Raw genomic sequence first — 247,559 nt, forward strand, 5'->3', positions numbered from 1 at the left:
CAAAAATGAATTGTGATCATCCACCTTCCCCTTGATTATATTCCAGAGGTTTTCAATTTGGTAAAATCAAAGAAACTCATAATTTATAAGTGGTCTCTTATTTTTTCCAGAGCTGTGTGTGAGGGCAGTGAATGCAGTGGTGGATCTAGGATTTTTCTAAGTAAAGGGCCATCAAGGGGCCACAATATTCATAAAGGGGCCAATAATTATTTCACCAGTCACACCAAACACTTGAATGTAATTTTAAAAAGCTTCAAAAAGCTTAGTTTTATGCCAAAAGTTTTACACACAAACAAATAAATCTGCAATCAAAATTTTCAGGGTGGCATCCATGTCTATGGTACCTTCTGGCTCTCTCTCTTTAGTCAAGCTCTCATATTCAGATTTGCCTGAGTTATTAGCCACAAGCTAATAATGCTGCAAAACTAATTCCATCTTTCTGCCTTTCTCCAAGTTACTGACTGCCTACGTTTCCAGCCTGATACCAGTGGATCTTCAACCCTCAGGTTCTCCTGTCTCCTGTGCGGGCAGACTGATGGAAGATACTGGAAGTCAGGTTTTCCCATTACCCACCACAGATCAGCTGCCCACTGCCCAGTTTATGCCAACAGCCTTTTACCAGTTGTTCACCCTCCACTATGGTTTACATAAAAATTTACATAAACTCTAACTAAAAATATTCTGCTTCCACTGCGTGTGTGGCTATTCACCTGAATCTGTTAGACATATGTGGATGTATAATGTGGACGGCATTCATTTATAAGTTGTCTAGTCAGAGGAGGATTTGTCCCTCCTTATATACATATGAGCCTTGATAGTTCCATGTGATAGCAAAATTCTTTCTTGAGCGCTAAGATATTTTTTATTGCCTCAGTTGCTCACTTGGGGTTCTGTGTTGTATGTTTAATATTTTTGTCTGAGATTCTGTGCTGACCACATTTCTATAAAGCTGCTTTGTAACACCAGTTATTAAAAATGCTATGTAAATTAACTTGATTTGAAACTTGCATTACTGCACTTTTTAAAGCCCAAAACCTAAGCAAGAAATAGAAACTACTGAAAAATAGCAAATGAGGTAATTAGACTACAAACCAAATAGCAATAGTACTTTGTATTAAGTGCATTAAATGCAGATTTATACTGCAAACACATTCATATTTTGATAGTAATTGTTTATGTGAACGTTGATTAAATAATGATATAACAATGGTGGTTTTTTTTAGATTTTTTTGTAAGATTAGGTACCTTCACAGCAGGATGAACACTAAAATGTGCAGGGTAGAGGATCCTTTAGGTCCAGGGTTGGAACCCAATGAACTATCTTACACAAATTAAAAGCCTTCTGGCACAGAAAGTGCACGCATGCATCTCTGTGTGTGTGTGTGTGCGTGTGTGTGTGTGTGTGTGTGGTGTGCTGAGGAGCCTGCTGTTCATTTCAGATGTGCAGGAAGTGACACAGTATGGGGTGAGCACCCTGAGGACAGATATAATTTCTACATATATTTAATTTATGAACTCATTATATATTCAAGGACTGTCTGTTCATGTGGCTTGGTAGTACCTGCCTGCAAGTTTGTGCAGGGTAGGATGTCAGATGTATGTTCCTCTATTTTATCTACACAGTATTTTGAAAATATATAATGAATTATCAAATTTTTACATCTGCAGCTGAGTCATCTCAAGCCTTGTGGTAGAAGGACTCACACGCCAAGCTCCCTTACCCTGGCAGTCAGAAGCTCCTCGGCACTGACCCAGTCAGTAATCCGTTGCTGGGTGCAAGTAAAGGTAAAAGCGGTTAAATCTGAAATTAATTGGAGGTTAATTTCAATCAACATTAACCTGGCCTGAAATTGGCCCACATAACAAAATGAATGAGGGCCCAGAAATGGACCAGTTACTGGTGCCAGAAATGTGAACTAAATCTGGTAGTTGAGAGGTGGGTCAGTTCTGAAAGGGGAGTGTTTAAATATGGCTGAAATGCTGCAACCCACAGCTGAACCAGAGAGATTTATAATAGAAATAATAATTAGGCAAAATGGGCAGAATAGCACATTTTTATCTACTGATATTTATATTGCCATATAAATTAAAATACTAAATGATATTTCACATGAATTTCACTTGAATACTTTTTATTGTGTAATATAATTTTGCAGTATTTTAATTTGGCAATACAGACAGAATTGTAAGGCAGCTCTGTTTATTATGTTTTTACTTAATGCAGCAGTGCTTAATTTAAAACATCACAAAAAGGATTTAAAAATACTACCGTAATTAATCACTACCGTTAAGCACTGTAGCATTGGAAATGGGGGCCAATACTTTAAGATGACACAAGGTTCTCCCGGTTTAACAGCTTGCTTGAAGCTGTGTGGATTTTTCAATAGCACTAATGGATGTGTGCTTTGCAGTAAGCTTAGCTTTAATTTTCTCTTTTTTTTCCACAGTTACAACACACTGCTGGTGACACGTGCACACACACACACACACACACTCTCATATTGAGAAGACCAGACCAATCAATATGTGCTACTGCTGATCAATGTTTGAAATTAAAGTGCACAACTGTTAGAACAGATGCACTGATGGTCAGATTATATTTTTAAAAATAAATATTTAAATAAAAACACAATAATTCTATAGTAAAACAAGTACTCTACTGTTCCTTTACTATGGACAGAAATATCTAGTGCCAAATTAAAAATGCTCATTCTGAATCTGGTAGAATCTGAGACTAATCTAGACCTTAATCTTTTCTTGGACAGTTGTTCTCAGCCTTTGTACTGGAAGGACAAATCTTATTGTTGACTTTTAGCTTATAAGGTACTAGGGGTGTCACGATTCTCTAAATCCTCGATTCGATTTCATTTTCGATTTGAGGGTCACGATTCGATTCGATTCTCGATTTTCTTGTTTTTTTTTCTTGTTATTATTTTATGCCTCATAAAATTTAAATAATATATTTATTATTATTATTATTATAAATATTATAAATATTATTATTATTATTTATTAAGATATATATGGTAATGCCATCTAGTGACTTTTTTTGGTAGCAACAGTGTGCACTATTAAAACAAGCAGTTTATCAGAACTGTGTGTGGATGGCTGGTGAAACTGCTCATTACATGAAGCTGCAGTTCTTCATCCAACCACTAGCAGCAGCAGCACAAGCCCCGCTCTCTTCACTCAGTCACTACTTCAGTACAGCCCAGCCACGGGCTACAGAGCTCAGCCAGTCCGTTTTTACTGTTTCTGTAAACAAATAAAGGTTTTAACCCCACTAACCGGATAATACAGCTCAGCAGCAGCAGGTTAGAACAGCCGACACGGAGTCACTGCTGGGATTACATTATAAACAGGTCAGTTAGCGCGCTGCTAACCTCAGGATGTTTATAACTACGGAGTTTAGTGGACACACCACGGCCGCCAGGTAAGTCTTTTAAAGGCTACTGAAGACTATTAAAGGCTATTAGAGTGTAACCCCTGGCTCCCAGGGGTTACAAGAGGTTATTGAAAGCATTATTGGGGGGCAGAAATCAGTACAGGCTGGTTAGATAAGTGATGTGGGTATTGTCTTATAAATGTTTACACATAACTTATATCTCTCCTGAAAAGCTTTTATTTTAGTCAGAAACACGCTTGTGTTTACTTTATCTGAGAGAAAGATGTTTTTTTAATTCAATGGAAAGCAACAGGTGTAGTCAATTATAAGTTTAAGATTTTTAATCCACCTCACTGTGATCTATAGTCAGTGTTCTCAAGTCACACTGACACACGCATTTCAGCGAGTTCACACGCTCTCACCTGCGCGCACCCACCCCTCCGTTAGATACAGATACAAAACCTGCGCGCCCAACCCCCGCCCCCCCCTCCCCCGTCCCCCCTCCCCCGTCCCCCCTCCCCCGTCCCCCCTCCCCCCTCCCCCGTTGGACAGATAAAAACAGTGATCACACTCCCGCCGACTGCGCTCATGCAGTGGCTATCTCTATTTAAATGAATAGGATGCGCTGTGTTGGTGCCGCGCCATTTGCGTAGCGCGCTGCGCTATTTGCGTAGCGCGCGCGGGAGGGATCGTCGATCCTCTTTTTGACTTCGATACTCGAGATCGTGACCTCATTTCGATTCGATTTCGATAAAATATCGAGATCGTGACACCCCTATAAGGTACACAACATATCCAAATATTTGTGGACAACCCTTCAAACAATTGCATTTAGGTATTTTAAGCTGCATCTTTCTGAGTAAAAGTGGTGTGCCAGAGCAGAAAACTGGGGACACTTGGTCTTCCAGGACCAGGGTTTGGGAACCACACTGACCACACTGGTCCACACTTTGTGAAGTCTATAAAATGAAACCGCAGTCACTGCAAGTTTCACAATTTTAAACAAGTGTGTGCAATAAGTTGGTCTGATGCTGTTTTTTGTCCTGGTCCTGGTTTGAGGCCAGAGTACTTACACAGCATGTTGTCATAACTGTGCAGTATATGGTGCTAACGGCCAATATATTAGCATTTATTCCCAGTAATTTCATGTTTAGTGTTGTGCAATAAGATGAAAGTAACAAATTGTTGCAAAAAATATATATATATTTGCATTCTTGTAATTTTGAATTTGAAACTCAAGCTACACTTTACATAAGCTGTACATAATAAAACTGTATTACTTTTATATCCATTACATGTTATAACTGTATACTACTCATCTAACACCCAGAAGGAAGATTGCAAAACTATTAAAAGGAAAGATTTCCCAGGAACATTATGGAGTTGTTATGAAGTTGTAGAGGTTCCTAATGAGGTTTCCTGCAGATTTTTTGTTTTAACGGTGTAGTGTTTATACTGTGTCTCACACATTTTCAATCAGGAATAAGTCTGGCAATGTGGCAGATCCAAGTAGGGTAGCACATGGCAAAAAAAAATCTGAATACATTCATAAAAAAGAACAAAACAGAACAAGAGCTAAGTCAAAACTAACTGTTGGGAATAATGGACATATTGCAGGCTTCTGCTACAGGCAGAGTTCTAGACTGAAACAGTCTCAGTGTTTGGTCTCTGATCCCTGTGGGTTGTAGATGTCAAGCAATCTTGCACTGTGAAGAGCAACCAAGCATTAAACCTTGAAAAATATATTATATGGTGGTATTATAAAAACCCTGGTTCCTATATGATTAAGTGAATATAGACATGCCCTCAAATTAAAGCTGACATGCCCTGTAACCATATTGATTTATAATGTTTTGGTGAGTTTGGTGAATATGTTGCTGTTAAACTCACTTAATCACTCACAGTCAGTTGCAAGATTTAAAAGTTGTGTTTAAACAGTGAAAAACAAAATTGTGCCAGATCTCCTATACCCCAAGACCAAAAAGACAAAAAGTGTAAAAGTCATTCGGTATCAGAAACCATTGCTAAAAACTTGACATGCCACACAGAGTGTGTATCAGTGTCTGAATTAGAGGTCAGTGGCTTAGATAAGGACATTAATTACCAGTCTGACAGAGATTATGATGTCTGTGGACACGTCAACACTAATTAACCTATTTCTGATGGTGCAGCTCTCTCACTGCTGCTCAATGTTTCTCTCTATCTGGCTTTAGACCACAGATCATGTTCCCATTAAGACTCTAAGCTATTTTTTTTTTCAGACAGACTCGATTAATGCACAGTCAGCTTGCCTTTTGTGCCACTAAGAAGTCTGGAGCATCTAGAGTGCAGAAGTACATGAAGTTAAGGTAGATCAAACAAAGTCAGGGGTGGGAAAAGTACAGAGAAACTGGACTAAACTAAATTAAAGAGCAGGGGAAAAAGACACCTTTTCTACATGTAAATCTTTGCAACAAATTACAATGTAAAATTTGTTTTCATAACCAACTATTTGTAAATAATAAATCTAAGAGCAAAATTTGTTCAACACTCATTGTTTAAAAAGTATCTTAAGGATATTGACTTTGTTTTTGTTGGGATGAGTAGTTGCAATACTGGAGTGAACCTGCTTGATGTGTGTGCTACACCCTAGCTAGCCATCAAACAGGATCTTATAAAATTTAGCATTAGGTGCATAAAGGTAAAAGATACAGTTGTACATATTATATGATTCATAACAAGTTTTTAATCCACTGCTGGATTGAAAAAAAAAAACAGGTTGAGTTGCCTGTACAAATACAAAAACCCAGCCTGCCATGTACTGGAAGAAGGACTGAGAAAACAATGTTGCCACTGCATGCCACTTTTTCCATTATGAAAATTGTAAAAAAAATAAATAAATAAATAAATAAATAAATGAATATATATTTTTAAATATACCAAAATTAATACAATTAATGATCAAAACACTGAATTTTTGTGATATTAAAAAAATCTTTAACATTAACATTTTAACATTATCTATGTATTTCCTTCTGCATAAAAAAATGTAAACTACACATTGTAAGACAGGCATGCATAGAGCCTATTTATAAATGCTTTTGCAATATGGCTGTGAAAAGATGGACAAAAACAACAACAGCAAAATGAAGCTTTTTAACTGAATATTATATTATTTACTCTCTGTTAGTTTATCTGTTATTACTATAAAAACTTTGGAAAAATATACTTGACTGAAACTACAAAACAATCAACATTTTAACAAATTTATAAGGTAAATAAAAATGCAATAATGTGTGGGATGTGAAAAATTGGCAGCTTATGGGGAAACTAAAGTGGTGTAAGTCCTCCCACACTCACACATTAGCTCAGTTGTTGTTCCAGTTACATTGATATAAATGTACGTGGGTGTTTCCATAAACCAAAACAAATAATTAGCAGCTCAACTGATTCACAACAGAAAGAGGGAAAATCTCTTGTTATCTGATCATTTTAAATCAGTATATTTGTGATCTAAATTGAAATCTAAGCAAAATGGAGCAGGTTTTTCATTTCTGGGAAATGTAAGACTTTTTTAGTTTTAATACAACTTGAGTAAAAATACAAATATTTCAAAATAAACCAAACAGACAATAACATAAATATATTTGTTTTATTTCAGATTTTGGCTTGAGAAGTTAAAAATGCTCCTACAGGGCCATCTTGTGGTGAGATATATAGTAAGAAAAATGTTTGCAATATTACAGAATAATAAACCTTATAGGTAAGGTTTTCTAAAGCTATTGTGATTCATTATTACTACTTTTTATATTCTTTTTATTGTTGCTTATTAACCAAACATATGAATATTTGAAGAATATTAAAGCTTTATATTCCCTAAATATAAAGCTTTAATATTATTTTTTTGTGTGTTTAGCACTTGATTCTGTACAAGGTTCAGGTTCACCCTTCAGCTCTTCTCCCTAAATACTACACTATAATGTTTATAATATTACAACTATAATAACTATTTTGATGAGTTTCATAGGCCCTTCAGTGGGACCTTGTTGAACTCCACAAAACAGCTAAACCAGGCAGTTACTAATTCATTTACAGTAGTTTCTCCATTAGAATGAATAGTTTATTGTTTAAAATTAACTGGAGATGTCACAGAGACACCAGGAGCCACTAGTTTTGCTTGACTAATCTGTTGATTAATTTTGCAATTACTATATTAGACAACAATTATTTCTCTGCTTCCTGTGGGTCCAGCTCATTTTCTTAGCTTTCTCTATTACTTCACAATTATTAGAACATAAGACATTAGGGAGAGTAGGATAGAATTTCCTGAAAATAACATATGACTGTCTTTTTTAACAGCATCAAATCTGTTACTGACTGATTTGTATTACAGGGAGCTTCTAAGTCTGTTCCAGTTATTCTTTTCTTCATTTGAACAGTACAATTGATTATACTTTCCTAGCAAAAAGAATAAATATGATTCATTTTGACTAATTCATCACAGAGCATGTAATAATATTATTTTTTAAATGCTTGATATGAATAATAATAATAAATAATAAATGATGAGAAGCTACAGACACAAACATGCAAAGACAGTTGGTGTTTTCCATTCCTCCATCCTGTGGTTTATCAATACCCTTTGTTTTCACTCGTTTTCTATTCGGTGTAAAAACTACATGTAGACCAAAGCCTACGCTTATAACGCACACTCAGCAGATACACAGCTACACAAGCGCATTACAATGCTGACCTACAAATCTTCGTCTCTTAGTTGTGGTTAAACCTGTGGTGAGTTCTTGACGATTCTCATGTCTCTCGGGTTTTTCTTCGATGAAAAGGTTCAGCAGGCTGAGATGAGTTTACAGCTAATGCACACGCACAACATTTCCTCAGAAAAACACTCGACTGCTTCTTATTTACTTTTTCCTGACACACTGACTGACAGCTGGTGCATCTTGCTGGTGTAATATACTGCAGGTAAGCTTTACTCCTTTAAAGTAATATGTGGCATGTCAGTATGTTCACATTTTAAGCAGAAAATCTTCATAAATTTTGAATAAAATAAAAATACAGGAAACAAAATGTGGGGCATTTTGGTTCAGAAAATGCTCTATTTAAACTTGACATAAATATATGTGACTCTGTTGCTTTACATAGGCTTTCACATTTCTAATATTATATAAGAGCACAAATATGTATGGATATATGTATGTAAGTGTACAAGGGTGCTCTATATTTCTGTGTAAATTTGACCAAAAGCTTAATCAGATTTTCACTTTAATTTTAAAAGTAGATAAGCAGAATCAAATCAGAAAAAACACAAATGAGAAAGAAATATTAGACTCAGAATTAGCTCATTTATTTATTGAGAAAAATGGTCCAATAAGTGGGATTGTGATCAAATGTAAGTGGGCATCTTGTTAAGCTTAATATATGATGGAATCACATTTTCCATCACATTTATTTACTAGGTAAATAGTTGTACTTTCTTTTACTTTCTGATGGAAGGTGCACATACCTTGACATCACTTGTGGAAAGAGCTACTTGTAAGTCCCATGCTGACATTTTCTGATTGTTATAAACTTCTTCATACATCCTGTGATCTGCTCTTGGGCTAGACCTTCTATAATCAAGATCAAATCAAACCATGTTGGCAGTTTAAATAAGACAAATAAAACTCCTACAAAATTCCTCCTAACAATGTTTTAATTACTTGCAGGGGATATGCTGCACCGATCCTTTTTTATTAAGATATAAATAAGAGTGTGCCCCAACTTTGTGCTTATAATTTGAATTACATTTTATACATTAATAAAACTTTTTTTTGTATTTAGGTGTTTTAAATCTGTTCAAAAGGTTTTCCTAACTTTTTTCACATAACTATAATTACATTAAATTACTGGAAATAAAATCTAAGTATTTTACCAACTGTAAAGTTGACATTTTGGATATGTACGATTTTTGGGCGACAGCTAAAAAAATGTAAGCATATATTAAGTATATGTTACATATGGTTATATGTGGACATATGATGAAAATGTATGCACCATATCTTAAAAGACAAATTCTTTCAATATTCAATTTGTAATGCAGCTACACAATATGGACAGAAGTATTGGTACATCTGCCCATTCATTGTTTCTTCCAAAATCAAGGGTATAAAAAAATGAGTTTATTTGATTTTGTTAAAGTAACTGTCTCTACTGTGCGGCTTGAAACACGCTAAAGCCACATACTAATTCTCGTAATGTGAAATAAACCAGTGTTTCACTTGCGATTTATGGGAACAGCAAAGTTATTTTATTTCCTATTTTGTTTTTTGTTGATGTAAAAAGTCTGTGGGTCTGTGTGCTGCAGCAGATCCTTATGTGTAGGTAATGAGCAGGGGTGTACGTGTTGAGCAAGGAATATTACTGAAAATCTGACTGTTGTCTAGGTTGTATTCAGACAGTGGCTTACCTGTGTTTTCTTTTGCCAAGATAGCAATAATAAAAATAAAAGACTGGTGGGCTGTAAGATAGCAATAAGCATCACAATGCGCCTTGTGCAGGGTGTAACATAGAGCCCAAAGAAGCTTTTAAGTACTGAACATTTTACCATATTGCAGTACTAAAAAAAATATTGCATAGAACATCCATAATTTTATAATAACATCTACAGAGATGCCCAGTTGTGACTTATTTATTCCTTCTTAGGTCAAAGTGTGGAACCATGCTTGGGCTTCTGAGTGTGGTAATGACCCTCACAGCAGCAGCTGGAGCTTGTATTAAGTCATGCAAGTGTGTGGACAACGCGACCATCATCACTTGCTCAAACAAGAACCTTTTGGAGTTTCCTCAACTTCCACCAGGCACAAAGAACCTCTATGTGACCCACAACTTGATCCGAGCTCTACCCAGAGAAGGTCTGGAGGAACTTCTGGTCCTTGATCTCACCAACAACCGGCTCAGTGAATGGCTCACTGGTACCACCACCTTACCAAATATGAGTAGCCTTACAGAACTGTTTTTAAGAGGAAATGGAATTAGCAGTTTGAAAACTAGACAATTTCAGGAACTGACTAATCTCACCCTATTAGATCTCAGTGAAAACAACATTAAGATTCTTCCTCAGAAGTTCCTTCAAGGTTTGACCAACCTTAAGATCCTCGTTTTGAGCTTGAATGAGATACTCAGCCTTTCATATGGTGCATTTGAGGGAGGATCTGATCTTGAGGAGATCCACCTGAACAAGAATCATATAAAGATAATAGAAAAGGGTGTTTTTGAGAACTGCACATATCTAAACAAACTCGTCCTGTCCAACAACAACTTGAGCAGTGTAGAGGAAGGGACCTTCCTAGGCCTACATGGCCTGCGTCATCTGGATCTCAGTAAAAACAGGCTCAGCACTGTGCCCACTGGCACCCTCAAAGATACCCCCAATCTCACCAGCCTCTATCTACATCAAAATGGGATCACCCGTGTTCCGGAAAATGCTTTCTACAGCCTGTCTTCATTACAAATGTTGAATCTGAACAACAACCCTCTTAAAGTTATACATGCGGCCGCCTTACGAGGTCTTCGTAAGCTTCATGATTTAGATTTGAGCTCCAGTAAATTGCAGGTTTTACCACCATCAGTGTTTCAAGACGTAGGCAAACTAAAGCACCTCTGTCTATTCGACATTGCCTTGACATCCCTCCCTCAAGGCCTGTTCAACAATTTAACCTTGTTGCAAGAACTGCAGCTTGACAAAAACAAGATTCATATCATCCCACCAGATCTATTTCATCCACTTTCAAAGCTTAAGCATCTACATATGGACAGTAATCTAATCTCAGAGCTGAATTCATCAACATTTAGAACACTGAGAAGGCTAGTTCACATCGATCTTAGCAATAACCAACTGACAAACATTTCTAGTGGCCTTTTCAAGGGTACACGGAAACTAGCTCACCTTGATCTCAGTAAAAACATGCTCACAGCTGTACCCACGGAAGCCTTTAAGGAGATACCCCGCCTCAACCGCCTTTTCTTGCAGAAAAACGCTATCAGCTCTGTTCCTGAAAATGCATTCTCTGGGCTAGCTGGCCTGAAGAAACTGGACTTGAGCAACAATCCCCTTGAAATCCTAGATGAAGATTCTTTGAGGGGTCTCTTCATGCTTGCTGAACTAGACTTAAGTTTCAACCAGTTGCAAGATCTACCCTCATGTGTCTTTCAGGACCTAGGTAAACTTAAGAACCTTAATTTGTACAACAATGAACTGGACACAATTCCTGAACGCCTGTTCAACAATTTAACCCAATTAAAAGTGTTGCAGCTAGATAGCAATAATATTTCTGTTATCTTCCCAGAAACATTTAATCCGCTTACAGAACTTAGGGATTTACAATTGGACAACAACAACATCTTACAGCTCAATGCATCTTTATTTAAAAATCTTAAACATCTGCATAGCCTTTACTTAAATAACAATGCTCTTTCCAGAATTCCCAAGTACCTTTTCCAAACAACACGGCACCTCAAAGAGCTGCAACTGACGAATAATCATATCCACAATATACCAAAACTGTCCTTCAAAAGCCTTAAGATGCTTAGAGCTCTTAGACTCAATGATAATCACCTTTCCGATCTCCACAAAGAACTCCTGGCTGGTCTTGATGACCTACGGGAACTGTCACTGAACCGAAACCGAATAGAAAGCCTCCCAGTTGAATTTTTCACACTTCCGAACTTGAGAACACTTGACTTGTCAAACAATAATTTGAACACCTTGTCCTCTGAGGATTTTAAACACCTCACCACACTGAGAGAAATACACCTGAGTTTCAATAAACTCAAGGCATTACCACACAGCATATTCAGCTCTCAGGGAAACCTTCAGAAACTCTTCCTGCAGAACAACTATCTATCCCATCTGCCCCTGAATGTGTTCTCCAAACTGCCCTCATTGAAACAGCTTGATCTGGAGAATAACCACCTCCACCATCTAGCCAACAAACAATTCCACAGCCTGAAGAACCTGGAACAACTACACCTCAAATCCAACAGACTGCGATCACTTAGTAACGGGACTTTTGAGGCTTTGACATCCCTGAGAGCCATATATCTCAGTGAAAACCCGTGGGACTGTTTCAATGTGTCTGGCATGTATGTGAGAAGATGGATCAGTAAGAATATCCATTTGGTGAAGGATAACCCAAAATGCTCGGCCACCTCTGGATGCCTTGCTAATCGAGACCTCAAGAAGTCTTTCTTGTCACCTCTGCGCTGTGGCAGCGTTGCCTGTTTCTTTATATGTACGCCACAAATGCAAATTCTAACAATTATTATAATCTCTATCTTGAATGCTTATGTGTTGTGAGGTTGCTCTGCTGTAGCCGTGATGTGTGTTTGCTCAGTGCTGTAGCGCATTGCTTCTCTTCTTCAGAATAGGCCTTTACACATAATACAGCACCTATGTTTTTATTTCGTTTTAAATTGATGAGTGAGAGTGTTTGATGTGCCAGGCAGATGTCACATAGTGCATGAATTACAGAAAATGTTAGTGCATATATTCTTAGACGTGTGATTTTTCTTGTAGTATTTAGAAAACAGGAGTATGAATTGTATTGATGAACACAGTCTATTTTTGCTTCGAATAAAATGTTATTTTTGCAACACTGTCATTGTCCATCCTTTACTGCCAATGCAAAAACAAACTATTTTTGGTTCTATTCGGTTTTATTAATTAAGGTTTTTAATTTTAGTGTCCCAACAAACACAGACAGATTAAAGCAATCATTAAATTAAATTAGTTTTATTCCTTATATTTCTTAATGATGGATTTAACTGAAATCCAGTGATTTCAAACACCTTAATGACTGTTATTGAATCCATGCCCAGGTGTCTTTATGCTACAGTCACTCGAGACACATTCATAGCACCCAAATGCACCACTTTAACAATTCACCTATTATAAGACTTATAGCACCAACTAACTGAACCTCTGCTGATCTAAGCCAGGCTGTTTAGGGGTCAAATCTGTTTTCCCTTAACATTTATTACTAGTATACACACTGGACAGAAAATTCTATCATTACAGAGTGAAAGCATGTCAACTTACTTACAAACTCAACAAGATTTGAAGCAAGAGTGAACATTTTATTTTTTGTTAATGTTTGGTACAAGTTCCATTACTCAGCAGTATCACCCTCATGCTAAAATAAAGAAAAAATAATAATTTTATACGTTTGGAATATGGTATATGTAACTACTTAAATGATCAGATAACTGCAGTAACTCTCAGATTTTTGAGAATGTTTAAACACACTTTACAAAAAATGCATTCGATTATTTAACATATGCAATGGTGAAACATGTAGCAAAATTAACAAAAACGTATTTTTTAAGTTTTCATTTCAGATGAAAATGTTCATTTTGGTGAACCCCAAATTCTTACCAATATACAGGGTGTCCTGTATTTTTTTTTCACCCTGTACTGCTATACCACATGCTATACCACAGAGACTCACTCATTAAATGCACAGTTATGACTCTTTAGGCTTCTCTGATAACCAAAACTCCTCCCACATTTGTCACACGTATACTGTTTCTCTCCTGTGTGCACATACATGTGCGCTTTGAGAGTGTTATGCTGGTTAAAACTTAGCTCGCAGACTTTACAGCTGTAAGGTTTTTGCCCGGTGTGTATGCGCTGATGTCTGCGCAAGTTCCCTGCAGAGGAAAAACCTTTACTGCACACGTCACAGCTGAAAGGCCTTTCTCCAGTGTGGGTGAGCTGGTGGGACTTGAGGCTGTACTGCTGGGAGAATGTCCTGCCGCACACGTCACAGCTGTAGGGCTTCTCTCCGGTGTGAGTCCTTTCGTGAATTTTTAAATTTCCTGAACTTCGGAAGACCTTATCGCAGACTCCACATGTGTAAGATCCGCTAGCACCGTGTTGCTTCTGGTGAGCCTTTAAACTGCTGAGGGAAACAATGCTTTCTCCACAGATTCTACATAAGACGGGCAACTCTGCCATGTGAGTGTTGTGATGTGAGTTCAGTGCGGTCACACAAGCTGAGCACAAGCCGCACACCACACAGCTAAAGCCCTCTTTCCCCGCAAACCGGCCGTCATGCAGCCTCAGACCACCGGCCTCCCTGAAGCCTTTTCCGCAAGATTTGCAGACGTAAGGTTTCTCACCTGTGTGAATTCGCTCGTGAGACTTCAGCGAGTTCCGCTGGTTGAAACTTTTCCCGCAGGTGTGGCAGGTAAAAGGCTTCTCTCCCGTATGGATTCTCCGGTGGCGGTAGAGATTGGAACGACAGGCAAAAGTTTTTTTACAGGTCTCACAGCTGTACCACTTTTTCCCTGAGCGTTTTTGGAGAGAACCAGACGAACTGCCAAACTCTATGCAAGCTTTCCCTTTGGAGTGTCCTTTCGCTTTATTAGGCCTTTTACAATTTCTTACATGCTGTTGATGAATCAACGACCCCCCACCATTTAATGTCTGATGTGCATCTAATCCACGTTTCCTTACGAAGCTCTTATTACACTGTAGACTGCTCACAGCCGCATGGAGAGCCATGTGAGCTTTGAGGTGAAGCAGCTTGCTGAAGGTTCTTTTGCAGATCTTACAGCAGACTCTCTGTTTCTTTATGCACCCTACCTTTCTTACGTTGGGTAAATCTGTGACTCCATTCACTTCTGTCCCTACCGTTACAATACAAACATCAACCAGTCCTGGATTAATGAGTTCTATCATTTGTTCTTCATCCTTGGTCTGCAATGTTTCATCGTCCATAGCATTCTCCTGGATCTGTTCAGGAATTTCTTTTTCTTTAATGAGCATCACACTACCATTCATGTTTGACTGCAAAGAAAGAAAAGAGTAAATTTGATTACTGACTAAATATTATATACTGTAATATTACAGCACTAACAAGCTGAAGTAAGCAAAATCTTACTCCAATATGCCACAAGTCATGTGTCAAGAACTAGTATCATCATGTCCCATGACTTTTGCTCTCCGCTGTGAGTGTAATTTCTTGTGACAGTACCACTATCACTCTAAAGTCTTGCTCAAACTAAAAAGCTGTAAATTTATGTTGCCTTGTCATAAGCACAATGACAAGTGTTCAGTTTGGCTCACAAGTAACACCCTACAACTTATACATGTGTTCCCAAGCTGTCAACTGAGGGACAGTCCAATGATTTTTGGCATGTCAGTGTACAATGGCGAAAACTGAACTAAACCTTTAGGGTGAACCTGGAATGAGGATGTTTACATTTTGGAACTCTAATCATAGCAAAGGTTTACTCTGCAAATAGTCAGGTATTTAAAATTTGTAAGATTTAACAAACCTGCTCTTCTGTTGAGAGGGAAGCAACAAGAGACTCAGGTTGGTCAAGATCTCCACTATTTTCTTCTCTCCAACTCTGAGACGCAACAGCTATGATTTCCTCAGGAGCTGCAGGGAGTGAGCAGACAGTGGAGATGAATCAGTGAGGGTATGAGCCCAGTAGAAAACAATGAGGCAGGTAGTGCTGTGGTTCAGCACTTAGCAAAAACACATCTGAACAGGACGGTGGAAATGAAGGATGATATGAATCTAGTGTTTATCTATCTGATGGCTGTTGGGTATTTACTTACATCCTCTCATTCTACTAGTCACAGATTTATGCCTCTTCGCCAGCCGCTTTGGTTTCCTCTTGAGGTTATTCTGTGTAGTCTGATTCTCAGTTAAAGGCAGATGTAAAACTGCTGAATTGTCACTAAAGAGCCTGCAGACCTTCTCCACCGCTTCCTTTATGTGCATTTCAAGGACAGTGTTCAGCTGAGCCTGAAACGTAAGACAGTTCAAATTAAACTGCAATGAACAGGACTGGTGCAAATTTTAGTGCCTTGCTGACTTCTTGGCAATATAACAAGAGTTTGCTAATCTACTGTTTAGCATTAAGCAAACCAACAAAAAACAAACAACTGAAGGAAAATAGCAAATGCAAAAACAAGTGTAATTTAATACAGAATAAAAAGACAAACACCCTGCACCTAATAACTAGGGTTACATAATAACAATTTATTTGGATTGCTGATTATAAGTTTACCTTTTGATATAATATTATATTTATGTATCATTTAAAATGTGATAATTATAAATTGTGTAATCAGGATCCTGTAATGTGAATTAAAGGAGACACCCACTGGAACAATGGAACAATGTTAAAAAAAAAACCCAAACCAGACAGAGCTGCTCACTGAATTCATCTGATTCATTTTTGAAATTGGAATCAATACTCGAAAATTAGTCTGGGTTCTTATGGGTTAAACATGCTTATAGAAATGCTTCTTAAAATGTTTTTTTTTTAAGTTGACATAAATGACCCAACAACAATTTCATAACTCGTATTTTAACATTATAGTATAGCAATCATTTTCAGAGCCAGTTATATGGAATGTAAAACATTTAATTAAAGCATTTGAGATTTTCAAACGGCTGGAAGACACGAATGGTTCAAATGGTTGGACGAATACACCAGTTTGATCTGCAGCACTAACCCAGCACACCTAAATTCTGTAAATAAGATCAGATGGAAGACCCTGACACTCATACACTGTGCTGTGATGGTTTTAGGAGGTTCAGTATATGATTCAATGTTATAGTTTTATATGTATGGTGTGTATGATAATTTCCTTACAATAAATACATATATCTTGTTTGTTTTCTATTCGTATAGCCTGCATTGTGGTCTAGCAGTGTAGATAGAGACATTTAATAATTTTAAATAAACCAGTTTTACCTGCAGCACCAACATAGCACATCTGCATTCTGTATATAAGATCAGATGAAAGACCTGTGGTGCTTTTAAGAGGTTCAGTATATGTCAGTTAGGAACTTCATGAGTTAAAATGATGGTTAAAGTGCTGGAAGGAACTTTAGACAGTTTTTTTTGTTTTACAGTATGAATTAGGGTTAATACAGGTAAATACAGGCAGGTTACCCACCTTTATTCCTGCTGGCTCGTTCAGAGAGTGACTCTCTTTAAACTGATCCAGCAGTGATTCATCCTCAGCTCTGGCCATGCTGTGTACCGTGGCCTCAACAAGATCCTCCAAGATAGAAAACACTCGAGACTCCAGAAGAGACATCGTGTGTATTTTTCAGCCTGTATTTATGAAGAGAAGACTGTGTTCGTATCATATAAACAGTGGCAGGCTGTACAATGGCCTCTGTGTGGGACGGTGTTGTCGGGAGGGCGACGCTGCTCACTGCTGCAGCCCACTGGCGCGGAGCGGCACTGCGCCCAACACCAGTACAGCCAAGTACAGCACACTACAACTAGTGGTGGCAAAAGTGGGCCTTTCGGAGATTTAATCAAATGATTCAAACCGATTGATTCGTGAAAAGATTCCATCTTGTGGGACGTTCGAATCATCACCAAACTGTGTGCTATGTACTGGGCAATCAAACACTACGGCTGCGTCCCAAATCGCGTACTTCAATACTAAACAGTATGCGAGATTGGGTAGTGTGTCCGAAAGCACAATAGGCGAGTTTGAGTACGCGAAAAGTCCCTGGATTACGTACTGCACCGGGAGAGGTTTTTAAGGGTGCTTTCACATCTGAAAGTACGGACCGTGGTCCGAACCAAGGTTCATGTGTTTGCTACATTGTATATATTTGGTCCGCTTACTTCTGTTTTCACACTGCAGTTTAGGGAGCGAACCAAAGGAGAAGGGTAATGCTGCAGACCGGAGCCCCAGTGGGCGTGGCTTAAAGGCGGAGCATGTGTCAATCATTTTCGACTGCAGCCAATCAGATACTACACTTTCGTTGTCAATCACTTTTTATTAAGCCAATCCTCAGACAGACCAAGCTGTCCATTATTTTTTACTGCAGCCAATCACCTTAACAGATCTGTCAAAAGAAGGCGGAAACTGCGGTGCTACCGGTTAAACGTAGCGCGATTTAAGCTTCTGAACAGCGGTGAAGCTGAATGTGTATAAGTATTTTACAAAATACTATATTAACAGTTTAAAAACATTTATGTGCTACTGTAGTTAGTCCTGCCTATATGCCGCTCTTAAACAGAAGTAACTGAATGAAAACGTTAGAAAAGCCCTGATGTTTTTAAATCAAAGATTAAAATACTCGTTTTTCTGGAATGGCACTTTCGTGTTTTTTAATCGTGTATAAGTGTGTGTGTGTGTACACACACACACACACACACAAAAAAAAAAAAATATATATATATATATATATATATATATATATATATATATATATATATATATATATATATATATATATATATATATATATATGTGTGTGTGTGTGTAAAATAAAATAAAAAGAATAAAATAATAATAATTTAATCTACCCGGTCGGTCACATGATCCACATAGACGTGCCCTCATTGCACAATTTTGGACTATATTAGTATAAATACAGCAATAAAAATAATTAATTAGAAGAAAGTGAATTATGATTTTCTCAAACTCTCATCTAAGCAAATCAGAACTTGTTTATAACATTTATATACACAGAAATTAAATATAATTGATGTAACTTTTATAACCTTGCCATCTTGCACAAAGTGAATAGTCAAGCACAAATACATTTAAATATATACTGATTTCTATATTATTAAATTATTTTTGACTTTATTATCAGCACTAAGAATAATAAAGGACAGATTATGAATCGGCACCATCAACATTTGACCTCTATTAAAAAGTTAAAGGTGTGTCATTTTGGAAAGGCTGACTTTTCTTATTTCACTAGTTTACAAAAAGATTACGCTACAATGTATCACACTTAAACATATTGACTGGTACTACACAACCATACCCTCATGATTTCTCATTTCTTTTAAGCAGAAAAAATATATAATTTAAAATAGTCAATCCTTTTTAAAAAGCTGTGTTGCAGGTAAGTGAGGTCTTTTGAGTCTTCACTTTATTAAATCTTTCTAATGCGCAGTTGACAAAGATTTTTTACATGCCAATATAAAAGAGATAATGTTTATGGTTCATGTTGGAATGTTATTACATGTTAAATAGTTACAGAACTAGGCCTTTTCCTGTAACTTTGTAGTATTTTTCTACAATCTTATGGTGTAATAATTACAACTTGAATCTGTCTTTGGGTTAATGGATATTAATGTGTCTCAGGCAAATGTAACAATATATGGAGCACTGTATGTAGGGATTAAAAACACTTCAAAAACATTCATTCTTTTTTTTTATATGAGAAAATTTATTCATCCTGATTCTGTACACGGTTTTGAACAGTCTGCTGTGGCTAAATAACATTTGTCAAATAACTACAAGGTCTGTCATATTTCAAGTGTTTAAATCGTAACACTAGAAAGAAAGCCAATTAAAAAAAACCATTCAAAGCCCATTAAACAGCAAGACCATATTAAATGGCTTAGGCTAGGCACTGCATCACATACATTTGTGATCGTTGTAATTCCTAAGATAAGCATACTTCTTCCCACACTTCTGACAGCTGTACGGTTTGACTCCAGTGTGAATCTGCATGTGGGCCCTCACATTATTAGGCTGGCTGAAGCTTTTACCGCAGATTTCACAGCTGAACGGCTTCTCTCCGGTGTGAACGCGCTTGTGTCTGCGTAAGTTTCCAGCGGTGCGGAAGGACATTCCACATATGTCGCACTTGTGTGGTTTCTCCCCGGTGTGAATGAGCATGTGCATCTTCAGTCCGTTGGCCAGGTTGAAGGCCTTTGGACAAATGGAACATTTGTAGGGTTTCTCATTATTGTGCAGGAGCATATGCACTTTCAGATAGGCTTTGTTGACAAATGTCTTTTTGCATATTACACATTCGGACGCATTCAGCCCAGAGTGCTGCTGCTCGTGTGTGTAAAGGCCTGCTGTGCTGCTGAAGGTCTTGCCGCATACCTTACAGGTGAGAGGATCACTTTCAGAATGAATCCTCTGGTGCATTTTCAGAGTATAAGTGGTGCTGTAGCACTTGCCGCAGACATCGCAGCGCTGGGGGTTCTTCTCAGCTCCAGACTCTTCGACAGAACCCTCGTGTGTTCGCATGTGATTTCTGAGTGTGTAGTTGTACACAAAAGTCTTGCCACATTTCTCACACATGAAAGGCTTGGACGCTCCGTGCACTGGCATGTGCTCCTTCAACGAGCTCTTCTGACTGTAGCGCTTGCCGCACGTCTTGCACTTGTACGGCCTTATGCCCAGGTGATTACGCATGTGCCTTTTCAGATTCTCCCTGTGTCTAAACTTTTGCCCGCAGGTATCGCATGTATGGGGCTTCTCTCCAGAGTGAACTACCTGGTGCTTCCTCAAATTGGCCCGCCGTTTAAAGGTCTTGTCACAGAGCTCGCAACTCCATGGCTTTTCATCCGTATGTGTCCCCTTGTGGATTAAAAGCGTGCTCGACTGAGTGAAGCGCTTGCCACATAATTCGCACTGGTACGGCTTCTCGCCTGTATGGAGCCGCTGGTGTGCCTTCAGGACGTACTCTAGAGTGAAGCCTCTTCCACATACGCCGCAAAGGAATGGCTTCACTTGCAAATGGATGCGTTCATGACTCTCCAGGTCAACGAAGCTCTTGCCGCATGTTTGGCAGGGACGCAGCTCCTTTTTCTTTTCACAACCTGTCAACTGGTGACTTTCTAGAGCTTTCTGAAATGTGTACTTCTTTCCACATTTCTCACAGGAGTAAGGGGCTGGTTCTGCATGTCTTCGCTTGTGCTGCACAAGATTGTGCCACTTTACAAACGTCTTTCCACATTTCTCGCATTCATATGTCTGCTTGTCTGTAGACATTTCTTCTTGGGTGTTAGTTTGCTCAGCTGATTGAGTTTGATCATTTACAGCATTTGCAGCTGTGGATGCACCTGTAAAAATGAAAGAAAAAACAGAATTAAATCTCATGTCTGGAAACCATTTTCACATCACTGCTGTCACTTAATAGTCAAATCAAAACGGTTGGACACATGAACAGTCATACAAATACACCAGTGTAATGTTTTGATGAGTGTCCAGTCTGACAGAACATCTAGAATAAAAAAACTGTATGGGGAAAAATTACTATAAAAAAAATATATATATATATATATCATTATAGCCCTATAGTTCTTAAGTTACAGATCACAGCTATTATTTAGGTGGTGGGTCATTCTCATCACTGCAGTGATACTGGCATGGTGGTGGAGTGTTATTGTGTGCTGTGCTGGTAAGAGTGGGTCAGATACAGCAGTGGACACTTGGTTTTTAAGCACGGTCTTTAAACTCGCTGCTCATTCTATTAGACACTCCTACCTAACTGATCCTTAACTGATCCCTCGTTAATCCTTTCAGAGTTGCAGGGGTGTGTAGGGAAAGCACTAAAATGTGCAGGGCAAGGTGCCTCCAGGACCAGGACAGAGAAACAATGAGGTATTTAAATGAAGCAGAAAATAGGTAAAAGTTCTCATTTAAATAACTATAGAAATACCCAGAAAGAAACAGATCCATACCTTCAACTGTCTGATTTTCCACATCATCTTCCAAAAAACCAGCGCCGTCATCATCCTCTGCGGCAAAGCTCTAAATAAAACACAACCAAGAACAAACAACATGCAATAAGGATCAAATGCTCTTTGGAAAAGCCTCATCTAAACAATTGTAATAAATACTGGTTTGTCAATACCTGATCAACTTGTATGGCTGCCAGCTTTGAAGGAGCTTTCTCTGGTAATGCAGAAAGAACCTGCTTTTTCTGTACATTCCCTGATACCGTAGCAGATACTCCTAAAAAACAATAAAAAAAAAAGAATGATGGGGCCATGTCAGAAAATAACTGAAGGTATCAAGTACTGTATGTTAAAACTAAAACCTTACTATTAGTAGAAACACTCAAAATATCAAAATATAGTATAAATACAGCTTTATGAATGACAAGGTTGAACTGTTTGTTCATATAGCTATTCATAGTAATATATTTTATATACAGCAATGTATCTTACTATAACATATAATACATACATGTTATGTACACTCATCATGGACATATATTTTTAGATCTGCAATGAGCTTTTCAGAATTTCAGTTGTGCTGCACGGTGGTCAATTCAATGAGTGCTGTCAAACCCTTTTATGTGGGCACAGAGAAGCTAGCAGCTATAGTCAATCATGGTCACTAAAAAAAAAAGTTAAGAGGGATATATTGGAACTTTCAGGATCACTGAATTAATGATCTACATGTGTGTACTTGAACATTTGACCCTTTTATAATGCCCAAACTGTGCACCAATTTCTTGCTTTTGTAAATTTAGATGCAAGATGATTGTCTAAAGAGCTTCTATTTTAACTAATATATTATAACTACTACCTAATAACTTCATATTACTGAAATTACAAACTGAGCAGAACATTAGTGTTCTTCAAGATGTAGCTTTCTTTGTGATGAGAGCAGTCCAGGTATAGATTATTTAATAACACTTAAGACAATGTCTGATATGCATATTTTTGTGTAAAGAAGTGCAGATATTTTGGTGTTATCTGCCTTACAGAGAACAGTCTTACCAGACTCTCCTGTTTGAGCATTCTCAGAGGGACCAGCTGCCAGCCTTGGTTGCTGAAACATCAGACGCCCTGCGATTGGCAGTGCCTCAAAAGCACTGTCAGGATTTGCTGCTTTTGACACTTTCACCACACTGCAGAACTTAAACAGTCTGCATATTTTTCGTACTGCTTCCTTTGCTTGAAGCTCCAGTACAGCACGGAGTTGTACCTGAAAAGTAAGGAAATTAGGTACTGAATCACAGACATTCATTTGTTAGTCACAGTTTTTTTTTTATAACTCCTACCTCACCAAGATAGGACTCTACAAATATTAGTTAGCACCATTAGAGCACTGTTGGAATTCTGAAGGGATAACCACCAATAATGAATCATTACTCTTTTTATAAACATGTTTATTGGAATGTTATTACATTATAAAAAATATTTATGCTTACAGTCTGTACATAGATTCAGTGTTGGTCAGACAGTCATGTGTCTAGTTATCAGTGAGAGAAAGTTGTAAGTTGTCTGTCACATTTGAGCCAAAATGTGCTAATGATTTACACTTTCTTGGCAAAGTATTTGTTTCCATACACATCTTTGAATTCAGGTTTCAATTACTTCCAGGGCAACAGCTGTATAAAACCAATCACTTAGGCATGCAGACTGCTTCTACAAACATTACTGAAAAAATGAGTCACTCTCAGAAGCTCAGTGAACAAAATGCAACTTGCTCCATCAGCGAAAAATAAATGAGCGGTATGCATACTATTCAATGTCAGATTTTCAACACTACCTGATGACTATTAGGCAAATGTTAAATAAAGTTTTATTTATTTATTATTTTTACATTCTTAACATTTAACGATGTATCTAATAAACCAAACGAAAAATCGACATTTAGTTGTTTGAAATAAATGTCAGAAGTTTTAATAAAAGGCAGTCCAGCCTCTCTGGCCTAATTTTGAAGTGTATAAAAATCAGGATTTTTTTAGTCAGTGTAACATTTATCAGCTCGATTTTCTGACCGCTTAAGCAAAAATAGAAAATTGAATGTAAAAGCTCCTATTTTTACGTATAGTAACGTTATAGTGCAGAAGAAATTTGTATTTCTGACCGTGAGGGGCAGAACAGTCAGAAAATAAAACTGTCGTTGGATGAAAATTAATTTCTTCTTCACTAAACTGAATGGAAATGAAATATTTACATTTTACAGCCAGTTTTCTATTTTCAATTTAGCTCGAAACGGTAAAAAAAATAAACGGTACACTGGCCTGATTGGTGCTGCGGCTTTAAGGGGGCGTGGCCTGTCGCGTTTAAATAAACACCACAGAGTAGCGCGCAGCTCTCCAACAGACAGCTATAGCTAACTGGCTAGGCTAACTAAGCTAAGCGATCGAATCAAAGATACAGGGCCCGTAAGGCCCGCAGCGCGCGATGCTCGGGTCTTGTAATATAATGTAACGATATAACAAACCCTATAAATTAAACTCACAGTCCGGAGATCAGCCTCAGTCTCCCCCGCGCTCCGCGGATCTCCGCGCTCCCCGGGCCAATCCGCCTGACAGCCGAACAGCGCGCAGATCTCAGCGTGGGCCGCCTCGGTCAGCAGACTCATGATTAGCGCGGTCTCGCTCTGAAACACCTCGTACTTCGCCATTTCTGCCTAAATCGTAATCTATAGAGATAAAAAAACAACACAGCCGCTGCGATCTGCTAACCCTGTCCCACCGAAACCATCCCACTGACCGTAAACATCGCCTTTAGCGAGACTAGCCTAGCTGTGCTCTTTATCCGCCCGAGTTTAGAGTCTGGGAGCGCCCAAGATGTTCATCTGATGACGCCACTTCCGCCGCCTGTACGCATTTCAAAATAAGAGATAAAATAAAAGTTTCATTATCTTCACCTTCCTAAAATGTTCTAAGATAATCTAAAATTGACTTTTTGCCTAAATCCTCACAGTATCTTTGAAACAGAACAAATGAATGACAATGAGTGACAATAAAACGTGACTCTACTGGAAAATATGATTTCTTTTTATTATTAATGCCAAAAGGGACAATGTTCTGATAATACAAAAATAGCAAACTGTAAACAATTGTCTATAAGATATTACAAAACTAGCCTGTTTCATTATGAACTATACTGACCCTTATTTCCAGTACTTACAGAATAAACCGAACTCTTTTTTTAAAGAAATTCTGACACACTGTTGAGACAGACTATAAGACTGGATGCTTCTGATTTATAAAAGGTGTTAAATCTGTGCACTGACCTGGATTCTGCACAGGGTGGCGCTGCTGCTTCTATCATAACACAATAAGGCAGTATCTAATTGGAAGTACTTATAACTACCACAACCAAGACTATGCTAATAAGACTGTGTCAGGAAGTAGCAAGCTGTTCTGGTGTTTTGCTGCCCATACTGTCTCAGAAGGCAGGGTAGTGATGAAGGTAAGGGAAATTTTGAGAACTCAACTGATGTTTCCTTCACAGCCCTCAGTTACCCACAATTCTTTGCACATGAGAATGTAAACAAAAAAAAGTGAAACATCACAACAATAAATGGGCAAATATGGCAATAAACAAAGCCTCTTGAGCAGAGTTTGTTCTGCAAAAAAATAAATTTAGTTCTGTGGAAAAAAAAAACAGTTTTGTGGCATATTGTCTTCACATGACGTTTGTGAATGATATCACTACAAAGCCTTATTACACTGTTATATCTTGATATGTTATCAAAAGGCTACTATAGAGGGGTTTTAAGGACCCATTTTACCACGACTGCCGCCTGCAGACTTTGGACAGCAGGCTTTTAACAGCCAAAAACAAAAAAGCCAGTGTTCAAAAACTCACCAACGCTGCAGAGTTTTATAGTCGGATGTAGGGCCAGCATTCAGCCCCACAGAATGAACCCATGTACCCATCCTGCCCTGTATCAACAGTCCAGGCTGGTGGAGGAGGTGTTGTAAATAATAAAAGTTACACAGAAGACAGTGATTTTAGCATCTTTCTCATTTATTATTATATGATTTAACAAATGTATAGGGGGATTCTATTTCCAAAAGCAGAGATAATTCTGAAGAAAAGACTTCTCTTAAATCCTTTAAATATACAGAGTACCCTAAAGCCCATTGAGAAGATAAATCTTGAATGTCTTTTTAAGTGTCACTCCCACATTAACATAAGCAGAGCAGTCAGAAACTACAGATAAACTGACTGAAGTAGTGTAATATCAATATAGTTACACACAGCTCCTCTGGCAGCATAAAATAAAAGACATTTGGGATTTAGAAAATAAAACATTTGTGAGAGAAAAGTGCTATCCCAAAATTCTCCTGTCTAAACATTTTGGTCCATTAACTTGAGCAGGAATAGTATTAAATGCATGTGTTTATACTGTAAATGAAGTATGTGGATATTTTGCTGTTGTGCTACTGAGTATCACAGAAATGTGACAAATTGTGGTGCAATAAATAAAGTCTATCCTGTATCTGGTACATAAATAGTAGCCCTTGATTTTATTTTTCCACAGACAGACGTGAATAATATCATCAGTATTGCAAAACATGTTCTTGTTGTGATACTACAAGACGACTGCAGCATGAAATTGCTCATTTAAATATGAGAAAAATAATAACAGAGATCATAGATCATTGCATAGTACCTTAGATCAAGTATTAAATCATCATATACAATTAAAAATAAAACATAAATTCAGTCCCATCAGTACTAGCATTACGGCCAATGTGGGAAATGGTTCCTCCTATTCATTCAGATATATCTACTTATTTATTCATTTTTGCATTTAAACCGAGTGATGGTTTGTATCAGTAGTTCTGAATTGTAATACAGGCCTAAGTACATTGTTGATCCCAATACTAATATAAGCTAATAGAAATGAAACATTTAACATTTCACACACACGTTTTTCAAATGTTCACCATTCAGAATCAGTCTTACAGCGCAAGCTGGTGCCTTTTTCTCAGTTAAGACATTGAAATGTTAACATCAGCAAGAAGTCCTCACGTATGGCTTGACAAATGATGCAGCTGGTTTTCGCACTAAACACTGAGTCTGCTGACAGTCCTCATGGTTTATTACAGAGTCAGAAAATCTGCTGCAATGCATTACATTCTTTTACAGCATTTCGTCCTGGATCTCTCTGGCAGGAGTTCTCCTGCGGTTTCTTCTCAGGCCAGAGAAGCAGGATGAAGCGCTCAGGGCAATGCGACTCAGGCCCACGTTCAGGCAATGCACTTCTGACGTTACCGGTACGTCAGCGAATAGAGCACGATCTCGGGACAGCCGTGAGAGACTGTCGCTGTTCTCAATGTCCTTCACAATGTTCAGGATCTCCTGCCTCTCCATCTGCCGAGTCATGCCTCGGATGTTCAGGATGGCAGACACATGCTTCTTCCTACAGTAGAAAAAACAGCTATTACAGCTATGACCTTTAATGTGTGTGTGTGTGTGTGTGTGTGTGTGTATGTGTGAGTGTGTGAGGGAGAAAAAGAGAGGTATGTACATATCAATCAATGGTAGAAAATAAGTGTCAGGGCCAGACAAGGAGGAGACTTGAGCTTTCAGCACCAGACATGACAATAAGACACTATTTTATTATTATTGTTATTAACAATATGCTTTGCAAAGCATGTCATGGCAAATCTATTCTACTTAATAAACACTGGCCAAAATATATTTAGTTACATATTTCTGATGATTGATGCACCACAAAACATAAGGTGGCATCTGTATGTTTACTTTTTTAACCCTTTGCTAGGAATAAATCAAATCAATACACTTTGTCGACTGCAAAATGCCCTTAAAAAGATTAAGCATACATTATTTCAAATCTGTAGCTAGAAATCAAAATGAACAGTCCATGCGAAATGGCCCAAGAATATCACAGATTTTTTAAGGAAGAATGGACCAAAATCTTCTCAACAAGAATTGAACGACACTTGGCTGCTACTAAAAGTGTGATACAATCGTGTGTTACTACGTAGAGCTGGGCAACTAATAGAAAATTGACATCCAGATGGTTGAACTGAGCCAATCTATCATGAGAAGTAACCAATGCAAGCTAGTCTGTAATTTAGTTAAAACTTTCCTCATCGTGTATGTTCATGTACTGCCCCCTTAAAAACATACTATTCTGTGTGTAATCACACGACTTCACTCCAACCAGTCATGAGAAGCAACATGGAGAAGAACTCAAACACCAAACCAACTTCAACCAAAGAAAAACGCCTGTTGAAAACGTCAGTTTTTCCCTTAATAAAACATTCCTCTATGGTAATCAAGGTAACATATTTAATGATACTGATCTGAAGTCATATCACCCAGCCCCATTACTATACTATTACAATTACTAATACCGGAAAAATAAGTATTGACAATACAGCAAAGTGCCCTTTTAACTTTTTTGTTATCTTGAAACTGTAAAAATAGAAGCAAATACATAATTCTGTTTAAACTTCATGCCTTTCGGAAATAGTTTTGTCCTTGAAATTGACCAATTAAAAGTTTGTATGCCACTGTGTTTTTTTATATGATAGCAAATGTGAAATCAGACATCAGAGTAACAAGAAAATTAATTATAGGAGCTTTTGGTGGAGTAGCTACAATTATTTTATCATTAAATAATATACATGCTATTATTTCATCATTAAATTAATCAGAATGTCAGAATGACAGCATTTCTTGTGAATATCAAAGATTCCTACTGACTACTTTTGTCTTAAAGTAAACATTAGCTAAACGATTTTACCCACCGATCACTGGAGCTGTAGTCAATTCAAAAGTGTGAAATGGAAAGTGTGCACTACATATAGGTAACTCATTTGAAGTTTCCTGCTTTATTTAGCACACATTCCACAAAAGACTACTTCCTCAGCTTTCTGTAGTCCTCAGGGACTTTTAAGCAGGCAACTGCTCTCTCCAGGTTAAGCCACATTCACAGTGTTGGCCTGGGCAGGATGCCTGTATTTTTGCTTTGTCTTTGTCACGGCTCGGAGATGGACAAGTGCTGGGCTTTCATGTGAATCTGGGATAACCAAACAGAGTCCCATAAAAATCAGGAAGCCACTAAAGCCTTGTTTGCTTTCACAAGCCCCTCTTATGTCGTCTGGCTGAATGGCTGGAGGGAGCTATGTTTTCGTCAATTGACCCAAAATCCCTGCTTACTGACCTTCGTCCTATCAGGGAGCTGCACGGTGTCTCGGCTGTGTGCGACAGAGCAGCTGTCTGGAAATCACTCACCGTACATCAGGGAATTCCCGAACTAGGACTCCGACCTCGATTTGGATGGAAGGTGTGTCTTCTAGCAGGATAATCTCGGATATGTGGGAAATGGCGCTGTCTAACCAAGAGGCAGAAGACTCCTGAAGTACAGAAGAAACATAAGCAAATGTTTAATGGTTTAACAGCTTGTAAATACTTTTTTATGATCTATATAATAAAGCTATTGTCCAGCTAAATCTTGTATCTTGTTTTTAATTGTTTGACATCATATGCAGCGGGTTGCTTATTGCATTAGGGCTGCACAATATTGGAAAAAACTGACATTGCAATACATTTTTTATTTTGCGATATATAATGCAATACTAAAAAATAAAAACATTTTCACTATTTTTCTCCAGAGGTCAGTGATCCAAGAATTTATGATATTTATATAAAATAATAAAAAAATTTAGTCCATTTTATAAGGAGTGAGAGATCATATTAGGCTTTGTTTGGGCTATCACTCTGCGTTCTAATTCCCAGGTTCGGCTGCCTCTTTGGTCATAAAAATTACATCTAATTTCAGCATGCCCAGACTTAATGTCACCACTGTTTCTCCCTGAATGTTCTGTTGTGCTCTCACTCCAACCTTCAGTACAAGCTTTTCACATGACAATCCGATGTGAATCAGGAGATCTGGACAAAACACAGACGCAGCACCAGAACAAGCTATTGTCGTTTCATAGTCTTGAAAAACATAAGCATTAGGAGTCAGCAATGGGGCACATGCTATTGAAACTGAGGTTAAATATCTATGCCCACTATATGAAGAGTGTTTTTCCTGACTCTGGGCTTGACCTTAAAGGTCGGGCATGGCTTCAAAGTCCCTGGGCAGGACGCTCCTCCATAAACAAAGCCATCCTGTTGTCCACAGAGGTGACAAACGGATGTTTTAACTGGAGCAAGGAGCGGGAGCAGCACAGGAGTAGAGTGCAGAGCGAGGGGTCGGAGAGAAGACCTTTCAAATGGAGGGTGATTTCTGACAACACATCGGCAGTGGAGTCTGTTCTCCACAGGGTTTCAATGTCTCTTTCAGAGGTTTAGATTCAATTGATTAAAACTATCTCAGTTATAGAACTATGAACACATTAATTCTTATGTAAAACTGACACCTCAAAAAGTTCAATTTAATTTTAAAAGTTTCTAGAATGATGAGTACAGTTATAGATAAAAACCAACTGAAAAAGCTGCATGTCATGTAAGACATTATTTTAATTATCAGAAAACGAACACCCAGTAAGGAAACATGTTCAAATATTACTTGATCTGACAGGGCAAATAACTCGACAGGAAATTATAAATCTACATTTATAAAATGAATTAGTTACAGTACAGTTACAGTACTTTTTCAATTATTAATATTTATTTATTCAACTCTAAATACTAAATTAAGCATATAATAATAGTAGTTGTTGCCATGTTTATAATATTGAATGATTGGAAACTATTAAAATGTCAAATGATGGTTCTCTTCAGTGGAGCTTCAGATCATGATCAGTTGCAATAATGCCATGGCCATCCATAAATGGTTGAACAGCCATCCTTTACATCCCAATCACTCCGTGTTACACTACCTAGTTCTGGTGGCTGGCAGTTAGTGTTCTCCTCCAAGTGTGTTCAGCTTTCCTGTGATGTTGCATCAGCAGCAGTTCAAAAACATATGGTTGGCTGGCTTCATGTGACTCTATATAAACACATGATAAGCCATTGGAAGGACTGACTGCTGATTGCTAGCTAATGGGTGGGAATCAGAATTGGGGTAAAAATAAAAAAAGTTTTTCCAAATTGTATCCAAACAAAAATCATAAACAAGTCACAAATGATCAATAAATCATGTTGATCCCTTTATCACTATAAATGTTATTCACCATAAAACTTTTTTTGGAAGTCCCAGTTACTGTTTTACTGATTGTATGGAAATTCCTCCTGTTTTATGGACACTGTTTCCATATCCTGCAGGGGTCACAATTTCCATATGAAAAAAGAAAAAGCTGCCGCGTGACTCACTAAGTCTTTGAAGAGTGTTTTGAGGAGTTTGCCCTCCTCGCGGAGGCGGCCTGCCATCCTCTTCCTCATCTTGAGTGATGTACAGATGATTCTGCCTCTCATAATAGCCCGAACGTATTCGGTCATCACTCGCCGATGGACTTCTGCCACCAAGACCTGCAAGAAGTACGTCAACAACAATATAGAACAAAAAGGGCCTTAGAACGACAGTTTAATTTAGTTTATATTAATAATAATTTACACAAATCTGCTCTTAACATAATTTAGAGTAAGGCAATTAGTTTCAGATCTTCAGAGCTTCAGCAATACTTAAATGTTGTATCGGATACTTTTTTGGCATAATGCTACCTGTAAAATGGACAAAAATACAGACCAAAAAGCTTCTAGTCCAAGATGGAACCACAATCCTGATTTAGCTATTAAGTATGCTTATTTTTATAAGTAAATGGATACTGCCTAAAATCAGTTTAAGATTTTCTCTACAACTTGATGTATTTTGAACTAAATCTGCTCATGATTTTAACACTTAGTTGTATAATAATGCTAGTTGATGGCTATGAGCTTTCATAAATTTTTAGCTGAACTGACCTTGTGGTTCCGATAAAAAATAGACAAAAATTTGTCACTGGTAAATCAACACTGTGAGTGATGAAAAATGAACACTGTAAGATAATTTAACACTCGTTTAACACTGGCAAAGCCTCCAAGTAAAGTTGTGTGAACATAATTTTTATCCATTGCTTTGAAGTAAAATTATATTAACTCCTAATTTCTTCCTTGAGCTCCCTCTATATATATTATTCACTTTTATGCCACTGTTGTAAATATGGACAGCTGTATTTGCAGAATACACATGCATTTTTTATTTGGATTGAACATAAATTGAACATAAATACAGTATGACTTTGGTTAATCTGCATTATGCAGCACACAAGACAGTGTTCCATAAAAATGATTCTGAAGCTGGTATTTTAAGAAAAAAATAAGAAAATGTAAACATACTGAATGAAAGACTTTAGTATAATTTGGAATAAGAGAAAGTTCAAGTGATGGAGGTGTTTGTGGACCTGGTACGGTGGGCTGTCCATCCTCCGGAACTTCTTGAAGTGCTCCTTAATGTAGGACATGATGCTCTCAAAGGCTTCTGTGTTGCTCAGCCATTTCCTCTTCACCAGCTTGTCAAAGAAAGGCTGTGAGAGTTGAGAGAGAAAAGGTGTATCAGCAACTGAAAAATAACCTGTGAGCGAACCTTCCTGCTCCCGTTCAGGATGGGTGAGTTTTCATATCTAGAATTCCTAAGAGTGGAGTGGACTTCCTGCAGAAAAAACAACAACCTTTAGGAAAAACCCATTCTTAGGCTGAAAAGAGGATGTTCAAAAACACTGTAGCCCATGAGGCCTGGCAATGCCCAGCCCGGCTGCGGGCGCTGCACGTAATGTGTGGCGTGCGGCCAAAAACATCTTGTTCAAATGTGTTTGTCACAACAAGCTATTTTTGTTCCTCTGTCCTGGCCTGTGTGCGAGCCAACATCCCTGAGAACAACCGCGACGGAAACACTGATAAGAAATTCTTTATGTTCTTGGACAGAGGTATATGACCAACAGGGGATCACTACAAAATGAATGAGTGCGTGGGTGTGTGTGCTGTTGACAAATATTAAAAGTATTCCTTTAAAAGGAACCTAAAATAGAAATTTTAATTACATTGTCATAGTTGCATAATGAGAGCAAGGGATATGGAAGATTCTTCATTCAAAAAAAGAAGACATAACCAAAAAAGTTTAGAAAAGATTAGAAACAGGCAAATTCCAATCCCACTAACCTGTTATGCAACAGTTTTGACTCATATTGATCACGCCAAAATGTACACAAACCAGCCCACTAGCTAAAACTCAGAATGCAATGTTGTTAATACTACTGAGCAGCAGCAAATCACCTCCAGACTATACAATTTATAGAAATATGACTTTATTTCCTTTGCCAGTGGCCACATCAAGAAAAACATGAAAAGAGGAAAGGGCGCTGAAGCAAGCAGGGATCTGCGCTAGGCTAAAAGCTAATATTAGCCTGTGCTACCTTTTTATAATTCTAATCTCTGTTGTCACCTTCCTCAAAAACAAACTGGACTACCTCAGATGACTACCAAACAAGCTGAACACACTTCAGAAAGGAAACTATTGGTTTATTTTTAAACCAATAACAAAGCCAAACCCCCAAGGAGGTGCAAAGCTAAATGCTAACCTAGCTCAAGATTCTTCAACTTGCTAATGAAATATATTACATATGGTTAAAATACGAATAGGAGCCCTTGTTGTAACACTCAACGTTGCTGTTTATGAATGAAGTTTTGCTAATAAGGTATTTTTTGTCAGAGGATTCATTTCTGTTTATGAAACAGCATTTTGACCTTAGGTTTCAAGTATTTTGGACCATCCTCGTTCATAAAAATAGAAGTCTGGTCTTTCCTGACTGGAAATAACTGCCTGGCAGCATTGCAAAGATGCAAAGAGTGAACACAACTGCTTAAAAAGACTTCGGCCGACACAACAAGCAAATCAAGCAACAGCAACTCTATCCAGTAAGACTTCAGGAATGAAAGTGTTTTTGTGTCAGTGTTAAAACTGTTGTATTTTTATGTGGTATATTTTTTGAGACAATCACAAGTTCACCTATACCCATCTTCAAGACAAATTATGTCTCTTTTAAATACTCATTTTAATTATATGTTTTTTTTTTAATCAACTCTATACATTCTGTCAGGAAGCAATGAAAAAATAGAGAGAATAAATATAGAAACAATAAAAAGTAGATACAGTCATATGAAAAAGTTTGGGCACCCCTATTGATCTTAATAAGTTTTAGTTCTAAATATTTGGGTGTTTGCAACAGCCATTTCAGTTTGATATATTTAATAACTGATGGACACAGTAATATTTCAGGATTGAAATTAGGTTTATTGTACTATGATTATTCCCATGATTTCTCATAATTGGATACAAATGGCTATGAAGTTCAAAGATCAATGAGGTTACCAAATCAATTTTGGGCTTCAGTAAGTCAGTAAAAAGTTGTTAGGAGTATTCGAATCAATAAAATGATAAGGGTGCCCATACTTTTGCACCGGTAAAAGTTTCGTTTAATGCATATTGCACATTTTCTGTTAGTACAATAAGCCTCATTTCAATCCTGAAATATTACTGTGTCCATCAGTTATTAGATATATCAAACTGAAATGGCTGTTGCAAAAAAAAAAAAAAAAAATTAAGATTAATAGGGGTGCCCAAACTTTTTCATATGACTGTACCCAAAATAATTTATATTCATATATCATTCAAAAGTATTCCCAATTCCCAAAAGACCCTTCTCAATTTCAGTTGCCTAGAAATTCAACATGTCATTCTGAGGTAAAATAACAGTGCTACAAATCAATTCCAGCCAATCAAAGTCATCCAATCTCAAAAATCTACAAAAAATTGTGATTAATACATATAATAATATAACAATACATATTTCTGTTTATATGTTTCAAATTAATCAGTACACAAATTGCTTACACTAGATTCTGTGTGAGCGTCTCGGGAAAACATGTCCGCATGTGTGTGTTTGTTTGTCTGGGAGTGTCGCTCTCACCCTGATGTGCTCGAACAGCCTGTCGTTCAGCACTCTCACACTCAGGTTTACGATCCTGTCCAGGGCAGTGTTGGCTCTGCGGCTGGAATCTTCACTAACAGCAGGGTCACACTGTACACAGCGCTCCACAAATCCCCTGTTTACAGTACACACACCCGCACGTAAGCAAATAAACACACCTACACGTAAATAACCAAAGAACTACGTAACTGCACAGTCTTGTGGAAACACACCTGAAGGGGGGGCAGCAGTTGGCCAAAGCGATGGTTTTGGCAATGTAACCATCTTCATTTTCCCCAGACTGACTCACGAGGCCTTCGTGGAACATTTCCACCTTTCTCTGAAAGCTTTGATTCAAAGGTACAGAGTCAGGTGAGGTTATCTCAATGGGTCTGTTGAACATATAGGAGATAACTAGGAAAACTTAGTGTTAAATTTACCCATCTACTCAGTTTTAACCAGAGGTGGAAAAAGTACTGAAAAATTGTAATTAAGTAAAAGTACCTTTACTTTGCTAAAATTCTATTCAAGTAAAAGTAAAAATCTAAAAATCTACTTGAGTAAAAGTTAAAAAGTACTCAATTTAAAATGTACTTTGAGTAAAAGTTACATAGTTACTTTTAATTATTAAATGTACAAAAATAAACACAAATCATAAATTAAATAGTTTTTAAGGAACTATTATTCCACATAATAATTTGAACCTTTCAGGTAGTATTTGTTAAGACCAGCCAATAAAACAAGTGGTATAGATTTCTATGATCCATTTTTTCTTTACTATTAAAAAGTTATGGTCATATAGGTGACTATACTAAACTGTAATTTTATAGTTTTACAGTTCATTATTATTTTTTAACTTGCAATTGCTATGCTTTAACTGCTGTTTACATGTTTTTTTAACATTTAAGCAGATTGTTTAATGATAAAAACACTTACCACCACATGCTTTCACAGGTTTGCTGTGGAAGTTTTGAAAGCTGACAGCTTTGTGATGCGGGGCACATTTTGCATTGCATTGCACGTTATTGCCTCGTTATATCATGCGCCGGCGCATCCGTGCCAATTACTTTTTTTTAATTCAGACAATTGTTTTTTTTCCCCAGCATTTTATTTTTACTTAGTAACGGGGAGTTTTCCAATGTAGCAAAGTAAATTACTTGTGTCAAAATGTTTTTGAGTAAAATTACCTACTTTAAAAACTACTTTAAAAATTACAAATTACTCATAAAATCTACTCAGTTACAGTAACTTGAGAAAGTTCTCTGGTTGTAACTACTCAGTTTTGTTAGCCAAAGGGCACTTTATTAGAAACACTTCTTGCTGGTGTCCACTTAGAGATTGTTGTGTGCCCACAATTGCTGTTGTGTTGAATGTGCCTGCAGTGTGAAAAATGACTTAATTTTTCTGAGAAACTGTCTGCTAGGTATGGGCTCAACAAGTCATAAAGGTACAGACACTGTACGACTGATAAGACACACAGACCTCATTAAGTGGCCACTGACTGGAAGTACAAGGTACTTGTTTGATGACGTGTATGGTGAGTGTATTGTTTACTCACCTGTACAAGAAATCGGCAAGTCCATTAAGGCTGCACTGGGCAACTCGCGAACCCAGATTCCGGTTTACTGCTGCTGATCTTTCTAGATCGTCCTGCAGCCTCTGTAACAGAATTAGGTGTGACGATAATTTAACGTACCAAAATAGTACAAGTTAAGCTACAGATACACACATATCTTTGTTGTCCGTAGGTTTGGAATCATGTATTACATTCAGTAATAATATGGGAACACCAAAACATTTCTAACTAACATAGGGGCTCAAAGTAGTTGAGCGGGCTAAGCGCTGCCACTATGATCAGGAGATCACCTGTTCGAATCCTGTTCATGTAGCTTGCCACGGAGCCCTGAGAGAGCACAATTGGCTGTGTTCTCTCTAGGTGGGTAGATGGCGCACTCTTCCCTCAATTGTGACATTTTTTGTTTCTTTACATTGTGTCAAATTTTCATGATGAATTCACCAATCTAAAATATACTTTTTATGTCTTACTATATAAATAATAATTTCATAATTACAATGATTTTAACAATTTCAACACACTGAATGATTTTATGCATGTATTTTCAACACACTAGTTTTAGATACAAATTGATTTTAAACGCTAAAACAGTAGTTGGAGCTGAATGATTTGTGTTTTTTGAAAAGTGGAGTGAGAATTTACTGATTCCCTATAAAACCACTGGAGGCTAGCAAAGAGCCTCCAAAAATAATAGTGATGTAATGGAAACCGGAGGATAGTGGGAAGTTTTCATTTATTTTGGCTCCTGCAAGAAACCTATTCTTCACCATGTTACACTGCCCTGTGTGAATGTGGTTCAAAATATCTCAGCTATGTCCTCACAATAGACAAGGCACTATATAGAGACAATCCAAAAATAAGACAGTTTACATGGACAAACATGTGAGAAACAACTAATTATGCAAAACATATGAGTTTATTATCACATTTTAAATAATACAGTACTTTTATTAATAATTCTGAGGAAAAGGAAAGTATTGAGAAACACCTGCAGCTGATTTCAGTAAAGGAGAATGGAGCATGCTCTGGATTTACTGTGCTGACCTGAATAACCGTGCGGGCCAGTAAGATCTGATATTCCTCAACGTGCAGCGTCTCCATCCATCTCTTCTCTTCCTCGTCCAAAACCTGAGACAGCTCATTGGTTACTTTCCCCTAGATCAGAAAAAAAAACATATGCAAAAAATTATACCATCATGAATATAAAATACATATTAAAACAATGCAAATTCAAGAGAGCTCTTTTTAGAATAATACATTAATTGCTAATTAATTAATATTATTTTTTCATTTGTTAACAACAACATAAATACACAGCTCTGGGAAAAAAATAATAGACCACTTCAGTTTCTGAATCAGATTCTCTGATTTTGTTATTTATAGATTTTTTTTTTAAAATAAAATTAACATTTTTGTTTCATTCTATAAATTACAGACATTTTTCCCAAATTCCAAATTAAAATATTGTCATTTACAGCATTTATTTGCAGAAAATGAGAAATGGAAATAACCCTGTTTTTTAATCACAGTTATAATGCATCTTGGCATGTTCTCCTCCACCAGTCTTATACACTGCTTTTGTATAACTTTATGCCACTCCTGGTGCAAAAATTCAAGCAGTTCAGCATGGTTTTATGGCTTGTGATCATCCATCTTCCTCTTGACTATATTACAGAGGTTTTTATTTGGTTAAATTGAAAGAAACTTATCATTTTTAAGTTGTCTCTTATATTTTTTCCAGAGCTGTATATACGTGACAGACAGAGGCCTGTCACCATAACTATTTTACATTGGATGATAAATAGTCCAAGAAATATTTATTGTGATAAATGTTTAATAATGCAATTACACTTTTTAACAAAAAAAAAAAACAATGACATGTAATTACTAATAAAATTCAGACATTGGAATCTGAATATAAACATAAAAAAATTATACATAAATAAAACATAAATTAATAAACAAAGACATACTGGATAATACACTTTGAAAAGCTCTCTTTTATGAGAAAAATCCAATGTGGAATATAGAGGTCAGCAAAAATGACTGAATATGTATGATAACTCAATTATGTAACTTTAGTGATGGGCTATAGACCTGTAACAAATCTAGCCTGAAACATCTTTAATTTATTTAGTATTTGGGACCTTTAAGTATAATAGCTTTACTACCCTGGTAAGCTAAAAAACGGCCAATTAAGTTACTCATTAGTACAAAAAAAACTCTAAATATAAGCGTACTTGGATATTTAACTTATAGCTATGTATCCCCTCCCAGTCACACTGAATACTTCAGCCCAGATCGCTTTTTGAATCCAGAAGAGAGGGGGAAAATGTCACTCCCCTGTCATCTAAACCACCACGCCCCCTTCTGAGTGAAATCCAGTCAGAATGCTGGCACCATATTGGAAATACTAGCAGCACCATGTCTAAAAACCTGCCATGTTGCATTATACACTCCTAAGCCTAAAAACTAACAGAGTTTATATTTTCTATGACTTTCCCAGAGAGCCATGGACAGCAAACAGAGAGATCTGTGGCTTTAGGCCATCCACAGAGAGGACAAAAACACCAATACCAATCCATATTTCTTTAATCCTTTCAATATAACATACATTACTGACATGGAATAATTGTTTGCCTGAGGCATATAGGATTTAGGCTCTTAATAACTTTTTACTTTATAAGCAATTAAATTGTCAAAGACCCTGTAATTTGTGTTTAGAGTCAAACTAGAGAAGCTGCTTCCACCGTAAAGGGTGAAAAAAGGACAAGGGAACCCATATTACTCAGATATGTTGCTCTCATCTATGAGTCACAAAACAGAGCAGCCAGTCAGAATACAGCCTTGTTGTCAAAGCAGCAAGAATAGCCTGAATGTTCAGAATTAAAGATAAAAATCAAGAAAGATGAGTAAAATAAATGACACTATATAGCTAAATGTTTATGAACATGAATATGTAAATTTTTGTGAATATATTTGTATTATTTTTTACAATTATTTTAAATAATTTGTGTTATTGAACAGATGGGAAGAAAATTATAATAATGATGATAAAAATAAATACAAATGTTAAATTTGCTATAAATAGTATAATAGTAATAATAAATAGTATAGTAGGGTATGGTTTAAGGAGTATATATATACAATTTGCACTTCACATGGACATTGTTTTTACTTAATGCATTCAGACATTGCTGACAGAGATGTGCACATGCACTACACAAATTGTCTAGTCCCTGTAAAGTACAACTGCCAATAGAATAAGACTCTCTGCAGCACAAAATACCAGATGTGCCTATTGGCATCTTGCCTAATGTCAGATGTGCATTAGAGGGGTATAAAGCGACCCAGAATTAAGTGGATGAGTTGGGAAGTTGGGGCTGACCTCCCTAATGTTCTTGTCACTTAATACCATCAAATCCTCTCAGCATTTTTAAAATCTAAGCATTCTAAAAATCTAAAATCAAGAATTCCCTGGACAGTAAAAAAGCACAATCAACTTAATACACCTGATTTTAAAATAATCATGAAATATGTCATTAATAGACCTCAGAAAAATAATTTTAAACAGCCTGTAAGGTAAACTCACTCACTCCTCTTGTTTGCAGGACGTGCCTGCGGGTTATTGTGTCTACGCTACAGGCAGTGAACACAGGGTCTCATACCTGCATGAACTCAAGTTGCATAATTAGCAGAGGGGAAAAAAGCCTTGTTTTCAGGCCGACTCCTATTGTGTGGTGCTCATTGTGGACAGGAAAACCGTGAGTTGACCCTGAAATGCCGCACTCTAATTGGCTACGCAGGTCGCAACGACCAGTCATCCCTCGGGCTGCACAGGAAGTGCCGTAGGTGCACCCTTTTCCGCCCACAAGGATGAGGAACACAGCACCAGAGAGTCAAGCAGAGGGGAAAATAGGGGGCAAATTTGGGGACTGGGACACTTACCCTGACTGAATTGAGGCAGTCCAGCTCCAGCTTGTCCACCGTCTCCGTGGGCAGCAGCGGGTCTAGCTGAGAGCGGTTGATGGGCGATGTTATGCTCACTGTTCCAAGGACATCCCTGCAGCAACAACAGGAAGAGTCACTCAAACAGTGCGTCTGGATTTCAGTCATAAGGAAACATTGAAATATGACGGGATAGGCGTGGGAGCGTACTTTGAGACTCTTATCAACAAGAGGTTATCAATAACCATATTTACCAAAATTCCTACTCTAGGATGGGGTTGTAAATCAGACAGCAAATGGCCCAGGAACTATAAATCAAACGGGATGACAACCATAAAAGGAATTCTATAAATGTAACTTTTCTACAAAAAGTTACATTAATAGAATTTTCCCCAACCCTAAACTTTAAGGTGGAGTTTAAGGTGGAGTTATGGTGATGTTAGGGTTGGGAGCAACAGGGCCAACATTCATATCACAATTTATTTCCTTAATTTCAGTCAAAACAATATGTTTAGATAAGAACAATATAAAAGCCACAGAAAAACTTCCAAGCATGCCCACAACAAACAATCTGTACTGTTCAAAGCAGCTGAGATGACAGCTTTGCATATCTTGGCATATTCTTAGTTAGCTTTATGAAGTAGCTACCTAGAATGTCTTTCAGTTAACAGCTGTGCCTTCTCAAGTGTTTATTGCTTGAATTTCCCTCTGAATGTGTTTGAGAGCATCAGTTGTGCTGCCTTTTTGATATGGGTGAGCATCAAATTATGTTCAAACATATAGACATTTTTTGCTTTTTCTTTTTCTAAAAAAGTGAAAATATGGCAGATAAGGGAATGATGTTTCCAATGTTTTATGAAGATAACTAAGATTAGGTTTGCTAACTTTATGGGTATGGAAAACCTTTTTTTTCATACAATAGTTTATACTGTAGTTAATACAGCATAGTAATAGTGTACAGCATTAGTTGAGTGTAAAGGTTAGAATGTTTAGTGTGTTTCACACACTCAACCCCAAAAAGGGCACATTGTCCTTGTCCAAATCATCCTGACTTAATCCTACCTGCAATACCATACAAATCTATTTACTTCTGGGTTACATGAACTTTTAAAATGACAGTATTTACCCTAATAGTGTATATTGTGTACTCTCCATTACGTGCACCCATTTTCTGTGGGTCACACATGACCATCTTGTGGACTGAGGAGTGTTAAAAAAAACTCGCTCAAATATCGATCATTCGTCTTGCCTTGCCATGAACAAGTTGGCCATTGTCCAACCTCACTTACAAGATAACACCTCACATCTTACACAAGTGTTTGTGTTCCCAAGCTGTTCCCTAAGGTAATTCTTCATAGTTAATTCACATACTGTTGAATGTCAGGGTATTTCTTTAATTGTAAATTCTACGGAAAGTAACCACAAACATATTGCTTCACCTGTTGTAAATGTTGTAGATCCAGTCTAGAAGAGAGTAGGTGTCAGTAATCTGCAGTTCTGTGTTGGTAATGGTCTGCAGGCGGCGGGTGACGGCCTGGTGGTAGCTCTGAACGTACACCTGAAAGGCATCGTACTCCATAGGGTACACAGACACCACGTTCCTGCGTGCGGCCCCCAGGTCCTCCACCATGTGGCTCCTCAGCTTGTCCAGGTAGGCTGCCAGCTCTCCTGCCTGGATGTCTGCATGCTGGGGCAGATTGGCATCAGCAGCCTCAGTCACAGCCTCCTTCCAGCGCTTCTTCAGCTCCCTGGGCCGAGGCCCTCCCTGATCGGCCCCCTCGCTCAGTGCCCAGTCCCGGTCGACCTGCTCCTCCTGCTGCAGGACCTGCACCACCAGGCCCAGGTTGGGTCCAGCTGTTGTAGAGCGCAAGGACTCCCGGACCACATCCCACAGCTCCTTCTGCAGCGCCTCGTACAGCAGCTCCACGTCTTTGGCCTTGCGGCGGCTGCTGTCTTTGGTGGGGCTATTCAGATCCTCAGGGATGTTGCCTCCTGCTGGTGAAGAGGACATCTCCATACACTCCTGTTCCAGCTCCAGGATGTGGGTGTCTGCCAGGAACAAGTCTCTCTTGGTCACTAGCTGAAGAATCTCCAACACTAAAGATGTGAAGATAAGGAAGAAAGACAAAAAAGAAAGAAAATAAGCAAAAAAATTAAGATCTTGGCCAAATGCAAACAAGAGGAAAACTTTGGCTCACATTAATCAACCTTCTTAATTAGTTAAACAGAATCAAATGAACTGCTGACACTTGGTGTTAGATCAGTGTTTAGTAGTGGGCTGTCCATTTATGTTGGTAATGCCTTTATGGGGATCTGACACGCACTATCAGAGCTCACTCAACTGATAATTCACGTTGCTGTCATGAGCATGCTGGTCAGTGTTTGACAGCACTCACTATATGACACCTCACAACTTATATAATTATGGGCATTCCCAAGCCAGCTTTGTGGACAATTTTGGCATTCCACTTCTATCTCTCAACACTGTCTAATAAAGACCATTGAAGACGTATGTCTATGTAAAACAAAAATATCCAAGGTTTGTATGCAGTGTCCTATTTTTTTCCACATAACTATATGTATTGCAGGTGCAGTCACAGAGAGTCACAGGGGCATAACACCTTCTCCGGTTACAAACTAGCATTTTGTAGTTTTAGAAGAGAAGACCACAACATCTGCTAAGGTAAATCATTTTATTGTAAAAATGCTTTTATATGTTAAAATGCAGCAAAGGCGTATTTGTTTGTTTTTGTCACTTTGAGGCCAGTTCTGATTCCACAGTTCCAGCTCTCAAGCTGTATCACTTTCCTTCACCATGTTTTGTTCTCAAAGACTCTAGCGCATCTCTAGAGGATTGTTGCTTTATACCCTATCTAGTGCTGAATTTCAAGGGGCCCACCAGGGATCACATGGTGCCAAACATAAATCACTGCTTATTATTCTAGCTGGAATAAAAGCAGCGAAATTCCATTCCAAAGGAGAATATGTCCAACTGGTTCAAGCTACATACAGTTTGAAGAAATTCTATTGTCCAAGAAGATACATCATGTAAATGAATCATGAAGTGACTGATGTTTTAATAATTACCCACAGAGAATATCAATAAATCAGAGTTGGACACTATCTTGGCCATTTTCTAATACATACAGTATTGAATGTCCCATTCATTATCACGTTTGCGTGCTATTCCTTCACTGCCACGGTCCTGTTCCACTCTAGAGACTCCAGCCAATCAGAGACAGTTCCCACGTTTCCAAGTCACCTGACCCCAATACTCATATGTTTTATCTATTACTTTGCAAAGTACTGCCTACTAGTTAGCTAGTTAGCATACTAAGCATTCATTCCCATTTACTGTACTTCCATACACAGGTGTAATCCATATCCATAAGTTGCCTTATTTTCATCCCTTGTTATGCCCATTAACCCCCATTCATTTTCACACACGCCCAAACCATGAGTTCTCCATAAGGGCAGGAAACACAGGTTTTATCCATATCCATACTGACCCATGCTCAACAATTTGTAGTTTTTTATCCTTGGATTTTTCCATTTAATCTTATTAACTTTTACATACACACAAGCCATATAGTTTCTGTGTTCCAAAAGCCATCAAATGTCTTGTACATCACCTACTGACCTGCACTCATCAATATGTAATTTTTACATCCCTCATTCTTCCCACCTTACCCACGCAACTTTTTTAGTTATTTTTTTTTTTACTAATTTTAACAAATCCGATTTTTAGGATTTTATTAAGTATTTTTTATTCTTTAACAACCAGCAGTACACTACACAGATATTTTAGTTTGTCAAGCAGCATCTGTACACTTTTACAGTGCCACAAATTACAGTGATCTCACTCTAGTGCCTCTGATGTGGTCAAATTGGGTACTTTTTACATTCGCAATAAACTCATTGATGAAGTAGACCAGTTCCCATTGAGATCAGCGGTCACACCCATGACATCATGCCTGACCTTCTCATTTGGGACGCGCAAATTTTCTTAGACAAGCAATTTGTTCTGAGTGATGATGACAGGACTTGACTCGGGCTGACAATTCCCCACTGTGGTTCGCTTGGTTCACAATGAAAGACAAGAGGTAGCTGAGGCATTCCACTCATGTCTGTTTTGGCTAATAAAATGCCTCTCCCTCAACGAAGTCTCTTTGGACAAAAATTAAAATCTAATTCAAGCTGTAATGTGGATAAGCCAAAACATTAACATGATTAATGAGAATGACGTTCAGCCTCTCCTAGTCCTTTGCTTTAATGATGATATAATAAGTCACTTTTCAGCTGAGTCAACTGAGTGTGGGTAGAGGTGTACGACAGGGGTCATGAATTTCAGATCTGAAGGGTCAGAGTCCAGCTCAGCTCATTAGTTAAATTATTAATTATGAAGGGTTAAAAAAGGCTGACAACTAACTAGAATATCATAGCAACCACCTGGAAATGCATTATATCAACTGCATAGCAACATCAAGCAACTACATGGAACAACCACATGTTTCCTTTAGCTCAGTTTTTATTTGTTCTGAAAAACAAAAAAAATTGTGGATCCTATTCAGTGTACTGTGGGCCACATCCTGTGAGCACTGATACAGGACTAGAGGATGACCAACGCAAACTTTACAGGTACAGTAAAGTTTTATTCTTTGACTTTAAATTTAAATGGTTGAGCACCTGGGTAGAAACATCTAATAAAGTGGACAGTTTGTGGACACAGTGTTTAAAAACTCCAGCAGCACTGCTGTGTGTGCTCCACTTATAATAAAGTAAACAGAGAACCAGATACTGGACTAAAGTATGTAGTTAGAGAAATAGTGTAGAAACAGGTAGGTGGTGTTAATCTAAAGGCTGATTGGTGTATAACATGGTGAGCTTGTCTGAACTGAAAATGTTACAGTACAGGCTGATTCAAAGTTACAGGCTGACATGCAGTGGCTTAATATAATGCATCAGATTCCACACAGCATGCACTGGATGTGTTATGTAATGTCTTTGTTTAGAAACACACCGGGCTGCCTGATTATATAGCATTCCCACTGTACCTTGGGGAACCTGGAAATGATGTCATTTCCTTACCTTCTTCTAAGTCATTTGGAGACAAGAACCCAGAGATCTTTGAGAATCATTGGGTTTCGTGAGCAAGTCTGGGTGATTATGCTCTAGGGGTGAATCATAGACGGAACAAAGATTGAATACGCTATATTATTCGACATTAAATGGAAAATGGCATTTTTATTTTAGAATGACATCAGACAATAAATGTTGATTCATTATTTTTAGCTCACAACCACATGTAGCTACTAATGCTGGGCATTTCCGTCCTGTTCAATTCACTTAGAAGGAACGCAAAGTGAATAACACCTCTGGGTCACACAGGGTTTGAGTCTGTTCAGACTGGAATGTCACCGCTATATTAATAAGATATTACATTACAAGACATTACAAGGACCCTTTGATAAGACAACCTGCTAAATAATGTAAACGCAATGATATTAATTTGTTGTTTTTAGCCCATTATTTCCATATTGATGCATACCAGCGGGCTTAAAAAGTTTGTCTAATAAGTATTTAAAGTACACAGTCATAAACTGCAGTGAAATGATTTGGTGGTTACCCTATCACACCAAATTAATAAACAAACAAACAAACATAAAGCTGGAGCAAAAATATTAGACATATATTTACTTACTCGCAAAGACTAGAACTAGTGATTTTAATTTATAATGTCTGAAAAAAAAGGAAAAGAAAGTCGAAAGTCCTTAATGTGTAATGAGTGTGTGGTAATAGTGACTCATTTAATGCTCAGTTTAAAAAAAAGTCCAGAGTGTGCAGAGTATGTGTGTGTGTGTTAAGGAAGAGTTATCCTGGTGATCATGTCCTGGTTAAGAACCCAGATAACTTGTGTCAAGAATCTCTTGCTCATTCTCTTTGTGTTTGCCTTCAGGGAGCAAAAATGCTTTCCTGACTAAAACAGATAGAAGAGTCCATTGTTCGTATTTATGACTGTAAAATTAGTGCAATTCTGCATAATTTCTACTTTAACAGATAGGTTTCCTCCTGTGCCAGAACTCATCATTCATTTCCTGTGAAAAAAAATCCTTCTTTTCAGCAGAAAGGATGCGTGGGAGCTCTGCTGGCGCCCAGCTTATCCATCTCTGTCCAGCTCAAGGAAGGAGTGTGTGTCCCCATGCCTACCATATATACTGTCCCTCTCTCCCTGTCTCATCCAGCCTGAGCCGCTTTGCCAACCCATCGGAAGGAGGTCTAAATATATAATACAATACAGGCCTGCTGCTATCACAGAGGAGAAGGAGGAGGACCTGGAAAAATGAGTGTGGTCCCTGTTCTTGTGTCAAAACCTAAGAGCCACTTCCTTTGGTAGGTCCATCCGGCTCAAGTCCTCTCCACCCAAGGACAGAACGTCATTGAAGGGGTGGGACAGGTTTGGAATGGGCACTGGTTTGAAGACAGGCCTGCTTCTGATCACTGTGCTACGTAGAAACCTGCAAAGTATGCCCTTGAAACCACATTGAGTCTTAATTGCCAGATGTTGAGAGCTGTCCGGAGTTCGTACGGCTTATCCCAGAGTTATTCAAACGGGTGCGACTGCCAAGAACGGGGAGGGAAGAGTTGTACGTAAGAGACGAACACTAGGTCTTTGTTTCCAGAGGCACTTGCCCTTTGAACTTGCCTTGAAAAGTGGGCTTAGTTTATGTATAGATATACCACCCTTCCTTAGCTCAAACCTCAGTAATGTTAATGTTACTACATCCTCCTCATAAGACATACATATCCAGGGACTATACTGGCGTTGTGTACTTTTTGAAACGAATAAAATCTAAAATATAATCGTGTATATTACATCAATACAGTTTCGCCTTTTAGTTTTCCTACTTCTGGCTGTAATTGTGTTGCCAGGCTATATTTCATCCATGTGGAAATTATGTGCATATCTGATCCAAGGAACTCCACTGCATCGCTTGCTTTTTAAGCGCAGGATTTAGGATCTGTGGGAAAACTGCATTTGGCCTTAGCTTTTCAGGGGTGGGGTACGACAAACTACTCCACGGTAAAGTAATGACTGAGCAAGATATCCTCTAACAAATAACACAGCACCTGCACAATCAACATCACTGTCAGCTGCCATTCTGTCACCATACAGAAGATTATCCAAAGTTCCTGGGCAGAAGCTAGTACAGGATCCAGTTACACTCAAGAACGTGGGATTTCTCCCGATTAAACCCATGTGGCACTAATTATTCAGCTCTGCATTAACACTCTGCATGTCAGGTTAACTACCTGTTCAGACAGACTTTTAGAAAAACAGACCCTCGACACCCCCCTCCTTCTTTTAGACACCCCCGTTTCCCCTTTTCTATCAAATGTGTGCGGGGGTGGATAAATATTTTTCTTTAAAAGTGAGCAGAGGCATGCTGGGCTTTCTTTTCATCGCTTTAAGCTCCCACAGGCAGAGCTAGGTCAATTCTGCTAGGCTGTGGTGTCCAGTGACGCTGGACTAGACTGAGCCTGTCCCAAATCCACTGGTGCGGTTCCATTATTGTCTGTGGTAATTGACAGTAAAATATAGCTAGATGCATGGAGATCAGGTTCAGAAATCCTGTAAAATTCCTTTAACCCTTCGACTAGGTCTGTCACGATAAATACGTTATTGACTTATCGTACAATATTCAGATATGACTTCAATATTTTTTTGCTGAGCTTAAATTGTCAATTATGTTTTGTTAGTAAGGGAAGCATATATAATCTCATATATAATGTATATAATCTCACATTTTGTCACTCTTGTAACTCATGAAGAGTAACTGTTTATTTTACCTTAAGTGTATTGACAAATATCTTTCAATTATGATTACTTATCTTAGTATCTGTATTTACATAATCATTGTGTGAAACCTTGTATTTTATAGGCATTAACCAATACTCACATTATATTTGATCATTTTTACTCACAGTGTATTTTACACGCATTTATATAAAAGATTAACCAATAATCACAATATATCCTTTACACATATAGTAAAACATTGTTTGATATGGCATGTGACTAACACAGACTTTATTATATGGCAGATTAACCCACATTAACATATAACATATGAGATGTAGCTCAGGCTTGAAGTATTTTGTTTTACTGCATGACCCTAACTAACGGTCATCAATTCGACTGGTACGGGGCTAATTTGCTACAAAAAGGCTATTAGATCAAAGCAGCCTTTTGGTCAGTGAGTGCCTCCCTAAAAAACCTCTGCTTCAAAGCGGGGGGTGACGCACACACACAGATAGTGCCAGGATGGAAGAACACAGTCAAGGCCAAACATTAGTGGTCCGGTCAGACACGTGAAACTTGAGTACTAACACGTGAAATTATGCATATTAACATGAGATGATTTTAGCAACGCCTCATCAACAGGCTTACGTCATTTTGGGTATAAAACATGGAGTCAGATCAGAGGGGGTCAGAACTCTTACTGAGACGGCTGTAACACTGTCTAATATGTATTGGTTCTCCTGAATATTCAGTACTTTGTAATAAATACTTGGTTTGCTTTCAGCTTCACTCCACCTGTCTGACTCTCTCTATCAAACGAACACGCAGGGGAAGTTGTACCCCGGACGAGAGGTGGGAGTAGCCCACCTCCCATTTTCTTTTCTACAACAATTTGGTGACCCGACGACGAGTCTGACGAAGGACAGCATCCGGCACTGATCCACTCACGGCCGAACTTAACAAACCAGGTAAGCAGAGCCTGTTTAATCAAATTCTGCATATTGGTTATTTCTAAATTTGAGTGGATCGGCGGCCTGGCTGCTGTCCGGAGGGAAGCAGACAGCATAACAAGCTATTTAAATGAGAATAGAAGTTGTGCCTATTCCAGGGTATTAAAGAGTAGAGGCTGTTCCTACTCAAAGGTTTATAAAAAGATTAGATGTTGTTCCTAATCAAGGGTTAAGGATTGGATGCTGGCGTCTCCCCCCGGCTTCTGACGAGAAGTTCGGATAACGGCCAGGTGTAAGGCTCACCTCGATATTGATCCGCTCGCAAAAAGCCAGAGTAGACGCTGTTCCTACTCACCTCTATTTTAATTCGGTTAAAAAGAGCAGATGCTGTCCCTGCTCGGGTAGACGAAGTACACTACTTCTCTATTTTAATTCGGTTAAAAAGAGCAGATGCTGTCCCTGCTCGGGTAGACACTGTACACTACTTCTCTATTTTAATTCGGTTGAAAAGAGCAGATGCTGTGCCTGTTCGGGTAGACGCTGTACCTACTTCTCTATTTTAATTCGATTAAAAAGAGCAGATGCTGTCCCTGCTCGGGTAGACGCTGTACACTACTTCTCTATTTTAATTTGGTTAAAAAGAACAGATGTTGTCCCTGTTCGGGTAGACGTGTACCTACTTCTCTATTTTTATTCGGCTGGAAGAAATAACAAAAACAAATAAAAAACAAAATCATAAAAAGTAAATAAATGAATAAATAAAATATATAATACTAATAATAATAATATAAGCAGATGTTGTTCCTGCTCAAGACATTTCGTAAATAATTAGTAGACGCTGTGCCTACTACGAACTTTTACAAGTTATTAAATTAATAGTTATTGCATGATACTGTGGAGGTGCACCTGTGAGCGTGAAAGTGTGCGTGTCCAGTTTTCCGGAGAGAAACACAGCCTTGTGTGGCGGAGAGATAAAATGTGTGTGCGGCAGCGAATCAAAGAGTGTGTGCGAGAGAGTGAGCGCTGCTGAAATGTGTGTGCGTATGTGTTAGACTTGTGTGTGGAACTGTGAGACTGAAAAAAGTGTGTGCGTATGCGTTACAGTGTGTGCGAGACAGACTGAATGCAACATAAGTGTGTGCGTATGTGTTGGAGTGTGTGGGTGCTCATGTGTGATTGGTTGAGTGTACGAACTCTTGTGTGTAAACGAAATAGGAATGGATGAGTCCCACTGCAGGGGAGGAGTCCAAGGTGAAGTAGGTGGAGTTGGTTAAGCCTATTGGTTTTCGACTGTGAAGTTGGTTATTTGTGAATTAACACTTGTGAGATATCATAGAAAATAGAACATCAGTTCAGTAGGGAAATAGAGTAATACATTGTGAGATGGGGGACAGAGGTGAACAGGGGGAAAAGGTTTTTGTATGGATAGAAATAGATATATATATATAAGAAAATATAAGGATATACAAAACCTAACTATACAAGGTAAAGATCTATCTGTACACGGAGCAGTGCAGTAGATATTACTAATGGTCATAAATAATTAAATAATTAACAGAGTAAAGTGCAATGACATCTATTATGACAGTGACTAATGTGAAATAGAAATATAATATAATATACATATGCATACGTTATAAGACAGTTCCGAAAATAAATGTGAAAATGTGAATACCCAATCATGAGTAAAGTATACTTTAATGTAAGCAAGGTTGGGGAAGTGTTAATATAAATAATTAAGTTGTTGAATGATGTCAGAGAGGTGTGTGACTGGATAAATAATTAGAGAATTTAGAGAGTTTAATACAGGGATTATGGAGACAGAATTGAGGAAAATAATTAGCTTAATTTTGGGTATTGGACTATATCTTGGGGGCGCTAACCCAACAGGGACATATGTCTAACTCTATATTCTATTAGCAAAGCTAATAATGAAAAAATGACTGTGTGTGGCTGTTTCGGAATCGTCTCCTATTGCAGAAATACTAAGCAATTTGGATTGGCCATTTTTACAATGCTTTGTCGAAACTCAGCAGTATATTTTTCCCCATATAGTTCACTATTAATTACATTATATTATAATAATATTGTACAGAAGATGTATGCTAGAAATTCCAAAATATACTATGCCATGCAGTACTGCTGTGTAAGATGTCCTCAGAGCAGGACCAATAAATATGGTTTCTTGTTTGATTCTTAAATAACCAGTTCAATGAATAGAAAATGCTACATAGTTAATAGTGAATGAATTAATGAGCGAGCCATTCCAAACACAGCTTTTTCTATCAGGTGATTTAGTTAATTATCTTAATATTCGTTTCTTATTCAGACTGATCTCAGTTCAGTCCTAGCATCACCTATCAGACAGATGTAATATCTAATTTCTCTATGATCTCATGTATATCCGTCTATGCTAATATTTTGATTATCTTAAGAGCGATAGTAGATTTCAGAAACCAGTGAGGAAAGACCTTATTTTTATTATTATTATTATTATTTTTTAAGGAAACGCAGTGTTGCATCTATTTCAAGCTACAGGGAATTTGGTATTTTTCTGATAAGGAGACATAATCACATGTATTGAAAAAATGAGCTTTCTATTTTGCGTTCAATATGCTTTACTTTCTTTCTGTATAGTATTAAATTAGACTAAAACGAGATCTGGAAAACAGCATAAATTTAGTTTTCATGCTTATACAATGCCACCTATAAAACAAATGCATAATTTTCTGGCTGTAGCATGAACAATATCGGCTAAGCACTATAAAATTGTTTCATCTGCATAATGGTAAAGTTTGCAATCTGAGAAGCAGAGCCAGCACTATAATTTATGTATATATATATTAAATAAACCTGGACCAAAATTTAACCTTGTGGTACACCTTTAAGGTACAGATGCCAAATCTAAATAATTATTCATTGACATGCACTCTTTTGGGTCTATTTCAGAGCAGTGGCATAAAAGCGAATAATTTAAGCTAAATTAAGTGGGAGAGAAAAGGTGATAATGATGGTAATAAATAAAATATGTATACAATAATAACAAATGATAAACCATGGGTACTTGGGGCCTTGCACAGGCTTTTACGGTCGACATCAGAGTGTGAGTTTCTGACAATATGACATACCTGGGTTTGTGTTCCCTAGCTGTGCCCTGCAGGAACACTACGGCACTGAATGTTGATAAAACTGTGCTGCTACGCTGTGTGTGGTTCAGTGGGCTAGGCTGGTTAGCCAAAGACGGGTAAGATCCCAACGTAATACAACGGGACAACCTAAGGCAGGCACAGTCTCGATCTGACCACCACATGCATTTTAACAGAAAACGGAGACAACATCGTGGCAGGGAAGCGCAGCCCAGGGGGAGAGTGAGTGGATGAATGGAGTGATGGGGTGTGTGTCAGTGGAGGCTTGTGCAGGGTAGACCAGCCCAGTGGACAGGGGAAAGACAACAGAGGGTGGAGCAATTTTGTGTTAAGTTTTCTGAAACAGAAATTCTGTTTCAGAAAAAGGGGGAGATGTAAATAGATCACCATTATTACCACCATTATTCGCCCAGCCATTATTTTTTACCTTTTTTCTTGACTTTTTAAACCTATTACCTTTTTCATCCCTCACCACTATTACTAAAAATTTTTGACCAATCATTATTTTATAGACGTAGAGCATTTTTTTAAACTTTTAGCTTGTTTATCTTTTTAAAGTTTGGTTTTAAAACAACCACTATGCAGATGAGCGATTACTTTCAGCAATATTGTAAAAGTTTTAGCTTTTAAGACAAACTCAATCCTAACTTTAAAATATGAAATGTAGACACAAAATTAAACTTTCACTATTCAACATGTAAGCCATTTTTTGAACAAAAAAAAAACAATGTGTGAGGCTTGATAAATTGTTTAAGGAAATAGATGTATTGTTGATAATTGTGAAAAGCAATCTGCTTGGCATTGTATATGCATAAATACATATTTAACATATTGAAAAGTAAATGTAAAGCATTGTTCGGATTTATTTGCTAAAATAACGTGGACAAAGCAAAGCATAACATCTGTGTTTATTAATATTGATAATATTATTGTTTGTAATGGAACGATTGATACAGAGAAAAATAATCACGTTCCACTTCTCCCAATTCTTAAAGCACTAAATAAAATCAACTAAATATAGAAATCAAGTCTTTATAAAATCTTGGGAATTGAAAAAGTCAGAAACATAATTTCTTAGTAAAATAACACACTGCAGAAAATTAAAGTGGCAGGTAAAATAATATAGCCACAAGCGGTGATTCTAAAGTCCAAGCAAAAGTAACCCAAGAAAGCCCAGTACATCAATATGGAACCATTCCTGAGACAGAAGCCACATTATGTGTAGTTTGTGCTGAGTTTAAAACTTTGGGCCCTGAAATTCTATTATTAAAGTGGAGATGAAGGGGAGAATAGAGCAGCTGATCATTACGATCTATGTAAAAAACATGATTTAGATGTATTTCCAGGTGTTTGTTTCTTATCTATTATCTATATAGTATTACCAATACAATATGAGAAGATCTACAGGAAGCTTTCAGTGGGAGGTTTAACAGCAGGTGCATTTAAAGCAACAGCTTTGGGCTGTGAAGGAGTAAAATATGGTCTGTACAATGATACTGCAGAGTTGAGGTGTGTTTTGGTAGTGTTTGTGAGAGTGGAAGTGTTTGAGTTTGTGAGTGTGTGCATGCACGAGAAATAGTGTGTGTCTAGCGGTAAACTGGGTGGTGAACATTAGTAGTGTTTGTAAGAGCTAATTTGGATATAACAGAGCCACAGGGAAGCAGTTACACTAAAAGGGAAAGGGATGTGAACAAAAGGAAGGTAAAAGCAAGTAATTAATGGTGATGATAATTAAATGTTACAATTTAAAATAGAAAATGACTAAATGTTAGGGATTTAAAGCACTTTTGACAGTAAAGATCATGATTGAGTATAACTGAAAATCAGGACAACTGAAGAAGGTAAGAAAACAAAAATTGGGCTGAAATCTGTGCACAGACAAAATTTTAATATGAAATAATTAACTTCCAAGGGGAAATTAGAGCTCAAGTTAAGTGTGATAAATGTATTTTAACCATGTATTTTAACTTGCAGGAAGGAGACACGGAGGACCCCTTAAAAGACTTCCAAAATGAATAGTGAACCTTAAACGTGATTATAACGAATACAAAAGTTTCGTTTCAGATCTGTTTACACAGGGGGAGAAGGAGAACGTGGTGCAAAGGTGGACCAGTCCGGACACAGAGTGAGGGTTCCTCCGCCATTGCGCACGAAAGGGGAACGGGTCTGGCTGGATTGAGCCTTTCCAGGTGACTGAGAGAATACGCAGATCAACTGATAGGCGAGGGTTCTACAGCTGTGCAACAACAGAGATCGCTCACAGAGCCAGAAGGAGAGGTGAAAACAACAGCTGAATCGTCTGACTCAGATGGAGGCCCGCAGCAGGAAGGAGGGGTAGCACACTCACCCCGCAGCAGCAGCAGCAGGAAGGAGGGGCAGCAGAGCCCCCGCAGCACGGGCCTGGCCTGGCCACAGCAGAGAAAAGATTTCTCAGAGCACAGCAGCAGACAGCACACAGCCTGGCTGTGACCAAGTAGAGGAATTGAGGGAGTGACTCATTCAACAACGTTTCGATTGCGTCAAAGTACACTACATACAGAAACTCTTAAACACATCTCATTAAAAAACACACATAGTCTTATCACACACCAACTCATACTTTTCATTCACTGATATTGCAGACATCAAGGTAGTATACCTTCAGAACCCTGAAACAAGAAGAAAGAAGAAACGAACAACACGAATTGCAACTTTAACATTTACACATATAGGGTTATAAACTGTGATTTGCTAAAGTAGGGGGGGAACACATTATTTTTTCTTTACAGGTTGTACTGAACATTGCTTTCCTTTACAGGTGGCCGAAAGACTCTTGAAAAAACGAAATTGTAAAAAAAAATATATATACACTCTGTAACCTTAACACTTACACATATAGAGCTATAGATAATAAGTTTACTAAATACTGGGAAACTTAGAGGGAAAACACATTTATGGTTTAATAATGGCTTGGTACAGAAAAAGGGGGTGGGACAGGTCAAAGTACGGACACTATAACGAACCAGCATTTCCTCTGGTTATTCCAATATGGCTCCAGATAATAATAACAGTTGCCCTCATGGGTATAATGATAATAACACTGACCATTGTCTCAAAACAAGAACAACTAACAACGGTAGAGGGAACAATTGTAAACACATCAGCAACCGTACACCCGACAAACGCAACAGCTAAAGACCAGCCCACACAGCTTAATAGAACCAAACGATCAACCATCAATCAGCCTAACTCAAAATGCATCAGGCGCTGGGGAGGTATAGAATTAGACTAATATTGGGGTGAGATGACAATATGGACAGTGAACTTATGCGACGTGGTTACTTGTGGTAAGCCGGGGTCCAAGGGGGAAGCGGTGTACTTGTGTTGGTCCCGTGATGATAATCTTAAGTGTAACCATAAGGGGGATTCTGACGAAGACCTTCACATTAACATAAAAAGGTTTTTCACCTCATTGCAGCATTTTTCTCAAGTTGAGAAGCTAAAATAGAATGTGTATTTTACTATATTGTTTATTTTTTCATATATTTTTTAAAATAGAATTTTATTATCATTTGAATCTTATATGATCCAGAATAATTCTCGTTACCGTTACAGTAAATGACGAAGCTAGATCAACCGGTTCAAAACATTTTTTGATGATTAATTTTTGATTAATAGTTCCACAACAAAATCCCATCAACTTAACAGCACAGTCATTGACACTTACTTTGATCTTTTATTTATTTATTTATAGTTAAGCAACTCTCATTACCGATACAACATTTGTAAAATATCTTTTAATTTTTTAATTAATGAAAATTATTTTAGAATATGTTTGATCAAAAACTCATGGGGACAACAGGTGAGGGGTATACTATAGTAAACATTTAAAAAATTAACATTTTAGATCCATAACGGTAATGAGAACACAATTAAATGGTAATGAGATGCTCTTAGCTAATTTCACACATAACTTAAAATGCTAATATGCTAACAACCTATAACTTTGCCAGCTGTCAAAGCCTTATATTGTGATGATATTCATGAAATAATTTATTTTTAAAAGTAATGAGTATTAAACCATAACGGTAATGATAATACACAGTGTAATTGAGGACAGTTTTAGTAATATTAACACAGATTTCTCAAAGGGAGAGAATAGTGACCAACTGATCTTATCTCCATTTTGAAGCTTGTCTCTGACGTGATGCATCATGGGATAGCTGATCAATTTCAAGGCACAGTGTAATTTTTTTTTTTTTTTTAAGGGGGTAAAATCATGAAACGGTAATGAGAAAAATTGTTCGGACACAGTTATTTTGTTTAAAATCAAGTACATTTTTTGTTCAAACACCAAAAATATTTATATTATGTATAAATGTTGATACTTTAAATGACTTTCATCTATTTTATTGATTCGATATGCTTAGTACTTTTACTATGGTTTAACTTAAAATTAGAAAGAAGGGGTACGGACACATAACGGTAATGTGAATTTCCATATATTTTTTATTTAATTTATATAAAAATGATTTTCTATGATAATGAAAACAATTGATCCATACAGTACTACCTATTTGCTTTACACACAATATCAGAGTTTTTGTGAATTAAGTACTGATTTTAAAAATTGTCATGGACATGTTGCATGCAGCTTCATGAGAATCATCCATAACACCGATTAAGCAGCTTATAAAGCCAGACCTTGTCACAAGTGGGAACACGTAATTAGGTCGACACATGTCAATTGGGATACAAGCGAAAGCTGGGCGACTCGTGAGCGGGAGAAATGAAATAAGCTTAACATACAAAGGGATAATGGTGCGATAAATAATCTAATAACCATTGCATTAGAGTGGCAATCCGATCCTAATGGGGAAAAATCTTCGGCATTTTTCATAGGGGTCGGGGTGGATGTAAATGGTAACGACCCTGTCGGATGGATCAAAGTTAGAGTTACAGATACACCGACCATCGACACCGACGAGGCCACAAACAAACACAATTGACAATAATGGGGGGGATCGGCCTATACTGGAGTGTGAGGAAGAGCAAGGGGAAATGCTGGAAACCAACCAGTCTTGGGGATGACTTTATTGCAATGATGTCACTTCCTCCTTTGATAGAGTTCGAATTTTTGGTCGCCTGGTGGCAGAGGGACCGTGGGAGAATTTTTCCTGTCATAAATTGGTTGGAAGGCTGCCGGAACAGGTTTTCGCTCCCACCATTAGCTAACTGTTCACACATGTGTTGATCAAGTGTTGAACATATGTAAATATACATATTTGGAGGAATTATGATGTGTTGACGTATCTGGTTGATACGTCAAAAGGGAGAATTGAAGAGTAACTGTTTATTTTACCTTAAGTGTATTGACAAATATCTTTCAATTATGATTACTTATCTTAGTATCTGTATTTACATAATCATTGTGTGAAACCTTGTATTTTATAGGCATTAACCAATACTCACATTATATTTGATCATTTTTACTCACAGTGTATTTTACACGCATTTATATAAAAGATTAACCAATAATCACAATATATCCTTTACACATATAGTAAAACATTGTTTGATATGGCATGTGACTAACACAGACTTTATTATATGGCAGATTAACCCACATTAACATATAACATATGAGATGTAGCTCAGGCTTGAAGTATTTTGTTTTACTGCATGACCCTAACTAACGGTCATCAATTCGACTGGTACGGGGCTAATTTGCTACAAAAAGGCTATTAGATCAAAGCAGCCTTTTGGTCAGTGAGTGCCTCCCTAAAAAACCTCTGCTTCAAAGCGGGGGGTGACGCACACACACAGATAGTGCCAGGATGGAAGAACACAGTCAAGGCCAAACATTAGTGGTCCGGTCAGACACGTGAAACTTGAGTACTAACACGTGAAATTATGCATATTAACATGAGATGATTTTAGCAACGCCTCATCAACAGGCTTACGTCATTTTGGGTATAAAACATGGAGTCAGATCAGAGGGGGTCAGAACTCTTACTGAGACGGCTGTAACACTGTCTAATATGTATTGGTTCTCCTGAATATTCAGTACTTTGTAATAAATACTTGGTTTGCTTTCAGCTTCACTCCACCTGTCTGACTCTCTCTATCAAACGAACACGCAGGGGAAGTTGTACCCCGGACGAGAGGTGGGAGTAGCCCACCTCCCATTTTCTTTTCTACAACACTCACTTAATATTGACATATTAACTTCAGTTTCATACACCCCAAGATAGAACCCTGCAGGTTTTTGCACTCCAAAAGCATGATAAGCTAAACCAGACAGTTCAGACAGTTACCACATAATATGCAATAGTTTTTGCATTAGGTTCAATAACTGGATAATAAACCTATAATGGGTTAAACTCTTCAGGAAGTTCAAGCACTTGGACTTGGAGTGGCCATTACATTAACTGCTGCCCCTCCTTAGCCATTTCTGTCACTGGAGACTGCAGGGCTGGGTGCAAACTGATGACATGAACCCAAAGTTTAAGGACAAGCTGGTTTTTCCATGCAGCCTTAATTAGTATGAACATGTACAATGTTAGGAGACTCAAATCAGATCATTTGGAATGTCTGCCCCACCTTGTACAGTGGGGCTACTCAATACTTAAAAACGGTTCCAATTATTTGCCTTGTGAAAAAATAAGGTAGTCTTTCAAACATGTGTAAAAGCTTAGCTGAGGTAGGTGACACTGGCAGCTGGTGGAGTCTGTTAAGCTATATTGCACATATACTGTATGAATGCTGTATTTTGGTGGCCAAGGTCATAGTTTGACACTGTTCCCATGGTGGCCGAGGCTGTGTGGCTCTAAGCGCAGTTATAGTTTTATGGTTGAGGGATGTGGGTTGTAATTCAATGAGGTCTGGAAATCATTTACTACTTTGCGGTGCAACCACCTATATTATGGCCTTCTTATCAATGTAGGTTGCACCAAATCAAACCTAAGCCCATCCCAGTCATCAAAGACAGTTGGACAGATGTTTCTTACAGTTACCAAATAATAAAACCTAATATTGACTTTGCTGTTTAATTTATTTCCAAAGATAAAAAGTACATGTACGATGTTTTAATGAGAAAAAAGACAAGATGATGGTCCATATGTCTGCCAAATTTGGTAAGACTATTGTAAGACCCACTTACTTATATTCCATATATACACTGACATGTCACTGTCACGCCTGGCCCTGTTTCCTGTCTGTCCTCGTGCCTGTGTTGTCCCACGTGACCCATGCCCCTGTGTTCTGCCTGTGATTTTCCATTACCTCATGTCTCATTTGTAGCTCCACCCCTTCCCCAGGTGTTTCCACTCCCAGTGTGTTTCCTGTTATGTTAAAAAGCTTTCCTCTGTCACCTGTCCGTGTCGGTCTTTGCACTGTCTCCCGTTGTCTGTCCTTCTGCGTTTCTCTGATCTCAGTGTTTCCATAGCCTTTACCCGAGTCCCTTGTTCTGTGTTTATCTCTGTTTATTTTCTAGTTCCCTGTTTAGTTTTCTAGTTTATTCCCTTGCCCTGTTTAAGTTCATCCTGTCTAGTTTTATAGCCTCTGTTTCTTGTTTTTCTTTGTTTCATGTTTACTTGTTTATTTGTTTATATTTATTTAATAAATTCGCCCTACCTGTGTTTACGTCCGCCTCCTCGTCTCTCTGCCTGGGTCAACCCTGACAAAAAGACCGACCACAATGGATGTAAACCAGTGGCATGCTGCTCGGAAGGCGGACCTGGAGTTTCTCCGCCTCCTCGCCGAGCAAATCCGAGGAGATGAACCGCTCCCAGCGCCTTTCCTCGGGTTGGAGCCCGTCAGCCCAGCTTCAGCGGTGCCCACCGAGACTCATAAGGGGAAAAAGTCTCGGAGGAAACAGGCCCGAAAAGCCCGCAAGGCGCGGGAGGACTCCCTCCGGAGCGGGGAAAATTTTGGGGGGGCGCTGGGGGTGTGTGCTGTCGGCCTCGGTCCTCGCCCCGAGGAGGACGGGGGTGACTTGGATGCAGGCTGTGAGGAGTCCTTTCTCTGGGACTACTCCGATCTCCTCACACCTGTGTCCAGCGAGGAGGAAGAGGACTATCCTCCTGCACCAGCCCGCCTGCCGCTACTTCCTTCCACGGTGGCAGCAGAACCGCGCTCCGAGACCCCCTGCGCGGCGAGCCAGCCGCGGTCAAAGACTTTCCCCGCGCCAGCTTTCACCGGCGAACCAGCGCTCCCCGCGCTACTCACACCTGACGCTGCACGAGAGAGTAGGACTCCAGTCCGGGTTTTCACTTCGACCGCAGCTTCGGGCTCCAGTGCTGCAGCGTCAGATCTCTTCTTGCCACGCCCCGTGAAGCACGCGTCTGAAACGCTGCACCCCTTGATACAAGCGGCGGCCGCGCCGCTCTCCGAGACTTTAGCGGCGGCCACGCCTCTCTCCCAGACTGCAGCGGCGGCAGCGCCGCTCTCCGCGATTTCAGCGGCGGCCGCGCCGCGCTCACAGACTGCAGCGGCGGCAGCGCTGCTCTCCGGGATTTCAGCGGCGGCCGCGCCGCTCTCCGAGATTTCAGCGGCGGCCGCGCCGCTCCCCGAGACTTCAGCGGCGGTCGCGCCGTGCTCACAGACTGCAGCGGCGGCAGCGCCGCTCTCCGAGATTTCAGCGGCGGCCGCGCCGCGCTCACAGACTGCAGCGGCGGCAGCGCCGCTCTCCGAGTTTTCAGCGGCGGCCGCGCCGCTCTCCCAAGCACCAGCAGTCCCAGCTGCTCCAGCTCAAGCCCCAGCAGTCCCAGCTGCTCCAGCTCAAGCCCCAGCAGTCCCAGCTGCTCCAGCTCAAGCCCCAGCAGTCCCAGCTGCTCCAGCTCAAGCCCCAGCAGTCCCAGCTGCTCCAGCTCAAGCCCCAGCAGTCCCAGCTGCTCCAGCCCCAGCAGTCCCAGCTGCTCCAGCACCAGCAGTCCCAGCTGCTCCAGCACCAGCAGTCCCAGCTGCTCCAGCACCAGCAGTCCCAGCTGCTCCAGCACCAGCAGTCCCAGCTGCTCCAGCACCAGCAGTCCCAGCTGCCCCAGCACCAGCAGTCCCAGCTGCTCCAGCACCAGCAGTCCCAGCTGCTCCAGCACCTGCCCAAGCACCTGCAGCTCCCAGAACTATGTTTGGGCCCAGGCCCCGTATTTCCAGGCCTGCTCCAAGGCCTCCTGACTTTGCCCCCAGTTATGTGCCCAGGCTGTCCCCACAGACTTTTGCCAGTCCTGGGCACCCACCTATGTTTTTGGTCCCCCTGTCTCTCCCTGTCCTGGTCCCTGTATCTGTGAGTGTTCCAGTTCCTGTCCCCGGTGGTTTCTCTGTTCCTGTCCCTGTTACTGTGTTTGTTTCCGTCCCCGTCAATGTTCTTGTCCCTGTTCCCATGTCCGGTCCCGTCCAGTCTCTGTCTCATGTCCAGTCTCCGTCACCTGTCCAGTTCCCCGTCCAGTCTCCGTCACCTGTCCGGTTCCCCGTCCAGTCTCCGTCACCTGTCCGGTTCCCCGTCCAGTCTCCGTCACCTGTCCAGTTCCCCGTCCAGTCTCCGTCACCTGTCCAGTTCCCCGTCCAGTCTCCGTTCCCCGTCCAGTCTCAGTCACCTGTCCAGTTCCCCGTCCAGTCTCAGTCACCTGTCCAGTTCCCCGTCCAGTCTCAGTCTCCTGTCCAGTTCCCCGTCCAGTCTCCGTCTCATGTCCAGTCTCCATCTCCTGTCCAGTTCCCTGTCCAGTCTCCATCTCCTGTCCAGTTCCCTGTCCAGTCTCCCGTTCGGTCTCCTGTTTTCCCCGGCCTCTCCCTGCCGCCAGCCCCCGGGGTTTGTTTTTACGCGCCTCGGGAGCTGCGCGTTTAGGGGGAGGTTTCTGTCACGCCTGGCCCTGTTTCCTGTCTGTCCTCGTGCCTGTGTTGTCCCACGTGACCCATGCCCCTGTGTTCTGCCTGTGATTTTCCATTACCTCATGTCTCATTTGTAGCTCCACCCCTTCCCCAGGTGTTTCCACTCCCAGTGTGTTTCCTGTTATGTTAAAAAGCTTTCCTCTGTCACCTGTCCGTGTCGGTCTTTGCACTGTCTCCCGTTGTCTGTCCTTCTGCGTTTCTCTGATCTCAGTGTTTCCATAGCCTTTACCCGAGTCCCTTGTTCTGTGTTTATCTCTGTTTATTTTCTAGTTCCCTGTTTAGTTTTCTAGTTTATTCCCTTGCCCTGTTTAAGTTCATCCTGTCTAGTTTTATAGCCTCTGTTTCTTGTTTTTCTTTGTTTCATGTTTACTTGTTTATTTGTTTATATTTATTTAATAAATTCGCCCTACCTGTGTTTACGTCCGCCTCCTCGTCTCTCTGCCTGGGTCAACCCTGACAGTCACATATCATGGGAAAGGAAAATTTATTCCCCCATCTTAAAAAAACGCATTAAAGAGGTAATTTGAATAAATAAACGTGTGTGGAATTTGAATTACCCACCCAGTACCACCTCTGATATAATCATATACTGGTTGTATGATCCGAACATGAAAAACTCCTATTAGCCACAGACTTTCTAGCCCAGGGCTAACCCAACATTATTGTATAATGAAAGTCTGACGTCTATCCTTTAGCACCTTACTGTTTTTATTCTAGTGATTAATGTGCAAATGTGCTCATTTAATAAAACATTTTAAGTCCCCATTTCCTGCTATTTAAACAACAGCAATGCAATGAAAATCTCTCCCTCAACATCACCAAGGAATGTGCTGCCACTTGAGAACAGCTGCCTTGACAGAACAATGTTTTTTCTTTGGCACACAAGTAATGTTTGCTAAATAAGCAATATTTTCCCGTATTGGGCACTCTCGAAGGAACCTTTAGGAAAGTTCAGGCCAGGTTCTGAATCGTGGGGTAATTAGGTTCAGGGCCCCCTAAAAGAAATAGCTGTAAGACTGGAGAAGGGGTTTTAAAAACCAGCATGAAACTAAAATACACCAGTGGATTTAAAACAGCTGTAATACAGACTAATTCCAAAATGCCACAACTGTTAGTAGCAAAAGCCCTTTCACACCTAAAGCTACAACATAATAAAACACGATGGCCAATGCAGGAAAAAAGTGTTTGTTAATGTAGCTAAAATCTTAGCCTAGCTAGCCAGTTTTAATAGATTTAACTACTTCACACCATGTGAGAAGACAACGACAAACACAGTAACTAAAAAAATAATGATGCTTTTGTTACAGAGCTAAAAACAAAGGTGTGCAATGATTTAATAAATATCAAATATCTTACCATGCATCAGAAGAAGAACTCAAAAGCGGAATGCTAAGAACTCAAACCTGAGCACATGCTAAGCTAACCCTAGTTAGCCATTTAAATCTCTTTAACAACATGTAAGAGGACAATGGGAAGGCAGTAAGTCATATTTAAATGTTTTTGTCACTGTGCTAAAACAATGCTATGCTATGGTACTGTATATTATGCAATGAATTTATTGTTTTTTTCGTGTTTTTTCCATCATAATTATTGACTTAATTTACACTTGATCACGTAATCTGATAAGTGCCTGGATTATCATTTATCTGATAAGATAAAATCAGACTGGTGTGTGGGACAAAATAGACAAATTATGGAATAAAACCCAACAACAGTGGAAACGGTGTCCTCCATCCAGTACTTTTTGGCTGGAGAGATAATTATATAAGATCCTGACCTCACTAACACTCTTATCCCTGAAATGCGCAATATTACAACATCTAATAGAAAGGCTTCCATTTTCAGTAAACACAGTTACTCCAACAAAAGCAGGAAAAAAACTTGTTTCAGAATATACAAGCAGGTGTAAACTACATTTCTGTCATATAAAGTCGTTTTTTATGAAATTGTCTTTTTAAGAGCAAGCTTACTAAAACTAACTGGCTAGACTTACATCAGAGATATTTTACTGGTTGAGAAATGAATGAGATACTCAAAACTATTATCACATTGTCCCCCACACACAAGCCACACACCAACCCATACACAAGCACACACACACACAAGCAGAAGTCCTTGCATAATTCGTACTCTGCTTCAAAGCATTGATAATCATCTTCTATCAAGAATGTGGATGGAACTGAACTGAAGTGTCGTACTGTGTGTTCTGTACAGAGTGGAGAGTTACAGAGAACTCTTGAAGATAAGAGCTTGGAAACCAGCATGACCGTGATGGGGAGGTTACCAGAAAGTTTCCCGTCAACATAATGTGCTTAAGCATACAAATAAAAGCACTTTTGTGCTGTGTCAGCTGGGGCATGTAGAGCAGCAGCTTGTCACTTTCCCCACCCCCATCGAAAGAAAGCAGAGACATGGCCAAACATGACAGTGGGGTACATACGCAGTTCCCCTTTACACAAATTCCTCTTTCTCGATTTTCCATTGCTTTGCACATACTGTATGTGCAAAAAAACTGTGCTGCATTAAGGCCTTCAGCTATGACAGCCTGCATTGTGCTTACGAGATATGACAAGGTGATGGCAAGGTGATAAGGCCTATCCTACTGGTTCACTGGCAGAGTGTGAATGATTAGCTCTTAGAACTGGAGAATGCTTGGATGAAGAGTTGGAATCCATGTCACCATTATGTATGTACCAGTACATCACCTGCTGTTGAAATTCACGCTTAAACACAAAATATATATTGTATTGTCATTGTCAGGCAAAAACCTTGCATCTCAAAAATTGAAACTTAATTGGAAAAGCAAAAAGACTTCTTAAATTTCAGTGGAGGCCAGTGGAAAAATATTTTATTCTAAGTCATGCTGGAGCATTTCTACAAAGCATTTGTATCAATGCATTTGCTAGTGTTGAATCTACACTTTTAGTGTTCAATTAACACATTGTGTGTCACAAGTAAAAGTGGTATTGCTGATTTAACGCTAGTTTATATGATGAAATCATGAATATCTTAAACAATATATATATATATATTACTAATTTTTACCCAACCCACTCATTAGGACTCCCTCTATCACTAGTGATGCCCTAACAACAGGAAAATGAAGACTAGCACATGCTTCCTCCGATACATTAAAAGTCAGCCACTGCCTCTTTTCAACTGCATTTAGGAAAAAAGTGCCACCTACCCACCCAGAGAGAACAAGGCCAATTGTGTTTTTTCTGGCTCTGGTAGCTGATGGCAAGCTACATGAACAGGATTCGAACCAGCGATCTCCTGATCATAGTGGCAGAGCTTAGCCCGCTCTACCACTCGGAGCCTACTTTACACAATATAAATGAAAAGCTGCCAGACCAACATCATGTCAAAACACAAAAGTGAAAGATTTGTTTTTGCAATGTTAACTATATATTTGTTTACATTTACATTTTATTAGTAAATAATTATTGACATTTTTTTAATGGTTTTAATAAAAGCTGAGCATGCTAAACATATCTGTGGTTGCATATTTGGGCTAGGTCGACTACACAATACCTATTTATCAAAAAAGGCTTTCAGGAATCGGCCCATTACCATTCTGTGTCATGCCTAAACAGGCCTTCGAAAAGGCTGTAACCTGATCTGAGTGTACACCCTTGCACAATTACCTGCCTACAATGCATGATGGGCATGCAGGTCAAACTATTTTCCACAAACTAGTTTTCACTTAATTTCTCTGCAAACTGCATGAAATAAAATTAAATTGCTTAATGGATATACCTTATTTTTGCCAAAAATGCTTTATGTAATTGTTATATCTTGCAAACAAATCTTGTTGCACATTTTTTTTAAATGATCAAAAAAAAATGAATTTGATTGTTCTCATAATTCTCTAGGAGGCAACATGTGCTCTGACCTGATAGAGGCTCCCTGGGTTTGACCTCTGGTACCTCCTCCACCGGCTCCTCCTCAGGTCCGGGCGATGCTGAGCGGTCCACCATGGACTCCCTCTTCTGCTTGCCTCGGCCCACGATCTTCAAAAACGAGAGTCTGCGGCTGGTAGAGTCGGCGTCACTCTCTGAACACAGGTCTCCATTGGGCAAGCTTTCTTTACGGCTGTTCTCTCGACACTTGCCTGCCATTCTGCACAGAGAAGGACACAGATCAGAGAGCAGGAAAGCAAAAAAGGTCTTGAGAGTCTAGTGTAGTCCTGGAAGTAAAGGACGGTTAACATCTCCAAATTATCTAGAACGCTCTCAATCTCAACACTATCCAGCACGTTTGTATGTTTGTACGTTTGTATTTGTGCTGTTACTGGGATCCAAATGGGTTTTTTAAATGTGCCCTCGTCATTACAGCATAACTTAATCTTACACGAATGAGTCCTATCTAGGTCTCATGTGCAGAGCACCACCCAGATGGGTCCCAAGTTCAATCCCTCCTTGTCCCATCACTGACCCTGATGGGGCCCATCACAGTCATCCATCTCTATGTGGGGCCCACATGGACCAAACTTTCTGGTTCTCTTCTTAGGCTACTCATGCAGGCCCCACATCATTGTAACAATAAACAATATATTTTAAATATTTCACATATTTAAATGTGCTGGATGAATATTAAAATATTTATTTCACATTTGTATCCATTTTAATTACATTTTTTGCCACTGTGTCTTGAAACAAGTGTCTGCATTATGTCTTAAAACCAGCAAGTGATCTACCAACAGAATGACAGTCTCTCTGGAGTTCACAAACTCACCATCAATGCTGATTGTTACTAATGTTCCTATTAAAATCTATTCAATGATCACAGTTAAGAATCTTGTCTATGGCCTCTCGCCATGTCTAACTGGTGGAATTGCGTGTCTGTCATCTGCGTCTCATCTGTAATTACTGGATTTGCACATCCCTTTGTGTTTTGTGGGAATTCACTTAGGACTTACTTCACTGTATAATTGTCTTCCAATTAAACTTCATTCTTTAGCAACGCAAAGAATCAGGCGCAGGGCCATGATGAAAATCATTATCATCATAACTCTGAATAGAGTCACATAGGATTGTGCACAATGATTCACTCAAATAACACACATGTATAAAGTACAAAAGACCCAGAATTGAGTAAAAGAACAAGTCCTCTATCAAAAATGTGACTTGAGCAGAAGTTGAAGTGTACTTTAAGCTCCTTACCTAAGTGGAAGTACTTAAGTATTCAAAGTTTTTTTGTGTTAAAGTATGGCAAGTACTTTATTCTATAAGATACTGAAAGTTTAAGTACAGTATTGTGTTACTTAGTTATTACAGAAAGCAGTGGAAAGTTTTTTGAGTAAAACTATTAATCTATTTAAAAAAGTGCAGACTTGTATTCATATATTTAGGAATGTATTAATGTATTTCTGTGCTATATTATTCCAAAGATATTAATAGAAACATTGAAACAGACAGCGATTTCACGGAGCCCAGAGTGTTAACATACTTAAAGCAAGTATAACTATCAAGAAACCAATTTATAACAATGAATATAATAACTGTATCATAACTACCCAGTAAATTTGCCAGTGTTAAATCATCACTATAGTTACATTTTAACTCTCTTTACTAACTGTTGATTAAATAACTAAAGATAGAGTTGTATGATAGGGACAAAAAATTCTGATGTGCTACACTGCTTTTGGAAATTCCAATATCGATAAACCGATAAAGACGTTTCCCAGTCTAAGAAGTAGTGTGGTGTGTGTGTTCACTGTGGACCTCTACCTAACTCTACCTCGCTCTACATCCAGCCTCATTATTTCACATGAGCACAGTCTGCAATGTGAAATGCATCATCTGTTGCTGCATGTGAGTAAGCAATTTAGGTCAGCTGTTATTCATAATGTTACTGCAGCTCATTTGATGTGTTTATCATTAAAACTCATATCACAATAATAAAAATATTAATTCTTACAGCCCTATAAAACGTTTTGAATTAACACTGGCAACAATTTACTCTAGAGATTCAGATTCAAAGGTCTTATTCAATATGACACTGAAACTGTTAAACTTTGAAACCTAGGTGTGAGTGTTGTGGGTTCAAGCAGGTCATTGAACTTCCTTACTGTGTTCTTGAACATCCATGGTTTTAGATAAGTATTTGTGTGAGCAACTTCCAATAAAGCATTTACATTTACAATTTTGTGCAAATGTTTTTAGGTAAATATAATGTTTGTAAACCTTTAACCATGCAAAATGTCTAATGAACCAGTTTGTTTTAATACATTGCATTGTCTGATATGATTATGTGACAATATAATCCACATCTGTACCTCAGGAGGCTTCCGTCTGAACTCCTTCTGCCCTTTTTCTTTCTCTCCATGGGTGAGGGCATGCCGATGGAGCCCTGTGGAGAAGGGGTGGCACTGCCTTTACTCCTTCCTGACATGCGCAGACCCTTGCCCAGCTTGCCCAGGGTCTTGAGTGGAGACACTCCTCGGATGCGGTCCAGTGTCCCTTTGAGGGAACTGCCCTTTCCGGAGCCTCCACGCCTCTCCTCGTTGGCCTCGTTCTCGTCCTCCTCATCCTCGAACGGGTTGCGGTCCCGGGGAGCTCTTCCATCCAGCAGTGAGCCCCCGCTGTCCCTGGGCCAATCCTCGTCTGATCCGTTTTCTGTGCCAAATGGGTTGTGGTTGAGGCTCATCTTGCGGAGAATCAGCTCGCTGTGCGTGTTCTCCAAATCCACATTCACCTTGCCCCCCTTCAGGCGAGCTGGGAGGTTCTTAAGGATGGGCATGTTTCTGCCTGGAAGATAAACGCTGAGGAAACAAAGGTGAACAAGCGTTATTAAACAGAAGTTATGCTTCGAAATTCTAAAATAAACACACACCTATGACTTCCTTTACAAATAAGGAAGTTTTAGGCAAAAACAACCATATCTGTGATGAAATCACTGTAACACACAGCCTCATGGGGGTTATTGAGTTCTTCCAGAGTTCCAGAGCTTCCACACTGTAAATACATACATTGTTTGTACTCAAATGATTTAAGTCTGTTTTACATAAAATTTAATATTTCTTTTTGTTTTTTCTAATTTTTCCCTTTTTCTCCCCAATTTACACGGACAATTACCCAACCCACTCATTAGAACTCCCCCTATCACTAGTAATGCCCCAACACACCAGGAGGGTGAAGAGACACATGCTTCCTGCTCACGTCAGCCACTGCTTCTTTTCGAGCTGCTGCTGATGCAGCATTGCCAAGCAGCCAGAGCGCTCGGAGGACAGCGCAGGGGCTCGGTTCTGATACATCAGCTCACAGACGCCCTGTTCTGCAGACATCACCGCAGGAGTGATATGGGGAGAGAGCGCCATCTACCCACCCGGAGGGAGCATGGCCAATTGTGCTCCCTCTGAGCGCCGGCAGCTTGATGGCAAAGCTGCATGAGCGGGGGTTCAAACCTGCGACCTCCCGCTCATAGTGGCAGCGCTTTAGACCACTGGACCACTAAGCGCCCCAAAATTGAATATTTCTATTTCTATTCTATTTTGAGTTAATTGAACATTTGTGGGCACATAAACATTCAAACTGAGATCTTTGAGTTGAACCAACTTATAATAACTGAGTTTAGTCTGTTGTCCTTTTCATTGGCTTCTGTCACAATCTATTTGCATACTGAGTGTGTACGACAGTTTCTGATACTCATCATAAGTATGTGGTGATTCCCCCTGGACTACCTTAGAAATAAATCAAGTTCCCCTTTAGTTGTAATAACTTGATGTTTTAATTCATGGTAACTCAAGTTTTCATTCCCCATTACTTAATAAATTTTGAGCAACCCGGCTGCCTTAAAAAAGTTAAGTAGTTAACTCAACTTATTTGGTCTTACAGTATAACAAAAATAAAAAAGTTAAATCAACTTCCCCTTTAGCTGTAAAAACTTGATGTTCTAAGTTATGCTAACTTAAGCTTTTATTATCCATTACTTAACTTTTTTTAAGGCAACCGGTTTTCTCAAATATTTAAAGTAAATTCAACTTATCCGGGCTTACAGTGCAGTGTAAGTGTACCTAATGCCATCGCAGGCATCCGTCTCTCAAGTTTTTAGAGTTTTTATTAAAATCGGACTGAATTCTTTTAGGAAGAACTTGTAGCCAGCCCTAAATAGTGCACATGCCAAGTACTCTCTAATATGATGTAAACACCAAATGGAAATCTTGCGTTTATTATAAAAACATGTGACAAATGGACAAAATCTCTCCAGTAGTAGGTCACCACTGACGTACGATGACAACGTCATATGGTTGCACTGGACTCAAGCCTACAGCAGATAATTAAAGTGTTTCTCTTGGGTAACATCACCCTCCAGCTAGAAAAACTGAACGATACATGTGAATCAAATTAAGAGTTTACTTTGCTGTTCAAATCAAATTAAGAGTTAACTTTGCTGTTCAAATCAAATTAGGAGTTTACTTTGTGTAACCTCTTGGCATTTAATGTGGTATTTTATGTGACAAGAAACATGACAATGTTTTGAATGGCTGACAAACATCTTTATATAGTAAATACATTTATATTAACACAACATGTTTATATATATAGGATATGTACGTTATGTTGATGCTTACTTTCCTGTCTAAAAAGTTCCTTACTTTATTCCATTGTACAGTTGCAAGCCAAATGTCATGGGACAGGAACAAGTATCATGTTCCAAGGCCCAAAGAAAGCTAAAGAATGCCGTAGTGATCTGTGGGATTTGCATGTGGGTCATACTCATTGAATGTGAAGTGTCAGAGTCACAGACCATTCTAGACAGACACTGCCAGTCACAATCATTCCCATCCACTGTACTGTCTTTACACATGTGAAACTGTGAACAAGTGTGCAGAAACTTCAAAAATGCGAAATTCCTTCCATTTGTCAGGACTCGCTCCAACTCCAATTATTCACTTTTATCATAACCTTGACATGAACATGTTCGCAGTGTTCTACCTCACTCACAAGATAACACCTCACAACTTATATAGGTGTGAGCATTGAGGATTTGGGGATGAGATAAGGAGTTGGGGATGATCATAAAACATCCTGACTGTTCTAACGCTCTTATCATTGATTGTAATCAAATCCTCACAGCAATGCTCCAAAACCTTTTGCTCCAGAACGCTTTTCCTGGAGAGTAGAAACAAAGACTCCAACAAAAGTAGGATAAACTTTTGTCTATTTCGCTTGTCTTCTAGAGAAATAATGAATGAACATGTGACCATATACTTTCCTTCAGTTCTAAAGAAGCTGTTCTTGAGTTCTTTGTCACTTTGTGTATGATTTGTATCAGATAATCTTTAAGAGAATGTCAGGTCATCTGTTTGTCAGCTGACAGTTACATTTTGGAAACTGTACACTTTTAAATGAGATTGTCAAAATCCAAAGACCTAAAACTTGGAATATTGTGGCAGGACAATGACCTGAATCAAAGTTTTTCAGTGCTTTATATAAAAGGCAGAATAAAAGCCCTGTTTATGCTTTTATTTTATCTGTATCTCAGTTGAGACATTTTGAACCAACAATAAACTACAGCTCATAATCTTTCTGTTCTGAAGCCACGTTTAAACGTTTCATTGTAAACTGTGAGAGATAAGACCGCTCTGATGTGTCACTATTTTATGGTGTGATTCCAGGTATTTGAGTCACACCCATCTGTTTGATTTGACTGACATCTCCCTCCTTTACGACTCTGATACATTAACCAGTGTTCCGTCTACGCAAGGATTAGCTATTAGGGTTTGTAGCCTGCAGACTGAACAGTTCTTCCACATGGTTGGATATGAGTACTTGATGAGTGCAGATATCACACAGTAGCCCTGGATGACGATCCCCGCTCTGCAGACTTCCTGTGGAGAGCTTGTCTGGTGACAAATGTGAAAGGAACAGTGCTGAATCACTTCCTGATTGCTAATTTGCTTGTTTGTGTACGAACATGTGGGAGACGAGGCTTTGCCTCAAACTAATTATTAAGCTATTGACCAAACTCAGAGTTTTCCGTGTTAAAAGGAGAACAGGCAGCACCACAGTGACCTGAAGCGGCATGGGTTCTTCTCATGACATGCTTCTTTAAGTGTTTAAGTAAGTTGTGAACACTTTTGTGTTACTTATGGACGATTAAATAATAAATATTGGCTATTAATGTCTTGGCTCAACAGCAATGCAGAATTTCATTCTCTCAGAACTGCTAATGAGGCTGTGTTTACTGCAGCTCATAACAACAAACCATATTTGAAGTAATACTCAAAGTAAGCTTTGAATAGGGTCTATTGTTCACAGCTTCCTAAATGTTTGGAAGTACTAATGTGTTTGTATGAATTTTCCATATGGGTAAACATGAGACTTTCCAGGATAAAATCTTTCATTAAAAGTAAAAACAAAAAAGTTTTATTTTCTCTTGTAAATTCAGATTATTTTGGACAGTGAAAAAAACTTAAATGTGGTAGACAATGTTTTTCAATGACTTAAAGTACCAGAATAAATTTTATTTTCTATAATAACTCATAAAATAATTGTAGTGTGTCATCATATTTTAAGGAAAAATGTAAATCAATGTATTTGTTTTAGTCTCTGATTCTGCCTTTAGCTCATTCCCAAAATTCTCTATTTCCACTCTCCAGGTTGTCAGGTATGGAACACAATACCAGACAAACACAGTGTTCTGCAGCTGTGGCATTTTTCCAAAAAGCTCCATGATCAGATACAGAGTAAAACATGAGTACACGTTGGCAATGTGCTTAATAGATTGAGATAGCTTAGAGTCCAGAAGGACTACAAGACGGATGTCAAGCTGGCTAATACTTTCCCGAACAGCTAAACATTGGACTTCAACTAAGGTTAGCAAACCTAGCTAGGTAATTTATCACAACCCCTACAACTTTATAACACTCAAGTGCTCTCATTCATACTCAGAGGTATGCATGCAGCTGGGTAATTAAGGCAGTAAGTATATAAGATAGGTATCCAGTGTATTGTGCCTAAGGTTGTCATGCTACAACATGCTAACGTCACATGAGTCAGCAGCAATCAGAGTTATAGAAATATATGACAAAACCCCAAAAGTCTGACTATTTATTAACTCAATGTAGCTATGAATGTGATCATATTGCACATTGCCATTGCAAAGTTCTTGAACTCTTCTAGCACATGTTGTTTCTTAAAGTCCGGGTCAATACAAAGCATTCGGGTAGTAACTTGTAGTACCTGCAACTTTACTTAGTTTCATGCAATCTGTTAAGTGTGACAGACAAGAGGAATGCATATTCCTTTGCAATGAGATAAGTGGGAAGTCAGAGCAGCTGCTATTGCGAAAATAGGGAAATATATTCATTCTGCAACACCAAAAACCAAAGAGAATGAAGAGACTGTTTTAAAAACAGCTGAGTCAGAAAAAAAATCAGCAATGATGCTGAATAGTGTCACTGAGGCATTCTGCATGGCCTCTGTCCAGAATCTGATTAGAGCCTTGTGGAGCTGAAGTTGTGGGCGGCCTGTCCACACATTTAATCTCCTGAGACCCTGATATTTCCTTGGTGCACATTTTTAATTTCTCCAAGCTCTTTTGGATTAGTAGGACCCAAGAAGTATAAAAACTAAAACCCTGTATTAGTACAGGAAGTTGTTTTTGCAAAAAAAAAACAATGTCCTCATATGGGGAGAATAGTTTATTTTGATATTTAATAAAGATCCTTGCCATTTGAGGGGCACATACACACACAGGTCCAAAAACAAAAAAAAAATGCTTTCTACAGTAAGTAAATAAACTAGTTTTAGACAAAACATTCAATGAGAATTTTTACCTGGACCATATTTCTGTATAAACTGTCTGTAGAAAATCTTGACTGGGATTCCCACTATCTTATTTTTCATCAATTGAGTGTAATGTTGTAATGTCTCCATATAAGTCTCCATATGAGGCCAAATGGTCAACATTTGAAAAAACGAACTATCATGATGCAGAGAAGCAGATCTCAAGAGGGTATGGTTCTATTACTTTTCTCTAATGTTGGAACATTAGGTAAGATCTTTGGGTGGGACATATAAAAAGGCCATACTGCAGCTTTCTCTTGCTAACTGCAGTTCCTGTCTTAAATAGGTAGTGAACAAAAAAAAGTGTTCCCAGCATTCCATCCTACAATAGATGGGATTCTCCATTAAGTTTGTTGGATGAACACAAGCGTAATGTCGTGGCTACAAGGAGAGCTAATTATAAACCATGTATAATGAATAACACACACAAGCTACCAATTAGTATAGGGTGTTGAAGCTGAACTGACCTTTAAAATAAAGGCTAAACTAGTTACCTTAGAGATCAATAGCCCTCATGCTTTGGTTTAATATCTAACCACTGTTATGGATCACTGGAATGTCCTGAATTTCTGAGGTGTCCTGCTTGACCTTAATCCAGCTTTGACCATATACATTCCCCTTGAATTTAAAATATTATTATTAATTCATGTGTTTCTTGTGAGTAAGCCAGCATCATATAAGGCATTACCACGCACAGTGGACAGTACAGTGGGTAGTTGTAATGAACATGCCAGGTGACATCTAGCTAGAAATGTTCATGTGAATGAACAAGCGACTCCTGCACATATCCTGCAAGTCAGTGCAACATTCTTTAGCTTCCATACGACATGTCAAAAGTCATGGGATAATAGTTTCTATACCATGACAAGCAGCATGTCAGTGTATGTCATTCAATTTCTTATATATCTGATCTGGTGATTAAGTATGAATCAGAACATTAATATATGATAGCATTACACACTTGAAATGTGTATAAAACTAAAGCTATAGCTAATCACAGTAATTTCATTGCTGGAAAAGAATGTAAAAAACATTATTGTTTTCTAGTATTACCAGTCAGATCCTTTTAAATTTACTTTAAGAAGTCTTTCATTGTCAAAAGACAACCACCACAAATCAATACCAATAATTGAAATGCAATATTACTTCTGTTCTGTCATTCAACTCCTAATCAAAGGCACAGGGTTGTTCTCCATCCTAACAGCTAATCCTGTTCTAAAGGTGGAGTCACAGAGAGGCCAGGAAGAGAGGGAATATGCAAAGGTAAGCAGGCGAGTAGGCAGTGTTACACTGTAAAGAGAGAAGGTCTGGTCTCAAGATGTGCCAGTGAAAGAGGGTGTATTGGCCAGGGCTCTGGCACTGGACTACAGGCGCTGGCTGAAGGAAAAGCCCTGGAATGTTGGAGTGGTCCCAACAAAGCTCCTGCACGACTTTCCCTGAGGGGTGGTTTAAATGCACCCAAGCTATAGAGGCATATGACCAGGCGCATGTCCAGCACAATGCCTTTGATGTAAAACAAAGAAAATGCCTCTTTACTGCATCTCAATATCAAGCAGGTGCCAAGGTTAACGGGTTTAGATTTGTCTGCAAGCTACATGTGATGCCTTCATTCTGAAATATATGAGAAATATAACAAATGGGTGGAATTCAGATGGACCATGTCTTAACTTTTTTTCCCCCTGTAATAAATCCAGTTGGAACTCTGATAGTCACATTGGAACAAGTTATGTCCAGTCTTTTCTTTGCCTTTGGCGAGGCTCACCTGTATTGTTGCGAGTGTGTTAGACTAAGCAGAAAAAAAAACTCCTCTGAAATTCGATTAACTCATGGTAGCTTTGCCAGCAGTCTGAATGCTGGAATATGCCCTGCCATGAAGCAGTTTTTTTCCATGACACATTGCATTTTGCAAGGTTATTGTCGGGGTAAATCTTTAACTGTTCACTTGCAGATCAAGGTCTAGATGTCATTAGAAAGCACAAGAAGGGTAGAGGATAAAGGTTTCTTTTCTCTGACAAAGGAACAAAAAAACTATTGGTCAGCTCATTTAGATTTCAATTCCCAATTCCCTGCAGTCTAGGATAAAAAAAAAAAAAACATTTCACGACAGAACAGCTGATCTGGGGTCAGATTCCTTAATGTTTGCGTAGCTCAAGATCACCGTCACACAAATCTAATCTAGAATCAGCCTAAGGAACTTTGTGAATCAGGATATACCTCATAGACTAGATGTCCAGAGCAACTAAATGAACCCCCGAATTTAAAGTGACAGTCTGTACGTTTTTGTGAGAATATGTAATTGCACTGAGCATTATAAAAAGTACTTTTAAAACATAGATTGGGGTGCAGTCTTTTTTCAGAGTGAATGAAAATGGTCATTTTAGTAGAATTTTAGCAGAATCATGGTTGCTAAAGTAAACAGCAAATGCTTTTATAACCAGAAAATGTCCCGGGAGCTACTAGACACCCTGTTTTTTAACCCTCTATGGCCTAGTGTTGCCCTCAGGCAACAAACCAAAATGTTGGTTATTACACCATAACATACTGTACCTTAGGTTTTTTCTTATGTATTATTTAATTGAATTTGTTTTTAATACAATGTTACAAGGCATATCTACGCCCAATACAAGGAGACGTACAACTGGGTCATTTGATAGTTTTAGGTCTTACTAGATTCTTGCTGTAAAACATCTGAAAAGAATCAAATGAAATTAAGGTTATATATTTTCTATATCCTAGGGACTCACAAGCTGTCAAAAAATATATTTTTCCTCCAGAAAGAGATAATTTATGCCATAGAGGGTTAAACAAATAAATGTGGCTTTGCAGGAATGTAAGCAGAAGCACATTGGTGCCATTTATTATAAAATGTTGCTCTCTCTCAAATCAGGAACATAACTTTTACTCCAGGAGGTCTCTTTGAATTTCATTCATTTCCTCAATCTACGCTTATTTAATTACATATTCCTCTTTGTGTAAATAGTCTTAAAAATAGTTTTGGATCATTAAAACAAGCTGTCAACAGAATTTATCCACAGAAAAGGGTATTTTTAAGCCTTATGTTTAAAACTGGCACCATATCTTAGTTGCTAGCTAGTTACATAACACACACCTTACAGTTACAGAGCAAAACTCATCAGCTCATGACTGGTACTCACACTTATTTGCTGTATAAATGCTCTGTAGGAGCTTAATGAGTCTTATTTTACCCTCCTCATTTACTCTCACCGACTCTCTCTCTCTCACACACACACACACACACTGACACACAGAGCTCTGAGAGAATAAAGCTCAACTCAACACAAACAGCAGTAAAGAAGCAGAAACTTACGCGGCCCATTCTGACAGAGGTGCAGACACACAGCCGAGACCTGAGAAACTGCACTCCGCGGATATAAAGCGCCGGAGCTCCTGTGTGAAATTCTTCTGTTCAGATTTTCTGGCTGGAAATAAATCCCTGAGTGAAGCTGTTGCGCAAAACCGCACGGCGCTCCGCTCAACGCCTCACCGCACTTTTATTTTGGTGGGTTGGCCCAACATCCACAGCTCAGCTCAGCCTGAGAGCGAGCGCGCGCTGACCTGCAGCTCTTATCTGCTCGTTTCAGTCAGTTTAACTTCAGATCTTCTCTCCAGTCAGAGGCCTGTGGAGCTCCTAGTCATGTCAGATAAAGTCTAGTACACTATTTTATATTTGCAGAAGAGATGTACTGTTTGTATAGTTGATATGCTACATATTTATTTATTATATTTATGCATTTATTATTATGCATTTATTATTGAAGTAAGTAACTAAGCTGCTGGTTATCTAACTAGTTAGTGAACTTTAGGGCATCATACAGCTCTGGAAAAAAATAAGAGACCACTTAAAAATGATGAAATTGAAATAAGAAAACTTCTTGAACACAATTAAGAGGAAGATTGATGATCACAAGCCATCAAACCAAGCTGAACTGCTTGGAGTTTTGCACCAGGAGTGGCATAAATTCATCCAAAAGCAGTGTGTAAGACTGGTGGAGAAATAACATGCCAAGACCCATGAAAACTGTAATTAAAAACCAGGGTTATTCCACCAAATATTGATTTCTAAACTCTTAAAACTTTATGAATATGAACTTGTTTTCTTTGCATTGTTTGAGGTCTGAAAGCTCTGCATCTTTTTTGTTATTTCAGCCATTTCTCACCTTCTGCAAATAAATGCTCTAAATGACAATATTTTTATTTGGAATTTGGAAGAAACGTTGTCAGTAGTTTATATAATAATAATAATAAAACAACAATGTCCAGTTTACTCAAACTTATACCTATAAATAGATAAATCAGCTTTTAAAGTTAGCTTTTATTAGCTTTTATTTTATTTTTCCATTCCACTTTCAATACTGACATTATAATCCTGCAGCAGCACAAGACTGAACACTGTAGCTCCAAGCCAACATAGGAACTGTCACGTCTGGTGCTGTTAGCTCCTCTGTCCCTTCCACACCAAGCTCTAACGGAGGTTCTCAGGTTAACAACTACACTACCCAGAATGCACCACCCGCTGACATCACGCACTCACCTGATCACGTGACACCTCACCTGCTTCCACCAGGAAGCCCCGAATACTGATTACTGGCACTATAAAGGTGCACGCCAAACAGACTTCATCGCCGCGTATTGTAGGTTATCCTCATACAAAGCGTTACTTATCTCTTGTCTCAGTTTACTGTGTGTATGACCTTGCTTTTTGTTTCCCGACGCCGATTTTTGCCTCTGCCTTTTATATTGGATTATTTGTGTATGACCTGGACTGTACTTTCACCACCGCCTTTTGGATTATCTCTGATACTGGATTGCTTGTGTATGAACTCTGGACTGTCTCTCGTTTATGGTATGGTTTTGTCTTCATTGCTCTGTCTACTGGTGATCAACCTTATTTCTGTATCGACCCTGATTATATCTGTTTATTATCATAATAAACATACTTTATTTTTATCAGTATCTGCGCTTGTCTGCTATTCTGTTCAGACCATGACAGAATACGCGGCCGAACTAAATCAGATAGCAGATACTGAGGCTATTAGATCTGGTTTAGCCAACCAGGGGAGGCTACTCGGTCAGCACCAGCAAACGCTCGCTGGTGTGACCCAAGCTGTTTCTGAGCTAGCCCGCCAGCAAACCACGCAGCAGCAACAACTAGCTGAGCTGCTAGCTCACCTCAGAGGCGTAACTGAGCCTAGCCCTAGCCCGTTAGCTGCCCCCAGTATGCCCAACGCTAACTCTTCTGTGCCTGGATTTTCTGTCTCTAAACCGGAGTTGTTTGATGGGGATCCGGAAAAATGCAACGGTTTTCTTTTACAATGCTCCGTGTTTTTCAGTAATTCACCGCCTACAACCGATAAAGCTAAGATCGGTTTCATTATCTCACGGCTTTCTGGTAAGGCACTCGAGTGGGCTACAGCTATTTGGGAAGACCTTTCTGGGGCTAGTTACACTGACTTTTTGGCTACTTTCCGCTCAGTTTTTGATCATTCGCGTTATGGACAGTCTAATGGAGAACTTTTGCTGGCTCTTAAGCAAGGTCAGAAGCCGGTGGCTTCCTACGCTCTGGAGTTTCGCACTCTCGCGGCTGGTAGTGGGTGGAATAACGCTGCGTTGATCAACGTGTTTAGATGCGGACTTAATCCAGATATACAGAGGGAATTAGCCTGCAGAGATGATTCCCTGACCCTGGATCAGCTCATTTCACTGTCGATCCGGTTGGATCAACTTCTCTCGCGCCGACCCAAGATCAGTCCTCGCACTCAACACACTTCTGTGTCTCTGCCCCGCGCTCCCACTCCAGAGAAAGCTGCGCTGCCTGCCCCAGAGCCCATGGATATCCAGAAAACCCGGCTAACTCCTGAGGAGCGGCAGCGACGAATCCAGCTTCGCCTATGCCTTTATTGTGGAGAGGCCGGGCATTTCAAGGCTGAGTGTGGTCTCCTGACCCGACCTGTGAAAGCTCCAGCCCTGGGACAACGCGTGGAGTGCTCTCCACGCGCTAACGTGGTACGTAAGCACAACACAATCCTTCGCTCTAAATGTTTTTCTTTGCCTGTTAATATTGTGTTACCTACTGGTATGCTCTCTGTCCCAGCGCTTGTAGATTCCGGGTCGGAGGGGAACTTCATCAGCCAGGACCTAGTTAAGGAGCATGGAGTGCCCACCAGAGAACTTCTACGTCCATTAGCCATCCATGCTGTTGATGGAAAGACTGTCCGCTCCAAGCCGGTTACCCTGCAGACTCTGCCCATCACTCTACAAGCCAGCGCTCTTCACTTTGAGGAACTACCACTTTTCGTGCTTCCCTGCACCGAGCATCCGGTTATCCTGGGCATGCCATGGCTGAAGACCCACGATCCCACTGTCTCCTGGCGCGATGGGGATATCACGGTTTGGTCTGCTCACTGTCATGAACATTGTTTAGCTCTGGATAGTTTAGTTATTCAGTCTACTTCTGTAGAGAGTCCTGATGTTTCTGATCCCATTGTTGTACCCCCTGAATATTCAGAGTTTTTAGAAGTGTTTAGCAAGGAAAACGCTACTAAATTACCTCCGCATCGCTCCTATGATTGTGCCATCGACCTAGTGGAGGGTGCCACCCTACCCAAAGCTAGAGTCTATCCTCTTACGTTAGATGAGGAAAAGGCTATGAATGATTATGTCACCGAAGCGTTAGCCCAGGGTTTCATTCGGCCGTCGAAGTCCCCTGTCGGGTCTGGGTTTTTCTTTGTTAAGAAAAAGGACGGGGGACTGAGACCCTGCATTGATTATAGAGGCTTGAACGCCATAACGAAAAAATTCGCTTACCCGTTGCCCCTCATTCCATGTGCTCTCGAACAGTTACGTACGGCTTCTTACTTTACCAAGCTCGATCTGCGTAGTGCGTACAATTTGATCCGCATTAGGGAGGGGGACGAGTGGAAAACCGCGTTTACCACCACCAATGGCCACTACGAGTACCTTGTTATGAGCTATGGTCTCGCTAACGCCCCCGCAGTATTTCAGTCATTTATGAATGACGTATTTAGGGATATGATTGGGAAATACGTAACCCTTTTTATTGACGACATTTTGATCTATTCCCCCGATCTCGAATCACATGTTAAGCACGTTCGTCTAGTTCTTCAGAGGTTGTTGGAAAACAATCTTTATGCTAAAGCCGAGAAATGCGAGTTCCACCTTCAGAGAGTCGCATTTCTCGGCTATGTTATCAGCTCCCAGGGAGTTCTTATGGATGACTCGAAGGTAGACGCCGTTACTAGCTGGCCTGTTCCCCAATCTATCAAAGATCTCCAACGTTTCTTAGGATTCGCCAATTTCTACAGGCGTTTCATACGCAACTTCAGTACCATAGCTGCTCCCCTTACAGCGTTAACTAAGAATGCTACCAAAATTCTTAAGTGGTCCCCTGAAGCTGACCAAGCTTTCCAAGCGTTAAAAGCCGCCTTTGTCTCTGCCCCCATTCTCACGCATCCTAATCCTGATCTGCCCTTTGTAGTCGAAGTAGATGCTTCTAATACTGGTATCGGAGCAGTTCTCTCCCAACGCAGTGGTTCACCGCCTAAACTACATCCCGTAGCCTTTTTCTCAAAGAAAATGTCACCAGCGGAGCGTAATTATGGGATAGGGGATAGGGAGCTGCTGGCTGTTAAACTAGCTCTAGAGGAGTGGCGTCACTGGCTGGAAGGTGCTGCACATCCATTCACCGTTCTTACTGATCACAAGAACCTAGAGTATCTCCGTACTGCTAAACGTCTTAACCCCCGTCAAGCTCGCTGGTCATTGTTTTTCTCCCGTTTCAATTTTTCGATCTCGTTTCGTCCAGGTAACCGTAATACTAAAGCTGATGCCTTATCTCGTGTTTTCAGTTCCCCAGACGACACATGCCACGCTTCCGAACCCGAACACATTCTGCCACCCACTGTTAAACTCGATGACCTTATTCAGCAGAGTCAAGCTAACACACAACCTCCGGAGGGTTGCCCTCCTCACAAGATTTACGTGCCTGAGCAGTTTCGCGATCAGCTCATTGGCTGGGCACATGCTGCCCTTACGTCCGGTCATCCAGGCGTTACACGCACGCTACAACTAATCTCAGCTCGGTACTGGTGGGAAACCATGCGAGCTGACGTTCAAACTTTCGTGGTTTCATGTTCTATCTGCGCACAATGCAAAACACCCAAAACCCTTCCAGCCGGTAAGCTATGTCCTCTACCTGTTCCAGAACGACCATGGTCACATATTGCAGTAGATTTTGTTACCGATTTACCTGAATCTGAAGGTTACACTACTGTCCTTACTGTTGTAGACAGATTTTCTAGGGGTGTTAAGTTTATCCCTTTTCCTGCTCTTCCTACTGCTCTTCAGACCGCCCAAGCTATATACACACACATTTTCAGACATTATGGGGTCCCGGAGGACATTTTGTCAGATAGGGGTCCTCAATTTACTTCTAGGGTATGGAAATCGTTTTTTGAACATTTGGGTGTACACGTGAGTCTCACTTCTGGGTTTCATCCCACTAGTAATGGTCAATGTGAGAGGGTTAACCAAGAGTTGGGAAAGTTTTTAAGATTGTACTGTTTTAAGCATGCGTCAGAATGGTCTCAGTATTTAATTTGGGCTGAAATAGCTCAGAATTCCCTGATTAACTCCACGTCTGGTCTCACTCCATTCCAGTGCATTCTGGGTTACCAGCCTCCGTTAGCTCCGTGGACAGCATCATCCACTGAGATCCCCGCTGTCGACGACTGGATGAAGCGGAGTGAGCAGGTGTGGGAGGAGACGCATCAGCAAATCTCGGAGGTTTTACGGAAATATAAGGAGCAGTCCGACAGACACCGTGGTACCACCCCCCAATACCAACCCGGAGACAGGGTGTGGTTGTCGACCCGGGACTTGAGGTTTGAAGGGGCCTGTAGGAAACTGCTGCCTAAGTATATTGGCCCATTTAAAGTGTTGTCTCAGGTTAATGAGGTGACTTATAAGATCGAGTTGCCGGCTCAGTACAGGGTGCATAACTCGTTCCATGTTTCTCTGCTCAAGCCTCTTGTCCCAGGTCCGCTTGCTGAGGGTGTTCCCGATGACGTGCCGCCCGCGGCAGTGGAGGGGGAGGATTCGTCTACCTATGCGGTTCGAGAGGTGTTGGATTCACGCAGGCGTGGCGGTGTGCTCCAGTACCTCATAGACTGGGAGGGTTACAGCCCTGAGGAGCGTTGCTGGGTTGCCGCCGGTGACGTGCTGGATCCTGCTCTACTGGCCGAATTTCATGCCCGTCACCCTAGTAAGCCTGCTCCTCGACCCCGTGGGCGTCCCAAGCGCTCACTCTCTTCTTTGGCTCCGGTGCGTAGGGGTTCCCAGTCTCGCAACCCCCGCCTGCCCGTCACCTCTGAGGCTACGTCTGGTCCTCCCGCCGGTACTCCCTGCCCGTCGGGTGGACGTCGTCGTGGTCGTCCCCGTTCCGGCTCCGTTCCGACTCCCTTGGGGGGAGGTACTGTCACGTCTGGTGCTGTTAGCTCCTCTGTCCCTTCCACACCAAGCTCTAACGGAGGTTCTCAGGTTAACAACTACACTACCCAGAATGCACCACCCGCTGACATCACGCACTCACCTGATCACGTGACACCTCACCTGCTTCCACCAGGAAGCCCCGAATACTGATTACTGGCACTATAAAGGTGCACGCCAAACAGACTTCATCGCCGCGTATTGTAGGTTATCCTCATACAAAGCGTTACTTATCTCTTGTCTCAGTTTACTGTGTGTATGACCTTGCTTTTTGTTTCCCGACGCCGATTTTTGCCTCTGCCTTTTATATTGGATTATTTGTGTATGACCTGGACTGTACTTTCACCACCGCCTTTTGGATTATCTCTGATACTGGATTGCTTGTGTATGAACTCTGGACTGTCTCTCGTTTATGGTATGGTTTTGTCTTCATTGCTCTGTCTACTGGTGATCAACCTTATTTCTGTATCGACCCTGATTATATCTGTTTATTATCATAATAAACATACTTTATTTTTATCAGTATCTGCGCTTGTCTGCTATTCTGTTCAGACCATGACAGGAACACAGAATTAAGGTAACTTGCTTTTACAGCCTACAACACATGCTCTTACGGCCTGGCAATCAACACATATATTACACTAATAAATGACTAGGATAAGATAGCTTTGGGCAACAGACAATACAAAAATGGTAAGTTAGGGAGAGTCCACACCCAGTATGCAAACATATGTTGCCAGGAGCCTATGGGAAAGATGTATAAACCAACACTGTAGAAAGAGCATTGACGTGTACTGTATACTAAAAGTTAAAATTATTTTAAAAGCATTTTTAAGTTTCAGTTTGAAGATCTCTGAACACATTTTATTGAGCTGTATTGGCGGTGAGTTGATAATCAACTTGATAATATTAGTTCTTTTGACTAAAACACAAAATTATTTTTTAGAGTGTGATATTACTCTTACTAATTCATTCAAGACCACCAGAAAGTCTTTTGTTGTTCATGCATGTGAACCGTTACAGCTAAACTGCGGTTTATTCTTATACCTTTTACTGCTTTTTCAAATTCATGCCATTTTTTTTTCTTATAGTCCAGTCAGGCCGGACACGTGGTCAGAGGAAGTCAGCCAAACACCTATTGGTCTGTCCCTCAACACAATAGGAATGACAGTGGAGTGCGTCACAGCAGCTACATTTCAATCCCATCAGCCTGAAAAAAAGAACGACATTGTTTTGTGGCCGCACTGGAGGAGTGTGCGTCTCTCCAAACACTAGTTTTCCTTCGAGTCCTGGCAGCCAGCATGAGCACGGAGGAATGACTTTTCCTTTTGTGATAGGGTAAACACTTGAAGGCTTAGCTGCTGATTTAGGCTGTAAACAATGGATGGACGCAAATATCTGCCCTCTCTGCTCTGATAGCGGGCTGTCAGAGGTCATACTGGCTGGAGAAAGTAGCTTAGCTTTTCCTCAGATGGATCTTTGAGATTCTGCATATAATGTTAAAATAGAGATGTGTGAGTATGCTGAAATGTATATATATAAAGAAACTTTATACGGCAAGAAGAAATCTGATATGAGTTTAGACAATAAAAATTTTCCACATACACTATATCAACAGATATATTGACAAATACCTGTTAATGACTGAAATTAAGTGTTTCATTCAGACCCATTGCCACAAGTGTATGAAATCAGGTACCTAGCCATGCAGTTTAGTATCATATTATGATAAGATAGTTTCATAAGATTGCGCATGCTGCACAGATATTGCCATCTGTGTCTGATTAAGTTCCAAAAAAGAACGTGCATGGGTTGTTTGTGTGGAAATAGTTTGGTTTCCAAAGGAATGAATTCTGACAGAGCACAGTCATGTGCAAATTATGTCGTAGAAACATCGCAATTAAAGGAGCAGCATGACAACGCTATTTCACCATCTCTATCTCTAACATAATCCAGTGCAGTTTGCTGAGTCAGTGAGATACCAAAATGTTTATTATTAAAAATATGTATAGCTTACACATACAAGATAGATGTTTATTATTTCAATATAGAGCGTGAAGTGTTTTTGGTGTCTCAAAGAAATACGGATACTTTAACATAGAGCCGTATGAAATGGGCAAAAAATAATATCACAGTATATTTCTTAATCCAATATAATTCTGAATTTGATATGAACAATATAAATGCCACAGAGACACTATCAAAGATGCCCAGAATGGATGTTTGTACCTACAAATGTCTAAAAAAGAAACTTTCCATGTAATGCTTCATGTGATTAATGTCAATAACTGACAAATGGTGTAAAATAAGGTGAATTTAAATATCAGAAAAATCATATAATTATTATTGATACATTTATATTGAGATATACAGCTCTGGAAAAAAAATAAGCGACCACTTCAGTTTCTGAATCAGTTTTTCTGATTTTGCTATTTATAGGTAAATGAGTAAAATAAACATTGTTGTTTTATTCTATAAACTACAGACAACATTTCTCCCAAATTCCCCCAAAAATATTGTCATTTAGAGCATTTATTTGCAGAAAATGAGAAATGTCTGAAATAACAAAAAAATATGCAGAGCTTTTAGACCTCAAATAATGCAAAGAAAGCAAGTTCATATTCATAAAGTTTTAAGAGTTCAGAAATCAGTATTTGGTGGAATGATCCTGGTTTTAATTACAGTTTTCATGTATCTTGGCATGTCCTTCTCCACCAGTCTTACACACTGCTTTTGGATAACTTTATGCCACTCCTGGTGCAAAACTCCAAGCAGTTCAGCTTGGTTTGATGGCTTGTGATCATCTATCTTCCACTTGATTATATTCTAGAGGTTTAAAAAAAAAAACTCATAATTTTTAAGTGGTCTCTTCTTTTTTCCAGAGCTGTATATATTAATATTGATATATTGTCCAGCCCTAGTTTAAATCATAAATTCTTAATTGTCTCATCATTTTATATTATTATACGTTATACATTATACATCAACATTTTCTTCTCTTAAGAGATATTATTATTTTTTTGTCACCTCACCCAGCCCTAAGATCCATGTGTCTGTGGATTATTAGTCCTTACTCTAATTTTAAGATCAGCTGAACTTTAACTTATCTCTACAAATGAAAATGTTAATTACCTGCACATTTACTCATTAACTCAGATTTGGGAAATAAGTCAAACATGGAAAATAGTGAGTGAGTGCTCGCCCTTCCGTGTTGTGTTACGATTTATTGCCACTTGCGTTAAGTAATCTTTGCATCTTTTCATGTGAAGAGTAACAAGATGCACTGCATTCCTGTCTTCACATTTGACTTACGGCCTAATATATCTTCAGGCCCGGCTCTTTCCCATGTTTCCTCCTTGATAATCAATTATGGGCCTTTGACCACTTGTATCTGAGTGGAAACAGAGCGAGGACTTTGCACGCTTGTTCCTGTTGATTGTCATGGGGGAGAAAGGAGCGTCGGGGAACTGCAACTGGCGCCACTTCTAAAGACCTGCGCCGAATAAATAGTGGATAGATTGCGGGCCGGAGTATATTCCTGGCTTTGGGAGCAGGAAATAACACTGCATAACATTAAGGTTCTTCATTGTTGTATGCGCTGAGAGTCCCTCCTGCTGCCAGCAAAGGTCACCTTGGCAAGGCCTCAAAATGTTTCCTGACACTTCGCTGAATGAGAGGGCATGCTGCGCCCTGTTTGGTGTACATAACTAGTTTGTTTGTTTATGCTTATTGGTTTGTTGGTGAGCTTTGTCCACACTGTCTGAGTGTATAAATAGTCGTATATCAGATTTGAAAGCTGTGGAGCTTTTTAATTGGAGGAAATGCTTTCCAGGCTAAAACATTAGTGATAGGCTAAAGGCCAGGTCTGGAAACCTGTTATGCCAGTAAAGATAGCAGATGTAGAAGTAAGGGAATATCATTTTGTATGGATTATTATTATTATTATGCATCCATTATAATATAATATCCTGAGTAGACAGGTTGTGTATTGGAAAGAACTAGACAATGCAATACATATCACAATATAGGGGTTACGATGTAATATATATCACAATATTTTGCAATACCATAAGACTGTATACGTTAAAGGAAACCAGTAATGTTTACTGACAACTTGAGTTAATTAAACGTAAAACATGTTTTTTATATCAATTACTTTGTACAATATTGATTTGTATACTGATTTTTATTTTTGTTTTTAATTTCAGGCAGTTACCCATTATGTATGATCTACAAGTTTACCTGAGATATCCTGGGGAGAGTGACTGACTACACACTGACAGTGAGTGTCTGAATGACTGAGGGGCAAACCCAGAATGCAAATAGAAAACAAACTGCCAATGCCAATAGACTAAAATCAATTATTATAAGTTAATTTAACTCAAGATCTCATTTAAAAGTAAAAAGCGACCACGTATCTAAGTTTTATATAAGCCATAATAGTTAGGTAATGCTTAGGAATATTCATGTTGGGTGGGAGGGGGCGGTGTTAGGTAAGTAATTTGGTGTATACACTGTGATTATTTAACTTTTTGGGAAAACTGTCATAGTATAAAAAACTGCTACTGGCTACTGTACTGATTTATTAAATCTGAGTAAAAGAAAAGTCTCCTTTTTATGCAGTTAGAACAGTGTGATTTAACGACAGAGTACAACACTGCCATCTATTGCTTATGGTTTAAAGAAAACACAAATTGAACCACTGTCTTATACAAATATATTCATGTAAAATAATATTTTAAAATCCATATTAAGTTCCCTAGTAGATTTCAGTACCCAAGTGCAGTATATGATGCTCCTTACTTTTAACAATAAAGAAGAATTGGAGGCTGGACAATTTAAAAAAATTTCTTTTTTAAAATAAAGAGGCTTCAGATGAATGGTTCTTTAACAGCGCTTGTAACCATTAAATAAGGTTCTTAATACTCACACATTTGTGCTGCAAACATAGTTCTTTATGTATCAAGTAGCACAAAGTCTTCCAATGGGATCTTGAATCCAGTTCTGGACATTGTAATGTTTGGTAGAATTGACACTACATGTCTAATCAATTACATTAACTGTTCCTTAACGGCAGCAAGAACAAAATCATATAGTATTAAATGCTGTTGCTCAAACTAAAAAAAACTATTTTTAGAGTACAGACCATGAAGTAATAAATTTTAATAACAGTTTACTCATAAGTCACTACAAATTCTTCATGATATACACAAAAGTATGAACTTTTATTATGTTACATGACTTTTGCCATTGCCTGTAGAAGCTAAAAAATGCTGCACTGACCTGTGGAATATGTGTGTGAGGCTTCCTGCATTGAATGTGCGTATGATTTCTGCCAGATTTGCTTGTCTGTTAGCATAGACAGTTCTAGCTAGATGCTTCATGTCACCATCATTTTGATTGTCCCTTGTGGGTGGGAATGCCTTTTATGGCGTATTACCTAAAAAAATGTGTGACACTGTAGACCGAGCCATGTTACATTCTCACACAACTTCGGAAATGTAATTTCTCATTCATTTGGTACCCATTATCAGGCCTCGCTCCAACTGCAATAATTTACACTGCCTTGCCATGAGCACACTGGTCAGTGTTCAGCCTCATTAACAAGATAACACCTCACAGCTTCAACAGGTGTGGGAATTTCCAAGCCATCCTCTGAGGTAATACTTCATGATCCTGATACCCTGTTACTTTTGGCATACTTCAGTCAGTATATGTCAACCTCATGCCTATAATAGAGCGCCAACTGCTGGATTCAGTAAGATCCTTGGTTTCTCTCCTTGTTTTTTTCTGCAGTTGTTGTTTCTGTAAGTCCCTTAAATATACACAATGAATAACGCCATTTTTTTTCTTTTTGTCTCAGTTATGCAACTGCTGCTTTGCACCTGTGAACGAGCGGCAGCAGGGGGATGCTCCAATCATAGCCCGCCTGCATCCTGCTTTAGACGGCCCAGCACGGGGCCAGAGGAAATGCCCCCTAGTTCTACCATCACCCCTTGCTGAAAAAAGGGCTCTATTGAACGCCCCGGAGCACGAGCCCTGCCCGCACCGGGCAATCCGCCACTGCCCTACAGCCTCAGCCCAGAGCCGTGACCAGAAGAGGAGGGACACGGGGGTTATCCTTTATTCACGCTGACTGGAGCTGGTAGCATCCTGGTGCTGCTTGGCCCGTCGTTAGGGCGTCTGTCATCCCCGGTAGGATGAGCACCGCTTGGACGTCATAGAGTGGCCCTTTGCTCAGGCAGGGGTGCAGTTTAAAGTTATTTTAGGAGTTGTAGGGGAAGTTGTCGCTCAGTGTGACACTGAATTTGCGGTTTGAGGAAGGAGATATTATTAAGTGCCTGAATTTCCCACAGTTTTACGGTTTATTCATGACATGACAGAAAGAACTAGAAGAACCACCAAGTAATGTATAGTATCTCACTGAAACCACTGTTCAATGGGTTTATCTACACTGATAAGCCAAAATCTTAAGGACTTAACTTGATACCCCTCTGCATGTATGTTATGAATGTTTCATACAGTACATATACACAGTAGGAAACCCTATAATGCGTCATTTTTTGTTGAAGACATGCAATATTTTTATTTCTTTACTTTAAACATCAATTTTAGCCAGTACCATTAGCTGGCCAACGTGTTCAAGGTGACAAGAAATATTAAGTTAAAGTGGTGCCTAATAGAGGGTATTAAATGAATGTAATCACGCCGAGTGGGCCAGCGGTCTAAAGTGCTGCCACTATGAGCGGGAGGTCGAGGGTTTGAACCCCCGCTCATGCAGCTTTACCATCAAGCTGCCGGAGCTCAAAGGGAGCAAAATTGGCCCTGCTCCCTCCGGGTGGGTAGATGGCACTCTCTCCCCACATCACTCCTAGGGCGTCTGTGAGCTGATTTACTGGAACCGAGTCGCTGCGCTTTCCTCCAAGCAGTATCGGAGGAAGCATGTGTTAGTCTTCACTCTCCTGGTGTGTTGGGGCATCACTAGTGATAGGGGGAGTCCTAATGAGTGGGTTGGGTAATTGGCCGTGTAAATTGCGGAGAAAATGGGAAATATTAGAAATAAAATTAATCTAAATGAATATAATGTATGTGTGGGACAAAATATCGATATTGAGATATATTGTATCATATTCATTTGCCATACATTATCAATACAAAGTATCATATACAGATATTTTCCTGGAAACATGATTCTAAACCTTAATGGGACGTTCCATTCCCAAGCTGTGCAGACATTTAACATTCCTCAATCCACAGTGTCACGTGTGTTTCGTGAATTTGTCATGCAAGTCATTACCACCCCCAGTGGACAGCGCTGTGGGTGGTGATGGTGACCCGAGGCATTTTTGATAAGCGACTAAGTGCAGCATTCTTTAATTAACAAAAGACATGGCACATATTTGTACATTTGTACGCATCACTAGTTCCTGTCCCATGACCTTTGTCATGTTAGTGTTTTAATGTGTGAAGAGCATGAGCATAATGAAAAGGTTGTTTATCAAGTAAGTGTTTTTCCTAGAACCACAATAAACCCTTAAAAATAAAGTTGCTGCAAAGGGTTTTTTAAGCCATGCCATAGAAAAGACACGTTTGGGTCCATAAGAACCACTGTTATTAAACATACAGTACTGACATACACTGGCAAAACATTCATTTCTTTTCTTAATAGGACCAACATTGGTTCTTCTATGGCATCACTAAGAGAACACTTTATTTTCAGGACCGTACATTGAAGACATTGTAACTACTGACTCAGCCCATTCACATCAACATGATCCAGAGATTGATCAGCCCTCAGCAACACAGCAGGTCAAAGCCTTGGGTCATTTACTGACAAAACCAGTCGATACAGTTTATACACGCTATAAATGGCAGAACATGCAGGATGTTGCCGTTTATAACAACAACGCCATCCACTTGACTGCCGTAAGTGCGTCATGAGTACTCTCATTGAGATAAACAATGTGCCTAGCATCTGTGTGGAGATTCCCTAGCTACGGTCAGTCAGATATGGATCATTGAATCATCAGAGCATGCCATTGGACCCTTCAACATAATCTAGAAAATAATTCTCATCCGAACTAAAACAACTTAGGTTAAATTGGCTTTTAATGTCCTGACAAGGTCGACATTTGTATAGAATATAGAGTATAAAATATAGAGTATAAAATATAGAGTATAAAATATAGAGTCCTCAGTATGACAGAAAGCTTTCCTGACCTTATCTCTCCTGACGTTCATTCTCTGTGAAGATGAAACCCTCTTTCATTTTAACAGTACAGCCACTAATACTAAAATAGAAGAGCTGCCAAAAGTGCCAATAAATCCACCCAACAAAGTTCACCACAGTCAAAAGCATAAAAATACATAAGTAGAAATATACAGAGTCAGCAGTCACAACCCAGTCAAACCTGCCTCTCTTGGTCTTACCTTGTTTATCAGCTCTTCAGTGGTAAGTCCCTTGTATTCTCAGAGCTGGGACATTCCTCGTTTTTACCGTATGTGGAGGTAAAAACGAGAGCGACTGACTAATCGAGTGAGCCTGTCCCAGCCAAAGGCGCGTCTGGACCTTGGGGCCGGCAGTTGCAGTTGCTTCCTGAGCTGTTTTGCAGTAAAGCTGATGCTTTTTCCTCAGGAAGCCGGCCATCCCCTTTCCTTCTTACCAACCAACAATCCCACCCCCCCTTCTCAACTCCCTACAGTCCTCACAGGCCTTCAGATAATACTAATTAGCCTGGGAAGGAGCATGATGGTGGGTCGCCCTTTGAAGAGCACTTTCTTCTTCAATTGTTTATTTACTGTCTGCTGCCAACGGCCCTGATCGATAAGCGAGTCTCGTGCCAAAGCCTATTGGCTGGTCCAAGTGTGATTGATGCAGTGGTGTGAGGGAAGTGAGGTTGAATGGGGGTAAAGCTGGAGATTGTTTCAGGGCCTGCTGTCCTGCTTCGGGCTCCTTTTGTCCGGCCGAGTGTTTGTTGACGCTTGTCCCCCCCACAAACACAAGCCGCCCACGTCTGAAGGTGGTTTCCCACTATAACTGCAATACCGGGCTGCCATGGGCCCTCTGACCACAGCCGGACTGTGTGGTGGAGGGACGAGGACGGGGTCACTGGGTGCACCTGCACTGTCTTTACAGGAGGCCTTTGTTTGTTTTTCCACAGTGAGACAGTGGTGCATTAGATCTACAGATCTTGAGACCCAGGTCTTTGATCACCACTGTGGTAATGGGTGTCAGAGAGCTATTTATATTCCTCAGGTCTTATGAATGAGCAGAACTCTGCTGCTTCAAAGATTCGCCATGCATACCATGCATATATGCAGTGTATATAGAAGGAAAAAGCACAGGAGCCCAAGTATGTTGGCTTGTTTATAAGATTTTTTTGCCGGGTTCACTGTGTATTTTACAATTACATCAAAGTACCAGGTTTAGCACTGTATTAAGTTTGTATTGAAACTATAGCTTAGTTTTAAAGCCTAGGCCGCAGCTGAAGTAAATTTAATGCTCCATTAGCTCAGACTTCAGAGCTGGGAATGATGTCACTCCAGATTTGATGGCGTTCCAATTAAATATTTAGATAACATCTATCATTGCTATCGTTGTCCCAAATTAGCGTTGCTAGTAATACCATTTTATGACCCAGCTAACAATTTTTGCTTAGTAGAACGTTTTCTAAACGTTACAGTTAACATTTTTAGTTTTGGGAATGTTACTTTGAACAATTTTTACATAATGTAAATATTAATCAATATTAATATTAATGAAGCTTATATGAGAAACATTCTAATGTTCTAACAAAGTTGTTATACAAACCAGTACCACGTCACACGTTTTCAGAAAGTTCCTGGAACATTTTTTCTGTATCATTAGAGACCAACCTTCCTGGAATCTTTTTAAAGCCTTGCTAAACATTTTTATAACATTCTCTGTTAGCAGGCATGCATGCCAACGCAGCACAAAAGCGCACATTACTCCACACCGGAAAGAAAGTCCTTTTTTTGGTTTCACTTTAGGAGTGATATTAAGTGGTATGAAAGTTTAGTCAAAAAATAATAATAAAGATAATGCTGAATGCAATTTAATGCTTAAAACAATGCTCCAAAAATCTTATATAAAGTCTTCCTATGACAGTAGAAATTATTAATTCAAGAAAAGAAGAATACTCTTTTTACAAACCCATACTTTTGGAAAAAATAATGCATAAGCAGGTGTCACAATTTTTTTTCTATATATTAAAGTTAGTAACTCGTTTAGTTACATTTGTAACCAATTCTCCAGGGCTAAGGATGAATAAAGATGGGTGCAACTTATATCAATATTAAATTAATCAAACAAATCTATTTCTCCGAAATACATTAATATATACTGCTGCTATAGAAAAAGCCAGGGACAGTGGTAGAGCTGAGAAGTGACTCACAGGCACTCAAGGCCAGGTTTATTCCTAAAACCCTGCCAGGCCTAAAGGCAGGAGGCAACACACACAGGGCATGTTTTTGTTTGGGGCAACAAAAGCTTTTGAAGAACAGTGTTCCAGATCACATCAGCAACAGTGACTAATCTTAAATCAAGATGTCAGTAAAGGAATCAGTGTGGAGAGCTCAGGCAGTTCATGTCTTTACTGCCCTCTGTTGGTTCTGTAGGATATGATAATCTCATCAAATTTCTGTATTTAAACAGGCTGTTTTTCTCCGAAAGAATATTTTTTCACATGTTGATAAAGGTAAATGGAAATAAAATAATATTTTTTTTGGGCACTCCAAGAAATGTGCATTCTCAGATAACCCTTATCAATCTTCAGGGTTTAATTAGATTGGCCACATAATCATTAGAAGAGACCAAGAGCTGCAAATTTTAAAACTTTATAAATATTCTGACTCCTCAAACCTTGTCAGCAGACAGGTTTCGCTAAGCAGATACCCAGCAGTGAATGCTGAGTGAACTCTGACCCATTTGGCCTGCCATAATTAAGTTGTGTTTGGGGAAAAAGTGCAGGGTTTAATGAAAAAAACACCTCTCCAACTGTTAATTAATCATTCCTTGAGCTTGTAATGCATTTTTCCCTTTGCAAATCCGGTTATTTTTACCTGGCTATCTGAGATTTATCTTATATATGGGTATAACTGGGCTTAAAAGTAAACCAACAGTGCTTGATTTTGAATTTGAAATAAGGGCAGGCAATATGGATAATATCGCAATATTATATGGTATTATATGGTTTCTGTTTTTGTGATAAAAATACTTTTGGTGATATGACAAAACACTGAATAAAAAGATAAATATATATTTTTCTTTTGCTTAAAACAGCAAAATAATGGTATCCTGATGTGATAATTAGGGGTGGGTGATATGGAACGATATTTCAGGGTATAATATCGTTCACGATATTTAAAAATGTTGGCAGTATTATTACAACACGATATGGCAACCCCCTAATTGGCATAAATAAATAAAAGTAAATATCACTTTCTCATTTTTTTTTACAAAATGACCCGTCTATGTTCTTAAGCCCACTCATGCTGACTGTGGACTGGCAAGTAACATTAAAACCATGTTTTAAGGTCTTCCAAAGGGTTAACCCTTGTGTGGTGTTCATATTTTTGCTACTCGTTTACTTTGTTACTTGTATTTAATTCAGCAAAATTAGGCAATTTTACATTAAAATGCTTTACACATGCTTGCTTCACCTAAATTGAAACAGCTTACATGGTTAATATTTGCCCTTTACCTTTCTTATGTTACATTTCTTTCAAAAAGCGCTACTCTTTTTTTATTCGTTTTTAATAAAATGTAAAAGAAAATGAATTAAACTCAAGATATGAGTAGAAAATTTGTTTAGTTTCAAATTAACAAATGAAGCAATGTTTATTATCCCTTGGCCAAACATACTGTATGTAATATAAATGTGTAGGGGGGGGAGTACAGTGTGTGTTTATTGAAAATGTGTTTTGATATACGTTTTTCACAAAAAATGAGCCAATGCCAATGAGTTTGAGTTAGAAAAAATATTTTTTTAGTATAATTTGATGAAAAATGAAAACAGGTCCCACAGACCCGAACACCACACAAGGGTTAATCTTAGTGAAGCAAAACAGGAAACTATATATAAGTAAATGGAGCCAAAAGAGAAAAGAATTCTGGACATCTGTGTTGTGTAATATTTAATATGAATATATTTTACATGTTAAAAGAAGTGTTTATTCAGAACTGTTTATGTAAAATTTTAGGATTTCACTGATCTGTAATAAAGATTATAAAATATGCATTTTTATATTTCACGAAAGATCCACAAACCATTAATTGAAATCCAAACTCTTTATTTGAGGGAAAAACGTCCAAGTGTTTCAACAAGCAAATCCATACCTACCAAATATTTAAAAATAAAAAATATAAATCAATTTTAAAAAGGTCTTTTAGATCAAATGGGTAGAAAAAACCCTGAGGATGTTACATCAAACACTGACTGGAAAAATGGGCTTCTTAGGACACATGCTTAAGCATGACACCTTCTTTTTTAATTAGTAACTGTTTTTTATACAAGTGATAAGTGATTTCTTTCTTAAAGATTGCGCTCACACAAAAAAAACTGAACTGGTCTGATCTGTTCCTCAGATCAATTACCGCCAATCAACTCAATCATCTTCAGCTATCAGCTATTAAATATTCTGCAGAAATTTAAAACACAATCATGTTCATTTGAGTGTGATTTCAAGCGGATAATAACGTAGCAGCAACCAATAAATCAATAGCTCATGATTTAAACTGAAAAAAAAAGGACAGGATATACTGTACACGTTCAATAAGAGAAATGAACATAGACACAGGATTGAGGACAACACTCACAATCACTTTAAATACACAAATTACAATATATTCATTCTAACCAAAACATAACTTAAATTTTGAGTCAGATGTGAATAGGTTGCCTGCTGAATAACACTCTTAAGCAGGGTAAACATTTCACTTTGCACAATAATAATAATAATAATAATAATAATAATAACCAGGAAGAAAAATAGAAAAGCAAACAACAATACAAACAAAAATAAGGTTTGAAGCAATGGTGATGCTTACATGGTCTTTGGTCCCACACTGTAAAATGTATAAATGTATTTTGTTACAACGGCCTGAATACATCTTGATGTTTAATATGAAAAGTGTATCATGTCTGTACATTATTCTGTTCTTGAGTTATTAAACTCAGAATACCACAGTTATATTATTATTCATTATGAATTATTAGCTAATTATAAATTATTCAAGTGCTTTTTTTTTTTTACCATTTTTGGCTGAACAATTTATTTTGCTGAAAAATTTGGTGCACCCCTAGCAATTATGTACCAAATAACTATAAAGTTATTTTTAAGTTATTATTAAATAATTATAAAGAACAGATTGCATAATGTTAGGTTCTACAATGCATTCTTATTTTATAATTATAATTAACCATCTAAATATTATAGATGTATTTGTTCTATGATATATATTTTAGAATCTTGCTTTGAAGTGTTATTCCTTATATTTATATAATTACTGTTACTAGTAAATGAACAGGTCCATGCCAGACAAATTATTAAGTACACCATAATATACCTTACATATTATAAACTCAGATTTAAATTAAGTGAAAAATGGGAGAAATGTTCAAATACCTCTTAATTAAAAAGACCCAGATTGTTTATTGTGGCATATACGCTACAGGGACCAGTGTCTTACTGAGATCATCTAAAGGAAATGTGTACAAACTGTTGATACTGTACAAATAAATAGTTAAAAACACAAACAAATAGACTTAATAATAAAAAAAAAAATAATGTGACGACTGACAATATTTCTGAATTCCCTTTTCTGACCTGATATTTACAGTGAAGCTGTGATAGCCCTGCTGAAAGTCTGTTAAGGTGTGTCAATAAGTGTGTGTGTGTGTGTGTGTGTACAAACTGGGCTCTGGAACAGCTCCCTCTGGATGCTCTTCATGCGTTTCAGGGTAAAGTCTGTGTTAAAATACTGAAGACTGTTGGTGGCGTGTTTAAGCAGGTGCTTCTCTCAGTGGATCTCAGTGTCGGGGGATCCCTGGCGGTTTGGGAAGATGTGGAGCTGAGCGTGTTCAATTCCGTCATTGTGGAGGTCCTCCTGTTTCTGAAGCCCATGAAGTTTTAGGACTAGCTCTGTAATGAATGTCTGGACAGAACACAGAGAAGATCATAAACCGTCATTATACACAGCTAAAGATTTAACCCCTCTATTTCCTGACAGCTGCGTTCAACACAGACATCCTTAGACCTGTTTTAGATCAAGCAACCTAGCTGTTAGGTAGAGGAGGTTGCCAGTGTTTTGTGGTTAACAGTAAATGAGTGGGAGAATACAGTATAGGGGAAGGGAATGGGCCCTATGTGTAAATCCAGATGTTAGGCACAGGATTTCTCATTTTTCTGTCTTATGTTGCTTATGAATTTCTAGTGATTGTTTGCAAATAACTGTTCCTGTTAACTTTAAATGTCTTCAATATAAAATTTACAATGTAAAAAGTCATAAAAAGAAAGAAAACACACTGGATATGCAGAGATATTAGATTTTAGAGAGTATGGTCAAATGTTGGTCAAAACGATCAAGTCACTATTCTGGACTCTACCACATAAAATGTTCTAAATTGAGCATTTTTTTTATGACAGAGGGAAGGACTGCTTAATCATGTCTCATATATTGTTGGTCAGCAGAGGGCAGCAAAGAAAAACCTAAACACTTCAAGTGACTGTTGTATCCCCTTATGCTCTGTGACTTTTATTACACGATAAAAGTTTACTGATCAGTGATAACATGCAAAGCAGGTAAACATGAATGAGTTATAAAGTTAAATCCACATCCAAATTCAATGCAGGAGCCCATCATGCATGTCTTATAAATCAAAATAAGAAATATTAGATATTTAGAATATGTTTAAACAGTTGCTAATATATCAATTATCCACTTCAGGCTGAATTTAATCCGTTTATTGCCTACTGCAGTTACTTTCTTCAGGGATCAGTGAAGATCCACTCCTCTAGAGAGCGGCCAGTGCCTGCATGTGCCACAAGAACTGAGGACAACAGAGGAAACTGCACTGACACAAAGGCAACATTACATGCCTTTACAAGTGTTCCGTTCAGTGGAAGGACTTCTGAAGTCCTGCCTCTTTGCACGCATGATACTAAATTATAATACATAGCAAAACTCCAAAAGCGTATTCAATTATTTTAAATTGCTTTGACTTGATGAGAAATCAACTCTGCCGATGTCTCCACTGCTGCTCACTGAATCACTCTCTGTGCTGTGCTGTGCTGCGTCTTTGTGCAACAGAGGACACGGACAGACCAGCTTTGTTATCCATAAAGGGCCGCTGTAATGGGGGGTCTCTTAATACCAGGCCCAGAGAAAGAAAAAAAAACCTGCCACGTTGAAAACAGATACGTACCTCTGTATTGTTGTTACATGTTTGGAGAATGTCCTGTAAGATAAAGATTTAAGATTAAAACAATTGAATAGATGATATAGTTTTGCAGTGCACCAGCATAAAAATGCACAGTTATCATACTGTGGCTGTTTGCTTATTACCGGTATTGGTGAAAGAAAAATCTAGTATGAGTAAAAGTAAGTAAAAGTAACTCAAACACACATACACTTCTACTTGTACAGTAATAATAATAAAAGAATGATATTACATAATATGAATGAATATTTGTCTTTAGTGAGTGCTTATACTTTTGCCTTTTCAAGTAATTTTTTAAGGGGTGATGCTCACATAATTTTACTGAACAATTTGAGTACTTTTACTTATGAACTGTGAACACAGGGTTCTTGCAGGTTTTAGTAAGATGGTTTAATATTCTTAGGACCTTTTAAGACTATTCTTGGTAACATTTTAGATCTTTAGTTCTTCCTTTTTAGCTCCAATTGTGTCAGATTACGTGTTTTTGCTTGATCCCACAGAGGCTTATTGTGGAAAGCTGGTGTTTTTCTGTCTTGGCGTGAGACTTGAGCACCTTCAAATCAAAGGTCCTTAACTGGAGGTTCTTTTTTCATAGCTTGCAAAAGGCTCATACAGATCATTGGGGACCACTTGCATCCAAATGTGAAAATCGCTGTTATCAAGCCAAGTCTCAATGAAAACACACTTTTGCACGTTTTTTACTAAAAGCAGTTGGAAATTAGGCAGTAGTAGGGGTGTGATGAGATCTCGTGGCACGAGATTCTCGTCAAGCTTAAACCTGTCTCGCGGGAAAAAAACAGTTTAGTGTGGCCTTTTTAAGAGGGATCTGGCAACACAGTAGCAATAGCAGCGAGTGTGGTGGCTGAGCAGTGAGAGCAGCTCTCAGCAGAAGAGGAAAATTCGGGCGTTTGCATAGAAGATGCTTCTGCTACTATTAAGTTGTTTGTCTGGCTGCTTTATGGCTCCAGTGGAAACAATAAACGGTAACAGAGTGACCAACAAGACACAAACCATATATAAATACTGTAAGTAAATCCTACACGTGACTGTTTCATAGGCAGTTGTACTAATCCCTTAGCTCTGTACTGTATTAAAAAAAAAAGTTCTGTCTCTGTTTGAACTTCAAGCATAGTCTTAATATGACTGGTTATGGTTATGGATAGTTAAATTACAAGAGATTTAGGAGAAAAAAACACAAACCATAGGCTTAATATGACTGCTTGTGGTTTGCACTATATAATTATATATATATATACTATATATAATTATTTTTATTTTTTATTCTTATTTTTATTTCTAATTCTTATAAAATCAATGTGTAAAAGAAACCAGTCTGTTAAGTTTGCGTTATATGATTTTGTCAAATAAAACTCTAGTTTTCAAGCCATTTTTATTTTTGACGTTTTCTTTAAAATTTTATTTTAAAATCTCATCTCGTCTCGGTTTCGTGAACCCAGTATCGTGTCTTGTCTCGTCTCGTGATTTTAGTGTCTCGTCACACTCCTAGGCAGTAGGTATCAATAGACATACACAAGGATTTGTAGTTTAAACACCATGTAAGAACACTAGTATTAGACTACGCATCTCAGGAATTAACTAAAAAAGTAAAAATACTGAGACTTGATTAAATTAAATTTCAGACCTTGGATTCAAATCAGTCCATTTTTACATCTTTTAAATATTATACATTTAAGGTTTTGTATTTCAGATTTTTTTCAGACCCCGCAGGAATCCTTGGAACACTTCCCCTGGCTCTGGTGCCAACATGCAAAATAACATCCTTTAGTTATATAACATTTTATAGTTATATGTAATTTAAAATTACATTTATACTTCTTTACATTACTATCACTAGTCTGTTAGTGCTTTCGAGTAATTGTGAAATCCTGTGACACAGCAATAGCCTTGATACCGTGTTATCATACCGGTTATCATACCGGTGGCAAAATAATTTGAATAATTTGGGAAATTTGAATAACTAGAAGTCATCTGAACGGATCTGTACCTGCAGCCTTTTCGTCCTCTCCTCATCACTCTGCAGGTCCAGGAGCTCATCAATATTCACCTCCTCCGGCAGGTACTCTTCCTGCAGAGAGACACAGATTCACAGTGTCACAGCATCACCCAGTGGTCCTCTCTTCAGTCCCTGTGGCGAGTGTTTGAGTGTCGCCCCTCACCATTCTGCCCCCTGTGTGTCCTTACACTGAAAACTGTGAGCCCATTTGATTTGAAGCATACATGTAATAAAACCTTATTTCCACAAAAAGACTGTGTGTTACATCACTGAAACACAGGGAATGAGTATGATGTAATATATATCGTATTAGAGGTAAAATCGCTCTCAATTAAAAGTGAAAAGTGCACGTGGAGGGAGGTCAGATTTCACCTCAATACCGGTTCTTTTGCTTCTTCTGTGGTTTAATGTGGGATGATACTGTCTTTAACTTTGACTTAATCCAAAAGTCTGAACCATCAAAGGAATGATAAATTTGATCTGGACTGATGCCCCACCCATCATTATATAAATGCGTTATAAATCTAGAATAGTATACAAAAATACAGCTCTTTTTGAATCAGTTTCTCTGATTTTGATATTTATAGGTATATGTTTGAGTAAAATGAACATTGTTGTTTTATTCTAGAAACTACTGACGAAACGTTCCCAAATTCAAAATAAGAATATTGTAATTTAGAGAATTTATTTGCAGAAAATGAGAAATGGCTAAAATAACAAAAAGCAGGCAGAGATTTCAGACCTCAAATTATGCAAAGACAACAAGTTCATATTCAAAAAGTTTTAAGAATTCAGAAATCAATATTTGGTGGAATAACCCTGTTTTTTATTCACGCATCACGGTCTTCTCCACAAGTCTTACACACTGCTTTTGGATAACTTTATGCCACTCCTGGTGCAAATATTTAAGCAGTTCAGCTTGGTTTGATGGCTTGTGATCATTCATTTTCCTCTCGATTATATTTCAGAGGTTTTCAATTTGGTAAAATCAAGAAAAAACATCATCATTTAGTGGTCTCTTATTTTTTTCCAGAGCTGTATATTATTGTCTAAAAGGTGATAATCCAAATGTATGATGGAGAAAAGTGCTTTTTTTTGGATAGAAGTTATTCTTTTAAATTTAGCTTCATCCTGAACCAAAGTTTATACACTTACGCTGCTGGAGTTTTTAAACACGGTGATTACTCACTGTCCACTCTATTAGACACTTCTGCCTGGATATTCTCAGTACAGCAGTGACAATGAGGTGTTTAAAAACTCAAGCAGCACTGCTGTGTCTGATCCACTCAAACCAGGACAACACAAACTAACACCAGGGTGCCACCACCATGCCAGTGCAGTTACTGCAGTGCTGAGAATGACCCACCATATAAATAATACCTGCCCTGTGGTGCTTCTGTATTTTCAGTGAAGCTGATAAGAAGCTAATACATTTATGTAACCCTGATTTATGGGTCACTTGCAACAAAAACACGCATTAAAAATGTATCTTCACTCCACTGCCCATCACAGTATCACAGTATAGCTGTGCATGCTTTCCATAGCTGTCTGTATAGGTTAGCAATCACGGCACATGAGCAGGGTTACATAAGCGGGTGCTGTTCTGCACACACAGCGGCTAAGCCATGAAGTGCCTGCACCATTGTCCTCTCGCTTAACTCCACAGCTGTCCTTTCCTGTCTGACAGCCCTTACTCTCTACTGCTCACTTTAATTAATCTATTGTAGTGCTCATAAGAAGAACCTGGCTCCACCCTTTTTGTTTCAGCCTTTTTTGAAGGCCTATGTAAATGTAAAACAATAATATTTATATTCTGATGATTAAGTCTATTTTCACACCTTGCACCTGCATCATTTAAATAGCAACAGTGCTTGTGAACATAGTTACACCGATGAGCGTGGTGGGCTGGAAGTGAATTGTGTTCAGGTACATTTCTGGCGTAATGCTATCTTGGCAACAGAAAACACAGGTGCACCACTGACTGAATAAAACATAGCAGATGTAAACAGTCAGACGTTTATTGCTATCTTGTCAGTGGACTGTCAACAGGTGCATCTCCAACAGTCGTACACCCCCGCTTGTTATGCACACATGAGCACACAGCAGTGCACAAACCCATACCAAACTTTTACATCAACAATAAACAGAATGAATCAGCCTGAACAAGTAGATGCGCCCTTCAAATAGCAATCCACCAAAATCAGAGCAATCCTGGCTCTTAAAGGGAATGGCAAGTGAAACGCTGATTGGTTTATTTCCATTATACTCTAAACATATCTATGATTAATTAAGAGAATTAGTACAAACTGAACACCCCCATTCCCAAATACATATTTTTTAGGTTTTATCATGACTGTTGTATTTATTTGTGTAATTTTATGCAGCCATAATTGCTTTATAGTCCAAACAAGTCATTGCTTGTTTGGACTATATTGACTATATGCCCTTCCTCCTCTTGCAGCGTTACCAGCAAGCTGATTGGCTAGATGTTGAAAGGCATGACTTTATCTATAAACAGATTCTGCACTAAGCAGATCTTTGGGAAAATTTCGAGTCATGTTTCAACCAGCAAGCAGTCTCCTCATGAAACAGCTCATAACCTGTTTAACCACACACTGATTTGCTGCTATTTTTCTAACCATCCCCGGGATGGTGGGACCATGTTAGTCTGGAGGCCTGGGCCAGTATGGCAATATTTTATTGGGTGGTGATGAATTTGTTATTGTGAGAAATTTATTGTTTTCTCTGAGCATATTGTGAATATTATCAGTGCTTAAAAAACACACTGACCAACTGCAGATTCATTATAGAAGAGATAATAAACTGAATGAAGTGCAGAGAATTTTGAATAATCATCACTGTTTAAATGACTGTAGCATTTAATTAGCATTTGTAAAAATGCTATTAACTATTAATGCAGGCTAAGTCCACGTGTCAAAATATGTTGATAACTATTGTGTCCTATAAATATGTCTTTAAATATTATGACGCAATAATTTTACCATGTCGCCTAGCTCTAAAGTCTGTGGATGGAGGAATGTTAAATGCCAGCACAACTTCATAAACAGAACATCTCATCCATCATTGTTTTACCTGCATTTTATGTTCAAGAATAAACAGATAAGGAAAAAATGACTGACTGACTGAAAACACACCTCTGTTTGGTTTTACACTGCAGTCGTGCCCTTACAACACCACTACAGTGGATTAGTGCCCCAGGACTCCTCAGTCTGAAACTAGGCCAAGTGCAGTTTCTGTTAAAAGCCTTTTAGCCAATCATTCATGGAAGGCCTGAAAACATGCATCCCTATACTCTGCATCTCTCCACAGCAAGACAAGCTGGCCGACGTCCAATGAAAACCCAGTGTGGCATGATATTTACAAAACTTAACTCAGCATAAAATCCTCAGTTTCAAAGACAATACCTCAGTAAACCTCTAAATGATCTTTTGATGTCAAAACAAAGACGTTATGGTGGATTTGGAAATTGTGAGAACGCTAGAGCCGCAAGATAATCAGTAGTCAAGCAACTGTAACACACATCTGACAGTTCAGATCAGTTGGTGTAAAAATCTCTTGTGTACAAATGCTGTACAAAAACACACTGACTGAAGCAAATAAGGACTGATACCAGGATTCTGATTGTATACCAGTAGTTATCTCCAGAACTTAAAATACGCATTTTCAATACAGCAAATTCTGCCTACTGTGCTCCAATTAGCTAGGTTAAAGTAAACGTTTGTGGGAGTTATCTCAAAAGTTATTCCATCTCTCAATTTGAGTTCACAGAGTTTACAAAAAATGTTTAACAATTTACTCATGGAACAAACTGTAAATATCACATAGAAAAATTAATCCAGCATGCAGTCCCAACTTGCAGTGAAGAGAATAGTAACTTGCTCTTATGGCCTGCAACACTTTGGCATTATATAAAGGTTGTTTATGTGAATACCCTATGTAAAAGAAAATTGTATTAAGTATTTTTTTTAAGTATACTTAACATGGAAAAGTACATGCTTTTTAAATTTAAATATGTACTAAATGTTCTATTTATTATTTGTCCTACTTATGGCAAGTTGTAATTAAGCTATATTTAAACACAACATAAAAGCATTCAATTGTGCACTTCTCGTGAACTTCTGCAAACTTAAGTAGACTTAAGTATGTGTTTTATGAAGACCATTTTAATACACTTAAAGTATATAGAATAAATGTACTACTTTGCATATTGATGTACATACTGTGTACACATTAATGCTACTGGAAAAAAATAATACACTGAAGTGCACTTAGTATTTAATGCCACTATATATATTTTCTATAAACACAATGTACAATTCAAAGCATATTGCTTAAAAACACATTTTATGGAAATACAGAGAAAGTTTATTTAATGTATTTAAAGTATATTAAATTGAAAATACACTTTTAGTTTTTCTTAACCTAATCTGAACACACATTTTAAGTATACTTCCTTTTCACAAGGGTACCCAAGAAAAGGTAGAGCTACACACTGATGATGAGTGAGGGTTGAGGGAACACATCCATTGTGCCAGTTATTTTTGCTAGAATCCAATAGGAAAGGTATAAAAAAAATTATGTATACATTATTTTAATTTTGGTGTCTCAGCTGTCCAATTTAGGTAATATCTACTTAAAATATGAGCTAAACTCTACAAAGTGAACAAAGTGAATGCCAATTGTTGCTTCAAATCATTAAAGGTGAATACAACAGAGTTGAATTATGATCCCTTGCGAGTAATCTCTGAAATACTACACCACCAAAAAAAAGTACCTCTAGTCCAATTTAGAGAATAAACTTTCACACACTTTACACATTTTTCTCTACAGTGCAGTTTTAGCTTTACTGCTGTGGGCTCCCCTTTATCAGATTCATGCAATTTTAGTTTTTGTTCTCAAGAATATAAGAGTTACAAGGAAGTGATGATGGAGAAGTGGTTGCTGCTAGCCTGCCTCTGCTGTATGATAAGGTTACTGAGAGCCGTGGGGAACGGGGTGCAGAGGGGTATTTTAAACATTCTGATACTAATGTCACCATCGAAAGGTCAATCGGTGCAAGATCCAAGCAGTATCCCCTACTGGGGTGTCTGTGACCTTTCTTTCAACTCAAATGCTACTGAAATGCTCTCCAGCGAAAATGTGCCAGCATGTCCTTACACAGCTTCCACGAATGAAAAAGACATTTAATTCCTATATGAGGAGAAGACCTGAACAATTCCAAAAATAAAGTGAATTGTGTGCATTATTTCCTGATCCCTAATGAGGACTTCAGATGTGTCAAAAGGTTCAGCTCTCAGTTTGTAATCATTTGTTAAAATCAGAAACTTGGAGCTCTATCAAATATTTGATGAACTTGAAAAAAAAAAATTGATGGTCCACTGACTTGACTGTGTGTCTCTTTTATTGTCAATCTGCACATGTACCACTACTCTTTGTAACTTTAGTAAAGCGTAAACAAGAGCCCTCACCAAAACAGCTCACATTTTAATTACCAACTTTAAACAGCTTCAACTAGCTATGAGCAAGTTTAATCTACGATTACAGTAAATAAATAAATTCTAGTGCTGCGAATCGTGTTCATGTAGCTTGCCATCAGCTACCGGAGCCCTGAGAGAGCACAATTGGCCTGGCTCTCTCTGGGTGGGTAGATGGTGCTATCTCCCCACATCACTCCAAAGGGTGATGTCCGCAGCACGAGGCGTCTGTGAGCTGATGTATCGGAACCGATCTGTGATGCTAATTGCCAATGCTGCATCAACAGCAGTTCAAAAAGAGGCGGCTGACTGCACATGTATTGGAGGAGGCATGTTCTTTACTTCATCCTCCAGGTGTGTTGGGGCATCACTAGTGATGGGGGAGTCCTAATGAGTAAATTCTGGAGAAAATGGGAAAAATTTGAGAAAAAAAAAAAAAAAAATCCAGTCTATGCATTTGTACCCTTGCTGCTGCCTGACATGTCTGACCAAATATGGCAGGTGTGAAAGCCCCCCAATTCTGGCCAGGAGTGGTCACTACACACCTAGTGACTACCAAACTTTCTATATAAACACTCAAACATCGGTATAGGTAATAATTTCACTCTATTCAGATCAGTAAGGGATTACTATTGATTAGGTTGTCTTTAATGAGAAAGTATATAAATGATGGACAAGAATACATTTTAAAAGCAATATTTTACTCTTTTTTATTTTGTATGTTATAGGCAATTTAAAGGACACACTACCATATCATATCATATCACATCTAAAATCCTTACACATCCAAACCTCTCAAACTGGAACCGTGTGTCACGTTATGGGACACGTTCTGTTTGAGAAAGGGTCTGTAATTGTTGCACATTAGAATATACAGCATGCCTGGCTGCCCCTGTTGCTGGTCAAAAGGGAGTGGGGTCTCTAACTTTGCCTTTCAAGCATGATTGTTGAGTGAATCACTCCATTCAGTTTATCATCAGGGGATCCTGCGGGGCTGCGATTTAGTCCTCATTAATTCCAGGCCAGTGGCTTGTGGTTAATGTCGTTTTTTTTTTCTATGCTCTGATTTTGTGAGCACCAGCTTTTTCTACTTTCCTTCCATTGAAAGTAGGCAGCTGTGTTTTTGTACTGAATTACAGTGCTGTTCTTTGCGCAAAAACAAAAAAAACATTTTACATGAAATAGAAGTCTAAAAACACTTGTGTTAGCAGGTGTTAGTAGCATATTGTCTCTAGTTTGGGATTTGTTAACCTGGCATGCTTCTCTATTTTCAGACCTGTATTATTATTCTTATTCTAAATCTATTCTTTCATTTTTTATTCTCAAACCTAAATATACAACATATAGCAGCAAAAACAAAAGAACAGACTCTATCATTCCAATACTCTTGGAAGAGACTGTGAGAGTCAGTGAGGAAGTGCCTAGACTAGGCTTTATTCCAGTATCCAATATCCTGTATCCAGCTTGTCAACAAATGCACGTGTAAAGCTCTATAAGGAAAACTCAAAGCAGCATTTCTGTATACTGTATTTCTGACAGTGGTGCAACTGTAGAGGAAGCTGTCCCACCAATCTTGCATAATGTTGCTCAAACCCAAAGGACTTGGCTATATTCAACACAGTAAAAAGTATGATGAACATGGCAGCTTTGGTGTCAGACCACCCAAGACCACCCTAAATCGGCATCCAGCTGATAAATCAATAACATCACCAATCTACTGCATTCTTTTTTGTTATGCTTTTACAGGGTTTTAACGCAGCTTCTTTCAGTTGTTGGTTTGATGATGGTGAAATCCATGGTTGGTGTGGTTATGGTAGCTGATCCTGGCGTATATATCAAGAAAAAAAAAGCATAATTTACTCTTTCATATTTTGATCTTAAACCTAAATATTGTCAACATGTAGCAGCAAAAACAAAAGAACAGACTCATGCCAATACCAATGCCATGCCAATACTCTTAAAGGAGATTGTGAGAGTCAGCGAGGAAGTGTCCAGACTACAGCGGTATCTTATATGCTAGTATCCAGACAGACATCACACAGCCAGTGATCTGTATTGAACAAATGCTTAAGCCCTTCAAAGCCCTTCACAGAAGCTTCACCCAGTCTGGGAGAGCTGTCTGTGAACTATGATTCAACACTAAGCCTTTTGATATGAAAAGCCATTTCATATTTTGAATATTTTAATATTTTAACATTTGTCTCATGCTCAAGTTTTCTCCATAAAGGCTTTGTGAACCGCTCTACATCTTAATAGATCCTGAAGTGTTGAGTCGGATTAACAGAAGCATCTGAGTTTTTTTTTTTAAACCTAAATTATGGAACTAAAGAATGAAACTTGATTTTCTTTACTTTCTTACAGATTAAACAAGCTGTTTATCTGATAAGGGCAGTTTTGATGGTTTGATTTTTCTCTAAATGTTTTTTTTTTTTTTACGGATTTTTTTTAAGAGATTCACAGATAAAAAACAATTCTAGGAATGCACTATGATATTTATTAATTAAATCAGTATTAACGAATAATTGAAAAAAAAAAAGAATTGTCGGCTTTGGTCGATATGGCCAATATTTTAATACTTGCTGACGTACATTTATTGTTGTTCAGAAAAAGATAAGGGACACTTGATTGTGATTCTAATACTAATTTTAAAAGTATTTGTAGAACACGTTAACATTTTTACCATCCCAAGTAGACAAACCAATAAAGCACAAAGCATTGACCTCAGAAGTGCCACTTTAATCATGAATTTACTTTAGCAGTGTATTCCAGTCATTATTTACTTTAGCAATACTACTCGAGTCGATGTGAGTAAAATGTACACAAAAAAGGCAGCCTGTATCAAACAAATTCCATGGTTAAGTTATCTGAGCTACTGTGCCCAGATATGGATTGGCATAATCTGTCCTGGGTAAATGCTGTAGTGTCCGATGCAGTCCCGGTGGACAGTCGTTTCCGGTTGAAAGTATGCTGTGCGCTATTGGCTGCCGCTTCTCACCCGTGTGTGGATGAGTGTTGATGCGTAATGTGCTTGTGTGTAAAACATGTAAATTGTAAAGTGCCCTTGGGTTTCTAGAAAGGCGCTATATAAGTTGAACTTCATTCATTCTCAGCTCTGAGATATATATGGAGCCAGGTAAGCACATCTTTTAATACGCCTTTAATGCAACACCTTCAACAGCTGAACATGCTTGGAGGAGAACACTAACGGCCTGTTCTTATACTTCATATAACAGACTCCTGCACTTGCTAGCATCACACTGAGTGAAGTAGGAGTGGGATAGCCATCCTACTCACTAGGGATGGGCGATATGGCTCTAAAATAATATCATGATATTTCATGTTATTTTCACGATAACGATACTTTTGGCGATATGACACAACACTGAATAAAAAAAAAAGACAAAAATACACTACTGCAACAAAATGAAAATTACATTTTATTATTGCATGATATTGCACACCTCTAACTGAGATATTGAAAAAATACAAGAATTTTAACAGATTTGTAACAGAATGATCCAGAATGTCATGATACTAATAATAATGCACTCTAAATATATTAACATCCCCATATATCCAGGATTAAAGTAAAATAAATGATGCTGGACAGATATAATCTGTCTCTGGTAGATATATAATGGGAAATGAGAACAGTATGATTTTTTCTTTTGCTACAAAATTTAGTACCCTGATGTGATAATTAGGGGTGGGTTATATGGCACGATATTTCAGGGTATAAGATCACACCCCTACTACTCACCCAAGTATCTCCTGATAATACATCCAAAACCTAGATGGCTGCATGTGGATGATTTTTTTTGTACCTAATTCTCTTGGAAATACAAGTAACTTTGTAATGGCGTCTTGGTTTTGACTGGAAATGAATTAAATGAGGAACTACAAATGCCTTTTGCACAGTACTATAATCTACTAATACTGTTCATTGGTGTCTTTTTACTCTATGTCAGTTCTAACATCCCGCACCCTGCAGACACATATACACATGCCCTGTCCAATTTCTGCTACCTCACTTGCTTTTTCCACTTGCCTGTCTTTTCCTCCCTCTTCCTGACCATGCATACACAGCATTTTATTAGTGTGGCTCCACGGGAGGGGCAGTGTGCTTTTAAGCGGCCATTTTCACTTTATATCCCCGGGAGACTGGGAGAAAGCGGTCAGAGACATTTGGTCAGTCAGGCGGCCAGACAGACAGATGTTGTTATTTATATGTAGGACAATAGACACTGCATACGCTTTATGCCAATGTGTTTTATAAAACCGGTTCAGCATCCAAATGAATCCAGTGTTCAGCAGACCAGCTTAATGGCGAGTCAATTAGTCACACGATAAAATCTTTACACGTCCACTGATTGAGTCAGTATTACTGAAACCTATAGGACTGGCTTCAAGCAAAGCCCACTGCCACCCACATATGACGGCTCTATGCTTTTAAATCCTAACTCTGTGAGAGTAATCCTCACTCAACTACGTCTGAAGCAGCAGATTGCAGTTAGGAACAGTATCTTCACATGGTTTGTGCAGATCTACAGTAATTGCTGTTTTGAAAAGGCCCACTGGATTTTCATGGCCATGAGGATGCAGACAGCACTTATTTATCAAGATTACATAATGGATATACGACAATGATAACAGTTGAACGAATACCCCAGCTACCTCTAATCTTTGTGTGACGCATGTGCAGTATGCTGTCGAGGACCACGGACAATAATTTGCACTTTTAGAAACAACAGAAGCGCTACTTACATATAACAGAATCAATGGCACGGTGCTTCAGTGTCTGCTCATGGGCCTCTATTATAACTGGGCTTGGAGTCCAACAATTTCAGTTTCATTAAGAAATACAGGTAAAAATGACTTTAAACAGAGAAAAGGAAGGGAAAGGGGAAAACATGTGGTGTATTCTTTTAAGCCTTAGTAGTCATTGTAACTGCTTAGTCAACATTATGTTGTGACCGAGGCAAAACTCATATTTGGCTGTTCAACCTTGTTTCCCTCATTGAATAGTGTGTACAATTTACAGTAAATCCACTGAGATATTGTTAAAACTTTGTTTAAAGCTATGCAAAAAGTTGAGGTATGATCAAATGTCATGTTCTACACCCTTCTAGCAAATTTAGATTTTGTTAATCGCTATATTAACCTGAAATTCATGTGTAGCCAATCAGAGTAAACAAAATTGGTTTACTAATGTCAGCTCAGCATTATGGCTGCAAACTATAGCTTGACTAATTTCCTTGCTTAAATAGATTGTATGTGTTCTAGATTGGCTTATTTTTAAAGCCATTTTCCCTAGATCTAGACTGGTAGCTGGCTAAAAACACATTTAATTTTACTATAAAAATATAATACAATATACAGGGGTTAGACAATGAAACTGAAACATCTGGTTTTAGACCACAATAATTTATTGTCCTGACGGACAGTTCTGGTGGAAACAGGAGAGTTGAGGTGCACATTGAATTCTGCCGTGATTTGGGCAGCCATGGTTTTATGTTTTTTGGATACAATCCGGGTTAGCACCCGAAATTCCTTTCAGACAGCTTCTTCTTACAGCGTCCACAGTTAATCCTGTTGGATGTGGTTCCTCCTTCTTGGTGGTATGCTGATATTACCCTGGATACCGTGGCTCTTGATACATCACAAAGACTTGCTGTCTTGGTCACAGATGCGCCAGCAAGATGTGCACCAACAATTTGTCCTTTTTTGAACTCTGGTGTGTCACATTTTGAACAAAACTGTGCTCTTACCCTACTAATTGAACCTTCAAACTCTGCTCTTACTGGTGCAATGTGCAGTTAATGAAGATTGGCCACCAGGCTGGTCCAATTTAGCCATGAAACCTCCCACACTTTCAGTTTCATTGTCCAACCCCTGTACATATAAGAGGCTGTAATTGAAAAAAAGACATACTTGTCAATGTTATATTTAGCACAGTAAATCTGACTATATTCTAGTTCTACTGTCCAGTGGTTGATCTTTCATGAAACGTCTCAGTTCACTTCTAGAACTGGACAAGTCAATCGGCTGGCATAAGAAATCCGGGAAGTAATAAAAAATTATTATAAATGCATTTCTGAGCGTTACTAAAAAGAGTTCAGGCAGACACATCACTCTGAGTACATGCTGTGCTTGGTGGCAACGAAGGATTAAAGTTAACCCCGCGGTGCACTGAGAATAAACCTGCAGCAGAGCAATTCGCACTTTTAATCTGGCCTTCTGATGAGAGTCTGTAGAGCAGCAGAAGCCTAATGGTTCTACTTAATGGGGCATGTGATGCTGGTTGTTTAGGCAGAGGGGAAGTGATGTAGCAGAACTGGGGGGTGGGGTGGGGTGGTCCGGGGCTGGTGATGCACTGGGGCGTTTCTTTGTGTGATACACTGACATATGGGGTCTTTAAATCCCCAGCCCCCATTGCCTTTAGTCATGAAGAACACCCCAGGAGGTGGAGATTGCATCAATCAATCTGAGGATCGTTAGCACTGAGACCTGGATGTCCAGCTTCACTGTGGTCAAGCCCCTTCGCTCAGGCAGGAAATGAAGGGGGATGTGAGGGGGATCTGATTACATCGTCACTGGGGTCCACTCTTTCTTTAGCATCATAGACCAGCAGATAACACTGCAATAAAAGTTTAGTCTTTAAAATGAAGGTGCCATAAATGATGGTTCTCAGAATGACGCAATATAAGAATCAATTTGAAGTTCCCTAAAAAAAAAATCCTTAAAATAGATGACTCTTTAAAGAATTGTCGTCTGTAAAAGTGTGAAACATCTACACATGCCTGTTATAATCATTATGTTTGATTGGATAATATATTGTATTAGAAATAATAAATATAAAATAATTTGTATTATTGTCATTTTTGAAGAACATTTTAAGCAACTGATACTGCCTGGTATGTAAAAAATACACTGTTCTAAATTTTTCAATAACACATCTACACATTATTCCTGCTAAATATTATTAATTTTACTCCAATGATTGATATACTGAGTGCATTATTAATAAAATTAATATCAGATTTCTGGATATCTGGAAATGTATTTTTTTTATTATGGGTAATTATGCGTGGGCAGTATCTTAAAACAACATTACAATATTTTAGTGTATTTTTGCAATAACAATGATCTTGGCAATATGACAGCAGATACAAACAAATCTAAAAATATAAAGTGCATGCATTTAAACTGCAAACATGAAATTCTCCAAAACTGTAAATAAACTTCACAGTAAATATCAAACCTAATACAAAAGAGACTGATGCTTTCAAGACTAAAAGAATATATATCAAAAATGATGCCAATATTATTGTGTACAATACTATATGTCACACCTCTAATTGCAATATATATTGCAGAAAAACAAAATACTACAATGCATTTTCTTTTACCGATATCATAAAGCTTTAATTATAGTGCAGTCACAGAAAACAAAAACTATTTAGAGCTATTTGAGGTCTTCAGATGTCTAAAGAATAGTTGGCAAGTCTTTTTTGGATTTGGTAGCATTTTTATCAAGGCAATCAAGCACACTTCAAATTATTCAGCAGCATTTACACCATTCTACAGAAGTAGAAGTAAGAAGACTCTTAAAATGTGCTTCAAATGGTTCTTTAACCAATACCATAAAAAAACAATGCAATTGGTAAATAATCTTTTTTGTAGATCTTTAAAAGATTCTTTATAATCTTAAGCTCACACTGTTACAAAACATTTTGAAACATTTATTTGAACCAATAGTGGTTTTCTATGGCATCGCTTCACCTTCATATTTAACAGCATATTTATGACTTTGCTTTTATTGTGTATACACACACATTCATAGACATTCTTCCTCTAGAGCAGGTGTGGCTCACCAGCCACTATTGTTCTCCAGTGATTAGATTGTATCTTCTAGGTTGTGACCAGTCGTGGCAGCAGGCTGTCTTTCATTATACTGTAATAAACGCTGGGCTTGTAGGGAGTGCACATGTGCTCCTTTGGTGTTTTATTGGATTCCTAATTGGCAGATGCTAGAGGACAATAGCGACACCATTCAGATCTGACAAATGATAAACCGTCTCGTCTTTAACACAATATAGGATGCTAAAAATGATCTTGAAGGACACATTTACCCTTGAAGGATAGTACTGGTAAAGGGTAGTGTTCTGGCTACCGTGTCCAGCAACCTGCCATCCGCACTGCTGGCTGATATAGTGGTACTGTTGGGCAGATTTACAGCACAGTGGGTGAACAGACCATGTGTCAGGATAGCAGGCAGTGCAACACTTGCCTCGTCCTTCCCTTCTTCACTGCACAAGTCTGGTTTGTTCTAGCACTCTCTGGACATTGCTATGCACAGTCACTCACAGGATCAGTGCATCCCAGGCATGTTTTTTACTAAGGCTCATATTAATAAAGGCTAATATTAATAAAGCTGATCATGAACTGTTTATCTTACCCAGTAGGTACAGTCTTCATTAATAAGAGAGGAAGTATTAACATCCTGTTAACGTTCTTTATTAAAGCTGAATACAGAACGTGTTTCTTCAAGTTTTCATTCATTTTGACCCTTTTTTACTTTTGTATAAATGAAATAGCCTTAATATTTTGTCTTGCTTTTGTATAAACCGTTTGGCATAAATGATCCTGTCTTTTTTGTCATTTTCGGTCTAAAAATTTAGTTTGATGTACATTTGGTGAATCCCTTGTTACACGAGCCCCACCTCCTCCCCACACACACCATTAGAGGTCTAAATGAGAGTTGGCAAGTCTTTTTTTTGCTTTGGTAGCATTTTCTATTAGTGCAATCAAGCACACTACAAATCATTCATAAGGTTTCACATCATTCCCCAAAGATACACTCTTCAAAATAAATGTGCTTCAAATGATTCTTCATTACAGTCTTTATTACAAACATGCATTTTCTTTTTGAATGATTCTTATACGTCATTGTACTATACATCTGCATCTCGTTACTGTTTCTTTAGTGAGAGAGGAGTGGGCTGTCACTATGACCAGGAGATCGGCAGTTCAAATCCTGTATATGTTGCTTGCCATCGGCTACCGGAGCCCTGAGAGAGCACAACTGGCCTTGCTCTCTCCGGGTGGGTAGTTGGCGCTCTCTCCCCACATCACTCTAAAGGGTGATGTCTGCAGCACAAGGTGTCTGTGAGCTGATGTATCAGAATGAGTCGCTGCGCTTTCCTCCAAGTGAGCTGTGATGCTACTCAGTAATGCTGCATCAGCATTCACATGTGTCGGAGGAGGCATGTGCTAGTCTTTACCCTCCTGGTGTTGGGGCATCAGTCGTGATAGGGGGAGTAAATTGAGGGAAACAAATGTGAAAAAAAACGTAGAAACAAAACTATAAAAAAAGAGAGAGGAGTCTGATTCTATATCAGCGCTGCTGCTTTAAAAAAAGCATCTTTAATATGAGCCCCGGTGTTCATTAAAGGCCACCATAAAGCATTCTGTACACACCCTGCCTTACTGGAAATGCTGTATGTTTTCTACACCTCTGCTGGTATCAACACTGCTCAGACTGCTGTCCATATAAGGTAGTAAGTGATCCTGTCACAACTAAAACTGAGCTTCTTAACATTTTATATCTGGCTTCTGAATTTTCCCCACACTTCTCTTGGGAACTTAACGTTCTTTTTCCTAGAAAAATACCCAAAATACTCAGAAACAGGCCACTTCTGCCTAGCTGTAAACTCTGCCTTATGTCAGACAAGCTAGGCGTGATCAGTATGTGCTGGATTGTTATTGGAATGGATTTTATCACATAAATCCTACTACCAGTGGAGAAACATCAGACATAGACTGAGCAATGTGAAAATGAAAGCTATCTTTGCCAAGTGTATATAAGCCAGTATTGACTCTCAGTTACTTCTATTTTAAATATTGAATGTGCATTCATTTAATGTGATTTGTTTTAGATTTTCAGTGTGTCCTGTGTATTTGCTGCTCTTGTGTCTAACTAGCTGCAGTGTAATGAAACAGCTCAAAGGCCATGGGCGGGATAGTTAAGGGGATAGTTAAGGGGGAGTATTTGAGTCTAAATAAATTGCTGTAAGTAGTTCCTGGTACAAAAAATGTTAAATTAAACATGGTTATTTAAATGTTCAAAAAAGAACAATAATGGTGGTATTTTTTAATGGTGTAAGACAGAAATAAGAATACATTATATACATTACATAATAGAACACACATTTGACATACAAAATACTTTGTGTGGTTTAATAAACCAGTTTGCAGTTATTTGAGGTTGGATGGGACGACTTCCACTGTTTTGTTTAATATTTCTGCATATATGTCTGCATTTCAGATATGTATTTTCAGTCCAGTAGGTGATAAGAAATGTACCTCTGTTAGCCACTGTCATGGTGGGAAAGTGTACACTCAAGTGTATAGTTAATAAATGTATGTCTGAGGAGGGAGTTTTGCAGGTTTGTGGTCAAATTATCTACTACACTAAACATAGACAAAAACATTAAATATATATATATATAAATATATATACATTTCTCATTTTCTGCAAATTAATGCTCTAAATGAAAACATTTTTACTTGGAATTTGTGAGAAATGTTGTCCGTGGTTTATAGAATAAAACAACACTGTTAATTTTACTCAAGTATATACCTATAAAACTGATTCAGAAACTGAAGTGGTCTCTTATTTTTTTCCAGAGCTGTATAGGAAATTATTAAAATTACAGATACAGTATTATGAAATTCCAGATACAGAACTCATCAAAGTATTCTAATGGCCTAATATAGACATCCTGCATATCTGCTTCAATTCACCTTAACAAGAATGAATAAAGTGAGTCAGTTTCCAGCAGGTTGATTGTGTTCATATGGACACAGCAGCCACCACCACCACTATCAATAATGTAAAGACTCACGCCCTTCTGAGTAAACGGGGTTATATATAGGCGTTAGATGAATAAAGAACCAATCTGCACTTATTTGTTCATTAATCACACACAGCTAGAGAAAATCCTTTAACCAATATTGTGTGACACACCTGTTTTTTTTTATATCACACAGACACACATACACAGTGGCATGTTCATTATTTCATTCATTCCCACGTGGATCAGAAATCATTCTGGGTGTTCACCTTCCCCCCAACCCAGCCAAGCCAACCTCACACTCACACACACATACACAGACACACACACACACTCCACAAACAGTGCAGTCTGATCCATGTCTGTAATAAACTATGTTCATCCATGTATCATTATGCATCATTCTCCCTGATGCTCTTTAATATCCAGTTCTTCATAAATCATAAAAAGTGAAATATAAAATATTTACCGGCAAAAAAAAAAATTAAATAAAAATCTATGTATCTCTATATATATGCTCTGTAACTGAAAGGCTTTGTGCTGGTTTTAGCTGCATGGCAGGGGGTTAACCTGCTACTCACCCTTCCCGCATAGAGTTGATCCAGACCCGCGTCTATCCACTTCTCCACGTCCAGGCGCCTCTGCAGCTCTTTGCGGTTGTATTTGACGGTGACCCGGGCTTGTCTCTTTTGCACACTCAGCCCGGGCTCGCGGCCGCCGCTGCCTCTGTTGGGTGAGTGCACTTTGCTGCTGTATCTTCTCCCGACCCGGTTCGCAGCCATGTCCATCCAGCTGTGTGCGGGGAGTGACAGTGCGCAGATGGGACAGGCTGGCTGGAGTAGAGCGCTGTTGGAGCACGAGGAGCCGCGACAGGTTCAGCGGGAGCGAGGCGCGGGTCCTAAAGCCCGCCGGCTACTCAACGTTTCTCAATCAGCAGCTGACAGTCACGTGTGTTTACTATGCATAACCTCACTAAAGTATGAAACGCGCGTCAATCATAAAATGTCAATTTTGGATGCGCCGAATGGTCCAATGGGCTAAGAGCTACCACTATGATAAGGAGGTCGCTGTTTCGAATCCTGTTTATGTAGCTTGCCATCAGCTGCCGGAGCCCTGAGAGAGCACAATTGGCCTTGCTCTCTCTGGGTGGTTTAATGTCGCCCAGCACGAGGCATCTGTGAGCTGATGTATCAGAACCGAGTCGCTGTGCTTTCTTCTGAGCATGCTGGCTACTCAGAAGTTCGAAAAGAGGCAAAGTCTGACTTCACGTGTGTCGGAGGAGGCATGTGCATGTGTGGGTAATTGGCCTTGTAAATTGGGGAGAAAATATATATAAAATAAAATAATATAATGGACAGAGGACAGGGAGTGTGTGTGTGTGTGTGTGTGTGTGTGGTGGAGAAAGTGTGTGTAAGTGTGTGTGTTCAGAATGCTAGTTTTAGCCTGTTAGCTTGTTAGCTCGCTAGTCGGTTGTTTTGACATGGTTGCGGCTGACTATTCCAGCAATAAAGCAGCGACTGTAAGTCTTTCTTGTTCTTTCTCATCCTGCCGAACGCTACATTATATTTTTACTAAAGATTATGACAAAAACTTAAGGCACAGTGACTTGGATAAGTAAGTTTAAAATGATTACTAGATTGGAAATTGTGATGTGTTAAATAAGATAAGATTGAAATAAGATTAGAGTTAGATTAGAGTAACGCGTTACTAAGTAACATGTTACGTCTTATGACGTCTTAACAGGGATTTTTTTTGGTCTTAAGACATTTAAACATTTTATGATGTACAAAAGTTACGTGTTAAGACGGCACATTTTCCCGTCTTAAGATGTTCAAACTTGACATGTTAACACGGATGTTAATGTAGGCATAAGGCACTAGGACCCGCGCCTTGGTCCTGCTGAACTTGTTGTAAAACCAATGTAGGCATAAATACCCAAAGAGCGTTTCATACTAAAGCGGTATGTTTAAAGTATGGTTACTGTGAGCCATACTGCAGAAGTACTAGAAACAAAGTTCCTTTTATAATATTTGAAGTATTTATAGCAAGAAAACTGGATAAACAGAAGTAGAGTGAGGAAATAGCGCCTCCAGACGAGCGTATCTGTAAACAGCACTGATTCTGCTGCATCCAGCCTCATGATATTACCTGGATATTTTTACAGCATGAGCATGAGAACACTTTAGAACCCACACTTTTTAGTGGCTCTAAAACAGAGTCCAACTGTCTTTACTATTATTAAACATAACTGAATACAGTATGTGTCTATTCTTCCCATTCAATCACAATATAATTCACTGTATCCGGATGAAGAGGTTGATCTGGATAGGTTTTTTTTTTTAAACAATGATAAGCCGGAATGAAACAAGAGTAAGAGGTATTTGTACTTAATATTTGATACTGTGTCTAACACCACAAGCTTTTCATTAAAACTTAAATCTCCAATGGCCAAAAATATCTATTTCTCTTGCTTTCTTATGCAATCTGCAATATTTAAACAAAGAAACACATATACACCAGATAAGTAAATTAGAGGTAAATTTAAATAGTTAGTTAAAGACAAGCCAGGTAACACAGAATTCAGTTTTTAATTGAAAGTTTTTATTAAAAAGGGAGAAAAAATCCAAACCTACATGACCCTGTCTGAAAAAATGTTCTCCCAATCTCTCTCTCCCCCAAGATAAAACATTACCTTCATTACCTTGGTTTATCTCACCTGAGTTCAATTTCTATAGCCACACCCAGGCCTGATTACTCCACACCTGTTCTCAATTAAGAAAGCATTTAAATAGCAATGTAGGCCAAAGGCTAGCCATCATGTCATTATCCAAGAGGTCACGAAAGATCCCAGAACAACATCCAAAAAACCGCAGCTTTAATGAATCCACCATAAGAAAGGCACTGGGCTTATCAATCAAAAGAGGGCGCTGTAACACTAAGGTTGATACAATTGTCACAGCACTGCAATAGCAAAGCTTTTTTTTTTACACGTAACAATTGCAATGAAACTAAAGAATCCAGAAATAAATTTATATTTATGGACATTCAATGTTAACGAATACATTTATTGTCCTTCACAACTGTATTTTTTTTACTGTGAATTTACTGTTTAACTGCAAGATAGATTTAGTTCTAGATTACTGATTCTTAGGATGGAAAGTTTTAGGATTGTTTTAATAGTAATAGTAAATAGTGTAAACTGTAAAATTTGTCACATAGTTTAAACATTGTCAGCTAATTGCAATTTTGCAAGTTCAGACCTTCAAAGCCATCACAGCACATGATAATGTGGTTGGAGATGGTAAGAGGAAGGAAGCACATAGGAATTTGAGTTAAGGCACATTCTATTCCATAAGCTTCGGTTGTGTTTGTGTGTTCTCAGGTGGATTTGGAGTGTGTTTTGGATCAATATCCTGCTGTAAGAGCTATGCCTCTTTCTAATTTTAGCCTTTTCCAGTCAGTTTAGCACTTTTATCCTGCATAACAAAAGCCTAACAAAAATATTCACATTCATTACTCAGGTATAGATCTCAAGTAAAGTTTAAAATATTTCTGTAGAAGTAAAAGTATTAGCTTAAACGTTTTACTCAAGTAAAAGTATAAAAGTTCTGGTTTTAACACTACTTATAAGTATAAAAGTAAAAGTACTTTAAAGGGCGCACAGCAGGGGTCTATATTGGATTCTACCCCTCTCCCAAAAAAACATTTTTTAAAGTCATAATATTATAATAAAATGTTAATGTTGAAAAAGTTGCGATGCACTATAGGCTGCATGTTCCAGCCACATATACGCCCATAGAAAATGAATGCATTTCAGTACAATGCACATATATTAAAGAAGCTTATTTAGGACATTTTGCTTGAGTTCTCTCTACATATGTCTGCTATGTTCTTGCTGGAGTGATATGTGATGTGTGATGGATCATGTATAAACCAATAGGGTGCAATGAACTCAAAAAATCCAGAAAGAAGTAAATATTTTTTGAACATTACATTTAATGGAACAGATTTCCTGTCCTCCACGGCTGTGGTAGCTTTTACTGTTTAACTGCAAAATGTTTAACAGTTAAAATATTTTACATTACATTTACATTGCATTTAGCTGACACTTTTATTCAAAATGACTTAAAAGTTTATTCCTATTACAGAGGTGGACCAATGTAGTGTTAGTAGACTTGTCCAAGGACTCTTATTGGAGTAGCAAAATAAAGTCACCCAGTGAGCCCCAGTGTGGTAGCGCACCAGCAGGTAGTGGTGTTATTCACTGGGCCACACTCCCAACCAAACATTTTTGTTCTTAAATATTAATATTTAGGTTGCAAAGTTTTATGAGTGTTTTAAATAGTGTGAACTGCTTATTTGTCACAGTTAAAAAATGTGTCAGCTAATTGCATTTTTGCAAGTTCAGACCTTCACAGCCATCACAGCACATGATCATGTGGTTAAAGACTGTAAGAGGAAGGAAACACATATACAGTGGGTTGGAGCTAAGGTACATTATGCTGTAAACTATAAGGAGGATCCGTCTGAAATCTTCAGGTTGTGTTTGTATGTACTCAGGTTGCCAGTCGGTGGTGGATTTTGGGGTGGGGTTTGGATCAATATCCTGCTGTGGGAGGAGCCATCATACTGTTTCCAACTTCAAACTTTCCACGTCATTTTAGCACTTTTAGGCTACCTAACTAAAGTCTAACACTACCTGTTGAAAAAGTTAGACTGCGTCAGAACTGAGTGTGTTTTTGTTTTTTGTTTATTGAATCACATTGAGGGAAGTAAGTTGTGTGGGAGAGGGCGGGGTTTATTTCGGGTGTGTTTGAGTTGAAGCCAAACAAGCAGTGACGTGTTCTCCTCCTGTATGAGGAAGTAAGGAGGCCTGTGAGAAGCGGAAGAGAACACCTGTTACCAGCGCTGTTAACTCCGCGCATTCACTGTGTCTCAGAGCAGAATGGCGCTCCTGATCACCTCTATCTACCTGCTGTGTGTAGCCGCGGCGCTCGGCCAGCAGGACGGCTGTGTGTGGGACTCCGGCGCGGAGGTGAAGCAGGGACTGGACCCGGCGTCCAGGGAGGCGGGCGCGACCACCGCAGCTCACCTGCCGGAGGTTCGGGAGGACGAGCGCTGCCAGGCGGAGTGCTGCGGAAGGGACGACTGCCAGCTGGCCGTGATCGGAACCCCCGCGGACGGCCTGCCCGAGTGCTTTCTAGTGAACTGTCTGAAGGATGGAAAAGATGTGTGTAGTTTAGTGCCGAGCACCCAGTTCAGATCATACCGGAAGATCAGCAGCGAGCCCGAAACCCGCTCCTCCAACATCTCCTCAGGTAAACCAACAAACACCTGGAGACCAGCCACCAACCAATTATATTTATATTTAACAGAGAGAAAAAATTTTTCAACCGAAAAACACTGGTTTTATACGGAGCCCCTAAGGTATTATCATATAAAAAAAATAATGCGTACCCACGACTTAACAAAGCGTGGGAACGAGATTCATATGCGTAGCCACAACTTATTAAAGCGCAGAAATTAGATTCTAATGTTAGGGGGTCCATAGTTTTACTCTGTTTTTAACAGTCATGGTTATTAAACCATGGTAATAAGATCCTAATGAGTGGCCACAAATTATTAAAGCATGGGAATAAGATTCAAATGCATGGCCACGACTTATTAAAGCGTGGGAAAGAGATTCTAATGTGTGGTCACTACTTATTAAAGCGTAGGAACCAGATTCTAATGTGTGGTCACGACTTATTAAGGGATTGAGATAAAAAAGTTAAGTGAGTTCTGAACATATGTTGTTACCTACCTTAATTATCGTGTTCCCATGCCTTAAAAAGTCTTTGGGGGCTTTGTAGTTTTACTCTGTTTAACAGTCATGGTTATTAAAGCGTGGGAATGAAATTCTAATGCATGGCCACAACTTATTAAGGGAACGAGATCAAGTCGTGCTAACAAAATAATAAAAAGTCAGTGAGCACCCACAAATTATTAAGGTGTGGGTACGAATTATTAAGTCCAGGCCATATGTTGTCCCCAGGACTTAATTATCTAATTTCTTATGTTGTGGCTACGTATTATTATTATTATTATTATTATTATTATTATTATTATTATATTTTTAAATATAATTTCACTCTAGGGGCTCTGTAGTTTTACTCTGTTTAACAGTCCTGGTTGTAAAACTATTTCCTCAATATATCTCACACACCCTCTCCACGTCTGTGTTTAATGGTTAACAGCAGGGTTTGAGTGAAAACAACAATGTCTTACAGTGAGTGAGTGGTTTTACGATTACAAGCAGAGATTGCAATATTCTTGATTTGATAATACTATCATGGTTTTACAGTATGACAGTATATAACAAAAAAAAAAAAAGATTTTGCTTTAGTTAAAGCTTGAAGACATTTATTTATAAGTAAGGATGTTTAGAATGACTTCTTTCTGGAAATAAGAAATAATTTTTGGTTAGATTAATGGATTAATTTTTAAATAAACAGTTGATTCTTTGGTTTTTAAACCAATCTTTTTTTTTATTATTTAACCCATGTTAAACGGTTAACCATCGTATCTGCTACATGGCAACAAGATTTGTTTTTTATTTTAAGTCATGTGGATTTTTTTGTGTAGTACACAAGTTGAAGCCTACATTTTACACAAAGTAAAGAAGATAATATACTGATGAGATACTCTACAAAATGATTTATGTTACAGTTCGGAAGAGGGAAACCCAAAATTCAACTTCATTCAACTTGGTTTGAATACACATACAAAGTTAGGTAGATCTTATTGGTACTGTTTATTCCGGTTCACAGTCTGAGTTTAATTCTCTAATCTACCATATTGTAGCCTGTTCAGACAGCCTTCCCTCCAGGCTTTTCCACCCAGAGATGTTTTTAAGTTAATGTGTGAGCTGGTGTACAAAGTTAATTAGAAAAGACTGAGCCAAATACCAGTATAAGTGTGTATGAGCGTGTGAGTGTGGGTGTTCATGTGAATGCAGGGATGATTGCGCAAACACAAATGCAGCAGAGCAGCTCTTTTCTTTTATTTTCTCCTTTGTTATATTGTCTTTTGTCCTTTTGACTGTTTCATGAGAGTTGTGTAACTTTAATAGTCAGTGACAAATGTGAGGGTACAGGCCAAACACAACACAGTTCCAGTTTTTAATGCAGTTCCAGTGAAACAGGGCTGACAGGGCTTCTCTATTAATGTGAATATTTGATTTCGAGGGCACAATGAAATGACCAGACAATGTTGAGTAGCCTAGATCTGTATAATTATGTGCTTAAAATAGAGAAACTTTTTTTTTTCTTTTTACAGTGTCATTGAATGAAATTTAGGCATATGATTTCTGAATCACAAATACAGCCATTTATTTACTGTCCAAACCCATCACTGAACTGTTCTGAGTTTGTATGTACTGTTTAAAATGGTAAAATAATGGGAAATCTAATCAGATTTATTTTATTTGAATACTTTTTTTTTGCCATTACAGCACTTACGACTTCCCCACATTGCATTTTGAAAATACTTTATTTTAGGCTAAAACTTCACAAGGCTACAATAAAACTAAACGTCTCAAGTATCAGATAGTGGATTTATAACCATCTGATGTAATAGCTTTCTGTTGAGTTAGGGCATTGAACTCTTTTTATAATTCTGTTTTATTCACCACTATTACCATGTGATAAGGATAAATAACTGAATTAGACTTTACTTGATTACTTGATAAAGGAAAATGTAGGGGAATGTAGGGGTGGCACAATACCATTTGAAATCTGAAACGGATACCAATACTACAGCCTTAATAACCCGATTGATCAGTATCAATCAAGCACCATCTTTTTTAATCTTTTAATTTGTATGTATGTATCATGTATGTAACATATCAGATATATATTATATCAGAATATCTTAACAGAATTGATCTTACTTCATTTCAGATGACTGCCGTACCCAGAAGGTCGTAGGTAATTGCCGAGCTTCTTTTCCTCGATTCTACTATGACGTCACCAACCAAACCTGCAAACCCTTTACCTATGGTGGATGTGGAGGCAACAATAACAACTTCCTCACACTGCAGGAGTGTGAAACAGCGTGTACTGGGGTAACAGGTATGTTTTTTCTGTGCTTGGAACTTTTGTTATATGGTTTCATAATTGAGCTCTTCCAAGAAATAACCATACATTACCGTTTCCCTCTATTTGTTTTTTTTTTTTATGTAAAATGTAATGTAAAAAGTACAAGAAAAAATACAGATTTCTCTCAAAAGGGAGAAGTGGTTATTTATACAGTAATCTTTTATCAATGTGGATGTGGTAGTTAGTCACTCTTTGCTATACATCATTTTATTGCGTCTGACTGCTGTATGATGTGGTCTACAGTGTCTGACAGGGGGTAACTGAAACTGGTGTTGGCTGACGTTGTATGCTTTTCAGCAGGGTCATTTATCCACCATTATAAAAACACACTCATTTTACGGTAAGGGTTTATGGTTCCCTGTTTATGATTTACCTTTCATTGTCAAATGGCCGTGAATATCAAGTTCAGTTCAGTCAGCCCAGTGTTTCTGATACATGCATTCCAATCCAAAAATAACAATACAACTGCTTCTGAATTTGATGAAAGTTCAGTTGCGAGACTCTACTGTGGGCTTTAATTTAAAAATGACAGATACAAGTGGAAAACTGTGGGAGGAGAAGAGAGAGAAAGGTGGATTTAACTAGCTAGCAGATAGGTAGCTAATTTTTACAGTGTAAACAAACAACAAAAAAAAACATATCCAATGTAGCGTAAACTTTGTCACACGCTGGTGCTGATTGTTGACAAACAACCACACAGAGCTAACTTTACTATTCTAGCCCTGTACAGCTGGTATCTTTCTGTTTGGTAAATGAAATGAATGTGAACCTGTCATGATGGCATTGTACTTAGCATTTTTCTGCTACCTCATTTCCCAGACTGCTGTAGTGTTTTTAGCCAAAGCATGTTTTAAATATGTTGGCCTGCCACCGATGGTGAAAAAAAAAAACAGGGTTAACGGTGTAACAGGATTAGATAAAAAGTACATTTTGTTCAAAAACACAAGATAAAATCAGCTGGTAAGGCCAGTACAGGGACTATGGAAAGACAAAGGAGGAGGCATGCAAATTGTGTGTGTGTTTGAGGTTTGTGCATCTAGACATGCATAATATTTGCTGGTGGATCTTGTTCTTGTTAGTTTTTACATGTATTTATTATTTATGTTTTATGGTTTGTCACTGTATATGTGTGTGTGTATAGGTGTGTGGACTGAGTATATGTTGTACCTTAAGTGTGAGTGCTGTAGTCTACATCACAGAAAACCTTTAATCTGCCATTTGTGTGTGTCAAATGCCAAAAATATTGATATACCAAAGTAAACTGCATCAATTTGAAAAACTAAGAATCTTTACATGTAAATATTGTTGTCAGAATCTAGTGCTGCGTTAAAAGTTACCTTTGTTTTCCTTAGATTCTATACTATGAAAAGTTTTTTTAAATTTGATTGAAACATTCGCAATATTTCGCTTTTCTCCCAGTATTGCAACCTACAGTATAAGGAAAGGAAATCATTCCACTCTTTCCAGCTCAACAGGCCACTGATACTCAGCCCACGCCGTGGGCGGCTTTGTGTAAGGGTCACTCTGTTGGGTCGTTGAAACTGGTGTATTTGAGTTTTGTTGACTTAAACTGCTCTGCGGTTGAGTTATAGTTGGTTTCGGTAACATGTGGATAGGTTATGCGGATAGGTTCCTTCAAGTACTCTTAAATCCTCTGCCAAACCAGAGATTTTTTTTAAAAACTGAATTTAAATGTTGGAAAGTTATCACCACCCAAAGTTAAAAAGGACAATAGACATGCAGGCCATTTTCCTACTTTGTGCAATTCTTTACTTGTGATGTCTCAGTCAACCTAACACCAAGTCATTAGTCATCATGAGGGACACTCAGTCCAGGTGGTTTCTGCTTACAGCAGGTTGTTGAATAACCAGTTGGGTGACCTCTGTTGTAAGTAGATTACTTCCTCAAACTGGCCACCTTCACAAAGGCCCTTCTTTTCACTAGATGGATTCATGTTTTCCTTCAGCTTTTCCGGGGTGACGTTTTGGACAAGTGCTGATAAATATGTATTTCCTTGTTCACGTCTTCATTTTACAATATTTGTGTTAATGTGGTGAAGAATGAATAGTAATGTTTTGACACAGTAATGTTTTGATTTTTAAAAAGTCCTGAATTGTGGTAATAGCAATATTCTGTCTTGAAAGTAATTAAGGTTTTTTTTGGGGGGGGTTTTTTGCTAAGCTTTATTATTTTATTACATAATTTATTTAGCTTTGTTTAGTTCATGTTTACAAAGTAGACAAAAGTTGACAGTTGTTTTGTTTCTACTTAATGTTTGAAACTGTAATACTTACAATAAATCAATTTAAACATTGTTTTTGTTGCATTAATATATTCTCAAAATTTATCAAATATATTTTTTATATTGCCAAGAATATCACTATCATAAAAATACCCTGAAATAATTTTTGTAATAGTCATTTAGGGTCATATTGTCCACCCTTTAGACATGCTTGCTAAAAGCTGATGTGATATGTTTATATTATTTCTTTTAAAACTGTTGAGACTGATTTATTGTAAGTGTTGACAAAATTCATTTTTATTTATCTTTAATTGTCTCATTTTTTAGGTGATTTAATTGTTGTCCCTCAAACCATCCAAAAGCGCAGAATGGTAGAATCTGGGAAAACTGAAGGTAATACACCCTCAACATTTAGATCATGCTGCTTTTATACTTTATTTATTCTTTTTAAATAGAAAATATCTGTTAGGATCAGAAATGAAACAATAGTTGTGATGGAAGATTATGGATCATTATCTACCATTATCTTGTACCTTGTGCTTCTGCGTCTTCACATAGCTTCTTTGTGACTGTAATCTAATAACTTTAGACTATTTAGCTGCTCATTCTTTTTAAGGAAGGTCACACACTACATCATGTTCCACCCAGAGAGCTTATTATTGACATAATCCTTTTTATTATTTTTGTTAGAATTCTGTCCTTTGGACATGTGTAATCATGTGTGTGTTTATTAGTGTAAAAAGACGTGCTCATTTTGTATTTGATTACTACTTTTATGTAGTTTTGTTTACTTGTACCTTATTTGTACTTTACCAAAGTATTTAAATTCAAATGTAACTCATGTTCAAGTAAGTCAAAAATCTTACTTTGTACTGGGAGCAGTATGTGATTATTATGTATATTTATACTTTTAAATTTGGCATATATGTATTTTTCGTCCATTAACGGGAATGAGCCAGTTTTATTTTATTTGTGTTTTATTTATTAAAGATATTAAAAAATAAAACACAAATAAAATAAAACTGGCTCATTCCCGTTAATGGATAGCTGCCATTTGCCATTCTTTTTATAGGTCACTTGATTTCATCTAGTTTTTGCTGACTGACTTTCAAATAAGTTGACGGTCAATCTCCATACCTGAACCACATTGAAAGAAATGTTATCATAGAAGGTTTATAGAATAAAACCACAATGTTCATTTTACTCAAATATATACCTATGAATAATAAAAACAAAAAAAATGATAATTTTGAACTGGTCTTTTATTTATTTTTTTTCAGAGCTGTATATAGCGGCATGTAAAATAACCTTAAAATATATATATATTCTTTTTTGTCTGTACTATATTTATTTTGTGGTTTATTGTTGTCTTCGTGTCATTGTTGCGTCCCCAGATACCACTCCTACAGCTCCACTGCCTACAATGACATCAAAGGAGTTTGCAGGTGTGTATTTTGCTCTGTATTTTAGTTAAATATTTATTTGGTTTGTTATGATATTTTGATTTTCACTAAGGAACAACATATTGAACATATGTGACAAAACACTGATGAAAGGACTATTTTGACTATTGGCAACTGTTGTTGTTGTCGTTATATTTCTAAAGAAATTATTTTATATGTATATATATATATTATATATGTATATTATACATATATAATCCAATGTTTTACCAAATCTTTTAACTTGAAATCTTTTTGGTAACTAGTTACTGGTCACTTGTGGCTCTCAGACTGTGGTGGTGGGTTTGGAGGTAATGCATTTTCTCTGTTTTTTAGAGAAGTGTCAGGCGGAGAAAAAGGTGGGGCCCTGCAGGGCGTCAATGCCTCGCTTCTTCTACAATAGTGGGACCTGCCAGAGGTTTACATACGGTGGATGCAAGGGCAACAATAACAACTACCTCTCAGAGGAGGAGTGCATGAAAACCTGCACAGGTAGGCAACATTTTACACATTTAGCTATTTTTATTATTTACTTTATCTGACTTACTTCCAGGTTTTACTCACAGATAAAACAATTAATGTTACCTTGTTCTCTTTGCAGTGACTGTTGTGGACGACGTCACAGGTAAGATACTGTGAACAGCATCAAGCAGGGGTGAAGTATATGACAATATATTAGTGTATTTTGATACAGTTTGTTATGGTACTCATATAATACTTTTTTTTAAATCATTTTACCAACATTTTATTATTTAATAATAATATAATAGCATAATAATGCATTTATCCCCTTTTATATAACATTTAAATATTATAAATATTCATACATTGGAATCAGAATTGAATTATTTTTAAATATTGTAAAGAAACTACATGCACAGATTAATACAAAAAAGTGTAATTAGACCATTTATATAACTTGAACAACTTTATTAAGTATGGGACAATATTTATTTTTTTAAAGAATTTGCGGTGTGTCTGTATTTGTTTGTTGTGCCAATATAAAGAAAGTAAAACACAAATATAATACAACTAGCTCATTCACCTTAATAGACTCTCCTTGCAAAGAAAACATAATGGGCAATACTGAGGTCAGCAAAAAATGATTGAGGTCTTGCCCAGTCCATATATTGTACAATAAATTAATAAATCATTATCATGACAAGCCTGATCACTTTAGCGTTTTCCAACTCTCCCAATTTGTGTGATATTTTTGTACTGTATTGTATTGTTGTAATGTATTGTCTTTTCCTTTTCTTTTTTGTGCTGTATTATATCCATTTTGTGGTTTATTGTTGTCTTTGTGTCATTGTTACTCCACAGATGCCACACCCACGACTCCACCACCTAAAAAGGCATCCGATGAGTATGCAGGTGTGTGTTTTGTTCTGTATTTTAGTTAAATATTTATTTGGTTTATTATGAAATTCTTATTTCTCTTAAAGAACAATTTATTAAACGTATATGACCAACACTAATGAAAGAACCGTTTTGGCTATTTGTGCCCGTTTGTTATTTTTCTAAAGAAATTATTATATATGTGTATACATATTATATATGTAAAATATACATGTATAATACAATGTTTTACAATATTATGTAACTTGAAATGTTTTTCGTGTCTAGTTACTGGTCACTTGTGGCCCTCAGATTTTGGTTGTCAGTTTGGTGGTAATGCCTTCTCCCTGTTTGTGTTTGTATCAAAATGTGATCAATATTTTGTACCGTGTGCAACATTTTTTTTTTTAAATATTCGTTTATTAATCCATTAGGCTCAATAACACACATCAGCAGCAGATTGGCAGATTTTGCAATTACTAATTTAATTGATGTTAATAATCAATGTAACATATTACCTGTTCAGCTGTGGTTAATGGACTGTCATGTCAGTAAGCTGTGTGTTGTGTTCTGTGCAGAGAAGTGCCTTGCTCCTGCTTATACTGGAATGTGCCGGGGGTCTTTTACGATGTTATATTTTGATGCCAGCACTCAGTCCTGCAAGTTCTTCACCTACGGAGGCTGTGGTGGAAACAGGAACCGGTACACATCTGAGGAGGAGTGCATGTCCCAGTGTAAAGATGGTAAGAGGCGATCAAAAGGTGTTTTGTTTGCTAATGTAAAGAGATGCGTTTATTATTACATTAGGTAATGTGCAGTAGTAGTTTAGCACTGAATTACATTTCCACAGTATTTGCGTAAAGTCCATGCTCTATACCAGTGGTCAGCAATAGGTGGCCCGTGGGCCAGATGAGGCCCGTAAGCATGAAACATCTGACCTGTGAGGTTGTTTTAACTAAAATGACAGATAATTAAAAAAATTTAATTCTTCTCTGGTGAGCTTTTGTTAACATTGCTCCCCTGTCTCTCTGTCGTGCTCAACGTGACTTTAGTTTCTGCCCATTCTTGGGCTCCCTATCTCCTTATAGGGGCGTTTTTATTTTCTCCCAGCCATGTCCCAATTCACTAGCCGGGGCAGCGGTAGTGTATTGGACCGCAACCCTGATGACACGGCAGTTGGGTTCAACAACCCTCTGGGCTGGAGAGCAAGTATTTTCTGTAGCGCTCCATCTTATTACACTTCATTTTCCAAAACAATTTTTTTTGTGGCTCACCACGTAATTGCTTGAAAAAATATCTGGCCCATGGCCAAACTTAATTGCCGACCCCTGTTCTAGATCATCAAAATTCCTAGATAATGTTTGTTGTCTCTTTAGTTGTTTACTCTTGGTGGTTAACATCTGTTGTTCCTTTAGGGGAATTTGATGAGCATGGACACAGGAGACGTGACCGCTGGACTCCAGGTAAGGCAGAATGTGGCATTCTTCTTCTAATTAAATAGTGTGGCCACTTATATCACACTTATATCATCTCTGTTGTAAACATAGGAATTGGTTCACATGAAAACAAAAGTGGTTCTTCAATAGCATTGCTTTAAGACTTATTTAAGTATGTAAATATTTAAGCGTGTAAGAGTGAAACTAGCATTGGAAGGTATATCCCTAATAGTATATACTGCCGTATTAAAACATTTCAGCGGTATCCACCAAAAAGGACTGTGTAAATATGACTTTACCAATACAGGCCAAAATACTGTCTCTCCATCTCCACAGTCTGATTTCCACAGGATAGTGTTTCTCTGAGCTAATATTATTTGAATCACAGCCATAAATTGAATATAATGGTTGGTTATTTGGTACGATATCTGCAATGTTTTTGCTGATAATTGCTAAACTGCAGGTTCTCAATATTGGCCAGGTATTTTGCAAAAATCTTCCTGTATAGTTCTTTCATGTTCCCATCTTAAATCAAGAGTTTTCAAATTAAATAGCAAGTTGTATAGCTAAATGGTTATAAGTACTAATACTCTCTCTGTCTCGCATTCTCTTTATTTTCATTCTCTCCTTTCCAGCCTTCTTCCTGGTGGCAACACTGGCTGTAATATCAGTGATACTGCTTGTTGGCCTGCTGCTGATCTCCTCTCGCCGGAACAAAAAGCTTCTGACCATTACACTGGACGATAAGCAGGAGCTGCTGCCCGAGGAGTATCCTCCTGCAGTGGAAACACCTAAACAATAATACATATCTCTCCTCTGTCAGCGCTGCATTGCTACACTCCAAAACTAGTCTAACAGCCCTGATTCACAATATCAATGTCTGAGAAATATTTAGAAGAAACCATTTAGTTCTATATCATTTCCTGCAATGAAAACAATTAAAAGCATGTGTAATATGGTCTGTTAAGTTAATCACTGATGTTAATATTTTTTAGGCAATCCGGAGACATTTGCTTTTGTAAGAGTTGTTATTATTGATTATAGTAAAACTGGATTTGCTGTTCTGTTCTAAATTATTAGCACGGTTAAAGAATCTGGAACTTGAGAATGAGAGTTATAGGACTGAAACCTTGTTGTGTCCTAAACTTTAAGAAAATCTTTAATCATTATCATTATTATCGATGTTGATAAAACATGGTGGCATTGTACATCTTCTCCATTGTGATGTACATAATTTATACCAAACTGGGAGTAATTTATCAAAAGATGACTGGTTGAAAGCACAATAATTAGTTAATTCAATAAAACATCTTTGCTGTCATACTAAAACCTTTTAAATTTTTGCAGATTTTGACTTTTTGCCATCATATAGAAATATAAAATTAGTTCAGCCTTTCATGTTTTTTCCCCCCCAATTATATAGTTTTTCTTATTAATTCATTATACATGGGTTTAACACTACACTCCCACATTAGATAAGGGCAGCATATTTAAATGGTACACAGCAGAACATGCTGACTCAACAGAGTAGCTAAAGTGTATGCACATCCTTATTTTGCCACTACCTTTTATGGTCTTATTCATATACACTTTACTTATGGTTTGTTTAATGTACATACAAAAATAATTGAACTAACTGAGAACTGTTACTATACTTTTACTAATCACTAAATACTGTTAAATTTCATACAAAAAATAATCAAATGCAGCAACACATTCTTAACAAGTGAATATTAAACTATGCTGCTTCCATTAAACAGGAGTAGTAATAATTCTGTAATGAAAAGTACAGTTTGGTCAACGATGCTGACCTCAACAATATGCTCTGAGAAGTATATTGTGTAGCACAATGTGTTTGTTTGTTTGTGTCTTAAACTTGTTTAAATCGAAATGATCATTTTCTGTCATGGGAGACATTCACTGTGCTTCTTATGTTAATGACATATTGTATGTAATTGTAAGAATTATTTCAATAGAAAGTATCAAGAGTTTGCCATCATATATTGTACACACTTTGGTTCACGATGTAATGTATTTCTGGTTGTTTCTATTTTTCTTAAGTTTTCTATTATATTTGGCTCAGTTTCTGAAGTTCTTTTTTTTAATTTCATGATTTAAAATACAATAATAAAGAAATTATGATTTTATCTTTATGGTCATATTATTTGCAGTTTGTTTGTTTTAAGCAATAACCTTCATAATTCATCTTTACGGTTAAAGACTGACCTTTAGGAGCAGTTTCCAGACAGGGATTGTAGCTCATCTTGGACTACACTTCATTATGAGTAGAGATTTTCAATTGAAAGAAAAATGTAGTCTATGGCTTAAAACCTGTTTGGAAAGGTTTTTATTGCAGTGTTGCCTTCTTGCCTTGTTGGATAATGCATGTAAACATGTTACTGGGATAACCGGTTTCTCAGGAGCTTATGTTTGGGCTTGGTGGTCAAAATGCAAAACACAGCGAATTGTAATACAGAGAAAGCCATCAAACCAAGCTGAACTGCTTGAATTTTTGCACCAGGAGTGGCATAAAGTTATCCAAAAAGAAGTGTGTAAGACTGGTGGAGGAGAACATGCCAAGAATGCATGAAAACAGTTAGTAAAAATAAGGGTTATTCCACCAAATATTGATTTCTGAACTTTTAAAACTTTATTAATATCAACTTGTTTTATTTTGTATTATTTGAGGTCTGAAAGCTCTGCATCTTTTTTGTTATTTCAGCTATTTCTCATTTTCTGCAAAAAATGCTCTAAATGACAATATTTTTGTTTGGAATTTCGGAGAAATGTTGTCCGTAGTTTATAGAATAAAACAACAATGTTCATTTTACTCAAGGATATACTGATACATAGAAAAAACAGAGAAACTGATTCAGAAACAGATTTATTTAGAACTGTTTATTTAGTACTATAATTCAGATGCAATGGAGTACGACCAGAAAAAGTAGTAATAATAATCTCAAAAAACTAGTTAAAATGTAATTACAGAAGTGAGACGGGTAATATAACTATTCAGAATGACTTTGAAAAACTCTATTTAAAAATAAAAAGTTAACACATTATAGTTTTTAACAGATATTTCAATTTCTGCTAGTAAAAACTGCATTACAGGGATCTTAAAAAGATATACTGTTTGTATTGTATGCTAATCCAGCTAACTATAGAAGCAGGCTTTACTGTAGCTTGTGTGAAGCTAATCCTTGCTCTGGGGTTTTGGAAAGAACATGTCAACACCCTTTCTTTTCTTTCTGTGTTTTAAAAAGGCTGAAGGTTTGCAGGTATAGTTTGAATCCTCTGAATGTGGCTCGACCTGTTAGCTTTCTTAAGTCATGCTCCCACAAGAGGGTGCTGTAGGCTAATGGCTAATTCTGGACCTGCCTTCACTGATTGTGGCTTGCTTTTCTGTAGTCTGAATTATCCTCCAGTGTTTTATTAGATACCAGTCACCAACAGTTCCCTTAAGAAGTTAATGACCGTCAGTTCTTTGCTGAGTGCAGCTGGTCTCGTTCTTTAAGCAGTCACAGTCACTTTGTTTTATGCAACATATTGCTTAGCACTTACATTATAACATCATTTTCAAAGTTATTGTAATGCTTTACACACTAGTGATGCCCCAACACCAGGAGGGTGAAGACCAGCGCATGCATGTGAAGTCAGCCAACACCTCTTTTCGAAGTGCTGTTAATGTAGCATTGCCGAGTAGCCAGTGCTCTCCGAGGAAAGCGTAGCCACTATGATCAGGAGATCGCTGGACCAAATCCTCTAATGAGTGGGTTAGGTAGTTGGCTGTGTAAACTGGGGATAAAACCGAAATAGAAATAAAAAAATATCTATATAATAAATAATGGGTGCAGAAGTTCGGAAGTGGTCATAATGTTATGCTTCACCTCCCACAGGGGGGAGCTGTTGGCTAAAGGCTAATTCTGGATCTGCCTACACTGCACTGAAACCGCAGGCATAGTAAAGAGCCTTGGCAGGCAGTGTCACCTAGATGCCAGCAGTTTTTTTTAAGAAGTTCTTTCTTTTTCAGTCAGTTCTTTGCTGATTGCAGCTGCTTTCTTTCTTTAAGCAGTCTCCAGCCCAGACAAAGGCCAAGAGTGCAGTGCATTAAACAAGCACCTAACTCCTTGGACTCCTTGGATCAATCCCTTTAACACCTAATAAAACAGACATTTTTAGGGACCAGCTAAGTCATTCACAGGGTGTGTTCATAGTATTCCACAGGAGAGCTGCACATAATAGGACTGAAAACTTCATCCTGTAATGTTCTGTAAATTAAGTTTGTGTGTGTGTTTGAGTGAGCTTGACACGGTGAACTGGGCAGCGTGCTGGGTTTCTGTCTTTGTCTCTGCAAGCTGAGACTGCTGAAATTAGGTCATAAAGACCAAATGATTAGCTCATTTCCCAGCCATGTCCAAACCAGCCCCTGCGCTCACACAAAGCTGCGAAGCAAAGGAAACCCTGAAACAAAGAGCGAGTGAGCACATTCGCACGGGGCATTGTGCTTTAGTACTTCTTACTCTTAAACATAGTGAAGATCATTACATTTTTTACCATAAATGGATGTTTTTTATCCAAATAACCTTTCAGTGGATGTTTTCTTTTTCCTTTACTAAAAAATAGTATGTCCATTTTAATCTGGGTGACTAGCATTTTGTATGTTTTTCAATTAATGAAGTTTTTATATATAGCAAGGACACCCCACTCAGATAGGGACTTGAACTGAGAGACAAGTGTGCTAATCACCAAGTCACCATGGTCCGATCTTTGATGTGTTTAGCTGGTTTACAAGCATGATTAACCTGGATAAGCATGATCAAAATCTAACGCTACATTTGCTGGTCAAGAAAGAGTTCACCAGCATAGGTAATTTTTCATCTGGGTGACCAGTTTTTTTTTTTTACCACCTTGACCTTCTAAGACCAGCACAGACTTTTTAAAACAAGAAACCAGCAAAATCTGGTATTGAGCTGCTCTTAAATGAGAGGAATGTTAAAATGACACATATTGTAAAAAAAAAATTTAAAGTTCTACAGCTTTTCCTGGCATTCGGTTACATCCAAGCCAAGAAACATTCAGACACGTTTTGTCCTGGCAGTGGTTTTAGTCTTCAGCCACTTGCTGAAAGCTGCTCTTACTAAAGTTGTAGGTGATGGATTGTGGGATTAAAGCAACATGTAGCATTTTAACCATAAAAATAACACATTTAAATTTATTGTGATTCTCCACTGATGTATAGTTAGCTAAATAGATTCTATAGCTTCTTATAGTGACTACTTAAGGTTAAACATGCAGCTACCTGCACTATGTAATTTTGGGAGGGCAGGTATTTAAGGTTTACAAGTAATCTGATTCATGTTTGAGTAAAATTCCTAAATTTTACTCTGCCATACTCTATCTTACTATGTCCCTCAGCTTTTCCAGACGTGCACGTAAAAAGGCTTGTCTCTATTTGTGTAATGGCTGGGGCATCTGAGGGTGCGCCTGGCCAGCGACAAGTTTTTATTTTCCGCCCATTTTTGGGTCTTTGTTTTCCGCCCGTTTTCGGGTTTTTGTTTTCCACCTGTGTTGAGGGGTTCCTGTCGAGTTTTTACCTGCTTCGTATTCTGCTGCTCTGCACTTGGGTTCTACAACCTTCTGGGCTGGAGAGCTACTGTTCCCCACCCATTACAATTTGTGCATCCAGACAATGATGGACTGATTCTGTTCTTAATAATTATTCTACTAAGATGTTGTGTCTGTGTCACCTTTTAATCTGTAGATTGGGCAACCTGTAAACTTGCCAGCATAGGCCACACTCAATCACACACATCCGAAAAATAACTTTTTTTTTTTTATAATTTAATTTATCATTTTTCCCGTTTTCTTCCCAATTTACATGGCCAATTACCCAACCCACTTACTAGGACTCCCCCTATCACTAGTAATGCTCCAACACACCAGGAGGGTGAAGACCAACACATGCTTCCTCTGATACATGTGAATTCAGCCACTGCTTCTTTTTGAGCTGCTGCTGATGCAGCATTACCGAGCAGCCAGCGCGCTTGGAGGACAGCGCAGCGACTCAGTTCCGATACATCAGCTCACAGACGCCCTGTGCTGTGGACATTACCCTAGGAGTGATGTGGGGAGAGAGCACCATCTACCCACTCGAAAGGGAGGAGGGCCAATTTTGCTCCCTCTGAGCGCCGGCAGCTTGATGGCAAAGCTGCATAAGCGGGGGTTCGAACCTGCGACCTCCTGCTCATAGTGGCAGCGCTTTAGACCGCTGGACCACTCTGCGCCTCCTCCGAGAAATAACATTAGCATCACAACAAACATGATCTACGTCTGCTGAGACCAACTGTTGAGGCAAACACAATAAACATGCTAAGGTCCAACCATGTTCATTGAGGTCAACCTTAAGCTTAATCTTATTACAGAGCTCAGACATGCATGATTGGTAGATCTTCAGAAGACCACTACTACCTTAAAGAGTAAAACTGCTCCTGAAACTGGATCTGCTGGGTCAGACGAGACGGATGTGACAGAAGTTTATCCAAGAGCTGACTGCTAGTGTTTCAGCCATGAATGTGCAGTGTTAGGAACAGGCCCAGTGTTTACAGAGTGGTTATAATCCTCCCATGCAGTCTCCCACAGACCGCTGGGACACTTCTATATGTGTGTGTGCGTGTATATGTTACATTTACCCTGACCCTGCGAACCCTAGCGTGTTGTCAGTGCCCGTGGTCATCTGGTTTCTATCCTGCGTAAGTGTAAGTGTGATTGTTTAGCATGACACGGTGGCTCCTGTCCCGTCCCTCTCACAGCTGCCTGCTTAAGCTGCGCAGATACTCCACATTCCAAATACATGAGTATGCAGTCGACCCCCCTACACACAAACACACACACACAGACAGACATACACGTATTTGTGCAAAAGCATCTGCAGCTGACTTCTCTTGAATATATGGGTATTGTTTATGTACCAGACTAATGGTTAAATGCATATTATATTGAGTGTGTAATGTAAAAGACACAGCGCCATGAATTTTAAACAGCTCTTTGGATTAAATTATTACTCCAGTGTTTTCCAGTCTAATCCCTACCATTTATATCATGCAGCAGATTTCCACGGACAGTAATTTTAACGTCTCCCTGTAGTTAGTGAAAGCAGTGGTGGTTCCAGCTTGTATGGCACCCTGGATGACCTTCCAACCACCCTCCAGCCCCTGGTTTTGCCCTGTCTGTCACTTTTTCAAAAGTCAATCCAATTAATGATGTGTTACGTAGGTTGTATATGTTTTCCTGCTGGCTACTCATGCTATCATGATGGATATGTGTGAAATAGGGTTGTAAGGTACCACAAAAGTCAGGGTTCGGGTCACACTGTGGTTTAGACATAATGATTTGATTTAAATAAGGTTCAGCGCTCCATCTACTATTGTATAACACCAGCCCAAGGTGGTTAATACAGCTTGTAGTGTGTTATGTAAACAGTGAAGTAAAAACAGTATCTTCATAGTAAGTTCATTGTTTTCTCCATAGCAGGCATCCCACTTCTCCAGGAACTTTCATGATTCTCTCACAAATTGATAGTGGCTCTCTGGTGCCTACAAATCTTCTACAGTATCCAGGAAATCATGGGAACAATTGAGAGTTACAAGGCGAAGGACTTAATATAAAAGGCCATTTTTTGGTCTTTTTTTTGTAATCACCTTTATGATGTCAACTAAGATGAGATATAGCCTTAGGGCAGATGACCATGCCTTACAGTATCTAAAGCCTGTCCATAATCCCTGTTAAAGCAATTGTACTTTACCTTTGACGTCCACTGTCTGCTCCGCCTGTTGTTGTCTGCCTGTGCCTACAGGCACTCAGCATAGAGTAGTATATTACTTTGGGTTAATTACGGTAATTATAGGTAATTTAATGTATAATTGTGTATAATTATATTACGTATAAAAACTCTAGAGGTCAAAACATTTCCATAGAGCAGTGCTCATATGCTGGTAAGACAGGCAAAGCCCCTATACGACTGGCAAGAACCTGCTGGAATGTTTAGTTGAGTCAAGAGGTGATTGCTTATACAAACACACTTTTTCGACTTTTTGGCCACAACCAGCCACATTCAGCAAAGGACACTTTTCCAACTGGTGCAGCATTTTGGAATTCTGTTGCTGCCAGTGGCATTAACATTATTTCATTGGGGGCGAGAGAAATTGATTTCACAAAAGAAAAAAACTGCAAATCCTGGATGCAAATGTAAACCATCTGTTAAAATTCAGAAAACTGACAAGATAATGTTTCAAAACATGCCTCACATGCCTCAGAAAAGGCACAAACTGAAGCTTTTTGAAAAACCGAAACCTCAAAATCCTAAGCCTCCAAAGAACACAGCGTATGTGTGTGTGTGACAGTGTGTACGTCTGTTGGGTTGGGGGAAGGGGGGTCGTTTTTGGAATGTGATATAATGTGCTGGTCCACAGTAGATATTAGTCTTCCTTTCCTAGATAATATCTGTGTTGTGTTGAGTAGTACGTGTTTATGTTCTACTAAGCTGTCGTTTGCCCTAGAAGCCTCCTGTCAGCCCCCTCTGAGCCCTCTCACCCCGACAACCGTGCAGAACTCTCAGCCCCATCAGCACCTCTTTAGATCTGACAGTCTCGAAGATCCGGTGCAGAGACACGGAAATCAACCCTTTAAACTCGAGACTTATAATTAAATTTAGTTCAAAAGGCTAGAAGTTAATCCTTTGGCTTATTTTCCAGTAACTAACATATATTATTCAGTGACAATTACAACACTAATATGAAAGTTCGGTAGTTAGCAAGTGAAATCTAGATCGTCTGATAAATAGTGTGGGGTTTAAAGTGCTGATGCCATACTTAACAAATGTATCCCAAAAATAAAAAAAATTTACTATTACTCCCCCAGCTTTAATAATCAATGTGTAAACTCTATTTTAAATGTTCAATCAACCTTTATTTTCACTCGGTAAAAACATTGAGAGTGACCGTCATTTACAATATTGCCAAGCATTTACAGTGTAAGATGGATTAAAAACGTTAAGAAATAAGAAATAGTATGAAATAAAACAGAAAAAATAATAAATAAAAGAAATACAAATTTTAAATCAACATTTAATATATATGAATAATATATATATGTAAAATAGAAAACTCTAAAAGACCATGAAACAAAAGTAAAGAATTAATAAAAAATAAAATAGATAAAAAAGATAAAGTAAAAGTAAAGTAAAATGATAAGAATGATAAGAAATTATTAAATGAGTAACAATGAATTAAGAACATAATAATCAAAATATAAAACATTAGAATGAAAAAAAAATAATAATAACAAATAAATAAAAATAAATCAAATACATTTAAAATGTAATATATTTTTAAATTATAATATATAACATAATATAAATTATAAATGAATAAAAAACGTATTTAAAACAGTCACAGGCTATCTGATGGTGATTAGAAACTAAAAGATTTATGTGTAGCTGTTTAAAATATTTTTTGAAAATTAAACAATACATTTGAAATGTATCCCACATGGAATCCCACAAGGAAAACATGAACATAGGGGATTAATTTTTTGGAATGAATATATGTGGATTTTTGCAGAAATAGTAGCAGAAGCACATTGAGGCCACTTATTTTAATACTTTGTCCTCTCCTCAAACAGGAAAACTACTGCTTTCAGTTTAAAAGAAGATTTCTTAAGGACTGGTACTTTAAAATGTTATAGAGAAAAAAATAAGAAATTACATTTTTGCTTCATAACACACACACAGGGTAAGGGTAAAACTAGTAAAATGTAGAAGTCAGGCCTTTTAAGGTCTTTAAAGGAGTTGAGTAGAGAGGAGTGGAGAGACTCACAGAGTTGAAAGGCAGAGACTAGAAATTCCAGCGGATTGGTGATAAGAAATGAGGGCGATGAAAAAGAGAGGAAAGAGGAGAGAGAGAGAGAGAGAGAGAGAGGGAGTGTGCAGGGGGTGAGGGGCAGAAGGCTGAGGATGATGTCATGGCTCTGTCTGTGTGGAGTGTGGAGTGGGCGTGGTCTGCACAGGGCCGAGCTGAGGGGGTGATGGCGGAAGGGGGACTGAAATTTGAGTGACCCCCGTCTAAAATTGAAAGCAGTTGTGAATCCTCAGGAGGGCAAAGCTTTGCGATCCAGACTCCGCTCGCAGTTCCCACGACACCAACCGACCTCCTTCTTCCCTCTTTCCTGACTCACAGCCCCTTACTTCTTCTACTTCTCCTTCTTCTTTTTCGGTCCGGTCTTCCGTTGTCAGTCTCCTTGCCTATAAATGGGATGTCTGGTGGCATTTCTGAGCTGAAAAAGGCAAGAAAGGATGGGGACAGGGTCACAGTGTCCGAATTAAAAACAGTCCCCGGCTCTAAAAATGCAATGAAATGGAAAAATAACTCAGATAAAAGGAAAAAAGCTAAGGTGTCTAGACTTCTACTTTCTCCCCATGTCTTCTTCTCCTGTTTTAGCTCCATCGTCGTCACATAAACAGACTATTTTCCACTTATCACAAAGACAGAGGCCATTTGTTTTGGGCCTAGTTTGGATTGTGTATATAGAATCAGCAGTGCTTTAAGGCTTAGTGAGCGTGTTGATGGATGTATTTCATATCTACTTAGAAAAATACTTGGAAAGTCCCCAACAGGTTATTCTGCCCCTATCTGATCCAAGTCTCTTAATGCTGAGTGTCATCCGATACTGATCTGATCTGATCCTTTTTTTATGTTTGTATAAATAATGCAGAAACAGTTTGGTAAACTCAGACTGATTTATTTAGTTTAGTAACAATCAAAACAAAATACATTTACCAAGCACTTAATTAGAAGAATAGAATGATACAGGTAGAATTTATGGTTCTTTTATTCAACTACATCCTAAAGGTGTTCTGTTGGATTTAAATCTAGTGACTTGAAAGGCAACTGAAGAACACTAATCTCATAGTCATGATCATGAAACCATGGTCTATCATCATTCTGAAGTAGACATTAGAAGAAGGCTAAATTTGTGGTCTCCAGAAATACTCAAATAGGAAAATGATTATTGAAAAACTGTGCCAAAACTATCCACACCATTCCACCACTTCCAACAGTCTGAACTGTTGATTAAATGGACTATATGGTGTCATTCTGTTGGCAACAAATATTTACCCTGTTATCTGTGAGCCTCAACAGATCAGGCTATCCCTCTCCAACTGTTCAAGTTTGGTCAACCTGTGTCCACTGCAGCCTCAGCTTTCTGTTCTTAGCTGATAAAAGTTGAATTTGATGTTGTTTCTGGCTGTTGTAGGTCATCTGCATTATGGTTTAAGGTGTTGTGCATTCTGAAATGTTTTTTTTTTTCTCTTCACAATTGTACAGACTGGTTATCTGAGTTGATGTAGCCTTTCTGTCATTCTGTCATGATATTTAGCATTTCCCCTCTGCATTTCCCTCCCATCCACCTCCACCAGTTTGGTCATATTTGGTTTCCCAGGATGCTGGTTTCCCATGATGCTGGTTCCACCATCCGGTCGAGACTTTTGTCTTTTGCATGCTTGCCTCTGGAGTCTTTTGGTTGAAATACTACATCAGTCTCTCTCTGGGTAAAACAACCAATGCTTAAATCACAGGAATCATTTAGCTACTGGTAAGCTACTGGTCAGTATCGGCACGATTTTATGCATGGCACTGTTCCTATAAAGTAACTGATAATAAATAACTGTGTGAATGGATAGATGCAGCAGTATATAAAACAGAGCAAGGTATCCCTAATAAAGTGCCGTATAAGTATATAAATCAAGATTAAAACATTTCTAAACTATAAGGAATGTCTCACTCTAATTTTGAGCCAGATTCTGGTCTGGCATACCTGAACCAGCAGCTCAAATCATCAGGTTTGTGATTAATGTAGGAAGATGTCATGAAATCCAGCCTAAGGCCTGAGAGATAAATCATTCTGTTGATAATTACATGGTAGAAATCTTGTAGAGTACCTTAAAGCAATAAATTATCCAAAAAATCCTTTTCTCCAAATGTGCTCGATCAGCCAAGACATGTTTGGTGTGCAAAGTTTACGTTAGCTTTGCGCTGGAGCTGCAAGGTTCGCTTCTGTGGTTTCTGACACTGTGTAACAACTGTTATAAAAAGGAACAGACAACATTCTTCAGGGTGAAGAAAAAAGACATACAGGGTAAATACTGCTGCTGCTATTACTGCTTTTAGAGATGTGATGACTTTTTAAATAAACAATAGTGATGGGGAACTCTTGAGGTATTGATGGCACTTTTAGAGAAAGCCAAGGAAATTATGGGGACATTATGTAAGTATTGCAGTAGTGCTGTGATTTTATTGTTATGTTTGGAGTTGGGAAAATCTTCATAGACTAAATCAATCTGACACTGATATTCTGTGGTATCTATTGAGATTCAAGCAAGTAAGTAAGTCTCCTATTTGTTCAAAAGAAGATCATACATGTTGTACCAAAACTTATTACATGACAGATGGACTTTAAAGCCTCCAAGTTCTCATTTACTGTTTCAAACAGTGGGACTTCTCTGTCCACATACTTCTGTGCATTCTTTATATTGGCATGGAGCAATAAATACATCCACTAAAGGGCAGTTAAGAGAAAAATATAACGGCAGCGGTAGGACAATGTAACTTCTACAAAAAGACAAAAGAAAAATTAGTGTAAATGAATTCCAACAGTGTAAAATTGTTCCACACCGGAGTTCTTTCTTCTTTGTGTTCAAATGATGGTGGTAGGGTTCTACTTCAACAATTGGTTTCACTGCTAATTTCTGTACTTATCTAAACGCTTTTAGATAATGTGCACAAATACAGGTAAAATAAATGAAGAGTGAGGACAGAACATTCCATCTGTATCTGCATCTGTATTTGAGACATCCCCTGGCATCTTGGTTACAAAAGAAACATTGAAAAAAGAAATTAGTTGAAACTACAATACATTTTGGTTGACTGAAAAAAAGTGACCAGTGACCCCACATAAGACCTTACCTAATTTTTTTTTAACCATATAGTGCTGGTGGGTGGGTAAAAAATATATATAATTTTTAAATGAAACACATAGAATGTCTTTTACAAGCTTCAAGTGTGCACCGTCATGAACAATTAGTAAAGTAGTGTTCCCAAGGAGGTGGGTTTATTTCTTATTGTTTGACTGAGATTTATATTTATGAGCTGTAATCTGATCAGAGCAATTAGACAAATTTAGCTAATTACATAATGGGAAAACATGAGTAGGCCAAAACTTGAATTATGCTATTCAACCAGCCAGTACACTAAACAGTCCAGCTCTCTTTATCATATTTCTTACATGACTAATTGAATAAATCAGATAACTAAGGAAATCCTTTTCTATATAATCCTTAAAACTATGAAGTGTGTGTTAAGGCACTCATCATTAAGCACATGTTCTTAAGATTAATTAGCACAGTTTTTTAAATTGCACAGTGGTGTCTGATGAATTAGAAGCTCTCATTTCTTTTGAACTAGCTTCACTTCAACTTCAGTGAAAAACTAAAGGCGAGCTTGGAGACGTGTGCTTGTTACCATGTTTGGTTATCAACAACATTTGGAGTAAGCGGAAAATTATTTTGGACTTTAGCTGGAGATTTTTTTTTGGTAAGGGAACTGATGCACACACACATTTACACAAACAGAACTGGTGAAGTCCTCGTTGTCATGTTGGAGGACACACAGTCGGCATATAATTAATTGTCTGTTCAGGGCTTCCAGACCACATCTGTGATTCGACATCTGTGACTCTTTTTGGTGTGTCTATTGCAAAGCTTTGAGTGCAGGACATCAGCCAGGTGAAATGTGGGTGGCAACCTTTAGGACGGCCAAGCATGTGTGTGGCAGACTTTATGAGCAATTAATTGTATTTATGGCACGGTAAGCATTATGGGATGCTGCCCGTTCTCCAACGCCTCTTCACTGGAGGGGAGAGGCTGCACTGTGATGTCAGATAGAAGGGAAGTTCTTTAAGGTCATCACCCTTTCTCTCTCTCTCTCTCTGTCTCTCACCCTCCCTCCTCTTGCTTTTTTTTTCTTTGTCGCCCCTCTGAAACAAATAACGCCCCATTGTATTTTTGCAAGATAGAATCAGAAGGAAAGAATGTTTGGTGCTGATTCAAAAATGTAAATAGCATTTTGGAATTGGACAAAAAGGACCTCATACGTCAACCGAGCGAAAGAATGGAGCCATGTTTTCCCATTTCTCATGCTTAAGTGGACTGCGAATTGATTTGTTACATAACGCTGCTCTGAGATCAGATAAGGGCCATTAGCGCTAATCTGCGGTTGGGATATCGTGACGGGAGGTTGGTGCTGCTCTTTCATGCCGAGCCGAAGAGCACTCTTTAATTTAGCAGTGCTGATTATACGTTCTGCTGTGCATTTCTCTCTCCAGCGTACCTCCAGGTCACTTATAACTAGGGGGCGTTTTTGCTTTTCAGAGCTTTAAGGCTGTAGAAGTGTCTCTGAACTCACTCATGATGTCAAACTGTGCTTAGCTTGGTGTAATGGAAAAATGTGAATTTGGTTTTGATTGAAATAAAAATTGTAGCATCACCAGGTGTAGCGTAACAAGGCCAAGCCATAGTTATAGCCGTAGCCATTCAGCAACTTAAGTTTAATATGGAGGGAAACAGAAATAACAGCAACAAGTAGTGGTTCTCGCTTAAAAGGACTGCCAAATGGTAGAGACCATATTTACCCTCTAACCCAGCACCAAAAGGGGGAATAACGCTCCACCATTGGAATTAGCAGAACTACATACAATTTAACTCATTTACAAACTCAAACACCCATACCCTTACCCCCAGACCAATTAAAGCCCACCATAAAACCTCAACAATGAAGAAATGGAGCTATGTGAAAGCCACCACAATATTCTCAATTTTTAAAGCTAACCCTACAGATGTAAAACAGAGCAGTACAAATGGGCCAATTCCAAAACCCCAAAACTGTTATGTAAAAGTATTGACTCATTATATTTATTCCCTCAAAATATAATAGACCCAATCCAATAAAAGATATCCTTTTCAAAGGTTCAAAAAACACTGAAGTAGAATATGGAAATTAGGCTAATGAAGAGGCTAAAAGCTAATACTATGCTGGTGAAATATGGCTTGGGTTCGAGTAACATATGGAAACTGATAAGGCTTGTAAGGTAGAGTGAGTTGTGGATTGTGACAAAAGATTAATGAAGCTAGCAAGGTACTAAGCCAAAACAGACCCCAAGCAGACCCTACTTCAAGCTCTTCAGCTAGCTCCTAAACTGGACAGCAAGAGGACAGAATAAACAGTGCTGTATGGTTAATCATAATATGAAATTTCACAATAAAGACAACAAAAGAGCTGCAATAATGCCTTGAAAAACAGCAAGCTAAAACCACATTATCTGTGCACAACAGGGGAAGCTCTTCACACCACAGTCTGGGCTCATGTGAAAAACTAAGGCTGGAGGTAGAGCTTAAATTGTCAGGTCGGTTCGGGCCGAGATTTCCCACCACATTCCTCGGGCCAGGTCGGGTCGGGCTCCAGAAAATAGTCAGAGATGTAGGCATCTGTTTTTTAATGGTATTTTTAAATAAAGCTCTGGTGTGATAATCACAATGTTGCTAAGTAACCAATTATTATTGTTAACGAAAACAAGCCAAATAACGAAAACTGAAAGTGAAAAAACTAATTTATTTATAAGCGCTGTTTTCACTCCAGCAGTTCTACAGCGGGGGGTGTTGTGCCGATTCTGTTCGCGAAGCGGGAGTCGGATTAAGCAGGGAGTCGGATTCGGCACAACAGCGGCACAGCGGCTGCACCTTGCGGTTGTAATCGTAATTGTAATTGTTAGTTGTAATCGCTCGCGCTAGCCGCAAAATACGACAGAAAACACTGAGGGAGCTGCAGACTTATGTATGGGATTAGAATATGAGCACGAGGAGATAAAAGATAAACTGGAGATACAGTATTTGAGAACTTTTACCTGTGAGTAGCTCATACACCAGAACACGCAAATCTCTCTCTCTCTCTCTCTCTCTCTCTCTCTCTCTCTCTCTTGTACGTGAACTCCTCCGCGTTTGACTTGCAGCACTTTGTGCAGCTGTTCTTAAAAATCATTTTGATTAAATAATAGTTCTATGCTTTTATGTTACAGTGTTAATTAACATAATTCTGATCATATTTCGCTCATTCAAACAGCCCGAAAACAGCCAGTTTATGGGGCGGGTCGGGTCGGGCTCATAATGACAGTTTATGGTTCGGGTCGGGTCGGGCTCAGGCAGAACGTGCACGGGCTCGGGCTGGGTTGGGTCAGATTTTTTGGGCCCGATCTAACCTCTAGCTGGAGGCAGAGCGAGGCAAAGCAAGCTAAAGGTCCCCAGTGAACACGCACTCCAACGCAAAAAAGAGTGCAGCCAAACCTAAAATTTGTTGTCAATAATGTTCACACCAGTTGAGAATAATTGCAAAAGTTCTTGATATAGTCTTAAGTAATATGCTAGGCTAGACTAGGCAGTACTATGTAGCTGTTCTGTGCTGTTACAGTAATACAAGTCAGTGACTTAAAGCAGAACTCCTGATTTAATTTATCAAAAAAAAATTATAATTCTGAAGCAAAATATATATAACAGGGTAAAATCTAAGATTATAAAACCAATTTTGAGCATTTTGAGCAATTCTAACCCCACCCAAAGCAATAGATTTACTATTTATACATCAAAGAACAACTTGAAATACTCAAGAATTGCATTCTATGGCTCACTTAAGTTGTTTGTGTCGTATGAGCGTCGGGATGGCAGCTTATGATGAGGCGCTGTGGTGTGAATCTATGACATGCTCGCAGGCCCAACGCCCTGAACACACACTAATCATTAGGACAGTCATTTGTACTATTATTATGTTTGGAGGACTTGTACAAGCGATTGTGACACTGAGAACGCAACACATGTCCCAGCTGGAATGCTTTTGGTTGGTTGGAGTTTAAACGCTTCTGCTTTTATTACCATGTTTGGTGATTGTGGTCCTCTTGGGGCATATCAGTAAGATTTGCTATTGGTCAGCCTCCATCAAGTAAACACCACCAATTATTTAGCTGAATAGATCATGTGCCTCATTTTTTTTATGTCTATTATAATAATCCTATGACGCATTTGTGTTATTATGTTCACTGAAAATGATTGCCTTACATTTGCTGTTAATAAAAAAAACTACAAAATAAATAATAAAAAAGAACTTTAGCACCAAGCTAAATATTTACCCTCACAAATACACTTCCATGACATACTAGATATTATTTGTAGTGAAGAACTGCAGTAGAACTTTCTCACTTACTCATTATCCCTGCCAGGAAGTGGAGTGACGAAGACTTTGAGAATGCCAGAGATTTTTTCACAGCCATGGACCACACTGAGCCTGGCCTACTGTGTTTGATTAGTGGCTACAGAATTAGCCTTATAATTCTCTTATCCTCAGAGTGGGTGAAGTCACAGTGTGTGCGTGAGAGAGATAGAGAAACGCTTAGAAGCAATATGTTATTCATTACGATGTTTTGCCTGTTTTTTGCAGTAAAAACGATCCAGAGCCAAATGAAGAGAAAGAAGATCTGTGTGTTGGAGAAAAGTGATCTGAGAGTTTAATAAAACTGCACATTCTTACCGAATTCAAATGCCAGCTTGACCCAATAAGCAAAGAGTCCTCCAAACAAACAACTCGTTGGCTCTCTTAACTTTGTCTTCACTCTTCTTACCCTCGTTTCTCTTTTCTTCCTGTGGCCCTTTCCCCTTTTTCCACTGCCAGTCTGAGAATGTGACATCATACTCTGAGCATCTTTGCCGCAACATATTCCTGACATGGAGTCACTACATAGCTTTGGTCTAATACAGGATTTGTGTTTTCAATGATTATTGCAACCTTTCCATTGGCTGATGAAACGCTGTGGGGGCATTCAGGCTGCCTGAGGAATGAATGAGCTGTACTGCTCAGCCTAACAGTTATTTCTATACTGAATTAACCTGCTGACTGTTACTCTTCCATTGTCAATTAAATAACTAATAAAATTCTTACATCTAATCAAACCAGCATGTCTGCCCATTGCTACCACCTTTAAAGTTGCCTGTCCAACAAACCAGATTATCTTTAAAACCCTAAATCAGAAAAAGGTGGCACAATATGGCACATGCAGATGAAGAAAACATGCAGATGAAGAAAAGATGCAGATGAAAAAACATACATTTACCTTGACTTTTATGTGTTTGAATCCACAATATTTTATGTTTTGTCTGGTGGTTTTCTTCATATATTTTCCATTCCTGTATTTCAGACCTACAACACATTCCAAAAAAGGTGAGATAGGGAAATTTAAGACTAGCATTTAGGCAAAAAAATAAATAATTAAATAAAACAACGTAATAACAATAAGGATTTTGGTGTGATAACAATAAAAACTGGGATACACCATCACACAGTGGAGATGTCAGAGAAACCTGTAGAGAGGGATTCTATTTCTGGAAAAAAATGGAATGAAAAGGAAGATCCAGACTGTTATCAGTAACAAGTGGCAACTAAAAGTGGCAGCAATGATATCCTGTGTACAGTGTAAAAATGTGTACATGGTCAACTACATTACTAATTTTAACTCAAACATAGATCAATTTTTTTTTATAACTCCAACTGTGCAACAGAGGCTATGAAGGAATTTATTCACAGGGACAGCATGGACAAGACAACTGTTGCAGCCATAATTAGCTGATGGACAGCGTAAGATGTCCATTTGTGCGTTTTTTTTATTCTGAAAGTGATTAGTAAGAATAGTAAGGGGGATGTTTTGAAATAGATTTAATTTAATGATCAGTGGGAACACATCTCCACACTTTACAGAGTAATCCTGCGGAATGACATTGCTGCTGTTGGAAGTAATTAGTGAAAGTCCTTCCCCTGTTCAGCAACTTCTGTTTAAAGTGCAGCACTAAAACACTGCGTAGCTGCATCTGTGTTTAAAAGGCTGGCGTGCATTTGTCAACCCTTTTCTTCTCTATAACTGCTCAAATATTCCAAGCATCCTTTTACAAGGAAAAGGCCTGAGTGGACTCAAACAAAGTTACTGCCACCAGCTGTGGCAACACTAAGCTGCACTGCACCGCCCTGATTCTCTGCTACCACAGCAACAGGTGGAGGACCAGGCGCTGCATTTCTCCGAGCCTTTGGGCTCCACTGGGATTCCTGGCAAAACCTCAGACAGCAACGCTCTCACATTTGTCGCGTCCAGCCCACGGATGGAAAGAGACAGGAAGCAGGCCTTCTGTTTACTTTCTCAAAGGCTTCAGTCGTTTCCTGCTGGTCATTTGGTCACTGAACGCAAAAAGCCCAAGGTTCAATGTATTGCTGTACGACTACCCGGCACATATCGCTCGGCTTGAGCAGTGCTTGACGTGACTACAGAGAAAACCAGATCTTCATCTGATCACTTATAACAACATTAAAAACCCTTATACTGTAAATCCAAAATGATAATTAACATAAGATTTAAATTTACGTTATATGGAGGTCAATGTAAAACATTTTATTCATTTTCAAGTCATTTTGGAGCATTTTTATTGGTCCAATCATCATCACAATGTACAACAATATAAAATTTTACTGTTTTTTTATATTGGTAAATGTGTGAGCAATATGGAACAATAGTTTATCTCAATATTTATAATTTAACTATTTTTACTTTATTTATCTCAACATTTTGACACATGGAGATAAATTCATAAAAAAATGTTATTCGGATACTATTTTATATTTAATTCAGTGTTTGAATTCAAAATATGCTTCTACAATATGCTCAGAATATGCTCATTATTATTATACATGATATTATTGTCCAACTGCTCTGGCTCTAATTTTGTCTGCTAGCATGCTAGCATTTCCTGTCATATCACCTCTTATTTATATTCTGACTTATATAGTATAAAATAAACATACTTACATATTGGCATTACTTTAACTTAAAGGAATCTTTCATTATTATCAGCAGAATGACTTCATATTGTGTTTGGATTGTTTGCAAGAGCTTAGGTAAATTGGACAAGTCTGGACTAATATACCTGAAACCCAATATCCCTATTACATCTTCCTCAGAAGTACATAGCAAAAAATAACTGTAGAAAATATGGGCAGAGCAATATCTGAAATGTTTGGTCTGTTAATTTTTTATTGTATTTGTTTGTACACATCTATTCCTGCATTTCAGGCCTGAAATATATATAAAAAATAGGAACAGGGGCAAGGTATGGCTACCAATTATTTTTGTTTTTACTTAATAACACTGAGATAATAAAAAGGTAATGCCAACAAGTGACCTTAATCATGGTTTGATATTAAAGCAGCATTAAAGAAGAGCTGATTCTTTGTTGAGGAAAGATTGGGAGAGAATGTTCGTGAGCAGTAGGGTTAGGGTTAAAATATTTAATATAAAATATTTATAAATATTTATTCCTCGAAGAGAGATTAGAATGGATTTGCATATTTCTCTCTGTCTGGCTTACATATTATTATAAAACATTTCAAGGAATTGGGAGGAATTTCTGTGCACAAAGCGCAAGTGTACACGCCTAAGCTGAACCCGCTATGTTGACATACTCCCAAAATGTGGCGATTATAACAATAATAAGGAAACTCACCACTGCTCCAGCTACATACACTTGACACTGGTTGACCTTGAGAAAGTAATCAGGATGCAGACACAACATTAGCACCAATAATGACAGTTGTATGCGTGTTCGCATGCAACAGTGCTTTCTATTGTGTTGGGAATCGTTTTGGCCCTTGAGCCGTGTTGAGTAACGTGTGCTTGCACAGCTGCAATATTGCATCACCTCTCATCCACCAACAAACATAAGAGAGACAAATTATATAGGTATAAGGTCCGACACTGTGGTTCCCAAGCTTCAAAATATGCGCCTGACAACAAGGTCCCAACCTCCTGCAGAGGCTTGTAATTGGTCTCCACCAAGGGGCCCCAGTACAGCTCTGTGTGTATATTCCCTCCCTCTGGCTGCGTAGATGAATCATAGGCCGTTCCAGCGAGCCTTCAGCTTCATAGAGACACGGTTCCACTTTTCTCAGACTGACTCATACCGAAAGGTGATTTAAGTGTTTAACTCATGCAGTGTTGCTACCTCCACTGCGTCACTGTTGGCCATGTTCTTTATGGTTTGCATTCTGGACAGAAGCGGCGGATTGATTAGTCATATGCTCACCCATTTGTTCGGCTCCGGCAAAAAGCTAGAGAATGGGTGGGGCTGCTAACGGTGAACTCCTGGAGGCAAGTGTGATGTGGCGGGGGCCAGTCACTGCCGTCTGATGGAGTTTCAAGCTGTTTAACAGCTCCAGGTCAAAACCAGTGACCGGGATTCTGTAATTACGCTCTTAAATAAAAGGTGCCACAAAGGAGTCTTTGACAAGAAAAATGGGAGAAGAACAACTTTTGGTACTTTAAAGAACCATTTTTTTATAAAAAAACAGGTATGAGTGTGAACACTGTTTTAAAGGTTAGGTTCTTCTAATATATAATAATAGATCAATAAATAAATGTCCAAAAAATATCTAGTAAAACAATAACTTTAGAACATCATGGACAGCACAACATATTTCAGTAGCAGTAGAAAATATATAAAAATGGTCTAATGCCTGGTTGTAGTATGTATAATGTGTATCTCTTCTAAAGTTTTAAAAATGTCATTCTGCCTTATTGTAAGAACACCTTATTGTAAGAAAGCTGGGTTACACTTAGAAATGAAGCAACTGACCACCTTAAACTGTAAGGGAAAAAATGATCATGTGGTGTTGTGCAATTAGTCTTATTAACAGATACTCTGTACAAAGTTCTTTTCAGTTTTTTTTTCCAGTAAAAAGTTATTGAAAGTTTCTGTAAAATAGCTAATGTGATGTAATTAGTTAATTGGTTAGCAAATGTAGTGTGGTGATGTAGATGTGCAGGACTTGTTAGTATTTGTCACGAAGTGACCCAGGCAGGGAGACGAGGAGGCGGACACTTTAAACACAAAGCAGGGATATATATAAGGAGCTTAGGGAGACAGAAATAAACAGGAAACTAGAAACATAAAACTAGATATAAACACAGAGACTAAGGCGTGAGGAACAGAGGCAATGAAATACAGAGAAACGCTGAGAGACAAAACGACATGGGAAGGTGCAAAGACCGACGGAGACAAAGTGGCAGTGGAGGGCTATTTATAGTAACACAAACACACTAGAATTGGAAACACCTGGGGAAGGGGCGGAGCTACAAATGAGACACACATGGAAAAGTACTGAGACAGGAGACACAGGGGAGCACAGGTCACGTGGGGAAGACACACAGAGACACGAGACGAGGCCAAGATGTGACAGTATTTTGGCACTCTTATATAATCTATATTGTTGTCTGAACAGTGGAATCCAACACTTGATGTTTAGATGAAGTAAATCAATTGGTATATTTATTCTGTGAACCTTGGACATTTTCACACCTGCACTTTTTATTCTGGACTCTAGGTCAGGACTGGTCAGATCTCAGTCCTGTCCCATACACTGTAAACCCGGATTTGGTTTAAATAATTTTTTTAAGTAGTCATTACTTATTCTTTCATGTTTTGGAAAAAAATATTGCCATTACTAAATAAAACTAGCTGTTAGTAATATTTACTTGAAATATTCAGTGCAATAATCATGTTAAGCAAAGATAACTAAATGTGTTAAATTTTTGAGAGGGAGGGGAGGGGCCAGTTTGAAACAGCAACAGAACGCTGCAGGAGAAGAGTTGCTTGTTAGACGACTTATGGCTGCTGCACCCCAAACCTGTGGGTTCTGAAATCTGTTACTTCAAATGGTGAGTATAAGAAACTAGCTATATTTTGAATGAGACCTCTCTGATACAAATAAACTTTTCACTGTGAGAAGGCTGACTCAGTTCGGTAATACACGTCTCTCTCGCAAGCAGCTCCAGTGTGCATGATGGATGAAGTTGCTGAATATATTAGTATATATTAGTTAGCTAGCTCATCCATTACACACAGAGCTCTCACTTCAGTCACAGTGCTGCTCGCCTCAGCTCTGCTCCACTCGGCTGGACGCTGCATGGCGGATTAATTCAGTGTGCTAAAGGTAGCTAACGCTATTTAGCTAGCTAGCTAACAAACTAACCCTAGTTAACTATTTTTTATCGGTTCATAGTGTATATTGGTAGCACAACTGTTTGGGGTATTTGTGTCTCAGCTCTGCTCCACTCGGCTGGACGTGTTAATTCAGTGTGCTAAAGGTAGCTAACGTTAATTAGCTAGCTAGCTAACGCTAACTATCTAGGTAGCTAGCTAACTAACCCTAGTTAACTATTTTTTTTTATCGGTTCACAGTTTATATTGGTAGCACAACTGTGTTTGTGTTTGGGTGTTTGTGTCTCAGCTCTGCTCCACTCGGCTGGACGCGTGGCACATTAATTCAGTGTGCTAAAGGTAGCTAACGCTAATTAGCTAGCTAGCTAGCTAGTTAACGCTAACTATCTAGGTAGCTAGCTAACTAACCCTAGTTAACTATTTTATCGGTTCATAGTGTATATTGGTAGCACAACTGTTTGGGGTATTTGTGTCTCAGCTCTGCTCCACTCGGCTGGACGCTGCGTGGCGCATTAACGTTAATTCTGTGTGCTAAAGGTAGCTAACGCTAATTAGCTAGCTAGCTAACGCTAACTATCTAAGTAGCTAGCTAACTAACCCTAGTTAACTATTTTTTATCGGTTCACAGTTTATATTGGTAGCACAACTGTTTGGGGTGTTTGTGTCAGGGCACAATTTAGCAATACCATTAGTATTCTGCCGGTTAACCGTGTTAAAAGTTCATAAAGTTAGCTAGCTGGCCTGTTGGAAGAGGAAGATAGCTAACGCTATTTAACAGCTTTATATGGTAGCTAGATAGTTAGGTTAGCTGACCAACGCTAGCTTGAGTGCTTTATATATGGTAGATGGGTAACGCTATTTGTCAGCTTTATATGGTAGCTAGATATTTAGGTTAGCTGACCAACGCTAGCTTGAGTGCTTTATACGGTTTATATAAGGTTATCTAGCTCTAACTTGTCTGTTGGATGCTGTAGCTAGGTTAACTAGAAAGCTTAGCCAACGAGTAAGCTAGTTAGCATTTCAAAGGGTGATTTATATCCATGTTGTATGTGTGATGTGCTATATTTCAAAAAAAAAAATAAAGAGACGACTTTTGAAAGTACTAGCGGTTACATATTTAGATAGTCAAGCTCTGTCCCAGAAATACGTTTCGGCGGTTTAAAGCTTACAGTCAGTGTCTCGCGCCCATTCATCACCCCCCATTCCGCGTCTCGCGCCCACCCACCATCCCCCATTCCGCGTCTCGCGCCAACAGGTCACTCTCCATGCCGCATCTAGCGCCAACATGCCGCGTCTCGCGCTCACCGTGCCCCTTGTTTAGTTTGTTTGCCTCTCGTAGAGTCGTTGTTAAGCAATAATACATTTATCGACTTCTTAGCAAGTCATTAGTAGAGGCTGATAGTTTTGCAGTGGAGTTTACAGAACTGCAGCTGTTGAGCTAAATATTTTTATGCTCTTTTTTACAGGTTGTTTTGAAGATGCAGTGGAAGTGTAAGTATTGTGAGTTCATTTGTGATAAACGGGGTTACCTATTAAAACATTACAGGTTAAAACATGGGGGCTACAGTAGAACGGTGCCATTTCCTTGTTTACACCAAGAATGTTTGTGCACATTTAACTCCATTAATGCACTTAAGGTCCACCTATCTAAAATTCATCAGAAAACCCAGGATGCACAGCTGTGTGAATCTGACCGGATAATTCAGTGTCAGTTATGTGATTTTTCTGCACCCTGTACAGAAGCAGTTTTTTTTACACACCTGCGCAGTACACATTTGAAAGTTAATCACAGAGTACATTGTCCATATAAAGGATGTAACTTCCATACGAATGTGTACTCTACATTTAATGCACACATCAGTAAAGAGCACAGAATGGGCAATTGGACAATGTTCAAGCCAGGTTTAAGTCAGCAAAGGAGACATGCTTACTAGCACACATTTAGACCCAATTGTAAAATTGTGAGAAAAAGGCCTTTTGTGTACATAAGAAAAATCTTAGACCTTTGAGTTCAGCTCATGAAAAATGGGAGCAAAACTAATGAGGTTATATTTTTGTTCAGTGTATAATAGTTGCACAATCCATTCAAAATTGTGCTTTCTTATTATTGACTTTTCATTCTACTAACTGTGTTGTTATTTCACTCCCCAAAAGACCAAAGAGCCTACTGACATCCGGACACTGGTGCTCAAAGGGCTTCCTATTGTCCTTGGGGACAGTCCTGCAGACTTCTACAAAGAATACTCTGTAAGTAACTTCTTAATTTATCAAAGAGTATCAAATAACAGCTTATTCTTGACTTTTCACAAATATTTTATAGTTTCTGTTCTTGACACAGTGTGAGTATAGTTTTATACAATTAGAATTAAAGATCTCCCATGTCTCCCAGCTCTTTTTAATTGATCTGCCTGTTTAGTCTACTTCAGCAGTCATAACCATTTCACACCTCCCCTTATGACTCTCACATGTTTATACTGTATTGCTTTACCTTATGGATGGTTATTTAATAAAAAATGTGTTAATTGTGCTCTTATGTTGTTAGGACTCTGATGACTCATTCCTCCACCTTGACATTGCTTTGCTCTTCCCACCCCCCCACCTCAGTCCAGCCTATCTGAAGATTGTCATTGAGGGAGAAGTTCTGATGGACAACATTCAAGACCTGCCAAAAGCTATGTGCATTCTGTTTGGTCTTACATATGCCCTCCATCTAAACTATCCCAAATCAATGAGAAACACATTCCAGTTCATCCAACAGGTACTTCTCTCACTGGGCCACATTGAACTTAAACCCAAATTACAATCGCTGAAAAACCAGCTTACATTGTAAGAAACTGCTGTGCCAAGTTTAATGTGAAAAGGCATAGCTGCTTTGTTTTTCCAGTGCCTTTTCCCCACTACAGTCTTGTGTGACTGTATTCATTGTATTGTCATTGTCCTTGAACCAGTGCTAAAAAAGAAATGTTAAACTGGGTTGTTCCATTTTGTATTATGCTGATTTAAGTTTATTGTGGGATGGAAATGTCCAATTACTTCTGTCATGTCACTTCAGACATTTTTTAGGACTGCATGTCAGTCCTCAATTGACAGGATATACTTAAAGACGAGCTCTGGTGTGAAATTGACTTTGGGTGTAGTTAGTAAAACATGATAAAGTACCTACCTTTGTTGAATAGCCAAGCTCCATTCTCCCACAGCTTTCCGAGATCCAGCAATTTTGTGCTGTTCGTCCAAACAGGCTTTAGAATGAGTGAAACAGGGTATGTTTACCCCTGCAGATTAACCTCTTTTTACACTGTTATCCAGGCTCAAATTAGCTCCACACCTCATTAGTAGAAACCAGAGAGCACTGGCATTTGAAACTAGGTTTTAAGAAATTAAAAGTGCACAAGAAGTATATTAAAAAATTCTTGATCACGTCTTCATTTTAAGATGATGGTGCCCGGAGATTCAGCTATGTTACGGGTTGTAAACAGTGTTTTTTAATAAACTTCTTGTGCACTTTTAAATTTCTTAAAGCCTCGTTTCAAATGCCAGTGCTCTTTGGTTTCTACCAATGGAGTGGAGTGGAGCCTGGATAACAGTGTAAAAAGCGATTTATCTACAGGGTAAAATATGCCCTGTATCACCCATTCTAAAGCCTGTTTGGAAAACAGCACAAAATTGCTGGATCTCAGAAATCTGCGGGAGAACGGAGGTGGGCTATTCAACAAAGGTTAGTACTCATTATAATGTTTTACTACACCCAAAGTCAATTTCACACCGAAGTTCTCCTTTAACACAGTTGATTAGTCAAGTTATAACTTTATCAACTTGTATCAAGTTTTGATGTGTCTTCAAAAGTTAATTTGTTCACAAGTATATAGCAGGTATTGTTCAATGCTGTGCATATGTTTGGGATATTTGGGAAATGTTCATCAATATGTGTTCTACAATTCAGCGTGGAGACACATTTCCTCAGGACTGCATATTAGTGTTAAATAGTGTTGTACACTATTTAGTGTACACTATTTGAGGGAGAACTCTGGTTTGAAACTTTGAAAACTTTGAAACTCTGGTTTAAGACTTTGGGTGTAGTGAAGCATGATTACGTGTACTAACCTTTGTTGAATAGCCCACCTTTGTTCACTCCCAGCATTCTGAAAGTTTCTCCAAACAGGCTTTAGAATGGACGCTAGAGAGCATGTTGTTGCTCCTGCAGATACATCGCTTTTTACATCGTTTACAAACTCAAATTAGCTCCAAACCTCATTCTTTTTAATTGACCGTTTACATTGCGTAGCATAAGCTAATTCTGTTTGGACAAACTGCATATTTTTTTTTTTAATCTGCAGGGGCAACCACATGCCCTCTAGTGTCTATTCTAAAGCCAGTTTAGAAAAACTTTTGGAATACTGGGGAGAACAGAGGTGGGCTATTCAACAAAGGTTGGTATTTGTAATCATGTTTCACTACACCCCAAGTCCATTTTACACCTTTAACTCCTTTAAGACAGTTCACTTGTCAAGTTGATGTTTTAACAGCTTGTATCAAGTTTTAGTGTATGTGTGATACAGCAGATTTGTTAAATGTTGTGTGTTCTGAAAATGAACAAAACAAACTTTTAGCATTTAAGTTTTAATGCCCATTTTAATGCCCATTTTTTCCCTTGTACTTGGTTGGCAACATTGTTATTGATTCAGCAACACGTGAGCTGTAACCTTTTATTGTCAATAAAATACTTTGAAACATTGAAAAGTATTGTTTTGTTTCTTTAGAAATCTTTAGAAATATTGTTTTTACAATTTAAACTTTCGAAAAGAGATAATTAAGGTGAACTAATTATTCTGAGTAAAGACTACTAATGTAAACTTGATTTGTCTACTAGATCCACTTAATAGTCTATGTTAATACAACTTGACATATTTAGTTTCTCCTTATGTAAAAACTAAAGTAACTTAAGGCAACGGGTTTCCACACGATTTATTAGTAAACTCAACTAATCCGGGTTAACAGATTATACTTAAAATATTTATTTTTAACAATTTAAAGTTTCGAAAAGAGAAGTTATGTGAACTAATGATTTTGAGTAAAGACTACTAATGTAAACTTGATTTGTCTACTGGATCCACTTAAGCGTTTATGTTAATACAGCTTAACATATTTAGTTTCTTCTTATGTAAAAACTAAAGTAACTTAAGGCAACGGGTTTCCACGCGATTTATTAGTAAACTCAACTAATCCGGGTTAAGAGTGTACAAACTCTGAAGTAAAATGTTTTTGGTGAGATATGATTTCACCTCGATAAAAATATTAAGTGTACTCTGTAATTTCAAGCAAAAAGGCTCTACAGTTGCAGTTTAACTTGATTATTTTATTACACAGATTATTACTATGACTATAAACAAATCTCTCTCGTAGCTCCATTTTAAACTATTCAGAAATATGCATTAGTCCAGAACACAGAACCTTCTTCCTGTATTTACTTTCTCTCTCCCTTTCCTAGACAGCTCTGGCCAGTAAGCAAAGAAAAAAAAAATCCTCAATTGTTTTTTTGGTGCACTTATTTTTTTTTCTCTGCCTGAAAACAAACTAAACCAATTTAAAAAAGCTCCAATTTTAAAAACTCTGTTACTAACTAAGACTAGAGCAAACAATCTATAGGTGTGAATATGCCCTGATTTACAGCATGGTTGTTTAAAAAGCATAAACAAACACAAAATGTATCACTGATCTGTCAAAAGTAGAACAACCCATTTAAATCCTTTACATTATAGAGTTGAATTCTTTAGAAAGCACAAGCAGTGCATTCTCCTTGTACTTTCTACCCCAGGCCCTCCATGAGCCCATGGATCCAGGGCCAACCTCTTCTCTTTATATCTAGGTCACTAAGATGTGTGTGGCTTGGGCTGAGAGCACAACTTAATCTATGGGCTTTCTCCAGCAGAGTGCTTTCAGCTGTGGTGCATACTGAACGTTTTTCTCCCCTCCTTGCTGGGAGTAGTGGTTTTGCAAAGCTGCAGCTCGAGAAAAGAACGAGCTGCATGGAAAGCAACAGCTCACAGCCCCATTGTCCATTTGGGTCTTTTTGTAATCGGGTGATGACTGGTTCTGGGACAGCAAGACTTGAAACCCTGTCCAAGAATGCAGACGGGAGACATGGAAAAACCTTCAGGAAGCCTCCCAGTTCTCCATCTTTCCTTGCTGGAGTCCTCCGAAATCTATCCACCAGCCCTACCCCAAGCACAGAACCACTGCTTAGCCCATCATCAGAGTGGAACAAACCATCGTACAACTACTGTTTGGCCTTCATCCTCAGACTTGTGCTGAAAAGCAGAAATTCCTTCAAATCACGTCTGTTTTTAGTTGCTTCTTTGAAAGCTCTCTAGTGCGCATTCTAAATCTGTAAATCTCTGGAAGTCCAGGTTCTTGTTTTAGTTCTTTGGCACAAAACTGTGGAGAGGGGTTTCCTTCAGATTCAACTTCAGATGGAACAGAACACCGAATCTCTACAGGGACCTCTAACTACTTTTACAGGCCCCAATACTCAACTTGGTTGCAGAGAGTATGGTGAAGCTGTGAACTTAAAATAAGAAAAATGAGCATGATCCATGTTGGCCAGTCCTGTAAAATTAAACTATTCAAAACAATAACACTGGCTGATATGGAAGAACATATTTGCAGGGGCAAATGATTATTAGACTGCAAAAACACACTTTAGCATTCTTAATTTTCAAGGGAGCTGCAAAAGGGAGTTGTCTGATAAGTCTAGTAATAGTGGTCTCCTATTATAATAATAGGCAATTGGGAAAGACCTCTCCATTTGACAACCCCTGCCCCTGGAGAGGATGGCAAGCTGTCTGTTTGTGCAAAAACTGTTGACCTAAAGCTGGAAGTGAGCATTCTTTGCATTGTGCCCCCAACCCCCACCCCCTGTGGAAAAGCATGGCCCTCCTGACTCCTAAATCCAGCCTATTTGTTTGCTTAGAGGTTAAAATGTGTGCTTGGAATGTCCCTAGTCCGTTCCCATTCTTCAATAGATTTTGGTGTGCTGATTACCTTTTTGTCTATGAGTTTAGAAATGAAATGTTAGTGAATATAAAAAAGTGACTTTTTTATTTGGATGTAATAAATATAATTTCAGACTCAACATAATCAGAACTGTTTTAACACAATTCTAACTCAACCAGCAAGTTTAATGTATAATCTATAAAGATGTAAGGTGATGGTGACAGTGGTTCTCACCCCAAGAATTTCCTGTCACTCCTTTCTATCAAGCATCCACATCAAACTAAACTACAATAGAAACCAAGCCTTTACATCCCAAGAAAGTGAATTGCTGTATGAACTTAAAGGTGCCTCAAAATGGCAAACGTTGAAAAAGAAATAAGAGTTTGGTACAGGGTAACATATTGTGAACCTCAAAGACTGTTGCACTGTCCTCTTTTAAATAAAAAAGCATGGGTTCCAAATCCTTCAAAATGTTATATAAATGTCAATGTACATTAATTTAACCCACTAGTGAAAGCCTTCTGAGAAGAAATGCAACTAATATCTCTGGAGAATATGGATGCAAGACTAAGGCTATGGTCATACAGAAGGTAAAAGTGGCCCAATCAGAACTTTTTCATTTTATGTGACAAAGATATGAAAATTTTCCATTTCTCCCACTTTCACATGTGGCACTGAACTCTGATATATAGGGTAAGTCAAAAGTCACAGGACAAAAATCAACGTATACTTAGGCTATTTAGGCATCTAAAGGTGAAGGGAGCTGATGAATTCTTAAAAGAAAGAATGAAAAGGAATTAACTTGTGCAGGAAGTTCAAGGAGTCAAAGGGACACATAAATATTTCCCTCCCTCTAACTTTGATCGCAGCTTCCTTCCCGTTTGCATGTCAATTCGCAGAATTGCTAGATATGAATGTAACTGCGGGTTTGTGAATTACAGATGACTGCCAGAAGTGGTGCAAATCATCCTTATGCACCTGTATAGAGGCCGAGATCTCATTCCAACAAAGTCAAGCAGTGGCATGCCAAGCGACACTGACAGTAACATAAACAGCTTTCTCACACGGAAGTTGTCCTCTTGGAATCTTATTGCAGATTCCCAGTAAGTGATATGTCACCTGGAATGGATAAAACCGCAGATATTTTCATAACAAGGGTTATATTTCCTTCTTTCTGAACATTAGAATGAGGCACTGTAAATGAGGAATACCAGCAAAGTTATAAGGAATAGGACACTCTAAGAGAGACATTAGTTAGTAGAACTTGCAGGGTGAAGATGATAAAGTAGCTGCTTTCCAAAGCTTATAGGTTGTAATTAAGTTGGCACGTAAAGTTGGTAGGACTAGATAATATGAAGACTCCTTCTCAGAATCCCATTGGTCACATATATGGGAAGCTTTGTGGTGACATTTTTATTTCTTCACATGGATAATTATAATTGTAACATTGTAAAAAAAAAACTCTGCTCCCAATTTATCTCTTAATTCTTGTCTCTGAGGCTGTCAAATGAGTCTTCTGTTCAAAGAATGTCTGCATTCAAGCTCATATATAAGGCCTGAATTTAAACTGGGTATAATAATGGGTATTGATTACCTTGTTAGAAAAATAAAATTTCTTTAAAACTCCAGCCCCAGAGATCTGAGGTATTTTACAGAGGTTAATGTACAGTAGAGGGTAAAAACATTGCCCTCCCCGTGGCAGACTGGGGTTGGATTCCCTGGCTGGACAAGTACACCAAGCTACAACAAGACGTCTAACCCTATATTTGCATATTCTAACTGTATAACATGATAAATATAACTGTCTGCAGGTGTTGTGGGGGCTGTACCAGTCTGATCAAATGGTGGCTGAGAAGTCTGCCTCAGGTAGAACAGAACAGCATGTAAATTGTAATGGCATCAGCGTCACCCTGCATTCACACTGGCAGGCGAGAAGTTGCTTGCTTCACCCCAAGTTTGTCTCTTGTGGGTGTGTTTGTGACTGCTTGCGATGTCAAGTCACGTGAGGGCATTTAATGGTGTGGTCGGACAGCACAGATGCTAATCTTGCAAGATAACTGTCCAGATATCAGCTGATTTCATTCGTGTTTAATTTTTCTTTAAATTACCCCTGTATTTGAATTAAATATGCACCATATATAACAAGAAAGAAATAACCAACAGTGTACAATGTCGCCTCAATGCATTATAATTCATTTGCTTAAAGTTGGGAAACTCCATTGTTGTCCCTTGTTGCTTGTTGTCATGTTATGGCTTCCATAGGAAATAAATGGTCGTCTGTTGTTCTGTCACAATGCAATGAATCTTACTAGGATTAAATTGGTTTATTTGTTTCACTCAAGTGAATTGTCCACTGGAAAGTGCAGCTTGTATTCCAGTTTAATTAGAAATAGTATGAACTGGAGTCTGGAGTTCCTATACTATTTTAAACTTGCAGCATGAACCTTTTAAGGAGTGAATCGGTTAATTTGGTTCACTTAAAGGAGAACTTTGGTGTAAAATGGACTTACCTTTGATGAATAGCACACCTCCGTTCTCCCACAGTGTTCCGAGATCCAGAATTTTAATAGTTTGTCCAAACACCCTTTAGACTGGGTGACACGAGGCATAATTTGCCCCGATAAACCGCGTTCTTACGGAGCCCAGGAGGGGCCGTGGATAAAAAATTATTAAACCGAGTGAACGATATAGCAGTTCGTGCTCACGTTTTCCTTAATTTGTTCTCACGCGATCACGTGCTCCCCCGCACGCTGTGGGGACACCACGGTCGGCTCTTCACTGCGCGCTGTGGAGTTGTCACCGATACGACAAAATCTGCATACTGTATTTCTACCTGTAAAACTAGAGCTTTAATAATCAGCAGGTTTGTATATAACTGTATAATTACAGCAGCCCTGTAACAGCCCTAAAGAGGAAAATGCTCCTTTCCCTCCGAGCCTCTTGTCTTAGTGCACGTAAAAACGTTCGCTCGAATTACAGAAATCGTTCACACGAATTACAGAAATCGTTTGCTCAAATTACAGAAATTGTGAGCACGAATTAAAGAAATCGTGAGCACGAACTGCAAATCGTTCTCTTGAACTAAAGAAAATGTGAGCACGAACTGCGTTCACTCGATTTAATAATTTTTTTATTCACGGCCTGTAGTGTTCTTATAATAAAAAGTAACCTATCGCGGGATTAGAGTAGTGACGCACGTGAGATCACTAGCGAGACTGTAAGGATAGGGAGAGGGCCATTATGAACATGTATGTGTGCTAAGTTAGGTGTGTTTATTAAAAGCCTCAACAAACGGATACTACTCTCGTGTGTGTTATCACTAAAACACCACAACTGGCGACGAGGATGTACCAGACGGCATAGCAGGACGGAATTAAAAGCTCTCTCAGCTGTTGACGGACCCGGAGCGGAAAAAAAGAGAATCTAAGAACGTCGGAGCTACAATTCCGGATTTTCACTGGAAATTCGACAACACTCTCTCAGGGAAGTAAAATAAGTTTTCTGTGTGATGCCAAAACGTTTAATTATCGGAATTGAGCGTGCATATGCCAGAATTACTGCTCACGGAACCTGTTAGAAGCCTCGTTTGAAAACGAAAGTGAAAATGGCTCATGCGGTCCCGCTCGGTGGGCTCACGGCCCCGAAACCATTAGACACTGTTGGCGAGCCTGAAACTTTACATCAACGATGGGAAATGTGGAAGAGTGAACTTGAAATATACATTGTAGCGTCAGGAGTCGTAAATGCTGCACAAAAGCGAGCTGTGTTGTTGTTGACAGGGGGAGAGGGGCTGCGTGAGATATGGAAAAATTTCACTGACGAGCAGAAAGCCCATCAACCCGCTACTGATCTGCAACCTGCACGAGATGTATATCAAGTAGCCATCCGACTTTTTGACAACACATTTGCACTAAGGGAGAACATACCTAAAGCCCGTACAAAATTCTGGGAAACAGAGCCCAATGCTGGTGAGACAATAAATAATTTTATCACTCGCCTCAAGGTACTAGTGAAAACATGCAACTTCGATGCTGAAGCTGATAATCATGTAAGAGATAAAGTACTGCTGCACATTAAAAATTCTGAGTTAAAAGGCAAATTATACAGAGAAGATAATCTCACACTGGATCGCCTTATCCAAGTAATTGGCTCATACCACCACAAGGAGGCGCTAATACTCAGGTCTCCAGCAAATACAAACCATGTCTCTGGTAGAGCAAGGTCCAAACCAAAGCCAAAGGCACCATCACAGTCAGGGTGTTACAAGTGTGGTGCACAAGGACACATAGGTCGCGAATGCATCCGATCCAAGAACCACAAGTGCAGCCACTGTGGGAAAAGGGGTCACTTTGATGATCTCTGCTTCCACAAAGATAAATACAAGTCAAACCAAGTTGACACGCCAAGTTCACAGGGTTGTAGCAGAGCCTCAGGTCGCAGCAGGGATGATCCAAAGCAAAGCAAAGGTCGAAACAAAAAAAGCCAACGTAGGGTAGAAGAAGGAGAAAACAATGACTCGCGGAGTGATTCTGAAGATCTCTACCTATTCAGAATATCTAAAGCAGAGGACACCCTAGATCTGCGCCTGAACGGTTTCACCTTACCCATGGTGATAGACTCTGGTGCTCACCACAACACGCTGTCTGAGCATGATTTTAAAAGATTACAGAAGGCCAGGCCCGAAGTCAGTGTGCGACCTGCCTCCACAAAACTGTATTCTTATGCCAGTAAACAAGCCCTCAAGCTCCTAGGCAAATGCACACTTGAAGTTGAAGTCCCAAACACAACCCGGCGTGCTACTGCTTCATTCTTCGTGGTGCCACAAGCACAAGCGTCACTTCTGAGCAGCAGAACCAGTAAAGAGCTAGGACTGTTGAGAGTTGGCATCAATGCGAACATCCTGAGCTGCTCTGGAGCCGACGTATGGACAAGTCTGCGCACAAAGTACCCACAAGTCTTCACTGGGCTGGGGAAACTCAAGAGCTACCAGCTCAGACTTAAAATTGATCCAGACGTCACTCCAGTCATTCAGCCCGTGCGGAGGATTCCCTTTAACCGAAGGCAGCGCGTCATTGAAAAATTACAAGAGCTAGTGGACCTAGACGTCATTGAACGAGTGTCAGAACCAGCTCATTGGGTGAATCGGCTAGTCACTGTGGAGAAAAGGCCGGAAAATGACCACAAACATGGAGATGTGAGAATCTGCATTGACATGCGGAGAGCCAATGTGGCCATCATCCGTGAGCGTCATCCTGTGCCTACCATCGATGAGACAATCCAGGAAATGGCTGGAGGGAAGTACTTTTCCAAAATTGACCTCAACATGGCATATCACCAAGTAGAGCTCCACCCCGACTCCAGAGAAATCACAACATTTGCTGCACCAGGAGGACTCTACAGGTACAAAAGGCTCTTATTCGGAGTGAACATGGCATCAGAAAAATTCCAACAGATAATCAGCCAAGTTATCAAGGACTGCCCAGGTGCATATAACATGTCTGACGACATAGTCGTAGTTGGCAGCACAGAAGCTGAACATGACGAAAGGCTGGCTACCGTGGTGCAACGGCTAGCTGAAAGAGGACTGACAGTCAATGAAAATAAATGCCAGATCAAACTCACATCCATCAAGTACATGGGTCATGTCCTATCACAAGAAGGCCTTAAAGTATCAGACGGAAAGGTCAGAGCCATTGCACACGCTCCCCCACCAACTGACGCGTCACAAATGCGTAGCTTCCTCGGATTGGCCCAGTTCTGTGCAAAGTTCATCCTACAGTTCGCCACAATAACTGCGCCTCTCTGGGAACTCACTAAGCGAGATGCTGAGTGGAAATGGGAGAAGGAGGAACAGCGTTCGTTTGACCAGCTCAAAAATGCTTTGATCAACGCGCCCGTCATGGCATACTACTCAGTTGGAAGACCAACCAGAATCACCTGTGACGCTTCCCCCATCGGCGTAGGCGCCATCTTAGAGCAACAACAGACAGACGGAGTCTGGAAGCCAGTGTATTACGCCAGCAGGAAGCTCACACCCACTGAGACACGGTACTCTCAGTTTGAAAGAGAAGCTCTCGGAGTATTCTGGGCCTGTCAAAAATTCAGCCTGTATCTCATCGGATGTGAATTCAAAATCCTCACAGATCACAAGGCGCTTGTGAAAGTGCTGTCTCCTAACTCACTCCCTCCATCAGCCAGAGTGGAACGGTGGTTGCTGTACCTGCAACAGTTCACCTACCAAGTAGTCCACATCCCTGGCAAAACCAACAAGGCCGACCCCCTGAGTCGTCAACCCGTTGGTCATCGAGACAAAGCTGAGGAGAGAGAAACAGATGAGTACATCTACAGCATCATCAAAGATTCCACACCTCATGCTCTAACCCCCCGTGAAATCGAGCAGGCATCAAAGGATGATCCGACTATCTCCAAACTACGCCAGGCCATACAGAAAAATGACTGGACCTACTTTAAAGGCACAGCATTCCAGGCGGTCAAAGATGAACTTTGGACGGCTGGACAGATGGTCATGCGAGGAAACAGGATCGTGATTCCTGAAGCCCTGCAAGAGCACGTGGTACAGTTAGGACATGAAGGACATCAGGGGATTGTACGAACAAAGAATCGACTGCGAACTAAAGTCTGGTGGCCTGAAATTGACAAAATGGTGGGAGAGCAAATAAAGCAATGCTACCCATGTCAAGTGATAGGCCAGAACGCTCCACCAGAAGAGTTGGAGCGTACGCCATTGCCAGACCAGCCCTGGACTTACCTGGCAGTTGACCTGCTGAGCATCTGTGAAGGTAATTACATGCTGGCCGTAGTTGATTACTACTCCAGGTGGCCCGAAGTTGCCTACATGAAGGTCACCAATGCCACCAATGTGATTAATGCTCTCGAAATGATATTTCAAACTCATGGCTATCCCAAGTATCTGAGAAGCGACAATGGACAACCGTTTGCATCCAGAGAGTTCCATGATTACCTCACCGCGCATGGCATCATGCAGCTGAAAGGAGTACCATACTGGCCTCAGTCGAACGGAGAAGTGGAAAGATTTAACAGAACAATTCTGAAGTCAGTGAAGATAGCCAAAATTGAAAGGAAAGATTGGAAAATTGCACTGAGAAGTTTTCTGTTCCACTACCGGACCACTCCTCATGCAGTCACAGGAGTGTCCCCAGCAAAGATGTTGATGAACAGAGATCTCCGCGACAAACTGCCAAGCTTCACCAGTATGTCTGCTGACAGTGATGTTCCCCATGCAGCTGTGTCAGAGGAAATTCGTGACAAGGACGCTTTGCACAAGTTGAAACGAAACATCGCTGCTGATCAGCGAAGAGGAGCCAAGGATCAGGAAATAAATCCAGGAGACACTGTTCTTTGCAAGAACCTACACAAGTCCAACAAGCTAGACCCCAACTTTGAGTCACAGCCATATGGAGTCATCAGTAAACAAGGAAATGCAGTCATCATTCAACAACCCAACAGCCCACCCATAATGAGAAATGCTGCTCATGTGAAGAAGTTTTGCAGTGATGTCAGTCTCAGCGCCCCCTCCGTTCCAAATCCAGTTACCACACCAGCTGAGTCTGTTCCAGTCACCATTCCTACGCCCTCCTGTCCCCCGCCTTCTATAGATCCGAAGCCCATGACAGCGGTACCGTCACCTGATGTTCCTGTGAAGTCGACTCGTGTCCGGTCTCCACCTGTATGGCAGAAGGACTTTGTGATGTCTACCTGACGTCTGACTTTGGCAGAAGAAAAACAAAAACAGAGAAAGACTAATGGTTTTGTTGTTTAAGACGAGGGAAGGGAGAATTACTTTAGAATAGGTTTAGTTTGAAACGGATGTTTATTTTATTATTCTGATACAAAGGAAAGAACTTTTATGTTAACATGCTGAAATGTGATTAGTTTAGAATGCAGAGCTGATGTCGTATAAGTTAAGTTCAACGTAGTATAGCTACATTGACATAGATATGATTTATTTTCTTTAATTCTACCCCCAGGAATTTCATTATTGAAAAGAGGGAAGATGTAGTGTTCTTATAATAAAAAGTAACCTATCGCGGGATTAGAGTAGTGACGCACGTGAGATCACTAGCGAGACTGTAAGGATAGGGAGAGGGCCATTATGAACATGTATGTGTGCTAAGTTAGGTGTGTTTATTAAAAGCCTCAACAAACGGATACTACTCTCGTGTGTGTTATCACTAAAACACCACACGGCCCCTCCCGGGCTCCGTACGTTCTCCTTTAAGGCAAAAAACTTTTTTTCCTTCGATGTGAATTTTTGTCTTACTAAGCATTAAAATCACCAGTCAAGTTTTTTTATTCTTGTGTCCAAATAATCAGTGATTTTGCTTGATTTAAGTCTGCACAGTCTGCGTCAGTTTTTTTAGAGTGTTTTATACTATTTAAAATGTTTAAATTCTAAATTCGTAGGATAATTTTATAGGACTCAAATTAGCTCACCAGATATGAATGTGGTATAATGATATGAATCTTTTGAGGCTTGAATCGTTTCATTTGATTCACTCAAGTGAATCGTCCGCAGAAGACACACACACACACACACACACACACACACACACACACAGACGCTCTCTCTCTCCTATCACTCCTATGAGTGTGTCACACACAACTACCGCCTCAGGAGGACAGAAACAGAGAGCAGCTCCACGACTGCTGAAGTCTGTCCAGATGTGACGGTTCGTTTTTTGAGCGGTTTTGAATGCTTCGTTAACGTTACTGAATCTCTACTCAGAGAAAAACTAAGTTACTGCTATGAGGCTTGTTTTAGTTTTTAAACTGAATAAACTAGTCTCTTAGCTTTATTGAGGAATACTGGAGAAGGTTTCTCCACACGGGGGGTGAGGTTTGGCGAGTTTTCATCCAGAATTTCCTCCTCCTGATGGACTTTCCCCCTCAGTGATCCGCTGAGTGTCGTGTGACCGTTAGCTGAGCCGAGTCTGTGAGCTGACTCAGAGCGGAGATGTGGAGGAGAGCAGACCGCGCTGCCCGGCTTTCAGCACCGTGATTAGGGGCTGAACTCGGACCTGAGCGGAGGCTCCACACCCCCATAACTCCAGAACACGGTTACGGTGTTCAGTGAAGATATGAGAGATACTCACTAATGCGAAGCTGGACGGGTTTTCGGTTACCGGACGAAGCACGAAGAGTTTTTTAAACCGCAGCGCTGGAAACGGAGGGACTTCAGTATCAACGTTACCGTTGATGACTCCAGTTCACACACCTGTAAAGGTAAGTTAGTAAGTTGGACCGGACTTTGGAACTGGGGCAGACTTGTGGACATGTTGCTAGAGAGATAACCTTCTTAAATAAACAAACAGAGTATCTTGGGATGAAGAAAGTAAGCTATTTAGGGTGTTTATAGCCAGTTATATCTGTAGTAAATAGCTTTTAGTCCAAATAACCCAACCTCTGTATAACTAGCTATAGTCCTTACTAGGGGTGGGCGATATGGCTCTAAAATAATATCACGATATTTCAGGGCATTTTTGCGATAACGATATACTTGGCGATATAGGAAAACCAAAATAATTCATTCATTTCAGGAATATAGTATAATAGTATAACAGAATAATCATAATGTGGCAAAATGAATAATATAGCATAAAATAATATAAAGCAGCAAATAATATTGCAGAATATTTAGTGCATGCATATAAACTGCAAACTAAAACAATTATACAATAAATACACCTAAAGCTTCACAGTAAATAATAGACTACTTTTAAGACAGAACAGCCCTATTATCACGATATGGATTTTTAATATCATGATATTTCGTCACGATATATTGTATACTATATAATATTGCCCACCACTTCAATTTAGCTATCTAGTAATAACATCTATTTAACAGCTATCTAGCTACCGAGGTTAAATAAAGCTAAACATCTATTTTTATGTAATCTACTGTTAGTGAAAAAATAGGAGACCACTTAAAAATGAATGTTTTTTACCAAATTGAAAACCTCTGGAATATAATCAAGAAGAAGATGGATAATCACAAGCCATCAAACCAAGCTGAACTGCATGAATCTTTGCACCAGGAGTGGCAAAAGTTATTCAAAAGCAGTGTGTAAGACTGGTGGAGGAGAACATGTTGCCAACATGCATGAAAACTGTGATTAAAAACCAGGGTTATTCCACCAAACATTAATTTCTTAAAACTTTATTAATTTGAACTCGGAATTGTGAAAGATTGGTTAAGGGAGCATGAGATCATCATTTTCACACATGGATTGTTCTCCACAGAGGCCAGACCTTAACCTCATTGAAAATCTTTGGGATGTGCTAGAGAATAATGTCAAAGTGCCACACTTATTTTTAATATGATGCTACAAGGCATATCTTTGCCCATAATTCATACAAACGGATCACAATATATGTTAATTGTTGTTGTTTTTTTTTCATTTGTATGCAGATCTCTTATGTTAGGGTCATCATGATAAAGCAGTGGTGATTCAAATAATTAGTTTGTTATTAAAAAAGTAAAGGTCTTAAATAGTTGCCAAAGAAAATATCTCCCAGATGTTTGTGTAATTATTTTTCCTCCCCATATCACACATTCACACACTGTGCTGTAGTGATGCTCTCAGGATGTCCATTCTATGTTATATGTTACTTAGGAACATCAAGAGATAAATTGATGGAGTGATGTAAGGAGCTTTGTGTGACACCTTTGTCACCATGCATTCTTTTAAGTCACGGTACCACCACATAAGCTGATACATATATAATCACAACATGATGGTTAAAGGTGGTAATAATTATAATAGAACCAAAGGAATAGTTTCAATCAAGCAGTGGGTAACTGTAGTAATTGAGAGTGGTGAACAATAGTAGCAATAGGTGGGCAGCTGGTCTGACACAGGTAGCAGGAGCAGTAGATTGGATTTGGTTTGTTTAATGCAGAGAATGTGAACAGATTATCAAAGTGTGGCTAATGACCACAGAAGATGTAAATATAACTTAACTCATATCTTAAGTCAAAGGATAGAGTCAGAAGGTCAGAAACACTGGCTTCTCTTGACTCCACCATCCACAAGTCTAAATGATTGTGTGCAGCACCCTAAATGACCCTAAATGCTAAAGCCTGATTGGATTACACACACACACACACGCACACACACACACATATATATATATATATATATATATATATATATATATATATATATATATATATATATATATATATATATAAACAACATGATATTTACCCCACATTCTCTGGCTTGATTATTGACATGTAGGCTGTAACTTAGACGCTAAATCCTAAAGTCATATCCCTATTCATTGTCACCATATTCACCTCACATAGGTTAACAATAGGCATAGGCACCCTATAAAATCAGTGGTAGATTCATGTGAAACATTTGTGGAACATCAGGAACATTATGGAACAAGAATGCCATAGGCAGTGAACAGGAAAGCCATTTTTCATTTAGTTTCCTGTTTAAAATGACTGTTCTAATTACATTAGACATATTATATGATGTATAAAACAGCATGTTATTCATCGTACATTACTTACCTTTAGCTACAGGTTACATTTGACTTTTCTAATTGAATTATCCTGTTTGTGAAATCCCCCTATTGCTCAGTAACGAGCATCAGCTGAAAGGGCTCCACACAAGAGTTTCCTAAAGTGTCCCCTATCACCTGATAGCCTCTGAACAGCTAATATCCCCTGATATCCTCTCTATCTGCATTCTGCGTCCCGGCGCATTCTTCCCTGCGTGATTTATTACCCCAGTCTTAGCTCACAGTGCTGTAAGACATTTCACTGTAGAGCTCAGGGAGGCCTCTCAGCATCAGATGTGCTGTTAGATAAACGGAAAACGTGTGCTTAGCACTGGCTTTCTCTCTCTCTACGGCTCTCACAGTCTCCCCCCTTCTTGCTCAACCAACCTTATTTTCTTTAGCAACTGGAATGCTGGGTATTCAGGGTGAACAAATAAAACATGGCAATGAGTGCCGTCTGGTCTGCATTCAGTTGTTCATTACTCCGGCCTGTAGTACGTTATGTTATTAGCTGTCATGCCAGGCATGTCAATCATTACAACCACAGCAACACAAAAGACCTGTGAGTTAAACCATTTTAGGCAAGAACACGGTGCACCGAATGGGTCATTTGTCTAAATAACCCCACAGATTTGATCGTTATTCCCATTATAATGGATCATAATCCACATTTGTGAGAGATTCTTTACCATAGCTTAGATACACATGCTGTGAGTTGACGTATGTGCCAAGTCTGCCAAGTGCTATTTGCTAGAGCAGCAGCCAGCTTCTGTTTATTTTCTGTGTAAACATGCATTGGACCTTCTGGACACATGCATGTAGACCTTGGCTAAAGCATGACAGTGCCGGATTCTGGCCGAGCGTTCCTTCAAATATCTCTGTCATAGCAAAACAGTGCACTTGATCTCTGCAAATATGAAAGTTATGCCCCCCTCCAAGAGATTTCTGTCTTTTCCCAGCCACATCGTTGCATATCACACAGAAAAGAATATATCTCTTAAATATCAGCCTCGGGAGTTTTTGCAAGGAAAGGGTATTGTTTAGCCAGTCTGAGTCTTTCACGCAGAAGAATGGGGTTCGGAATAGGCCGTGCAATCTGAACTGAGAGGCAGGAAGTTGGACAAAACCCTCCCTCTGTGTTTGGAGTGTTGAATGTGAAGGTTACATGCTAGGCTGTGTTTGCTTTGAAAACCGGCATCCCTTTCACCTCTTCTGCAGGGGAAAGTGTCGGCCTGATTTTCAGAGATCGACCCCATCTCCTGAGCATGCACAGGGAATAGTCCTTATCCCCATTTCCTTTGCTGAACCCCAGCTACAGGAATGCGGCCTGATGAGCTTCCCAGTTGCATGCATAAGCTCCGTCAGCATGAAGCCAGACTATATGCATCTGTATTGCATCCTGCATTGCTTTATCAGGAGGGTGATTCACTTTTACAGTGAATAATCACCCACAATTCCAAGAAAACTATTTTTAGGCTAAGGCTGCGTGTATGTGCTTCATTTAGAAACTTGTTTAAGAACAGAATGGCTGTTTCCAAAATTATGGGGCTTCTTTTTTTGGCATCATAATGATTTATCAAGTAGCAAAACTGTCTAAGCAGCAGATCATAAGTTTGATCCCGAGTATTGTCATCTAGCTGTGAGTTCAAGAGAACACAGTGGGCCTTGATCTCATTGGTTGAGTAGGATGGCTCTCTATCTCTCCTCCCATTACTGAACTGACAAAATTGTATATATATTCAGGTTGGAATGCACAGCTGGTTTCTGTTATTCAGGATTGTTTAACTAGGCAAAGTGTTATTATAACAATAATAACATTATTACTTATTACACAAGTAGAAACAATAAGATAAGTCATTTAAAATAATCACTTGAGTAAACGTAAGAAAGCACCAGAAAATACAAGTCAAAGGAAACAACCAAATTGTCACAGTATAACAGACTGTGGAGCAGTAACAGACAATGAAACAAACCACTTATTGTACTCATGCAGACATCAACTTGAGAAAAGCTCATGTGTTCATTGTCATTGATCCCAAAACACATATTTTAGAATAAATATCATCCTATTGTGGAAAATCTTCAACCTTATTAATGTGATCAAGGGAAAGAGTAAGGTTTTCACACCTACCTTGTTTGCTCTAAACCTTTCAAATTTTCAGTTTGGTCTGTATGAAAATAGCAGGTTAACCATGAATAACAGTCCAGATTGAAGATGGTCTGATCAAAAGTTGTGTACTTGGCCATGATCAAATCCATGGTCCGGTTCATTTGCAGTGTCTTTCGAAATGATTACAGGAAGTTGCGGTAGGCTCAGGCTGTCATAACTTTTTTGCAAAATCAGACTCTCGTTTGCATACGTTTTATACTCAGCAATGTAGGCACAACATGTTAAGCTTGTGGTTCCTGTATTCACTGTAATTGTAGATTTACCCTTTTTTATTAACAGAAATAAAAGGAATCCGAGGGAAGTCTGTTATGGTCGGTGTGTAAAATTCCCTTACAGACAGCAAAGACACCAGTCTAGAAGCAGAAATACACATAATGTATGTTGAATTAATAATGTAAGATTAAAGGAATAATGTAAATGATTATAATGGTTGTTTGTTTGAGCTAGCCCTGCTACAGTATAGTACAATATACAGAGTAAAGTGAACAAGAGTACAGTGTATTCCTTATTAAAGCGCAATGTGCATGTTCTGTTCAGCTTGTACAAATGAGCAACAACTGATGTGAAACAGCAGAGCATGTCTAGGCCAATTGGAGCAGATCTTCTGCAGCGGTTTTTAGGCAAATGTCAGCAATTTTCTATCTTTTTATCAGTAAAATCCCACTGTCTTGCACCTCAGCTTCAATTTTGTGAACACCCCAGCCATGCTCCTGTCTGTGTATGTATAGTATTGCAGCGCCCCATGAACCAGAGTAACACAATATTCCCCCAGTACAGCCGCAGATGAAAACAAATAGATCAATGATGTGTGTATCTGGCAGACGTCCGGGTGAGTATTTAAATGTAGACAGTTTAATGTGGCCTCAGACGGACTGTTTCCCCCCTTGCTCTGACCTCTCCGAGGCCCCCTACTCCAACCCCAGCACGGACCACTAGCACTGGAAACCTTCCTTTCATGCCCCTCTCCCTCGTGCAGCGGCATTTCCGACCCCTCACACACAGGCAGCCTGCAGAGGAGAGAGAAGTTGGCTGCAGTTGAAAGGGTGGGCTAGTTTGGAGACTGGCGGGGGTTTTTGGAAGAAGCCTTCATTTTCTTTAATTTGCTTTTTTTTTTTAAAAAAAAAGGTTTATTCCTTATTTGCTTTGACAAGTCATATATAGAAACTGAAAATCTAAGCACATTTAGTGCACATAACAACAAAGCAACCACTCAAATACTTAAAAGACCATAATTGGTCTTTCTCTGTTTGGGTGGGTAGAATGGTGCTTCTCTCTCACATCACTTGGCATGAACTCAAACAGTTGTGCCAATATGGGGTCTGGCAGCTAGACTTGGTGGTAAGCATTCTATTCTTATTGTGTTGAGCTCACCAATGGTTTTAAATGTATTAAATGTGTTGGCAGTGATCCATCATGTGTCTTGATGTAAGCTTGTGTTAAGCTTCCTTCTTCCAATAGAGTAGCATATCTTGTAAAAACTAATAAATATAAAGATAACTGAAGCATTCTTAGTTTGGGTTTCCTTTTCTTGCACGAAATGTGTATAGAGTTTAGTTAACTTCAGTTTTTTTTCAACAGTTAGATAATTTACATCAGAAACAAAACAATAATAATTTCCACTCAATGATGCTAGTATTGCACTGGTTGTCTTGATATAGCTGTGCGTTTATGCTATCATGGGGTCAAAAGTAGATGTCTATCAACTTGCCCACAGCCCTTGAACAAATATTACCAAATGACTCAATGAAACAGAGTATATTAATAAAGGAGAAGCTTGTAAACTTGTCAGAATACAACTGGATTTTTTTTTTGAAAATTAATATTTTTGTTCTGCTCCATTTACTTACATGGGATTGTGCAGGGTTAAATGTTGTACTGCAGTCAGCCACCAGAGGGCTTAAGAGATGTTTTGGCTGTATCCACCCTACCACTAATGTACAGTCAAAGGATTTACTGGGGTTTCAACTTTATCCCAAATCTAACGCACACTATTCAGCCAATCAAGGGCTCCTGACATATGTTATTGGATTAGATTGGGAGAACCTGTAAAACTAAATGGTGCTTCAGATCACTTTAGGGCATATAAAAAAATTGTAGGAGATGTGTGGCAAGGCAGAAGCTTTTAAAAGTTTTAAGGAACCTTCATGTGATTAAATTTATGTGGTTCTGGTAAAAACACCTTGTAGCTCCTCCTTTTAAAGCTCCACTAGGCTCCCCCTACAGTTGTAGAGTGTAATAAATGTTTCAGGCCGATTAGTTTCTCTTTCTCGTTTTCTGGTTTTCACAGACGTATTCGGTCTCTTTCCAGCCTCTGCCAGAGTGTCTGTATGTTAGTTTGTAAAGAATGAACCAGTAGTCCTGTAGAACTGTTAGAACTAAAGGTCGGAAAGCAGGTCGCAGTTCTCGCGAGCGTTGGTCGCCTCGGAAAACTTACAGAGTCTGGTTTGAAGTCGGAGGAGCTCCGGCACAGACACGAGAGCACCGCTATTCCTCCTATTACACCTCAATGCAGCGCTGCAGTGAGTTTCAAGCTGTAATTTTACTCCTTTAAAAAGATAAAAAATCAAGGAAATCCTACCTAGTGCTGCTTAAAGGTTAAAAAATTATTGTCTGAATGAAATGTTCTAAAACAGTATTTTAAGCAGAAACTCTTAAGAGTGTTTGTGTTGGTAAACTATGACAGCACTCTTGTAAGGTCTGAGTTTGTATTTGCAGGTGTGTGTGTGTTTATGTGTCTCTGCTGACTCAAAACTGTACTGTCTGTCTCGTGAATTTGGAAGCATCCTCTTTGAGTCATCTGTCCCCACCCTGCCCTATTCATTTTAACACGCATACACACACACACACACACACACACTACAACTTGTCAGATCCCTGGTTGTCCCTGGTTGTGCCGTGATGTGTCACTGAGTTCCAGACACTGAGGTCTTTCCAGCATCTCTTGCTGTGTCTGGCTTTCACCTGTGTCTGAATCATAATCCCTTTAGCCACCAACTGCTCATCTTCATTTCCTTTTATCTCTTATCACTCATCTGTTATGTTGCCTTTCATTACCACTTAACTATTAACAATGACCATTGTGCTTTGTACTTTTCTTTCATTCACTGTTGTCTTTATTTTTCTAAGGTTTACCTTTAGCTGTTTTTAGACTGCCAGTTCAAATCTGATATTTGATATCTAGATTGTATCCAGACTTTCAATTTGTCTTTAGCATCACTCACGAAGTAACAAAAGATGCCCACTTGACCCAACAATGTGGCAGTTCCTCACGCATGCGTTGTTGCCACAGCAGACTACGCAGATAGGTTTGTGATGTCCAGACATGCAAATCCGATCTGCTAACTTACAAATTAATAATGCAGACATTCATTTAAAAAAAAAAATATTTTGACTATTTACCTGCTGTTTGCTGTTTGAATGCATCAAAGAGGTTTTGGCTTTAAAGGCAGTAGCATTACTAAAACTGAGTGCTGATTGGCTGACGAGCCGACAAGTCCATTGGCAGAGTAAAGCAGTTCACACTCACTGACACCAGGAATTTACAAGACTCTAAAACTGGAAAGCACTAAAACTGGAGTTTAAAATATTATAGCAGTGTTGAAATATTTTATGTTCTGTTGTTGAGAAATCGAGGGCATTTTTCTGTTTAAAAATAATGAACTGCTTGCACAATATGAACAACAGTTCCGTAAGGACCCATTTGTTTTGGAGTCTCTTACTAATCAACGTTTGTTCTGATCATCCAGTCAAACAGGGAGACTCTGTTCTGGTAGATTTTCCTAAAAATAGACTTTAACACATTACAGCAATGTTGAAATATTTTATCTTGTGAGTCGCTTGAAAAATATTTTCAGTATATTCAATTTCAACATCCGATCTCATAATCTGATTAACCTGAAAGTCATTATTTAGTGTCAGTGGTTCTCACAGTTCTGTGGTTGAACCATCAAATGTGCCTTTTAAACTCAAATTATCATAGAATTTTCAGTGACTCCTACTTTGAAATTTTACTAACATGCCTAAAGTCATGAGATATGTGGCAGTATGTGGCTGGAAATGATTGTGATTGGCTGTGTCTGGCTAGAATTTTTGTAGAATTGTCCCATCCACATTGAATGCACACACATATCCTGTGGTACAAGTGTAGTAGTTATTTTCAGCCTCCTTGAGACATGGCAAAAGATATAGGACGTCTTATTTGGCATGTTTGTGTAGTTTAATATTGTTTGTAAGTTTTAATTGAATTAATTTCATTCATGCGTACAAAAAAGGTATATTTAAATATATTCATAGTCTTTTAGAACCACCAGACATAATTGTGCTCAGATTTAGACTCAGTTTTAGATACAGACACTTAAAATTTTATTCTCCCAGTTTATGCGCAGCTAACCAGCTATATATAATTAGTCACACACAGAGAAACAAAGGGAATTTCCCTGGCAGTGAGAGACTCAAGCTGATACTGTTACTTCTCCACCCCCATTCATCTTTTTTTACAGTCCCATTCTTTACAGCAGCTGATGACACTTTTACAGTGCCTCGGGAAAGTTTGGATGTTGCAGCTTTTCCCGGTCAAACCCTTTCCCCCCTCTGCGCGCTCTCTAGGGTAATGACCGCTTGCTTTCGTGTGAAATTACGGCACGTCAAACACAAACAGAACTCAGCAAACACCGGACCTTCCCCTCCAGGCTGCTTATCATCATATCGTGAAGAGGTTGTTGTCCTTGTCTTGCTGAAGAGCTGTCTAGGAATGCCCCAATCTTTTCAAGGGAACCAATGAGATGTCCATGAGATCTTCACTTAGTGCTCTCATTGTTGTTCTTGAATTGATAGCAAATTACTAGGGGTGTCACGATTCTCTAAATCCTCGATTCGATTTTATTTCCGATTTTAGGGTCATGATTCGATTCGATTCTCGATTTTCTTTTTTTTTTATAGCAGAGAGGCCTATGCCAGTTTTAGATTAGTCTATGGTCATTCATTGGTTTGATCCATCAAATTTACAATATCTTATTTCAAAAAGTGGGCTTGATATAAGTGATGCAAAGTGATACAAGTGATCTGTAATACACCACATTAGGCACTAATGGTCAAATTTAAATAATTTAATTAAGATATATATGTAATGCCATCTAGTGGATGTTTTTGGTAGCAGCAGTGTGCACTATTAAAACAGCAATTGTGCAACATAAAACAAAAAATAAAAAAATACAGGAACAGTCATGTACAAAATAATAGAACAATTAGAGCCTTAACAAACTGAACTCTATCCTACTATAACAGTTAAACATGAAAAATAAGACTCAGTCCCTGAGAATGACAAGTTTTTTCTTTAACAAAGATATATTATTAACTTTATCTGAGAGAAAGATGCTCCTTAAGGTACCAAAACTATTAACATATTTGGGGCTAGACAAAACGACTGTTATTTTATATTTTCTCATCCAGAGAATGTCCACATTCTCTGGAGAAAGAGCTGCTCTTTGAGCAGTCACAATGTCCACAGCTTGTGCTGCGCCATTTGCGTAGCTTAGTGGGAGGGATCGTCGATCATGTTTTTGACTTCGATGCTCGAGACCATGACATAATTTCGATCGATTTCGATAAAATATCGAAATCGCGACACCCCTACAAATTACTGAAGCACACGACTGCTGCTGTTTTACACTAAAGTCTAAGGATCACTGTAATCTGCCAGTGTGATCCAAAGCTCCACAGCTTCAGAACATCATGTTTAAGAAGTGCTGAGGCATTGAAAGACATGAGAACAACATGAGTTTCTAGAGTGTCCAGCAGATGTTAACTTGAATACATTTGTTTAAACACAGAGTTCTCAAATAGATTATTTTTTTGATGGAGAGGATTACATTGTGAAGCCAATTGAAACATAGATTTTCTATTAGATAAACATGTTTCTTCTAATATGTTAAAAACAAGAGATACAGCCCACATCTGTTATGAGTAAGAGTCTGTATTTACAAGACCGAATAGGACTGATTTCAAGTACTATTGTGGAAAAACTGTCACTGATTGCCAGACTTGTTCTGGAGTATTGCACTCTAAATAAATGGTTCACAAAACTCATGGTTTAGTTTGGATCATGGTTGTTTAGACATGCATCATATATTTTTTTCAGATCTAGGGCGGTGCAAGTAATCATACTTTGATGTTATTGTAGTATGAGTTCTCACAATAACCACAAAGAAAGAGCAGCGATAACTCATTGAATTACATCAAATTCAAATTACTTAACCTGCATGCAGCAATAGAAGGAGCTCTTCACAATGTTATTAATAAAAAGACCAGCCATCGGCTGAACCCAGTGTTTTTTTTTTTATGAATAAAATACCATCCTTTAACAAAAAGAGCCAATCATTTTGTTGCTTGTGCTGCAAGTGGAGAAGGGTCAGCATGAAAGATGGAAAGCTCCCTTTGATGAGGAGACCTGTGCAAGTGCAGTAGCCATACCAGGCTGAAAAAGCATGATTTCTGTGCATTATTGAGCCAAACTATTCATGTTTTTGTCATATATTTAGATTTTTTTTGTATGAGTGGATATAATTGCCTGGTGATGTTGCAAAGATGACTGCTGAGCTGTATATAAAGGCTTTTGCTGGAGGTAGATTGAGGGAGGTAGAGGTATATGATAAACACACAACAAACTACTTCATAGCCTGGGAAAATATAAGATAGAAATTTGAGACAGTATTTTTAGCTTTTAGTTTGACCATTGTTTTGCGTTGCTTCTTTTATATAAGTTTATTTTGAACATACATTTTGACATTTTGCCTATTTAGTTTCCTTTGTTTTATTGACTCTTTATTCTGATACTGTCTGTGTGATGTTGTCTGAAGCAGATGATTAAGTTAGAGGAAACAGCCAATGCTAGGATGTTTTGTTTTATGCTTTTGTATGTGGTTTACTGGTTCAAAGGTTATGGGAAATCTCACACCTCAGAAAGAATTCTAACCAGTTATACTGTTTTATCCCACCTCTGCCCATCACAAAGAGAAGGCTACCAAACAAACAGGGAACTTCTCCAGCTGGTGTTTGAGTACCACATATGGTGTGGCCTACATTGCTTGTCTGCTTGTTTCCCCTCCCCTGCTCTACTCAAACGCAGGCCTGTCCTGTTCCTGCCTCGTTTTGCTGTGTGTAAGTGTGGGCATCCACTCCAAACCAGCATTTTCCATTGTTGTTGCCCACACCACAATAGAGGTCTTTTGTTGTTGGTGGGAATAAGGAGGAGGTTGAAGAGTCTGTTGCTGTGGGCCAATGAATCGGGGGCTAAGCCCACTGGGAAATGTGAAGGTCAGCTGGAAAAGAAACAATGTGGTGGTCCCTCTGTGTGCGGCCGGACAATGGACCAGGCAGACAGGCTGGTACTGACCCCTCCCTCACTGTCCTCTACAGTGGTTCCACTGTTTATTTTCGTGTGTTTGGGTTCCTTGCCGGTGGCTTCCCTCTGAGAGCGGGTCAACATCAAATGACAAACATCAAAGCGCAACCTTGTCCTTTTACATGGGAATGTGCATGCACAGACACAGTGTTTTTTTTAAATATATGGTCAGGACTTGGTGTTTTATTGTATATTTTACACATATTATACAGGATAGATATGCATGTTATTATATATAATAATAATTTTTCTCTACCCTCAATAAGTTGTAACAGACAGTGGCTAGTTAGAAAGGTTCGCATTTAAGATGAACTGGTCAGTCCTATTTAATATGTTTTTGAAATCAGAACATTTGCTGCAATAGTGTATATATCTGTGCATAAAGATTACATTACATTATTACATTACATTTGGCAGATGCCTTTGTTTAAAGCGACTTACAATAATGATGTACATAGAGTAATAGAAGTTCAAGGTTAAAAAAAAAACAATTTTTCACAGTGTTGTTAGTGGTGAAAAATATTCAAGATCAGTGTTGTTAGTGGTGTTTGATAACTCTGCTAATACTCACTGTACTGGGCTTGGTGATGTACTTTTTAGAGGGTTATCTAGTTAATGTTGTTTTACGCTTTGAGGTAGTTTATGTCAGATAGGGTGAAAACGGCAGACAGGATTTTTACACAGGTTTTAATGGGGTTCTGCAGCTGTGAGTGAGTTCTGTATTGCTATCTAGCAGTGCATCTCATGCAGAGCTCCAGTAACTTGCAAAATATGGATCATAAATTTTTGTCTGAGCAGCTTAAGATGGGCTAAATTATCACTTGATCACCGATTTCATATTTAGGCTAAAAATTGGTGGACACTGTTTGATAGCCCAATCAGTCTTTCCATCTTTAGTTATTATTGAAGACACTGTAGCTTGGCTGAAGTAACTTTGAGATTATTGCTAGGTTGCTGCAATACATTATTTTACTTCAAATAATGTTTATGTATAAAGGGTCACATATAAGACAGATCTTTAGTTCAGCTGTCTATGTTATTTATGTTGATTCCACAGTCCAGATCATTAGTGTAGAATGGGACATTCTGTTATTTTAGCATTTAGCATAATTAAAAAATATGTATGAAGATTAAAAAGTGAATATGTTGTGGGTTAAAGGGTTTAACCCTCACAGAAACATAGCATTTTACCAGGCCTGGACCATTTTACTAGACTTGACATTATGAGCCAGGCCTGTTTTCACCAGGTTTCTAACACAGACAGGACATTTTTCTTGAAAATGAATGAGCCCTAACGCACATACACAAACACACAGTCCCTGCAGTGTGAACCTGGAGTGTGTGTGTGTGTGAGCGTGAGAATGTTGGGGGAAAGCCTGCCCTCAGACGTAATGAATACACACCGCTGTTTACAGTAGCTCTACAGCAGCCCTGCTCACTGTGTAAATTCATATGTCGCTAATGGCTCACAGATTTCCAATGCGTGCATTATGTTTTAATGTTCCTTTCTCTTATATTAAAACCACAAGATAACATGCAGCTCGTTGTTTCATTCCTCTGCTTCCAGCAGAATGACATCACTGTTAGATTGCAGGATGTCTGTGCAGACATGCTGTATGACATTGTCAAGAGCCAGCTGGATCATATTAGTCTGTAATGTATGCGATCAGTCATCCTTAAGGTAAACAACTCCAGTTCCTCTCACACGTCGAATTTTTAACCTGGAATTGTCCTGCTCCTCCTCCATAATCAGTCACACGAAAGGAAAAACTCCCTGCTTACCCTTCCAAACAATCACACACACACACACACACACATACAAACACACACATACTTGTTTTTCACACAGAAACAGGTAGCATGTGCCAGAAACAAGAGTTCTTTTATTTTAGAAAACAATGAACAGTAAAACATTAAACTGTATGTTGTTGAGTAGGTGGCGTTGTTTGACAGTGAGTTTACTTTCGCTTTATCTTTAACACTGACAAAAGTCATGGGATAGCAGTTTTTTTTATTTGTAAAAATTGTGAGGTGTTATCCTGTGAGTGAGGGTGAACACTGACCACTGTCCTCATGGATTACCACAGTTTGAGAAAGGCCTTATAGTGGGTTCCAAATATATGAGACATCCCGTTTGCAAAGTCGTGTGGGCATTTAACAATTCCTCAATTCACAGTGTTCCATGTGTTCTTGAATTATATCATGAAAAGCATTACCACCCACAGTGGGGAGCACTTTGAGTGATTATGATTGTTATTAACTCCATTTGGGGATAAAAAAAAAAACAATTTCAAGTGTCACACAAGCATAGCTTCCCTTAAGAGACCTTTTGACCTGTACAAGAGCTGAAACACGGTTTTAGTCAAGTGTTTTTCTGAAGAGCTGAAGATGTTTAGTCTAACGTCTGAGACCGGATCCACTGGCTTGTGGATGTTCTCAAATGCACAGCTTAGATTTTTGTACAGGCGTGACATGGTGATGCTGTGCCAAAAGTCATGGACTGAAACTACTGTGCAGGATACGTAAGTGGATCCTCCCGTGTTGAATATGGATGCAATTTCTGGCAGATGACACCAGTCATGATCATTCCTCCCACTGCACTGTCCACTTTGCATAGATTCTTGCCTTCTATGACATATTTCTTGTACATTTGTGAAAAGTTTTAGTTGCATGAAATGTGTTATTAATGTACATGTGAATAAAGTTCTTGACTGATGTTTTGCTTTGATTTAAGTAAAATAGATTAATACAAAATATTTTTTACTCTCAATAGGGACTGTTGCTGTGGTAACCTGTAACCATCATGAAGCACAGGCCTCATAACAGGATATGTGCTCAAGCATACACACAACACCAAGCTACTAACTATGACCTGCTTTCCTGGATTATCTCCCTTACCCAGAAGTTTCTAGAGCCCATTACCCATTCTTTCAATGCTGAGTCTACAAGACTAGGCTTAATTCCTGTTCTGGAAACCAGCCCTAAATCTAATAAGATCAAGATTGTCAGATCATTGCAATACAGATCGTTGTTCTGTATGATTGGTAATTTGCTTGGTAATGGTAATGGTAACTTGGTACTGGTAACTTGGAAATTTACCATTGTTCAGGATTTTTCAGATTTTCTGCATTGTTTCTCAAGATGAAATTTACTATACTTTTCAGAATCAACCACATTTAAAACACTGTGAAACTTTGACTGAGGTCCATGTGAGAGAGTATGTGAATTCCTGTACAGAACTGCAATTTGTAGCACTGAATAGAAACACAATTGAAAAGGTCTGCTGATCAGTTGCCAAAAATCCCATCACTTTGGGTGCAATTAGCTTTCCAAATGTTGCTGCTGTACTTTTGGTATTTGTGTATTGTGTCCTGTAATGTTTGCTGTTTTGTGTGGTTAGCAATTGTTGTTGGGCTCTGCTGTGTTCTGAAACTTGAAAATGGTGCTCTTGAGAGGGGTATCCAGTTAATGTTGTTATAAATTTTTACTCTGCTTGCTTGATGAGCCCATTAATTTTACTCATTCTACAGATTTACAGAGTAAAGTGAGTTTAGTTCAAATACCGTAATGGCAGATTGATAAAGTGAGAAGAACAATGACAATGTGACAAGGAAGGCACTACACTTGAACTCACCTACACTTGCTGTAATCCTTATCCAGTTGATTTTTTTAACTTCTAATATTTACTCTTACTTATTGCCCAAAAAGGCGTGTTTTGTGCTTTCATTTAAAAAAAGTGAAACATATAGCTTTGGTAAATCTATTCTGTTGATCCTGGATTTAAAGCTCTGATTCACATTTTTGCCCTGAAAACATATGAAAACAACCACACGCACACACACAGCTGTCCAGCTGTATTGCAGGGCTCTGTCAGCAGGAGTGTTTGTCAGGATGAAGAAGAAGCTGGGCTGGAAGAAGCAAGCAGATGCACCTGGAAGCATGCCATGCAAGATACAACTTACACACAAAATTACAGGGCGGAACAAGCCCTCCCCTGCCACATTTTTCATCATGACATCGTTTCTGCTCCAGGAGCACGTTCGGCTGCTCTTTGACACTGAGGTCGGCCGCTCTGCATTAGGAGCTTCAGAGTGGTGTTAGCCTTGCGCTAACCTCTGGATTGGCTAACCAGATGTTGGCCTATTTCCTATTGGCCTAGAAATGCCCCCCATTACCCCCACCCCACCCCCGACAAAGTTACTTATCCGCTATTAGAATCACCGCGGCTGTGGAGGGGGGAAACAGAGTTAATTCCTACCGCAATTCCATTTCTGGAATTCAGCAAACAAGCTCTGGAGCCAAAAAAGTATACATGAGACTTAACCGCGGGGCCGCGTAGCATTCTGAAGCCTTCGTGGTCACAGTTACAGGAAGTAAGATGCCTTTTAATGAGGCAACACTGGAAATGGGGCTCCGAAAGGCCTGGGGGTGTGTGGTGAGAAATGCTCTGAGAGACAGTGCGTGGTGTCACACCAGACCATTTTTAATTTCGCTCTGGTTGCAGAGAAGCCTAAAACAGATCATTACGCCCGGCCCATGAGGATTAACTGCAGTGAAAACAGCAAACAGTGAAAAGACGAACAGAAGTGCCTTGATTGGAGAGTTAAAGCCAGACTCAGACTCTCTAGAGTGCACAGGCCGTGAGATAGAAGACACCTCCTTATTGCCACACGTAAATCAAAGCTCAGCAAAAGGCCAGGGTAATCCCTCGAATCCTAGGCTTATTATTTAGTTATTAACCTCAAGGCCATGTTCACAAAGACATCTTGGTATCTGGCCATTGATTTTGATGACAATATGTTGACAGGCAACAGACATAGATACGTGCACTCTTTTGTCTTTTGAAAAAGTTCACTGAAGTTGAACTGCTGGAAAATGCAAGTAAAACTGTCATCCGCTTCAGTTTACCAGTGCTGTTTTTGGACTGGCTGTCTTATGAAAAGTGACAGATGATGACCAGAGCTTTTCTGCTAAAGCTGCACATATTTCAACTAAATCCATGAGGATACACTCTGGAAAATTGATGGTCCACAGAGGAACAATAGTAGCTGGTGCATTCTGGGTCTAGGGTTGTTTTGACTGAATGCAGCATAAGGTCTATTAAATAAATCCAAGGCAGGTATGGTAATTCTGGGTAAATATCTGAACTTTTTAATAGGTTCTGTTCAGATCCGGTCCCAGTCAGATCCAGTTGACATTCCTGGCTTTTTTAAGGGGTCAGTGTCAGCTTTTATATTAAATGCTTATAGTTTTGTTGTGTTATTGCGTACATCTTAACAGCAGAGGGTAACTGCTGCATCATTTTCAGGTTAGTGTGTGTAATTGTTGTGCTTTTTGGGCATGCCTCCTATAATAACCACCCAGTTTGGTGGTATTTGTGCAATGTGCAAAGATATTCTATTTCATTATATGCATAAAGGGAGATACATCCCCACCCATTTTACTCTTGAATTATGACTGGTTAGAAATGAAATCATTGAAGAAACTTTTTTTTTCTCTCTCTCTCATTGTTCCAGTGCTAAACCATGCTCTTTTCTTTGGTCCTAAACCAGCACCGAGTATTGCATTTAGAGCCCAGGAAGAAGCTAATGCACATAAGCAGATCATAGCTCATTCCATTTTTTTGGGTTTACATTTTTGGGTTAATGCGATTTGACTGCAGTTACTTTGAAAGATATTAAAAACACTATCCAATTTAGTCATTAAAAAGTTGCTACCAAACTAAATAAAATCAGTTTAAGCTGTCTCATTATTAGAACTGTAAAAAAAAAGTTATTTTACTAGTGTTTATTTATAGAAATACAAAGATTGGGCTGTATCAGTCTCGTCAGCATTAATGTTCTTAGATGGAATCTGGGGAAACTCAAATCATCCCTATTTTTATGTGCATATCTGCAATAATAACACTAACCACAAGAAGACCATAAGAGGGTAAGATATTTCAGAATATGATCAAAGCAGGTGGCTTCTGCTTTAAGCTAGAAGGCTAGACCTCCCTCTGATAAATGGAGCTGGGACTGAAAGACTTGATTGATAGACTTAAAGGGGGTGATGGGTTGGTAGTGGGGAGTGAAAATGTCATATGGGACATAGGAAGTTTGATTCAAATCCTCTTGCTCCAGGCATGTTCCTCCTTCCACGATTCTCATTATCTCATAAACTGACTAACAGGATTAACAGAGAGGGATACACTGTATGTCCAATTTTCTGCGACCACTTCTTAAAAAAAAATACGTCACCTATTTTAAGTTGCACTTATTGCTGACACAGATGTGCAAGTGCCAATTGTCAATATAATCCAGTACTTTTGGGATAAAATGTGGAGGACCCTTAAATTCAGAAGTTAATTAGCTGGTTAATTAGCTGATGTCCTAATACTTTTGTCCATATAGTGTATCTAGCATTTATTTATGTTGTATTAGAAATGCGGGAAAAGCATAGACTTCTGAATTATTGGACAAAGCTAAACCTCTGCTGAATGTAGGTAATTTTAAAAGACAGTAATCAGGTGATAACATTGATAGATGAGGAAGGTTCATAGGTTCTGATATCTGATATTGGACTACTTTGGCTCCAGTAACTGATATTTAACTAGTTTGGGCTCTAGAATCTGATATTGGTTTTCTTTGGGCTACAGTAACTGATATTTAACTAGTTTGGGCTCTAGTATCTGATATTGGACTACTTTAGGCTACAGTAACTGATATGTAATTAGTTTGGGCTCTAGTATTTGATATTGGATTACTTTGGGCTCCAGTAACTGATATTTAACTAGTTTGGGCTTTAGTATTTGATATTGGATTACTTTGGGCTTGAGTAACTGATATTTAACTAGTATTGGCTCTACTGTCTGATATTGAACTACTTTAGGCTCCAGTAACTGATATATAAAAAGTTTTAACTCTAGTATTTGATATTGGATTGCTTTGGGCTTCGGTAACTGATATTAAACTAGTTTTACCTCAGGTGGCTGATATTGGACTACTTTGAGCTCTATTAACTGATATGCCATACCAGACTGTGGCTGCTAGTATGGAACCAATATCTAGGTATGAGTTTTTAAGTGTGAGTCCACATATGGGCCTCTAAAATGTAAAGGGTGAAGCCTTCAGTGGGAGATCAGAAGTCAGAGTGAAAGGCAAACGTCTAGCCTTTCCAGCCTCGCCTGAGTTCTGGAAAGCTTTTGAGCAAGTCTTTCTTCAGCCAGACCCCCTGCTGGTGGCGTCTTCTAACGGAAGGGAGTAAAAGGAGTATGGTGTGAAGGCCAAGGGCAGGTGTCGCTCTGGGACGGGTTCTATCCCAACACCATAAACAAACACTAGTGCGCTGTAGCCTTGCCCGGTCAGCCCTAATGATTTCCTTTCACCGAAGCGCCAGTCCCCATTGTGCCGACAGGACACATGCTCAACACACTGCTCGGGCAAGAGAAGAGCACATTCTTGTGTCTAAGCCAACCATTACATATGTTCAGCTTTCTCCTCTTTTAAAGGAGAGAAGAAGCCGAAAGAAAGCTTCTATGAGGCACTGTAGCCCCCCCTTACGCCTCTTTCCCAAACAATTTCTATTGGATTTCAGCTCTTTAATTGCTTTGGCTCCAACTGTAGCTTTTTTTCACTGGGTAATTTTTTTTCCTCAAAGCCTTCCTCTTTCAGTGAAAGAAACGGAAGGCTCTGTAGGACTGATAAAGAGAGGCCATTTGACTTCAGCTGGTCTGACTCTTAAAACTAAAAGAAAGGAAGCTCTGCAGTGGAAGTGTGAAAACTTTATCTAAAAAGTATAGAAAGAAAGTATGCGCTTAATCTCACACTACATTGATGTTGTAGTATTTATTTGCGTGTCATTTTGGGACAGTTTTGGCTCAGAGTTTAGAGCACATAGACGACAAGGTTGGGTTCCATACACGGCTTTGGTGGGCCTTCTTGTCAGGTCTTAGCCCTGTTTCATGTCTCTGTGTGTGTCCCACGTGACCTGTGCTCCCCTGTGTCTCCTGTCTCAGTACTTTTCCATGTGTTTCTCATTTGTAGCTCCGCCCCTTCCCCAGGTGTTTCTAATCTAGTGTTTCCTGTTTCTTTAAATAGCCCTCGTCTACCACTTTGTCTCCGTCGGTCTTTGCACTAACGTCTGTTGTTTTGTCTCTCTGTGTTTCTCCGGTTTCCTAGCCCTAGTCCTTGCTCTGTGTTTTTCTCTGTTTATTTCTTGTTTGTTTTTTTCTAGTTTCTTGTTTAGCTCCGTGTTCCCTAGCTCCCTGTATATACCCTGCTTTGTTTTTGTTTCTAGTATATTCCTTGTATTTATATATCCCTGCCCTGTTTAGTTTTGGTTATTTCTTGGTTATTTTTGGTAGTTTCTAGTTTCTTGTTTATTCCTTGTTTATGTTCTTAGCTTTGTTTGTTTTTTTTTTTTTTATGCGCCCCAGGAGTTGCGCATTTGGAAGGGCCTACTGTCACGTTTTTGCCCTGTCCCTCATCAGCCGTCATGTTTTTTCCCTTCCTTTGTTTTTCATTGTTCAGAGCACATGGCTCTCCCCTTGTCTCCGTTCCTGTCTTTAGTGCTCCCACCTGTATCCATTTGTAGCTCCTCCCCCTCTTCAGTGACAACAGGTGTTTCCCATTGTGTGTGAGTGTATTTATAGCCCCTTTGTCTTCAGTAAATATATATATTTATTAAATTATTCGTTTCGTCCCTACCTGCACCTGTGTCCGCCTCCTCGTCTCCCTGCCTGGGTAATCCGTGACAGAAAGACCGACCACAACATGGACACAGCAGGTTCTGCGTGGATGGGCACCAGGATGGCGATTCGCCGTGCTCCTTGCGGGACCCCGGCGCAGGACACCTCGAGGCCTCAAGGACGCCGCAGGCCTCGGGGTAGGCGCTCTAAGGGGTCCCGCCAGCCGGAAGAAGACCCCTTTTCCGGGGAGGATTTTCTTGGGGGGGCGATGAGGGTTGGTGCTTTGAGCCTCGGTACCTCCGTGTACCCGAGGCTCAAGGAGCGGAACCCGTGGGACTTTCTCGGGTGCGCTCCCAGCAGCTCCGAGGACGAAGAGGAGCTCTATCCCGCACCGGCCCGTGCTCCGTTACCGTTTCCCCCAGGGGCGGTGCTCTACCCGGCTCTCAGCCGCACAGCTCCAGAGGCCGTCCCGACTCCCGTCCGTTCCCCTGCAGCCAAGGTGCGCTCCTCACTGGCGGTTCCAGAGCTAGTTTCCCCGGTGGCTAAGGCGTTAGCTTCCCCAGCGCCTCCAAAGCTAGCTCCTCCCGCGGCCAAGACACTCTCCTCTCCCGCGGCAAAGGCGCACTCTGTGACTTCCGCGGCGGCTGTGAAACCGTGCTCCGTGACTATCGCGGTGGCAGCCGAACCGCGCTCTGGGACTTCCGCGATGGCAGTCGAACCGCGCTCTGTGTTCCCCGCGGTTGCTGCCGAACCGCGCTACAGGACCTCCAAACCGGTGAACCAGCCGCGAGCAGAGACTTTCCACGCGCTGGACTCAGCCGGAGAGAGTAATAATCCGGTCCGGGTTTTTGTTCCACCCGCAGTCTCAAGCCCTGCTGCTGCTCCGCTGGATCTGCACACACCCAGCTCCGAAATTCTCTCGGCGGCCACGCCTATCTCCGAGGTGTCTTCGGCTGCTGAGCCACGCCCCTGGACTCCTGCCGTGTCTGCAGAAGCTGCTCCAGCCTCCGTCTCTGCAGAAGCTATTCAAGCCTCCGTGTCTGCTGAAGCTGCTCAAACCTCCGTGTCTGCTGAAAATGCTCAAGTCTCAGTGTCTGTGCCAGCTGCCCAAGTCTCCGTACCAGTGCCAGCTGCCCAAGTCTCCGTACCAGTGCCAGCTGCCCAAGTCTCCGTACCAGTGCCAGCTGCCCAAGTCTCCGTACCATCACCAGCTCCCGCTGCCAGAGTCGCCGCTCCGCCAGCACCAGCTCCCGCTGCCAGAGTCGCCGCTCCGCCAGCACCAGCTCCCGCTGCCAGAGTCGCCGCTCCGCCAGCACCAGCTCCCGCTGCCAGAGTCGTCACCCCACCGGTTCCTGCTCCCAGAACTTTGTTTCGTCCCAGGTCCCACGTACCCAGGCAGGCACCGAGGCCCCCGGACTTTCACCCCAGACCTGTGCCCAGGCTGGCACCTTGGACTTCCACACAGACTTTTGCCAGTCCTGGGCACCCACCCATGTTTTTGGTCCCTGTGTCTCTCCCTGTTTTGGTCCCTGTCTCTGTTTATGTCCCCGTTCCCGTTTCTGTCTCTGTCTCTGTTCCTGTTCCAGTCACAGTGTTCGTGTCGGTCCCTGTTAATGTCCTCATCCCTGTTCCCATGTCCAGTCCCGTCCAGTCTCCTGTCCCGTTTCATGTCCAGTCTCCTGTTCAGTCTCCGTCCCCTGTCCAGTGTCCTGTTCTGTCTCCGTCTTCTGTCCAGTCTCCGTCCACCGTCCAGTTCCCTGCCCAGCCTCCGTCCCCTGTTCTGTCTCCGTCCACCGTCCAGTTCCCTGTCCAGTCTCCGTTCACCGTCCAGTCTCCGTCTCCTGTCCCGTTCCCCGTCCAGTCTCCATCTCCTGTCAAGTTCCCCGTTCAGTCTCCCGTCCAGTCTCTGTCCTCTGTCCTGTCTCTGTTTCAGTCCCCGGTTTCGTCTCGTGTTTTCCCCAGCCTCTCCCCGCCGCCAGCCCCCGGGGTTCGTTTTTACGCGCCTCGGGAGCTGCGCGTTTAGGGGGAGGCTTCTGTCAGGTCTTAGCCCTGTTTCATGTCTCTGTGTGTGTCCCACGTGACCTGTGCTCCCCTGTGTCTCCTGTCTCAGTACTTTTCCATGTGTTTCTCATTTGTAGCTCCGCCCCTTCCCCAGGTGTTTCTAATCTAGTGTTTCCTGTTTCTTTAAATAGCCCTCGTCTACCACTTTGTCTCCGTCGGTCTTTGCACTAACGTCTGTTGTTTTGTCTCTCTGTGTTTCTCCGGTTTCCTAGCCCTAGTCCTTGCTCTGTGTTTTTCTCTGTTTATTTCTTGTTTGTTTTTTTCTAGTTTCTTGTTTAGCTCCGTGTTCCCTAGCTCCCTGTATATACCCTGCTTTGTTTTTGTTTCTAGTATATTCCTTGTATTTATATATCCCTGCCCTGTTTAGTTTTGGTTATTTCTTGGTTATTTTTGGTAGTTTCTAGTTTCTTGTTTATTCCTTGTTTATGTTCTTAGCTTTGTTTGTTTCTTTGTTTATTTACTCCCTGTTTGTATATATATATTTAGTACTTCTTGTTTGTTGAGTTTATGTTCACTAGTTCCTCTCGTTTGTTTTGGTTTACATTATTATTACGTGTTCTTTGTTATTTGTTTATCTTTGTTATTTATATATATATATATTTATTAAATTATTCGTTTCGTCCCTACCTGCACCTGTGTCCGCCTCCTCGTCTCCCTGCCTGGGTAATCCGTGACACTTCTCTGTTGGCCCTTGAGCACCCACATTGTCCATGGTGCAATAGTGATGGCTGCCCACTGCTCCAGACACATGTTCTCACAAAAATCACTGTGTGTATGGTGTATATGGTTGTGTTGTTGCCTCCCTGTTGGTTCATACATCAAATGTTCGACACAGTGTAAAAAAAAAGGTTGTGGACATCCTTTCATATTAGTGAACTGACTACATTATAAGTAAATTAAAGTGCACTCAATGATGAATAAAGCCACGTGATACGACTAAACCCTGTATCTTGAAATGCTGATGTGAAATGACATGACGTGAAATATATTATATAATATAATATGATGAAGCTTTACATCTATAATAGTAAAATATCAATCTTTTTGTAAAACCAAAATCAAATTGTTGTATAATTAAATAGTAAATATTTATTGTGCGTGTAAGTAATACATACATTATATTTCAGATATATTGCTCAGCGTTACTGCTTACACAGCTTGTATCTTCATAGAAAATATCAATTTTAGAAGAATGGGACATCCACACTTAAACCTTTGTCAGAATGTCTATTGCAGAGTGTTAGCTACAGGATGAGTTGGAAAGCCTTTGTAAGTTCACTTATGCTCTTGTTGCTAAATAATTTAAATCCTCAGAAAAACATTTGGAAAACTTGAGAACCTCATTACCTTTTTAATACTCCTGATTTTTTAAAGAAACATTATAAAAGAAGCTGTCCACAAACACTTGGCTACATCATGTGTGTGGTTTTCATTTGACAGCAACAACACAGAAACTAAATAAGCACATTTCTTCAGAACATACAGTTCCCTCTTGACCTTTGTGGTCAGGAATAGCCGTCAGTTCTGCTTCACTTCTAAACCCTGTGTTTACGGCTCACAGTGTGTATGAGTGTGTTGTGCAGCGCACCTGGGAGTTGACAGCTCCAGCGCTGAGAGATTTCTCACTGAGTGATCGGGAACATTTCTCTCTGCACAGCAACTTTCATACAAACAGAAACTCTAAACTCATTCATGACATTCACACACTCAGGAACAGGGATGTATATGTGGTAGTTATATTCATGCAGTTTAATCATTAATCAATGTCAAAGATTTTTTTCTAATTCTAATCAAATGTCTTTTGCAGGTTTCTACTTCCTGTGCCATAGCCACACCATGCCTGAGGGAGCGGGCCGGGAAAACCAGAAGAAGTTCAGCAACCAAGGTCAGCCTTTGGTCTCCAAAACACAGCTGAAAATCAAAGGAAATTAACACACTAAATCCAATCAGTGAGGATCAGGCAAACGAGCATTTAATTTGTGTGTTGAGCGATTAAAATGCATTTGATGAGGTTTTAATTGGTTTGTGTCCAAAGTGAACAAATGGCCATAAAAGTTTAAACACAAATATGTATCCAACAGATTGAAGAGAAAGTGAAATTTCTTGCTTGAAATGGTACAATTTCTCACTAGAAAGAAATAAAAAAAATTAATTAAAATTTTTGTACTAAAAATTTGATGTTTGCATACAGTGCAAACATTTACATCATGCAAAAACTTTGTACCTTAGTCTTGCACTTTTATATAATTTAGTTAAAATTTCACAATAAATGGACCCATAGAAATACTTGAAAAACATTTGGAGTAAAATGTTTTTTCTCTGAAATCATTTAAAAGTAAAAAAGTTTTGCTGGAAAGATACAATTTTTTGTTTTTGTTTAATCAGTATTGTACAAACATCCCATATTAAGAGGCATTTCGCACGTTTTTTCTCCACAAATGTAGCCCCAATCACCTGTGTGCTTTTTAACAAAGTGATAAAAACCCCACCAATTAAGCAATCACTTAAAAAAAACCTTTTTAACTCTTTTAAATAACCTAAAAATATTTTATTCTAGGTCATTTTGGAGCATATCTGTCGGTCAATTCATGATGATTTTTCATGCCAGATTTACATTATAATAAAAAGTAACAAAATGCGGTCATGTAGATTGTTGACCACAGCAATTATAATATGGTTATTTAAAGCAAGCGTTTGCTATTGTAAAACACATTAATTCATACTGAAATTGAGTTATAACTTATAACTTGTTAATAGGGATGAGATAGCATAATGGGTAACATTCCATGATTATTTAAATACCTGCTTAAGCAGTCGTCCAGACTATATTTGAATTTCTCTAAAGGATGATTATAATAACTCTCGTTAAGAGCCTGAGTATGCTAAAAATAACAGTTATTCTAGTTTATGTTTCCCTTTTTGTCCCTTGAGCCTCTGCCCCTGAAAAATGCCTGAGGACAGGCCTGAATCCAGAACAGTATTTAGAGGTTTAGAATGGGGTCTTGACCTGAGATTCAGCAGTACTGGTATTTTTAGATCACAGCCTCCACCTACTTTCCAAAGAATACTTGTTTACATTATCAGGGAAAATCAACATGTGATGGAAATATCCTGACGATTGGGATTGTTTAGGGTTGGTCATTTCTGAGTTTTATAAACACCAGTTGGAAAACTGCCTGATCACAATAGTGATGCAAGGCCCAATTAGCATGCTTACATTCTTCACTACACAAGTTTGAATGTACGGTGTCATTCTGTTAGAGAGATAGAAAATAGTGCTCTGGATTAACATATGTTTTGCTGCATTCCATTTAACTCAGATATTAGATGTCAGACCTGGGATTTGCATCACACTCAAGTTAATTGCATTTTAGTTAAACATCTAAATATCAGCTATCATCATTAGCATTGTCTAAATCTAGCTTTGTTAGCAATATTGGGTGATGAAAACACAGTTTATTATATTGTACCCATCCAAACACCATGAAAACATATTCACAGACAAAGGTTGCATATTACTGTGTGTATGACTCATTTAATGGCATAAAAAACAGAAATAATTGATAATAAACTGTAGTATGCTACTGCTTTTACTACTGTTGATGTGCAGTGCATGGGATAGTAATGCTCTACTAACTTTTTCAGTAGGAAATCCAGCCTGTAGGAGCGTTCCAGTTTAAATGTCTTACTTGGAACTTCGATATTCTGCATCCAAGTTCAAATTAAACGCAGCAAGAGTTCAAAAGTTAATTCTAATAAATCTAGATCCAGTACTGTTAGTAACAGGGCAAAGAGCCAGTTGCAACCAATGTGCATAAAGCATTGCAACCTAGCAGATCATCGCTAACATCTGATTAACTTTATGTTTATCTCCTTAAAGACAGAAACACTCTGAAGACATTTAAACATGTTGTCTAGATGAAACTCACAGACATTAAACCATCAAGCTAATAGCCTGTAGTAACACCAGCAACTTTATAGAAAATACATAAAAATATACAAATCTATTACCTCAGCTAGTGTTAGCTAGTGCTAAATGACCAAAGAAACACATAGCTCATCTAATTGTTTACCTAGTAAACTAGCTGGCTAGTAACTTTTCAATGTGACCTATGTCCAACATTCTTCCGAAGAGTTCATGCTCCTAAACTGACGTAAAAACACAAATAAGTTCTTAATTAGAAGTTTTGCCTAAATCAGAACTAAAATGTAAGGTCCTGTGTGTATTTTCTGTTTGCACTGCCACACTGATAACACATTTGTGTCACATACGGTGAAAAAAATCAGATGAGCCACTTTGAGCCGCTTTCACCTGCTGTGAAAAAAAAACCAAGCCAACATCTTTAGTAAGTGGGTGAATATACTCAAATAGTGGGCAGTATATTTCTAGAAAATATGGTTTGAAATGTAGGAACATACGTATAAACATATAAACGGCTTGTTGTTGGACCATTGATTATGTGTTGGTAAGTACTCCAAAAACTCAAACTTGTTCATAAACACCAGAAAAGTGAGGTTTTTGTTTTAAAATACGTCCAATTTAATTTAAGCTTAGTTTACTGGAAAGCGACTGTACGTGGTTTCACTTCTTCAACGGTGGTTAAGCAGACTCAGCCACAACTTGAAAACACATGGACTTGGCCCTGATAGAGAGAACTTTACACAACACTAAAGCACTGAAAGCATTGCATGTTCCAAGAAGTGTTATAATGCTAATGGACTCTAAAATTGCACGTCTAATGTTCTGGGATAGATCAGGGATCTGATAAAAACAGAGAAAATGAGTCTCAGAGAAAAACAAGTACCTGAAATATTGATTATATCTCATTGTTCGTGCCAACACACTAATTGTCAGGCTGGTGGTGTTCTCTGAGCACTTTTAGAGAAAAACACACCATGTCTGCTTCGACCACATCCTCACAGCCAGGTGCAGAGTACCACATCTCTACGTCTGTGCAAAGTGTGAATAGAGGAAGTAGCACCTCACTCTAACTCTGAGCACACAGAAATATTAATGGAACATATCAGAGGATGTGCAAGTAATATTGCAAATTATTTGGTTTATGGGTCATTGATATAAATGGATAATTATATCTGTATAATTAATCTAGATAACTGTAAATGGGTCAATGGCATAAGGATTTTCAACAGGCCATTTTTTTTATTGTAAAATTAAGAGTCTCTTTCGTAATTGTTCAAACATTAAGAATCTTTGCAGAACCATTTCTTAAACACATATATTAACCATTTCTTAAACTAAAAACATTGCAGACAGGCCGTAGTTATGGATGATTAATTAGAATTCTAATAAGGAAGAATCTGATGACTTTCCTTCCTTCTAACTGCAGGTAGGCTTGTTCCTTTGACCTCAGTTTGCAGATGTTCACAGATGATTGCAGATGTTTTTCACAGATTGGGGGAGAACGCACATGAAGAGTCTTTCTGGTTTTGCAAGGCTGCACACTGATATGTGTTTAGGCAGGAAGAAAGGGGTGTGGGTGTGACACACACATCTCTTTCTGTTTCACTCATATTAGTTGAACCGTTTGTCGGGCAGACAGCATGTATAGCGAGTGATGCGGAGAGCAGTGTCCGGAAAAGAGAGAATAATCAATTGAAAGTGCCCTTATCCAGTGGCAGTCAGTGTAGGCTTGTAGTTCTAAAGCAATTTCTGGATTTGGAGTGAGAGTACAGAGTGCAGTGAGTACCGTTAGCTAAGGGCTGATGATGATCACCATTGGCCTTGATCTTGGTCTTCACTGAGAACTTCTCTGCTGGTTATCAGGTAGGTGTTGTTGATTCTGTTGGCTTTATGTTCTCTAGAAAGTGGCTTTATAACCACTATATTAACCTGACCTAAGACTTTTATACTGTTCTTTAGGGGTGGACAATATGGCCCTAAAATGAAGTCACAATATTTTACATTACATTACATTACAGTACATTACATTACATTACATTACATTACAGTACATTACATTACATTACATTACATTACATTACATTTGGCAAATGCTTTTTCCCAAAGCGATTTACAATAGTCAAGTACAAAAGTAATAGAAGTTAAAGGTAAAACATTTTTAGATAGCGCTTAAAGGAGGTCGAAGGGAAATTATGGGATAGAGAAGTGAAGGAGAGGAAGAAGGAAATGAGGTTAGAGGACATTTCTGCGATAACAATATTCTTGGTGATTTAATATGACAAAACACTGAAACCAATGCATTCATTTCAAGAATATACTACTGCAACAAAATATTTTAATAAGTTTTATTTAGTATAATGGTTTCAAACATTCAACAAAAACAAATAATTCTGTAAACTTACTAAGACTAGTCACAAACAAAAAAACTACAAAAAAATCTAGAAAAAGTACGCCTAAAGCTTTACAATAAATACTAAAACAAACCCAAAATAGCCTGCTTTCAAAACTACCAGAATACCGCTAGTAACGCAATATGTTTTTGTTCTATAGCAATCTATAAAAATGTGTTTGATAGTGCTCACCCCTGCTGCTTATCTCAGAGGAGGCTAAATTTGGATGGGTTGGTTTTATCGTAAAAGAAGAAGTTGTAGCCTCCTTTTTTAGAAGGCCTTCCACTGCCTTGAACCGTTGCCCAAATTGTGCTCCTAAATGGTCTGGAATTATCTTATTATCTTATTCATACAGTAGAGCCTGGATGGATTAGTGATTTAAAACAGTGCGTGCTGTTGGTTGACTTGGTTCCAGAGGATGCAGCAGGTTTACATTGTCACACTTCATGCATTTGTTCGTTTGGATTTATTTCAGGCTTTGAAACAACTCTTTTTTTTGTAGTTTTTTTTTTTCTTCTTTGCTCAGTACACTCAAAAAAACTTGTCAAAGAGTTGGCAGCCCAGTAACATGAGCCTGAGCCGCCTGAGTCGACCGAGCCGATGCTAATCATACCAGTCCGGCTATCAATGATCTATGCTTAATCGTGGAGGGCATTACTCGCTTCTTATGCTATTTCTTTTCTTCCCGTTTTGCATTTTTTCACGTGAGACTGCTGCCATATCAGTGTTGATCTTGGGAAGCGGCCAGCGAAAGATAAACACATGCTCTCGAGCGCTTTATGAGGCTGCTTAAATCAAATTTAGACAATCGATATTGCCAAAGTGCTTTCAAAGCTTTGGAGCAAGAGGAAGGCTTTTTGTTTTTTTGTTTTTCATGAGCGGTTCCAGCTAACGCTCCAGTTAGAAGGAGCTCTTGATGGATGATGGGCAGGCTTGGCAGGCCGATGCAGAGCGAAAGATTGGGTAACAGTAACTGCATTGCCCTGCTCGGTCACAGGAAGTGGAGGATTGTTTAACTCTGTTGGCCTTCACTCTGTAAATGGGTCACCATTGTAGTGTCTGTAGTTCCACATTCAGCCCCCAAACAATGTCCAGCCTTTCTCTCCACAATGACCTGTTATTGCTGGCCGTGAAGGCTAGACTTTGTTAGCTTTGTTAGCACGAGCATGTACAGTATCTTCCCAGTTCCCCAATTACACTCCTGTCTCAGATGCTCTGGGAGCAACACGACGACGGTTCTGTCTGAATGATTTGTCTGTTTGCATGTTTGGTCATCCAAGAAATTGAGGGCAGGAAGTTGCGATTCCTGTTTCCTGTCTTTTCACTGTGTGCTTTTTTTCTGTGCTGCTTGACTGACAGGCATGCTCTGTGGGTTTTTTTGCTGTGAATTAGTGCAGAGTATTTTTGCTCAATCACACCTTTTCAGGCTACACTGTTTCCTGAGCAGCCGTCAGAGGAAATGTTTGCAAAGCCACATGATAAGCACGTCTACTTCTGAACAGCCATATGAAGGCATGCAAGAAAGTAATAACAGTTACAGCAACAGGAATTTTACACATTCTCAGGAAACGCCTGCACATCTACTGCTGATCATAGGCATGAACTGCTGTGAGTCACTTGATATAAAAAATCTAGATATTTCTATATAATTTTAACATAATAGTCAAGTTCTCTGCAAATTTGTCACACATACTTAGTTGGGAGTTTGGAGGCTCTGTCTGGAATGAGTAATGTGATTTCATAATCGTTGAGAAATCTGGTTATATGTTTGAGAAAAAAGTAGGTTGAGATTTAGTAGATTGAGATTTTGAGAATTTATAAAGACATAAAAAATCTAGTAAAATGATGTATCTACAAACATTTGTTGAGTTATTTACCTTTAGATTTATTATCCAATTTTATAACAGTTTTTTCTTGATATTCTACATGTGCTGCAGTTTTCGCACTTGCTTAAAAATCACTTACAGCTATGTTCATCATTCTGGACACATTGTGCATTTCTTATTCTCAGTAATTCTCTTGATTTGGATGAGTGAGTAAATACATTTGGCAATATAGTGTATATAGAACAAGATATTCTAAATATACAGAAATAGGATGGTTCAAAATATGGAACAATATAATATGTACAAATTTATAATAAAAAAAAAGATAGATACAAACTATTTGAAGATGGTACAATGGTACTGCAGGAAGAAAACTGCAGTCACAAGATTAGAATAAAAAATGTGGGGAAAAAACAAATAAGTGTAAGTGTGCAAAGTTATGGTTTGAACACCAGCAAACTGTGAATGACATCAGCAGAAAACATTGATGGGAACTGTGGAGGGGTGTGCAGCAGTTTTGATGTGAATACCAGCAGATTGTAGGCAACATATGCAGAAAGCGTTAATGGTAATTGTGAAGGGGTGTGTAGCAACACTGATGTTCATGTACACTTTAAAAGGCTTAAGGAAATTTTTTGTAACTTTAAAGTGACCATGTGACATGTCCATAGAAATGGTATGAAATAACCCTAGTGTTACAGTAGTCTAAAAATGCAATTAACAATTAATGCTTTATACATTATATTTTATACATTTGAACTACAATATTAAACAAAACACCAAAAGTATGGTGTCTAGTTATAATATATAATATTATATATAAAAAAAAATCATGATTTTTAAAAGACTTTTACACATGATTGTGGTTTAAATGTGAATGAAAGAGTAGTGATAGTAATGTTGAAACTAACTATCTTTCACTTTCTCTCTTTTTTCTGTTTCTCTCGCTTTCACACACTCTCTCACTCTTTCCATTTCTCTCTTTGTCATTATTGTGTGTCTCTTTTACTCTTGTGTCTTCCTCTTTTTTGTCGTTCTGTGAAAAATGGGCGTTCCATTTCTCTTTCTCACTCTGTCTCTCTTTCTATATGCACCTTTTTCTCTTTCTCTCTCTCAGCTGCTAAACGGCCCTCCTCCGTCTCCTCTCTGAGTGGGATTGTGAGCCGGATGGCTTCGTCAGGGGGCGCGTCCCGTGGGAGCTGCACCTCCGTCAACACTGTGTGTTCGGACAGCGACCGTGCGGCCAGCCTCAGCTCCTCAGCCTCCTCCGCCTCGTTGCAGGACGCACACTCCTCCTCCTCCTCTTCCTCTCTGCCCTATGGAGCCGTGCCCGCCTACACCTGCCCCCAGCGCCAGGGCTCCGACATCAGCCTGGACCTCACGCCCCTGTCCCTGCTGCCCGGAGCCACGCCCTCCACACCACTGCCCAAACTGTCCCGCCTGCAGAGGGTGGCGCTGGAGATCGTAGAGACAGAGCAGGCCTATGTGAGGGACCTAAAGAGCATAGTGGAGGTATGAGTCTTAACACCTTTATCTCCACACACATCTGAGGACAACCCGTCTGAACACTGATGCACATAAAAGTCCCAATCAGCCGATATCATCTTATATAGAACATCTTATGATATGTTTTACAGTTTTGGCAGCTGATTAGTGTAAAAACAAAGAATTATCTTTTTACATGATGTAGTTTCTGAGAAAAATTATGTCCACATATGAGGACTTTATAGAGTTTTATATTTCGATAGAAGACAATGAAGTCGGAATTAGTAATGATGTGCAAAACATTTATTGTGTGCCTGAACACAGCAGCATTTTTTGCCTGAGCAGAAACAAGAAAAAGTAAAAACAGGAATTGTGCCCTTTGAGCAATATGGCCCACTTAAAGTGCCTCTTTAACATGAAGACATAACAAAAACACAAAAAAGTACAAAAAAACTGAGCCTGTAACGATAGGAATCTATTGTGGATGATATATTGTCCCAAAAATTATTGCGATAATCAATATTATTGTCATTTTAAGATCATTTAATGACACTGATTATAATGAAAATAAAACATTGTAACAAAAAAGAAATTATACCAACAACTAAATTTTAATGATCATAGTTTTGGAAATGTATATTTTTTCCTCACTTACTGCAGTTCACACTGTGTGTGTAAAGTCTTAGTTTTTGATGCATTGGTCTGCTATTGCTAGATAAAATACTCTTTATTGTTATATATGTGTAAACTATATAATCACAATAGACGATATCACAATATCAAATATTATTGAGGTCGTGTCCATTTATTGTACGATAAGTCGATAATGTAATTATTGTGACTGGCCTATAAAAAACATAAACATTTCCTATATTTACTGTTCATTTAATTTTTTTTTTAATAAAATAAAACTGTAATGTGTTAAACTCTTCAGCCACCACTAGGTGACAGCATAATGGCCTCATAAGAGGACACCAGGCCCTTGTAGAGAAAAAATTTAGTGTTGGGGTCTGGACAACCCAGGTCCTAAGAGGTCAATGATTTTTGTTGTTTTATTTTAATATTAACTATAATGAAATACTGCATTGTAAAGTTCACATGAGGTATTTTAAGATAATATACTTAATATTTGACTATTTTCAGAGCAAGGCGTTATCAAACTATTTGCAATATAACATTATTATCTCAAATGAGTTTTTCAAAATCTTATCTGCCTTAAAATCTGACCACCATGTATGAAACACAAGACACTCTGGATATTAATTTAAGCTATAAAACACCAGAGGGAGTGTGTTATTATGAGTAACATCACAGCTATCCTGCTGTAGATCAGGGTTCTTCAGTTCCGGTACAGGAGGGTTGGTGTCCAGCACAGTTTAGTGATTTCCTGCTTAAATGCAAGGCCCTCTTTAACAGGAAGATCATCAAACTGGACAGACACCATCCCTCCAGGACTTGAACTCTGCTGTATAACATTAAATGCAACAACTTTGGATGTTCCATTGCCAAGTGTTGTAGCTAATTATACAGCTAGTACTTCTATGTAAAAGTGGACCAATGATTGTTTTTTTTATTTCAATTGGCCAATCACCAATAACAATTGAGCACAGAATACTAAAGTAACCTTTCCAGGCATGTCAGAAATAAAAATGTTCATTTAACTGCATTTAAAACATTGTCAACCAGCTGTTTATTATTAGTAGCTTTTTTTTAGTAGTTATTTATCCTAGCTAGCTCTGCTGATAATCACAATACTGGGATGAGAATTCAGTTGTTGGTGCTAAATGTTTGCTTCCCCATGCTAAAACATGTTAGTTTTACACATTCTATAAATATGTGAGACTTTCTACACTGGCTTTAATGTGGTCCTGCACTTGTGTGCAAGGTCTTTTAGTTGAATTAGTAACTACAGAGGGCTGTGACCTTGCTCGATGCTGTAGCACCCCAAATATTGTCGTCCATATTTTCAGTTAAAAAGTTGAGCATGCCTCTTAACAATATTAAGCTGTGATGCAGTGGAACTGTGTTCTCTGAGAGGATGGTGCTCCATCTTATACTTTTGAGTAGGGGCGTGCCATATCATATCGTAGGCGATAATATCGACAACATTTTTTAATATTGTGAACGATATTATACCCTGAAATATTGTGCCATATCACTCATCCCTAAGTATCACATGGGTGTGAGACTTTTTTGCTGTTTTTAGCAAAAGAAAAATCCACACTGTTCTCATTTCCCTGTTCCATTATCATTAATTTTACTGCAGCAATGGATATATGGAGATATATGGAGTGCATTATTAGTATTGTTCAGTAGTGTATTCTTGAAAAAAAAAAAAAAGAATTCAGTGTGTTGCTGTATCGTCAAGAGTATCGTTATAGCAAAAATACCATGAAAAATCGTGATATTTTTTTAGCCCACACCTACTTTTGAGACTTTTGAGTTAAAAGGTTGAGGAAGAATAAGGTTGGGTAAGGATCATCCAATATTCTGACTTCAAAATCACATTTGTTGCTGAATGCAATCAAGTCAAATCTTTACAGCAATGAATAATCTAAAATCTAGTAAAAAGCTGTTCCTGGACAGTAGAGACAGTTACTCCAACAAAAGAAAGAGAATAATTGTGAAAGTATGATTTGCAGCTACAATAAATCATTGCTTTAAAAACATTGAGCTATACTGGTGCCCCCATTTTTTTGACAGGCAGTGCAGTTCTCACACTGACTGCTTTGAAGTGTAACACATATTTGACTCATATTGAGCCACTTGGATGAGAACAGACACCTTCAGGAGATTTTTATATCCAGTCTGTCTCTTCCCAAAGCATACGTGCCTGAGGTGCTTCTGCCAAGCTGTAGGAATTCAGACCAACACAAAGGCCTTTACTTCTGCATTACGGTATCATATTTACTTCAGAGGCAATATATAAGCCACATACCTGATCGGGGGGAATAGCTGGATATTTGGCCCTGCCAGCAGCCATTTTCTCCTGATCATTGTGAGATGTGGTAGTGCCATTCATCATACTCTCAGGTGGAGCGGAGGAGGCCGTGGCAGCAGATGAAAGCAACAGTAAATTTAATCTGTCACTTCAAACGCGTGTTTGTACTGTTTCACGCCGGGGTCAGCCGACCTGGGACAATGAGGGGGCTGTTGTTCATATCTCACATACAGTCTCATATGCACAAACACACACACACACACAGACACACAAACACAAGGATCAGATGGTGCTGAGTAGTATAAGAGACTCTTTGTTAAAACTCTCAACACGTTTGTGACATTCCATAAAGAGCTGAGCCTGAAACATTGACCTCTGGAGAAGGTCACCGGGCTTCTGTCCTACCTATAGTGGAGCTTTAAGGATTTTACTGAATGCGTACAGGTACAATATTAATCCCTCTGTGCAGGGCTAAGTCAGGGTTAAATAAGTCATTCTTTATAGTAATTTCAGCATGTTTAGGGGTATTAAGGCTTTTCACACTGCATCTGCAATTTTATAGACAAAAATACCTGTTTAGAAAAAAGGAAACAAACACGCCTATATTAACATTGCCTTTCATACTGAGTCTGAAACGGATGGACTTTATCACAGTCTATTTGATTTTTCGCAGTAGATGCCACACAATTAGGCTGACCAGTCAGAGCTGAGCTCCCAGTCCAAATTAATACTTGGTGTGAAATGGGCATTAGGCACAATAGAAGAAATGAGAAACAGCACTTATGGAATGGCAAAAATAGTTTTATACGATACACAATAGATGCTATTGTTATGGTTGCATCCCCAAACCCTATTAAAGACTCCCCAGTCTATGTTTTCCCCCAGTCTCTCGATTTGACTAGTATCTGTTTCATATTCTGATAAGGTTTTAGCATCATGCCCTTACCCGTTGATAGTCAAATTTGTCTTCGGTTAGTCAAACTGAAATCAAATTAGTGTGTGGGATTATCTCAGCAGTGATGTACTGAATGGGAGGACTTTTTTTTGTCAAATGAGTCTTGGCGAGACTGTGGGATGGGTTTACACTGCTAGAAAATATGTCTCAGATGCATCTTAGATCCCTCCTATAGTGGTTTAAGTGATCAGATTTGTATCTATTTTCAGTGTATTTTGGCTACATTAATATCTATAATTAAGTTTAACGATATGGATATGTCACTGAGCAGATGAACTCTGAGTTTGCTTTTCTGATCATGTTCACATGCAGTATCTTTTGTGTCAGCACCATTAGCAGCACCATGGTTGCTCAGTTAACAAGGGAAAAACTGATATATCCAGACAAAAGGTCTCAGGACCTACGAGACACCCTGTTTTTTTTAGAATGAATATATTCTATATATATCAGTAATGGCTGCAGAAGCATACTGATGCCATGCGTTTTAACATTTTGCTTCCTTTCCACCTAGAAACACTACTGATTTTTATTTGGAAGAAACAATATGAAGGATTGCTGCTTTCATATCCATGCCAATAAAAAGGATGCATAAAAGTGTGTGGGCCGTGTTACATTGTTACATCATTTAAGACATCATTTATTTATTTTCATACATAATGGGAGTATGAATGAGGCTTTAGGATCCTCTGAACATGAGCTTTGATGCAATATACATTTTTTAAAATAAAGTGTACTAACTTTAATAATGTAACAAATGTCATACTATTTGAATGTTGATTTAATTCTAGGAACAGAATTCAAAATGTTACTTGTTAAAGTTCTTTTTTTAAATGCCAAACTGTCATTAGTTTATTTCCAAAGCATCTCAGATTGTCACTGTGGGCTTTTGCCACCCTTTAGAGGCTTTAGAGTAGATGAGATGTTTAGCAACAGGAGATTTTTCACAGACAGTCAGAAATTTCTTTCTCAGATTAATAAATAAACTGATGTTAAGCTTTTTTATGGTAACTCTGGCTCTAAGCCTGGACTGTGGGCAGGTCCTGCTGTAGATGGCAGGCTCATTCTGACTGGGGGCCTGTGAGCAGGATTTTTATACAGGCTTTTGAAGTCGTATCATTAACAGGTGTTGGTCAGGTGCACTGTGCTCTGGGAGTGGTGCTGAGAATGGTGTTTGGTGTGTGGGAGTGTTTGTGTGTGTGTGCATTTGTGAATGTCAGGAAAGGAAGGGAAAGTATTCAATAGTGATTGGTGTGCCTGAACTATAAAATATCACTCTTTAATATATTCTTATTGCCAGAGACTCCAGAGTGTAGCCTCGCTTCCCTGGTAAAGAGAGGGCTTTAGATGAGCAGATCAGAGAGAAGACTAGAACAGAAAACTGTGGTTTTATCAGTCTGCAGCTTCAGACAGGGATGTAGCTGCTGGGTGGGGGTTTGTGTGACACACTGCTGACTCGGGAATTTGCACATATGATTGGTCTGGAGCCCTCGCTGAGCTGCTGTTGGTAATAGCCGTCTGGTTTTGATAGAAAACCCCTCGAACGAAGGATGATGTCAAACTTGCTTTAAAGGGCTTTAAAGAGCTTTCCTCTGTGTGTGTGTGTATTTGTGTGTTTTGGGCTTTGCATGTAAATGTGTGTATGTGTGTGTGTGTGTGATTGCTTGTTTTTGTGTGTGTGCATATGTGAAAGAGAATTGGGGGGAACATTTGGAGAAACAGACTGAGAGTGAAGCCCCCTTTTCCTTTGCGCTGTATCCCAGCCAAATAGGACAGGAAATTGGGGAGGGGGGGCTTTGGCTGTAACCCCCATTCTGGGGCACAAGCGGAGGGGCCCGCTCACGAGAGAGAGGGACACACTGCTTCTCCTCCAAACTCTGACCTAGTTTCTCAAACAAAGGCTCTGAGAGTGTATGTAACTTTTTGGTGACTCTCCCTCTCTTTCTCTCTCTCACACACACTCGCTCGCTCACACACTCACTGACTCCTTTTCCTTTGTTCACCTTCCTCTCCAGATCTACCCCATCAACAGTTTCTCTTTTTTCTGTCCCTCCCTTTTCCTTTCTTTCTTTCTTTCTTTCTTTCCTTCTTGCTTTTTTCTTTCTATCTTCCTATGAACTTGTTCTCCTCTTGTCTCTCTCGTGGTCAACTCCACTGCCATCCATTAATCGCAGAACACGACAGGCCTGCTGCTCCAATCTTCAATTACACTCTTATAACTTAATAATAACCCAATTAATCCACATTGTTTTCTATGTAATTACTGACTAATAAGACTTTGGATATGGATAAGCAAAGAAGCAGAGGCCTGATGTCTGGGGAGTATTCCACAATGCTGAATTTTTCAGTTAGCCAAATAATTAACCCCAGTCTGACCTATCCATACATTTCTGTTGCTGAGATGAGCTAACTTTACGGAACATTGGCAGTAATAATAATATCATTCAACCTAATGAGAAACTGTACAGCATGAATATTTCAGTTTCCCTGACCTCTCTCTCCGGCTACTTCAGTACCGGTACTCTGTCTCATCATCTTCATTCTTTATGTCTTTTTCTATGTACACACCTAAACTTTCTTACTGAGTGTTCTCTCTCTGTCTCATGCTTTTGTCTCGCTATTAATGGTTCTACCTGTGCCTTTTGTCCCTATGTGTATATAAGCAGGTCTAGTTTCTTTGCTTTTCTTTGCTTTGTCAGCATGTGTGTTTGGTATGATTGCTCTTTTTCACATTTTCTTCATTTGAACAGTGAAGCCTTTTCACACAGAGGATCCCATGTCCAAATTTGCTTTCTTTAATTTCTCTTCTCCTCACAAGTGCTCATTTAGGAGGGAAGAAATAGTAATAGCAGTATTTTGTGGACAGACCAGGATGCACTTAGATAAACTTAAAAAAAATGTCTACATAAAGTGTCTGCCTTTCAGCTCTGCTCCCTATGAATTATTTAGCTTTTGTGTTCTGTGACGAACAAGATAAGTTGTTTTGTTTCCATCTTAATGGTCACTGTTTGGTCTGCAAGCATAAAAAACAGAGTTCTGATTGGTCAGCCTAATTTAAAGCATTTTTGATAAAAAGAAAAATATTACAGGCTCAGAGTTTCAAAGGTTGATTTTATCCAAACTGTGAATATGATTTTAGTTTTGTGTTTGGTCTATTTTTCTCATTAAAGTAAATAAATTAACTTTACAGCAAACTGTATAAAAAAATGCAAATTTCTGCTGAATTTAGCATTTGAAAATTCAGCATAAACATATCCCATATTCCATAAAATATAAAACATGCATTTGTGGAATTTGTGCCATATGTGTTGTTAATATTCTATAATAAGCATATAAGCAGTTATTATGCATTAGAATAACAGGAAATTCAAAGGCAACTTAACTTAATCCTTGTCTAGATATGCAACTGTTTCTACTAACATAAATCACACTGGAGCATGGATAGATCAATTTAGGCCTATCCAGTAAAAGAAGAAGAGTCATTCCTAATGGACAAAGGTTTTCAGGAATTCTGCTTTCGGAAATTATCCCTACTCTGATACTTATGCTTCATACTGACATCCTTCAGTCATCCCCTCATCTGCCTCACCTCTTCAGCTCCCAGGCAGCACCAACGTCAGGGGAATTCTGTTGGCCCGTGGCAGACTGTAAATCAGTGTAATTACAGTGTCCCGGCTTCGTCGTTTGCCTTTAAAAGGTGATGAATGCGTTGGGCCCCTGATTTTCCACCTCGTTTTGCCCCACCTCAGGCCTGTTTGCCTTCCCTGACACCCCGGTGACTCTGGAAACAAACACAGGGCGAGAATAAGCACCCCATTACGCACTGCAGGAATGCAGCACAGTCATGGGGACCACAGGAGGGGGCCGCCAACCGCCATATTGTCTTGCATGACTCAAAATGTTTGTTTGTTTATAACTATTTATTGTAGCAGTCGAGACTGGGGCCTTTTTTAGGTTGTTTATTTTTCGCCCGGTGGCCCCTTGCTCTATTAGCTACAGGGTCTCTGTTTTCTCAGGGTAGATTGCATCAGTAGTTAATGCCAGCCATGGCACTTCCAATTTCTCCAGCCTGTCACAGTTCAGAAGTCCAGTCTAACTGGGGTGGAATTATCAGATAATGTTTGTTTGTGCTAAAAAGCTGCCCAATTAGAGGTTAATGAGGCCAAACAGACACTGATAAGGCGTTGACGGACACTCCTGATTAGAGTCTAGCAGAACACCAGCCAGAAGCGTGGTGCCAGCCTGAGACCAGACCAACTGTGGCCAAAAAATGTACCAATTGGCTGGAACCAGTGTTGGCTACTAGCCTCAGACATAGCAGCTGACATGGCTGTATTGTAGAACATTCAGTATTTATAGATGTATTAAGGGGCTGCAGTTGAGAAGACTTTTGAGACATTTTCCACATTGCGTCAGTAAAGCAGTTGGATCAGGGCAACCTTATTCGTTTTAAAAGTTATGAGCCACACTTTAATGAGTGATATTCAACTTCTCGGATTGTTTCAAGTCAACGGCAAGAAGTTCAAATTCCAGTGTTTGGACCACAAAAGATTTGTTGCAGTTATGTGTCCCTGTACTTAAGGTTTCAAAACATTTGGGAACTTGTTGGTTTACAATAATAGCACCATCATTCATCAGAACATCAACAGGCATTAAACATTTTTTAATGTTTAGTTGTGCAATAAATTGAAGCAAACTAGATTAAGGTAGGCAAAGATAGTGAGAATTAGAGTCAGGTCAAGTGGCGATGGCGATATAGGGTGAGGTAGAGCAAGGTAGAATGAGTTAAAGTGAGTTTGAGTAAGACAGGGTGAGGTAGAGGTCCACAGTGTACACACACACCACACTTCTTTACTTTATATTGATTATCCGTAGTTGTTAGAGTCTTGGTAGATCAATCGAATAGTAACATACATAAAAAGTTCCCAGTTTGTTTCAATTCAATTCAATATATAAATAAATTTATATTTTTATTACAAATAGCTTTTGTTTGGATTTGAAAAGAGCTTTTCAGAGAACTAAAAACATACCTTTATTAAAAATATTGCTTCGTATTTGAGCTTTAGCCATACTTAACTCATATGCAGGACGGAACACAATGGCTAGTCATGATAAATGTGTCATGATTAAAGGTGGTTAAATATTTATGCTATTTAGTCATAATATGAATTGATATTGGATAATTTAAATGAAGATTGCATTTGATTTGATAAAAATCTGCTCATAATTACCATTAAAATGAAAAGATCGCAAACTTTTGATGGGCAGTGTACTGATGAGTGACCACTGCACAGTCAGCCCGGTCTAGTCCTGACAGCGTGGGCATGTCTACGTGTGTGTGTCCTGGCAGGCACCTCTCAGCTGGGCTAAACAGAGACTGCTGGCTGTGTGTATCACTGCAGCGATGAGAGAGAAGATCCATTTTCTCACGAGACCAGCTTGTGGCTTTATTTCCCAGGTCAGAGGCACAAGAGTGCAGAGAGAGAAGATAAATATTGTACGAGGGCGGCCCTTTACCACTATATTAATTGTGTGTTTTGCTTTCTTGGGCCGCTTGGTTTGTTTACATGGAAGATCTTAGTGGCTCGAGCCTGACCTTTTCTCTCATGTAGAAAGCCGCCGTGGAAATTAAATTACAACAGTGCTTAGCCTTGTCAGATTGCGTAGAGGTGAGAGAAACATCCTGCTGGAAAGAAGGGATGTTTGTATAGTAGTGTCTATAACTGTAGAATCTACAGTAAGTACAGTGACAAGAAAAAATATGTGAACCTTTGGGGATTTCATTGTTTTCTGCTTAAATGTGTCTATCATAAAATGTGATCCTTATCCAATTTAAGGGTATTGAAAAATATAATGTGCCTGAAAAATGTACACATAAATTTGATCTTGCTCATCATTATTGAGAATAAAAGTTAAAAAACTCATAGTTCTAGTAGAAAAAGTATGTGAACCCTTCTATTAATGACCTTAAAGAAGCTAATTAGTGTCAAGTGCACACCTAAAGTCTTGCTAGTACTTGCTAGAGGAGTGGACTAGATCTGTTCCACACAAGAAGGATATGCATATGTGAGCCATGCCATGCCTTAAAGAGCTTTCAGAGGATCTATGATCAAAAAGTGTTTAATTTATATGAAACTGAGGATGGTTACAACGTGATTTTAAAGACTTTAGAAGTTCCCCACTCTACAGTAGGGCAAACAATTTTACAAATGGACACTTTGGAATTTTCTTGTCACTGCTGTATATGGAAAAAAAATTTGTCAGGCTAACTAAAAATAAGACAACAATTGATTACAGCGAATTTTCACTCAGCTTTAGTCAAAAGTGTGCCTCACTACTCACATACGTCTCATATTCTTACGGCACACTTCCTGTCTCTTTTGTCTCTTTTAGGACTATCTGGGATGCATCATTGACTGTGGAGACCTGCCACTCAAACCAGAGGAGGTCAGCACCCTATTCTGCAATATAGAGGACATCTATGAGTTCAACAGGTCAGTCCATGTTCTGCTGATCTTCTTTTTTTCTGTGCTTACTTCCTGTCCTACTGGCTTATGATTAGCAGTTTGTAAAACTGCTCTTTTTTTTAGCTCTTTTTTAAAAGAACATTTGCCCTGCACTGTGCCCCTAAAGCTATACCACCACATATCTAGATAGATAGATAGATAGATAGATAGATAGATAGATAGATAGATAGATAGATAGATAGATAGATAGATAGATAGATAGATAGATAGATAGATAGATAGATAGATAGATAGATAGATAGATAGATAGATAGATACGGAATATAAGGAAATTTAGGCACCCAGCAGCAACAACACAATAAAATAAAAAAACATATTCAAACATAAATTAAAACACAGAAGAATAGAAAATATATAAGGCTATAAAAAACGTACTATACAAGGTAAAGAAATATCTGTAATGGTGCAGTGCAGTACATGTTGATAATGGTATTTAAATATTAAAATAATTAACAGAGCAAAGTGCAATGTGCAATGACACTGATTATGAAAGTGACTGATGTGACATAGAAATATAATATAAATATGCATCTGTAACAAATATAGTTCTAAAAAGAAAATGTGAATATGTGAATACCCAATCATGAGTACAGTGTACTTGAATGTAAGTGAGGTTGGGGAAGTGTTAGTGTAAATAATTAAGTGGTTGAATGATGTCCATGTGACTGGGTTAAACTCAATGTAGTCATTTGACTGTGATGAAAGCAACATTGGGAAAAATAATCAGTTCAACTGAGTCAACTGTGAAACTCAGGAAGCTTGTACCAAAAAATGTTGTGTTTGTTGTTCGCTGTCTAACTAATTATGATATTAATTTGAGGTCATGTCACCCATCACTAACCCTACAAATTACAGCACAGAAAAGCACAGTTTAACGCATACCATTGGTCATAAGCCCCGACTGGGAGTGGATTACAAGCACCCCAAGCATTTGCTGTCCTGAGGATGTGCCCGTACTGCCCATACCAGGAATTTAAACTGCCTCTGTGCATCGATTCGCAGCCATGTCTGAGTCACTTACATTGTGGAGAAGCTGCTGCCTGGGTGGCAGTAGTCTCCTATCTGTTTAATATGAGTCAGATGCAGTGGCTGGCCCAGGCCCTAGACGATTCCTGCGAAGAGGACAATGTCCAGGCTGCAGCCAAGAGGGAGAGATTGTTTTTGATCCTCTCCAGCGGACTATCTTCACTACTATCCTGCACCACTTTTAACAAGCTCCAGTCATAACTTTTTTTTTCTTCACAAGCAGAGAGGGAGCATATGGTTTATCACACCCTGAGTTCATTCAGGGAGCACTGGAGTGATCTCAGTGGGACTTTTTTATATATATAAAAGCCGCTGTGTGTGTATATGGCTCTCTGTCTCCTCTATGATAGTTAATGACCGAGCAGTGCGCAGTATTTATATGGCGTCGTCAGTTGGCTAGCCCACTTTCCACATCATTTTTTAGCACCGCATCTACTCATCAACACTGCTGGGTGTAGGAGCCTCTGGCAGGAGGGCTGTTTGTCAGCTGGTTTCTGACACCAGTCAAGACTAAATGACGTGAATCGGGCTGTGGTTTTATTGATGAGCTAGTGGTTGGCGGGGGTGTGGCCGTGAGGGTGTTACTGAGTTCTTGGGAAGAACCCTTCTCATACCTGCCATTTTTCCTTGTTTTTTTTCTTCCGTTTTTTTTTTAAACACTTTTTTCTTCAGCCAAGACCTTTCATTACAATCCCTCTGTTAGGTGATCTAACTGAGCTCCAAAAAATCTAACATGGCGCCTTTCACCAGCCCTCGTGAAGATCGATCCACTTTGCTGTGTTGAAACAGTGCGAAAGAAAATCATGCAAACATCCTTGGGTGTCCTCGAGGCATCTTGCGCTGTAATGTCTGTAAAATGCAGAGCTTTCAGAGCCAAGGTTTTGTTCTCTCCTCAGGCGCTTGGAGGCTTTCCCTGAAATTCGATTTGCCTGTAATGAAGAGAATAGGAGTTAATCAGGCAGTTCCGTACTGGAATCTGTGCCTCACTCTTGATCCTTGGTCTTTGCCCTAATTGTAAAACATATTACTTAGAGCAGAGGGCTGAACTGTATTTTCTCATACTTTAGAAGCTCTTCTTTGCCCTTAAAAGCCCATCCTCTCATCTGAAAGGAATGCAGTCCCTATTTTCACGCTCAGCACTGTTGTGTCTAGTTTCTTGGCAATGACCCGAGCGTTAGCCTGCATACGGATGTCATTTTACCCGGAGCTTAAAGCGGCCGGGCTTTGAGGTAGAAAGGTCTAGCCCCTGTGGTGAACAAGCCACACGTGACCTGTCCGACAGAGTAAGGGCGCAGTGCATGCTGGGCCAGCAGACAGGCTGTCTTCTGTTCCCACACTCATCGCTCCAGTTGTAGCGCAGCGCTTTGTATCAGTCTCCAGCGCTGGAATGCTACAGTACGCTTTTAGTTTTTATTGTGCAGCAACTGTGGCGGCGCACATTGTATTTACTGGCTGCGGATTCCCCCATCGCGCCGCTCGGTGATGAAAAGCGATTCCTCTCTTGACTCATTTCTTCTTATTTTGCAACAGCTCTGCAATGACTTTGGAGCATATTTATCAGGCCAGATTGTCTCTGTTGCCCTCATTCTTCACAACACCTCACAGTGAACTGAGGGCTGAACCTCAACTGTGGTTTCACATGTTTTACTCTCATGCACTCTGGAGCTATATTTCCACAGCAACTCTCATCTCATCAGTAGCCTCTTGCTTCCAAGATCTACTGCACTTACTTTTTTAAGCACAGGCCATGTTTATTATTTTGTAACAGAGTTTTTAAATTTATCTCATCAGGGCTAAACTAGGACTTCAATCTAGGATTAAAAACAGTTTATTCCGTTTTTTGCTCGGTTCTGACAGGAACACTCTTAACACTCCATCTGTGGTTGGGCGTGCGCTGAAGAAATGAACCGTGACCAGACAAAACTCACTGGTCTCAGACCTCTTCCATGTGAACTGTGGTTCAGTTTGGCGCTGCTGGGAATGCAATTTTATGATGGTCAGCACCAAACTGGGGATTTCAGCATTGAAACATGATTTTCTCAGTGCTCATCATCATTCTACTGTCTGCATATCTGACCTATTTTCACAATTTAGAGATACTCATTTCTTTCTTGCAACACAGGCTGCTTTTATAAATGCCAGAGATGAGCAGTAGAAGCATTTGCCTGCAGCGTAGTTCAAGTCATATATATTTTTTTACTAGGCATGCATTGACTGGAACCAGAGGACTGTAATAATAATACTATATATACAGTCAATATACAGGGGTTGTACAGTGAAACTGAAACACCTGTCATTTTAGTGTGGGAGGTTTCATGGCTAAATTGGAGCAGCCTGGTGGCCAATCTTTATTAATTGCACATTGCACCAGTAAGAGCAGAGTGTGAAGGTTCAATTAGCAGGGTAAGAGCACAGTTTTGCTCAAAATATTACAATGCACACAACATTATGGGTGACATACCAGAGTTCAAAAGAGGACAAATTGTTGGTGCACGTCTTGCTGGCGCATCTGTGACCAAGACAGCAAGTCTTTGTGATGTATCAAGAGCCACGGCATCCAGGGTAATGTCAGCATACCACCAAGAAGGACAAACCACATCCAACAGGATTAACTGTAGACGCAAAAGGAAGCTGTCTGAAAGGGATGTTTGGGTGCTAACACGGCTGCCCAAATCACGGCAGAATTCAATGTGCACCTCAACTCTCCTTTTTCCACCAGAACTGTCCGCCGGGACAATAAATTATTGTGGTCTAAAACCAGGTGTTTAATTTTCATTGTCCAACCCCTGTATGTACACAAATTAAAATAAGCACACTTAAGCGTGGTTTTCCAACAGTACAATGCTCGTTCACATACTGCTACAATCTCAAGAGCTTGATTGCAAATGTGTTTTATGGAGGCTGTTGGATACGCCATCAACACTCCACCCCTACCATAAATACAGCAGGAACTGTGTGAATATTAAATATTGGGAACCTCTATAACTCCATGCCATTCCATGCCTCCATAACTCCATGTCTGACATGTTACACAGCATATTTGTTACACATTATGTCTGTATGTGTAGCTCAATAAATAAATGACCAAGAGTTTGTCATAGTGTCTCAGTTTTCATATAATAATGTAATATGTAATATAATAATTATATTTTCGTTGTTAGGCTTCATAAAAATTAATCAATAAAAGAGCACAGACGATATAAGATAAAACAATGACGTTTATATTGGAGATTAGGTGGTTTGTTTCACATGTTCATTTAGGCTGACTGGTGGAAACTGTAATTTTTAAAGGAGATGGAAAACTTCCTGAACTCTTTACATATATGAATATGATGAGATTATTCTGTTGGACCTAACTCGAGGCATGTTTAAACACTGAGGTGAGGTATTCACACAGTTAGTCACAACAGTCTCAAGTTGTGAATGAATCATCCAGATCAGTAGGCCTGTAGGATGCAGTGCATGGTGTGTGTGTGTGACTGCAGACAGAGATGTATGGACCACCAGGTCAGGAGTTCTGACACAGGCATGTGGAACATGGGAGGCCTCCTTCAAAAGCGTATTTCTCATCCTGGAGGTCAGGGAGTGTAGTTAGTGGAACCACCCAGACAGGTCCTTTTTGCTAAGTAACATCTACCCCCTGCCTGAGTTCTATCTTCTGCATTACTCCAGTTCTCTTTGGGGTCAAGACCTGTCACTGAGCCATGCTGTGACTTAACCCCTGCTGTGACCCTTACGTGATGAGCTGGCTGGGCTGTTTTTACAAGTACACAGCAGGGCTGATGGGAATGATTTCTGCACAATATGAGAACATTGCAGTGCATGCATTGAATTAATCTCTTCTCAGTGTATCTTACTTGCTGTGTTTATGGTAATGATGAAAACTTGGCTTTATAGTGCATCCTATTGAAGTGAATTAAGCTGGGAAAAAAACAAGTGCACCCACTCATTTGATATTTTAAGAAAATAGTGGTCATGCTTTTAGAGATGGGACCTATACCATCCTATAATGATATTATGTCCAATATTGACATCTTTAGCGTATAGTATATTGCACAAACAGGGCCAATCCACCTACCTATAGCTTGCACTGGATCATAAACATGCCGTAACATCTCTAAACCGGATCACAGTCCATTTTTTTACAATGATCCTGCAGCAGCTTCAGCCTATTAGTGTGCAAAACGTGTTTGAAAAGAAAAACTTAAGAAAACTAAACATTTTAAGGCAACTTACTGCACTAGATTTTTCAAGTAAATCTTTAGTCCAGGTTTGAAAATAAAAGAACATAGAATGTCGTGTCAGACATTAAGGGACTTTCTCCCAAACTCCTCTAATAGTTCTTTCTGCTTTTATCAGAGGTTGGAAGAACTGAAGAAGGTGTAAATTTTGCTGTCATGTAAGACAGAAGGAATTCTCACTCCAAACAAAGGAATCCAGTGGTCTGCCTATAGTGCAGTCCTGCCTGGAGTGATCCCAACGGTTTGACAGCTTTACAAAATATAGGAACACAGTGAAAGGAGCTTAAATAACCTGCATTCTTTATTGTTTTAGACGTATCATGCTAACCACATTAGAAGATGAATGGTGGGAGTGGGTGAAAACATCAAAATGACAGTAGGGCATGGAGGGGGAGAGAACAAGGGAGCAAGTGAGTCTTCAAGTGAAACAATACAGGAAGAGGTTGAAGTGGAGATGGAAGGAATGAATGCAAGTAGGGGAGGTTCTGTATTTAAGGCAGCTTGCAGGTGACTCCCTTTCCTGATCTTGATCATAGTTTGGGCAGTATGCAGCACTAGGGAGGAGTCACCGTCAGGACACTTCCTTTCAGTGTCGGTGGTGTTAAATTCAACGGGTCATTTCCCATCTCCGCCACATAAAGAATCTAGGCCAGCATTTTTTTTCTAAGAAGAATATAGAGCTTCAGTGACTGGAATTCATTATGCTGAAGCCGGTATTATACAGTTATGACCTGATAAAACCCTCGATCGGCACTTGCCCTAGTGGTTCCATTTATTAATTTTTAATTTGACCTCAAATATGTATCGCCTAACTGTTCTAAGAGCCAGTGTAAGTGTTTTGTGATTGAGAGCCTGGGAAAGTAATAGCACAGATATAACAAGCATAACTCAAGACTTTGGCTGAGATGGCCCGAGAGTTTCCTGGGGCTTGGACTTTTAGTGCCAAAACCTCATATGAAGTGCCAAGACCTAATTGAATCCAACTTGGCTACCAAAAAGCAGACATGAAAGTAAATGCAAGGGTTGTGATCACGATACTGTACCTCACTGTTCTCCGTTTGCCGTTTAGTTAATGGCAACATCTTTGTTGGGGCATAATTCCACACTGCCAAGCTGCATATATGGTAACAAGCTGTCATACCTCTTAATTCGTGCTGAGCCTTAGAATTCACAGACCTCGAATGGAACCTCACCCAGGCCAGATCCTTAGTGTGTTTTGCAGCACAGAGTGTTCATGAATTCCCCTCCACTTTTGGTGAAACCCGAAGTGAAGCCCCCTCACCACAAAGGGCAGCCACAAATGAACTCCGTCTCCAGGGGAGGAGGGGGATTCTGAAGCGCTGGTGTGCTGAGGTTTCTCTCCGAACTTTTACCCCTTCGCCACATGAAGGCGCAGCCAGTGTGTTTACAGAGAGCCATGCTGTTTCCTTCGGGATGTCGGGAAGATTTCCCCCGAGACTGACCAGTCTAGTGGCTTGAGGGTCTCTTGGTGATGACGGTTTAAAGGTTGCTAATGAACTGGATGGACTTTTCTGTGGTCAGATAAATCATCACATGCTCTTGTCAAGGCCCTCGAGAGATGAGTGAGCACCCTCAGTTCAAAACACTATAAAGAAACTTTCAGTGAAGAAAACTCAAGGGATTACTTAATACAGTAACAAAATCGATCTCCTGTGCTTTATACCCATGTTTTTTCTTATGTAATGTTTGCCTGCCTGGTCTCAGTGTTGTAGGCTATTAGAGCAAGTTAACACTTTCTGTGCTGCCATAAGTGACTTTATGTTGGCTAAAGGCCACAGTGCCCAATCATGCACTAATGCTGTTTTATGCTGAATTATGCTGTTAAAAAAGGGGGTGTCTGTTAATGTTTCAGTTATTAAAAATCTATGAAAGTAGCTGGTCCTTATTCAAAGTATTAAATACAAGCAACTATATTTAATTTTTAGTTTGATTCATTCAACTAATGTCAACTAAAAATTTTTAGGCAATCTGTTTGCATTCTTTTTTAAAGTAAAATCAGCTTATTAGATTTCACAGTGAAACTAATTGAAATCCTTTATTTGTAATCCATTGTAGAATATTGAGCATGCCTTCAACAAATGGTTGTAGTATAAGAAGGGAGTGATTGGAGAAATGGGAAGAACTTTGAGTTGGCTACTGCTGTGAGCAAAAGAGAAGATAAAAAAAATTATCATGGGAAACAGAAAGTTAGGTATGATATGGACATTTATCAAATGTTAGACTGGAAGGAGGAGGAACTTCAGTCACGGTTCTACGTCCAAACCTTATTTTCCTTCTTCTGTAATGGTACCAATTTGGAGATACAAGGTCTTGGCCTGGAAGTGGTGATAAAAAATATGACATCAGCATCACTGTGCCCTTCGGGATATTTCCTTCAAGCAATAATTGTGCTGATGTAATATTGTATTCAAGTTGAACCGATATACACTTGATTCAAGTCAAATTCAAATTATTCTTTTTTTTTGTTCAAAGTTGCACCAGCCCCCCATGAGACCAGATCTGAGCCAAAGTGCTCTGAGAAAACCTGGTTTCTTCTATTTCACATCTGACTCACAATAGTGATTGTTTTACAAACCTCAGCCTCAACTCCCTCTCTTGCTCTTCTGTCCCGCCGCTGATGGCGGCCAAGATAATCCAAGCCTGCTGTTTTTCATTCATTCAGAGGCTGAAAGGAGAGCTCCTCTGCTTTCCCCTTTGCTCACTGTCATTTAGAAGATGTAAATCATGTGCTCCAGGTTCACTGAGAGAGAGAGAGAGAGAGAGAGAGAGAGAGAGAGAGAAAGCATTCTCCTTTGTGTTGTGATAAAACTGTAGATGTCTTTCAAAGAAAAAACGAAAAGGTTACACAGGTACACAGACTTGGATTGTAATGGTGCAGCCAGAAAAAGGGGATTCAAGGTCTGTTGTGGGGATCAGGATCAGGGGAAAGTGGGCTGGAGGGGAGGTGGTCGTACTCAGCCAAAATAAGATGTACTCCATCTGTGTGCATTTAAGCGATAGTTTGAATTGAATCGACGGAGAAAAAAGAAACAAGCGCTGTGTGTAAATGGAGACAGGAGTTGGAGTTTGCTGAAGCCAGAAGCATCCTCTTGAAACACCAGCCCCAGATGTCGCCATAGAAAGAGCATAACACTGCTCAAACAAAGACGCGTCCCAAATCCTATCTCTGGGACACTTTGCTCTTGAGCCCTCTGATGCTCCGCAGCAGATTTTGAACATACATCATTCACTTGTGCGTAATTTCCTTTGGACGGAGCGAGGGACGTTTTCAGGGATATAAAAGTCAGACACAGCAGATTGACATTTGTGAGAATATGAAAGTAAGACACAGCAGACTGCTTTCTCACCGCGCATAACTCATTACCATCTGACGCAAACCTTTTTCTCTTTTCACCAGTGATCTTTTGGAAGACCTGGAGCGCAGCTCTCATGCAGCAGCTATAGCCGAATGCTTTGTGGAGAGGGTAAGTAAAAAAATTAAAGCAAGGTAATGTAGTCTACATATAAACATATAGCTAATTGAATAATTAAAACATCAGTTGCAAGTAAAATGGTGACACTGGACACATAAAAATCTTTGATTTCACCAAATTAAAAAAAATCTGGAATATAATTTAATATATCAAGAGGAAGATGTATGATCACAACAATCAAAACAAGATGAACTGCCTGAATTTTTGCAGCAGGAATGACATAAAGTTATCCAAAAGCAGTGGGTAAGACTGGTGGAGGTGAACATGCCGAGATGCATGAAAACTGTGGTTAAAAACCAGGGTTAATCCACCAAATATTGATTTCTGAATTTTCTGCAAACAAATGCTCTAACTGACAATATTTTGGAATGTGGTAAAATGTATAGAATAAAACAACAATGTTCATTTAACTCAAACATATACCTATAAATAGCAAAATCTAATAAACTAATTCAGCAACTGAAGTGGTCTCTTAATTTGTCCCATAGCTGTATACACATTTTCTAGCCTTTGCTCATGCCGTCCCAAGTTTGAGTTTACCAACATGGCCAGTTAGCACTCTGGCTAATCCAGCAAGCTACCTATCGAAGTCTACACTACTTTCTTTCGTGCTTCATTTTTCTACAAATTGTCCCTGTATATGTTTCAAAAATACTTATACTATGTAATACTTATACATAACAAATGGAAAAACAAGATTTCGTAGAGGAATCACACTGCTGGGAATAGGGATAAAGAAGTTGGGCACTTTGGACCCCAATGTCTGCTATTTTTTGCCCAATCAGTTTAAAATGTCGCTTCACCACCTAATAATTCCATTAGGTTGAGAAAATATCAACTCAGTATGTTGTTTGTCACTGCATCTCCTGCCATTTCCCACCTAATTACAGCAACAAACTGCGTACTTTAATAATAAATGACTGGTCACTTGTTGGTCAGTTACCTGCCAGTGTGAACACGAGGTCTGCTAGCTAATTCACAACAGATCTGTTTCCACCTCAGGAATAAGTCAGTTTGATTTAGGAGTTGACTCTGATTCTGATTGCATTGAGATTGGACTTAATCATTGACTAACATCCAGCAAAAAAAAATAAGTACAATCATAAATACATTGACATGCCAAAAGTCACGGGATAGCAGCATGTTAATTGATGAGCTAAAACAGCATGTACCTCAGACAGGCTTGCTTATGTCATTTCTGTCATTGTCAGCAGAAATTGGCAAAAATAGAAGACCAAAAGACCAAAAAAAGGACCAAATTTAGGCTTTGCTGTTTTGCAACATACTTATATAGGTATATTATGCAGCGTCAAAACCACATAAGCTGGCCTATTTAAGATCACTCACCAGCTCAGTGTGGTTTTAGGCACATGTGTTTATTTAGGTACGCTTAGGTTTAGGCTAATTGGGGCCTATAAACTTAGCAAAAGCTAATTTTGAATACCAAGCATGTATTGATTGACTGATTTTCTAAATGTAAGCTAAGGAATCAAGTTTGCTGAACTGTTACTTTAATATGTTGTTCCTGATTGCTGATACTTCACTGATCAAATTGTTTGCAAACTGTTTTAAGAAACCACAGCTGTGTGAACTGGCCATATGTTTGGTAGTGTGGCAGGGGCACAGTAGTAGTATGTTGTCTGGCTGGTGTTTGGGTCAAAGACAGATGGGCATTGTGAATGAATCCCAAACACAGCAGCAAACTGTGCTGACCTTTGTACATGTGTGCGTCAGCTGTGGGGTTTTTCAGACATATTCACTCACACACTCCATGCCACAGCGACATGACAGTGACCAGACCCGGGTGGCATTGGAGTCCAGACAATGCCATCTTTGTTTCTGGTGGGAGACAACTTGATCTGACATGATGTAGGAAAAAGCTTGCACTGGGTCATAAATGGTTATTGGCTTGGACACGCAGTGCTGTGCAAATGTTAGAGACCACCCAGCAAATAGACTGTTAAGTATTTTTTTATATAATATCTTTCTTAGCTGATTAGATATGAGATAATCCACCCATATTAGGAAAGGAAAAGTTGGAGGACATTATTTGAAAAACAGGCAGTTCAAAACATGAGTAAAAAATTAAAAACAGGACCCCAAACAAATTGGTCTCATTAGATACAATACTTAAACTTACTATAAAACAAATTTCTGTCCATCCGTCCTCTGTGAGAAGATGACTCAACACTGGGTGTAAAAGGAACAAGGAAACAAACAGTTAAAATAATATTTAACATTTGCTAATGAAGGATTGCATGCAGTCAGTTACTTCAAATTGCAGCAGTTGCTGTCACATATGTGTAAAAGCACACAGGCAGCTTGTCGACTTTATTGTGAAGTATTGCCAAAAGAATAGGACTCTCTGGAGCAGATAAACATGAGCCTCTTGGCACCATGTCTAATGCCAGGTTTGGACTAGAAGGGTATAAAGTCCCCAGCATTGAGCAGTGGAACTGTGTTCTCCAAAATAATGGTGCTTTTTGCAATACTTTAGGACAATACTTAAAGGAGCACTAGGTAGGATTTACTTGATTTTTGATCTTTTTAAAGAAGTAAAATTACAGCTTGAAACTCACTGCAACGCTGCATTGAGGTGTAATAGGAGGAATAGCGGTGCTCTCGTGTCTGTGTTGGAGCTCTTCTGAGCTCAAACCAGACTCTGTAAGTTTTCCGAGGCGGCCGCGACCAACGCTCGCGAGAACTGCGACCTGCTTTCCGACCTTTAGTTCTAACAGTTCTACAAGGCCTACTGGTTCATTCTTTACAAACTAACATACAGACAATCTGGCAGAAGCTGGAAAGAGACTGAATATGTCTGTGAAAGCCAGAAAACGAGAAAGAGAAACTAATCTGCCTGAAACATTTATGAGCACAAAATCTCAATCCTACCTAGTGGAGCTTTAAGGAGCTCACGAAGCCTGTATTATTACTAAATGCAATCAAATCCTGACTACAATGCTTAAAAAGCTAGTATAAAGCCTAAATACAGTTATTTCAGCAAAAGCAGGATAAACTTTTTATCAACATAGAGTAGATGTTGACTTTAGTTTTTTTTTTCTACATTTTGTAAAATGAATAACTAACACATAAAATCCATTTAGTTATAAATAATATATAAATAATGTGCTTGCATAATGTGGATTAACTACCTTGTAACATTAAGGATGTTTACACACTCATGTTTGTTTTCAAAAATTATTCTAAATAGAACCAGCCATTGAAAGCTTCTTAAAGGAAGTAAAAATGGTTCTTTTATCAATCTTCTAAGTCATCACTCCTGCTTTTAAGAGTTTAAAAGGAAAATAAATTGTAAAATGTAATCTGTATACCCCCTTGCCGGCTCTCCAACCTTCCCCCGATCTGTAAGGCCTGAAGTTTTCCTCCGGCTGAATGGGCCACTGTTTGGATCAATTAGTATTGGCGAAGGAAACGTACATTTAGATACGAGTACATTTGATTAAGTCATTACCGGCGGGTTATTTTGGGTTCTCAGCTCGGCTGACCTTCTCAAACAGGCTAAAGGTATTTTGGGGACCTGTCTTTTTTGGCATTTTCTCAGGATCCACAGCGATAAAAGATTAGGTTCCCAGTGGCCCATAAAAAAAGCATCAGATTTTTTTTTCCAAAACAAAAAGCGTGCTTTCTGGAATGGACATCAGGTTCCAAATAAAGCACAAATCAGATGTGTTTACATGCTTGTACAGATGCACTCCAGTGAGTGGAACAGTTTCTGCCAAGCAGCCCTTATCAGGCCAGATCTGCTGCCGGCCGTTTCAGTGCCCAGTTCTGAAACAGGAGCAGATGAAGAACATCTCTTGATTATGTTGTTGTGGTGCAGCTCCCGTGGCAGGCTTTGAAAGCACTTTGTGGAAGCATGCTAACATTAGTGTTTTTGGGCGGCAGCAGCTTCAGTGATTTATGGCTCTGAGCAACTTGGGGGTTTCTGGTTTAAATGCTGGATGGGTCATAAAGCTGCGGCTGGAGGTCTCTACACTTACTTTAATCACTACACTCCTGAGATACGTTGTTCCAAAGGAGCTGCAAACGACTCCCCTGCTCTTTTAAAAGACTCTAGACCAATTTGGAAAGGTCAGATGTTCATGACAGCCATGCTCTGATTTATTTAGCTTACACGAAAAAGGTTGTAAGTCGTCCTAGAAGTCATAGCAGGCCAGTCTTCAAACCCACTCACAAGATGACACCTCAAAACGTATATACAAGCTCTCCCCTGTGGTAACACTTCATGATCGATTTACATACTGCTATACCATGACTTTTGTGACTTTTGGCATGCCGGTGAAGTTTTAATACTTAGCAGATATGTACCAAAAAACAGCTTAAAATCAGAATAAATTCTACTGTATTTTTTTTTGCTGTACTTTCGGCATTTTATTAAATCCAATGTGCAGTCGTGATCAGGACGAAAAGTGGAGTTTTGTAGCTTTCATTATGCAAATCTGAGCACAGAGTAAACTGCAGTAACAATGCACAAGTGAGCATTTTGTTGTCAGCTTTCCTTAGAAGGTACCTTTAATCTGTCCACACATACTCTCAAAAAACTACAAGCTATAGTATGTTTACAAAAACCTTGTTTCCAGTCACCTAAAACACTGTAATCATGTGTGTGAGAGGCTAAAGAAGTAAAATAGAATATTTGTGCAAGTATGGAGGGATTTTATAAGGAAGAAGTTACAAGGAGTGTGTCTATCCGTAAGGCTTTTTTAAAAAGGTGCAATACAGGTCAGCCAATCAAAGCGCTCTTTAAGGAACAGTACCAAAAACAGCCTGTTTAATTGTAGCAAATGAAAAAGTAATATTGATATATAAAAACAAATGGACTTTTTGGTGCATACACTCACAACCATCATAAGTGAACCTTCTGGAATGACATAGAGCAGTTAATATATTTGGGTAATATTTTTTTTCTAATCAGATATGTAATTTCTATCATCTTTCTCTTTTTCTTGTTTAGAGTGAAGCCTTCGATATCTACACCATCTATTGCATGAATTATCCCAAGTAAGTAAACTACTGTTGGTACTGTCGGTCTTTTGTGCATTGTTTTATTGTGACAACGTTATTGTAATTTAGCCAACACAAATCTGCAGTGAGACATGCACAATATATTACTACACTCTGGCTCACTTCATTCATTATTTTAGCTTATAAACCCAAATCTCAAAAAAAAAAAAGTTCTCGTTTAGAATTTGATGGCAGAAACACATCTCAAAAATGTTGGGAAAAGTAAATGGTACTAAAAAAAACTATTTGCTTTATTTTTAAATTAGCTTTTTATTGAATTTTAAATCAGGACCCAGGAAAAGACAGTAGCATTTATGAATCGCCTTTATGTGATACAGCTTTAACTTGCATTGGTGAATTGCTTAGCAAACAAAATCATGCTTAGGGCTGAGTATTGTTTTTACATTTTTTATACAGATACTTTAATTTAAATTCGATACCGATACCCAAACTATATATTTTTTCAATAATTGATAATTATTCTCACACAATGTATTTATTTAACAGCCGACAGCCTCTTTTTGGATCTTGTTGGAACAAACAATGAACATGTTTGTGCCGCTTTATTAAAAACAAAAACAGCAGCATTACTTGTGCTTAAACAATTTTTTTTTTATTTTAAGAGTTGTTCTAAGAAATATGACCATAAGATGCTCTCTATTTCCTGACTGAAGGATTCATCTGCTGTGGAAAAGTCTATGGGTATAAAACACACCACCCAAAAGGAAATTAATTCACAATTATTTCTATAATTTGACGATAACAATAACAAACAATATTTAGGGTTACTCAAAAAAGTGTTTGTAAAAGTCTTATATTGTACCTGCCTGTGCTTCTTAAAGGATAATAATTGGTTGCTGTATATAGTAATGAAAACTATATATTTAAGGCATTTTTTGATTTACCTGAGAACAAATATCAAACAGTGCACATAATTTTAAGCGCTTATAAATTGGTATTTAAAGGTAAATAAGAGAATCAACATTAGATTGGCAAAATTAAATTATGTTTAATTTAAGCCAGTAATACCGTCTGTTCTGTCCCAACTGAACGTGAAACTGGCTGGAGCTATCCAGTTAGACAGACAGCATACAGTAGAGAGTTCAAACTCAAAATCTTTATTTCTTCTCTCTTATCCTTTTTTGTAAAACTGAAATAAACAAAGGAAAAATATAAATTTCTAAACCACCAAATATACACTGGTTCAGTATAACATTACTGAGATAGCTACTACAAAATTAACTAATCTCACATACGTGTACACACACAGCTCTATCTAAATATTTCCAGAGAGCTAGTTACCTTCATGTAAACAGATTAGCATACATGCTAATAGTTACCTTTGATTTCAAACATTTTACAGCTTATTTGGTCTATCAAAGTAACTAAAACAACATATATTCAACTGAAAAAGACAATTTAACTGAAAAAACGTCAAAATGAGCAACTTACAGGCATATGTGGGCCAAGATTTCACCGGGAGAAAACAATGACTGACTGCACTGCTGGATGGTCAGTTAACAACTAAACAAGTTTGAATTGAGGCTATGCTGTTACTAACTAAGCCACTAGGGGGCATTAAAACCATGTAAACTGCCTCAAGTTTCTTATTTAAAGCTATACCAGCACACCGTCCCCTTTTTTTCCTCACAGATATTTTGTTGACCTTTCGGTCGGGGCCTACATGGTATCAAATTTCACCCTAATCATGCCTGTTTTTAATGCGGCCTGAGGGCCCAAAGATCACCAGTATCCAATGTTGACCATCTGCCTTGTTTCTTATGCGCCTCTGCCTCTCTAAAATGCTCTTTTTATACCCAGTCATGTGGGTTAATTGCAAATTTCTCCTCCAGCTGATTTTAGTAGTAACACTATAGTAGTACAATTTATTTGGAGATGTGTTGCTGCTATCAGGTTTTCTGAGAAAACTGAGATGACCCTATAATAGATTGCAAATGACTGTGTTGTGTTCTTACTTACATTTACTTATATTTTAGACAGTGTCCCAACTTTGTTTGGTTTGGTGTTGTAAGTGTTAAATACTTTCTACACTCTTGCTGACAGCACAAAGGTGCCTGATCAAACAGCAAGCACTCATTATCACAAGTTGTTTTGAATGAAAAGTTGCTTAGGCACATGATTGATAGCCTACCATCACATCAGAATCAAACAGGTGATTGGCAGCGAAAGGCACATGGGATTAATGCAGCCATGGTTTTTATTAGACAGTTTTTGTTGCTGCTCTAGCGGAAAAATCAGACATATGACGGGATTGCATGCTTGGGTGATGACTGCTTAGGCTTACATTTCAGACCCGTCTGCTTTATTCCCACGAGTCACCAATTCTGCAGCAGCAGATGTTCAGCTAAAGCTGATTCCTGACCCAACTTTCACGGCACAGTCTCACATGTTTACTCACACATGCAGACAGACACACAACCAGACCAAATAACACCAGCTCCGCTCTGCACTGTTCTCAGTTCGCCAGTATTCGAGTGCGAACTTGAACCGTGTAACCTCGCCGTTCCTCTAGGACCGGCACTTTTGCCGTGATGCAGTTAGCAGACGGTGAGTGCGTTTGAGACGCTGAGTGTTTTTGTAAATAGTTTAGGCTTGGCTTAAGGGCTTTCACAGGGCCATCGGCTGAACACATTACCGCAGAGCTCATGGTGAGATGAAGTGCCTGCCAGGCTTAGCTGCTTAACTGATGAATCTCCCAGCAGACCACCCTCAGAATTACTGACGGACTGTCTCTGTCTCTTCCCAGCTCTGTAGCTGTGCTCAGGGACTGCATGAAGAACGAATGCCTGGTGCGCTTCTTCCAGGAGAGGCAGGCCACCCTCTGCCACTCCCTGCCCCTGGAGACCTATCTGCTGAAGCCTGTGCAGAGGATTCTCAAGTACCACCTACTGCTGCAGGTCAGTCAGGAGATATGGATCCTGTCATGTGTTCTGCCATGCACTATTTTTCACACAAAAGCTGTATTTTAGTAAACTGTACTAACATACTCAAGTCCCTGAGCTGCAGTTTGCATTACATCCATACTTTCTAACCAGTTCTGGTTCCCTCTTCATTTCCTGGTGTCCTGTATTTACGATTATCCACATTTATGTGCTGAAAGGGTCATAAAGAAAACTGCATAAGAAAAAATGCTGATCCTAGAGGACTCAAGAGCAGAATCTGCCAGAACCGGTCAGAACGCCTCCAGCATCTACAGCTAGTGGTTGCTAAAGAGTAATCAATGTCTCCCCCTTCTGGCAGGAGCTGTCCAAGCACTTTGACAAAAGTGATCCAGGATATGAGGTGGTGGAGGATGCCATCATCACGATGACAGCAGTGGCCTGGTACATTAATGACATGAAGAGGAAACAGGAACATGCTGTTAGACTCCAGGTACTCTCACAACTGCTGCTTTCTTTCCTTCATTTCATAACTTTCTTTCTGTAGATATCTGCTACAATACTGGACTTAGTAATTGTTGAGCAATTTACCAGAGCATGAGTAAGATAAAACTTAAAACCATGTGAGAACTCCTAATTATTTAGGGGAGAGGGGTGAGAGTAACCTTTGGCATCTCCTCCCTTAACCCATTACAGACTTTATCATAGTAAAAATCATTTTGGGTGGGTATTAAAATGACTATGATAGCAGTGTTCAGCTAACACATAACATAATCTTGTAAAACAAGAGCTTGTGGGGTGCATGAGCTTATTACAGCACCATCACTCCAGTCCTATCTCAGTATGGATTTATTAGGTATTAAGTGTTATACTGACTGAAAGGGAAATAATGCGGACCAGGAGTTTGGAAAGCTTCCACACCTATCACCAATGTTGGGCACGTTACTTTGAAAAAGTAATTAGTTATAGTTACTAGTTACTTTTCCAAAAAAGTTACTCCACTATAAAAGTAACTAGTTACCAGTAAAAGTAACTATTGCGTTACTTTTGTTACTCGCCTCCGTAACCCCAACCCACCGGCCCCCATCTTCTCAGAGCGTGTTTCATAAGCCAGATGAATAGAGTGCACGACAGAAAAGACAACAATCAGTGCTAAGGCGGTTATCTCATCCTCCCCTCCCTTGTGACTCACACACACAACGCACACACACACATGCACCCATCACAGTCTGCATCCGAGTCCACTTGAAGTGAACCCCAGACAACCGATTTCAGGAACAGTACTCCCGGCTTAAAAGTAGCACCTGACCAAGCGTATGAAATCCATGGAGTGCACGCTTTCTCAGTCATATTCGTGCAAAGCTGTTTTGGAGACACCGGCTAACATTTGTTTTTATTTGTCAAAGACTTTAACATGACTACACTCCATTACCCTCCAGTTTTTTGTCTATCTTCACTGCCTATATAACCGTGAACACAGACACACTGTGTTTAAATGAGTAGGCAAAAAATCCCTTACATTTATCATGTTATAAATATGGTAAACGCAATACTAGCTATCTAAGAGTCATGAAGTTTCGCTGTAAACAAAAAAAAAAAAATGTGTTGTAAGCGGTAAATAGCATTGCAATACTCAGTAGTTAACTTTGCTTGAGGGTGCATTATTGTCACTATAGTCCTACTTTCTCGTCATACTGATTGCAAAGGTGTCAATATGGCTGACAATTTTGTTTTCAAATCTATTTCTATAAAATGAAACGAGATGGAACCACAACATCCACACTTTCTACATAAATGTCAACTAACCTCATCAAGTGAATATAGACAGCTCCGAGTGTTGAGTGCAGTCTAACATAAATGTCGCTCTCTCACAGGAAATTGAGAGTCTGTTGCTGAACTGGACTGGTCCTGACCTCAGTGGGTTTGGAGAGCTTGTTCTGGAAGGTTCCTTTCGGGTCCAACGAGTGAAAAAGGAGAGGGCCTTCTTCCTCTTTGACAAGATGCTGCTTATTGCAAAAAAGAGGCTGGATCATTTCATCTACAGTACACATATTTTTGTGAGTCATCAGCATTACTCAAGAGAATTGTTCTAAACTCTTACTGCTGGGAGTCTGGAACACAGTTTTTACACAGTCTTGTCATCCTGATGTGTCACAATCTATTATTTTTCTTCTTTCTCAACCCTCAGTGCTGTAACTTGCTCCTAGTTGAAAATATGAAGGACCCTCTCTGTTTTAAAGTGTCAGATCAGACAATACCCAAACAGCAGCACATTGTTCAGGTAAGAAAGGTATTTGAATTGTATAGTAAGATTACAGAAAGAATGTGCCACTTAAAACATATAAAAATGCATTAAATCAACCGATTTTAGTGGGGACAGTGCCCCTCTCTGTTTTTACAAGTCACTGCCAGTTAATGTTGCTGAAAACATGAATGTCAATGTTTTACTTTCTAGGCTAAAAATCAAGAGGAGAAGCGATTGTGGCTGCACTACCTCAAGAGACTAATAGTGGAAAACCATCCTGCATCTCTACCACAGAAGGTGTGATTTTGAACAAAATATACTGGCAAATTACTATAGACTATAGATAGCATATCCTTACTTTTATATGAAAAATATATTTTCAAAATAACTCTACAGTAAAATAAAAAATCAGTCTTGACTTTCAGTTCAAATTATGTAGTAAACTAAAAAGTGTTTTTTTATTGGACAGCAACTAAAAAAACACTTTCCACATTAGAAGGGCTGCAATGTTCACTGTGGTATCTTTGTTGTGCATCCAGGATTTTTTAAAATGCTGTGTGACTGCATGTTAAAAATGAGTCTCTCTCTTACAGGCAAGGCAGGTTCTTGGTGATACTTTTTGTCAATGTAAGTAGTGCATGCGTTTAATGATACTGTTGGATTTTCACTGGCATTATGTATTTTTCCGATGTTAAGCAACCAATTTATGAGTTATGAGCAAAAGCAGAGTTTCCATACAGATGGGATAATAATGTTATATACATTATTGGTATCTTGTTGCTTTGTTTTTTTGACGTACAGCTCCACAGTTTGAGCAAGAACCAAACCGCAAGCCGGCCCCTTCTCCTCGGTTGGATGATGCCCATGGTTTTCACAGAGGAAGAAGGCAATCAGGTTTGTGAACATGTTTGTAATTGCATGTAATAGAGAAGAAAGCAGGAGGACAACATTTCGTGGCAAAAATATTAATTTATTACAGAAATGAAGATGCAAAAACAAAGAAAAAGAACTGAAGCTAAATAAAATAAACCAAATGAACTGTATCAACATAACAAAGCTAAAATGTATTTAAAACAGAAAATAAATCAACTGAGATTTAAAATATCTAAAAGGTGGACTAACGGACGGTGCCAACTAAAATAAAATAAAATAAAATCAACTACCTAACCAATAAACTAAACTAACCAACATACAAAAATACACTGCCCCTAACCTTATGTGTCTAAACACAATGGTTTCTACGTGTGTGAGCGCCCAAACTAACCTGTCCAACTCAATAGACATACAAAATGAAGGTAGATGAAGCCAATGAGCTTCAACAATGTGAGTTACTACCAGAGATCAGATCTAAACGCTACAATATAACACCAGTGTTTATACAAGATCATGATTAAACACTCACCGCACAACTACCAAACAAAAGACCTCTTAAGAATCAACTGGGCAATCGCTCCCACTCTCAAAAATCAGCGTTTAGTGATGGGTCTAACGACCCTGAAACTTCGGCACATGCGCCGAGCTATCAAGGCGAAACCCCGCGTCAGTGCGCGTATCACGTTAAGGAAAACCACGTGACCGATACAGTTCCTGTATCGTTTGGTAGCAATGGGTCTGACAACACTGAAACCTCGGTGCATGCACCGAGCAAACAAGGCAAACCCCTGTGTCGGACCGCGTATCATTTTAAGGAAAACCACGTGACCGATGCAGTTCCTTGCATACAGTTGCTTGCAATGACTTTTTAAGTCCAGCAGATGTCGTCATTAAGTGTTACAGCAACAGAGTTTCAACACAGTGTCGATACAGTTTGGAAAATATGCCATACACCCAATGAGGCTTCATCTGCCCATCACTATCAGCGTTTAAAATTTACCGCGCTGTGACCCGTTCACACTGTTCCGTGCTGCTGCTGCTTACCATGCGATTCCTCTTGCTCTGTAAGACCCGCCTCTTCCTGTTTCAGCACAGAGTATGATTGGTGGGTGCAGCCAAACCAGAGGAGGACCTTCATTGGTTCTTAGCCAATCACTCTTGTCCATAAGCGTCACATTTCTTATGCTGTCCATAGCATAGACTGTGGCTGTATTCGAAATGGCATACTACATACTACTCGCGTACTAAATCTGCCTAAAGCTAGTATGCAGTACGCAGTATGCGACCAAACTGAGAATCTGTAGTGCACTACAGGTACCCGGATGGTGTACTACTCCGCTCCGATTTCGCAGTGTGCATGGAGAGCTGTCTTCGTGGTGTACTGCATCCCAACATGCATTGCGGCTGGCTCCTCCAGCTCGCTTCAGAAAAAAACAAGATGGTGGCGAGTGCGAGAGATTTTCAAATTATGGATATATATATTTTTAAATTAAGGGAATTATTTTGGAAAGTATCGGCTCACCGCTGTCGAGCCCCTCCGCTGCCGCGGCCGCGCGCTCTCCGCGGCCGGGACCCTCCGCTGCCGCGGCCGAGCACTCTCCGCCGCGGCCGCGCGTTCTCCGCGGCCGGGACCCTCCGCTGCCGCGCTGAGCGCTCTCCGCGGCCGGGACCCTCCGCTGCCGCGCCGAGCGCTCTCCGCGGCCGGGACCCTCCGCAGCCGCGGCCGCGCGTTGTCCGCGGCCGGGACCCTCCGCTGCCGCGGCCGAGCGCTCTCCGCCGCGGCCGGGACCCTCCGCTGCCGCGCCGAACGCTCTCCGCGGCCGGGACCCTCCGCAGTGTGCAGCAACATACAGTTTAAAAAATTATTCTGTTATTTTAATAAATAATTCCCTCAGTTTTAATAAATTATTCTGTTATTTTAATAAATAATTCCCTGAGTTTTAATAAATTATTATGTTACTTTAATACATAATTCCCTCAGTTTTAATAAATGATTGTTATTTTAATAAATAAGTCCATCAGTTTTAATAAATTACTCTGTTACTTTAATAAATAATTCCCTCAGTGTTAATAAATTATTATGTTACTTTAATACATAATTCCCTCAGTTTTAATAAATGATTGTTATTTTAATAAATAAGTCCATCAGTTTTAATAAATTACTCTGTTACTTTAATAAATAATTCCCTCTGTTTTAATAAATTGTTCTCTTTATTTAATAAATAATTCCAATAAATCGTTCTGTTAATTTAATAAATAATTACCTTTGTTTAAAAAATCGTTCTGTTGATTTAATAAATAATTCCCTCAGTTTTAATAAATCGTTCTCTTTATTTAATAAATAATTCCAATAAATCGTTCTGTTAATTTAATAAATAATTACCTTAGTTTAAAAAATTGTTCTGTTGATTTAATAAATAATTCCCTCAGTTTTAATAAATCGTTCTCTTTATTTAATAAATAATTCCAATAAATCGTTCTGTTAATTTAATAAATAATTACCTTAGTTTAAAAAATTGTTCTGTTGATTTAATAAATAATTCCCTCAGTTTTAATAAATCGTTCTCTTTATTTAATAAATAATTCCAATAAATCGTTCTGTTAATTTAATAAATAATTACCTTTGTTTAAAAAATTGTTCTTTTGATTTAATAAATAATTCCCTCAGTTTTACTACATATTTTTCTTTTAAATAAGGGAATGATTTGAATACAAATTAATAAAATTGTTTCACTTGTGCAACGTGTCTCATTTCTTTTATAGTTGAGATTGTGTAAATATGAATAAGAGTTTGTTTAAATGTTTTCTTCTTGATGGTACTTACATAGATGAAAATAGTAATCTACTAAAATAAATAGGAAAACGTATTTAAATATAACTGGAACTTTCTTGGGTTGTTTCTGTTTACAACTCACTGTGAGGAATTCGGAGCACTACAGAGGACTGACTGGTGTGTCATGGGGCCATGTAGGGTACTACAATCAAAAGTGTTGCAGTACCGAATACTACATACTGGGCAGTGTGTAGTATGCAGTACATACTAGTGCAGTATGCAGTACGCAGTATAGTAGTATGCCATTCCGAATACAGCCTGTGTATAGCTGGACAGAGCATCGTCTCTCAAAAGTGAAGCCACCACAGGTCGGGCGCCCTCTGCTGTTCGGTTTCAATGGCAAAACAGACAACATTCAATCACGTTTTTTTTTTTATATACTGTAATTCTACCTCCTTTATTTAAATGCAACAGCTAGTGTAACCTCTGCTTATATCGTCACATTTTTATATCCTCACAGAATTCGTTTTTAAGAAGTTTATTCAGCTCTATTCAAAAAAGGTGTGGTTATTGTAAAAGGGCTGGTTATGGGTGGGACCAATAGCAGACCGTCAGCTCCGCTCTGTCCCGCTCTGCAGTCTGTGACTGCGAGGCAGCCCTCAGGGGCGGAGTTATTTAAATTAGTAGGCTGTCTCTCAGCAGCCTTTCTCCCTCCTCTGGTCTCTACTGCGCAGAATCGGGTATCAGGATCACAAACATGGCGGAAGATTTTGTCCATCTTTTTTTACAGTCTCTGGTCCATACACTGCACGACTTTGGAAAGACTCTGAAAAGACTTTAAACAGACTAAAGTCTGACTTCCTCTCACATCTAAAGGCTAATCACAGACTTTTTAGTCACAGGCTAAGATTTTACAAAGACTGTGGTTCACTATTTGCAAGACTGCAGCTAGATACTTTCTGAGATTATTTCCCATCATTCTTCTGGTAGAAACCCTGTACATACAATACATATTCAATTAATGTGTATATTAATTCTGTGATTTATCAGAGGTCCACAACTTTTGTCCCCATCAACAGTTTTTTTTTGCCACACTGTTAGTTCTTGATATTCTTTAATAAAATACATTTTGTGTTTAACTCGCCCTATAAGCTTTTTTTTTTATCTCTTTTTTGCTACAACCTTGTATAACAAAGAATCACAGTTTCACTTTGCTTTTGCTGTAGATAGAATTAATGCAATAAAGAATATAATTATTGCAAAATGTGTATTTATTAAACCTGTTTGTATCAAAACTATCAATGCACAAAAAAAAATTAAATATAATGACTTTAAAGGTGCTACCTGTGTTTAAAATACTGTACATATTAAAGTTAAAAGCATATAAGTCATATTAACTGCTAACCGTAAAATATTTTTGCCTTGCGGCTTCCCGTAGCTTTCCTATTGACTGTTGACATTGTTCAAGTCAATATTTTTCGTGAGCAAAGTCTCAAAATTTTGTGATACACTTACACTGCGACAGTAAAATAATTTGAAAATCGTTAGGTTTAAAGTTGGCATTAGAGAGTGAGATAAAAATACAGAGGGGAGCAAAAGAACAACACAGACACAACTAAGTCATAGAATTAACGTATAAGTGGTTTTCTCTTTTCCTATATATGAAGCTGTCATGTGCTTATGTAGATATACCGGACAGTTATCATGTGTTATGTAGGTTTCAGTCATTGCTTATAGAGTTACATAACGCTTGACAATAACTTACAAATTGGTGCATTACTTCTTTATTCTGTAGAACCCCCAGAGTTCATTTATACTCCCGAGAAGGCCAGGAAAGGTTTGCCGCTTCTTCTGGAAGGGAATGTGACATACCGCCGTGGTCGTAGACAGTCAGGTGAGTCCCCAAATCTCTTCTAAAGCCTTGCATTACAAATAATTGTTATAAGAAGAGATTTTTATTAAAACATCTATTTGTAATTTTTGGTGAAAGAGGAGATATGTACTTAAACAAATATATATCTGTATGTTCCAGCTCCTGCCAAGGATATAGAAGCAGCATTTCAAGGTGGTGAGTGACCTTTTTTGTATGTGTGTTGGAAAGTAGAGACAGATCATTGTTGCTGTTTTTAAAATATATATATATTTTATAGGCAAGAAACAATTTCCAACCATATAATATCAGAAGTGATGTTTAACCTGAATATGTAATTGTTCTTATTTTCTTCTTTATTCCTATGCTTTGCTCAATTGGTGGACACCAGTCTCCATAAAAGTAAGAATAAAGTTTAATTTTACCACACATACACCACCATTTATTTCTATCAAATGTAAGCACTATATTTGTAAAATATGCTTAATATCTATTGTAAGGTCTTTGTATTTGTGTGTTCTAGGCTGGCAGTGAGGGTGAGCTGTGCCCACAGGTCGACAGCTTGGGCTCCTCTGGCAGTGCCAGTACACTCGCCTCATCAGTCATTGAAGTGGAATCAGGCAGAGAAACCCTGAGTCTTGCTCAGGATGAGTATGAGGACATTGTTCCTTTGCCTTCACCTCCAACGATGTCTATCACAGAGGAAATAATGCAGTTTATCAACCAGAATTGTGTACGAGAAGGCATGGCAGAGCTGTCCTCTGATATGGTAAGCGATACAATTAATGTACTTAATATTAATGTTGCAAATGCAAATTCATTCATGTTACCACTTTTTTCACTATTATTCACTGTTTTTGGTTTCCTTTTGAAAGAAAGAGAGAAAGAGAGAAATAAAAAAATATTATTTTAACACCAGACATAGCAGCAAATTATGATACAGTGTTTCAACTGTATAGTTATATTTTTCAGTGGTGGCCCACTGACACTGCTTTAATTTAATTATGCAAGCAGAGTGTAGAACACCTAACACTTGCTGCAACTGGATGAAGAGTGTGTGGTAAGAAGTCGCAACATTAGAATATACAGTGCATATGACTTAAAATAAATTAGTCATTGTTCATTTATTCAGTTAAAATTTTAAATCATTATAAAATTTTCAGTTGTCCAACATTTCATTAAGTCCAACGTTATACAATATTATTTGGGCAAAACAAAATTACTGTGTACCAACTCTACCTCTTCACAACACAACTGATGCTCTCAAACACATTAAGAGGACAAGAAATTTAAGTTATTAACTCTTGACAAGGTACAGCTGTTAAGGTGTTTAAATTTTTGAGATATGACCATTTGCAGGTAACATGAAAGATAACTATCATTAATACAGCTGCAACACTAATATTAAATAATAAATTGCTCATTTTTATGCATTTCATATAATGCTTATTTTTGGATATTTCAGTATCAGCCCAAGTCAGAGGTCCTGGACCAGTCTACTGAACCACAGGACCAAATTGAACATCAGCACCCAGAGATGATAGAAGAGAAAGATGATCAGCAAAAGATCATTCCTAACAGGCCAGAGGCTGAGCAGAGACACTTAGGTGTTATATTAGATAACGAAGATGACCATGGACATTCTCCTCTTAGTTCACCTGCAGATTTGCTCCCTGAGTGTTCCTTATGCTCACCTTCTCAAGAGTCCAAGTTTAAGTATGAGATGGAAGAGACAACACCCACAGAGTGCAACAGCAGTGCATCTCCTGAACCAGCAGTATTTGCAGAGAGAGACATTCCTGAGGAGGTCGATAGTCAAGTATTTGAAGACAGTATTACCAAAGATGAAATATCTCCTTCAGGAAATAACAAGGAACAAGCCATCATAGAAGCTTCAGCTGAGCCAGTGCCTTCCTTTGATCAGCCTTCCACATCCAGACCTGCAGAGAACCCGCAAGTGCCAGAGGCTGAACAAAAGCTGACCAAAAGTGACAGACAGATCATTGAAAAGATTCGCAACTACTACGAGGCAGCAGAGTCAGAAGCAGTGTTGGAGGATGGGCAGACAACACGGAGAAACAGCTTCTCTGATATCCCCACAGGATTAGTAAAAGATTCAGTGTCACGCTTCAACGTCTTTGTTCACCAGGTCAGTCTGTGTGATTCTGAGAGTGGACGCTCTGATTGCCATGAGAGTGACGCCATGTCCCCGTCCCCCAGCATGCCTGACCTGAATCATAAAACCTTTGATCAGCCTGACTCTACCATTACCTCCTCTCCAGTTTCACAGAGCAACCAAGAGCAAAGTAAGAGTGAAAATATAAAATATGATGATGATGAAGATGAGGAACAAATATGTGACTTCAAACCCTGCATGGAGCTCTGGAAGGAGAAGGAGAGAAAAGCTGAGAGTCTAAAAGTTTCTACTTGTAAGGAGGGCAGCTTTGGTAAGACCAAAGATGCATGCAGAATAGACCAACCCTCCATAAATGAGCACTCAGGGACTCATTGTGTGCTCCAACAAGACCATGAAGACGACACAGAGCCAAAAAGTCCTAAAGAAACAAAGAAAACTGACAAAGTAGTACTTCACTCTCAAACTGGCACAAAGGATAAGAGTTCTTCCAACGGGAATCTGGATGGCCTACCCAGTCAAATTAAAGTGGGACGGTTCTCTCGCCATGGCAAGGTGGTCACCTGCAGTAGGACACTTTACGAAGGGATGACTGATGTACCAGACCTTGGGTTCTTTGAAGGTGGGCCAGTAGATCAGTGCTTAGTAGAGAACTCTGAAAAAATCCTAAGCAAGGTACAGATGCTAGCACGAATGTATACAGCCAAGGCAAGCAGCATGAAGGTTCCGTTACACCAGAAAAGGACACGGGGATCATGGGCAGTGCCCAATAAACTGAATAATCGTCCAAAGTCTCAGCTAGAGGTGCATCAGGCTGAGGTGAAGACACAAAAAGAAATTGCAGGTGAGTCCTTGCTTCATGTTTTAAATAAAAATTAAATACAAAATTAGAAATGCACTGAAATGAACATTTTTGCAGTACAATTAGCTGCTTTCACCATTGGATAAATTAAATAGTCTAAATGTATTTTCAAAGAACAAGCCATTTTACAAAACTGCAATGTAAATATATCTATTGAACCTTTTAATATCTCAACAGACATGTAAAAAAAACAAAATACATTTTGTTACCTCAGCAGTGCTATTCTAATCATGAATTTATTTTAGAAGTACTTTTCCTGGTCATAAATGGACCTCCGTAGTACTTTTTTAATCATAAATGTAGCTCAGCAGTGTTACTTCGGTCACATTAGAAAATGTACAAAAATAAATGCAGTCAGTCTTTTGGTAAGCAATCAGATGTTATCTAAGGCTAGGTTAGCTAAGCTAATCTTATCTTCAAAAACCCTTTACAGCTTATATCTGTCAGCTGGAAAATAGCCAGTCTGTATAAGGGTAGTAAATATTGTATAAGTGATTAGTAATTCTGGACATTGTATATTTTGTTATTTATGTATGTAAGTAGAGTGTAAAAAGTTACATAAACCAGCTGTTTTTGTCTCTGCACCTCACTCCCGACATACATTGCTGGGGGAGTTGGGAGGAGGAGGGGTGTGGTCTGTAAAAATCCTCCATTTATTTGTTAGAAGAAACACTCAAATATGACTTAAAATAATCAAGTCATTGTTTGGTTTAAATTATTTAGTCTTTTCACTATTATGGTCTCCGCTGCACACCAAAAGTGCATCTTTCCCATTTTAGAATGACTATTTTCAGTTGCCAGATATTCAGTGTATCCCTAAATGTGCTGCTCATAAATAAAGAATGAATCAATGTAAATACAATAGGCTTTAATACAATCATTTCTATTTTTTTTTTCAGAATCTGTTGTTCCCTCTCTACCTGAGCCGTTTGGACATGTCATTGTTAGAGAGCAGTTCTCCACAACCTATCACCAAGAAAACTACTGCAAACTTAATGGGCCAAAAGAGCAACAAGAAAATCTGACCATGGATTTGGGAGCTGGTGTGATGTCAAAGAGCGCATTGGAAAGCTCTGTACAAACACAGGAAGACCAAGCAATACTTGAGGAAGATGAAGCCATGTCACCTCCACCCTGCTCTGAATCACAAGCGCAAGTTTCCCCCGAATCATCACTTGACCACTGTGAACCCTTCCCTGAACAGAAGACTAACCACACTTTGTATTCAATCACTGAGGACAATTCAGTAGCCTTAGTAAAAACGATGTGTGTGAATGAAGACCAACCTCAAGCAGAGTTGCCACCTGGGGACCAGTGTTTTATTGATCCAGCAGCAGAACAGTGCCTCAAAGAAGAAACCAACAGTGCCAAAGAAAAAAAATCAGGTTTAGAGCCAGATGAAAGTAAACCACTCCCTGAAGAGAAAGTGAGTGAAATGCAGCAGCAATCACCAGAGAATTACACAGATTGTTCAGTTTCTGGCTCAGAGGATTGCACACAAAGGGCACGTCTGTCCTCTGTTGATCTTACTGAAGCGTCTCCTCCAGTAGCATCAGAACTGAGCTTGAACAACAGTATCTCAGAAACAACTAGCAATAGTGAACCTCAAATGCCCATAGACATGCCTTTCTCTGTGGGATCAGACGATTCAGTTTCTACACAACTCCAGTCTCAGCCCTTACCGACACCAGGCTGCTTCAAAACAGCACCTGCATCTGCATTTGGTCCAGGAGGCACGCATAATTCAGAGCCTTTAAAAAGCAAAGAGACATTACACGAAAGCTTGTCTGTGTTAAGCCCTCTTTCATCACCTCTGCCTTGTGAACCTACTCCAGACAATCTTCCACAGTTCACCAGCCAAAGACCTGACAATCTGCCAACTACCATGGGAAGAAGAAGCCTGCCTGCTAATTGGAACACACCAACTCTTCCATCCTCCCAAAGGTACTATATTGTTGCATGTAGCTGCAGATTTTACTAATGATGCTTAATCCCCACCCCAGTTTTGAATATATATTTTATATTCAGATGTTTAGGCTGCACAATATATCGCTTCAACATTGTCAGCACAGTGTGCAAATGTGGAGTAGTCACATGGCAGGACCTGCAATATAAAAAAGGCAGATATAACCAAAAACCTTTTTAATAGGGATGTACAGAATATTTAGCAATTTATATTTTTTGGCCAAACATAGCTGAATTATTCAATAGTATAAGTAAAACATTTAGGGGCAGTTTTTAATAGGGATTCACAGCATATTCATAGACTACACTGCATTTTGAATGGAGATTGTGTTTTAAAATGTTTTTTTTTTTATCAAGATGCACTGTTAATGACAGTATTGATCTGAATTGTATCTCTGCTATGGTTTCAGACTACCACAGACCCGGCCTTGGTCCAGGGACCAAGATCAGGACACCTCATCATCACCTTCTCTGGGTTCATCCAGTATCCCACCATTAAGTAATAAGTCTTCAGGCATTACATCAAGTACTGCATGTTCTTCAGAAACAAATCGGGCTTCTGCCTTTAGCTCCAATCTTCGGATGCGCTCACCCTCACCTGTTAGAGGCTCTCAGCATCTCAGCTCTTCTGCTCTTGCAAAGTCACTTGCTGCCTCTTGTATTAGTCAGACAATCTCTCAAAGCATGGCCAAAAGAAATGCCCGCCTTCAGGCTACCTCCCCTACTTCCAGTTCCATTCCTTCCCCAGCATCTTCCATGAGATTGAGGTCACCCTCCCCTAAAGCTGTTCCATTGGACTCATTTGTACCATTGGATACTGGCAGCACAGCCCCTGCTGGCCAAATTCCAAAATGTCCCCCTTCCCCTTTTCGCTCTTACAGTCTGCGATCCAGCCCAGCAACTGTACAGTCCCCTCCACCTTATCGAAGCCAACGTTCAGTGTCCCCACCTGTAACCTTTAACCCAGCACCCTCTACTCGCACAAGGTCAGATCATTATGAACATTCTCCCCATACTAGTTTGAATGGGAATAATAATAACAACAACAATAACAGTCAATACAGCAATGGATGGGCCAGTAACCACAAAAAGCCGTCATCAAATACAGGCGGAGCTATGTATGCTCATGATCCACATCGAGGAGCCTCTCACAACAAAATTGCTAGACCATTCCTCTCCTCTGAGCCAAACTCGCGTGTACAGTCGCCCTCACCTTCTCCTACACCATCACTTTTCACTCGAATTTGTTCCCCACCACTTGTACAAAGCAATTCTGGTCCATTGATAAGCAAGCCTCCAAATCCACGAACCCCAAGACAAGGTGGGGCCAGCCCGTTTGCACCTCTGTGTTTAGAGTTTTCAAGAACAACATCAGCTTGCTCTTTATCCCCAAGTGCGAGTCCTAGGGTAACCTCTCCTCCTCCTATAGGCATCCCTACAAATATATGGTGCATTGCAAGCCCTCAGCCACGAAACCCATCAGCAGCGACCCTTTCCTCCCCAACAAAAGCAGAAGCAAGCTCTGCTTCAAGAAGCTCCAGAATCACATCTCCACTGTCAGGGGTCTCTTCATGTTCATCATCTAACACCTCCTCTTCCCAGAACCAGCGGAGACCAAAAGGGAGCAGTTTACCTTTTGTGAGTCTGGCAAGCAGACCACCGAGCCCTTCCAAAAACTGGGCTGAGAACGGACGATGGTCAGTGGATTTGGAGATAGACACAACTAGCCCCCATGGGCGGTCCTACAATGGCACCCCTATTTGTGTCAGCCCGGGCCCTAAGTCCCCTGTCAGGCTGAGTGTTGGAAAGACGAGCATCACCTGGCCAGATGTGCATGAACTGCTGACAAAGTGTAATACAGAGGACAGTTCTGCTGGTGACATCCTGCCCTCTTTGTCTTGCCCTGAAACTGGACTGGAGGACTCTGAACTGGGACAAGCTACTTGCAGAAGTAGCCTTATCTGTGCTTATGTGGCCAGGACCACCCCCGTGCCTGAAAGAGACACTCCCAGTAGGTGCTCTGACGAAGGAAAAAGCGAGGACAATGTGGGAAAACAGGGAGCCAACAAAAGTCTAAAAACCAGCTATGCCACCACTGTCAACCTGCAGATAGCTGGTAGTGGGAGAATAACATCCTTCAGTAATGCACAGGTTAGCCTGACTCAGACCCTGGCACCTGTAACAGACACCCAGGGCATGAGAAGGGTCAGCATAAACGCCTGCAACCTCTCACTGCAGAACTGCAAGAGGGTCTAAGTGGAACTCCTCCTGAGGCCATTTGCTTTAAAGACACTTTAACAGGCACTTTAGCATATAGCAAAGGGGTCAGTTAGAGATCCAGGTTCAATTCACTGAGCTGTAGTGCCAATTTACGGGTTTCAAGAAACTTATGCTATGATAAGTGATCATTCCTACTCATTGATTGCCAACGGTGCTTTAAATACAATGCATGCATGGATTACTTCTTAACCAGGATTTAAAAAATACTCCAAGTAAAAGACTGTTTTTTTGCTTTTAGCAGTGTTATTGTATTGCTCCTTTTTATATGTGAAGCATATTCTTATGCTATATGTGTAATTTAACCAAAGCCTCTGTCACTAATTGCTTTTCCGATGTCTGTGATAGACAGTACTCTTATTTATGAAGTTGTCTTTTTTATGGCACTTAAAATGTTTCTCTCTGTTTTGCACATTTTCTCATATGTGGTCCAGACGTGTCTGTAAAATTGTTGGATTTCAGGCAAAATACTCTCATGTATGTGGAAAAAAGGTTAATTTACTTAAAGGTCTTTGGGGGGAAAAAGGGAAAATTGATGCTGCTTTTATTAAAATTGGTCAAAACAGTGCTTAATCTGAATGCACATTTCATTATACTAAATTTATTTTGATCAGTCAGTGTGTATGTGTTTTTATACAGGCCACACAATGAGTTTGTACAGCAGGTACAGAAGTCATTCCATCAAACCATAGTAGAGCACTTCAGTCGGCTTATACATGACGTGATCATGGTAAAGTGGACTTCACATTACAATTTCCAGCATTTTATTTAAAATGATCACTTGATTGCTTGATGATCTAAATAATCCATGTTGACTATCTGCTAAAAAAATATATATATATATCAGTTGTGAATCACAAGAAACCACCACAACCCACCATAGCTCTCAATACAACAAACACAACCAGCTAACTTTACAGAGTTTTGTGTTCTACACTCTCTGGTCATTTGTACTTGAAATAAATATTTTTTTTATCTGAGTGGGATGGGATTTTTTAAAAACTGAAATTACTCTACAGTTAGATCTCTCTGCTGGTGCACTGCAAGTTCTAACACAAAAATCATAAAGAAAAGCAGTCGAGTACCGGTGCTGTTGACCCTACTGTGGGTGTCCGGTAGGAGGCGACAAAGCTCTATTATAGTGCTGTATCAAAACCAGTGCAGTAGAATCCTCTGTTATCATATCCAGATCAGAGTTAGTTTTGTGGGGTCAGTAAACTGTGGATGTAGAAGGGAAGAGACTTTTATGGTTTTATAATTTTAAAAGGAGTTTATGAGACACATGGAACAGTTTGTAGCCATCAGAGTAGTGATCACAGTAGTCAACGAACGAACCTGCAGCATATTTAGATAAATAGATAAACTAATAAATCTCTAGCTGCACAAATGAGCTAACATTGAGCTTGTGTGGGTGCTGAAGTGTGTGAAATTACTGGAATAAGCTGTAGCCTACGCCATGTCACAGTAGTGACTAGATTATGGTAATCCAGAAAATAAAAATCCTTCCCTGCGTTTTGTTTTGTTCTAACTGGCTGCTCTCTCTCTCTCTCTCTCTCTCTCTCTCTCTCTCTCTCTCTCTCCCTCTCTCTCTTCGAATACCGAAGGTGAGGAGAAAATCGGCTTAAAATCCTCTTTGAAGCTTCTTCCAGCGGAGTGTACACCAGAGTATCCCACCCAATTTGTTTTTTTTTAGGAATTTTGGAGTGACATCTTTTTGGGCACGCCCACAAAGCACATGAGCACACATTTTATTATCAATTATTTATTAATCTATTTATTTGTTGAAGTTTGCAATACACTGTGTAAAAAATACAACTTCAAAAAAATCCCAAAACTTACCTAACAGTAAAATGTATCACTTCTTGAGCACTTCAGCAAATAAAATAGAGATACATCAAAGATAATAAAACAAATAACACACAAGGCTTCCACTTTTTTCTGATTGGCAAATATTTTATAACATTTTCTTTACAATGAATAG

At 39.0% G+C, this 247,559-nt stretch overlaps 8 protein-coding genes and 2 long non-coding RNA genes across 13 annotated transcripts; 5 read left to right on the forward strand and 5 right to left on the reverse strand.

Moving 5' to 3' along the window:
• The first annotated feature begins 10,244 nt into the window (after positions 1–10,244).
• On the forward strand, positions 10,245–12,970 carry si:dkey-182i3.11 (insulin-like growth factor-binding protein complex acid labile subunit). The gene has a single exon (XM_022668975.2). It carries the CDS (start codon positions 10,353–10,355, stop codon positions 12,714–12,716), a length of 2,364 nt encoding a protein of 787 aa, XP_022524696.2. The 5' UTR covers positions 10,245–10,352; the 3' UTR covers positions 12,717–12,970.
• Positions 12,971–13,474: 504 nt separating this feature from the next.
• si:dkey-182i3.10 (zinc finger protein ZFP2) lies at positions 13,475–17,626 on the reverse strand. The gene is made up of 4 exons (XM_015604962.3): positions 17,343–17,626; positions 15,990–16,179; positions 15,701–15,807; positions 13,475–15,209 (listed from the first exon to the last, which is right to left on the reverse strand). Exons 1-4 carry the CDS (start codon positions 17,484–17,486, stop codon positions 13,863–13,865), a joined length of 1,788 nt encoding a protein of 595 aa, XP_015460448.3. The 5' UTR covers positions 17,487–17,626; the 3' UTR covers positions 13,475–13,862.
• Positions 17,627–19,576: 1,950 nt separating this feature from the next.
• LOC103030966 (zinc finger protein 883) lies at positions 19,577–24,709 on the reverse strand. 2 transcript variants are annotated; one of them, XM_015604961.3, is made up of 5 exons: positions 24,372–24,709; positions 22,898–23,105; positions 22,024–22,124; positions 21,851–21,920; positions 19,577–21,229 (listed from the first exon to the last, which is right to left on the reverse strand). In XM_015604961.3, the coding sequence occupies exons 1-5, from the start codon at positions 24,534–24,536 to the stop codon at positions 19,788–19,790; spliced, it is 1,986 nt and encodes a 661-aa protein (XP_015460447.2). In that variant the 5' UTR covers positions 24,537–24,709; the 3' UTR covers positions 19,577–19,787. The 2 variants fall into 2 exon arrangements, with proteins under 2 accessions (XP_015460447.2, XP_022524573.1); XM_022668852.2 differs by lacking the exon at positions 24,372–24,709 and adding an exon at positions 21,654–21,741 and having other exon boundaries at positions 22,898–23,061.
• A 1,164-nt stretch (positions 24,710–25,873) lies between these two features.
• Positions 25,874–91,973, reverse strand: exoc3l2b (exocyst complex component 3-like 2b). Of its 2 annotated transcripts, none has more exons than XM_007245974.4 (13): positions 91,830–91,973; positions 68,360–68,845; positions 65,975–66,201; positions 41,758–42,415; positions 40,319–40,433; positions 37,415–37,525; positions 36,353–36,453; positions 35,028–35,141; positions 34,795–34,930; positions 32,233–32,355; positions 31,166–31,321; positions 29,138–29,259; positions 25,874–27,293 (listed from the first exon to the last, which is right to left on the reverse strand). In XM_007245974.4, exons 2-13 carry the CDS (start codon positions 68,821–68,823, stop codon positions 27,014–27,016), a joined length of 2,607 nt encoding a protein of 868 aa, XP_007246036.3. In that variant the 5' UTR covers positions 68,824–68,845; positions 91,830–91,973; the 3' UTR covers positions 25,874–27,013. The 2 variants fall into 2 exon arrangements, with proteins under 2 accessions (XP_007246036.3, XP_007246035.3); XM_007245973.4 differs by lacking the exon at positions 91,830–91,973 and adding an exon at positions 77,203–77,392.
• A 3,721-nt stretch (positions 91,974–95,694) lies between these two features.
• Positions 95,695–118,067, reverse strand: ppp1r14ab (protein phosphatase 1, regulatory (inhibitor) subunit 14Ab). Its single transcript, XM_007245975.4, has 4 exons — positions 117,807–118,067; positions 100,866–100,946; positions 98,846–98,878; positions 95,695–97,575 (listed from the first exon to the last, which is right to left on the reverse strand). The coding sequence occupies exons 1-4, from the start codon at positions 118,011–118,013 to the stop codon at positions 97,441–97,443; spliced, it is 456 nt and encodes a 151-aa protein (XP_007246037.1). The 5' UTR covers positions 118,014–118,067; the 3' UTR covers positions 95,695–97,440.
• A 4,012-nt stretch (positions 118,068–122,079) lies between these two features.
• spint2 (serine peptidase inhibitor, Kunitz type, 2) lies at positions 122,080–133,968 on the forward strand. Its single transcript, XM_007245976.4, has 10 exons — positions 122,080–122,543; positions 125,166–125,336; positions 127,933–127,998; positions 129,000–129,050; positions 129,384–129,539; positions 129,649–129,672; positions 130,371–130,421; positions 130,964–131,128; positions 131,801–131,848; positions 132,457–133,968. The coding sequence occupies exons 1-10, from the start codon at positions 122,171–122,173 to the stop codon at positions 132,621–132,623; spliced, it is 1,272 nt and encodes a 423-aa protein (XP_007246038.3). The 5' UTR covers positions 122,080–122,170; the 3' UTR covers positions 132,624–133,968.
• A 20,493-nt stretch (positions 133,969–154,461) lies between these two features.
• LOC125782690 (uncharacterized) lies at positions 154,462–159,743 on the forward strand. The gene is made up of 4 exons (XR_007425425.1): positions 154,462–154,723; positions 156,473–156,497; positions 157,161–157,253; positions 157,549–159,743. It is a non-coding gene; the product is annotated as an uncharacterized LOC125782690 (long non-coding RNA).
• Positions 159,744–170,583: 10,840 nt separating this feature from the next.
• LOC103021609 (pleckstrin homology domain containing, family G (with RhoGef domain) member 2) lies at positions 170,584–238,578 on the forward strand. Of its 2 annotated transcripts, XM_049467296.1 has the most exons (15): positions 170,584–171,260; positions 195,658–195,735; positions 203,106–203,500; positions 213,760–213,860; positions 222,579–222,645; positions 227,630–227,676; positions 230,447–230,597; positions 230,941–231,072; positions 232,454–232,636; positions 232,768–232,860; positions 233,035–233,121; positions 233,418–233,451; positions 233,626–233,718; positions 238,266–238,364; positions 238,503–238,578. In XM_049467296.1, exons 2-15 carry the CDS (start codon positions 195,687–195,689, stop codon positions 238,544–238,546), a joined length of 1,575 nt encoding a protein of 524 aa, XP_049323253.1. In that variant the 5' UTR covers positions 170,584–171,260; positions 195,658–195,686; the 3' UTR covers positions 238,547–238,578. The 2 variants fall into 2 exon arrangements, with proteins under 2 accessions (XP_049323253.1, XP_049323254.1); XM_049467297.1 differs by lacking the exons at positions 170,584–171,260; positions 195,658–195,735 and adding an exon at positions 199,125–199,635.
• LOC111192355 (uncharacterized) lies at positions 219,449–229,304 on the reverse strand. Its single transcript, XR_002649856.2, has 4 exons — positions 229,132–229,304; positions 224,795–224,844; positions 221,757–221,921; positions 219,449–221,496 (listed from the first exon to the last, which is right to left on the reverse strand). It is a non-coding gene; the product is annotated as an uncharacterized LOC111192355 (long non-coding RNA).
• Positions 238,579–238,839: 261 nt separating the features above from the next.
• Positions 238,840–246,558, forward strand: LOC125782630 (uncharacterized). The gene is made up of 4 exons (XM_049467298.1): positions 238,840–239,109; positions 239,806–241,318; positions 242,236–243,280; positions 243,712–246,558. The coding sequence occupies exons 1-4, from the start codon at positions 239,029–239,031 to the stop codon at positions 245,555–245,557; spliced, it is 4,485 nt and encodes a 1,494-aa protein (XP_049323255.1). The 5' UTR covers positions 238,840–239,028; the 3' UTR covers positions 245,558–246,558.
• Positions 246,559–247,559: the final 1,001 nt, after the last annotated feature.

This window comes from Astyanax mexicanus, chromosome 18, assembly GCF_023375975.1.
Source record: "Astyanax mexicanus isolate ESR-SI-001 chromosome 18, AstMex3_surface, whole genome shotgun sequence".
NCBI lineage: Eukaryota > Metazoa > Chordata > Actinopteri > Characiformes > Acestrorhamphidae > Astyanax > Astyanax mexicanus.

Excerpts from the sequence above, each read along its gene's own strand:
- si:dkey-182i3.11 (XM_022668975.2), top strand. The coding sequence starts at position 10,353 with ATGAGTAGCCTTACAGAACTGTTTTTAAGAGGAAATGGAATTAGCAGT.
- si:dkey-182i3.10 (XM_015604962.3), bottom strand. The coding sequence starts at position 17,486 with ATGTCTCTTCTGGAGTCTCGAGTGTTTTCTATCTTGGAGGATCTTGTT. Across the intron at positions 16,180-17,342 it reads ACGAGCCAGCAGGAATAAAG|GCTCAGCTGAACACTGTCCT; the intron begins GTGGGTAACCTG and ends CTTACGTTTCAG. Across the intron at positions 15,808-15,989 it reads GACTAGTAGAATGAGAGGAT|CTCCTGAGGAAATCATAGCT; the intron begins GTAAGTAAATAC and ends CACTCCCTGCAG.
- LOC103030966 (XM_015604961.3), bottom strand. The coding sequence starts at position 24,536 with ATGGCGAAGTACGAGGTGTTTCAGAGCGAGACCGCGCTAATCATGAGT. Across the intron at positions 23,106-24,371 it reads CTGAGGCTGATCTCCGGACT|GTACAACTCCGTGCTGTACT; the intron begins GTGAGTTTAATT and ends CTTACTTTTCAG. Across the intron at positions 22,125-22,897 it reads TGCTCAAACAGGAGAGTCTG|GAGTATCTGCTACGGTATCA; the intron begins GTAAGACTGTTC and ends ATTGTTTTTTAG.
- exoc3l2b (XM_007245974.4), bottom strand. The coding sequence starts at position 68,823 with ATGCCCATCCTTAAGAACCTCCCAGCTCGCCTGAAGGGGGGCAAGGTG. Across the intron at positions 40,434-41,757 it reads ATCTACAACATTTACAACAG|GGATGTCCTTGGAACAGTGA; the intron begins GTGAAGCAATAT and ends TTGTTGCTGCAG. Across the intron at positions 31,322-32,232 it reads TGGACAGCCCACCGTACCAG|GTCTTGGTGGCAGAAGTCCA; the intron begins GTCCACAAACAC and ends TACTTCTTGCAG.
- ppp1r14ab (XM_007245975.4), bottom strand. The coding sequence starts at position 118,013 with ATGGACATGGCTGCGAACCGGGTCGGGAGAAGATACAGCAGCAAAGTG. Across the intron at positions 100,947-117,806 it reads ATCAACTCTATGCGGGAAGG|GAAGAGTACCTGCCGGAGGA; the intron begins GTGAGTAGCAGG and ends GTCTCTCTGCAG. Across the intron at positions 98,879-100,865 it reads AGAGGACGAAAAGGCTGCAG|GACATTCTCCAAACATGTAA; the intron begins GTACAGATCCGT and ends TTTATCTTACAG.
- spint2 (XM_007245976.4), top strand. The coding sequence starts at position 122,171 with ATGGCGCTCCTGATCACCTCTATCTACCTGCTGTGTGTAGCCGCGGCG. Across the intron at positions 125,337-127,932 it reads AGCGTGTACTGGGGTAACAG|GTGATTTAATTGTTGTCCCT; the intron begins GTATGTTTTTTC and ends CTCATTTTTTAG. Across the intron at positions 127,999-128,999 it reads AGAATCTGGGAAAACTGAAG|ATACCACTCCTACAGCTCCA; the intron begins GTAATACACCCT and ends TTGCGTCCCCAG.
- LOC103021609 (XM_049467296.1), top strand. The coding sequence starts at position 195,687 with ATGCCTGAGGGAGCGGGCCGGGAAAACCAGAAGAAGTTCAGCAACCAA. Across the intron at positions 213,861-222,578 it reads GACATCTATGAGTTCAACAG|TGATCTTTTGGAAGACCTGG; the intron begins GTCAGTCCATGT and ends TCTTTTCACCAG. Across the intron at positions 222,646-227,629 it reads CCGAATGCTTTGTGGAGAGG|AGTGAAGCCTTCGATATCTA; the intron begins GTAAGTAAAAAA and ends TTTCTTGTTTAG.
- LOC125782630 (XM_049467298.1), top strand. The coding sequence starts at position 239,029 with ATGTCTATCACAGAGGAAATAATGCAGTTTATCAACCAGAATTGTGTA. Across the intron at positions 239,110-239,805 it reads CAGAGCTGTCCTCTGATATG|TATCAGCCCAAGTCAGAGGT; the intron begins GTAAGCGATACA and ends TGGATATTTCAG. Across the intron at positions 243,281-243,711 it reads ACTCTTCCATCCTCCCAAAG|ACTACCACAGACCCGGCCTT; the intron begins GTACTATATTGT and ends CTATGGTTTCAG.